Source organism: Loxodonta africana, chromosome 6, assembly GCF_030014295.1.
Source record: "Loxodonta africana isolate mLoxAfr1 chromosome 6, mLoxAfr1.hap2, whole genome shotgun sequence".
In the NCBI taxonomy this organism is placed as follows: Eukaryota; Metazoa; Chordata; class Mammalia; order Proboscidea; family Elephantidae; genus Loxodonta; species Loxodonta africana.
In genome coordinates, this window is record NC_087347.1 from 43441430 (window position 1) to 43686805 (window position 245376).

General features: G+C 38.0%; 1 protein-coding gene across 7 annotated transcripts; it reads right to left on the reverse strand.

Moving 5' to 3' along the window:
* Positions 1–28745: 28745 nt before the first annotated feature.
* Positions 28746–182995, reverse strand: BMPR2 (bone morphogenetic protein receptor type 2). Of its 7 annotated transcripts, none has more exons than XR_010322251.1 (15): positions 129677–129694; positions 118538–118616; positions 98922–99092; positions 97364–97534; positions 69928–70038; positions 69055–69146; positions 66237–66467; positions 64917–65031; positions 60523–60683; positions 57981–58128; positions 50979–51115; positions 44344–44516; positions 40829–42105; positions 29800–39472; positions 28746–29326 (listed from the first exon to the last, which is right to left on the reverse strand). XR_010322251.1 is itself a non-coding variant. In XM_064286803.1 (15 exons), exons 3-15 carry the CDS (start codon positions 129693–129695, stop codon positions 39222–39224), a joined length of 3057 nt encoding a protein of 1018 aa, XP_064142873.1. In that variant the 5' UTR covers positions 129696–129762; positions 138983–139064; positions 182477–182995; the 3' UTR covers positions 28746–39221. The 7 variants fall into 7 exon arrangements, 6 of the variants coding, with proteins under 6 accessions (XP_064142873.1, XP_064142872.1, XP_064142869.1 ...); XM_064286803.1 differs by lacking the exon at positions 118538–118616 and adding exons at positions 138983–139064; positions 182477–182995 and having other exon boundaries at positions 28746–39472; positions 129677–129762; XM_064286802.1 differs by lacking the exon at positions 118538–118616 and adding an exon at positions 133232–133397 and having other exon boundaries at positions 28746–39472; positions 129677–129762.
* Between the last annotated feature and the right edge of the window lie 62381 nt (positions 182996–245376).

The following is a 245376-nucleotide window of genomic DNA, read 5'->3' on the forward strand; positions in this document are numbered from 1 at the left end:
TAATTGATGAGCTGACTTGGAATAACGTTTGCACAGAATTTTGAAGACGTTGCTCAATTGTCACAAAGCATTTGGTGTTGCTGTTGATCAATCCAATTTCATTCTGATTTCTGATTCCTTGTAATGATCTCTGGTTTCCTCTCTGTAAACTTTAGGATCTTCTCTTTGTTAATGGTATTCTAAATTTCATTATGCTCTGTTTTGGTCCAGGGTTTTTTTGTTTTGTTTCTTTTTTTTAGTTCTTTGGGTTGGAGCCCTTGTGCCGCCATGGTTAAGAGCTCAGCTGCTAAGCAAAACGTAGGCAGTTAGAATCTACCAGCCACTCCTTGGAAACCATATGGGGCTCTTCGACTGTCCTATAGGGTCACTATGAGTCAAAATCAACTCAATGGCAACAGATTTTTGGGGATAGACACCAGATGTTTTTTCAGACAGAAAACATTAGTGTGTTATTTCTTTGATAATTTGTTTGCCTTCACATACTAGTGATTTTCTTTTGACCACCCACCCCTGATTCATTCTCTGCCCTTCCCTGCCCTGAGAGAATGACCCCTGTGGACTATGGACTACATCACCCAGTCTACCTTGCCAACCAGCTTCTTGTTAAGTTTGGCCAATGGGAGATCAGATAACGGGAAGAGCGAGTTCAAAGTGTTTCTTCCCTGATGTATTCGTGCTGTAGAACCATATCTCTGAAGGTAACTATATTTCCCACTGGGAGGCCCTTCCTCCTTGGGTCCAGTTCTCACTGGGCTATAATTATACCATTTCTTCCCCTTAACCCTTCAGCCCTGGGAACTTCTAGCTGGTGCTAGTCTCTGGGCACCACACCAGGCTTGTTTGTTCCCTTAATCTTTCCTGCTGACATCTATGTACGTAGTCCCTTCAAAAAAGTCTCTTCATCTGAATTACGTGGGGTGAATTGGGTTTGCTGTCAGGACTCCTATTAATATAATCTGCTTCTCTCCTTCCCTCTTTCTCTCTCTCTCTTTTTCTCCCCGAGGAAATATTGGACTTCCTGGACTAATCCTCTGACTTTCTTTTCAATTTTCCATCTCTATGTCATCTCTTGGGTTCACCTTCTGGGAGATTTCCTTGTCTTCATCTTCTAATCCTTCTATGAATTTCCAGTTTCAGCAATAATATTTTTAATTTCCAAGAGCTCCCTTTATTTTCTGATTATTCATTTTTATTATAGCATTCTATTTTTGTTTCATGGATGTAATTATTTTCCTGCATGGCCTCTGTTTTCCCCCAAATTCCTTTGTTTTTGTATCTGCCTTTCATGATTGAGGATTTCCTCAAATGTCAAGTGGTTTTTGTGTAACAGCTGATTGTTAGCTCTGTGTACTCAATAGGACTTGCCCCTGGTGGCTTCACTTTGGGGTCATCAAGTGGGGATCAACTTGCTTCATCATAGGGCCCTAAAATATCCTTTCTCTGGTGCTAGTCAATTTTTCTAGAAGAGAATTTGCTAATCTTTTGTCTGGCATTCTTGGAGCCAAGTAAGGAATTAGGCTGAGCAGCCTCAAGTTCAGAATGGACTTTCTCTTAACAGGGATATTTTTCTGGAAGAAATTCCTTGAGATGAAATCGTTGTATTCTAGGGTATGCAGTTTAAAATTTGATGGATTCCAATGCAATTTTGGAAACGTGCAAAGAAAGAAAATGTTAACATAGGTCGAAAGAACCAAATGAAAGCATTATACAAACTTTCAATGTCAGTAGCCCCCATGTATCTGTCAGTTTGTTGTACTGTGGGGGCTTGCATGTTGCTGTGATGCTGGAAGCTATGCCACTGGTATTCAAATACCAGCAGGGTAACCCATGGCGGACAGTTTTCAGCTGAGCTTCCATACTAAGACAGACTAGGAAGAAGGACCTGGAAGTCTATTTCTGAAAAGATTTAGACAGTGAAAACTTTATGAATAGCGGCGGAACATTGTTTGATATAGTGCCGGAAGATGAGCCCCTCAGGTTGGAAGGCACTCAAAAGACAATTGGGGAAGAGTTGACTGCTCAAAGTGGAGTCGACCTTAATGACACGGATGGAGTAAAGCTTTTGGGACCTCCATTTGCTGATGTGGCATGACTCAAAACGAGAAAAAACAGCTGCAAACATCCATTAACAACCAGAACTTGGAATGTATGAAGTATGAATCTAGGAAAACTGGACAGAGTCAAAAATGAAATGGAACACATAAACATTGATATTCTAGGCATTAGTGAGCTGAAATGGACTGGTATTGGACATTTTGAATCAGACAATCATATGGTCTACTATGCCGGGGAATGAGAGCTTGAAGAGGAATGGTGTTGCATTCATCATTAAAAAGAACATTTCAAGATATATCTTGAAGTACAACACTATCAGTGATAGGATAATATTCATATGCCTACAAGGAAGACCAGTTAATATAGCTATTATTTAAATTTATGCACCAATCACTAAGGCCAAAGATGAAGACATTGAAGATTTTTACCAACATCTGCAGTCTGAAATTGATCAAACATGCAATCAGGATGCACTGATAATTACTGGAGATTGGGGAATTCAAAAGCTGGAAACAAAAGAGAAGGATCAGTAGCTGAAAATATGGCCTTGATGATAGAAATGATGCCAGAGATACCACGATTGAATTTTGCAAGACCAACGACTTCTTCATTGCAAATACCTTTTTTCAACAACATAAATGGTGACTGTACATGTGGACTTTGCTAGATGGAACGCACAGGATCAAATAGACTACATCTGTGGAAAGAGACAATGGAAAAGCTCAATATCATCAGTCAGAACAAGGCCAGGGGCCGACTGCAGAACAGACCATCAATTGCTCATATGCAAGTTCAAGTTGAAACTAAAGAAAATTTAGAACAAGTCCACGAGAGCCAAAGTATGACCTTGAGTATATCCCACCTGAATTTAGAAACCATCTCAAAAATAGATTTGACGTGTTGAACACTAATGACCAAAGACCAGATGAGTTGTGGAATGACATCAAGGACATCATACATGAAGAAAGCAAGAGGTCATTAAAAAAGACAGGAAAGAAAGAAAGAAAAGACCAAAATGGATGGCAGAAGAGACTCTGAAACTTGTTCTTCAGTGTCAAGTAGCTAAAGCAAAAGGAAGAAATGATGAAGTAAAATAGTTGAACAAAAGATTTCAGAGGGCAGCTTGAGAAGACAAAGTATTATAATGACATGTGTAAGACCTGGAGAAGGAAAACCAAAAGGGAAGAACATGTTCTGCATTTCTCAAGCTGAAAGAACTGAAGAAAAATCCAAGCCTCAAGTCACAATATTGAAGAATTCTACAGGGAAAATATTAAACAAAGCAGGAAGCATCAAAAGAAGGTGGAAGAAAAACAGAGAGTCACTATACCAAAAAGTATTGGTCAATGTTCAACCATTTCAGCAGGTATCATATGAGCAGGAACGAATGGTACTGAAGGAAGAAGTCCAAGCTGCACCAAAGACATTGGTGAAAGCGAGGCTCCAGAAATTGACGGAATACCAGTTGAGATGTTTCAACAAAAGAATGCAGCGCTGGAAGTACTCACTCATCTGTGCCAAGAAATTTGGAAGACAGCTACCTGGCCAACTGACTGGAAGAAATCTATATTTATGCCTATTCCCAAGAAACGTGATCCCACCAAATGCAGAAATTATCAGATAATATCATTAACATCACATGGAAGTAAAGTTTTGCTGAAGATCATTCAAAAACAGCTGCAGAAGTATATCGACAGGGAACTGCCAGAAATTCAAGCCAGATTCCGAAGAGGACGAGGAACGAGGGATATCACTGGATGTCAGATGGATCCTGGTTGAAAGCAGAGAATACTAGAAAGATGTTTACCTGTGTTTTATTGACTATGCAAAGGCATTCGACTGTGTGGATCATAACAAATTGTGAATAACATCATGGAGAATGGGAATTTCAAAACACTTAATAGTGCTCATGAGGAACCTTTACATAGATCAAGAGGCAGTTGTCTGGACAGAACAAGGGGATACTGCATGGTTTAAAGTTAGGAAAAGAGTGCATCAGGGTTGTATCCTTTCACCATACCTATTCAATATGTACGCTGAGCAAATAATCGGAGAATGTGGACTATATGAAGAAGAACGGGGCATTAGGATTGGAGGAAGACTTATTAACAACCTGCGTTATGCAGATGACACAACCTTGCTTGATGAAAGTGAAGAGGATTTGAAGCACTTACTAATGAAGATCAAAGACCACAGCCTTCATTATGGATTACACCTTAATACAGGGAAAACAAAAATCCTTATAACTGGGCCAATAAGCAACATCAGGATAAACGGGGAAAAGATTGAAGTTGTGAAGGATTTCATTTTACTGAGATCCACAATCAACACCAATGGAAGCAGCAGTCAAGAAATCAAAAGATGCATTGCATTGGGCAAATCTGCTGCAAAAAAAACAAAAACTCTTTGAAGTGTTGAAAAGCAAAGATGTCACCTTGAAGACTAAGGTCCACCTGACCCAAGCCATGGTGTTTTCAGTTGCCGCCTATGCATGTGAAAGCTGGATGATAAATAAGGAAGACTGAAGAATTGACACCTTTTAATTGTAGCGTTAGAGAAGAATACTGAATATACCATGGACTGCGAAAAGGATGAACAAATCTGTCTTGGAAGAAGTACAACCGAAATGCTCCTTAGAAGCAAAGATGGCAAGCCTATGTCTCATATACTTTGGACATGTTGTCAGGAGAAATCAGTCCCTGGAGAAGGACATCATGCTTGGTCAAGTAGAGGGTCAGCAAAGGAGAGGAAGACCCTCAATTAGATGGATTGACAAGGTGGTTGCAACAATGGGCTTAAGCATGGCAGTGATTGTGAGGATGGCGTGGGACCAGGCAGTATTTCACTCTGCTGTACATAGGGTTGCTATGAGTTGGAACCGACTCAATGACACCTAACAACAACAACAAGTGTAAATAAAATTTAGTGACGTGCTTTACTTATGGAATTAATGTTCTAAAAGGTGAAATGGACTGAAATAAATCCTGCTTTCCGTGGATCCTACTTGGCTTCAGAGTCAGTGCTAACATAGGCTATTAAAAGAGTAAAGTTCTCATCTTTCTAGAAGACAAAACTAGATTCTCCAAAGAAGCCATTTGATCGGTATTGCAGAATAGGCAAGAATGGAAACCTATGAAGAAGTGCTCAGTTTTACTTAAGTATAAGGAATGAAGGAAGTAGCAGCTAAAAAAGTTGCTTAAACCAGTTGGTCTTTGGTAACTGATATTTGAGCTTATAACTTAACTGTTTGAAGGAGATCAGATCTCAGGGTATTGGATGCCCTGTAGTTTATGAGGTTAGGGCAAGAAACTATTCAGCCACACTCCAGAGAGAGGCAGGCCACAGAAGATGAAAATAAGTAATTTAGAGTACCTAAATCCAGGTCATATTTAAATGATATCCAGGTCATAACTGACCTGTAAGATCTAGCCTTATGTTAATCTAACCATGTTTTTCTTTTTTAAAAAATGCTGATCATCTTACCCCATAAGGTTGCTCCATATTTTGTCCTAAATTTGTCACTACATACCAGACAGTAAGAAACTTTATACAAACCCTACTCCAGAGAGGCCACATCTCAGCCGGAAATAGACATTTCCCTTCCAAAATGATTCTAAGCTGAAGACTGGTACATGAAATATGCCTTGCCCTTTCAAATTCTATAACAACCACTCAACATGAGCTCACAGACACCACCAATCATTATTGTGTAATAGCAATCACTTTACCATTGCTGAACTGGAGCTGGAACTTCTTTACAGTGGCATAGTATGGGCCTTCTAGCAATCACCATACACACCTGTTGCCGTCGAGCGATTCCAACTCATAGGGACCCTATAGGACAGAGTAGAACTGCCCCATGGGCTTTCCAAGGAGCAGTTGGTGGGTTTGAACTGCCAACCTTTTGATTAGCAACTGAGCTCCTAACCACTGCACCTCCAGGGCTCCCCTCTAGCTGTAGTCTTTGTAATTCCCACCAAATGACTAGGTGGGACTATGCAAATGAGGTGCTTGTGGCCCATCAAGGGGATTGGATAACTTTCTAATAATGTAAATAAGGTGCATGGCACTCTTGTGAGGGTGAGACCATGCAAATAAGGTATATGAAACACTAATGAGGGGATTGGTCAGTTTTGCCATCCTGCTAGGCTTAAAGGGAGACACGGGGAGCAAGAAAGGCAGAAGCCGTAACACAGAAGACGGAGAGAGACAGCAGCAAGAGATGGTGGCACAAGACATCAGGAACCAGGGGACAGGTGCGAGATGGCTGCGGTAGAACTTGCCCACCAACGAAGCTAAAAAGTGTAACACTTGCCCAAGAAGGGTGCCAGCAGGCATTAGGACCTGGTGGCAGCAAGGCCCCAGAAGGGCCCAGCAGCAGAGGGCAAGAAAAAGCTGTACTAATCAAGGAACTGCATCCTGAATTGTTCCTGTTAATTCCAAGTTGACCCGATCCTGAGTGGTATGTACCTTGTCACTTCCCTAATAACCACTTAACTGTAAGTACAGCACATGAGTTCTATACGACATTGCAGCAAATTACTGAACCCAAAGATGGGAGGGAGAGTACTGAGGGAGCAGAAAGTAGTTGATGTAAGACATGATGGGGTGGTACAGCAGTTTGGAAAAGTTGGACACTTTGGGTATCTTTAACCTCTGCCTCGTAGGAACCAGCTTTGTGCTCATTATAAAGTAAATTATTCATTTAAGTGGAAAACAGAAGAGAGAAAACACATCCAAACTACATTTTGTGCCTAGCTCATTCCTTGTAGTCTATCCTTTTATCTTATAGATATAGTTGAATACAGAATGAATTCAAAGGGCAGAGTGCCAATCGGTACATCCTGTTACACATAGTGGGGAGTAGCTTAGTCCCCATTTCTTCTGTCCTCAGTCAGTTGGGAGAATTACCTGAGGCCTAGGACCCAGTGGGATGACTTAGACAGTTAACACGGGAATAAACTTAACCACTTAGGCCTCCTACGTAGCGAAATGCACAGTGACTCCACCCATGTGGTGAAAGCACAGGCCTGCCCAGACTTGGTATTTAGAAAATGAAAATAAGATTCCTGTTTGACTCAGCTCCTAAGTAGTCATTATGCATGGAGCACAAAGACCTTCTTGGAGATCTCTCCAGGGAGAAAAGAACTTCAGAAAACTAGCGGCTCTCTGATCTATGAATCAGAGACAATCACCTATCATGTTGTTGTTTTTTGTATCTTTTTAAAGGAATTTTTTTTTCAAATATCTATTAACCATTTTAAGTACTTAGAGTTTTGAAGGAGAGTTGCAGCAATAGATTACTTCTCAATACGTGCATAGTCTATAAATAGTGAAGATGACATAGAGGAAACCAAAAGGGAAGTTAAATGCATGCTCAATATGTGTTACTAATAAAATGGCAATCCCACTCTTCCCTGTCCACAACCCAAGAGGGTCTACACAATCCAAGTCTTAGACTCTTGGCATCTTCCCTTCCCCTCACTTCTAGCATGATTTTTCTTCAGGACCCTGTAAGACTGGTGTTTTTAGGTAATTCATCTCTAAGGTACTTCCCCTGGTTTCTCATCACTTCCCTCAGTGTGATTCTACCGACAAGTAAATCTTCTGTGGCTCAAGAGCAGAGGACTTTCAAGCAGTAAATAACCTCAAACCACACTTCCCCTTATACTAGCAGTTATAGCACTATACTGCCAGGACTACAGGTTCTCAAAGACATAGGACGATGATAACAATTTTATTGACAGTTAACATGTATTGAATACTCACTATGTATGTGAGCACTGGGCAAGCTCTGTACACACTATAACACATTTATATTTTATAGCAATCCTATACATAGGTTCTAACATTACCCCCATTTTTATGGATAAGGAAAAGAGTGGTTAGAATTTGAGGTTGATTGTCCAGGAGCACATAGCTACTAAGTGTCAGAGGCAGAATAAAGTCCCAGGGAGTCTGGATAATTTTCTTCTACTGTCCTTTGACTGTTAGGTGCGTCGAGTCAGTTCTGACTCATAGTGACCCTATGTACAACAGAACGAAACACTGCCCAGTCCTGCGCCATGCACACAATCGTTGTTATGCTTGAGCCCATTGTTCCAGCCACTGTGTCAATCCATCTTTTTGAGGGTCTTTCTCTTTTTCCTTCAGCTTGTACTTTACCAAGCATGATGTGCTTCTCCAGAGACTGATCTCTCCTGACAACATGTCCTAAATGTGTAAGACATAGTCTCACCATTCTTGCTTCTAAGGAGCATTCTGGTTGTACTTCTTCCAAGACAGATTTGTTCATTCTTTTGGCAGTTCATGGTATATTCAACACTCTTCGCCAACACCACAATTCAAAGGTATCAATTTTTCTTCTGTCTTCCTTATTTATTGTCCAGCTTTTGCATACATATGATGCAATTGAAAATACCACGGCCTGGGTCAGGCGCACCTTAGTCTTCAAGGTGACATCTTTGCTTTTCAACACTTCGAAGAGGTCTTTTACAGCAGATTTGCCCAATGCAATAAGTGGTTTGATTTCTTGACTGCTGCTTCCATGGGTGTGGATTGTGGATCCAAGTAAAACAAAATTCTTGACAACTTCAATCTTTTCTCCATTTGTCGTGATGTTGCTTATTGGTCCAATTGTGAGGATTTTTGTTTTCTTTATGTTGAGGTATAATCCATACTGAAAGCTGTGGCCTTTGAGCTTCATCAGGAAGTGCTTCAAGTCCTCTTCACTTTCAGCAAGCAAGGTCGTGTCATCTGCATAACGCCAGTTGTAATTAGTCTTCCACCAATCCTGATGCCCCGTTCCTCTTCATATAGTCCATCTTCTGTGATTATTTGCTCAGCACAGATTGAATAGGTATGGTGAAAGGACACCTATTGACATTAGAGAGGCAATATAGAAGAATAAAGTGGATTCGGAGCCAGAGCTCCTGAGTTCAAATTCCAGTTCCTCATTTATAGCTACATGATATGGAGCAAGTTATTTAACTTCTCTTCATATGGTTCTTGGGAGATTTGAACTCACTAATTCATGTAACAAGTTCTCAGCCTACTGACTGGTGAGTTGCAAGCACTCAGTGAATGTTGACTGCTATTGTTGTCCAAGCCTTGGTCAAGCCCTGCTAACTGGCCTGTCTTAGTTATCTAGTCCTGCTATAACAGAAATATCACAAGTGGGTGGCTTTAACAAACAGAAGTGCATTTTCTCACAGTTTAGGACGCTAGAAGTCAAAATTCAGGGTGCCAGCTCTAGGGGAAGGCTTTCTCTCTATGTTGGCTCTGGGGGAGGTCCTTGTCTCTTCTGAGCTTCTGCTCCTGGGCAGTCTTCATATGGCTTGGCATCTCTCTTCCCCCAACTCTGCTTGCTAGGTTTCCTTTAATCTCTTTTATGTCTCAAAAGAGATTGACTCAAGATACACCCTACATTAATCTTGCCTCATTAACATAACAAAAACAATCTATTCCCAGATGAGATAATAAACATTGGCATGAGGTTAGAATTCACAACATGTATTTTTGGGGGACACAATTCAAGCCATAACATGGTCCCATCCTATCTGTGATGGTTAAGGTTGTGTGTCAACTTGGCTGGGCCATGACTCTCAGTGGTTTGATAATCGTATGATGTTGTGATCACTTTCATGATGAGATTTGGTATCATGTGATCATCTCCATGATGGGATCTGCTGTGAGTAGCCATTCAGTTGAAAGGCAGTTTCATTGGGCATGTGGCCTGCATTGAATATAAAGGGATATTCTGGCAAGGATTACAGGCTTTTGCTCTTTCTGGACCCTGCATCTGGCCTCTGGTTCTTGGGATTCGAGCTAGCAGCTTACCTGCAGTCTTGCCTGTTCATTTTTGGAATTCATTGCAATCTTCATAGCCTGTGAAGAGTAGCCCTGCTCTTCAGCCTGCCGATCTTGGGTTCGACAGCCCCTGTGGCTACGTGCAACAGGAGAAGCCTCTATCTTGACCCATGGACTTGGGACGCTCCAGCCTCTACAACCACTTGAGCTATTTCCTTGATATAAATCTCTCTCATTATACATATGGTTTTGCTTCTCTAGAAAATCTGGCCAAAGACATCATCCCTCCAATTTATCTCCAATTTGTTTCCACAACTACAGCTCTAACCTGGGTGCTGTCCCTAGCTTTTCTTTTCTTTTTTGGTTTTAATAAACAGAGATTTATTTTCTCACAATTTAGGGAGGTAAAAGTCTGAATTCAGAGCACCAGTTCTAGGGGAAGGCTTTTCGCTCTGTCAGCTGGGGGAAGGTCCTTGTCTCTTTTCAGCTTCTGTTTCTCAATTCTTTGGTGATCTTCCTGTTCCATGGCATCTATCTTCCACAATCTGTACTTCCTTGCCTCTGTGCCTAATCTGCTTTTTTTTCTTTCCTGTGAGAACATCTTACCGCTTTGTTTCTCTTTTTCTAAATAATACTTTCTTTTATTATTTACTGAAAGTTTAGATGAAAATTTACCTAGCAAATTAGGTTTCCCTTTAACAATTTTTATGCAAATTGTTCCATGCCGTTGGTTACAATTTTTACATTGTGTCAGCATTCTCATTATTTCCATTCTGTTTCCATTGATCTAGCTTCCCTTCCCCTCCTTGCCTTCTCATCTTTGCTTTTGGGTATATGTTGACTGTTTAGTCTCATATAGTTAATTGTTTAAGGAAGCACATTACTCACACGTGATTTTGTTTATTTTATAAACCAATCTCTTATTTGGCTGAAAGGTGACCTGTAGAAGTACCTTCAGTTCCAAGTTCAAAGGGTATCTTAGTGTGATAGTCTTGGGGATCCTCTAGTGTCTATTGGTCCAGCAGATTTAGCCTTTTTTTTTTTTTTGGAATTTGAGCTTTTGTCTACATTTTACTCCCATTCTATCTGGTTCTGTAGTCTTAGCCATCTAGTTTTTCTGGTGGTTCATGTGGGCTATTAGTCCTGTGGACTTGTGTCTTCTTTGAGCCTTTGATTTCATTCAATTCTCTTTTGCTCCATACAGGCAAATAGTTGTATCTTTGATGGCTGCTCACAAGCTTTTAAGACTCCAGGTGCTACTCACCAAACTAGAATGTAGAACATTATCTTTGTGGACTATTATACCAATTAACTAAGTTGTCTCCCAAGACTATGGTTCCAAGTCTTCTAACCCAGTCAACCAATCCTGTGAGTTGTTTGGATATGTCTAGGAAGCTTCTGTGACTGTGCCCCCATGTGGTTTGCTATATATACATGCAGCATGTACAAACATGTATATACATATGCCTCCAGATACACCTATCATACACCTGCATGTACTCACATATGCCTTCCCATATATATTTATGCATATATATCTACCTATGTAACCACACATATTTTTAGGTTGTTTTTACCGTTGTTGCAAAATAGTATATGTTACAGCATTTACTGAAATTTTCCCTTTTTCTTGTGTATTTCTTACTGTCTTTATTTACCTTGGTCACATTGTGCTGACGTCATCCGTATTTGGGATTGGATTGCCTTTCTCATCATCAAAAGTAACAAGTGTCTACCATCTAGAAAGTGATTCCCCCTCTCTTCCCAACCCATCCCTGGTAACCATCAAAGAACTTTGCTTTCTGTGTGTATATCTATTCTTGACTTTTTATAAATATTGTATGGGACCATACAATATTTGTCTTTTTGTGATTGACTTATTTTACTCAGCATAATGTTCTCCAGATTCATTCATGTTATGTTTCATGGACTCCTCATTATCCTTTATAGTTGCATAGTATTCAATTCTATATATGTACCACAATTTTTTTATCCATTCATCCACTGAGGGGCACATAGGTTGTTTCCATCCTTTTGTTATTGTGAATAATGCTGTAATGAACGTTGGTGTGCATATGTCTATTCGTGCCACTGCTCTTATATCTTTAGGATATATACGTAGAAGCAGGATTGCTAAATCATAAGGTATTGCTATTCCTAACTTTTTGAGGATGTGCCATGCCGTTTCCTATGGTGTTTGCACCATTTTACAATCCTACCAGCAGTGTGTAAGAATTCTAATCTCTCCACAACCTTGCCAGGGCTTGATGTTTTCTCTTTTTTGGTCATTGCCATTTTTGCAGAGGTGAGATGGTATCTCATTGTAGTTTTGATTTGCATCTCTCTAACAGTTAATGATTGTGAGCATCTTTTCATGTATTTGCTGGCTGCCTGACTGTCCTCTTTGGTGAAGTGTCTGTTTATGTCCTTTGCCCATTTTTTGATTGGTTTGTCTTTTTGTTGTTGAGTTGTTGAAATTTTGAATGTATTTTAGAGATTAGACCCTTATCATATATGTCATTGCCAAAGATTTTTTCCAAGTCTGTAGGTTCTTTTTTTACTCTCTTGGTAAAGTCTTTTGATGAGCATAAGTATTTAACTTTAGGAGGTTCCAGTTATCTAATTTATTTTCTGTCATTCTTGCATTTTTAATTTTGTTTGATAGGCTATCTATGCTGAAAATTAGTTCCTCTAGCTTTGGCCCTATGTTATCTTCCAGGAACATTATAATTTTAGCTTTAACATTTAGGTGTTCGATCCATTTTGAGTTAGTTTTTGCACATGATGTGAGGTATGGATCCTGATTCATTTTTCTGCCTATGGATATCCAGCTTTGCCAACACCATTTGTTAAAGAGAGTGTTTCTTCCCCATTAAATGGACTTTGACCTTTGTCGAAGATCAGCTATCCATAGACGAAACAGGTTTACTTCTGGGTGCTCATTTCTATTCCATTGGTCTGTGCATCTGTCGTTGAGCCAGTACCAGGCTGTTTTGATTTACCGTGGCTGTATAATAAGTTTTGAGATCGGGAAGTGTGAGGCTTCCTACTTTGTTCTTCTTCAATATTACTTTAGCTATTCAAGGCCTCCTTACTTATAAAGTTGGAGATTGGTTTTTGCATTTCATTAAATACCGTTGTTAGGATTTGGATTGAGATTGCATTATATCTTTGGATAGTATTTGGCAATGTTAAGTCTTCCAATCCATCAGCATGGAATGTTTTTCCATTTATGTAGATCTCTTTTAGTTTCTTGAAGTAATGTTTTATAGTTTTCCTTGTAAAAGTCTTTTATGTACCTGGTTAGGTTTATTCCTAGGTATTTTATCCTTTTGGGGGCTATTATAAATGGTATTATTTCCTGATTTCCTTTTCAGAGCCCTCCTTATTAGTGTAGAGGAACCCAACTAATTTTTGTGTCTTGATCTTGTACCCTGCCACTTTGCTGCATCATTCTGTTAATTCCAGTAACTTTGTTGGAACTAATTTTCTATTTTTGGAATTTTGTATGTTTAGGATAAGGATAGTTTTACTTCTTCCTTTCCAATTATGGTACACCTTATTTCCCTTTCTTGCCTTATTGCTCTAGCTAGGACTTCCAGTTCAATATTGAGTAAGAGTGGTAATAAAGTGTGTCCTTTTGTCATTCTGTTCTCAATCTTCCTTTGTTGAGAATAATGTTGGCTGTTGGTTTTGCATATATTCCCTTAATTATGTTGAGGAATTTCCCTTCTATTCCTATTTTGCTGAGAGTTTTTTTCAGAAAAGGGTGTTGGATTTTATCAAATGCCTTTTCTGTGTCAACTGAGATGATCATGTGATTATTTTCCTTTATTTTATTTATGTGGTGGATTAAGTTGATTGATTTTCTAATGTTGAACCATCCTTGCATATCTTGTATGAATCTCACATGATCATGATGTATTATTTTTTTGATATGTTGTTGAATTCTGTTGGCTAGAATTTTGTTGAGAATTTTTGTGTCTCTTTTCATAAGGGATATTGGACTATAATTTTCTTTTAGTGGCGTCTTTGCCTGACTTTGGTATCATGGTTATACTGAGTTCATAAAATGAATTAGGGAGTATTCTTTCCTTTTCTATGTTCTAGAATAGTTTGAGTAGAATTGGTGTCAACTTTTCTCTGCATGCTTGGCAGAATTCTCCAGTGAAGCTTTCTGGGCCAGGGCTTTTTTCTTGTTGTTATTGGGAGTTTTTTTTTTTTTTTTATGACATCTTCAAATTCTTCTTTTGTTAGGGGTCTGTTCAAAATTTCTGCTTTTATTTGTGTTAGTTTATGTAGGTCATGTGTTTCTAGAAATTTGTCCATTTCTTCTAGGTTTTCATATTTGTTGGAGAACAATTTTTCATAATATTCTGTTATCATCCTTTTTATCTGAGTTGGTTCTATTGTAATGTTGCTCATATAATTTCTTATTTTGGTTATTTGCATCTTCTCATTTTTTTTCCTTTGTCAATTTGGCCAGTGGTTTGTCAACTTTATAGATCCTCTTAAGGAACCAATTTCTATATATCCTAGAGGAATAAGAGCCCTCACACAAATAGATATATGCACACCCATGATCATTGTAGCACTGTTCACAATAGCAAAAAGATGGAAACAACCTAGGTGCCCATTAATGGATAAACAAATTATGGTGATATTCACACAATGGAATACTACACAACAATAAAGAACAACAATGAATCCTTGAAACACCGCATAACATGGATGAATCTGGAAGGCATTATGCTGAGTGAAATTAGTCAGTTGCAAAAGGACAAATATTGTATGAGACCACTATCATAAGAACTCAAGAAAAGGTTTAAATACAGAAGAAAACATTCTTTGATGGTTACAAGGGTGGGGAGGGAGGGAGGGAGAGTGGTATTCACTAACTAGATTAAAAAAAAAACTAGATAGTAGACAAGAATTATCTTAGATGGAGGGAAGGACAAAACACAATACAGGGGAAGTCAGCACAACTAGACTAAACCAAAAGCTAAGAAGTTTTGTGAATACAACCAAACACTTTGAGGAACAGAGTAGCAGGGCGGGGGTCTGGGGACTATGGTTTCAGGGTACACCAAGGTCAATTGGTATAACCACTTTTATTAAGAACATGTTCTGCATTCTACTTTGGTGAGTGGGGTCTGGGGTCTTAAAAGGTAGCAAGCAGTCACCTAAGATGCGTGAAATGCCCCCAACCCACCTGGAGCAAAGGAGAATGAAGAACACCAAAGACAAAAGGAAAATATGAGCTCAAGAGATAGAAAGGTCCACATAAACCAGAGACTACATCAGCCTGAAACCAGAACTAGATGGTGCCTGGCTATCACCAATGACCACCCTCACAGGGAACGCAACAGAGAGTCCCTGACAGAGCAGGAGAAAAGTGGGATTCAGAACTCCAATTCTAGTAAAATAATCAGACTTAATGGTCTAACTGAGACTGGAGGGACCCCAGAAGACATGGCCCCCAGACTCTCTGTTAGCCCGAAACTAAAACCATTCCCAAAGCAAACTCTTCAGACAAAGATTAGATTGGACTATAAGACATTAAATGATACTTGTGAAGAGTGCACTTCTTAGCCCAAGTAGATACATGAAACTAAATGGACAGCTCCTGTCTGGAGGCAAGACGAGAAGGCAGAAAGGGAGAGGAGCTGGTTGAATGCACATGGGAAATACAGGGTGGAAAGGAGTGTGCTCTCACATTATAGAGAGAGCAACTAGGGTCACATAACAATGTGTGTATAAATTTTTGTATGAGAAACTAGCTTGAACTGTAAACTTTTCACTTAAAGCACAATTTTAAAAAATTTCTAGTATTGCTGATTCTTTCTATTATTTTCTATTTCATTTATTTGTGCTCTGATCTTTATTATTTCCTTTCTTCCGGTGATTGTGAACTTCTTTTGGTGTTTCTTCTCTATTTCTTCAAATTGTCGGGTTAAGTTATTGATTGTGGAACTTTCTTCTTTTTTGATGTGTGTATTTATTGCTTTAAATTCTCCTCTGAGCACGGCTTTTGCTATGACCAAAAGGTTTTAATATGCTGTGTTTTCATTCTCATTTGATTCTAAGAATTCTTAAATTTCATTTTTAGTTTCTTTTATTACCCAATAGTTTTTAAGTAATATTCAGTTTCCATGTATTTAATTTTCTCCTTGTTTTTTCAGTTATCGATTTCTAGCTTTACAGCATTACAATCAGAGAAGATGCTTTGGATCATTTTGACATTTTTGAATTTCTTGAGACTTGCTTTGTGGCGTAAAATATGTTCTGTTCTGAAGAATGATCTATGTGCATTGGAGAATGTGTGCTGTGCTGCTGTTTGCAGGTATGCTCTGTATATGTCTATGTGGTCAAGTTGGTTGATTATGTTATTTAGATCTTCTGTATCTTTGTTGAGTTTTTTTGTCCTTAGCTTTTCTATATTAGTTAATATATATCAAGAAGATTAATCTTCCTCCTACAGTTTCATAGGCCATTTTCATGCTCAAGAGCCTCCAACAACTCCCTGTCACAAATTTTATCAGATCCAAATCCCACAGCTTGGCCTTCAGGTGTGTTTCTACAAATTCCCTTGTTTAGCTTCCTCATTCCCTCCCCACCCAACCCTTCTTTAGCTATTTCACCATGTGATATTTTATGTTTTCTACAATATGACTTGGTTGGGCTTTCTTTATTCATTTAAATCCTTTGTAAAATTGTCCCTGGGTTCCTAGATAAGTATGCTTATGTATTCAATTAAATTTTCTGTGACTACTCTTCTAAGAAAGGAACCCTGGTAATGCAGTGGTTAAAGCACTCAGCTGCTAACCAAAAGGTCAGTGGTTCCAACCCACCAGCTGCTCTGTGGGAAAAGATGTGGCAATCTGCTTCCATAAAAATCACAGCCTTGGATATCCTATGAGGCAGTTTTACTCTGTCCTATATGGTCACTATGAGTCGGAATCAACATGAAGCTTTCGGTTTTGGTTTACTCTTCTAGGAAGCCGCTGATTAACTCCACCCAAGCTTGATCATACCAATTAACTCCTTAACATGTCTGGAAATACTCTGCATTATGTTAAAGTGTACTTGTTTGTGTACTGCTTAGCGTTTCTATGCATTCTTGAGTCATTTCTCACCAGTTTTTACTCCCTCAAGGCCAGAAATCATAGTTTCTCTTGCTTTTCAACCTTTCCTTCACGCTTAAGGTAAGTGCTTCATAAATGCTGTTGAGTGACTGATGGCGTGAAACAATTGACCCAAGAGAGAAATGTCTGTTAGAGGCAAACAAAGTAATGGGATACTGGGCCTTCTGTTCCTTTAAGTGCAGGTAACAGATAACTATGTGATTTAGAGCTTTGCACATTAGGGGAGGTTTTCAAAATGAGGCAGATTGATCTCTGCCTCCAACAAATAGGGCACCCTTTCAACTGCAGCCAGGAAAGGTGATCTCTTGATTCTCCATTCCTGGGTGTGTAAGCATGTAGACAGAAAAAGGCAAAGGATAGGTTGCCATGACATGTCCAAGGGACTTTGCCCAGACAGCCAAAGCCAGAAACCCCACAGTGGGTAGAGGAGTCAGGTTGCAACTAACTCCTTGTTGTTTGCTGCTGCAGTCAGCACCTGGTAGGTTTCCCTCCCTGCACTTAGAGAAAATGCTCTCCCTTCCAGGCATCTCTCTGGATCCCTGACCCTGAGGAGACCCTACAACCTCTCTCCCAATTCCCTAAAAAGCAAAGAAGATAGGATCCATGGATACCATCCAGCTCTGACCTAGTGATACATACGGGGCGGGCGGGGGGGGAGGGGGGAAGATCAAGAGATTTTCAAAGTAACACTTGAAAAGAGGCCCAAAGGAACTGAGTCATAAATCACCTTTAACCATTGTGCTAATCACTTCTTTTTAGAATGTTAAATGGAAAACGATAATTGAAATCATTGAAATGAAAACTAAATCATTCCAGTTATGCCAAACAGAGCAGAGAAGGCTTGTCAATATTCACACAAAAGAGTAAGGATAATCAAATTCCATGGAGCTTAGGTGTGTCTATTCATTTACTTTAAAGGTGGGGAAAAAATTAAATCCTTCATAATTCAGAAGTGGAAGCAGGTACAAGTATAGAGCCAAAAACATTTTGAAGCTCATATAGTCCAAGTTCCGTATTCTACAGATGAGGAAACTGAGGCCCAAAGAGGAAACGTAAGTTTCCCAAGACTGTAGGAGTGGTAACAGAGCCAAGCTGAGAGCCCAGGACTCCCGACTTTCCAGAGTGATATGCACCCACTGAGCAGTGAAGATGCCTGCATTTCACATTCAACTACGGCTAACGGACTGTGAGTAAACATAATGCCTTTCCAGAAAAATAAAGTTCTGATGTTCCCACCCTCAAGATGGTGGGCTACACACAACAGTCCTGGAGTTTCTAAAAAAAAAAAAAAAAACCTGCTGCCATTGAGTCAATTCTGACTATAGTGACCCCATAGGGTTTCCAAGGCTGTAAATCCTTACAGAAACAGACGGCCACATCTTTCTATCACGGAGCTGCTGGTGGTTTCAAAGTGCCAACCTTTTGGTTAGCAGTTGAATACTTTTAACCACTGCACCACTGTTAAATGATCTCTAATATTTTAGAATAGTCCTAGAGCAGTATTTAGGACTTAATGACACTAGCAGAATCTTATCATAGCCTAGATTAGTAGCAGAAAGAGATATATAAAGTGAGGGTGGTAAGCAAGTAAAGGAATGATTGTGAATGCTATAGAACAAATATTTATTGTGTGCCTGCTCTGTGCCAGGCCCAGGACTCCAAAGACAAAGAAGACAAGATCTATGCTCTCCAGGAGCTATCAGCCTAGAGGAAAGACCTACAAGATAAAAGATTATAGGTAATCTTTTATCTAAGTACTTTTCAGTTCTGACCAAAGATCAAACAAGATCCAATCTATTCAGGAGGGTTTTGCCAGAACCACCTTGGTAGACAACTTCCTAATTTCTCTTCCCTTCTTACCTCTCCACCAACTCCCAAGGACTGCAAGTAGTAAGGGCAGACTGGTCACAGCAAAAACCCACCTGAAGAGCATTCCTAATTCACACTTACTGGCCAGAAGTGGGGAGCCCTGGTGGCACAGTGGTTAAGACCTTGGCTGCTAACCAGAAGGCTGGCAGTTTGAATCTGCCAGCCACTCCTTGGAAACCCTATGGGGCAGTCCTACTCCGTCCTATAGGGTTGCTATGAGTCATAATCGAATCGACTCAACTGCAATGGGTTTGATTTTTTTATTTGTTTGTTTGGCTGGGAGTGTGATAGGTCAGACACTGCAATATCAAAGTTGTCCATCCAGAATATTGTAAATAATAGATGTAAATACCTGTCAACTCAGATTTGATCCTAAATCGAAGCAGAATGCTAGGAATTTAAATGTATGTCCATTGCTCTGCTCTGAAAATATACAAATCAGTATAAGCATCTCTGTGTTCATTTGGAAAATTGAGGGCAACAAGTGGTCTATGATACCACCAGCGACTACTCTGACAGAGATCAGAATAGAGAGTCCTAGACAGAGCTAGAGAAAAATGTAGAACAAAATTCTAACTTACAAAAAAAGACCAGACTTACTGGCCTGACAGAGACTGGAGGAACCCCAAGAGTATGGCCCCCTGGACACCCTTTTGGCTCAGTACTGAAGTCACTACTGGGGGTTACCCTTCAGTCGAAGATTAGATGGGCCCATAAAACAAAACAGGACTACATGGACACACCAGCCCAGGGGCAAGGACTAGAAGGCAGGAGGGGAAAGGAAAGCTGGTAATAGGGAGCCCAAGGTCGAGAAGGGAGAGTGCTGACATGTTGTGGTGTTGGTAACCAATGTCACAAAACATTATGTATGCCAATTGTTTAATGAGAAGCTAGTTTGTTTGTAAACCTTCATCTAAAGTACAAATAAAAAAAAAGTGATCTATGAAGTATGTGCTAATAATATGCAAAATGAAAGGATGGAACATTAGTATATTATTAAGAGAATCAATTGGGAAAAACTTGAATCTGAACACAAATACTGAAAGTTAATTTTGTTCTATTATATCCCGCTGTTACCTTTCCCCTTCATGTCACTAACAAACATCTTGAAAGTTTTCTTTATCCGCTAACTCCACTCACCCAAAACCAAAAAAAAAAAACCAAACTCACTGCCATCGAATCCATTCTGACTCATAGTTACCCCATAGGGTTTCCAAGGCAGTAAATCTCTACAGAGGCAGACTGCCACATCTTTGTCCTGTAGAGCCGCTGGTGGTTTTGAACCACTGACTTTCTGGTTAGCAGTCAAGGGCTTTAACCACTGCGCTACCAGGGCTCCTTTCCACTCACCCAAGTGATCCTTACTTTCTTTTCTACCTGCTTCAAACAACTAAATTTCTCAGCGATTGCCTACAACCCAGTGACCTGTTCCTTCTACCTTTCTTTGAGACATCTGATGCTGTTGTTCATCAATTCTTTCATGAAATTGTGTCTTTATCATTTCCTGAACATTACTAGCAGTATCCTACTTTTTCTCCTGCCTTTCCTCCCATTCCAACCATATCTTCTTTGCTGTCTTTCTATTCCTAAATATAGATCTTGTCCTTGAACTTTTTCTCAACCCTCAGTATACATAGTACTCTCTTCTGGGAATCCGATTTCATTTCCAGAGCTTGAACTCTTTTGCTTCTGAAGAAGATTCTCGATTCTAGAATAATTTTCAAGACTTGTCAGAGGTATAAGCAAAGTCCTTAACACAAGATACCTCTGCTAATTGTAGACTCAATATTCAAGTTCTGTCAGTTATATACTACCTACTTATACAGGTATGTGGTTGTTGTTAGGTACCATCGAGTCTGTTCTGACTCATAGTGACCCTGTGTACAACAGAGTGAAACACTGCCTGGTCCTGGACCAACCTCATAATCGTCACTATGGTTGTGCCCATTGTTGCCGCCACTGTGTCAGTCCATCTCATTGAGGGTCTTGCTCTTTTTCGCTGACCCTCTAGTTTACCAAGCATGATGTTCTCCAGGAACTGGTCCCTCCTGATAACATGTCCAAAGTACGTGACGAAGTCTCACCATCCTTGCTTCTGAGGAGCATTCTGGCTGTTCTTCTTCCAAGACAGGTTTGTTCATTCTTCCCACAGTCTGTGGTACATTCAATATTCTTTGCCAACACCATAATTCAAAGGCAAAAATTCTTCAGTCTTCCTTATTCATTGTCCAGCTTTCACATGCATATAAGGCAATTGAAAATACCATGGCTTGGGTCAGGCACGCCTTAGTCCTCAAGGTGACATCTTTGCTTTTTAACACTTTAGAGTGATAAAAAGTGAGCAGATTTGCCCAGTGCAATGCATCGTTTAACTTCTTGACTGCTGCTTCCATAGGCATTGATTACAGATCTAAGGAAAATGAAATCCTTGACAACTTCAATATTTTTTCTGTTTGGCGTGAGGTTGCTTATTGGTCCAGTTGTGAGGAATTTTGTTTTCTTTATGTTGAGGTGTAATCCACACTGAAGGCTTAGTCTTTGATCTTCATCAGTAAGTGCTTCAAATCCTCTTCACTTGCAGCACATAAAGTCGCATCATCTGCATATCACAGGTTGTTAGTCTTCCTCCAGTTCTGATGCCACATTCTTCTTCATATATAATCCAACTTTTCAGATTATTTGCTCAGCATACAGATTGAATAAGTATGCTGAAAGGATACAACCCTGACGCACACCTTTCCTGATTTTAAACCATGCAGTATCCCCTTGTGTGTGTAGTGGCACTAAATCCATCACCATTTCATGTGACAGCCAGGGGAGCAGCTGCATTTCAGTTCACCAAGCAACAGTTTCAATGGCCACGTGGGTATATTATGCAAAGTGCAAGCTTAGTTTGTGAAATCATGTACACAGGTAACCTCAGGTTACTTTATTATGTGTTAACTTAGGTGTTGTCCTTTTATTCAAATAGCACCTCTTTTGTGCTATCAGTAGTGGAAGAAGCCCTGGTGGCATAGTGGTTAAAGCACTCGGATGCTAACCAAAAGGTCAGCAGTTCAAACCCACCAGCTGCTCTGTGGGAGAAAGATGGGGCAGTATGATTCTATAAAGAATGGAAACCCTATGGGGCAGTTCTACTCTGTCCTATAGGGTTGCTATGAGTCAGAATCGACTCAACTGCAGTGGGTTTGGGGTGTAGAAGGTGGGAGAAGGGAGAGAAGAGGTAGGTCTAGAAAGAAATAACTGGGGTGTAGTCCCAGCCTCTGAGGAAATATGCCTGCAGTTAATTATCCCACGAAGGAGATGTGAACAGACACCTTCTGCCTCCACAGCTAGAAATCACAGAGATCAGGACTCAGAATCATAAGAGTTGGCCACTTCTCTTTGGGAATCCACTCCATTTTTTAATTTTCTCTCCATGTTTGAAAATAGAGTTCAGCGCCTTTCTGATCGTAAGTCCCAAACCAAGATGAGTCATTCAGTCATGTCACTGGCTTCAGCGATGTCCTACGATTAAGCAAAAACCCTTCCAGACAGCTTCTAAAAAGGAAAGTACACCAAGCACTTCATTGTACATTAAGTGAGCAGGGCATTATTCTATGGGGACAAAAAGAATCAGTGAAGAACATTGGGTAAGCTTTCATATCCCACTGAATCTGACCCCAGGAACCGGAAAAGCAGAGATGGCTAGGGGAAAACTGCCTGACCAGAGAACTGTTCTCTAAAACATGGTTTGGGCATGGGGTAGATTTTTCTTTCTTGTTTCTTTTTGGGAGTGTGTGTGCTGGAGGGGAGTTCTTTTAAAATATTACACAGACTTCTTATGGAAAAACGAAAACATACAGTTAGGCACTAGAAAAACAAGTCAATAGAAATAAAACAAAGGAAAATCATCCCTTTTATCCCATAAATATAATTGCCATTATCTTTTCTAGGCATATTTCTGTGCATTTGTGTATGCATTTCACATGTAGAAAGAACAACAATCGTACTACACATATTGTTTTATGGATTCCTTTCACTTAGCAACATATATCATGACGTTCTTTCCATGTCATATATATCTCTAGGGTCCTTTGTTGTTATTGAGAATATACATAGCAAAACATACACCAATTCAACAGTTTCTACATATACAATTCAGTGACATTGATTGCATTCTTCAAGTTGTGCAACAATTCTCACCCTCCTTTTCTGAGTTGTTCCTTCCCCATTAACATACAGTCACTGCCTTCTAGGGCCATTTTTAATGCCAAGATTAAAAATTCACACATAAACTAAAATATGTGGATGTACCATGGTGTGAATGCATGATAACTTATTTAACTCCCAATTCTTGGACTAGGTTGTTTCCAATTTTTTTCCAATTACAAACATCTTCATATTTAACTCTGGGCACATATCCAATTATTTTCTTGGGATATATTTCTAAACAAGGATTGTTGGGTCAAAGAGTATCTTTTTTTTAGGCTTCTGACATGTATTGTCAAGTTGTCTAAACCAAAGGGATAGTTTCCAGATACTTCCAAGACCACCAGTTCTCTAGGTACCGGAGTTTTTTGTAGGTTTTTCCTCTTTTTTTCTAATTTGTGTTTTCCATTAGGAATACATGTTAATTTTACAGTAATAAGATATATTCACTTTTGAAAAGAGAAGAAGAGCCTTATATAAAATATTTCCACAATTGACTTAAAGCAAAACTGTTAAATGAAACAGTAGTTTGAAGAAGCAACACTGAAAGCTCAGGAAAAGATGCACATTGGATCAAGTGACCACTAGGAAACCCAAATCCCACCAAGCTTCCCATTTAAGTAAATGGCACCACCATTAGCTCAGTTCCAAAGCCAGATACCTGGCCATCATTCTTCCTCCCTTACGTCTCCCCTCACTCTCAATCACTCCTATGCTGCAAAATACCTTAATTTCTTTCTAGCAGTGTTGCCACCTCTCAGTGCCAAGCCACTGTTCTCTTGCTGTTGTTGTTAGTTGCCATCAAGTAAATTCTGATTCATAGCTACCCCAGTGTGCAAAGTAGAACCGCTCCATAGGGTGTTCAAGGCTGTGACGTTTTGGAAGCAGATCGCCAGACCTGTCTTCTGAAGCACCTCTGGGTGGTTTCAAACTACCAACCTTTTGGCTAGTAGTCAAATGCTTACAGTAACCATTTCCATCACCCAGGGACTCCATTAAATTGCTAAAAACAACAACAAAAAACCAAACCTATTGCTGTCAAGTCAATCTCAATGCACAGCAACTCTACAGGACAGAATAGAACTGCCTCATAGGGCTTCCATGCTGTAATCTTTACAGAAGCAGATTGCCACATGTTTGTCCCATGGAGCAGCTGGTGGGTTCAAAGTGACGACCTTTCAGTTAGCAGCCGAGCACTTAACCACTGTGCCACCAGGGCTCCTATTAAATTGCTGCAGGACTAGAAATAGTCCAATAGGTCTCCTAGCTTCTATTCTTGTCACACAGCAGCAGTAATTTGTTAAAAAAAAAAAAAAAAAAAAAAGGCATTAGACACATGCCTTTATATTATTTCACTGCTTAAAAGTTGGAACGGATTTTTTCTTCACTTTGAATAAAAGTAGAACTGTTCAAGGCTGGTTGGAGTCCCTGGGTGGTACAAACAGTTAAATATATGTCTTAGTTATCTAGTGCTCCTAAAACCAAAAAACCCACTGCTGTCGAGTCAATTCCGACTCGTAGCGACCCTATAGGACAGAGTAGAACTGCCCAATAGAGTTTCCAAGGAGCGCCTGCAGATTCGAACTGCTGACCCCTTGGTTTGCAGCCGTAGCACTTAACCACTATGCCACCAGGGTTGCTGCTGTAACAGAAATATCACAAGCAGATGGCTTTAACAAACAGAAATTTATTTTCTCACAGTTTAGGAAGTTAGAAGTCTGAATCCAGAGTGTCAGCTCTCACTGCAGAAGGCTTTCTCTCTCTGTCAGCTCTTGGGGAAGGTCCATGTCAATCAGGACAGCCTCTTCTCAGCCGTGTCCATAAGCAGACCTCTCTCTGGTCCTCCACCCCTTGGCCCCGCCTCTGCCCTGCTTGGGCAAGTGTTACAAAGCTGTTTAGCTATGCCGATAAGTGCCCAAAGACACCTCACTCCGCCAGGAAGCCTCCTGCCCAAAGGCCCTCAGCTCTCTTCCTCCTCCATGGGTTGGCTCCTGTGCCATCTCAAGCCAGTCTCCTGGTTCTGCTGCTGCTGTTTCTCTTCTCCCCTACTCGTGTCATATCCATGCCAGCTCTCTCTCTGTGTCTCCTGGTTCTAGGAGATTCTCAGTGCAGGGATTCCAGGTCCAGGGGAGGTACTCCGTTCCCATCTCTTCTTGGTGGTATTGAGGTCCCTATCTCTGCTTGCTTCTCTCTCCTTCATCTCTTTTAAGATAAAAGGTATGACTCAAGTAAGGGCATAACTTGAATGAGGGTGGTAAGGGTGGTGACTGGGGTAAGGGTGATGACTTGATTCACACCCTCTACTAAGGCGGTGATTCAAGATACAAGATATGCACCAATCTAACCTGCCTCCTTAGCATGAACATACAACTCACTCCCAAATGGGACCAAAACCACAGGCATTGAGGTTAGGATTTACAACACATCAGAAAACAGAGGATAATTACATCAGATCACAAAATGGAGGACAACCACACAATACCGGGAATCATGGTGTAGTCATGTTGATGCATATTTTGGGGTGACACAATTCAATCCATAACAATGTGCTCACCTGTTAACCAAAAGGTTGGAGGTTTGATCCCCCCAGAGGCACCTCAGAAGAAAGGCCTGGCAATCTACTTCCAAAAAAATCAGCCATTGAAAACTCTATGGAGCACAGTCCTACTCTCGCACATATGGGGTCACCATGAGTTGGCATTGACTCAACAACAACCAGTTTACTGAAGACACTGATAATCGTATTTCCACTTGGTAAAATTTATTCATAGAAGATGCAAAACCAGACAAATTGAATTTTTTTTTTCAAGAGGCAAACCTGCCTATCCAGAATGTGGCAATGAAGTCAAGGTTTGACCTAGACCATAAACATAAAGCAACAATTTTAAAAATGACCCATAAATCTGGTGAGGTAAGCCACCCATTTTAGAAATGCAGACTCCTAAGTTTACCAGATAAAGGTAGAGAACTACTGAGTGGAGAGGGGAGCACTGAATGTCTTGCAGTTAGTTCCCTGGGAAAAAGTGGGAAGTGTTTTTTTTTTTTCTTCACAGCAAAAAAGAATGAGCAGCCTACTCAAACCACCACTCCTTTTACCCTTGTGGCAGTAACCTGCTATGTTTCTAGGACAAAAAACTACCCATGTTTTGCCACTTCTAACTTCTCCAGAACGAAGTAAGTGAAATGGATTTTCCACTGCTCTAGGGATCAAAGGGGTTCTAGGCTTTGAGCTTTATGAATTCCAGTCACTGTTCTTCTTTCCTTGGTTTAGTTTCCATCTGTCCGTCTGACAGACACACAAACTCACCCCACTTACACACAAAGGCAAGGAAATATTGTTGCCTAATCCCAGCTACATAGGGGCTTGGAAGTTGGCTTATGCCTAAGATGTCAGCCCTGCCAAGGGTGGACCTTATCTGAAAAATTCAAGGAAAAGTTTGAATTATAAAGGAAGTTCTTGCTTTACCTGTTTCAGTTAAAATGTAATCTTAAAAACAGAGAGCTCAGAGTCCAAGTCAATTTAATTATTTTGAAGCCTATAAAGGAAGAGATATTAATAATTATGTTTACTTTTTCCTTTTTAAATTGAGCTAATTTTCTATTTACCCACTATCTATTTGGGAGGAGTTTATTTACTTAGGCTAGAGGAGAGTAGAAATGAAGCTCTTTAAATTTTGCTTTTGGGTGGAGGCTTATTAAGAAAGGTGTAGGAAAGAGTAGTGTAGAATTCCGTGACACAATGACATATTATTACTTTCTGTAAAATTGGCAGCTCTTGTATTGCTTCAATTTGCACATAACTTTCTTCTCAGATTATGTAAGTACATGTTGATTTGCATAACAAATGTGTTACCGAAACAACTATTTGTACTAGAGAGCCTAAATTTAAAGAAAAGTATTGGTGAATCCTTTTATTTATTTATTGAACTTTAGATGAAGGTTTACAGAACTAGCTTCTCGTTAAACAGTTAGTACACATATTGTTTTATGGCATTTGTTAACAACACCATGATGTGTCAACACTCTCCCTTCTGGACCTTGGGATCCCTATTACCAGCTTTCCTATCCCCTCCTGCCTTTTAGTCCTTGCCCCTGGGCTGGTGTGCTCCTTCAATTTCGTTTTGTTTTATGCATCTGTCTCTAATCTTTGCCTGAAGGGTGAGCTTCAGGAGTGACTTCATTACTGAGCTCAAAGTGTGTCCGGGGGCCGTATTCTTGGGGTTTCTCCAGTCTCTGTTAGACCAGTAAGTCTGGTCTTTTTTTTTTATATATATAATTTTTATTGTGCTTAAGTCTGTTTTTTTTTTTTTTGTGTGTGTGTGTGAGTTTGAATTTTGTTCTACATTTTTCTCCAGCTCTGTCCGGGACCCTGTATTGTGATTCCTGTCAGAGCAGTCAACGGTGGTAGCCAGGCACCATCTAGTACTAGACTCAGTCTGGTGGAGGCCACGGTAGATGTGCTCCATTAATCCTTTGGACTAATCTTTTCCTTGTATCTTTATTTTTCTTGCTCCGGAAGGGGTGAGACCAGTGGAGTATCTTAGATGGCCGCTCACAGGCTTTTAGGACCCCAGATACTACTCGTTGGTGAATCCTTTTAATTGAAAAATAACTTTCTGTTCCGTAAAGCCAAGTTTTCAGGTAGCAGATTTGCTTAAAGGGAGGAACACCTGTAATGCTGTATAGTGAAACATATACCTTTTGAATTCCAGCCTGAATTTCACCTACGTTTTGGCCTAAAAAAGCCAGTTTATCAGGATTTGTATCATCAATAAGCTTCCCCAAAATGAAATGGTCATTTAAGTATATTAAAGTTGAAGGCACTGAAGGTGTAGTTTTGGCCCCCCCTAATTTAGGTGAGGGAAACCCTAATGTTGTAGTGGTTAAGAGTTATGGCTGCTAACCAAAAGGTTGGCAGTTCGAATCCACCTGGCGCTCCTTGGAAACCTTATGGGGCAGCTCTCCTCTGTCTGATAGGGTCACTATGAGTCAGAATCAACTCGAAGGTAACGGGTTTGGGTTTTTTGGTTTTAATGTAGGTGAGAAAAAAACTCAGAAAAGTTAGCAAAATGAGGAGAGTATTTCAAATTAAGACGCGTGAGAAGGAGGCTAAAGGAAAGGGAATTTTGTAGCTTGTAGATCAAAATACTGTAAGGAAGATTTTACGCTAACTCTTACATAGATGAAAGCATATCACCAGTTATTTTCTTTACAAAAGAAATTAAAGAATTAGTAGCCCAGAGTTACAACAAGAAAAGTTTTAGGTGAGAAACAGTATAAGCACCAACTGTGAAGGTGCAGGGCGCTGGGGTAAGTTTCCGAAAAGGTTAGTAGCACACTACTCTGGTTCTTCTCTCAAGTTAATTCCAATACACCAAGCAATTCCTCTAGGCCCTTATATTCGTGTTATGCCTGTGATGGAAGTTTCTAGAGCAGGAGGCACAAACCCAAAGCCTTGCAAAGACTGGGAAAGTAATATCAATGGCTAAATCTTGCTGAGTATAAGACAACAGGAACTGCAAGATATTGACAGAGTCTAGGTCCCGCCTAAAAGAAGCATTCAAATAAAAACAAATATTAAATATTATGCAGGCCAAACACAACACAGCTGATTGGTTGAGTTCAGACCTAGGCTCATCATGTTTTTACTCCCTTCCTAGAAAGTAGGAATTATTCTTTTCTTGTATGTCACGCACATAAATGATGCAAGAGGACCCAAAGTAATTGAGAGGAAGGTCTCTACAGAGCGTGATTTACTGATATTCTACATACCTTTTTGTTCTTAGTTGCCACCACATGAGCTCCACCTCACAGCAACCTTAAGTATAACAGAATGCAACTGCGTGGTCCTGTGCCATCTTTGTGATGTTGGTATGTTTGAGTCCATTGTTGAGGCTATTGTGTAGTACCTTCCAACCTAGGGGGTTCATCTTCCAGCACTATATTGGACAGTATTCAGTTGTGATCCGTAAGGTTTTCATTGGCTTATTTTTAGAAGTAGAGAGCCAGGCCCTTTCTTCCTAGTCAGTCTTAGTCTGGAAGCTCCACTGAAACCATGGATGATCCTACTGGTTTTTGAAATAACAGTGGCATAGCTTCCAATATCATAGCAATACGCAAGCCACCATAGTACGACAAACTGACAGATGGGGTGATAGCTACATACCTTAGGAAAGGCTATTTCCAGAATTTTAGTCAAACTGTTAATTGAAGCAATCCTAGCTCTTGGTTTCTTAATTCTTCAAATCAGCTTTGGGCTAGGAATAAAAAAAATACTTGTGTAAATCTCTTTGAAAGGACGCAAGGGTTTTTATCCCTTAAGTCAAAGGTCAGTTATGTCCCTTTTTGGTTCTTGCCTACACAATCTATGTGAGGATATCATTCTTTTGTTGCTAACAATTTTCATGTTGAAAGAGGTCCTGTTTCAAAACACATGGAAGTCTTGGATTAATGTGTTACAATAGAAACAGCCTTCAGATCCACAGGGATTGTTGTTTGGGTAAAGGGGAAAAATAATTTCCCTTTCTATAACTCAGAAAATAGTGGGTCAGATTTAAGTTAAAAAATATATATATGTATATATATAGAAAATTATCCAGCACTTTTGAAATAGGCACCTTGAAGAACACTGGGGAGTCAGATATGATCTATGATAGCTCATACTTCACTGATCATTTGGAGTATTTTGTTTTACTAGGGTATGTGTAGCAATGTCTCATTCTTTCCTTACCATTTCATTTTCATCTTTAGCAAAGGGGATATCAGCTGCATTTACCACCTAGGACTCTCAAATAAGTTCTTCCAGTTGGGAGCTTTGTGTCAGTTTATTCATTTGGAGGCATCTTCATGAAAGCTTAAAACAAGAATTTTCAAATTTATGTAGCTACTGAATTGGACAGTACAGATAGAGAGCATTTCCATCATCCCCATCTATTGGACGGTACTGCTTTAGGGAATGTCTTTTTTTTTTATCAAATACTCTACTAATTCACATTTCGTTGAAACAGATTTAATTATCTGCATTTTAATTTCTGGGTCAAATAGCAACAAGAAAGAATGTTGTTTCCATGGGTAATCTATGGATTGATGAACTGTTGTTTGGTGATATGGACCTTGTAGTATATTAATGTCTTTTATTTTTAGAAGAAAAAGGTTAATTAAAAAAAATAAAAATTGATTAAAAAAAAAGCCATACGAACTAATGTTAACTGAAAGCTGCAATATGGATTGTCACAAAATATCCCACAAAATGAAGAAAAAGAATTTTCCGATTTCAAAAGCATTATAGTAATAGACAATGGTACCTTTTTTGTCCTTATTATGGTATATACAGTAATACTGAAGACTGTTCAACAATTCTAAAGATTGATAAAAAATATGATTTTAAAGTACTATAATCACAGAACAGAAAGCAGTCAGAAATCACATCATTAAAAAAGTTAAATATGAAGAAAGCCAAAGTCAGTAATGGTTTAAAAAAAAATGTAAAGCCTAACTTTGGTTATAAAATGCCTTCACAGAACTCTAAAAAAATTTGATAGAATGCTAGGCTTGCGTGAATATGCTGGAACAACTCTGGATTGGATACCTCTTCCAGTGTCTCAGAAATTGCAAATTATGTTTCACTGCAGAACTAAAGTGAAGTCATAGTATAACAAGGTCACGTTTGTTAAAGCCTGGCTTTGATTTTTTGTGTTGCACTAGAAAGAAGGCTTTCTGCATAGCCCATACCATCTCAGCCCATGAAAAGTGTTGGACTCTTCAAATGTAAATGCTGTTCACAGAACTTGTTCTACTTATTATTTATAAACAATAAGAAAACATTATGAACCAAATTTGACAACCGAGACATCTAGTCTTTGAAAAGAATGGAGAAGCTTCCTAGTTCTTAGAACATGAAATAAGAGAGCCGCCTACTGGTCAAAGTGGTGCACAGACGTATGGTGATTTTACTGTTTTATTGGTATTATATAATTTTTTTTTATATTGGTATTACTGAAAAAGTAAGTAGAAACAGTTTAGGAAAAAGCAAAAAGATAAAGCCACTTAACTCAAAAGCCCATTTCCAAACCTGCTTACTCTTAACTGACTTCTTCAAAGCCATGCCTGCTGAATGTAGTTTGTGGGTAATACTGGTACTCATTTATTTAAGCTTTGTGTTCACATGTATAGCACATCCACACATCCCCTCAGTGCTTATCACTCTGGCCAATTTTAACCCCAAATACGTGTCACAAATCTTGAAGAATAACTTGCCAAATGACCTGCCGTTAAATTACTTTCAAGCACATCAGTAACTCAGATGGACTAAGAAGCCTGATTAATAAAGGTTAGACAAGAATCTACTTTAAAAATTTAAAAAAGGCTACTTTGGTATCAGCTTATCAATTACCAATTAAACATTGCTACTTCAGGGACAGAAAAAACTGATAAGACTTCCTCCTTGATATGAAAGGCTGACAATCTAGTAAAGAGATAAAGTAAATAGTAGCTGTAAATTGTAGGGTAGAGATGGTAGAGCATGGAAAGTTACTTGACTGCTCCAACTTGGAATGTCCGGTTGCGGAGTCTGAACCACTGGAAGTTTGTGAGCAGGCCAGTGACCTGGTAAGAGCTATTACTGACAAAGATGACTGGCAAAAGAGTACAAAATCATATGGAGTAGGGAGAAACTAAAAAAGAGACCTGGTGCAAATAGCAACAGCTCACAGAAAGACTTTGAAATTCAGCTAAGTAGAGGCAATGAAGTTAAGAGGAGACGTGAGAGTTTTTGCTGTAACTTTGTATTTAAAACACACACACACACACACACACACAAACCTCAGGTAGTTCTAGAGTTCTGCACAATATCTGAAGAGAATAATTTGTTTCCTTAAGTACTTTTTTCTTAAGTAGTTAAGCACATTTCCCAGGGCATCTTACATAAAGGATTGTATTGGTCCAATCTATGGAAAGGTTGCTAAGCAAAGGAAAACTTGTCTTTTTCTGTTTATTAAAAAGAAAAAAACCCAAACAACTAAGGAATACTTATTTCCTTGAATAGGAAATAATCTCTGGGTTTTGCTACCTTCCCTTCTAATTTCGTTGAGAGGGAAGGAAGAGCTCCAGGGTTGGGAAGTTGAGCTGGACATGGGGAGTGGAAACACCCAGCAAGAGAAGGGTAGCTCCTTTTAGAAGGTTATATATTTGCAATCAACAAAACCTCTTTGTCATCATCCCACTACCCATTATTTTGGGACACCTTGTTGTTGTTGTTGTTCCTTTTAAGACTGCTCTTGATATTCATTTTTACAGGCTAAGGGCAGAGCCAGGTTGTACTAGTACCACACTATGTGCAACAGTTGTTCTAAGACACTTATTCAAAAAGATCAAATTGACTCTCTGTGTCACTTATCCAGGGAAGGCTCTGTTCAGGAAACATTTCTGATATAATAGGTAAAATGTTTCTGCATATTATTTTTGGAACCAAAAATTTGAACACAGAATGTAACTAACAAAGCAGAATATGTCAAAATGGTTCTATTTTAAAACAGGCGATTTCTTCCATCAGGGGCACATTCCTTGACCTTTTTCACTTCTTGAGGGATGATCACTCCCTTGCCAAGGCAGAACCTTGAAGTTAACCTTTACCTTTCCTATGCTCAGTTTAGTTAGTAGATTATGGGGTCCCACTGATCTTCTAATTCTGGCCAATCTGCTTCCTCTTCCCAACATCACGGACTCAGACCTGGTTCAGTTTCTCATCCTCTCTCTCCAGTGCCTTATCAGTCTCCTACCTCCATGTTTCTATATTCAAATCCCTTTCTCCCAATCCATTCTTCATAATACCAGCTGAATTATCTGGTTTTGAAACTCCCCTGTTTAAATTCCTCCACTCTCTTCCAGGATAAGTCCAAAATTTTAGCACACGATGCTAGCTAACCCTTTTGTGATACAGTCCCTTCTGGGTCACCTGGGTTCCTCTTGGCCATCTCCATTCTTCAACCTAGCATTCTACTCTTATCAACCTCCCATCCTCCTGAAAACACGCTACCCCCTCAGGCCTCCAGGGCTTTGTGTTGCTCCTTTTGCTTATAGGGTCACTGCCCTCTTTGACAATGTGAAGCACAGACATAATGTTAGGCCAATAGAGACAGCTGTTTTGGTACCTGGTAGCTTTTCAGTACCCTCAAATTGATTCATGTATCTTCCCTGTTCCTGACTACTCTACCAAATCACTGAACCATTTTCATTTTTAAGCTCCCCTTGCCAAAACCAAAACTTGAAAACTACAGTTCAAAGCAAAATGGTGGTGGTGGGGGGAATATATATGTATACATATATCTCATATATATAGGACAATGATGTAGTGGAAAAAGTATGGGTATTATCTCAGACATATTCAAGTTAGAATCTAATCATTTATCAGTTCTGTGACTTTATGCAAGGTATTTAACTTCTCTGAGCCTTAGTTTCATTTATAGAGACAATAATATATATTCTGTAGGACTGTTGTGAAAATTATCAACAACATACGTAGAGTAACTAACACAATATCTGACATATAGAAGGTGGCCAGGAAGTAGCAACTATTATTCTACCTTTAGCTGATTTTTTTTTTAACATATCATACTGAGTTATGAAAGTCTTATTAGATAGAATACTGACTATTCTAGTGCAAAATACCTAAAATATAATACCAGCCATCGTAATTTCTGGTGACCTCATAAAATAAAAAGATACAATTACCACTGTCATTAATATGATCTTTAATAAATGGAATAATGCACCATTTTACAGCAAGCCTTTTTTAAACCTAAAGAACTGTCTTAAAATCTCCTTCTCTAATGTCTCTGCATCAATACATTCTTTTTATTTAGGTTTATGGATATTGAAGCATTTGCTTACTTACAATTATTCATAGAAAACTCTTTAGTGGCTTAATGTCAGCTTTCATAGTGGCATCCATAGATAATACAAAAGAAAAGTGATTTCCTTTATTTCATACTCACACTGATCCATCAAACACAACTTGTACAGCATAGCAAGGTTTCAGACAGCTTATACAAAAGCAAAGTAACTGAAAGTAATTATTCATAAATCCATATATGATATTCTATCTGTAAGAGCAAAACACACCAACAAAAGATACCCGTTAACAAGAAAGAGGGTTCTGAGGAATTGCCAATATTTTTCAGACTTGTTTTTCCAGAAAAGCATCCTCAGAAATGAATGTTCCATAGCTTATGTTTCTCCTGTCCACTCAGAAAAAGCATGGCGGCTGCACATCTCCATGTTTCAGCTACTACAACACCCTAAGAGTTAGTGTATTACACAATTGTCCACGTATTTTCACTGGAAAACTTATCAACAGAAAACTAAGTATGATTCCCGCTTATACAAATACTTATACAATATAATCTCTATGGGAATGAAATGACAAAGCATACAAAAATTGTTTAAATAAATAAATGTGACCAGAAAAAGAAAAGCCACAGAAGCCAAGCAATTCAATATCAAACAGGGACCTAACTCTCTTTGACTTGCATCTTTCAGTAATTTAGTTTTTTACTAATTAAATGTTCTTTGAAAATGTTTATCCCTTACATACTTAAAAGGATTGATAATAAGGTGGAGAGCTCAAGATAAGAGACTGGTTACAAATGTCTTCACTGCTAGGATTTTAAATACACAGCATATAAGCTGGAGCTTGAACTTGTCTAGTTAAAACAAAATTTCTATTTGGACGTGACAGTGTGATAAATACACCAGGTAGGTTACTCTAGGTTACCTTTTCAAAAAAATGCAAGCTATTACCAAAGCTATAAATTTATTAGTTCACTTTTAGAAGTTTTATAATGTTAGATTTCCTCTTGAGAAAATTCTACCTCAGACAAACTATTAAATTTTCACATTAAGAAATGTAACAAAATGAAATAATTTGTCCCATCATGTATAAACCACTTAACCAAAGGACAGAAATGGTTTGAAGAAGGTGCTTCAACTCTAAGGCCTAAATTTGCTGCAACATGTTGCCAATTAGTTGAGTCATTCCTTCTACTAAGTAATTACAGAAAGGGGCAAGTTTTTATGAATAATGAAATCTGTTATTATGTCTATATAAATTATAGCAAATAATTAAATGAACTGTGCAACAAACACTTTAAATATTCAACTGAATCCAATTGCTTGTTCGCTACCAATTAAATTTTCTCAGTGTATAAAGTGATGAAAGAGGCCCTGAGTTTTTAAGTATTACTATGTCTATACAATGAGTTTAAAATATGAGAATGTTTCCAAAATATAAAAGTTCACATAAAATGGAAAAAAAAAAAAAAACTAACATGTTGCCTTTTAAAACACTGAATAAGGTCAAGCTGTAATTTAAAATACAGTGATTTGTTTAAACTGGATGCCCTAATTATGTGATTTAGTTCTAAAGATTCCCTCTCTCATATTCAGATTTAAATATCTGGACCTCAAATTAGGTTTTAAAATTGCATGTGTACGTTCACGACATTTAATAGTAACACTATGAACATCACAGTAGTAACGGAACTGGAATTTTCAAGATACGATAGGTTTATTTTGGGCATAATTTTAATATAAACATAAATTCTTCTGGCGTGTTCAATTTCAAATGTATCTGCCATGAGATAAAATTGAGACTGAGACATTGAGAGGCCTGAAGCACTCAGGAGAATAACATTGTTGAAGAGGATGACCAACGGCTCTCTCTCTCTATTTTGTCTATTGGTAAGAGAAATGGATTTAAAATAAAACAGGAGGAAGGCAGGATATATACGAGGAAAACTTTCCTGACTTGCAAATCATATAATCAAAGGACAGAGTAAGTCACATATAAACTATGAAATAATTCAAGGAAAGTATCCAGCCAGGTGCACCTGGGAGCCCCGTGAGTTCCTCTGTTCTTGTATACTAATTTAATGTGGGAACTTGTGGGTAAGCCCTCTTTTAATAGCAGCTTTTTTTTTTTTTTTTTTTTTTTGTATAACTAGCTCCAACAGTGATTTGCCAGATTTACTTAAACAATGAATATATTTGGTAGGGATCACGCAAGGTAGTTTTTGCTAAAGTTTGCATAGTTCAGAATCTAAAAGTTAAAATGCAATTTTATTGGAAGAGTGACCTGCCAGTAAAGGGTATGAATATTCTGGGGTGTACACGGGGGTGTTACACAATTTCTAGAATGACTGGTCTAATCAACTAACATGTATACAGATTCTAACTTCAAGGAGTTAGCAAGGAAGATAAAGCAATCTGTGAAGTTATATAATAACTTGCATATAACTGACAACATAAATTTATAAAATATTATACAGAAATATAATGTAATCTCAAATTCTATGAGCAAACTACCACCAATGAAATATTCATCCCCATAAATATGAAAAAAAAAAAGTTAATTGAAATATCTTTCCATTTTAAATGTCTCTCTCGAGAGATGTTTACAGAAACTAGAAACCAGCCTACACCTGGTATTCTATTTGGCTTTAAAAGCCAAATTTGGAAATGTTTTAGGTAAAAACACTTGGCAAATTTTGTGATTATTCCCATTGAAACACGTATTCACTTGAGCATTCCTTCCTCTCATAATGATTTCTACCTTCGGAACTAATGTACATTTTCTGGAACAAATGGATACATGTAAGGAAGTGACACTGAACTGTTTTATTAACAGGACAGTATCCTTTTATCCTTCCTACATCCTACTAGGTTAGTTCTCTTGGTAAGTGAGTTTTCTAAGTCACTAGAAGCAGATAATTTTCCAGATGGAGTCAAAGAACTGATGAGACTGAAAGCTCATGTTAAAATAATTCCTCCAAATCTAGCATGGGATTAATTTAGGAAAAAGTCTCAATTCCCACAAGTTACCTTCACTTTTTCCTTAAAACTTACTTTACCTTTAGCTCTGTAATATAAGAATGTTAGGAGTGAAGAGAAGTGAAACGATTTTAAGACTCATGATGGCAGATGTGGGACTGAATTTTGTCTTAAATTAGTGATTATTTCTCAAGCAACAATCAGCACAGATGCGTCTACATGTCGTCTTATGTTTGCCTAACTTCTAAAATCATTAAGGTAATTGTTTTGGCTTATATACAAGCCACATTTGTGCTGGAGCATGATGACTGAATTTTCTACAAAAATGTCAGCACATACACATCCTGCCGTACAGGCTAATAAAACATAAAAGGTAGAAATCCTGGGCACCAGTAAAATAATCTTAATTCTAAGAATTCCAAACTGTGTTCAGCAAGCCAGCTGAATAAATGGTTAAGTGTTATAACACCTAATTCATAAGATGGCCAAGAAGAGAAGGTTTATGTACAAGTCACATGTATTTTGGAAAGCAAATTGGAAAATTTAGGCTGTCTTTAGCTAAATGATGAAGATAGAAGAGTACGAATGAGAAACATGGCTTAGGAGATAAACATCTAAGCCTAAAATTTTGGGATTTTCCTCTTAGCTTTCTATTTCCCAGAGAAATCTTAGTCAAAACGTAATTAGATAACATCTTTTAAGTACTCTGAGAATCTGGGGGAAAAAAAAGTGTAAGATCATTACTGTTCATAAATTGATAGAAAATAATTTGTGCTTATTCAAAAAAAGATGTCCCTTATTTGACAGAAAGTGCTTTACTTAAAAAAAACATGTAAAGATTGTTGTTTTAGAGGAGATTATTAATAATGAAAGCAGCAGGGGGAACTTAAAACAGATTTGAAGGATACATGTTATCATGAAAAGGCATATTCTAATGTATATAACAAATGCTGATCACATACTGAAGATCATGGGAAAAGCTGGCCAAAGGAGAAATTCTGAAAGAAACCCACAAGTTTGAAAAGAGAGAGGTGAGCCTCAGTCTGCTCAAACAGGTAGCTCTGGCAGCAATCCTTCCATCCACAGGGATTCGGCATGCCAGCTTAATGATTTTTTTTACACAGTGTTTTAGGCCATGGGAAGAGGAATCATTTTCAGTTAAAGTCACCAGGTTTTGCTTGGGAACAGAATTTTTAAAAGATACTTACTGGTTCAAAACTATGAGTTACTTTTGAAGTTTTTTTCAACAGGAAAGTTAATTTTATTTGAGTCAAAGGTGGCCTATTCAGAGTGTGAAGGCTATAATACTATATTGTCTTAACCATTTACCTACTTAAAAATTCCATATAAGTATAGCTCTATAAGTTTTCTGATAAAAATGTACTTCTTAAATAGATGAATATGGGATATGAATACATATAAAAATAAAATAAAATGGGAAAAGCTAATATTTGATTTCCTCTATTTTGTTCTATGCTCTCTTATGAACTTCCAAAACCAGAATCAAATATGTTGACTAAAATGCCTGGAAGGAAATATTTAGGATTTGGAAGGTTAAAAACAAACGGCATTTCAAATTAGGTTTTGGTGGTTCCTTCTTTAGAGCCCTTTGAGACAAGGTTTCCACATTCTCCATGATAAGGAGAGATACAGCATGAAATCAGGTAGCTGCTTTTGCCTGTGCAAAATTCACTGTCATAGAACTGACGGGCCAAAAGTATGGGGGTGAGGGGCTGGGAGAATAACGCTCATACTATGGAAGAATGTGTGTCCTGTTAGGAAGAGAGCTTTACAGGAAAGCTTATTTGTGGCCTATACACTATTGCACATTCAAACAAAACACAAGAGAAAAGAATGTCCGACAGATAACATGTTCAGGACTATATCAACATATAAACCACCTTGTGCCCAGAAATAAAACATGGATACCAGACACCACTGCAGTCAAACCTGTCTTAATTTGCTTTTGTTTTAATGACCTTTAGAAACCGGTCCAAACTGATTATCAGCAATACACTGTTTTTGCTTTTTTTTTTTTAAAAAAATATTTTGAGACCACTTTTGATACACACACATATAATTCTGTGGTCATAACAGACAAATATAACTTTTAGCGAGACTAAACAAAAGTGCAAAACTTAAAAAAAAAAAATTAAAAAACATGGAAGCATAAGCTAAAATTTCTGCATAGCTGAAATCTATTTAAAGCAAGTTCTTGTTGCAAGAATGCGGGGGGTGCTGACAGGAGGACAAAGCGGTTTTTTTAAATGTCTTCTGCATGTTTAAATGATGCAAAAAATAATTTCACTCCGTAGGCCTGAAAATATTTCACAGACAGTTCATTCCTATATCTTTAGACACCATGGTTGTGGCAGTGCCTCCCTCTGCAAGGTAAACAGCGGTGCTGGATTTGGAATGAACTGCCCTGTCACTGCCATTGTTGTTGACCTCACAGTCCAGTGGTTCAGTGGAGATGACCCAGGTGGAAGGGCGCCACCGCTTAAGAGAATAGGGAGTTTTCACACGTTTCTTGATCTTCTCACCTGATCCTGATTTACCATCTTGTGTTGACTCACCTACTAAAAATAAAAATATAGAAAAATGAACTCTATATATAAAGAAACTATTCCAAAGTAGAGGGTTAGGGTTTACATTACTCAAGAACAGGTCAAAACCAATGTCTGCAAGAGGTACTAATGGGTATTTCTTGAAATTGATGATGCCAGGCAATGTTTGTTTAGGCAAAGCCTAACAACCTATTTATTTTTGAGACTCTTTTAAGCTGAACTTTTGTTTTTAATTATAATTGGTTAATTATTCTATAAGGCAAGAAAGAAAACAATGTAGGAAAAATGAAAAACAGGAGAAATTCAAAGTTCTCAATTGTATTCCATATCCTTTGGTTACTGATAGAGGTTCTAACATAGCAAAATGCATTTACTCATTCTGCTTAATGCTTAAAGTAGATCAAATTTTAAAGGTATCTGGCATAAAGTATTTTTCAGAAGAATGGCAGAAATATCAGAATACAAATTTTCTAGAAATTCCCTCTCCCATGCCTGCTGTTTTTTTACTCAACAGAGCCCTGCAATTGGTCTGTGATAAAGGCCACTCAGGAAAGGGGCTCGAGTCTACTAATTATTTTTTTTTTTTTGAGACCTGTAGCCTTCCTTTTACCCATTCTGTAGCCCTTGACAATCACAAAACATGACTTTTTTCCCCTATGAGTGCTGTCAAGTCCAAAAAAGAGAAACCATTTTGTATAATGTTGACTGTTAACAGATTTTGGTGAGCTCTCTTGTTTTGCATTGTAATTCCTTCGGGGCCAGAAACCAAGTATCTATTTGTTTAAGCCGCTATGGGGCCCACAGCATGAAACTATTGGCATGTCGGGGACTCAACTCATAATTCTTGAAAAAGACAAAAAAAAAAAACAAAAAAAAACCTGAGATCAGCTTTATAGTTTCTGGTCATCTTTCTGAATTTTCTCTGCATTTTAAAGGTTTATTAACATTAGTCTGATAAAATCTTAAGTAGATATAATAGATACTAAAATGCACAACAAACTTTTTCAAAAGTTATACTGATATCACTTTACTTGGAGCTTTTAAACTACTGAATATTTTCTTAACCTCTACCATTCATAGTGACAAGGTGAGGTGCTTTAAAAGCAGCAGCCTCATAAGGTACATATTAAATTGGTTATTATTCTGAGTACTGTAACACTGACTTTTAAATTTTCAATGACAAAAATTTTACCTTATTCTCTTTACAATAGTCGAATTACTTTTGAGGGCTACCAAATAGTTTCTTTATTTCCAAAAGTGGCAAAAGTAAGATAATCACTAATTGAAATGCAATCTGATTTCATCTAAGCAGTTAATTAAATGGTCCCAAAAGACACAGAGAAGAGATTAAACAGTACTTCCACTTACACTGCATACTGCTGCCATCTAGGATATTTGTGGCTGAAAGATCCAGAGAATTAGGCCTCTGTGCTCTTCTGGGCTTTGATGGCCCAGGATCTGGTACTGTGCTTGGAACACCCTGCGTAAGAGCATCTTGCTCTGAACATGGATTACTGTTGTTGTTATTGGAATTAGTTCGGCCACCTTCTAAGGGCCGCTCCCGCCTGTCCACAAGACGATCCAGGACACCTTCATCATGGCTAGCCTGTTGTTCTCGTCTCAGTAAAGGTTCATGTTCATCAGGACTGGAATTAATATTCAGCCGAGTATCCTCACCAATGAATTGACTCTGCAGTATTTCTTGGGCCCTATGTGCCACTGTGTTGGCTGTCTGGCCAGATGGTACTACCCCATTGGCATACTGGGTTGTGGCAACATGTGAGTTAATGCTGTGGTTTCTACCTGCCACTCCATTCATGGTGACTGTCACCACATGAGGTTCTGCAGCATTGATTGTATTCATCTTGGCAACTCCAGTTTCTACTTGTTTCAAGTTTGATTTGTGCTTGCTGCCAAATTTCAGCCGAGGCTCCTTTGTTGAATTTTTGGTGTTCAAAGGCAAACTAGTAGGTCTCTTAGGAAGGTTTTGTTGCTTGGGGAGAGGATAAATCTGAGTAGGTGGGACATCAGGAATTAAACATGCTTGGCCATTTGTAGCTTGTGTGAAGTCCTGCTGTCCAGTCACTTCTACTGCGAGCTTTATGAGTGGGTAAAGCAAGCTAGAGCTGGTACTGCTCAGTGGATCTGGCCCACTGAACTGTTTAAGAGAATGTTCCATGAGATTCTCATCAGAGCTTTCCTTGAGATTCTTATCAACTTCTTTTGGGTCTAGCTTGTTAGTCTCCAAGTCTTCCTCCGTCAGCTGTAAGCAGACAGGTGTTGGCCCAATTGGCTGTGCAACATTTGTGGCATGCAGATTTGTTTCATCTGAGTATGGCATCTCAGATATAGTGGTCATGCCAGTGCTGGGAGTGAGGCCAGTGGTGTTTGTGGTTGTGTTGGTAGACAGGCTGGTGACACTTGTTTCAGGGCTGGGGATTCGTGCTTGTGCTTGCTGTCGTTCATAGTTAATTGAGTTTCGGTTCTTTTCCCCTAAAGTCAAAGGTGTGCTGGACATTGAATGCTCAGAGGAAATATTCTTCACAATGCTGTCAGTGTGATGGATAGAGTCTTCAATGTATGAAGAAGAAGAATAATCTGGATAAGGGCCAATCTTTGGCACACGCCTATTATGTGACAGGTTGCTTAAAGAAAGAAAAAAAGTGTCACATTGAAAAAGCACATTTATGACAAACTGTTCTCTCCAAGTTTACCACCTCTGATTTTAAAATCTGAGCTACTTTTTATTCTATTCACAATCCATATTATTTTAAATGTTTTTAAAAATTTTAATGAAATAACCAAGTATTAATTAATAACTTGCTAGTGTGATAGTTTTATGTGAATTAAGCCCAATGAAAAACCTATGTGGATCTAGATATTTTTATACATATTCACTATTTTGGTTGACAAGGGTTAATTTAAAAATCTCCCCATAACATCCCTAAATATACCTTTATGAACTATATAATAAAGATGCCTGCACAACCAGACATTTAGTTCCGTAAGAGGAGGAACCATGGCATCTGTTTCTTTTGTACCTTCATAATTCTACATACATAGTGTCTCCTTAACAAATAGGTTATCAGTTAAGGTCCAATGGCCAAAGGGCACAAAGAACATAAGCTTTTAAGTTGTTCCAAAGTGTCTCCATTAGGAGGCATAATCTAGCAATGGAATACATTTTCCAGGGATAGTCTGAGCCATGCACATGAAAGGCCTAGAGTATAAGGCAGAATGGGACACTTAGATAAAAGATCAAGGATTCAGAATTGCTCTCCAGTCATCAGGGTTCTTCACAGTCATGGTCACTCCTGACAGTGATGGCTCTTGAGCATCACATTGTAATATGTTTATATTATTTTTAAAAATCTGTTTAAAATAAAAACCAAGGGTAGCTTTAATTAAAACAATGAAGGTATAAACACTGGGAACATTAATAGACACAAGTGTTTCAGGAGAAAAGGAGCAACTGAAGGAGAAGAAGTACTATGAAGGAAGACTGATTAAGTTATGAGGCGAATGAGGAGGGGGAAGAAGAAAAGCTGTTACATGGCATGGGAAAAGGGTGCTAAGGAGGGATGGAGGGTAAGAACCCATAAAATAAAGCCTATAGTGAGAATGAATTTGGGATGAGCTGATGATCTATGATTTAAGGGAAATTATTTAGTCATAACTGGAGATGAGCATGCAAGGGGTAGAGCTGGATAGCACAGGAGGCAAAGGATGGCCAAAGCAAAGACAAGCAACAAGGGTTTCTTACTTTCCAAGAAAAGTTCAAAAGTACTTAAGGTAAAAGTAGCTGACCCTTAAGAGAGATACAAATTGCATACTACAGCAAATAAAAATATGGGGATGAGGGGGAATGGAAACAGAGGACTGTCTTTGTGTGTGTAGAAAGTGAGAAAATTTATATTAGAATTGTTGGTATCTACCCTCCTTGACTTGATGTACAGGGTTTAAGGATTTATATGCTGAAGCCAATTCAATCTAAACGTTAGTAGTACAAATCCAATTTTTGGCCCATAGTTCATAACACAAATTGCTCAGAAATTAGAACAATAGAAAATAACAAAGAAACTGATTCAAGAATTCAGTGTATTTTTACCTCAGTTTTTTCTTACAACCCTTTTCTGGATACCTTTGTGAATTTTTTTTTAAACATGTATTGGATAAAACAACATATTCATAGGAAGATTTCTTTTTCCAAACATAGAACAAAGAATATAGATGATACAGTCTGAAATTTCCAAGTAGTAGGAATTAAATAAAAACCCTTTTATTTAGAACCAAAAGTCATAGTTCTAACAAAGAAATGTTTCAAAAATAATGTTTATGATAGGACAGAAAGACCTTTTAAATTGCTTTCAGGTAAAATTTGTAGTATATTCTATAAGAGCGAGCCCTGGATAGGAAATCTAGAAACCTTATTCTCCGGTGAAACAGTGATTAGATAGATACATAGGCAAGTTCATGGTCTTATTTCCTTCAAAAAAAAAAAAAAAGACAGGAGGATGGAAAAACAATAACAAAGGATAAATGAGACAATATATGTAGAAGTATTTATAAACTTTTTAAAACTATGAAAATGTTTTACCTTTACTATTTTAGGTAAGCTGGAACATTAATAGAGAAAGACTATTCTCTTTTACTCTATCTTTAGATATAAAAAAAAAAACAGATTCCATCTTATGGATGGAATAATAACTCATACCAGAAAAAAAAATTTCAGTAGAAAAATGAGACTATTAAAAGAAAAATTATAACTTTAGATTGTATGAGTTAATCATTGCACTCAGGCTAGTTTAACAGTATCTCCTTCCTGTTCTTTGGTCTCAGTTTCCAATACTGATTGATAAATGTCAAACCCTTCAGTGTCTTACCGCTCGTTCTGCATAGCAGTAGACATTGGATTGACTGTCGGGCTCACAGATTTGTTTCTTTCCCAAATCATCATAAGTTCAGCCATCCTCTCCTCAGCACACTGGGCAGTCAGCCGAGCCTCTGCATCCTGGTCCCAACAGTCTTCGATTGTCTCCTTGAGTGACCTCACTGCCTGTAATACAAAGTACGTGCTAAACGGTGTTTTTGTTTTTCAAAGAATTTGTATTGAGCTTTTGAGTTTCCAACATGAGCTAAAAGAAAATCCACCTTCAATATTTTACATAGCTATAAAAAATCTTTTAGTCTTCAGGTTTTTGTAAAAGATCACTTTTCTCAAAAGGTGAGAAGCAAGTAAAAGCAAGCAAACTTTAACTCCCTGAAGAAATATCCACAACAGTGAACGGCTATATAAGTTAGAGATGTTTATGTCATTGTTGTTGACATGCAACAGTATTATTTCAATCGATAGCCACCAATATCACTTCAAAAATAAATTTCGAGTTTCATGGATTTTTGGCACCACATTAGCCTCAATCTCCAGGTGAGCTTTCTCTTTTACTACTAATCAAGAGTGCTTCATCTCTACCTTAAAGCTTAAAGGTGTGCCATCTTCTTCTTTAAACTAGTTTGAATGGTAGTATCAAAAAGAGTTCCATTTTGTAGTGTTCCTATATATTAGCAATGAACAATAATCTCCCTTTTTTGGGAAGATTAATTTTAACTTCTTTAAAAACCAGATTTTGTATATTTTGGTGGACCTCATCCAGAATCCCTTCAGACTCATTTGTTTGGGTTTGTCTTCATTATGCTTTAAACTTTTCAACTACTCTGGTATTTATACTTCCTGTATCTTTAAAACATTTACTTTCACACATATGATTTTAGGCTGTGATTGCCATATTTAGGTAACAGAAATACAGGACGCCCAATTAAATTTGAATTTCAGATAAATGATGAATACATTTTTTAGTGGAAGTATACTCCATGAAATAATTTATCTGGCAACCTAGATTCTTAAATGTGACATCAAAAGCATGGCCCATAGAAGAAAAAAAAATGGTTCAATTTGACTTCAACAACATTAAAACCCTCTGCTTTTGCAAAGGGATTGTTAAGAGAGGTCACAATCTGAGAAGTATTTGTAAATCATATATCTGAGGAAGGACTTTTATCCATGATATATAAATAACTTTAAAACTTAATAATAATAATAAACTCAGTTAAAACATGGAAAAAAGACTTAAAAAGACATGTCACTCAAAGAAGGGACAAGGATGGCAAATAAACACATGAAAAGATGTTCAACATTATTAGTCATCATGGAAATGTAACTTAAAATCACAATGAAATAACACTACGCACCTATTAGAAACCCTAAAATTAAAAAGACTGGCCAGACCAAGTGTTGGGGAGAATGTGGAGAAACTGAGACCTCCATATACTGCTGGGAATGTAAAATGGTACAAACATTTTGGAAAACCATTTGGCAGTTTCTTAAAAAGTGTAACATATACCCACTATATGACTCAATCATTCTACTCTTAGGTATTTACCCAAGAGAATGAAAGCATATGTCCACACAAAGACTTGGACATGAATATTCTAGCAACTTTACTTGTAAGAGCCCAAAACCAGAAACAACCCAAACATCCATAACCAGGCAAATAGATAAACTGTAGTCTATCCACCATACAATGGAATAAACCAAACCAAACCAAACCCAGTGCCGTCGAGTGGATTCTGACTCACAGCAAACCTACAGGATAGAGTAGAACTGCCCCATAGAGTTTCCAAGGAGCGCCTGGCAGATTAAAATTTTTTTTTTTTTTTTTTTTTGGTTAGCAGCCATAGCACTTAACCACTACACCACCAGGGTTTCCATACAATGGAATACTCGGCATTAAAAAGGAATAAAGTATTGATACACACAAGATGGATGAACTTCAAATAATTATACTGAGTGAAAGAAGCCAGACAAAAAACAACACATACTGTACGATTCCATGCATATAAAACTCTAAAAAATATAATTTCTAAAGACAGAAAGCAGTGGTTGCCTGGGGATGAGGAGGGAAGGAGAGAGGTGGGAGAAAAGGATTACAAAGGGTGACAAAGAAACTTTTGGGAGTAATTGACATGTTTACAGTCTTGATCGTAGGGATGGTTTTAATGGTATACAGACTACCTAGACATGTCAAAACTTATCAGATTGTACACCTTAACATGTGCAGCGTATTTTATGTCAATTATGCCTCTTTAAATGTTAAAACATTTTGAGGAAGGGAAACAAGAATGGAGAAAACCATAAATATTCAGGCAAAATCAGATGAATGCTTTGACAGGGGACTCTAACTGGTGATATAGCAAAGAAGAATAAAATGAAACCGGTAGATACGGAGAAAATAAAAAATATTTAACATTTGTATAAATGAGTTAAAGGAGCCATCATTACTAACACTGATGATAAAAGACAAACAGAAAAAAAAAGAGGGATGGGAACGTAATACAAGGAACTTTGTCTTTTTTTACTTAATGGCAGTAAAATGCAAACTGGGGCTCATTGGTGTGTCAAGAAATCAGCTTAGTGGGTTGGGACCAGCATTTAAAACTACGGGTTTGAACCAGATCAGTCCAGTTCAACCCCCTGCTGAGAATTTGAATTTCTAACAAGTTCCCAGGAAATTATACATAAGAATCACCTGCGGATCTCATTAAATGTTGATTCTGATTCAGTATATATGGGGTGGAAATGCAGAACTAAGACAAAGGAATAAAGACAAACAAGACAATTCATTTTAATAGGGGAAAGAGAACAAGCCAGCATTTTAAAGACATTAAGAAATGAAAGGATAAGAATTTGGAAAGGATGAAAATATGGAGAATGGTGGTGTGGCTGAGCAAATTATACCTAAACAAGCTATTTTTAACATCAACTTGGCCAATGATTCGTTTGTTTTACCAGTTTAAAATATTTTAGTATAAAACAACAGCCCTAAATTGTGTGATTGTTAAAGCAGTATATTTTCATTGTAAATTCTGAAAACCACTCTTTGCATTCATTAATATTTGGAAGATTTTGAGTTTTATTAATTAAAAATAAGCTTTTTTAATTACAACACCACTATGAAAGCAAAAAAAGTCTCTTTTTAGACAGTGCTGTATTTCTCCTTTTATAATCTACGAATGTGCTATCTAACTCCAGAACTGGACTGTCACTGCAGAGAAGCTCTACTGACTGTAGCACACTAGATTTAAATGCATTTGTTGGAAATGAACGAAGTTTTACTAATCCCTTACTTAGAAACCTACTCTAAATTGGGAGTAAAAAGCTTTCAGGTAAATATGCATATAAGGCATATCCTGTAGAAAGTAATGGTAGGGTTGCCAAGAGATACTTGAAAATAATGGATCCTATTTTTTTTTTTTTTTTTTGACCAGGTGAATAGAACAATGTAGGGAAGATGAAGTTGCATACTAGAATAAAATTTCACAAAGAGAATTTTCTTTGAGGAATGTTCTACTGTGAGGCTGGCCCCTCTAATTAATCCTGATAGAGGATTCAGCCTCTTGCCTGCTGCCAGGGACCTTGTAAGGGTTTGTCCCAGTTCCCATAGCAGGACTACAGTTTGGAGGCAATCTTGGGCATAGGTGCTTGGTAACAGTTCCTTCCATTACCTCATACCTGAAAAGGATTTTAATCTCATTTGAAAGAAAAGGCTTTCTTGAAGGTAGTCTACTGACAAAGACGACCAACGAAGAAAACACTCAAACTAAACGTGTATGGAAACACATAATGTCTCTCCAGCCTCTCTCTGACATGTTACCACATCACCTACATCAGGATCCAAAACAAAAATTTTCTAACCCTAAAAAGACAACCTAAAATTGAAATGTGAAAATATACAGTAAAATTATTTAAATTGCCTTTTTTTTGGTTCTTCAAAGTCAAGAAAATTAATCTGTATTGTGTCATGAATTCTAACACCTCCAGAGATACAAAAAATGCTATTAAATTCTTAAAATGAATAAGTAAACAATAACAATTTTTAGAAGTTATGACTGCGGAAATTAAAAATTTAATGAACGGATGACTAATAGAATGGTAAGGTGAAAAATAAATCAGTGACTTGAAAGGTAAAGCTGAGTAAATCTTGAACAAGTCAGAACAAAATAACAGAAAATTCAACAAAAGAATTGAAATCTGAACATCAGGCAATCTAATTATTTGACTAGCGGGAATCCCAGAAGGAGGCAATGGGAGAGAGGAAATAATATTTAAAATAACATAAGAAAATTCCTCAGAATTAGAGAAAGTTCTGAATTTTCAAGCTGACAACATGTCCAGTACCAACAAAAACATCTGTGAAAAGATGCAAGCTTAAATACATTCAGGTAAAATTTCAAAATTCCAGAGATGAAGTAAAAGCCTTAAAAGCTTATGGAGAAAACGAGGATAAAATATATATAACAAGACAAAAAACAAGGGAATGAGATGGGCTGGCATCAGAATTCTCATTAGCAAGGCTGGATACTAAAGGTCAATGGAGTAGTTTGTTTCAAGTTGTGAGGAAACTTATTTTTATCTTGAAACCATCACCTAGCTAAACTATTACTCAAGTGTGAGGGCAAGACAGAAACATTTTTGAACATACAAGGATTCAAAATATTTACCACTCTTGCATATATTAACACACATTACTTAAGGAGAAACTTCATTAAAGAAAAAAATGATTTATAAGAAAGAGAAATAACACAAGATTTTTTAAAATGTTGCTTCTGAGTAGAATCTAGGAAAAAGGAAGATGACAAGAAATCAAAGAGAATCAATCTCTTGGATAGTGACTTTTGAAACATTCTCCCTCAACAGGCAGGAGCTTATAGTACATAGTAACCAACAGAAAACCACAAACCAAGCCCGTTGCCATTGAGTGGACTCCAACTCATAGCGACCCTACAAGACAGGGTAGAACTGGCCCACAGGGTTTCCAAGCAGCAGCTGGTAGATTCATACTGCCTACCTTTTGGTTAGCAGCCAAACGATCAACCACTGCATCACCAGGGCTCCACAGTAGTAACTAATATAGGATTTATATTTCCTTCTCTAGGAGTCTCAGCACAATACTTTATTGTGCAGTGAATATTTACATAATCATAATTCTGCAGAATTCTGACTTTTTAAGTTTAATTTTTACATCAACTTATAGACAAAACAAAGCTCTGGTGCAGCAGGTTAAGTGCTCAACTGCTAACTGAAAGGTCAGCAGTTCAAACTCACTAGCTGCACTGCAGGAGAAAGATGCGGCAGTCCTCTTCCGTAAAGATTACAGCCTCGAAAACCCTATGGGGCAGTTTTACTCTGTCCTACAGGGTTATTATGAGTCAGAATTTACTCGACGGCAACAAATATGATTTTTTAAAAATGAAAACATAAATGACTTAATAATAGATATAATATTACAAAACTGGGAAATGATTAATTAGAGATAACCTAAATAGGAATAAATATATCATTTAAAGTTTTAACGGTAACTTGTAGAAGAGGAAATTAAAAAAAAGAAGATGACTGCTAAAGAGGGTTACTTTGGGAGAGTGGTGGTAAAGATAGGTAGTCTTTTCCATTTCCTTTTTAATATTCTATTTAACTTGTTTTTTGTTTATCATGTATAGGCATACTTTAATTCTTTTAAAAAATTGTTTCAAAAATAAGTATAGGGCATTCTCCTCAATCAGGAGTAATTAAATAATTATGATACATTACACAATGGAATATTGACCAAATGGAAAGAATGAGACAGATATTAAGTGTTGACATGAATGTGTCCAAAAGTAAAAACAAAACAAAAAAACTTCAGAAATGACAGGGATAATAAGACGATTCTTGCTCTTTCTGTTGTTGTGTGCCATTAAGTTGATCCCGACCTAGAGCAACCCTACATGACAGAGCAGAACTGCTCCACAGGGTTCCTAGGCTGTAATTTTTACAGAGGCAGATCGCCAGGTCTTTTCTCCCTCCAAGCCACTGGTGGGTTTGAACAGCTGATTTTTTGGTTAACAGCTGGGAGCTTAACCTTTGATCCTACATATGCAAAAAGTAAACTGTGGAAGTGCATGTGTGTGTAAGTGTAAATGTTTGTAAGATTTTTTCAGCGTTATAGCAACAATTTTACTCAAATGGCAGGAATCTGAAGAGACTTCAGTGTCGTGAACTGCATTTATAATAAGCAGAATTTATAGGCTATCCCTTGGTTTCTATTACCTAGCCTAAATTTCTATTAGCCATTGAATCTGTATGTGCTAATTAACATTTCTTGTTATCACTCTCAAGAGAAGATGGAATTTCAACAACATTTAAAATATTAACATGTTAATTATTCCGGCTGCTAATCCAATCTGGTGAACTTCAGACACATCCATTAGTCTCTCTAAATAGTACTGAAACTAAACTAAAAAAAGAGACTTCTTATATTGAAAAACTTGAAAACATGTAACATTATAAAAATCAAGTTAAATTGGATTTCTGGCATTAGGCAACCCTAAAAACTGTTATCATTATTAACAGTCTATTTTTGCTTCAAACAACATTAGAACATATTCAGTCAGAACTCCTGTTTTTAATAATTTAGTTTTTTCTTACCAGGCTATTTTCTTTCCAGGCTTCTGGGAACTTGGGTCTCTGTTTTTCCCTGGACACCAGAACCTGCATATCTTCAAAAGTGGGGTGGTTTCCAACTTCTGTTTGAAAAGCCATCTGGTATTCTGGTACAGATTCACCTGCGTATTTTTAGAAAAGCACAGAATAAAATTTCCAGTTATCATAAAATGATAGAATAACAGGGTATTTCTTATACCGTATAAGCAAAGACATTGTGACAATACTTTTTTTTTTTTTAACTCCTTCAGGCACATATAGAAATCCTAAAGAGACACTGTTGTAGGTTTAATGCATTATTAATAAATGCTTTACTGACAACAGTCTCAAAATGTTTGTTGATGCGATGGTTAATTCTATGTGTTAACTTGGCTAGGCCACGGTGCCCAGATGTTTGGTCAAACACTAGTCTAGATGCTGTTATGAAATAGTTGCATGTGATTAAATTATTTGGCCTGAGGTACAGTAGATTATACACTACATAAGTAGGTAAAACTTCATCCAGTCATTTGAAGACCTTAAGAGAAAGAAGGGAGTTTTGCCTAGGCTTATATTATACCTCCAGACTACAAATAGTACCTTTCCAGAACCCCTCCACTCCTTCATTCTTCCTGCTGCCTGACCTATGGATTTTGGAATGCAAGACTATAGAAATCTCCATTCTATAGCCTGTCACCAGACCTACAGATTTTGGACTTGCCAACTCCCACAATTGTGTGAGTCAATGCCTTAAAATAAACCAATCTCCATCTCCCTCTACACACACATACAACTACACACACACCTTACTAGTTGTTTCTTTAGAGAACCCTAAGACAGTAGATAAACCAAAAGGCAGCTTAAAGGATGAACTGTTGTTGTTAGTAGTGGTCAGGTCTATTCTGACTCATGGTGACCCCATATGTTACAGAGTAGAATGCTCCATATGGATTTCTTTTTGTAATCTTTTCTTTTTTTTCCACTCAAGCAAATTTTATTTATTTTGAGAATATTACCACTCAAAATAAGTAAAGCATATCAGCGCTATAGCAATCAATGTTTGGGCTAGCCATTATCCAAATATCAGTCACATTTAAATGGAAAATTGATAGATTTAAAGGCATCTTTACAGATCACATGAAACATCTAATAGGACTATAAGTACCAATTATACTGTCTACCACACTGGTTGTAATCTTAACAGAAGCAGATTGCCAGGCCTGTCTTCCAGGCCTTTAGGTTAGCAGTCAAGTATAAACCGTTTAAATCACCTAGGGACCTAAGTGATGGGCAGCTATTTTTAAAGGGTTTCTAACATTATTAAATGTAGGGGATAAAGATTATTATATACTTAAGATGCACTTAGAGCCCTGGTGGCGAAGTGGTTAAGAGCTCAGGCTGCTAACCAAAAGATCGGCAGTTTGAATCCACCAGCTGCTCCTTGGAAACCTAATGGGGCAATTCCACTCTGTCCTATAGGGTCACTATGAGTTGGAATCAACTCAATGGCAACCAGTTAAGATGTACTTAATACTTCAATATATTCTTGAACTCTGATCCCACACAGGGATGTGGGCAGTGAAGATGGGGAGAAAGTCCAAGTTCTAGTACAACAAATATGTCTGTAAAACCAAATATAAGTGAGTAGGCTGTACAGTCACCATGTCTCATTTTGTCATTAACTCTATTATCATCCAGCCAGGTGGTATCAAATGTCACAAAAATTTTTATGATAATGGCCATTTTACAGAAAAATCAATATGCTGGTTTTTTAAAAAAATTCCTTTTAAGAAGAAGTATTTAGATCAAGAATTTTAAATGTCATTAACCAGTCCACCACTGTTTAATAACCTCATTCATCACCAAATAAGCACAATTAGCTGCTTATGATGAGAGGCTTCTGATTTTTATAAAATGTGATAAAATTAAATATATTAGTAAACATGGAGCCCTGGTGGTATAGTGGTTAGGAGTTTGGCTGCTAACCAAAAGGTCGGCAGTTCAAATCCACCAGCTGCTCCTTGAAACTCTATGGGGCAGTTCTACTCTGTCCTACATGGTCACTATGAGTTGGAATTGACAGCACCTAACAATAACAACAACAGTAAACATATTGAGCCATGCAGATGACCTCTGGGACCAACACTTAGAAATCCAATGGTCTAGTCGAAATCTTGACCAAGAACATAGGAAAACTCCTTGCCATTCTCACTAGCCCATTAAAAATGATAGGATAAATTAGAAGGAAGAACACCAGGATGAAGGATAAGGCATTTAGGTTTTAATCTTGGCTTCATCTCTACCTTGGAAAAGTCATTTAACTATTCTGTGATTCAGTTTTCCTGTCAGCAAAATGGCAATGTCTGCCTTCCTTATCTCACTCACAACGGAGATAATACAAAGTTATAGTGACCCAAATGTCACTACAAGTATGTTCAAAACATATAATTTAAGCTTTGTTTCTACTTGATTATCCAAAATAACCCATCAATATTTGCCCTCCACCAATATTAAAAAATATTTACAAAGATCAATTCTGTAATATATGCAGTATAGCCCAAGTTTTTTTTGAAGACTGTTGTTTTTAGTTGCTATCGAGTCGGCTCTGATCTTATGTATAAACACTGACTGGTCCTGTGCCATCTTCATGATCACTGGTATGTTTGAGTCCCTTGTTGTGGCTATTATGTAGTGCCTTTCAACCTAAGGGGCTCATCTTTCAACATTAAATCAGACAATACTCCATACTGGAATACTAGGCTATCAAAAATACAAGTGATATTTTCACATAGTCTAAACATCTAAGCAGATACTTGTTGTTGTATGTCGCTGAGTCGATTCCAATTCATAGCAACCCTATACAACAGAGTAGAACTACCTCACAGGGTCTCCAAGGAGTGGCTGGTGGATTTGAGCTGCCGACCTTTTGGTTAGCAGTCTGAGCTCTTAACTCCTTTGCCATCAGGGCTCATATACTTACTTCTGATTAATAACCATCAACACTGAAATTGAAAGACCAAACTGAAGGATTAAATCATGCCAGTTAGTATTTCACTTTCTTCCTTTAGTATGATAAAACTTCAACCCATACCATCTGTGAACTATAAGATTTTTACTAGTGTATCTGATCTGTCTCTTTGAGATATACACACAGCACACACACATACCTTCCAAATGTTGTTCATTAGTTATTTTTTTCTTGAAATGCTGGCTTAGTAGAATAATTCAAAGCCCACGAGTTTGCTTCTTTGTATTAACTCATTATAACTAGAAAATTTGCTAAGTAAAATTCATGCACAATCGTGAAAAGAGCGACAGTAAGAATTATCAAATAAATTTCCATTATATCTACATAGTCCTAAATCTAATTGTTCCATAGGTACTTGTTTGGAGCTAACTTAGTTTTAGGCACCAGAGATGCAAAGATGAATATTAACAGAAAACAACATCATCATGGGAGATACTAGTCTTACTGGATTTCTTTTATTATTTTTTTTATCTCTCTCTTTATTGTGCTTTAGATGAGGTTTACAAGCAAATTAGTTTATCATTAAACAAATATTCATATTGTTTTGTGACACTGGTTGCCAACCCCATGACATGTCAACACTCTCCCCTTCTCGACCCTGGTTCCCCATTTCCATTTGTCCAGCTTTCCTGTCCCCTCCTGCCTTCTCATCCTTGCCCCTGGGCTGCTATGCCCATTTAATCTCATATACACAGTTCAGCTACGTGTATTATTGTTTATTTTATGGGCCTGTCTAATCTTTGGCTGAGGGGTAAACCTCAGGAATAACTTCAGTATTGAGTTCAAAGGGTGCTGGATTTCTTTTAAACTTTATAATCACTGGATTTTTCAAGAGAAGTTTTACAATCTCAGTTTCTCTCAAATTGTCAAAAATAGATAGCATATCTAAGAATATCAGATACCATCCCTGCCTCTCACCCCATCTGTCACTTGTTAATTATAATTATGTCTCTAGCAGTTAAGAACTTCTTCAGTAACCTCCTCTACCTACTTGTTTTCTTTCTTCCTTTTTCTCTCTCGTTTCCTTTTTCCTTTCTCCCTCTCAAACACTGCAGCATTTCACTCTTTCCTTGTAATATAGATACCTAATTCATTTATTTTTCTTATATTCTTCAGAAAAAGGCAGATTTTGTTTTCATAGCGCTTCTTTTCATAACGAAACATGCACTGCATTTAGAAGTAAACTATAAAAACTTCTAAAATATTTTATAAGAATTTTACAATTATTATATGCTATTTATTCTCTGAGTTTACTAATACCTCTTTGGGATCTTTTTCAACTTCCATTTTACTTCACTGATAAAATTTTCAAGAGTTCTCTGTAAACCCTGACTCTGCTTTTTTCATAATTTTCTCTCCTATATCCTCGTAAAGGAGCCCTGGTGGTGGAGTGGCTGGGTTTTTATATCCTCTGTAAAGGAGCCCTGGTGGTGGAGTGGTTAAGCGCTTAGTCGCTAATTAAGAGGTTAGTGGTTTAAACCCACCAGCTGCTCCGTGGAAGAAAGATGTGGCAGTCTGCTTCTGTAAAGATTACAGCCTTGGAAACCCGATGTGGCAGTTCTATTCTATCCTATAGGGTTGCTATGAGTCAGTGGAATCAACTCGACGACAATGGATTTGGTTTGGTTTGGATAGCCTTTGTGAGGTCACTGGGTGGCACGAATGGTTTGCATTTGACTAGTAACCTAAAGGTTGGCAGTTCAAACTCACCCAGAGATACCACGGGAGAAAGGGCTGGCAATCTGCTTTCTTAAAGATACCATTTAAGAAAACCATAGGGAGCAGTTCTACTCCGTAACGCATGGGAGTGCCTTAAGTCCGGAATCGACACCATGGCAATGGGTTTGTTTTATTTTCTTTTTTGTTTTTTATATCTTCTGTAATATGATTCCTGTGTTCCCTACCCTGGTAGCATAGTGGTTAAGTGCGATGGCTGCTACCCAAAAAGTCAACAGTTCGAATCTACCAGGCGCTCCTTAGAAACTCTATGGGACAGTTCTACTCTATCCTATAGGGTCGCTATGAGTTGGAATCGATTCGATGGCAACGGGTTTGGTTTGGTTTTGGGTTATCCAACAGAAACTCGTATATGAATACCAATGACCTCCTCCTGTTCAAATTCAAAGATCATTCTACAGTTCTATTTCCTTTAGACCTTTTAGTTACATCTATTGCCACCAATCTTGGTTCTTAAAGCTTTCTAACACTGACTTCCAAGACACTATGATTTCTTAATTTTCTCACTATTTTCCTGATCATTTGTCTTCTTCTTGGGGTGACCTCAACATTAAATCTTTAATCACCAATTTTTCTCTCTGTTCATTTACCCCCTTAGGATAAAAACAGAGATGTACTCCATTACTATCCATATATAAACAACTCCCAAATAATCATTTTAATCTTAGTTCTCTCAACATCCTCTTTAATTTCTTTAAAAATTTTTCTTCAGTATTCTATCAATACCCCATCCAAAGGTCTCCATAATTAACTCATCTTTCCAATGTAAACCAATATTCTTTCCTAAGTTCTTGGCTGCTACCCTCACTATTTCTCAGACTTACAAATCTTTTTCAATTCCTTAGGCCCCTTTCCTACCAACAGCTAACCAGAACCACAGACACCTTCTCTCAGATGTGCCCCTTTTTTCCCATTTTCATATCCAGCATTCTAGCATATCTTAATGCAACTCTTTTCTTCTTCCTATTTAAACCCCTCCAGTTCTATTTCAATTCATCCTATATATCTGCTAAAATAGTCTTCTGCAAACAAGATTTAATTGCCTTTCTCCATTTAAACATCTGAGATTGCTCCTTTTTATCAGATCAAAAGTTGTTTTTTTAATGCAGCAGTTGTTCAAATAATGTTGCTGATGGCAGTGTGCTAATGTTGATGAGAGCATCACTTTAGTCAGATATGCCTCTAAAACAAAAATTCTGGATCAGAATATAAAAAAAAAAAAAAAAAAAAAGCTGTGGCCAAATTTCCAATAATAATAAAATACTTCTGATACTATTGCAATTGCTGCTATTTTTAGAAAAACACCGAAGTTGACAACTCTGTACTTCCAATTAACTGGGAAATGTACTTCTAAATAATAACTGATTGACCTTTAATTAATCTAAATAATTATTAATTTATTTTACTATATTTTAGAACTATAAACTAATTTTTAATGCTTAACATCTTTAGAGAAAAACAATTCCACCCCACTATTAATCTGCTTTTATTAAATAGCTCCATTTCATAGATTTGTCTAATGCTGGCTTACTTGATTTTTTTTTCCTTTTTCTATTCTTTTAATGGTATTTATTTCTGAAAGGTAGAGACCATATATATCAAATAATTTTGTAAAGCATATAGAAATTCAATCCACAGACTGGTACCTATTATAGGTTTCTATATGACTATAACAACAGTGATGTAATCCTAACAAGGGGAGTAAAACAATAAACTAATCTTACTATTTTAAATAAGTCTCAAGCAAGCATTCACATTACATGAGGGTTCTTTCACGTAAAAAAAAGAGAAAGAAGGGGGAGGAGGAGAGGGAGACAGAAGGAAAAAAGGAAGGAAGGAAGGAAAGTATGTTCAGAATGTTCACAGTGGATAATTCATTACTTCTAATTCCCTATTGGGTCAACTCAGGAAACATCATAAGTATACCTCGTCTCAGATGCTCAGAGGGTGCATAGGGAAAATGACTACTAAAGCAATCAAAGACCAAACTATACACAGCTAAATAAGCTATGGGCAATTAATTAAATTGTACTCAGAAGCAAACTTCAAGTCCTTTAAAAAAAAAAAAATTCTTGATTCACATCCTTCTGCTAATAATATCGAGGAACACTAGATGGCAATGAACTAAAGGTTTAAATGAAACTAAAAAGATTCTTACATAAAAGTTATTTAATGTAGTTAGAGAAAGAAGACATAACTGCTTCACTTCAGAACACACCAACTTTTGACAATAGTTCTCTTACCTGGGAAGAGGTCTGTGCATCTCATAAATATCTCCCAATAGATTAGTCCAAGCGCATACATGTCTACTTGTTTCAAAGCTGATTCACAGTCCCTCAGGTTCACAGCTCCTTCTAGCACTTCTGGTGCCATATATCTGATTGTGCCAACCTGATAAATTAGAGCGATTTTTTTCAGTAACAGAATGTAACACACTCTGAAGGGTAGGCATTAGACCAGAAGTTACATGTAAATTTTAATAATGTCAATGATATGTGATTTGACCCTAAGTGTGTCAGTGACCCTTTCTATACATGATTTTTCACCTATAAAGTGCCCTTCCTGAATAGTTAAGCTGTGGTAAATCCATTTTATTGAATACTACTCATTGATCATAAAAAATGAGCTAGATCTTCGTGTGTGTAACATAAACTCTGTAAGAAATAGCAAGTAAAAAAAATTACAAAACAATATGAACATTTAATATTTTTAAAACTCACAAAAATGCATTTACATACGTATAGACATATATATGTGAGTGTAGAGATAAGGATAGGAACACTATGTCCCACAATTGTAAGAGTGATTATTTGTAGGGAGGGCATTTGAAGGGATTTCCACTTTTTATCATCAGAAACTTTCACAATGAGAATCCATTCATTTATCACTTGCCCTTGTGTAATTTAAGAAAATAAAAATTTAAATGTGCTTCTCTGATAAGTTATGAATAAAGATAAATCACAGGGTATGTACGTTGGAGGCCTTAGAAATTCTAAGAATAAAAAAAAAAAAAAGAGAAAACCAAACCCAGTGCCCTCGAGTCAATTCCGACTCATAGCGACCCTACAGGACAGAGTAGAACCGCCCCACAGAGTTTCCAAGGAGCGCCTGGTGGATTCGAACTGCCCACCCTTTGGTTAGCAGCCCTAGCACTTAACCACTACACTACCAGGGTTTCCTCTAAGAATAAAAGTGACCATAATTTCTAGGCACTATCACTGACTCTAACTTTTACATTTAAACCATGGTTTGTCAACAGCAACACCACTGACATTTTGGACTATTCTTTGTTTGGGGAGCCTACTGTGTGCATTGTATGATGCTTGGCAGATCCCACCAGAGGCCAATAGCATCCTCCCCTCCCCAGTTGTGACCGTCAAAAATGTCTCTGGATATTACCAAATGTCCCCTGAGGGACAAAATCACCCCTGGTTGAGAACAATTGATTTCAATGGAAAAGCAATACAGTGTATTTCTGTCTTATCAATCTTTAGCCTCTAGTTTCTAATAAATATTCCATGTAATTATCATAATCTTTACAACAGTGCCCACTGCTCTGGTTTGGCATCTGGCAAAGCCATCTGGAGCTGTGGCTTTTGTGTAAGAGAATATTGGGAGAATGACTGAAGTTCCTGAACTTTAGGCATAAGGATAATGGAGCGTGATCCCAACATCTCCCTCTAGGGTTTAGGGTTGACATACTCAGAGGAATCTCCAGTCTACTATAAGCAGTGGAGAGCTATAAAGAATGGTTAATAATGGCTCACACAAAGTAATGTGGTTATGACTGTGACTCATTTACATTGTCTGCCACAAACTGAGAAGCTATACTACAATGACAGACTATACCACACATACATTCGCCTATGTTTGTAGACTTTCAAAAAGGAAATTATGTCATCAGAAGGTTGACTGTACCAGCTCAAACTTGGCAACTTTATTCTTGCTTCAAAAATCAGTTCTACTCCCAGACTATGGCCTTAAGACAACCCTCTGACTTGGAACTACATCCATTCCAGAAACCACCTTCCAACCAAGCAATAGACAGGCCTGTAAAATAAACAATAACACCCGAAAAGAACATGATTCATAGAACAAACAATTATACTAGACCAGAAGGGCAACATTTGCCCAAAAGTAAAGATGAGAAGCCAGGAAGGAATACGAAACCCAGATGAAAGGAAACGGGAACCTAGGCAGAAACAGGGAGAGTGCTGACAAACTGTGGGGATTGCAAACAATGTCATGGAACACTCTGTGTACAATTTGTTGAACGGGAAACTAATTTGCTCTGTAAACTTTCACCTAAAACACAATGTTTTAAAATAACATCAGTTCCCTACATTGTTAGGGGGCACTGAGCTAAAAATTTGAAAATGGATAGTGCTGATGGTTGCACAACTTGATGAACGTAATTAATGCCACTAAAGTGTACATATAAAAAATGTTGAAATGACAAATATTTTCTTATATACATACTTAACCAAACTAAAAAAAAAAGATCAGTTCCTACAAAATTCCTTCTAATGCTTGTCAAAACAAGTTGGAATGACAGTGATTTCCAAAAAGAACTGATGAACTTTATGAAGGACTTTATGCAATATCTTTTTGTATTCCCTAATTTTGTAATTCCTAATATGCTGCAATAACAGACTACATCACACATTATAGCACACATGGATGGCAGCATATATGGAAAATAGTCCTGAGTGCTAAGTGGATTTTTAAATTCAATTCATTGTGCTTACAAAGTATTTCAGTGTGATACCTTTTGTACAAACTCACCTCACTTATGGCTGCATTATCTTCTTCCCCTGGGCGTACAAGTCTATTTCCAGTCAGCCTCATGGACAACCCAAAGTCACTTATAACACAGGTTCCATCATTTTTCACCAGTACATTTCTGCTGTTTAAATCTCGATGGGAAATCGCGGGTTTGTAATGATCTGTTTGGATAATTTCAAATATTTATTTATACTTACAAAGATATTTTTGTTGTTGTGTGCTATATTGGATATGAAATGAGAATGTAGATAATAGAAACTACATGAATATAGAAAATATAGAAGATGGTATTAATGTTCTTCCCATTAATTTTCTAATACCAAAAAATGACACAAGAGACTTAAACTCACAATCATCACTGTTTCCTAATATATTTTACAATACAACTCTTCTCGTATGTACAGTTAACTAAGTATTAAACATTCAGTTATACCTAATAGCCAACATACTGTTTCTAATTCTAACACGCACTGGGGTTTTCTCTTCATTTCTAGGGTAGCAAAAGAAGGCAGGAGAGGAAGGAATATTTGGTATATAAAACAACAACAAAAGCCAACTTGTCTAAAACAAGCATGAGTAGGAATCGACTTGATGGCAGTGGGTTTTTGGTTTTTCACATTATCACTAGACTATACGGTCCCTGAAAGTAGACAGAGAACATGTTCTACCTGGATTTAAAAAGCTTGGCACAAAGTAGACACATGATAAATGCTACACTGCTTTTTCCTATCTATATAGACATCTTTTATAAACCTTGTATTAATCTATAGTTCTTGAAATGAAAAAAATTATAGCAGTTTCTGAAATTCTTGTGTAAACAATGTATATAATAATTCTGTGTTTGTATTTAGGCACAAATAGACTCAGTATTTTGATTTATTATTCTCATTAGTAGGTAGAGACTGCAATTTCACCAACAAGGAAACCGGAAAGGATACTGATTCCTTTGATACAAAAAAATAAAGCGACAGCACAACTGAGAAAAAAATAGGAGTTACCATGTTTCTTCATCTAAAAGTTAATTTCCTTCTCATTTTCTCCCCTTCCCACTTCCTTTCCAGGCGTCCTTCTAAAGCTTGTACTAACTTGGTTTCTACTCAATTCCTGTAAGAGTTGTATTCCTCACTCTGGATAAAACCACAATAGAAGAGTATGTGGTATAATCTATAGCTGATATTTACATAGGAAAATTAATGCAGACACTGGAAAATGTTTATATACTGATACCAAGTCAGTATTTAAATTAAAAGATCTCACACTTTTGGGAAACCAGGCCAATGACGGGGAGCAGGTTGAGCCAGTGAGACAGGCAGAAGGAGAGACAGGGTTGTGCTTCTTGCTATTATTTGAAAGAAAGGAAAGGGGAAAGAGAGAACAGAGAAGAGACAAGATAAAACTCCAGACACTACCCTTCCTACCATCACCAAAGCAAAGGGAAGAGTGAACTATTGACTGTCCTTTGGAGAAGTCTTTTTCATTTTAACGTACCTTCACTATTCATTTTAAGCTTTGGGGTGGGGGGGAATGGTAGCAAGAAAGGGGCAGAACATACAGTGATTTTACCCTGGACCACAGCACTGTACTAAGCAAAGCCTTTCCTGCATAAGCAAATCTGTCAAAGGAAAGCATGATATTATTTTAATTACAGTAAAAAATAAAACCTGGACAAAAAATAGTCTCTTTGTGGATATTTACACACACACACACACAGAGACACACACACACAGAGCAAAGGAGAACTTGGAAAGATACACGCAAATTAGTTAACAGTAATTTTTCTGGTGAGGTTTTTGAATGATCTATACATGTTTTCTTCATTAGATTTTTTTTTTTGTAATTAGAGTACATTGCTTTTATCATAAAGAAAAAAAAACTCATAGACCCAATTACTCTAAATTACAAATAAATAAACAGGTTCAGTTCCTCCTTATTCTGAAGTAACAAACAGATGAATAAGTATTAATAGCATTATTCCTAGCTACCAAACTTCTACCCTAACCAGCAAATTCACATCTGAGGATACTGAGCAGAATACAGTTCTCTGAAAGAACACCTTAAAATGTTTCAAAATGGTATGGAATAGTTAAGAATATTTTTTAAATAATTAGGTAAAACCATAAATTCAAATGGCTACTATATTTATGTCATATTCAATGGCATTTATATACTCAGCTTTAAAAAAGGTAACTGTTTAATTTTAGGCAATGTTTCAGAGTAATAACTGTTTAAATAAAACTCATTTTAAGACAATCATTCTTTTCTGCCAGTGTTTGACTAAAAGCCTTGCTGAATTATGCAAGCCTTGAAAAGTGGGATTAGGATGTATTTTAACCTCTGTGCTAAGCCAGCTTTCTGGGGGAGTCATAATAATCTTTAAGGGTAAGGGAACAGAGTCCAAGCTGTTAATGTGCTAAAGCACCACAGCAAGTGCATCAAGTCGCTGACACAGGCGATAACGGTGGTCAATTCTGTACTCAGGAAAAGCACGATATCAGGATAAACCAACTAATAAATTATTCAGGAGATAGTATTTATATATGAATTGTCAGCTAGAAAAGACCCACAGCTATTATACATGGAACAAAGACCTAAGAAATTGATACATTAAGGATTCTCTTCACAACAGAGGACAGAGAGGCTTAAAAAAGCAATGTTCTGGATTATAAAATGACAAGAATATGCTGTAATGGATGAAAGCTTAACAAAGCATGGAGACAGAATTTTCACAGCAAAGCTAATTTAGAGGTGCCGGTGATCTGAGGTGTATTTTGAAGCAAAGTGAGAAAACAAGTGTATTAAACAGTGCTCTGAACAACTAGCAAAAATGTACACTGAAGCTAAGCAACACAAGAGTTACAGCACGAACAAAACCACACAGTGTGAAACATTGGCAAGGCTTATTCCCTACCATCCTTTCTCCTCTCCCTACTTAGTAAGAGAAACCAATTTTATTTGAGGCAGCAATGCACCCATATAAAAAAAACTGTATTCTCAGTCTCCTCTGCAGTTAAGTGTGGCAACAATACGTAAGCATAAGAGTGGGACTTCTGGAGGCAGAAGGGAACAATCCCTTCTATTTCCCCTTCCTTCTTCCTTCTGACTAGAACACAGCACGATGAACGATGAGGTCACCTTGAAAATGGAAGCCATATATAAAGGGCGGTGGAGAAAAAATATGGGAGACTGGGGCCCTAGTAGTACTGATGCTGCCCAAACAACCCCAGACTATCTACTTTAGATTCTTATATAACATTAAAAAAAAAAATTCTTTCTTACTGAAGCCACTGTTACTTTCTGACAGATTTGACAAAACCAAATTCTAGCTAACAGAACCACTGACTTATAAAAAGATACATTTAGGTTTCATACTAAAGAACAAGCCATAGAATAAGGATCCAAGAGCTGTTAAAAATACAGAAGTCGTAACGCACTGTAGTTTATTTAAATAAACACAATAAATACAAGGAAAACAAAATATAGCCTAGACCACATTCAAGACCTCCACTGAACTCTCTGTAACAAACTGGCAGAAAAGTGAAAGGAGAGAATTCATAGAGGATTGCCTAAGAGGATTTTTAGGGGAAGGTCCTGAAAATGTTATACTTCGCTTTTATCCACATTCCTTTATCAAAACACAGTTACTTGGCACCAAAAAAAAAAAAAAAAAAGACCAGACTTACTGGTCTGACAGAGACTGGAGAAACCCCGAGAATATAGCCCCTGGAAATCCTTTAAAATCAGTACTGAATTCATTCCACAGGTTCACCTTCGGCCAAAGATTAGAAAAGCCCATGAAACAAAATGAGACTAAGTAGGTACACCAGCCCAGGGGCAAGGGCAAGAAGGCAGGAGGGGCAGAAAAGCTGGTTAATGGAGAACCCAAGGTCAAGAAGGGGAGCGTGTTGACATGTCATGGGGTTGGAAACCAATGTCACAAAACAGTATGTGCATTAATTGTTTAATGAGAAACTAATTTGCTCTGTAAACCTTCATCTAAAGCACAATGATAAAAAGAACCCTAAAAACAAAAACAAAAAAAACACATATATAGCCTAGCTGAGAAGTTCCTAACCTGAATCATAGGTGGGGTTTTGAGGGGTCTGAGGATCCCCTACAATCATAAAAAATACTTTGTAAATATGCCTGTATGTGTACCTTTACAGGAAGGAGTTCAGAGGTTTAATCTAATTCTCAAAGGAATCCATGATCCCTCGAATCTTAAAGTTCTTTTTCTTATTCTTCATATTCCATGCCAAATATGTTTCCTCATGCTAATCTTTTAAACAACTGGCTATAATATAAAATGTCCTTTTACTTTGAAGATATGATTAAAATTTTCCTTTGTGGATTTTGATCCCACATGACTGTTGTTATTCTTCTATTTATTGTCTTACCTCCTCGTGGTAATTCTGTGTGAAGATAGGCCAGTCCTCTGGTAACAGAATGAGCCAGGCGACAAGAGCTTACCCAGTCATTTGTATGGAGACTCAAATACTTGCACAGGGATCCCTATATAGAGGAAACAGTACAAAAAATAAAAAAGTGAGATTAATTTACATTAACATGAGGTTATAAGTTAGTAGGCTGATAAAGGATTTGCACAGGCAAGGATTCCATGAAGATCTAACGAATTACTACATTTCAGAATCTCAAAAAAGTTAGTAAGACATTTTTGTGGGTTGAGAGAAGAGGAAGAAAATAGAAAGGAAAAGAGAATTTAAACATTATCGATCATTAAGTCTCCAATGTTAAAAATTATGAATGGTTATTTCCTTTAAAATCATTTTTGATCTATTGAAAGACAGAAAAATAATTCTTTTAGACTCTTTACACACTAATCTTTTACCAGTACAAATATAAATCATATTGTTATGTTTTACAAGTAGAAAATAGAAAGCATATATATATATATACATACACACACATACATACATCAATGGCACTGGGTGGTTTTGGACATACATACATATATATATATGCTACTCAAAGTGCTTGTTCACAAAATGTTATCAGTCTGTGATCAGATAAGGATCTCGCACTAGAATGAATGTCAATCAAAGCATGTTTCCTTCATTGAAAAAATATTGCTATCAAAAATTTTAAAAAGGGCTAAATTAAACAGTATAATTAGTGCTGTAGTTGATTCACATTCTGGAGTGAGATCCTTATCTCATTGAGTACAATTATTAACAAGTTTTTGTGTAGAACAAAATTTAAATTCATAAAAAAGACCAGATTTACTGGTCCAGAGAGACTGGAGGAACCCCTAAGACTATGGCCTTTAGACACCCTTGTAACTTGGAACTGAAGCCAAACAATAAACAGGCCTATAAAATAAACAATAACACCTGTGAGGAAAGTGTTCCTTAGAATAATTACCTATATAAGGCTAAAAGGGCAACATCTGCCCAAAAGAGAAGATGAAAAGGCAGGAAGGGGCAGGAAAACTAGACAAATGGAAATGTAGAATTCAGGGTAATGGGGAGAGTGCTGACACACTGTGGAAATTGAAACCAATGTCCTACAACAATCTGTGTATAAACTATTGAATGGGGGACTAATTTGCTCTGTAAACCTTCACCTAAAGCACAATAATAATAATAAATAATAACAACCAGTTTGTGAACCAACACAGCTCTTTACTACATTGGTCCTCTTGAAAGTCAGATTGACAGCTAATATAAACATCAGTTTATCTTTTATGAAGAACTTACATTGGGATAATATTCCATCACAAGCAAATACTCCATGCGTCCATCAGCAGTGACTCTCTCATCTCCAACTATAAAGCGAGCAATGTTGTCATGTTCCATCAAAGGCACTCTGTAAATGTTCTTCTCGTTGATAAAGTTTTGACGGTTTGCAAAGGAAAACACTTTTACAGCAACTGGACGTTCATCCAAGGAACCTTTATACACTGCTCCATATCGACCCCGACCAATCAGCTGTAAATTTTTTTGAAGAGTGTAAGGTGTTAATTCATATCACAATTGAACAATCAAGATTTTATTAAATGTTGTTGTTGTGAGGTGGCGTCAAGTCGATACCAACTCATAGCAACCCTATGTACAACAGAACAAAACACTGCCCAGTCTTGTACCATCCTCACAACGGCTGCTATGTTTGAGCTCATTGTTGCAGCCACTATGTCAGTCCATCTTGTTGGGGGTCTTCCTCTTTTTCCCTGACCCTCTACTTTGCCAAGCATGATGTCCTTCTCCAGGGACTGGTCCCTCCTGATAATATGTCCAAAGTACATGAGTATTATTTAGTTTACTAAATAATAAAGCACAAATCCATATGGTATACCACAGCTCTCTGTTGCTTACATCTTAAATTACTCCACTATCAAAACACCAATAAAGTCCGCTTCTAGTATGGCTGAGGTAGCTCTTGCCAGACCCAGCCCTCCCACAGAAAACAACTAAAACAAACAAAAATTGTATAAAGGCACTGGAGAATGAACAAAAGCAGGCAGGTTCTGAGGGGAGCCAACACTTAGAAGAAGGGAATGGCATGGGTTAAGTCACCCATTTTTATGGCTTTTAGCCTGAGGGCAAGCTGAAATCAGCACTCTGCAGGTGAGCTAAAACTTTAATAGAAAATCCATAGTCCTTCTGATCCAAGGAACTAGAGGACAGAATTTCAAGCAACTACAGCTGCTGGAAAATGAAAAGGATAATTCAAGAAAGGAGAGAGTCAGAGAGGAAGAAACTCAGTGAATGCACGGGACAGACTCCAGCTAAAGATAAAATAATTGCAATGAGATTTGAGATTCTACCCAAGAGACAAAAATCAACACACTTCAGAGGAAAATAAGGGAATCCAGGGAGTCCACAATATAATATTCACAACATCCAGGATATAACCCATAACTACTCGATACACAAAGAACCAGCAAAATGAAACCTATTCTCTTTCTTTGTGGCTTCTGAGGATTTCTCTTGCTTTTTATTGAGACCAGTTAGGGATTTACCATAACTTATTTAAGGATGTTTGCTATATTTTATACACTATTACTAGGTTAAAATTTAACATACTGACAGACTGTCCTTTCAAAAGGTTCTGTCAATAAATAGTCAAATCAGCAATGTTTGGGAGTGCTTCTTTCACTCAATCCTGGATAAAATCCCATTGTTTAATTACTACTCACTTCTATCTAGCAAGTTGGACATTTTATTGTATATTATTTGGCCACACTTACTTCTTTTGTGAACTGGCAGGTCATATCTTTTGTCGATTTTTTTTTGTGAGTTGTTTCTTTTATACTGATTTATGTCAGTTCTTTATTCATTATTTGTTTATGTGTTGAAATATATTTTTCAAATTTGGCTTTCAACTTTGTTTATTGTATTTCCCCCCCAGACAGAATGTATTTTAAATGTTTTGTATAGTCAAATTTATCCTATTTATTACTAAATGGTCACTGGTTTGGGGACCATAGTTATAAAGAGAGCCATTCCTAATAAAGATCATAAAAAATATTCATCATGGTAAGATTTTTAACATAGCTTTTGAGACATTAACAAATGAAAATTAACTTCTATGGAATATGTAATATTCATAAAAAACCCATAGCCACTGAGTCTATTCTGACTCCCAGCAACCCTATAAGACAGAGTAGAACTGCCCCATAGGGTTTCCCAGGCTGTAATCTTTACGGAAGCAGACTGCCACATCTTTCTCCAGTGGAGCGGCTAGTAGGTTCTAACTGCCAAACTTCCAGTTAGCACCCAGGTGCTTAACCACTGTGCCACCAGTGTTCCCCTATAATAGTCACATGTACGTATAATGTATGTAATACACGCACCAAAAAAAAAAAAAAACTCAAATCTGTTGCCGTCAAATCGATACCAACTCATAGCAACCCTATAGGACAGAGCAGAACTGCCCCATAGAGGTTCCAAGGAGCACCTGGTGGATTCAAACTGCCAAACTTTTGGTTAGCAGACATAGCTCTTAACCACTACGCCACCAGGGTTTGCAACATACATACAGTCAAGGAACATTTATTTGGAATCTACTATGGATTTTTTTTATGGAATGTTTGTCTAGCATGAATATTTGGAATCAACTGGACAGCAACAGGTTTGGGGTTTTTTTGGTATGGTTTGTTTGTCTAGCACACTCTTCTCAGAATTTCACATCTTAATTCCTATAGTCTGTTCAAATCTCTACTCAAAAGTCACTTGCCCAGTAAGCCCTTTTCTGATGTAATTTCTATATCCTTTCCATCACTTTATCTCCTTACCCACTTTTTTTTCTTCATAGCACTTACCACTACTTGAAATTATATGATACATTCACTTAATTACTTCTTCGTAGACTCTCCCCCACTAGAATGTAAGTCGTAAGAGAGATCCCAGTTTTTTCACCTATATTCCAGTATCTAGAATAGGAGTTGGCACAAAATTGATACTCAAGAAATGTTGGTTAAATAAAAGAATAAATGAATTTGTGAGTAAATGAAGTTACTGTCCCACTGCACTATGACAGTAGAAAGATAAGTCCATGATCTAACAGCAACCTTACCTCCAACAGTTTCAGGTTATCTAGGTCAAGAGAGGGCTCTGATGCTGCTGCCTCCATCATGTTCATACTGTGAAGACCTTGTTTACGGTCTCCTGTAGAAACAGGAAACAGAAGTTACTAGTATGTGACTCTTAAAATGAAGATCTTAATTACACTTTTTATTACATTGCAATTAAAAAGGAGAGCTACAGGAGGGTTAGCAGCAAGACTTATATTTAACGTTAATGGGAGTAAAAGTATTTACTAAACTAGGAATCATTTATAAACAAATATGAATGATGAATAACTTGAAAGCTGAATTCTGGGAGACGGTTCTGCAACAGACCTAGTTTAGAGGTTTAAAACCTTAAGAAAATATTGTAGAAGCTTTAGAGAAGATTTTATTAAAATTATTGAAACAAATGAGTGCTGATTTCCTAAAATACCTCTCAAACCTAAAGTTTATTAGAATTGACTGAACATTTAATGATAGTGAGTTATTACTGTTTTTTTTAAGATATGAAAATAGTGCTGTACCTATATATTTTTTAAGTCTGTACATTTCAGAGATAACACTGAAGTATATATAGATAAATAGATAGATAATATGAACAGATAAATGGTATCTGTGATTTGCTTCAAAATAAGCCAGTGGCATGGGATGGGGCAGTGAGGTGGGGGGTATAGATGAAGCAATACTGTCCATATGTGGTAACTGCTGTAGATAGGTGATAGGTATTTTGCATACATTTGAAACTTTTCATAAAAAATTTTTAAAGTTTATCAGAGAGAAGAATGGGAGCTACTATAACACACAGCTTTTAAAAAGAAGAAAATAGATTCTGATTAAATGACACATTAAATATACAGTAGGACAAAAAGTGAGATTTTTACCTGTCAGCATCCTGTATCCAAAGCATAAGGCAACTATCAAAACAGCTAATGCAGAGACTGATGCCAAAGCAATGATTATTGTCTCATCTTGGTTAAATGAATGAGGTGGACCTAAAAGAATACAAAAAAATATACTCATCCTTTTAAGTATTTTGTTAATACTAAATGCTGACAGGCTGCCCTTTGGAAACACTATCAATATAGTCAAATCAGCAATGTTTTTGCATCAAAAGAAATGAAAGAAAAATTAATAATAAATTTGTGATAATTGCACATAATCTATTTTTTAATCATACAAATGACCTTATACAGATTTGGGACATTGCTATTTAAATATCTGATACATTGTGGAAAACACTGATTATATAGTATGTTAAAAGCACAGTCTTTGGGATCACATCTGGATTTAAATCCTGGCTCTACACCACTTGCTCAGTGACATTAAGCAAATTATTTTACTTTTCTGAGTTCACTACCTCACAAGTCTGGTGTGAGGCTTAGATGGGAAAATGATCGTGAACTGCTTAGTACACTGTTTGGAACATAGTACTTATGCAACAAATGGTAGTTATTATTTTTATCAATGGTAATAAGAATATGGCTTTGTAGGCAGTTAAATCAGCATTTGACTTGAAACTCAGTTCTTTAACTTACTATATAACTTTGGGAAAATTTCTTCGCTGAGTCTAATTTTCCTCGCAGAATGGGAACACACATATCTAAATCACAGTGCTATTATGAGCATGTCAAATATTTCATTTGTTAGTTCCATTCTGTGAGCCAGATCATGCCTACAGCAATGCTGTTTAGGATGACGTCCACAAGCTAGAGCACATCCAGGAGAGAGTAACTAGAACAGTGAAGCGTATGAGAACTCTGAAATGTGATGGGCAGAAACAGTTGCAAGTGCCCAACATAGAAAAAGAGAAAACTTCAAAGGATATAATAGCTGTCTTCATGTGGAAAAAGGGACTTGTTTTGCAAAGTTAGAGAGAATAGCCAGATTTAATTAGTGCATGTTCAAGGACAGCAGTCTTCAGCTCAGCATACAAAAAAATTGACTGCTTACAAAATAGAGCTGTTCAAAATGGAATGAGGCATGAGGTACCCTATGAAAGAGTTGTTCATTATTTTTTTACTAGAGATATTCAGGCAATATTTGATAATACTGGCCAGAGGCTGCGCTTGATGACTACAAATATCGTTATTTAATCATTCTTTACATTTGAGCAAAATCAAGTATACCGTATTTTAAAACTTTCTTACTTTGGACATTACATTCATGGGTTGTACTCAAACTAAAAGCCTGTATGGCAAAGTTAAAACCTCAAGGACAAAGAGTTCCTCAGGTGGGCATTCCTGTTCTGTATCAATGGATTTATGTCAAATTAAGAACCACCGATGGCTTCTTAGATCAGATGAAATCACACATCATGTCAGCTATTTTAAAACATGAAAAAACTGACTCCCAGTTTCACTTAGGGTGTAAAAAGAAGCAAGAGAATTTTGCTCCCACTTTAATAACAAGCTGAAACACTCTAATAACAAACCAAAAAACATATAAAATCTAGTCTTTTTTTTTTTTCCTAAAGTCATTAAGAGCTGAGGACACAGAGAAACCCAATGGATTAAAATCTAGAATGTGAGAAAAGAGACCCATGGCTGCTTTTATCCTTGGTGAAGCAATGAGCAGAGGAGGATACCATCAGAGATATAGCTAGGAAGAAAACAGCTGAATATTTAACAAAACATTAAAGGTTGAATACAGGCTAGCATGACAGCCAAAAATACCTAGGTGCCCCAAACACAAAGAGAGTTTGCAGTCATGTGTCAGCTCTTTAAGAATCATTTTTCACAGGGCTTCACCACGTGCTCACAAGTATGAATGAAGGCAGAACAAGAGAACTGAGAGAATCCTCTGAGGCATAAGCTCATTGGGCCTAAGTCTGAGGCTACTTATGGGTGGGCAAAGAGCAGAAAAGTTAAGAGAGATCTTCCCTGAAGTGCCGATGTATAGGGTTCACTGAAGGCTGAGGAAAAGGTAGGAGAACTGAGAGAAATGATCCAGGTATTCATATCCTAAAAAAACACTGTTTAAAGGAAGGTTCATTCTTCTCTCAAGTCATTTGAAATATACGGTGAACTGAATCAAACTAAGGCAACAACAAAGCCCAGATACAGCTCAACTATAGACTATATTCACCTAGTGCCCCCACCCTCTCATTCTAGTGGTTTGAAAAAACAAGGGGCAGGTCTTCTTTTTCTGGACATAAATATTACTTATGAATATTACCTTAAACTTTTTTTTTTTTAACCTGTAATGTCCCACCCTCAACCAAAAAATCAGGACACATGGAAAAGAACAGAATATGGCTCACTGTGAGGACAAGAAACAGTTAACAGAACCAGACCTAGAAATGACCCAGACAGTGAAATTTCAGATACTTTAAAATAACTATGATAAATATGATTAAAAATATGATGGAAAAGATGGACCACAGGAGTGAAGAGATGGGAAATTTCAGATGAGGGACAGAAACAGTATGGGAAACAGTCAAATGCAAACACTAGAAATTAAACAAATGCTAAAAGAGCTGAAGAATTATTTTGAAGGGATTATCAACAGATAGGACACAACTGACAAAAGAATCAATTAACTTGAATACATGCTATTATGGATTAAACTGTGTCTCCTCAAAATATGTGTTATAAATCTTAACTCCTGTATCTATGGGTGCACTCCATTTGGGAATCGGGTTTTGTTATATTAATGAGCCCACATCAGTGTAGGGTGTGTCTTAAATCAATCACTCTTGAGATATTAAAGGAGCAGACTAGGCACAGAGACAAGCAAGCAAAAACATGAAAGACAGGCACCACATGGAGGACATCAAGGAATGCCAAGAAGAATGCTGGAGAAGCTGAGACAAGGATTTTCCCAGAGCCTTCCCCTAGAGCCGACATCCTGAATGCAGACTTCTAGCCTCCTACACTGTGAGAAAATACATGTCTGTTTGTTAAAGCCACCCACTTGTGGTATTTCTATCATAGCAGCATGAAGAAACAAAGACATCTGTCAATAGAAATTATCCAAACTAAATCACAAAGAGGAAAGAGTGGGAAAAAAAGAATGAAGAATCTGAAGTCTGTGAAACAATATCAGATGGCCTAATAGACGTATAATTGGAGTCATACTATAAGGAGAGAGACAAGTGGTGCAAAGGAAATACTGAAAGAGATAATGCACAAGATTTTCCAAAACTGATGAGAGATAACAAACCACAGATCCAAGGAGATCAGTAAACCTCAAGCAAGAGAAACACAAAGAAAATCTTACCCACGTGTATCATAGTCAAACTGCTGAAAATCAAAGATAAAGTATGTTTGTCAATCCACATATAGCACTTTATCACTCACTTGTCCTATATCATGAGGAGCCTTTTGAAAACCCAATTTAGGTTGTTTATACTTTTTGGATTTTAAAGACAGCTTATGAATATCTTTCTTATCTATTCATTGAGTAGTTCAACTCTTCTACCTGTATATATATACATATACATATACATATACATATACATATACATATACATATACATATACATATACATATACATATACATATACATATACATATACATATACATATACATATATATAGAAACAAGATAGACAAATTATAAAGAAAAGCAAGGAAATGACTACCATAAGAGTCAGGACAATGGTATACTTAAGGGGGAAATAGATGTATGGATTAGGAAGAAACACACAAAGGTTTTCTGGGATGTTCTATTTCCTGACTTGGATTTGACGATACTTTATGTTAAACTATTTATGTTTTTAGGCAGAAGAAACCCAACAATTATCATTTTAGAAGAACTCAGTTCTTGCCCTCTAGTTCACAATGTATTACCAATTTTCATGTATGAGCTGCACCCTTTATTAGCTGGGTACAGAATGTTACTGCGTCTCTGTCAATGAGGAATTATCCTCCAACATCTAACTTTGGGGCTCTGAGATGTTCTGAAAGTCTGGGAGTTTAGAAATGTTGATTGATAACTGATGCATAAGATTTTCTGTAGAAAAAAAAATTCTTCTTAAAACCCTATGCCAAACAAAAAATGATAGTTTTCAACCTATTTTCCTTTGTCTACACAATTCTAAACATACCAGAGGCATCTTATCCAATTTCATAAGCAATTCCAAATTGTAACCTTTGAATCTAGTTTATATTAAATGACAAAAGACGTTTACCCAAAAGATAAGCTATTATCCTCTATTCTTTTCTACTGCTGTCTCCTTATTCCCAAACATTAAAAGATTACTAGAACAGGCGTAATAATTCAACACCACTAAGACACATATTTTAAAAGAAAAATCAACATCCAGATAATTAAATGATTTCCTTAGAATTAACTAAAGATGTAAACAATGGGGAGGACAGAACTATTTAAAAGATGCTCTTAAGTACAGTTTAGCCTGGTTGTGGGCTGTTGAAAAACCACAGAGGCAGCTAGATCAGCCTGATATGAAACCAAAAAGTCTAGGATGCTCTTTATGAGCAGAAGCTTGGGGCTGATCATGAAAACAAGAAAACTGCAAACAATAGATTCTGTAGAAAATGAATGCAGTTGTAAACCAAAGAATACTTTTCACATGCGTACGTCTGTTTCAGCAGCAGTCTATTCAACATTATCTACATATGAAGCTGACTTTGCTAATGACATTTCCAAATTACAAAGTGCCAAGCAGCATCAGAAATATACAATCAGGTATGTTTTCTTCTGCAGAAGATCCATATTTTACACAGCAAAATTAACAAACATGGCACTATCTTTAAAATAAATAATGTAGTCAAGCTCTTCATGGATGGCACCCATGAAAAAACAGGGGCCAGCAATCTAAACAAAAAGCCATCTTACTGCAGTGGAATTCAATACATTTCATAATCATATACTTTTCTACTGCCACGTTCGTTAATTTTGCTGTGTTTTCAGTGAGGGTTTACACAGCAAATCGGTTCCCATTTAGTAATTTCTATACAAATTATTCAGTGACATTGATTACGTTTTTCACAATGTTTCAACATTCTCATTAATTCTGCTCTGGTTGTTGCATTTCTAGTAATCTAGTTTCCTTGCCCCCTTACATTACCATATTTGCTTCACAGTAATTGTTGACCATTTGGTCTCATATAGATGATTTTTTAAAGGAGTGCAGTACTCAAGGGCATTGTTCTTTATTTCATGAGCCACTCTGTCATTTAGTTAAAAGGTGACCTCAGCAGAGTTTTGGTTCAAGGTTTCAAGAGTATCTTAGGGTGACAGTCTCGGGGAGTACTTTAGTCTCTCAACCAGTCCATTCTCTCTAAACATTTTAAGAATTGAGTTCTGTTCCACTTTTGCTCCCATTCTCTCAGGGTACGTCCACTGTGCTCCTATTAGAACGGTCATTAGTGGAAGCCAGGGAACATCTAGTTATTCGGGTAGCAGGATAGATGAGGAAGCGGTTCATGTAGACTATTAGTCTTATAGATTAGTTACTTCTCTGAGTTTTTGGTTTCCTTCTTTATTGTTCCGGACTACTAGAGATCAATAGTTGTATTTTAGATGGCCACTTGCAAGGTTTTAAGATCCCAGACACTTCTCACCAAAGTAGGATGTAGAACATAAACTTAATGAATTATATTATGCCAATATGGTCCTAAACCTTCAAACAAACAAAAAAAAAATTGCAAGGTGTTTGGTGATGCCTAAGAAGTATACATAACTGTGCCCCCTATGTGGTTTAATATACATATGAATACATATGTATGTATATATTCATGCATACACAAATACATATATCTTTTCACCATACTTATTCAATCTGTATACTGAGTAAAAAATTCAAGAAGCTGGACTATATGATGAAGAAGAGGCAACAGGATTGGAGGAATGCTTATTAACAGCCTGCATTGCGCAGATGACACAACCTTGCTTGCTGACGGTGAAGAAGATTTGAAGCACTTACTGATAAAGATTAAAGACTACGGCCTTCAGTATGCATTACACCTCAACTTAAAAAGAGAAAACAAAAAGAAATCCTCACAACTGGACCAATAAGCAACATCATGATAAATGGAGGAAAGACTGAAGTTATCAAGGATTTCATTTTACTTGGATCCACTATCAATGACCATGGAAGCAGCAGTCAAGAAATCAAATGATGCGTTGCATTGGGCAAATCTGCTGCAAAGACCTCTTTAATGTGTTATAAAGCAAAGGTGTCACTTTAAGGACTAATGTGTGTCTGACCCAAGCCATGGTGTTTTCAATCGCCCCGTATGCATGTGAAAGCTAGACAACGAGTAAAGAAGACTGAAGAAGAATTGACACCTTTGAATTATGGTGTTGGCCACTACTACTAAAGGCATTTCAGAACACAGAAAAGGATGGAATACTCCCAAACTCATTCTATGAAGCCAGCATAACCCTGATACCAAAACCAGGTAAAGACACCACACACAAAAAAAGAAAATTACAGGCCAATATCCCTCATGAACTCAGACGCAAAAATCCTCAACAAAATACTAGCCAATAGAATTTAACAACATATAAAAAAAAAAAATTTCACCAGGACCAAGTGGGATTCATACCAGGTATGCAGGCATGGATCAACATTAGAAAAACAATCAGTGTAATCCACCACATAAATAAAACAAAAGACAAGAACCACATGATCCTATCACTGATGCAGAAACGGCATTTGACAAAGTCCAACACCCGTTTCGGATAAAATCTCTCAGCAAAATAGAAATAGAAGGGAAATTCCTCAACATAATAAAGGGCATTTATACAAACCCAAAAGCCAACAGCACCCTAAATGGAGAGAGTCTGAAAGCATTCCCCTTGACAATGGAAACCAGACAAGGATGCCCTTTATGACCACTCTTTTTCAACATTGTGCTGGAGGTCCTAGCCAGAGAAATAAGGCTAGAAAAAGAAATAAAGGGCATCCAAACTGGTAAGGAAGAAGTATCTCTATTTGCAGATGATCAGATCTTATATACAGAAAACCCTAAAAGAATCCACAAGAAAACTACTGGAACTAATATAGCTCAGCAGAGTATCAAGATACAAGATAAACATACAAAAATCAGTTGGAGTCCTCTACACCAGCAAAGAGAATGTCGAAGAAGAAATCTCCAAATCCACCATTTACAATAGCCCCCAAGAAGATAAAATACTTAGGAATAAATCTAACCAGAGATGTAAAAGATCTATACAAAGAAAGCTACAAGATACTATTGCAATACACGAAAAGAGACCTACATAAGTGGAAAAACATACCTTGCTCATGGATAGGAGGAGTCAACATTGTGAAAATGAGTCACGGTGTTGTCGAAGAATATTGAATATACCAGGGACTGCCAAAAGAACAAACAAATCTCTCTTGGAAGAAGTAAAGCCAGAATGCTCCTTAGAAGCATGGATGGTGAGACCTCGTCTCATATACTTTGGACATGTTATCAGGAGGGACCAGTCCCTGGAGAAGGACATCATGCTTGGTAAAGTAGAGGGTCAGTGAAAAAGACGACCCTCAACGAGATGGATGGTTCCAACAATGGGCTCAAGCATAGCAACAACAGGACTGGGCAGTGTTTTGTTCTGTTGTGCAGAGGAACACGATGAGTTGGAACCAAGTCAATGGCATCTAACAACAACATATGCATGTACACACATATCTATATATAGATAGATACATCTGTATGTGCATACATATATACACACATCATCTTTGATTTGTTTCCATTTGAAATAGATTTTTGGGAGAAGCCTGTATTTAAAAAGAATCTAGTGGTACTATTTTTATACAACGAGGGTCTGTGGGTGGTGCAGTTAATGTGCTCAGCTGCAAGGTTTGAGACTTAGTCCACACAGAGATGCCTCAGAAGAAAGGCCTGGCGATCTACTTCTGAAAAATCAGCCACTGAAAACCCTATGGAGTACTATTCTACTCTGATACGCATGGGGTTGCCGTGAGTCAGAACAGAATTAATGGCAACTGGTAAGAAAACCAGGAATGGAAAACGGCATACAAATATAAGAGATTTTTTTCTTCCCCTGAACTTATACCTAGGTAGGACACACTGTCCTGAGGCAAGATGTCAAATATTAGGAATCATGATGAATAAGTGATTTAATTTCCAAATTGAATTAACTACAGTTTATATTATCATAAATAATAAGTTGTTAGAAAAACTAGTATTCTGTAATTGATAATAATACACTCCAAAATACTCCAGGTAATGGCACTAAAACGGCTTAGTGGAAAGAGCTCACAAGTTTAGTCCTACTTTAGCCACTATGAATAAGTTAAACACAATTTTTTTCTGGCCCTGACTTCTTTAGCCACAAAATAAATGGGTCCTACTAGGTAACTTTTATCCTTTTAATTCTAAAATTCTGTATGAGTCTTCCAATGTTTTTCAAGCCTCAGCATTTTCATTGCTTTTATTCTCAAATTTACGAAAGAAAATACAAACTTACTCTTACATTAAAATACTCATAACCTAAAATCTGGAATTACTAATTTTAATTCGTATAATAAGGAGAATGAAAAATGCATTAAAATAAAATTTTAAATGTGTTAAAAACCATAAAACCAAAAAAACCAAACCCAATGCCATCGAGTCGATTCCGACTCATAGTTAAAAACCATACTAATGGTTAAAACATTTCAAATGAAAAACTTTCCAGGATATGTCTGTCACATAGTCTAAAAATATGAGATCCCTGAAAAACTGCCAGGAAAAATATTTCAATATGTGTATTCACACATATGTGCAATAAAAGAGTCCCTTAAGTAGGAAACTCCTAACTTGTTTCTTTTCTTTAAAAAACTTTTTTTGAACACCATATATATACATATGGCATTTAAAATAGGATAATTTTATTATATGCTATACCTGAAATTGTCTTGTTCCCCAAGCTCCAATAAAGGCTCTTCTTCCTCCCTATTAGTTTTCTCAGTTAAATACTCTGCCAAATGTAAACACTACTATGTATGCCTGTGTGCATGGCTGGGCTTGTACAAGCAAGTGCTTCCTGAATGCAGAACAGACAGGGAACTGCTGTCTGCTTCATTGGAGCCTGGGATGTTTCTGTTTACAAATCCTGGAGCCAGGCCGGGGCCACTACTGGAGGCGTGCTGTCTGCTTCCTTGCTACACTCTGCCTTTGTCTGGGTCTGTGTCAAAGAAAGAACAACATTGTTGCAAGCAGCAAAGAAGCTTAAATATAACACACTAGCCGCTATGCCCGGCTCCTTAATTTCTTACAACTCCATCTAGAAACACAAATTAGAATTTTCTTTTTTAGAGCAATGTGCTTCATAAAACCAGAGATAAAATCTGAAGTCAAAACAATTAATGTGATCAGAGTTAAATTAATTACTTAGCAAAATACACCATTCCTGTAACTATGATACATTATGCATTTTAATGTTTTGAACAAATATTTGTACAAGGAATAATGTTGATTTATTTAATTAATATGTTTAGAGTGGCAACTATACAATAATCATAATCAGATTCATGTTTAAATTTAATATCCTAAAAATAAATTGAGAAGAGGCAGATTTCTTTTTAATTGGTATTTAATACTGAAGATTTAAGTGTATTTTAAGTTTAGCTTGCTTCATTAATCATTCTGAATATATCTATCTTGTAAGAAACAAACACAACAAACAACAGTAACAAAAACCAGTTCATATTTTGCTAATTGGGTGAAGACATCTTATGGCTGAATTATAAAGGAAACAGTAGGAAAGTAAAGAAGAGAGGGAAAGAGAAACAGTCTGAAGCTAAAAAACAGGAAAGATATTGAATGTCTATCCTTTTTTTTTGCTTTGTAAATACTTAGATAACTTAATTTCTCTAAAATGTATTCAGAAAACTGTTATGATTAGGAGAGGCTGATTTTCACCATTTTGTTTCTCTTAAAAAGAATGAATTTAAACTAACAAAGTGAATTACATTTCATTGGAATAAAATTATTAAATAAGAAGTGTAAAACAGCATTTAAGTCAATCAATAATTTTAGTAAATATGATTTTAAAAAGATTAATCTGCTGCTACTTTTGTTTGTACTTTATTAAAGCATAAAGAACACAACATTGGATATGTTATCAAAATATTTTTGGTATAATTATAGTAGGCCTTAATGACTTCGGAAACCCTGGTGGCCTGGTAGTTAAGTGCTACAGCTGCTAACCAAAAGGTCGGCAGTTGGAATCCACCAGGCGCTCCTTGGAAACTCTATGGGGCAGTTCTACTCTGTCCTATAGGGTCGCTATGAGTCGGAATTGACTCAATAACGGGTTTGGATTTAGATGAATGACTCCTATGATATTTAAATTTTTATTTTTTAGCTTTACACATAGATACAATGAAACAAAAAGAGTTTGGTACTCCATGCAACAACTTTCTAAAATATTTAATACTGCAAGCACTGATACTCTGTGATGGTTAGTCTGTCAACTTGGCTAGGCCGTGATTTGCAGTGGTCTGGCAGTTACGTAATGATGTAGTTTGGCAGTTATGTACTGATGTAATTTGGCAGTTAAGTAGTGATGCAGTCATCTTCTATGATGTGATCTGATGTGATCAGCCAATCAGTTGTAAGGGGAGTTTCTTCCAGGGTGTGGCCTGCATCCAGTATATATATGGATGTTGTGGCAAAGCTCACTTGCTTGCTCTGGATCCTGTATTCAGCTCGTCTTGGAACTTGAGCCAGCAGCCTGCTATCTGACCTGCCGATCTTGGATTCATCAGCCTCCACAGTCTGTGAGTGAGCAGCCTGTCACCTCACCTGCTGATCTTGGGTTCATCAGCCCCTGCAGCTACATGTGTCAGGAGAAGTCTCCTGCCTGACACCTACCCACAGATTTAGGAATTGCCAGCCTCCACCACGGTATGAGCCATTTCCTTGAGATAAATCTCTGTGTGTGTGTGTGTGTGTGTGTGTGTGTGTGTAGAGCCCCTGTGTTGCAGTGGTTAAGAGCTCAGCTGCTAACCAAAAAAGGTCAGCAGTTCGAAGTCACCAGCTGCTCCTTGGAAACCCTGTGGGGGCAGTTCTACTCTGTCCTATAGGGTCGCTATGAGTTGGACTCACCTCTACACACACACACACACACACACACACATATATATATATATATAAAAACACACACACACATCACTGGTTTTGCTTCTCAAGAGAATCCAGCCTAAGACATACCCTAATTAAGAAAAGTCAATCTGAGCCTTAATTAACAGTAGGAAAACAGAAATCAAATCCATGCAATATTCATTATTTTTAAAAAACAAAAATTCTCACGATATAGCATCAAAACAAAGATAGGGTTATGTCAGAGACCCCTTGTCAATTTTCCTAACTCATCTACAAAGGATACACCTAAATCTAGAACTCATATGAAAGATCTCTTTCTTAGAAAATGACCATGACATAATTTGACTATAAAAGTGAAAGTTATGCCTTCCAATCAATAACCTACTAGACAACTAAAACATGAATTGCATTATGCGGAGAACTTGTAAAGAGATGGGAAGTAGAACTACGTTCCCAAATACTTTCCATCCCTATGTGATGTTCTTCTAATTATGATAGCAACTAATGCTCACTGTTATAAGGAAAGCAAGAGAGATGCAGAGAAAAATTACTAGCTTTTTTCTATTAAATTTCCAGTTGTTTGTTTTCTAGTTTTTTCCCTTGCCCTAGGCTTTCCCATTTTGCATGATTGTTTCATATTTTTACTACAAAATGTAACTCATATATACAAATATGTTTACTGTACAGCTTAGTGAATTATTATGTATGAAGTAAATACACATGTAACCACCACCCAGGCCAAGAAATACATTTCCAGCACCCCAAAAGCCTGCTACTTCCTGGTCATAACAACCTCCTTTTGCCCTAGAGATAGCCACTATCCTGACTTTTATGGTAATCATTTCCTGGTTTTTCTTAACATAACAACGATTGTGAGGATGGCGAAGGACTGGGCAGAGTTTCATTCTGTTGTACATAGGATTGCTATGAGTCGGAACCAAATTGATAGCACCTAACAACAATGCTTAGTTTTGCCTGTTTTTGGATTTCATATAAATAAAATTTTTGTACCTTGCTTCTTGTGCTCAGTATGTTTTCAATATCTATCTGTGCCATTGTGTGTGGCTAAAATTCATTAAGGGTTGGATTCCTATATAACGAATGCAGTTATTTTCCCTTGTAATGAGCCTTGGAACTTACAATGACAATTAGAAGCCAACCACAGGTAATCACTAGTAAGCTTAATAGAAGCATTCCACAAATGTACACATTTCATTTTTACAGTTATATTTAGTACTTTTAATGTATCTAATTTTGTTGTCAAGAGAAAAATATTACACAAAGCAGACAAATCAATAGGCTGCATATCCTCTTGCTGTTTCTAATGCTTTGGCAGCAGAAGCAGTTGCCAGCAACAACAAAGGTCAGAGTCAATAAAAGATGCACAGAGCAGACAGAAAAGTCTGGAGATAGGTTAGAAGGACATATGCTTTAAGCAGAAGCTGGACAGTACTTTATGAAATTAGCACTGCTCAGAAAACCATCCTTAATCCATATCCAAAACCATTAAAATCCTTAATTCATCTTTTCCACAGTTCCCAGATTATTCCCTTACTCCCTATTCCAAAAGCATGTACTCTAACTTATTTTCACAATTTTTGACAAGTGACCTTCTAAACACGCACATCTGATCTTCCAAGAAAGGATGGTAAACGAAAGCATCTCTATCAGATCATCACTGATCTGATTATTCTAACCCAAAGCGTCCATAAATATTTGCTTAGTTCCTACAAACCATACTCCTTAGACAGTTGAGGGTACAGAGGTAAAACGCAAGAATATATAGGGCAATGATGAAGCCAAGAGGAGCTTAAAACAACTGTTGCTGGTACTCTGTCGTTCTCCAACAAGGAGATTCAATTTTCCCATCTCCTCAGCTCTTCTTTTTCCCAATCCCTCTCAGTTTACCTTTCCTTGTCTTTTATATTCCCTTCTTTCTGCCTGTACATGTCTTTGTCCCCAGTCTTGTCTCAGAGGCACCCACATGTCCTGCTTAGAGGTACTAGAGACATTCGGACCAATGTAGGATGTTTTATTTTTAATCCAACTCTATCTTGGTTTAAATGAAAAACCTAAAACAGAAACAACAAAAGCCTTAGTATATTATGACCTCTTAGAAGCTACCCATTTTTAGAGACCAGAGGTGTGAAATCAGTTTCACTGTGCCAAAATAAAGATGTCTATAGGGCTATGCTATCTCAAAGGCTCTAGATTCTGGAGATTCCGTTCCTACTGGCAACTTCTGGTGGCTACTAGCATTCCTTAACTTGTGGCTGCATCACTCCAATCTCTGCCTCCGTGGTCATATTGCCTTCTACTCTCCAGTGTGTGTCAAATTTCCCTGCCTCTCTATTATAAAGACACTTGTGATGGCATTAAAGCCCACCTGGACACTCCAGGATAATCCCCCCAGCTAAAGACCCTTAATCACATTTGCAAACAACCTTTTTCTAAATAAACAACATTTATAGGTTCTAGCCACCACCTGCCTATCAGTGTATCATACTGTGGCAGCTTATGTGTCACTGTGATGATGGAACCTATGCCACCAGCATTTCACATAACAGCAGGGCCACCAAAGTTTCAGCAGAGCTTCCAGACTGAGTCAGACTGGGAAAAAGGACTTGATGATCTATTTCTGAGAAAATGGGCCAGTGAAAACCTTATAAATAGCAGCAGAACACTGAAACACTGCTGGAAGATGAGCAACTGGGAAAGGGCTTTTTCCTTAGAGTTGACCTTAACGACGTTGATGGAGTCAAGCTTTCTAGGCCTTCATCTGCTGATGTGGCAGGATTCAAAATGAGAAGAAACAGCTGCAAACATCTATTAATAACCGGAATATGCAATGTACAAAGTATGAATCAAGGCAAATTGAAAACTGTCAAAAATGAAATGGAACGCTTGAAGATCAATATCCTAGCATTAGTGAACTGAAATGGACTGCTGTTGGCCAGGTTGAATCACATAATCATATGGTTTACTATGCTGGGAATGAAAAATTGAAGACAAATGGCATTGCATTCATCATCAAAAAGAACATTTCAAGATTGACCCTGAAGTACAATGCTGTCAATGACAAGATAACATCCATATGCCTACAAAGAAGAACAGTTAATGTGACTATTATTCAAACTTACACACCAACCACTAAAGCCAAAGATGAAGAAATTGAAGATTTTTACCAACTTCTGAAGTCTGAAATTGACTAAACATACAATCAATGTGCATTGATAATTACTGGTGATTGGAATATGAAAGCTGAAGCAACGAAGAGGGATCAGTAGTTGGGAAATACCACCTTGGTGATAGAAATGATGCTGGAGATAGCATGACAGAATTGCACAAGATCAATGACTTTGCAAGATCAATGCAAGTATCTTTTTCAACAAATATAAATGGCGACTATATGCATGGACCTCGACAGATGGAATACAAAGCAATCAAAACAATTACATCTGTGGAAAGAGACGATGGAAAAGCTCAATATCATCTGTCAGAACAAGGACAGGAGCCAAGTGCAGAACAGACCGTCAAGTGTTCATATGCAAGTTCAAGTTGAAGCTGAAGAAAGTTAGAACAAGTCCATGACACCAAAGTACAACCTTGAGTATACCCCACCTGAACTTAGAAAACATCTCAAGAACAGATTTGACTTATTTAACACTAACGACCAAACACCAGATGAGTCGTGGGATGACATCAAGGACATTATACACGAAGAAAGCAAAAGGTCACTAAAAAGATAAAAAAGAAAAAAAGACCAAAATGGATATCAGAAGAGACTCTGAAGCTTGCTCTTGAACGTCAAGAAGCTAAAGAGAGGGAAAAAAGGATGAAGTAAAAGAGCTGAACAGAAGATTTCAAAAGGCAGCTTGAGAAGACAAAGTAAAGAATTATAATGAAATATGCGAAGACCTGGAGTTAGAAAACCAAAAGGGAAGTACACCTTCGGCATTTATCAAGCTGAACAAACTGAAGAAAAACTTCAAGCCTCAGTCTGCAATAGCGAAGGATACTATGGGCAAAAACTGAATGATGCAGGAGGCATCAAGAGAAGACAGAAGGAATACACAGAATCACTGAACCAAAAAGAACTGGTCAACATTCAACCATTTTAGGAGGTAGCATTTAATCAAATACTGATGGTACTAGAGGTAGAAGTCCACACTGCATTAAAGACACTGGTGAAAAACAAGGTTCCAGGAATTGTCAGCATACCAATTGAGATGTTTCAACAAACAGATGTAATGCTCGAAGTGCTCACTTGTCTATGCCAAGAAATTTGGAACACAGCTACTTGGCCAACTGACTGGAAGAGATCCACATATGTGCCTATGTCAAAAAAAAGACAATCCAACCGAATGTGGAAACTATCAAGAATATCATTACTATCACATGCAAATAAAATTTTGCTAAAGGTAACTCATAGCAGTACATTGACAGGGAACTGCCAGAAATTCAAGCTGGATTCAGAAGAGGACATGAAACAAGAGATATCGTTGCTGATGATAGATGGGTCTTGGCTGAAAGCAGAGAATATCAGAAAGATGTTTACCTGTGTTTTATTGACTATGCAAAGGCATTGGACTTTTTGAATCATAACAAATTACAGATATAACTGTGAAGAATGGGAATTCCAGAACACTTAACTGTGCTCATGAGGAGCCTGTACATAGACCAAAGAGGCAGTTGTTTGAATAGAACAAGGGGATAACGTGTGGCTTAAAATCAGGAAAGATATGAATCAGGGCAGTATCCTTTCACCATACTTTTTCAATCTGTATGCTGAGCAAATAATCCAAGAAGCTGGACTATATGAAGAACACAGCATCAGAATTGGAGGAAGACTCATTAACCTGCCATATGCAGATAACACAACTTTGCTTACTGAAAGTGAAGAGGACTTGAAGCACTTACTGATGAAGATCAAAGACTACAGCCTTCAGTATGGATTACACCTCAACATATAGAAAATAAAAATCCTCAAAATTGGACCAATAAACAACATTATGATAAGCGTAAAAAATATTGAAGTTGGTAAGTATTTCATTTTACTTGGATCCACAATCAACACCCATCAAAACAGCAGTCAAGAAATCAGACAACATGGGGGAACCTCATACCACCAAGAAAGTAGTGCCAGAAGCAGACTGTGTCCTTTGGACCCAGGGTCCCTGCGCTGAGAAGCTCCTAGATGAGGGAAAGATTGATAACAAGAACCTTCCTCCAGAGCCAACAGAGGGAGAAAGCCTTCCCCTGGAGCTGACGCCCTGAATTTGAACTTCTAGCCTACTAGACTGTGAGAGAATAAACTTCTGTTTGCTGAAGCCATCAACTTGTGGTATTTCTATTATAGCAGCACTAGATAGATACCTAAGACAACAGTGGGGTGCTGCTCTGACAGATACCTAAAATGTGGAAGTGGTTTTGAAACTGTAAATGGGTAGAGGCTGGAAGGGTCTTAAAGTGCCTAACAGTAAATGTCTAGATTGCCTTGAAGAGTCTGTTGGTGGAATTATGGACATCAAAGACAATTCTCGTGAGGACTCAGAAGAAAGTGTGAAGAGCTGTTTCACAGACAGGCAGCAGCAGAGAAATGGCGGCAGCAGAAACAGGAGGCCAGTGTGAGAATGTGCAAGGGCTGACCCATGGCATAAGAGAGCTGAATGCCTTCCAGCAGAAGTTTATTGGCAGAGTGGGGTGCCTCCAGGCACTTATCAGTGGAGCTAAAGAGCTTTGGAACACTTGCCTCAGAAGCCACAGATACAGGCGGAGAGGCCAAGGGACCAGAGGCAGAACTAAAATGTCAAGGAACACAGGAAGCAGTGCTGCCTCTTTCTCAGAGGATGGAGTTGCCACTCACATGGACTAGGAGAATGGGGCCAGCCAAAGCTGAGGGAACACAGTTGTATTCCAGCAGGCCTGGAAGGCAGAGCTGAAGCCCAGGGCCAAGGGCCTCCCTCCAGAATCAGCAGAGAGTGGCCAACACCCAGAGTCTGGAGAACAGGGCCATTGCCTAAATGGTCTCAGAGAACAGAGGATTACTTTCAAGCCTTGAGGGCTAATGTAAAGTGTTCTGCTGACTTGCTTGTGCCTATTTTCCCTTTTTTCCCTCCAATTTCTCCCATTTGTAACGGAAATGCCTACCTTGTGCCTGTTCCACCATTGTACTTTGGAAGCAGCAGATGAAGAGAAATTTTTGGATTTGGGACTTGGATTTAAGACTTTTGCTATGATATGATGGGGTGAGTGCGTTTTACATGTGGCAAGGACATGAATATGGGGAGTCAAAGGGTGGAATGTTATACATTGAAGTGTGTTGCCCAAAAGTGCATATCAACTTGGCTAGGTCATGATTCCCAGTACTATGTAACTGTCTACCATTTTATCATCTGATGTGATCTTCCTGTGTTGTAAATCCTACCTCTACGATGTTAATGAGGCAGGATTATAGGCAGTTACGTTAATAAGGCAGGACTCAATCTACAAGATTAGGTTGTGTCTGAAGTCAAACTCTTTTGAGACATAAAAGAAAGAAGCCAGCAGAGAGATGGGAACCTAATAATATCAAGAAACAAGAGCCCGGTGTAAGGCGTGTCCTTTGGACCTGGGGTCCCTGTACTGAGAAGCTCCTACGTCAGGGGAAGACTGATGACAAGGACCCTCCCCTAGAGCCAACAAAGAAAGAAAGACTTCCCCTGAGCTGGCACCCTGAATTTGGACTTCTAGCCTCCTAGACTGTGAGGTTAAAGCTATCCACTTGTGGTATTTCTGTTATAGTAGGACTAGATAACTAAGACAGTGACCTTATAGCACAGAGTAGAACTAGCCCATAGGATTTCCAAGGAGCAGCTGGTAGAATCAAACTGCTGACCTTTTGGTTAGGAGCCAGGGGTTAAGAGCTTAGCTGCTGGTCCACAGGTTGGCGGTTCGAATGTACCAGCTGCTCCTTGGAAACCCTATGGGGCAGTTCTACTCTGTCCTACAGGGTCACTATGAGTCAGAACTGACTAGATGGCAACAAGTATTACACACACTAGGATGGCTACAATAAAAAAGACAGACAATAACAAGTGTTGGTTAGGATGTGGAAAAATTGGAACCCTCATACATTGCTGGTGGGAATGTAAAATGTGCAGATGCTATGGAAAATAATTTGGCAGTTCATCAAAAATTAAATATAGAATTATCATATGAACCAGGAATTCCACTCCTAGGTATATGCCCAAGAAAAATCACACAAAAACTTATACACCATTGTTCATAATAGCCCCAAATTAGAAACAACCCAAATGTTTATGAACTGATGAATGGATTTTAAAAAAATGCAGTATACCCACAGAATAGAATATTATTCATCACAGCAAGTGCACACAAGAGTCAGAGAGAGTATACCAGCAAAACGGAAGTCTTTTTTTAACCTAACCACGGAAGTGATGTCTCATCACATCACGGATTGAACTCTGTCCACACAAAATATGTGCTGTAAATCTTAACCTCTACGCCTGGGGCTTTAATTCCATTTGGGAATGGGTTGTCTTTGTTATGTGGATCAGACAGGATCAGTGTAGGGCGTATCCTGAGTCAATCTCTTTTGAGATATAAAAAGAGATTAAACATTACCACCACCAACTGCCCTGACAGGGACCACAGTAGAGGGTCCTGGACAGAACTGGAGAAAAATGTAGAACAAAATTTTAACTCACAAAAAGCCACCAGACTTACTGGTCTGACAGAGACTGGAGAAACCCCGAGAGTACGGCCCCTGGACACCTTTTTAACTCAGTACTGAAGTCACTCCTGAGGTTCACCCTTCAGCCCAAGATTAGACAGGCCCATAAAACAAAATAAGACTAAATGGGCACAACAGCTCAGAAGAAGGGACAAGAAAGTAGGAGGGGACAGGAAAGCTGGTAAAAGGGAACCTAAAGTCGAGAGGTGGAGAGTGTTGACATGTCATGGGGTTGGCAACCAATGTCACAAAATGATACGTGTATTAACTGTTTAATGAGAAACTAGCTTGTTCTGTAAATCTGTACCTAAAGTGCAGTGAAAAAAAAATAACATTTTAAAAAAGAGAGAGATTAAACAAGCAAGAGATGGGGCAAGACAAATGCTAAACCACATGAAGACTGCCCAGGAGCAGAAGCTCAGAAGAGACATGGACTTTCTTCCAGAGCCAACAGAAAGAAAACCTTCCCCTACAGCTGCCTGAATTCACCCTGAGTTCTGACTTCTAGCCTCCTAAACTGTGAGAAGATAAATTTCTATTTGTTAAAACCACCTGCTTTTAGTATTTCTGTTACAGCAGCACTAGATAACTAAGACACATCGCCTTTGCCATATGTGGTTAGCTAGAATCAAGTCACTAGGTCCAATTCATACTCAAGGAAGAGGATTACACAGGTTGAGAATACCAGGAGGTGGGGATCACTGGGATCCATGTCAAATGCTGCCCATCATTATCTATCTATTGACCTACCTACCTACCTTATTCATTGCTAAAAACCTTGGAAATTATACACTTGAGAAAAATAAAGCAGGCCACCCCATTGTGTCAGAAATAAGTTCTTATAGTTTTTTTTTTTTTTTAATGAAAGATTCAGAAAATATTCTCTTTGTTCTGTTTCTTAACTACTGGGACACAGGAAACTGAATAACTTTCAGCGGAAACTCAGTAACAATTTTCCTTCAAATAAAAAAAGATCACAAAATACAGGCTCTCATATAGAGTAAAAATTCGCAGAAAATTATCCTTATGATAAAAGGAGAATTAAGAAAGGTTTTTGTAAGAGTTGACTTCTAAAAGATTTAAGAGCAGTCTCTCCTAATAAGAAAATGAAGGCTTTCTTTTCTAACTTGGTGTGAGATATTGACATTTGTTGCCAGATGCTGAAATTAGAATTTCTAATCTTAGTAGCAGCACAGCATAAATTAGAATGTGATTTTTCAAACCTGGCTTTAGATGCAATTCAGTCTTTGTTTCTCATCTCATCCAACCATCAACTTAATGAATAATGTAAATGAAAGAAAATAAAAGTATTCCACATTTTTATTCTGACTTTCACCCAAGAACCTCAAGCACTGAATAGAATGGAGTGGTTTATTTAATTAAAAAAAGAAAAGAAAAACATTTTTGCCTGCTTTTGTACTGACTTAATTATCTTGTTTAATTTATAATTAGTAAGATTAATTTTACCAATTCCAGAAATCTTATCAAGAAATTGTTCTAACATAAGATTCTAAACCTTACAGTAAGTATATACTTCTTTGAAACTGAGAATTTACAAACACAATAAGGATGAATTAAGAGTATATGAAGATAAAAGGATACTATAGAAATAAGTTCATTAATTTAAAGACTGCTTTTCTGCTTAAACAGAATACAAAAAAAACCAAACCCGTTGCCATCAAGATGATTCCGACTCATAGCGACCCTAAAGGACAGGGTAGAACTGCCCCATAGAGTTTCCAAGGAGCACTTGGTGGATTTGAACTGCTGACCTTTTTGTTAGCACTTAACCACTACACCACTAGGGTTTCCTTAAAGAGAACAGGTACTGCAAACACTCTCCTGGTTGGAAGAGACATCAGCATGATCTAGTTCACCTTTCTAAAGTGTCAGACTTCTGGTTTGAGGCAGTATGTGGACCATATTAGTAAATGTCAGTTTTCCTTCTTCCATCTGATTATTCAAGAAGAAAGCCTTGATTTGGTAATAGTTATCTTTATTATTTCTCAAACATTTACTATTCTCTTTTAACATGGAGAATGCAAGCTTCGGGTTTTAGATATTTTGGCAAACAATAATATCTAGCTAGTTAACATTATGGTTTTGTTTTCATCATGCTTATCTTTAATGTTAACTTCTATTCATGATACCGGCTTTCTATTTGCAATGGTGATGAGAAGTATATACACGTTTAAAAAAATAAGATGATTTAAAGAAAAATATTAAATAATAAAATAACGTGTCATGAATATAGAAAACACTTTGCAATACTTGGTGCTAAAAAGATATGGTGCAAATTCCGAAGGAGTCCTTGAACTTTGGGATAATATGATCAAGATTTTTTTTTTAATTTCTTTCCCTGCCCCCTCCACAAACAAGCAAGCGAGCAAACATAAAAAGGTCCCCTGCGGCAGTAGAGAAAGTAAAGCTTAATAACACATATTCTGGGGCTAGAATACTTGGTTTGAATCCTGGCTCTATCAAATAACTGCATAAACTTGGTAAAATTATATACCTATGCCTCAGTGATCTCAATGTAAAGTAGGAATATAACAATAACCATCCCATAGTGTTTTTTTTTTATTAACTTTTATTGAGCTTCAAGTGAACGTTTACAAATCAAGTCAAACTGTCACATATAAGTTTATATACACCTTACTCCGTACTCCCACTTGCTCTCCCTCTAATGAGTCAGCCCTTCCAGTCTCTCGTGACAATTTTGCCAGCTTCCAACTCTCTCTATCCTCCCATCCCCTCTCCAGACAGGAGATGCCAACACAGTCTCAAGTGTCCACCTGATACAAATAGCTCACTCTTCATCAGCATCTCTCTCCTACCCATTGTCCAGTCCCTTTCATGTCTGATGAGTTGTCTTCGGGAATGGTTCCTGTCCTGGGCCAACAGAAGGTTTGGGGACCATGACCGCCGGGATTCCTCTAGTCTCAGTCAGACCATTAAGTATGGTCTTTTTATGAGAATTTGGGGTCTGCATCCCACTGATTTCCTGCTCCCTCAGGGGCTCTCTGTTGTGCTCCCTGTCAGGGCAGTCATCGGTTGTGGCCAGGCACCAACTAGTTCTTCTAGTCTCTGGTTCATGTGGCCCTTTCTGTCTCTTGGGCTCTTAGTTATCCTGTGACCTTGGTGTTCTTCATGCTCCTTTGATCCAGGTGGGTTGAGACCAACTGATGCATCTTAGATGGCCACTTGTTAGCATTTAAGACCCCAGACGCCACATTTCAAAGTGGGATGCAGAATGTTTTCATAATAGAGTTTATTATGCCAATTGACTTAGAAGTCCCCTTAAACCATGGTCCCCAAAACCCCGCCCTTGCTCCGCTGACCTCTGAAGCATTCAGTTTATCCCAGAAACTTCTTTGCTTTTGGTCCAGTCCAGTTGAGCTGACCTTCCATGTATTGAGTATTGTCCTTCCCTTCACCTAAAGTAGTTATTATCTACTAACTAATCAGTAAAAAACCCTCTCCCACCCTCCCCCCCCCCGTAACCACAAAAGTAGGTGTTCTTCTCAGTTTATACTATTTCTCAAGATCTTATAATAGTGGTCTTATACAATATTTGTCCTTTTGCCTCTGACTCATTTCGCTCAGCATAATGCCTTCCAGGTTCCTCCATGTTATGAAATGTTTCACAGATTCTTCACTGTTCTTTATCGATGCATAGTATTCCATTGTGTGAATATACCACAATTTATTTAACCATTCATCCATTGATGGACACCTTGGTTACTTCCAGCTTTTTGCTATTGTAAACAGAGCTGCAATAAACATGGGTGTGCATATATCTGTTTGGGTGAAGGCTCTTATTTCCCTAGGGTATATTCCAAGGAGTGGGATTTCTGGGTTGTATGGTAGTTCTATTTCTAACTGTTTCAGATAATGCCAGATAGATTTCCAAAGTGGTTGTACCATTTTACATTCCCACCAGCAGTGTATAAGAGTTCCAATCTCTCCGCAGCCTCTCCAACATTTATTTTTTTGTGTTTTTTTGGATTAATGCCAGCCTTGTTGGAGTGAGATGGAATCTCATTGTAGTTTTAATTTGCATTTCTCTAACGGCTAATGATCGAGAGCATTTTCTCATGTATCTGTTAGCTGCCTGAATATCTTCTTTAGTGAAGTGTGTGTTCATATCCTTTGCCCACTTCTTGATTGGGTTGTTCGTCTTTTTGTGGTTGAGTTTTGACAGAATCATATAGATTTTAGAGATCAGGTGCTGGTCGGAGATGTCATAGCTGAAAATTCTTTCCCAGTCTGTAGGTGGTCTTTTCACTCTTTTGGCAAAGTGTTTAGATGAGCATAGGTGTTTGATTTTTAGGAGCTCCCAGTTATCGGGTTTCTCTTCGTCACTTTTGGTAATGTTTTGTATTCTGTTTATGCCTTGTATTAGGGCTCCTAAGGTTGTCCCTATTTTTTCTTCCATGATCTTTACCATTTTAGTCTTTATGTTTAGGTCTTTGATCCACTTGGAGTTAGTTTTTGTACTTGGTGTGAGGTATGGGTTCTGTTTCATTTTTTTGCAAATGGATATCCAGTTATGCCAGCACCATTTGTCTGGGTTCTCAATTCTGTTCCACTGGTCTATGTGTCTGTTGTTGTACCAGTACCAGGCTGTTTTGACTACTGTGGCTGTATAATAGGTTCTGAAATCAGGTAGAGTGAGGCCTCCCACTTCCTTCTTCTTTTTCAGTAATGCTTTGCTTATCCGAGGCTTCTTTCCCTTCCATATGAAGTTGGTGATTTGTTTCTCTATCACATTAAACAATGACATTGGAATTTGGATCGAAGTGCATTGTATGTATAGATGGCTTTTGGTAGAATAGACATTTTTACTATGTTAAGTCTTCCTATCCATGAGCAAGGTATGTTTTTCCACTTAAGTATGTCCTTTTTAGTTTCTTGTAGTAGTGCTTTGTAGTTTTCTTTCTATAGGTCTTTTACATCTTTGGTAAGATTTATTCCTAAGTATTTTATCTTCTTGGGGGCTACTGTGAATGGTATTGATTTGGTTATTTCCTCTTCAACGTTCTTTTTGTTGATGTAGAGGAATCCAAGTGATTTTTGTATGTTTATCTTATAACCTGAGACTCTGCCAAACTCTTCTATTAGTTTCAGTAGTTTTCTGGAGGATTCCTTAGGGTTTTCTGTGTATAAGATCATGTCATCTGCAAATAGAGATAATTTTACTTCCTCCTTGCCAATCCGGATGCCCTTTATTTCTTTGTCTAGCCTAACTGCTCTGGCTAGGACTTCTAGCACAATGTTGAATAAGAACAGTGATAAAGGGCATCCTTGTCTGGTTCCCGTTCTGAAGGGAAATGTTTTCAGGCTCTCTCCATCTAGAGTGATGTTGGCTGTTGGCTTTGTACAGATGCCCTTTATTATGTTGAGGAATTTTCCTTCAATTCCTATTTTGGTGAGAGTTTTTATCATAAATGGGTGTTGGACTTCCTCAAATGCCTTTTCTGCATCAATTGATAAGATCATGTGGTTTTTGTCTTTTGTTTTATTTATATGGTGGATTACATTAATGGTTTTTCTTATATTAAACCAGCCTTGCATACCTGGTATAAATCCCACTTGGTCATGGTGGATTAATTTTTTGATATGTTGTTGAATTCTATTGGCTAGAATTTTGTTGAGGATTTTTGCATCTATGTTCATGAGGGATATAGGTCTGTAATTTTCTTTTTTTGTGATGTCTTTACCTGGTTTTGGTATCAGGGAGATGGTGGCTTCATAGAATGAGTTAGGTAGTATTCTGTCATTTTCTATGCTTTGAAATACCTTTAGTAGTAGTGGTGTTAACTCTTCTCTGAAAGTTTGGTAGAACTCTGCAGTGAAGCCATCGGGCCAGGGCTTTTTTTTGTTGGGAGTTTTTTGATTACTGTTTCAATCTCTTTTTTTGTTATGGGTCTATTTAGTTGTTCTACTTCTGATTGTGTTAGTTTAGGTGGGTAGTGTTTTTCCAGGAATTGATCCATTTCTTCTAGGTTTGCAAATTTGTTAGAGTACAATTTTTCATAATAATCTGATATGATTCTTTCAATTTCAGTTGGGTCTGTTGTGATGTGGCCCTTCTCATTTCTTATTTGGGTTATTTGTTTCCTTTCCTGTATTTCTTTAGTCAGTCTGGCCAATGGTTTATCAATTTTGTTAATTTTTTCAAAGAACCAGCTTTTGGCTTTGTTAATTCTTTCAATTGTTTTTCTATTCTCTAATTCATTTAGTTCAGCTCTAATTTTTAGTATTTGTTTTCTTCTGGTGCCTGATGGATTCTTTTGTTGCTCACTTTCTATTTGTTCAAGTTGTCGGGACAGTTCTCTGATTTTGGCTCTTTCTTCTTTTTGTATGTGTGCATTTATCGATATAAATTGGCCTCTGAGCACTGCTTTTGCTGTGTCCCAGAGGTTTTGATAGGAAGTATTTTCATTCTCGTTGCATTCTATGAATTTCCTTATTCCCTCCTGATGTCTTCTATAACCCAGTCTTTTTTCAGGAGAGTATTGTTCAGTTTCCAAATATTTGATTTCTTTTCCCTAATTTTTCTGTTATTGATTTTATGGCCTTGTGGTCTGAGAAGATGCTTTGTAATATTTCGATGTTTGGGATTCTGCAAAGGTTTGTTTTATGACCTCATACGTGGTCTATTCTAGAGAATGTTCCATGTGCGCTAGAAAAAAAAGTATACTTTGCAGCAGTTGGGTGGAGGGTTCTGTATAAGTCAATGAGGTCAAGTTGGTTGAATGTTGTAACCACAGTGTTTTTGTAAGGGTTAAACGTAAAGGTTAAATGCATATAGAGCACTTGGAACAGTGTCTGGCACATAGTGAGTATTCAGAAATGTTATGTAGCTAGTTTAGATGTCACCATATATTTAATGCCTGGATTCTCTTTATAGTTTTACTGAAGGGAGGCTACACAGTCTAAGATCTTTATAATTCTGATAAAGTGAATTAAAATTTCACTAATAGATTTATCTCATCTAGAATAAGTTTCTCTAAGAATCTTCAGTTTAATGCAAATACTTTTAGGAATCAAGACGCATTAAATTATTATCCACCACTGTCTTAAGCCTAGAGGGAAAGAGAAGTAAGAACAGGATATGTTAATGGAGGATGGAAGGGCAGTGCTGGAGAAGTTAACGAGTCAGACAGGGGCACTGGGCACAACAGAGGAAGGGTTTCCTTTAAAAAAAAAAAAAAAAAAGGGCCTCAGAAAACAAGATCTCAAGAAAAGAAAGGTACCTCATCTTCCTTAATACCACAATTTTGTCTAGAGACAGGTCTACGTATCATTATGAATGAACAAGTACAGTACTGGCCAATATTTTTTAAGGTTCTCATATAATATGATATTATTTATTATTATAGCACTGTTGTTTTTTTTTTTTTTATATAATAAACGCAGTCTATGATTCCTATCCCCTTAAAGACATACAAATAACTCTGAAGATCACAGGCTCATCAAAAGAAAAATCATTGAACAAATTAAGCCACAAAGACATAGGCTGTGAGTTATAAAACCATAAACCTCATCTTTACTCAGTTTTGTCTTGGAAAATTATCTGACAATGCTCTTTTGACAACCTTGGACCTGAGTTACTAGGGTTACAGTGAATGAGAAGACATGCGTTCTTTTTATTTTCCCTCTTTTCTTTTTTTAATGGTAATAAATCTCCTTCATGGGAAGAACAAACCATATAAACTACACTTTAAACCTTAGTTGCTGAGGTTGGGGAAAACAAGCATTTATTTTTAAGAACTAAGAGCTAATACCCTTACTATGGCCAGAAATCATTGGTGTACGAATAGAACTTTAATTTTTATGGCATGTAACAATGTCCATATATCCTTTCCAACTTTAATAATTAAGCATCAGGACACTTCCTATTCTGCTAAATTTGTTAAGAAACAGCCTAAATAAACAGAGGGAACACATAGTCTGCAGGGATTTCATTTATTTGTGCCCTATCTGGTTGTATCAAAAAGCTATGTAAGGTTGTTGTATAAAAATACACAAAATTTTTAATTAAAAAAAAAAAAAACAACTAAGACTAGAGGTGAATGGAGTAACCATTGTCCATCCCCCTAACTCTAGGTCAAATTAATCCTTGAATGATTATAATGTGAGAGTCTGCGGCCCAGTACCATTACAGATATTCATGTATGGTCATGTGGTTGGTCTATCAGATTGTCCCTAATTTTATAGGGGGCCCGAAATATGGACACTTGATATTTATTGCCTGCCAACATAATGATTGGGAAAAAGTTAAAGGTAAGTTACAAGCCAAATCTGCTAAAGAAAGACAACTCATTCAATGACCATTCCTCCTGAGTACCACAACTACTCATTAAGACAGGAGGGTTTATTTTTGACTCAGGAACATCTCTTTTGGATTTCAGGTGTTTGCAGAGGTACTGTTATGATGATGACACCCCCCTCTCTCTCTTTCACTTTGGCAATGCTGAATATTGTTATATTTTTCAAATTTTTGGAAAAAGGAATTACAAAAAAAAGTAAGTTACTTTACTTACTTAGTGGTGTTGTGTCAGGAGGTGGAAAATTCTCAGTAAAGTTGACATTACATAAGTCTGTGCTACAGCAGCAGAAACGGTATGTTCCATTCTGAATTGAGGGAGGGGTGGTGGTTACTACACATTCTTCATAGTGACATTCTTGGGGATCTCCAATGTGAGACCAACATCCTACAAATCAATATTAATATAAAGAAGTTAGGAGACAATAAAACTAACAAAAGGAAAACAACATCTAAGAAATATTTTCAATAAATATGATAGACTGAGTATACCTAAGCTATGTGTACTCTTGCAAATCAATAGGAATGCATATTTTTAAGAGACAGAAAAATGGGAAAGTACGTAACAAGCATTCACACACACACACACACACACACACACAAGCCACCAACCAAATGTTTTAACTTCATCATTAATCTATGAAATACAAATTAAAACAACAGTAAGATCTCATTTTTGTCTGTACCTATTAAATTGTTCTAGGTTTAAAAAACAATAACACAACTATAACAAGGATTCAGTAACACAGATATTCTCATACGGTGCTGAAGGGAATGTAAATTATATATAAACATTTCTAGAAAGCGAAATGGCAATTTTTAAGAATGGCCTTAAAAATATTTGTATGTTTTATAATCTAATAATTCTACTTTGAGGAATCTATTTCAAGGAAGTGATCGATATAATCAGAAATTTATGTTCAAAGATGTTCAATGCAGCATTATTATAGTGAAGAACTTAAAAACAACATAATGTCCAATAATAAAGTATAAGTAAAGCGCAATACATGTATACAATGAAATTTTGTGCAGAGATTAAAAATGTTTTTAGTAAGTATTTAAAGACATAATTTAATTATCTCTTTAAATTAATTCATGATACAATTTAAAATGAATAAAAATGGGTATGAGACTTGTTTACATAGTATTATCTTAATTTGGAAAAAAGAAACACACACACATATAAACATCAAGGTACACAGAAAGCACACCTGAAGGAGATAAGTTAATTTAAAAAAAAAAAATCAGAATTGTAAAATTTGTTTTCCTTTATGGTTTTCTGTATTTTCCAAACATCATACAATAAGGATGTATTAACGTTCCATTAAGAAAGATACTATTAAAATAAGCTAAGAAACAACTGTCCTTTGTAAATGTGGGGCTTGTGGGTGAATACATACATGGATAAACACATTTAAATTCACTGTTTCCTGGAGAGGGTTTTTGTTTTGTTTTTTTAAATAATTTATTTTATTTTTAGTTGTTGTTGAGATTATACATAGTAAAACATACACCAAATCAACAATTTCTGCATGTACAATTCAGTGACACTGATTATATTCTTCGACTTGTGCAACCATTCTCACCCTCCTTTTTTGTTCTTCCTCCCCCATTAACATAAACTCACTGCTTCAATCTGATCCCATATAGATGGATCTTAAAAGAGCATAATGCTCAAGGAGAAATTACTGGAAAAGGTTTTAACCTACCTTTTTTAGATAAACTTCAATTGTATGAAACACAAAGTCACTTCAGATAAGAAAAGTACTACTTGCCTTGTTTTACGAGATTTATGTCTCCTTTTGACTTCTCCCAAAGTCCATAGCAGGTGCTACCTTTTGAGCATAGTATTGTCCCATTTTCATGAGAGATTCGACTCTCACCTATCCCAAGGTCTTGTTGATATGGATCTTTAAATGCACATAACCGTTCTTGATTCTGGGAAGCTAAAATAAAGGAAACAAAAGAATGACAAATTAATTTTATATTCCTTGAAAAACATTACTATAAAAAATCTTATATAATAAATACATTATAAACTTCCCTACTCAATCGCTAACGGCTTAAATAATTTTATAATTTTATATTTATTCAATAACTTTCTTCTGATCATTAATTTTTAACCTTAAACAAAAAGCAAAATTTTAAACTCATTTCTCAAAAGCAATCCCATCTAACTCACATTATCCTCACCACTCTTTTTCCTATTAAATAATTCTGGTGTCCCAATAAAGAAATACTAACAAAGAAAGTGCCCATGCTCAGAATCCCTGGGTGGTGCAAATGGTTCATTCCTTCACTTCAGATGTATACCTGTTTAGTGTGGCCTTACTGACTAGCGTTTTAGTACTGGAGATAATTTATTAAAATAATGTTTCTAAACCTAAAAAAATGAGGGCAAAACTCTGGAGAAGAAATAAAACAAAACCTATGTATAAGGCCAGGCCCATTTAAACACATTGTTGTTTGGTGCCATTGAGCTGATTCCAACAAATAGCAATACCACCTGACAGAGTACAAATGCCCCATATGGTTTTCTTGACTACGATCTTTATGGAAGCAGATCGCCAGGTCTTTCTAACACAGAGTCTTTGGGTGGGTTTGAACTGCCAAACTTTTGGTTAGCAGCCAAGTGCTTAACCATTGTGGAACAAGGGCTCCTTATTTACACACACAGACCTACCATACCTATTACAACAGAAGCACCTTAATAGTACTGGGCTACACAAGTAGGGAATTCACAAGTAAGTAATACAGGACTTCTAGCCCTCAATCATCTTATACACTCTATTTGGAGAGACCAAAATACAGACAGTAACTAGCGGGACAATGTTGTTGTTGTTGTTAGGTGCCGTCGAGTCGGCTCCGACTCATAGCGACCCTATGCACAACAGAACGAAACACTGCCCAGTCCAGTGCCATCCCCACAATTGTTGCTATGCTTGAGCTCATTGTTGCAGCCACTGTGTCACTGTGTGCGGGAAAATAAATGTGACTTTATAGCCTATTTTAAAACCATTGACTATGGCCAGAAAATATAGTTTGTGATGGTTAAGACTGTGTGTCGCCTTGGCTGGGCCATGATTCTCAGTGTTTATATGTGACCACTCCCATGATGGGATCTGCTGTGAGTAGCCAGTCAGATGAAAGGGAGTTTTCTTGGGGATGTGGCCTGTATCTGAATACAAGCAGATGTTCTGGCTTTTTGCTCCTTTTGGATCCTGCGGCTGCCTCCTGTTCATCTGACCTCTAGTTCTTGGGACTTGAGCTATCAGCTTATCTGCCGCTCTTGGGTTTGCCAGACCCTACAGCTACGTGAATTAGGAGAAGCTTTGCAGTCTTGTCTGCCAATCTTGGGATTTGTTGATATTCACAGCCTGTAAGCAAGAGCCCTGCGTTCCGACCTGCTGATTTTGGGTTTGCCAGCCCCTGTGGCTATATGAGTCAGGAGAAGCCTCTATCCTCATCCATGGACCTGGGACGTTCCAGCCTCTACAACCGTGTGAGCTGTTTCTTTGACATAAATCTCTACATATATTTTTATATGCTTTACTGGTTTTGCTTCTCTAGAGAACCCAGCCTAAAACACAGTAGAACTTATTTGTAAAAACGAATTCTAAGACATTAGCCTTATTGTAATTCTATCACATTTTACCACAGTCACACATTCAAACTCCTTTAACGACAAGCTTAACTACATTTACTAGATTATCTTTCACATTTAACAATATTTCCTGAATTTATCTCCCAATTTGCAAAAGCTTTACCAAATTAATTATTATAAAGATTAAAATCACATGTATGTCTACAGATACAAAGTATAGGCAACACTAAGATTCATATTTAGAAGACTCGAACTACAAATAACGCCTGTAATGTAGATCAGAAAAGACACACCTATCATAAGGCATATTTCCCTTTCCCACTCCATTTTGTGACTCTGGTTAAGAGTTCCTCATCTACTACTTGACATCGAAAGTTACACAATACAGTGTTTCCCTCTTTGTCTTGATTGTTGAAAGGGTCAGAATTAATTTATAAACTCAGTATATCTAAGTTTCCCACAACTAAGATATTCTAGTATTTTTTTCCCTTCTTTCCTGTTATCCATTTTAACTGGGTTTTTCTATTGAATATTGATTTAAGGATTAAGAGATCTAACTGTACCTGTAAGTCAGTAGATCATAAATTATTTAATTATTTACTGTAAGTTAAATAAGCATTTAATTTAAAAAGAAAAAGGTATATCCTTGTGGAAGAACACAAAAAGAAAATTTTTGCTTTTCCTGTATTTTCTTCACAGTTGAGAAATATCCAAAGGCCTAGACATGTGTGTAAAATATTTAGTGCCATTTTTAAGTAATCTAATGACTGAAACCTAAAATTCTTCTCACAGAAGAAGGCAAAAATAAATAAAAATATCTAACTTCATCTCTATCCTCCCTACAAAACTAAACTGAATTGAATAATAAAACAATAAACGTAAAGTTGTAAGGGACTGAATCATATCTTTGTTGTTGTTAGGTGCCATCAAGTCAGTTCCAACTCACAGCGACCCTATGCACAACAGATCGAAACACTGCCCGGTCCTGCACCATCCTTACAATCGTTGTTATGCTTGAGCTCACTGTTACACCCACTGTGTCAATCCGCCTCACTGAGGATCTTCCTGTTTTCTGCTGACCCTGTAGTTTGCCAAGCATGATGTCCTTCTCTAGAGACTGATCTCTCCTGATAACATGTCCAAAGTATGTAAGATGCAGTCTTGCCATTCTTACTTCTAAGGAGCATTCTGGTTGTACTTCGTCCAAGACAGGTTTGTTTGTTCTTTTGGCAGTCCGTGGTATATTCAATATCCTTCACCAACATCACAATTCAAAGATGCCAATTCTTCGGTCTTCCTTATTCACTGCCCAGCTTTCACATGCGTATGATGCGATTGAAAATACCATGGCTTGGGTCTGGCGCACCTTAGTCTTCAAGGTAACATCTTTGCCCTTCAACACTTTAAAGAGATCCTTTGCAGCAGATTTACCCAATGCAATGCATCTTTTGATTTCTTGACTGCTGCTTCCATGGCTGTTGATTGTGGATCCAAGTAAAATGAAATCCTTGACAACTTCAATCTTATCTCTGTTTCTCATGATGCTGCTCATTGGTCCAGTTGTGAGGATTTTGGTTTTCTTTATGTTGAGGTGTAATCCATACTGAAGGCTGTGGTCTTTGATCTTCACCAGTAAGTGGTTCAAGTCTTCTCCACTTTCAGAAAGCAAGATTGCATCATCTGCATAACACAGGTTCTTAATGAGTCTCCTCCAATCCTGATGCCCCGTTGTTCTTCATATTGTCCAGCTTCTCAGATTATTTGCTCAGCATACAGGTTGAATAAGTGTGGTGAAAGGATACAACCCTGACGCACACCTTTCCTGACTTTAAACCAATCAGTATCCCCTTGTTCTGTCTGAACAACTGCCTCTTGATCTACGTAAAGGTTCCTCATGAGCACAATTACGTCTTCTGGAATTCTCATTCTTTGCAATGTTATCCATAATTCGTTATGATCCACAGAGTCAAAAGATTTGCATAATCAATAAAACATGGGTAAGCACCTTCCTGGTATTCTCTGCTTTTAGCCAGGATCCAACTGACATCAGCAACTATATCTCTGGTTCCCCATACCTGTCACTTTTTTGTGCTTTGGGGCTTGCAAGTTGCTGCAATGCTGGAACCATTGCCACCAGCATTGAAATATCAGGCAGGGTCCCCCATGGTGGAGAGGTTTCAGCTGAGCTTCCAGACTAAGACAGACTAGGAAGAAAGACCCAGTGGTCTACTTCCCAAAAAATTTAGCCAGTGAAAAACTTATGAATAGTAGTGGAACACTGTCTGATACACTGCCAGAAGATGAGTCCCTCAGGCTGGAAGGCACTCAAAATACTATTAGGAAAGAGCTGCCTCCTCAAAGTAGAGCCCACCTTAATGACACAGATAGAGTCAAGCTTTTGGGACCTTCATTTGCTGATCTGGCATGAACCAAAATGAAAATAGACAGCTGCAAACATTCATTAATAATCAGAACATGGAATGAATCTAGAAAAATTGGAAATCATCAAAAATGAAATGGAATGCATAAACATCCAGATCCTAGGCATTACTGAGCTGAAATGGACTGGTATTGGCCGTTTTGAATCAGACAATCATATGGTGTACTATGCTGGGAATGGCAACTTGAAGAGGAAAGGCATTGCATTCATCAACAAAAAGAACATTTCAAGATCTATCCATCTATCCTGAAGTACAACGCTGTCAGTGATATGATAATAAACTAATTCCCCCGGCCCCCAAAACAAAAACCTCTCCATTTCTTAAAAGTGGAACCATGATAATGGGTTTTTATTAAGGAAAGCAGACTCCAAGTACTAAGTAATCAGAGTCTTCCCTTTCACCTCAACTAGGACAAATTTCTTTTACATGATCGCTATCTATCTTAAAAGACTTCCAAATACTATATAACAGTGCTGTCCAATATAATTCTCTGGGATGATGAAAATATTCTGTAATCTGTACTATCTATCCACTACAGTAGCCACCAGCCACACATGGCTATTAAGGACTTGAAATACAGTTAATTCAACTGAGGAACTGAATTTTTTGTTTAATTTTAATTAATTTAAATGTGAATGCACGTATTTGACAGTGCAACTCTATATAACCAAAAAAACCAAACCTGTTGCTGTGGAGTCCATTCCGACTCCTAGCAACCCTATAGGACAGAGAAAAACTTCCCCATAGGGTTTCCAGGGAGCAGCTGGTGGATTCAAGCTGCTGACCTTTTGGTTAGCAGCCAGTCTCTCAACCACTGCACCACTAGGTTCCTCAACTCTACATGGTTTTTACAAATATACCAGACAGTGTATATAAACCAGAATCGCCTGAAGTGATATTGACTTTTTGGTTTTATTCTTTAAAGCACAGCTGTAAACTATTTTAATAACCCCTGCCACTCCAAAAAAGACTTTCTTTCCTACTCAGAGTAAGTACTGTATAAAAGCTCTCAGTATCTTAACAAGTGATTAGGCTACCAGAGGACACCAGGCTGTAACCAGGCACTTTATACCAGGTGTCTTCCTTTTGTCCCAAATTAATTCGTGCAAGAAATCTTTCTTATAAAAATGGAAATTTAAAATGTTTAGTATTCCCATAGTCTCTGGATATTTAAATTCTTAATTCAAAATAAAATATATATAAAGCATTACAATGAATAGTGGTCCCAATCTGACTCCAAAGTTCTGCTCATCTTGATGATAGTATTCCTTACCAAATATGCCTAGAAGTAACTGACTGAATTGAAGATGGCAAGTAGAATTTCTGGAAATGATAGGACTAGGTACTAACTGATCATATCAATCACCTGCTTAAAACCTTTCAGTGGTTTCTCACCACCTGCAGGATAATTTTCAAAGTTCATAAGACGGTATACAAGGCCCTGCATCATCTAGTACCTGCAATATCCTTCCATCTTCATTCAGACTCCAGCCATAGAGTATCATTCTCCTTCTCACTGGAGGGATTCATGCATTCTGTCCCTCTATCTGGAATGCTTCAACCACTTAACTTGAAACTTAAGCATTTCTTCTTCAGAGAATCCTTCCCTAATCACTCTAGACCCAAGAGAGGAGATCCCCTATCATACACTCCCATAGCATTCTATACTTCTTCCAACACTCTCCGAGCTTATTATTTGTTCTATTTCTGGCTTATTCACTAAATAGTAAGCTCTATGACAGCAGGGGCTGAATTATTCACCACTGTATCTTTAGCACCTGGCACTCTATCCCTGGCATTCAATAAGTGTTTATTGAATAAATGAATTATTTATTTACCTGATTTTTAACACTGACAAGATGTATAACTAGAATCATTTTTTTAAATGAAAAAAGGCAGTGAAATAAAAACATATCCCCACACAAAAACACAAATACAAGAATGTTCATAATAGTTTTATTTGCAATAGCCCAAAACTGTCCATAAACTGGTGCATGGATCAACACAATGTGATATATCCATATAATCAAATACTACTCAATAGTTAAATGGAATCAACTACTGCCGCATGCAACACAACCATATGGACCAATCTGAAAATCACTGTGGTAGGTGAAATATGCCATACAAAAGAGTCCATACCACAAGATTCCATTTATACAAAATTCTAGAAAACACAAAATAATCCAAAACAGGTTAGTGGTGGCCTGGACCTGGGGGGCAGATGGACGAACAGATTGCAAAAGGGCACTAAGAATCTTTTAGGGGTTATGAAAATGTTCTGCATGCTGACTGTGGTGGTGGGTTTCACAGGCACATACAATTATCAAACTTCATCCAATTGTACACTTTAAACACATGCTGTTTATACCTTAATAAAGTTTATATTTACGAAGGCAGGGCACAGCATAAAGATGAACAAGAACAGGACAATATAGTTCAGGGAATTGTATCCTGTCTTATTCACACTGTAAACAAATGATATGAAGAAATATTTACTGAGTCACAGAATCTTGTGCCTAATCTATAATCTTTTTAAAAGCAGATTCTATGGATGAATATAAATTTTCCCTTGAGTTTACTGGCAGAAAGTTTTTTAAGACCTTCGTTGCCACTTTATATCTAATCAACCCAAGAGTCACACAACACTCATTTTTCAGTAGTTGTAATATATTTATCTATACTGGAGAAGGCTAAATGTTTTTATCTTTACCCTGGAACAAAGTTCAGGGACTTATTCTGAGTATGCTTGTGTGTTTGGCTTTTGTTTATCTAAGTGTCAAAATGAACTATCTAAAATAAACAACATGGGAACCTTGCAGTAATGGGGCAAATAACTGAAGCAACAGTATCCATTTCCCAGAACACAAATTTCCCAGAACAAATACAATTGGGATTTCAAAGTATCACTACAATTCTGTCATAAAATAGACAAAGAAGAGAGTATCTTAATTTATTTACCAGAAATGACCCTACAAAATTTGAAGTAAACTAGAATTTCTAAATTCAATGACGATAAATCAAGTAAGGAAGTTCCTTACTTTTCCAGTGTTATTGGTGAATCCTTTTGTAAAGTAAGTAATCCTTTCCAAATTGAACAGTTATTCCTTAATTTACATATTTCAATATCTAGATTACAAGAGATTCAACTGTTCTTTTACCAAGTACTTCCAACCCTTCCAAGAGAGAACAGAATGGAAAGATTAAAACCATATAAGGTAGCACTTTAGAATGCTCCTTAATCTGATGCTATGTCAGGGATCCCTGGAGACTACCTCTAGGTTTGGTGATTCACTAGGACTGTAGTCTTTGACCTTCATCAGTAAGTTTTTCAAGTCATTTTCATCTTCAGCAAGCAGAGTTCTATCATCTGCATGTTGCAGGTGGTCAGTGAGTCCTCTTCCCATCTTGATGCCTTCTTCATATATATAGTCCAGCTTCATGGATTATTGTTCAGCATACAGCCTGAATATGTAAGATGAAAGGATACAACCCTACCACACACATTTTCCAATTTCAAACCACGCAGTATTCCCTTGTTCAGTTCAAACAATCACCTCTTGATTATACACAGATTTCGCAAGAGCACAATTAAGTATTCTGGAATTTCCATTCTACATAATGCCATCCTTAATTTGTTATGATCCACAAGGTCAAATGCCTGCATGTAGTCAATAAAACACACGTCAATATCTTTCATGGTATTCTCTCCTTTCAACCAAGATCCATCTGACATTAGCAATGATTTCCCTTTTTCAACGATCTCTTCCCTCAACGTGTCTGTCAGTTTGTCATACTGTGGAGGCTTGTGTTTTGCTGTGACGCTGGAAGCTATGCCACTGGTATTCAGATACCAACAGGGTCACCCTTGGAGGAAAGGTTTCAGCTGAGCTTCCAGACTAAGACAGACTAGGAAGAAGGACACGGTGGTCTACTTCTGAAAAGCATTAGCCAGTGAAAACCTTATGAATAGCAGCGGAACATTGATATAGTGCTGGAAGATAAGCCCCCCAGGTTGGAAGGCACTCTAATAGATGACTGGGGAAGAGGGGCTTCCTCGAAGTAGAGTCGACCTTAATGACATGGATGGAGTAAAGCTTTCAGGACCTTGACTATATATATCCCACCTGAATTTAGAGACCATCTGAAGAATAGATTCGACGTATTGAACACTAGTGACCGAAGACCAGACGAGTTGTGGAATGACATCAAGGACATCATACATGAAGAAAGCAAGAGGTCACTGAAACGACAGGAAAGAAAGAAAAGACCAAGATGGATGTCAGAGGAGACTCTGAAACTTGCTCTTAAATGTTGAGCAGCTAGAGCAAAAGGAAGAATTGATGAAGTAAAAGGACTGAACAGAAGATTTCAAAAGGTGGCTGGAGAAGACAAAGTATTATAAAGACATGTGCAAAGAGCTGGAAATGGAAAACCAAAAGGGAAGAACACGCTCGGCATTTCTCAAGCTGAAAGAATTGAAGAAAAATTTCAAGCCTCGAGTTGCAATACTGAAGAATTCTATGGGGAAAATATTAAAACGACGCAGGAAGCATCAAAAGAAGATGGAAGGAATACACAGAGTCATTACACCAGAATGGATTAGTTGATGTCCAACCATTTCAAGTCCAAGCTGCTCTGAAGGCATTGGCGAAAAATAGGGCTCCAGGAATTGATGGAATATTACTAGAGATGTTTCAACAGATGCAGCGCTGGAGGTGCTCACTCGTCTATGCCAAGATATATGGAAGACAGCTTCCTGCCCAACTGACTGGAAGAGATCCATATTTGTACCTATTCCCAAGAAACGTGACCCAACAGAATGTGAAAATTATAGAACAATATCATTAATATCACACGCAAGCTATCTTTTGCTCAAGATCATTCAAAAATGGCTGCAGCAGTACATTGACAGGGAACTGCCAGAAATTCAGGCTGGTTTCAGAAGAGGACGTGGAAACTACGGATATCATTGCTGATGTCAGATGGATCCTGGCTGAAAGCAGAGAATATCAGAAGGATGTTTACCTATGTTTTATTGACTATGCAAAGGCATTCGACTGTGTGGATCATAACAAATTATGGATAACATTGGGAAGAATGGGAATTCCAGAACACTTAATTGTGCTCACGAGGAACCTTTACATAGATCAAGAGGCAGTTGTTCAGACAGAACAAGGGAATAGTGATTGGTTTAAAGTCAGGAAAGGTGTACATCAGGGTTGTATCCTTTCACCATACCTATTTAATCTGTATGCTGAGCAAATAATCTGAGAAGCTGGACTACATGAAGAAGAATGGGTCATTAGGATTGGAGGAAGACTGATTAACAACCTGCGTTATGCAGATGACACAACCTTGCTTGCTGAAAGTGAAAAAGACTTGAAGAACTTACTAATGAAGATCAAAGACCACAGCCTTCAGTATGGATTGCACCTCAACATAAAGAAAACAAAAATCCTCACAACTGGACCAATGAGCAACATCATGATAAATGGAGAAAAGATTGAAGTTGTCAAAGATTTCATTTTACTTGGATCCACAATCAACAGCCATGGAAGCAGCAGTCAAGAAATCAAAAGATGCATTGCATTGGGTAAATCTGCTGCAAAGGACCTCTTCAAAGTGTTGAAGAGCAAAAATCTCACCTTGAAGACTAAGGTGTGCCTGACCCAAGCCATGGTATTTTCAATTGCATCAAACGCATGTGAAAGCTGGACAATGAATAAGGAAGGCCGAAGAAGAATTGACACCTTTGAATTGTGGTGCTGGTGAAGAATATTGAATACACCATGGGCCGCCAAAAGAACAAACAAATCTGTCTTAGAAGAAGTACAGCCAGAATGCTCCTTAGAGGCAAGGATGGCAAGACTGCATCTTACATACTTTGGACTTGTTGTCAGGAGGGATCAGTCCCTGGAGAAGGATATCATGTTTGGCAGAGTACAGGGTCAGCGGAAAAGAGGAAGACCCTCAAACGAGGTGGATTAACACAGTGGCTGCAACAATGAGCTCAAGCATAACAACTTTTAAGTATGGTGCAGGGCCGGGCAGTGTTGCGTTCTGTTGTGCGTGGGGTTCCTATGAGTCGGAGCCGACTCAACGGCACCTAACGATAACAACAACCTCTTCTTGAATCCAGCTTCAACTTCTGGCAGGCCCCTGTCAATATACAGCTGTAGTCATTTTTTAATTATCTTCAGCAAAATTTTGCTAATGTTATACTAATGATACTGTTTCAGAATCTCTGCATTCCATTTGATTACCTTTCTTAGGAATGGGCATGAATATGGTTCTCTTCCAGCCTCGAGTTGTCCAGGTAGCTGTGTTCCAAACTTCTTGACATAGACAAGTGAGTGCTTCCAGTATTGCATCTGTTTGTTGAAGCATCTCAACTGGCATTCCATCAATACTTGAAGCCTGTTTGTCACCAATGCTTTCAGTGCAGCTTGAACTTCCTCAGTAGCAATGGTTCTTGATTATATGCTACCTCCAATACTTCTTGGTACAGTGACTCTGTGTATTCCTTCTATTTTCTTTTGATGCTCCCTACATCATTCAGCTTTTTGCCCATAGAATCCTTTAGTAATGCAACTGAAGGGTTGAATTTTCTCTTCTGTTCTCTCTTCTTGAGAAATGCTGATCATGGTCTTCCCTTTTGTTTTTCTAAGTCCAGGTCTTTGCACATTTCATCATAATACTGTACCTTGTCTTCTTGAGCTGCCCTCTGAAATCTTCTGTTCAGCTCTTTTACTTCATCATTCTTCCATTCACTTTAGCTACTCTACATTCAAGAGCAGGTTTCAGGGTCTCTTCTGACGTCCATTTTGATCTTTTCCCTTTTTCTTGTCTTTTTAATGATCTTTCATTTTCTTCATGTATGATAGCCTTGATGTCTTCCCACAACTCTTCTGGTCCTCGGTCGTTAGTGTTCAGTGTGTTAAATTTATTCTTGAGGTGATCTCTAAATTCAGGCAGGATATATTCTGGTCATTCTTTAGCTCTCATGGACCCGCTTTGATTTTTTTTTTTTTTTTGGCCTCAACTTGAATTTGCACATGAGCAACTGATGATCTGTTCTGCACTGGGCCTTTGGCTTTGTCTTGACTGATGATATTGAGATTTGTCCACTGTCTCTTTCCATGGATATGGTCAGTTTGATTTCTGTGTAACCTGGCAAGGTCCACATGTATAGCTGTCAAACCACTCCTAGATATAGACTCAAAGAAATGAAAACATATGCCCACACAAAAACTTGTACATGAACATTCCTTGAAGCATTATTTATATTATCGAAAAAATGGGAAAAAAAAGTATCTATCGACCGATGAATGGATAAACGAAGTGTGCTGTATGCACATCAAAAACCAAACCCGCTGCCGTCAAGTCAATTCTGACTCATAGCAACCCTACAGGACAGAGTAGAACTGCAGCATAGGGTTTCCAAGGAGCAGCTGGTGGATTCAACCTGCTGACTTTTTGGTTAGTAGAGCAAGCAGGGAGTTGGGGACCTCATACCACCAAGAAAGTAGCGCTGGGAGCAGAGTGCGTCCTTCTCCCTGGGAAGGGAAGCTCCTAGTCCGGGGGAAGATTGATGAGAAGGCCGAGAGAAAGACTCTTCCTGGAGCTGACATCCTGAATTTGGACTTTTAGCCTACTTTACTGTGAAGAAATAAATTTCTCTTTTTTAAAGCCATCCATTTGTGGTATTTCTGTTGTAGCAGCACTAGATAACTAAGACAGTTAACTTCCAGGCTCTTAACTACTGTGTACCAGGGTTCCGCTATATGCACAATGAGATACTATTCCGCAATAAAAAGGAAAGAAGTACCAGTGCATGCTATAACACAACTTGAAAACATTATGCTATTTGAAAGAAGCCAGACACAAAAGGTCATGGATTACATGGTTCCACTTATATAAAATGTCCAGAATAGGCAAATTTATAAGATAGAAAGTATATTAGTATTCGCCAGAGACTATGGGAAGGGGGGAACAGAGAATTACAAGTAGTCCTTGACTTACGATGGTGTTCCATTCCAGTGACTCCACGGTAAATTGGTTCAGACATAAGTCGGACACCTCTTTTTTTGTTTGTTTGTTTCCGTTATTATTGCCTTTTATTATCAGTATGTCTATAAATAAAGATCTTTGGGGGTTGGAAACATTACATATAAACTTACATATATATTTTAACACTGTACATAGTACGTATTACTAACGATAAAATGTACAAAAAAAAAACAGACGGTTTTAAGTACCGTTCATTGTAATTCAAATACATCGCAAATTGGGGACCACCTGTACTACTAATGGGTATAGGGCTTCATTTTAGGGTGATGAAAATGTGCGAAAATTGATTGTGGTGGTGGCTGTACAACTCTGTGAATATAATAAAAACCATTAAATTCTATACTTTAAATAAGCGAATTGTATGCTATGGAAATTGTACTTCAATAAAGCTGTTACAAAAAAATGTCTACATGAGAATCAACAAAAACACTGTAAAAATAATATATAACAAGTCAAAATTTATTTGCAAGAGCTGAAAATATAAGTAGAAATATAATCAGGCTGAAATTTCTGAAAAGGGTAAATCTGATGCTTTGAAAAAGAGATGCTAATTGACTGAAAAGAATTTTCCATTTGTAGAATATGAAAAAGAATGGATAAAAGAAAGAAGCAAGTTGAGTAAGGCGCAATTCCTACCACAAGATCAAATATTTTGCAAATATTTTGTAAAGCGTTCTACAGTCATGTTTCTTGCAAAACCGCCAAGCTCAACAAAGCCAATTCAGGCTGAGGTTATTTCCAGTACAACTGGAGAAACCACACAAAATACATCATTTTCTAGGAATAGGACCATAAATAAGTTAGAGTTACGAAATATTAGTTGGAAAGAAGCCAAGAAGGCAACTTTTCCATTAAAAAAATAAAACAAAATGAAAAACAGGAAGTCTTCTTAAATGTAACATCTCTGACAGATGATCCTCTTAAATGCTTTCAGGAATATAGTCCCACTAATTCAAAATTAGCGCATACAATGTTGCAAATGAGATTTCTTTATCACGATAAAATTGAATTATCATAATAGTTAATTTATCTTCACTATTTGACATCAATGACATATGCTACTTTATAAGTTAACTTCGAACAGTGTAAGAAATATGTCGAGTCATGATCTAATACATACATACACATATAACTGAAACAAAAATTTCACAAAACAATACTCTTTCTCACCATGTACAATATACTCTGATATTTTTTCTTTTTGCTGTTGTTTTTGTTTTAATGCTGGTCATTGTATACAGATTAAAAAACACTGATTTAGAAGCTCAGGAGACATAAACTCACCCAAATCACAGTGGAAAGCCCCGAACTACATCTGGATAAGTATTACCCCTCTTTGAATAAGAGAAACAGTAGTAAATATGGACTCTTATTGCTACCAACCCTTTTGCTAGGTGGCTGTACTTTTGATCAAATTAAAATTGACTCCCATTTCTGGTCAGTATGAAAGAACTTAGTGTGGGCGGTGGGTGGGGGGGTTGGGGGAGAGGTGATCTTCCATTCCGTATACGCACATGTATACACAGAGGACATAGGTATGCTTGACACACACACGGAGGATAGATGGATGGATATTTATTTTCTAGAATTGATACTGCTTTCTATTAATTTATACCTATCTGCTATCTATATATAAACTCTGTGTAACTATGTCTACAGATATTCCTAAGAATCAGTGCAAACCAGGTATTAGTTTAAGAAACACAAATTCCTTTGTAAATAATCTTCCATAAGGTATATTCTTTCTTCTAATTTGCAACATGTATCTCTATCCCTATACTACTTTTCCTCAGAAAATAACAAATTTCAGTCTTTGTTAAATATTCAATTATTCCTTTTAACAGAAAAAAAATTACTAGTCAACATCAACAACTGAAAATGTGAAGACGCTTTATTTAGGCTCAGCCCTAGGCCCTAGAGCTGAAAACTTTAGGACCTCTACCATGGTCCTAATCACTCAATTACCGAAGACAATGCTACCACGTCTTTGCTCTTCCCTTCAACAGTTGCTTACTATCTTCTGCTCTACCATACCTACTTGAATTAAATAGACTCTCTCTTATGAATCGGGCCTTGGTCTTTGTCTTAGTTTGTTAGTGCTGCCATAACAGAAATACCACAGGTAGGTGCCTTTAAAGAACAGAAATTTATTTCCTCACAGAACTGGACACTAAAGGTCCAAATCGGGGACTCAGCCATGTCAATTGCTTCTGTGGCCTCTCTCTCCTAGTTTCTGTTGATTGCTGGCAATCCTTGGTGTTCCATTGCTTGTACATGGGTCCTCACATGGTATCTGTCTTCCTGTGTGTGTCTCTTTGTCCATTCTACTCTGTTTTTATAAGTGATTAGCTTTAGGACCCACCCTATTGTGGTATGACACAAGAAAAGAAAAACCCTTTTTCCAAACAGGGTCACATTCATAAGCACAAGGGCCAGGACTTCAATACATATTTTGTGGGGACACATTTCAGTTCATAACAGTCTTAATCCATGTCCCAGGGATTCTAAATATAAAGGCTTCAAAATCTTACACAGATGAATATGTGTATTTTTTGGTGCAAAATGTCCACAACTTTTGCATGAAAGGAGAAAATCTGGAGACATGACAGAAAATAAAGAAACCTGACAAACACCTCTTCATCGTCTAGCAAATCTGTCTGCTGTCCAGCAACTACATTATTTCTTCAAAAAGACAAGCCAAGGCTTCTGTTGTTGTTCTTGTATGCCACTGGGTTGATTCCGACTCATAGAAACCCTACAGCACAGGGTAGAGCTGCCCCATTGGGGTTCCTAGACTATAATCTTTACAGGAGCAGATCACTAGGTCTTTTTCCCCACAGAGTGGCGGGCTGGTGGGTTCAAACCACCAATCTTTTGGTTAGCAGTCAAGCACATTAACCATTTTGCCACCAGGGCTCCTTCCAAAGTTTCTGTCCAGTTAAAATCACTGCCATCTCCTGAGAGAATATTTATTAGGTACAGAATACAACACCAATAAAATTCACTATGAGAAGAGAAGAGAAAAGAGAGGTATCAGTTCAGGTTACAGAGAGCTAATCTAAAATACAAAAGTAGTGTTCACGATCCAGACCGCTATAGGATAGCGCAGCTGACAGGGAATTTGTCTGATGGGAAAACGCCATAGTTACTGAAAAGACCAGTCTCTCCCTTGTCAGGAATTCAGACGAGTCCAGGGATGTTACCAGATTTCAGTAAGACCTTGAACAACTTTTTTCAAAAGTTGAATAAATGAATAATTCAGAGTTGTCTTCAATTCTATTGAATCTCTTCATCATTAAAAATTATATGAATGACCATTTATCTATTAAAATGGTCATCCACAGCTTAATTCTTTATGTTAATTAGATGTTCATATGCATATTTCCCTACCAAAATTGCCACAGAAGGTTTTATTCTGCTATGTACAGTGATTCCTATCTTAAGCACATCCACACCCTTTACAAGAAAGTAATCAGGATGAAAAAGAAAAGGTTACTAAGAGGTTTCTGAATTAATGAATATTTTTAAGAGTGCCTATTTTTTTATCAATTTCCAAGTGGAAGTTTATCTATACATCTAAAAATGTAAACAAATTGCAGTCCAACAAAACTTCTTAAACAGTGACTTCTTAGCTCAATTCAATGGACTAGACTTTTTGGTCCTAACTTACATTAATTGTCCCTTACACATTTGACATTAATAACCATACATTCCTTCTTGGCTTCTAATCTGATTTTTTAATCCTGATTTTCTCATTTCTCGGGCCACTTCTTAGTCCATTATGTAGGCCCCTCTATGTCCATGAATTTTGGTAATCTCCAGGGCTCTATTCCGAACTCTCTTCTATTCACTCTGCACTCCACCCCTAAAACGCCTCACTGGCTTCAAATACGAACTGTTCGCTGATGACTTGCAAATCTTTCGACTGTTCTCCTGAGCTCTGGACTAGTATTTCAAATAAACTTCTAGCCATTTTAATTTGGAAATAATCACAACCATCTCAAACTCAGCATTTCCAAAAATGAATTCATCATTTTCCCTCTCTCTTCATCCTCCAACCTGTCCCTCCTCTGGCTAGGGAGATAGGAGGGCCTGGTGGTAACTGAGAGGCAGTATACTATGAAGTTCAAGAGGATGGACTTTGCAGCCACGTTGTATGGACTTAAATCTGGGGCCACACTTACTAGCTACGTGGCCTTTTAGTTTTTAGCAGTTCATGTTTCTAAGCCAAATATACTATTGGTACTTAGCCTCTACCTCTAACCAATCTCTCATCTTCCTGAAACTTTCATCTTCTTGAAACTTTTAAAAAATATATTTTATTGAGTTTTACGTGAAAGTTGACATAGCAAATTAGGTTCCCATTTAACAATTTTCATACACCTTGTTCCATGACACTGGCTACATTTTTCACAGTATGTCAATATTCTCATTATTTCTATTCTTTTTGTTCTGCCTTGTTATATTGTTTATTTTGTTTATACTGCTTATTTTATAATCCAATCTACTACTTAGAGAAAGGTGGCAAACAGGAGTAGCTTCAGTTCCAAATTCAAAGGGTATTTTAGGGCAATAATCTTGAGGGTTCCTCTAGTCTCTATGGGTCTAGTAAATTTGGCCTTTTTTCGGAATTTGAGTTTTATTCTGTATTTTTCTTCCTTTCTATCTGGACCTTCTATTGTGTCTCCGGTCAAAACGGTTGGTAGTGGTAGCCAGGCACGATCTAGCTCTTCTGGTCTCGGGCTAGTAGAAGCTGTGTTTCATGTGGGCTATAAGTCCTGTGAACTAGTTTCTTCTTTCAGTTTTTGGTTTCCTTCATTCTCTTTTGTTCCAGATGAGTAGAGACCAATACTTAGTTGTATCTTAGATGGCCGCTTGCAAGCTTTTAAGGCCCCAGATGCCACTCACCAAACTAGGATGTAGAACACTGCCTTTATGAACTATGTTACGCGAACTGACTGAGTTATCCCGTTAGACTATGGACCCAAGCCTTCAAACCCAGTGCTTGGTTATGTGTAGGTAGTATCCTTAACTGTGCCCCCTATGTTGTTTATTATATATTTGAATATATATACAGTACTTATAAACACATATACATATGCCTACAGATACACGTGTACATGCACACCCATATACTCATATGTGCCTTCCTATACACATACATGCATACATGTCTATCTATGTAACCACACACTTATATTTTTGGTTGTTATTGTTGTCACAAAATTGTATTTTATAGCATTTACCAAAATTGTCCCTTATTCTTGAGTATTTCTTAGTGTCTTCATTTATGCTGGACAAGTTACGCAGACTTCACTCATATTGGGTATTGCCTTTTGTCTCACCAAAATAACTAGCGCATACTATATAGAAAGTGATCTCCCCTCCCCCATATGCCTGGTAACCATCAAAGAACACTGCTTTCTGTGTGTATGCCTATTCTTGACTTTTTATATAAGTGAGAACATACAATATTTGTTCATTTGTGATTGACTTATTTCACGCAGCATAATGTCCCCCAGATTCATCCATGTTATCAGGTGTTTCACACTCTTTATTATTCTCTATAGTTATGTAGTATTCCATTGTATGCATGTACCACAATTTGTTTATCTGTTCATCTGTTGATGGGCACTTAGGTTCTTTCCATTTTTTTTTTTTTTTTTGCTATTGTGAATAATGCTGCAACAAACATAGCTGTGTGTATGTCTATTCGCGTCATTGTTCTCATATCTCTAGGATAGCTACCTAGGATTGGGATTGCTGAATCATAAAGGTATTTCTATTTCTAGCTTTTTGAGGACGCATCATATTGTTTTCCATAGCAGTTGTACCATTTTACAATCCCACCAGCAATGTGTAAGAGGTCCTATCCTACCACAAGAAGCCCTTATGGTGCAGTGGTTATGAGCTATGACTGCTAACCGAAAGGTCAGCAGTTTGAATCCACCAGACACTCCTTAGAAACCCTACGGGGCAACTCAACGGCAACAAGTATCTCCCTACAACCTTCTAGCATTTGTCATTTTCCGTTTTTTTGATCATTGCCATTTTTGCAGGAGTGAGATGGTATCTCATTGTAGTTTTGATTGGGATCTCTCTACATCTTCTTAAAACTTTATCAATCCAAAGATGTTCAAGTCACCCACTCCTCATGACTTCACCTCCACCATCTAATTGCTAATTTCAAAAAAAAAAAAAATTACATTACTAATAGCCCTAAAGAGCCCGGAGGTCCAGTAAAGATTTAGACATAGGCCATGACTGCCTCCAGACTTGGCAATGCAACACTTGAACATCCTAGATATGTTACCTTACCACCTGGCAGACAGCTATATAACCTTTAGCCTTTGAGGGTTATGGAATAGGGCCAGGTCAAGCTTCAAAGAACCAAAGTGGATCGATCAACTGAAAATCACTTTAACATTTTAGTTTAAGAAAACAGATCTTCTGTTGCCTTTGTTATGTTGGAGTTTTTGTTTGTTTGTTAACTATGGTGAGATCTTGTGAAGCAAATGCCAACAGTATACTATAAAATGTCTTAAATATTTTAAGGTTAGACTCTGAGAAACAGATGTATACATCTGCACATAGGTAACATCTAACCTACGGTAATTTTAGATTTAAATTAGAAAACCATAAAATGAAGAGTCACATAGACTATAAGTAAAGAAGAATGAGAAAGGCCATGATTTATAGTTAACTCATTAATAATATTTATGCTAATGCAGGGTTTATCAACCTCAACACAACTGGCATCTTGGACCAGTTAATTCTTTGTTGTGGGGGCTGTCCGTGTTTTGCAGGATGCTTCATAGCATCCTGGGTTCTGCCAAGTAGATACCACTAGCATCCCCCAGTTGTTACAACCGAAAAATGTCTCCAGATACAGCCAAATGCTGCTGGTGGCAAAATTACTCCAAGTTAAGTACCACTGTACTAATGGAATAAAACATCATTAAACAGAATAATCTTAAATAACCATAAAGAAATAAATAACTACCTGGCTTTGAAAATCAATCATTTTTCTACTTACATGTGAACATGGGCAACCTTTGTAATCTGATAATTAACAATATTTTAAATATAAAATAAAGACAAATCCCAAAGGAATTTGCTGATTGTACGAGCCCTTAAGAAGCATCTCTTCCTTCAAGAGAGGAAGAGAACTAACATTTGGCATTCCAAATTATTGGATTGTATGGCACCATGCTAATTATTTTATATACTTTATTATTTTTAATGACAAAGGTTATATATATATATATCATACCTATATTTATACAGGGCTGCACTGAGTTGGAATCGACTCGACAGCAACAGGTATAACTTAAACAGAATAAATAACATTTCTGGAAGGACATAAGAAAGACAACAATGGTTTCCTTGAAGATACAGAATTAGAAATATAAACTAGAAAAGTATTTTTCATTGTACATCTTTTTGTACTATTAAAATTTTAAAAATAAATGTTTTGCTTTATGACTTTAGAACTTGCTGAAATAAATCAATGTAGATTTATAATTTTACAGATTAGAAAACTGGCCACAGCTGCTGAAAACTGGAATAAACAAAATTTATACTTCTTTACTCTAAGGATTCATTGACATCATCAGAATACTCTGAAGAAAACTGTGTCCTATTTTTAATCTCCTCCAGAGAAAACAATTCTAGTTCTAACACATCTATCTTTATATCACGCTGAAAACACACTACTTTGTACATGACATGTGCTATATCACCAACAAAGGGAGGTGATGGACACCAAAACATTGAATTGTCACTTAAATTTTATTTCACGAAGTCTTAAAGAAGTAGTATATTTTGTCTTATCGAAATTTGTTTAACATCTGAGGAAATATGTTCTCAGTCTATTCTTCTCTGATCATGAAATCCCAATTCTTGCTAAAATTTTAAAGATTATTTAAGTTCTTAAAATGTGAAAAACCTTGTCAAGTTGTCATTTTTATAAAATTCTTTGAATAATACAAGTATATACTGCCAAAGAATCCATCAATTTTAACAAACTGGTTAAAAAGTATGGGTCAAATTAGTTCATCAGTGAAGTCGGTCAACAGTAGGCACCTATTTGACTTAAATATACATTATCAATCTCAGTCTAGATTGCAATTAACTTAGCTCACTCAATTCTTAAATACCCATATATTCAAAGTCTGAGGAATAAAAAACCTCCCCTACTTCCAAGATACATACAATCTAACATAAAAGACAGTCATGTACATAGTAAATTATAAAACAAAAGGAATTTAACAATTGTTTCAACAAATACAGAATACCTGTTATGCTAGGCACTTGACTTCTAACCGAAAGGTCAACAGTTCAAAACCACCAGAGACTCTGAAGAAGAAAGATGTGGCAGACTAAGATTTACAACTTTGGAAACCCTATGGCGTCGCTATGAGTCAGAATCAACTCAGCGGCAATGGGTTTGGTTTTTTATACTAGGCACTAGAGTTTCAAAGATACTCATCATGAATTCACACACACAAAAAAATTCTGCCCTCAAGGACCCCACTGTCTAACAGGTGAGAGAAACAAAGGACAATGTAGTTAAGTGCTACAGAAACCTAGACAAGCCTGGCACCACCCCAACTCTCTAGAGAACGTCAGGGAATATTAAGAAATGTCAACATCACAGAGATATAGCTTAAGCTGAAAAACAATAGATAAGTAAGAATTCACAAGGCAGACCAGGGGAAAAGGAAATTCCAAGCAGAATATCATAAGCAAAAGCTTGGAGAGAACGCATTAAGTTCCACTAACCATAAATAGTTCAGTCTTGCTGGAATGCAGACTGTGGAAGAGGGAGTAGTAGGAAATGATGCTGAAAATGTAAGCAGGAACCAGATGATGGATGTGCCACGATAAGGAGTGTGAACTTCATTTTGTAGGCCACAGGGAACCACTGAAGAATTTTAAGCAGGCAAATAAAATGAACAGATTTGTATTTTAGAAAAGCACTCTGGCAGAGTATGAAAAAAAGATTGGGGAAGGGAGAAAAGGGGGGCATTGTACCAGTTAGAAAACTACTGCAATGATCCAGAGAGAGAAATGATAAAGGCAGGAGAAGAGGGAAATAAGAAGGCAATGGGTCACAGAGATTTTTATGGGGCCGAATGGGACTAGCACAGGTCTTGAAGTCACGTAAAGAATTTAACGTGTGACCTTGCACAAGTTACTCAGCCTCTTTGCACTTTAGTTTCCTCACTTCCCTCACCTGAATAATCCCTCAAGGGTTATTGTGAAAGTTAAAGAAAATGTTACACAAGCTAGAATTAGTACCCATCTCTTAGAAATGAAAATATTATCTTGGTGTCTAGTTGGATGTTCTGGTGGAAAAGGTACTAGAGTTAAGAAAGTAATCAGAGCCAAAGAATACCCCTCAGTTTGTGGTCTAGGCAATACGGTAAATAGTGGTGTCGATAACTTAGGAAATAAAGGAAGAACACTTTTGGAAGGAAGATGCCATGATGGGAAGCGTGTACAGTAAAATAATATGGGCACAAGCAAAAACTTCTAGCTACAGGGATGAGGAAAAATGGAGGATTTATGCCCAAAAAGTCAATTAAGGTATTCAGAGATACAAAAGCATTCAAGAACAATACAAACAGAACCACAGTAATAGAAATAATAAATCTTCCAGTTCTGGCGGACGAGGGAGTGAGTAAACGCACGCAAGCATGCACACGAATGAATGAATGTGTTGGGGAAGCGGAAAAATAGGTAAGGTTAGTAAAGCAGAATGTTATACTCTGTCTTATAAACGTTGGCCTGCACATAGGAGGGAGCTATAGCTGTTCTCTGAGCATGTGGAAAATGACATTACATTTACCCTGGGGGGAAGATTAAACTGCTCAAAATACAGAAGAACTGTAGTAGGAACAGATAACAACAACAAAAAAATAAAACCACAAGCCTGTTGCCGCTGAGTAAAATTCAACTCATAGCGACCCTACAGGACACAGCAGAACTGCCCCATAGGGTTTCCAAGGAGCAGCTGGTGGATTTGAACCGCCGACCTTTTGGATAGCAGCCAAGCTATTAACCACTGCACCACCAGGGCTCCAGGAATAGATAGGAGGTAGGCAAAACAATAAAAGGTACTTCTTGAAATAGCACAGTGAAGCATAATGCAAGTCTTAAGTAGACAAGTGCTGTAGGATGGAAATAATAGTACAAATGAAATGAAGAAACCAAACCCCAGAAAAATGATACTACAGGGGTGAAAAAAAATTTAATGACAAGAGGATAATAAAACCTTGTTACAGGTCTCCTTTTCTATTGAAATTTTACTGAATAATTTATTATAATAAATATTGCATGCTCACTGTAAAAAGTCTTCATTGCAGAAATATGACACACCTAATTGCCAAGTCAATGGATTTTACCTTAAAAATATCTCTAGACTCCATCTATATACTCTACCCACTACAGAATCTAAACTGTCTCTCTTGCTTGAACAACTTTGAAAGGCTCCTTACTGCACAACCTCTCATATGCCAGAAATACATTAACCAGAGCAATTTTATTTTTTCAAATAGGTAACGCATTCACATAGTAAGAAAACTTAAAGGCCTCCAAAACCATTTAGTTCTCCTCTGTATCAATCACAATAAGCTAGGTTATGGGAAGTTATAATGCCAGACAATGTTCCACTGCTATTCATCAGGTTTTCACTGGCTAATGCTTTTCAGAAGTAGGCTGCCAGGTCTACTTCTTCATTGCAAACACCTTCTTTCATCAACATAAAGAGCAACTATGCACATGGACCTCGCCAGATTGAACACACAGAAATCAAATTGACTACATCTGTGGAAAGAGACAGACCATGGAAAAGCTCAATATCATCAGTCAGAACAAGGCCAGGGGCCGACTGTGGAACAGACCATCAATTGCTCATAAACAAGTTCAAGCTGAAACTGAAGAAAATCAGGGCAAGTCCACAAGAGCCAAAATACGACCTTGAGTATACCCCACCTGAGTTTAGAGACCATCTGACGAACAGATTTGACGCATTGAACACTAGTGACCGCAGACCACACGAGCTGTGGAATGACATCAAGGACATCATCCATGAAGAAAGCAAGAGGTCACAGGAAAGAAAGAAAAGACCAAGATGGATGTCAGAGGAGGCTTTGAAATTTGCTCACAAACGTTGAGCAGCTAAAGCAAAAGGAAGAACTGATGAAGTAAAAGAACTGAACAGAAGATTTCAAAGGGCCTCTCAAGAAGACAAAGTAAAGAATTATAATGACATGTGCAAAGAGCTGGAGATGGAAAACCAAAAGGGAAAAACACGCTCGGCGTTTCTCAAGCTGTGAAGAAAAAACTCAAGCCTCGAGTTGCAATAGTGAAGGACTCTATGGGGAAAATATTAAACAACGCAGGAAGCATCAAAAGAAGATGGAAGGAATACACAGAGTCACTATACCAAAAAGAATCAGTCGATATTCAACCATTTCAAGAGGTGGCATATGATCGGGAACTGATGGTACTGAAGGAAGAAGTCCAAGCTGCTCTGAAGTCACTGGTGAAAAACAAGGATCCAGGAATTGATGGAATATCAACTGAGATGTTTCAACAAACAGATTCAGCGCTGGAGATGCTCATTCATCTATGCCAAGAAATATGGAAGACAGCTTCCTGGCCAACTGACTGGAAGAGATCCGTTATTTATGCCTATTCCCCAGAAAGGTGATCAACCGAAGGTGTAAATTATAGAACAATATGTGTGTGCATTAATATCACACACAAGCAAAACTTTGCTGAAGACCACTCAAAAATGGCTGCAGCAGTATATTGACAGGGAACTGCCAGAAATTCAGGCTGGTTTCAGAAGAGGACGTGGAACCAGGGATATCATTGCTGATGTCAGATGGATCCTGGCTGAAAGCAGAGAATACCAGAAGGATGTTTACCTGTGTTTTACTGACTGCACAAAGGCATTCGACTGTGTGGATCATAACAAACTATGCATAACACTGCGAAAATGGGAATTCCAGAACACTTAATTGTGCTTGTGAGGAACCTTTACATAGGTCAAGAGGCAGCTGATCAGACAGAACAACGAGATACTGATTGGTTTAAAGTCAGGAAAGGTGTGGGTCAGGGTTGTATCCTTTCACCATACCTATTTAATCTGTACGCTGAACAAACAATACGAGAAGCTGGATGATATGAAGAAGAACGGGGCATCAGGATTGGAGGAAGACTTATTAACAACCTGCATTATGCAGATGACACAACCTTGCTTGCTGAAAGTGAAGAGGACTTGAAGCACCTCCTAATGAAGATCAAAGATCACAGCCTTCAGTATGGATTATACCTCAACATAAAGAAAACAAAAATCCTCACAACTGGACCAATGAGCAACATCATGATAAATGGAGAAAAGATTGAAGTTTTCAAGGATTCCATTTTATGTGGATCCACAATCAACAGCCATGGAAGCAGCAGTCAAGAAATCAAAAGATGCATTGCATTGGGTAAATCTGTTGCAAAGGACCTCTTCAAAGTGTTGAAGAGCAAAGACGTCACCTTGAAGTCTAAAGGCTGACCCAAGCCATGGTATTTTCAATCGCATCATATGCATGTGAAAGCTGGACAATGAATAAGGAAGACCGAAGAATTGACGCCTTCGAATTGTGGTGTTGGTGAAGAATATTGAATATACCATGGACTGTCAAAAGAACGAACACATCTGTCTTAGAAGTACAGCCAGAATGCTCCTTAGAAGCAAGGATGGCGAGGCTGCACCTTACATAATTGGGACACGTTGTCAGGAGGGATCAGTCCCTGCAGAAGGACATCATGCTTGGCAGAGTATAGGGTCAGCGGAAAAGAGGAAGACCCTCAACGAGGTGGATTGACACAGTGGTTTCAACAATGAGCTCAGGCATAACAATGATTGTAAGGATGGCGCAGGACCGGGCAATGTTTCCTTCTGTTGTGCATAGGGTCACTATGAGTCGGAACCAACTCGACAGCACATAACAACAACACAATGCCACAATCTAAATGGCTTTAAAGAACAAAGGTTTATTTCTTGTTCATTCTCCATGTCCTCCTCCTACAGGTCTGAAGGCAAGCTCTGCTCACTGTGGTAGCTCAGAGAGGAAGTGATGTGTTACTTCCTACCACAGCATTTAAATGCTAATGTCAGACCTGTAAGAACTGTTCTTGCCCCTTTCTGGGATCTCCTTGATTAATGATCCATCTTTTCATATGTTTATTCACCATTTGGGTTTTCTATTTTGTGAAGTGCCTATTCATAACCTTTCCCATTTTCTTTTAGACTGTTTTTTTTTTTAAGGTGTTTTTCAAATTTTAGGTAGTAATTCTTAGTTGATTACATATGTTGCAAATATCTTCTCTCAATCTGTAGTTTCTTTTTTCACTTTGTGGTGTAACCCCTTATATAGAATTTTAAAATTTAATGTAATTGTATCAATTTTTCTTTTATAATTTCTGTTTATTATGCTTTTTTTAAAGAAATCCTATCTTAGGTCAAAGTCATAAAGATAAATATTTTCTTCAAAAGTTTCAAGTTTTTCACATATAGGTTTTTTTATGACTGTCAATTCTGGATCATTTCTAATGACCTTCCTTAATATGGATTTTTTTTTCCCCCCAGATGTTTTGAAATTTGGGTTTGTAGATTCAGGTTTTTGTTTGTTCTTCCTCCTCCAATCCCATTTACCAGTTCCTTCCCAGCATATTTCCAGAAGCTTCCCCCTGGCCTCAAGCAGGAGTCTGGTTCTGATCTTCTCATGTAGCCACTTTTGGTCCCTGTAACTCTGCAAGAACCTGGTTCCTGTTTACCATTGCCAACTCTGGCCCCAGAGTCTAGGAAAAAAAAAAAATTTTTTTTTTTTTCTAGAAAGGCCCTTATATTTTGTTTCATACAACACTTTGTTTTTCTATTCCAAGGATATGTTAAACTTTTTATTGTTGTTTTTTGAGCCTATCCATGTTACCTTTTAATATTTCACCTGTAAATGTTTTTGGAATAGAGGATACATATCATAAATTCACAGAGACACCTTGACTATCATTCCCTGGGTCTTCACCTGGTCTTCATATCTTTGTTGCTACTTTCTTGCTAATATTTAGCTCCTTATCTTCATTATTTTATAACAATATGCAAACTGCATTAATGATCACATACTAGAAATGGCTAATTTGAACTCTGTGATGAGTACTTCAAATTATCTATGCTGTTGCTGTGTGCCATCGAGTCAACTGCTATTCATAGCGACCCTATAGGACAGAGTAGAACTGTCCCACAGGGTTTTCTAGGCTGTAATCTTTACGGGAGCAGATCATCAGGTCTTTTATCCTGTGGAGCAACTGGTAGGTTTGAACCACTGACCTTCCGGTTAGCAGTTAAGCGCTTAACCAACCATCAAAGCCACTAGGGCTCCTTTCGAATTAGCTATAGAGTAAGACAAATAACAGCTGTCATTTACATGTTTCTCTGAAAGTGTTTTCTGCTTAGTGAAGTAAGCTTAATAACAGTGAACTTTAAAATGGCACGCTATTTGCTGTACACTCACCCATCACTTTATCGAGTACTACCCTCCTCTTCCCACTCCATGCCACCCCCAAAAATCAGCAATTCCTCTACTCCTGCTTTTCCAACATTTAGGAATCTCCTATTGGAGCTTTTTTTTTTGTGTGTGTGTGAGGCGATAGGGGAACAAAGAGGAAAGAGGTGAAAATGAAGCTTCTTGTCCTTGGCTGACTTCTAGTACCACTCACTTCTGTACCTCCAAACTCTTAAAAATCGTCTTCTTCACATACCTCTCAGTCTTAAACCACTCAAAACTTTTTTGGAAGAGGCAGCTTTACTACCAAATACTATAAACAGTGCTAGGAGTACTAGCTATACAGATGTAAGATTCTGGGGAGTGGGGTATGGGGGGAACCCTTCAGTGATGGGTAACTGTACATCTGCAAATATTTCTTGATTTTAAGAGAAAAATAAATTTCTCTTTTTTAAAATGAAGCTTGGTAATACTTTTCCCTCCTAAATTGGATCTCATATTAAAAGAAATAAAGGTTAAACATTGCCTTAGGCTCCTCACCCTCCTACAGAAGTTGACTACTCCAAGCAGGATGTGTGTGCCTACACACACATATTCAGGAATGCCAGTAGGTCCCTGTTCTCCAGCTTACACCCAGAAGCCTTTATTGGAAGCAATGTTAGAAAGAAGTGAGGATGTGTAAGACAAAGCAATAAATAAAGTTCACTGCATTTCTCTGTGTAAACTATTTTGTTAATTGCACTAAGCTATATTAGTAAAGTACTTTCCTTCAAGTTTAATTTCGCAATTGCTTGGTATTTCCTTGAATAAATGTATTTTTAATAGACGTAAATATCAGCTACCTTTTGACAACCGTCAAGCGATAGTCCTTTTTTTGCTTATTTTTCCTTAGTCTCTTCTGTTTTTGTTTTCTTTTTTTTAAGTACTCCTAATTCCTGTGTTTACTATAATTAATAAGTAGCATTCGGCAATTAATTATTCAATTCTACCTGAAGGAGAAAAATGGCAGGGATAAGAAGTATTGTTACAAAAGTCTACTGATCACTCTTAGAGCAATGAATATCATTCCATTCCTTTTTTTTAATTAAGGTTTTTCCCAATTTCTCACATTGCTTTTTGGCAAAAAGAAAAAAAAAAAAAAGACTAGTGAAAAACTATCAACAAGGTACTGTTTTCTTCTAGAAACGTTAGATAGTCCAAATTAAGGAAACTGAAACTCTGCTGTCTCACATTTTCCAGTCAACAATGCATTTAAAGAAATATAAAACCCAAATGAAAATTAACAACAAAAAAGAAAGTCAACAAAAACTGTCAAGAAAAAGTTATTCTAATTAGCTACTACTATCATTTAAAATAAAACCAATCACTGGAAAAAGCATTTAAACTGTCAAAATAAATAAATACGTAATGTTGAGTTTGATTTTAAAACAAAAGCAATTTAATTTTCAAATAAAAAGATGTAAGAGAAAATCTACTACTGCTACAATCTACTTAAATGCCAAGATACATTTACGTGTACTTCTAAGTTATATTTCTAAGGCAAAGTAGATAGTATAACCTAAAAAGAGTACAGACTTTAGAAAGACTTTAGAGACAGATCTTATTTGGCTACGATACTGAACAAATCACTTAATTGTGTCTATCCTCATTTTTCTCATCCATAAAGGTATGCCTTCATAGGACTAGATGAGAAAGATACACACACACACATAATATACATAATGTAATTACATTATAATATGTATTAGATGAGATATAGATCTCATCACACACATATACACACACTTAGCATATAGTGCACATTCAAAAAATATTTTTCTTCTTCCTGCTTTAATTACATATTCTTAGAACTGCCAATGAAATAGTAATCACTAAAGACACTGAACCCACCAGGCATATGTATAGAGAAATAAGTTCACACGAAAATTCTAAAAGAGTATGAGTAATAACTATATGAACTCTACTTTTCCTTCAAGATTTTTTATCTCCTGAAATATAAAATTTACAAAACTAAAAAGTCTTGTCTGTATTTTTAATGAGAATTACAGGTGTCAAATATAAAGTTACTTTTTGGGAGGTATCTAAGTGTGTTTATAAAGCTACATCTTAAAAGTATGACAGAGTACAACTTAATAAGTGATGATGGATCAGGCTGCTGATTTCCAGTGCCACTCACTTCCCTACCTCCAGGGGAAAAAAATCTAATCTCTACCAAATGAGAAAATACATGTGAAAAACATTTTTGAATACTCTAAAATGCTACTAAAATTCAAGTGATATTAATCTTTGATCTCTGCAAAGTTCCCCAGGATATAATAAATATTTTCTTTATCTTACTCCAAATGAAATAGTTACAAACTTTAAAACTACAATGAGTTACCACTACACATTATTAGAATGGCTAAAATCCAAAATACTGATAACACCAAACGCTGGAGAGGATATGGAACACCATTCGCTGCTGGTAGAAACACAAAATGCAATAGTCACTTTGGAAGATAGTAAGGCAGTTTCTTACAAAGCCACGCACAGGCTTACTATATGATCAAGCTGTTATACTCTTATTTACCCATTACCCATATTGACTTGACAAATGTAGGAGCATATAAAAACCTGCACACAAATGTCTATAGCTTCTTTATTCATAGTTGCCAAAAACTAAAAGTAACCAAGATATCCTTTAATAGGTGAATGGATAAACAAACTGTGGTACATCCATATAATGGAGTATTATTCAACAATAAAAAATGAGCTATTAAGCTATAAAAAGACATGGAAGAACCTTAAATGCATATTGCTAACTTAAAGAAGTCAATCTGAAAAGGCTACACAGTGTATGATTCCAACTATATAACATTCTACAAAAGGCAAAAGTAGTATTTAAAAAAAAAAAACCCGTTACCGTTGAGTCAATTCCGACTCATAGAGACCCTACAGGGCAGTACAACTGCCCTATAGGGTTTCCAAAGAGCGACTGGTGGATTCAAACTGCTACCTTTTGGTTAGCAGGCGAGCTCTTAACCAAAATGCAACAAAAAGATCTAAGGCAGCCAGGGATTCAGGGAGAGGAACAGAGAGATGAGTAGGTGGAGCACGTGGCATTTTTACAACAGTGAAACTCTTCTGTATAATACTAATGGAGGACACGTAACAATATATATTTCTCAAAACCCATGGGACTGTATACCATAAGGAGTGAACCCTAATATAAACTATGGGCTTTAGCTAATAATAATGTATCAATATTGGTTCATCAGTTGTAACAAACGTACCACACAAATGTAAGATGTTAATAATAGGGGAAAGAGGATCCAGGGAGAACAGGGGATATATGGGAATTCTCTGTACCTTCTGCACAACTTTTCTGTAAACCTAAAACTGCTCTAAAAAACAAAGTTTATCTAAAAAAAAAACAGTAACAAACTCAATACATACATTCTAGGCTAAAGGGAAGAAAACATCATATTTGGCACAAAACCAGTAGGGCAGTAGCACTGTTACAAATTAGAACATTTCAAAATGAGGTTAGTAGGTAGTGGAGAAGAGGCGCCTTAAATATGCTTTAGTCCATTTCCACAGATACTTAAACATCATTTCAGCAAACAATATGTTGGTCCACTACAGAGAACATTCATAAAACTATCATTTGCATACCTAGACAGGCTCCAATAAAATTTCACTCTTCAAAGCGGTTGCCAAATATGTTTTACAGAAAGGTGCCAACACAGGGCAATATTGGTGCGATATAACACTAATACATAAATTACAGAATTATACTGTACTGAACCAATCTTTAGATCCATATCCTAAGGTGAGGGGTAGAGTTCGAAGTGACCAGTACTGACCATAAACAGTAGTTGTCATTTGGGGTACTACCCTGTATTTGCAAAATGTGATGGTCCGGATCCAAATCAAAAGCTTCAAATGTTAACTGAAAATAAAAACAGAAAATCAAGTAAACCAAGAATTAGATATCTGTAACGATTCTTGTGCCAGTAGTGTTGGAAAATGTTACATTTGTACCATTTGGGTACACACCAAGATTTATGAAAAACAGCACCACAAAACAATCTTTTCTGATCTTAATTATATTAAGAAGATTACTCTCCCACTATACATCAGGTATTATAGCAAAGCACAAAGTTTTTCAGGAACTTTTATTTTAGTCACCCCGAAATTACAAAGAGGTTGCACAAAAACACCTACAATCCTATCAAGTACAAGGGAAACTATATATAAAATATGAAATGTTCACCCAGGTATAGTTATACCATGCCTAACTTATTGATTTAAATTTTCTTTATATTTTCAGATTAGGTTTAAGGGCTGAAAAGATTTTTAGGATTCACATGGTCTATTCCACAGCATATAGATAGGCTAGACAGGTCCCTATCTTAAAAAATGTCTATTCTGTCCTTCAGAATCTTGCAAATTTTCTCACCCAGGGGTTCTCATTTGAACTACAAACACAGAAAATTTTGGGGGTGACTATTTTTCAATTTCCCCACGGATGTACCATTCTAGATGCACTGGAGAAAAGTTAATCCATCACATCTATTACTGCCTTACAGCATTAAGACTTAATTCTCTTAAAGAACCCCAGTTAAAAAAAGCTGCTAGACAGGCTCCCTCAACCTCAGCACTACTGACATTTTGGTCCAGGTTACTTTGCTGTGGGAGGCTGTCCAGTGCACTGTAGATTGTTTAGCATATCCTCTAGATGCCAGTAGCAACCCCACCAAGTTCTGATAACCAAAATCTCTCCAGAAACATTGCAAAATATTCTCCGGGGGTAGGGACACAGAATAACCCCAAGTGGAGAACCACCAGGGATAGTGTTCTCAGGATGTGGTCACTAGATCAGTATATCAGCATCACCCGAGAATCTGTGAGATATGCAAACTCTCAGACCCCACCCCAGGTCTGCTGAATCTGGAATTCTGGGGGTAGGAGCCATCCAGGAATCAGAAAACAGATATTTGTAAGAAAAATGGTGAAATTCAAATAAAGGCTATAGATTAATTAATTGTAATATGTCAGTGTTAACTTCCTGATTTCCAGGCTGCTAATCAAAAGGTTGACACTTGGAGTCCAGCCAGTGGCATCTCAGAAGAAAGGCCTGGTGATCTACTTCCAAAAAATCAGTCACTGAAAACCCTATGGAATACATGCGTCACCATGAACAAGCGCTGACTCAACAGCAACTGTGTTTTTGTATGCATTGCAGAATACCACATGCATTAAGTTGTTCTCCAATCTGTAACAGTTCCTCACTTTTTTTCTTTCATGACAGTGATTGTTAATTTTATGTGTCATCTTGGCTAGGTTATGGTGTCCAATTGTTTGGTCAAGCACTAATCTAGAAGTTACTCTGAAGATATTTAGATATAATTAACATTTATAGTCAACTGACTTTAAGTAAAACAGAGTATCCTCCATAATGTCAGTGGGCTATCAGTTGAAGGCCTTAAGAGCCAACACTGAGGTTTCCCCAATGAGAGAAGGATTCTGCCTCAAGGCTGAAACATAGATACCCTGCCAAAGTTTTTAGCCTTCCTAGCCTAAGGATTTCAGGCTCAAGACTGCCAGAGTTTTCAGTCTGATGCCTAATCTATGGATTTTGGGCTTGTCAGCACCCAAAATCACATGATTCAATATTTCCTTCCCTCCACCCTTCCACACTCCATGTGTATCTGTTTCAGACAGTCTGTCTATCAATCAATCTCTCTCTCTCCTTCCCTCTCTCTCTGGAGAACCCTAATACAATTATTTTGACATTTTTTTTAAGTACTGGTAAGTTACTTTGAAGAATGTCTCTAAATTGGGGTCAGTATTTTCTGATGCTTAGATTGAGATTATGCATTTCTAGCTAGAAGGGTGTTTTTTAGCTAGAATACCATAGACGTGATAGTGTATCATTCTCAGTGCATTGTATCAGGAGGTATATGAGATGTCAATATGTACCTTAAGATGGTGTCTCTCATACTTTCCCCCTATAATTAAGGTTTCCTTTTGTAATTAATAAATACTTTGTGGGGAAGATACTTTGAAACTATGCAAATAATCTATTTTTCACCATATTTTTGCCAATTTTAGCATCCATTGATTGGTTCTTGCCTACAATAATTATTACTGTAGTATTTGACCAATGATGATTTTTTATTTCCATCATTCTTTCTACATTAACTGGAATTCTACTGTAAAGAAGAGCTGCCCCTTCTTCCTCGTTGATGTATTTACGCCAATGTGGAATCATAGATATTTATTTTATTTTATGGATTCTAATTGAATATTGCAACCTGACCCTACAAATGCCAGTAAATTTCCATTAGTCAGAAAAGACTGCCTTAAACTAGCCCAAGCCAGATTTGGCCCACCCCCACACGCACAGAAGGGCCAGCTGTGACCATTAGTTGACCTCAACAGAAGATGCAGCAACAGGTGGAACAAATCAGAAGTAAAATCATCACCCAGACCCCATTCCAAAGTGAGAGGTTCGACAAGAACCACGTCACCTCCTGTTTCCTGGCTGCCATAATTCTTACAATGTCTTCCTTCTAGAATTTTCCCTCACCAGCCTGCACAGCTGCCATCTTGCTGCCCAAATCACATATAAGCCCTGATTCCCCCATAGCTTTGGGGAGTTGGATCTTAGGAACTTTCTCCCAGCTCCTTGTTCTGCACATTAAAGTTACTTTCTCTTTCTCAAAGGCCAATTTCCAGATTATTGGCAGGTCTGAGTGTGCTGGACAGAACCCACCTTCTAGGTTTGGCAACAATACTATCATTATTTATTTAGTTGCTCAAATTATCCCAGTTTTGGCCACTGGAAGTTCTTTCAAGTTGTGTCCTTCTGATATGGTCTCATCATTTTTTGAGCACTTCCTTACTTTCTGGTATAATCAAGTGTTCCAAGCTCATTTGATTTTTCCTGTCCCAGCCCTAAAATGAACCATTTTTCCAAATAGCCTTGGCTCCTTTTATTAGAGAATGTTATTTAGAAACCAAGATCTGGACCCTAGTGTGTTCACTACTACTGAGGTGTCATTACTTCAAGGTCATTTTAGAGAAAAGAGTTAGGTACCTAGCACTCAATTATCTATAACAGTTTACTTATTTGTTCAATCCAAGTACATATTTGAAGTATAGCAATTTCAGGATCGCTTACCCATACCCGTACGAAAAACAAATTTACTAACTCAGGTGCAAAAATTGTATATGTTTCTTTATCATTTTAGCCTTACAGTGTTCCAAGATTATTTAACTTCCCGCTCATTTTAGTGCTATTGTTATTCATTTATAATACAGTTAGGCTCATTTGTTACTATATATATTCCTTTTGGGGTTCTCTCTACACTCTGGCTGATGCGAATGATTTATTTCTTTTTGGGGTCACTTACCTGTTTTGGAGCCCTGATGGCACAGTGGTTGACAGCTTGGCTGCTAACCAAAAGGTCAACAGTTTGAACCCACCAGCTGCTCGTTGGAAATTCTTTGAGGCAGTTCTACTCTGTCCTATAAGGTCACTATGAGTTGGAATTGACTCGATGGCAACAGGTTTGGTTTGGTTTTTTGGTTTTACCTGTTTTAGTGGATATTTAAGAACAGTACTAGTGAAACGTTTCTTTGACTTACAAACAAGAGAAGGAAGAAAACTCAATACCTCCCTGATATGTAAAAAAAAAAAAAAAAAGTGTTCCTGATATTAATGAATCAATTCCAAATATTCTGACCTCCATCCCCCATGTCCTAAAATAATAATACAAAATAGATAAAAATAAGAAATACTTATACACCATTGTTTGATGCTTTATCCTGTGTTCCAAGATAGTTCAAGTAGAATGTGAAATAAAAACATCTCTAGTTTTCCTGTTTCCTCATGGGTCCTACATCCTATTTCCTGATTCTTTCAAACCTCAAAGATAGAAAACTGATTGCAGTACCTGGAAACGCGTCATATAATTAATACTAATGCTTACAAGAATCCGAATTTTTATTTTAAAAACACTCATTGCATGACTCCTCTGTGCCAGGTGCAATGTTGCATACTTCATGTACATTTACCTAACTAAATGAGAACTTATGGGGAAACCATTAATTCTGCTACGGTGTACATTGATTTGTTTCCTCCCTAGATTTTATGCACTATTGTGCCAGTGCAATAAACACATGGTGATAATGAAAAGCTAAACAGCAAAAAATTGTTGAGGCCAAATTTTATGAGAAACAATTTAACCTACTGATACAGTTAGGAGGACATTTGATAGCTAGAGATAAAAAGCAACCATAGACGTATGGTTCAGTGAGGAAATCAGCATAAGAAATTACTTAGTTACCTAAAACTGCAACACTAAAAGCACTTCACAGAAGATATTTTATATAGAAAACAACCCACAAACCTTTGGACATCAAGACTAGCCATTATGCATTTTACCCAACATCCTAGATATGACTGTAGTCAGAGCTGTACAATAAACAGATTTGATTTTTCTCAGTCAATCCTTTTTGTTTTATTTATGAAATTCTGAGTTAAAAGAACCTCAACAGGGCCGCTAGTTGCACAACTCTAAGACATACCATTTATGCAAAATACAATGTTAGTATAGTATTACTAAGAATACCTGAACTAGATGGAACACACCAACATTTATGATAACCAATCAGGTATCCCAAAAGGACAGACTAAATGTAAGTATGGAGAATGATACCAGAACAGGACTGTTCATGTACACTAAACCAGGCTTCAACCACTACTAATATCAGAAGATTACAGCATTAACACAGCTTTAAGTTCTTAGATCACTCATGCCACCCCTGCACAACAGTGATAAAGAGAAACACCTGAATTACCAAATCACAACCTCCAATGTGTCCCTAACCCCAACCTGAAATGACACCATGACTCAAAAAGACTGCCTGTCTCTAGCATAGCACAGATACATATAAGAGGTTTATTTATTCACTGATGTTCAACTTTATATGGTTTTGCTTTAAAACTTAGGTCAAATCATAATGGTCTAGTCAACTGTACCTAGAGAGTAGTTTTAACCTGCTAAAAATATCCCACACTCATGAAGCTATGTTCACTTTCCAAAAAAACAAAACAGTGGGACTCCTGTTCTAGCCTGGTTCTTAAGTTCCTTTTAAACGGTTTATTACTGCGTAAATAGTTAACAGCACATAATCAACTTCCTTAACTTACTGGTAATCACTGGGAGTCCTTCTGACAAAAATCTACAAAAGGACCAGCGAGGATCCTCAGAAAGATAACAGTCCCTCCTCAGGCACAGAACACAAAGAAAATTATATCAATTTTCATCAGGGGAAGGGGGCTCAGAGCTCCAAGAGCCACACTTTTTGTTCAAAGCACAAATCCAGAAAGAAAGCAACGGTATTCTCTAAGAAACACTAACAACCAAGGAATCCTATCATATCTTACTCCTGTTACTTGCCTGTATTAGCTAACCAATTACACTGGAAATGACAAACCAGAAGGAAAGGGAAAGATAGGGCAACCCATAATTCCTTTTCCTTTCAGTGAGTCCTTACTATCCTTAGCCAGTTGGAGGTAGAGTGTGTTGGTAGAATGCGCTTATGTCAAGAAGTGAAATAAAAACAGCTACATTAGTTTTGCGCTGCATTTCTACTGTTCTGGTAAAAACAAAATACATATGCATGTACAAGCTACAAAATACAGTTGTGTACGTTCAGTGAGTGCACAAATGAGTCAAGTGTTCTTATATCTGCATTTAAAACAGGCACTCTACAATATAGAGATGAACAGTAAAATTTATGTTAACTTTAATTTTTATTTATAAATATTTACTTCATATTTAATTTCTATTTTTATGACATTAAATATCAAGTTTTTTAAAACACTGACAAATTGAAAGAGATGGCAGAAGAAAAAAACTTTATTTTACAATCTTTAATGGGATTTTTTTCCTGCTTTTTGAACAAGAGGCCCCACATTTGCATTTTGTCCTGGGCCCCACAAATTATGTACCAAGCCCTGCCAACACCCAACCTTTCCTTGTCTGGTCTTACAATGAATGAATACAAACAAGACACGGGAAATAACCAAAGACTTACACAATAGTACCTATTGTATCTGATTTTCTTTTTAGGCTCCAGGAGCACAAAACTTCATTAGTGTTCAATTTATGGTCATAACAAGAAAAAGCTGGGAACGTCTGCTCTAAACAGAGCTTAAGAAATGTCCAGACATAATCGGACATGGTAAAAGATAACAAGGGAGCAAAGGTGGCTGGCTTCGACATAGTGCGAATCCCAACAGTCTTTTTCTACTTCATCAGTACTATTAAAGTAAAAATCCTGACCAAAAGTTCATACAATTCTATGAAATATATGCCTAACCATGCAAAAACATAAAAACATAATCAGGTCAATTCCTAAATTAAAACACTATCCAAATTATTTATCAAGTCAGGGAGGAGTCAGTATCTTTTAGAGTTAGAAAAAGGCCTTTGAGTTCCATTTCTCATTTTACGAAGAACAAACCTGTTCAATGACTTACCAAGGTCATAGTGAGAATCCAAATCCAGACCTTTTGGCTCAAATTCCTTATTTGCCCAATATACCGTAATGAATTAATTAAAAACAGTTTGCAGGTTTGTTAAACCAAATTAAATCGCTGTTCTGTACATCACTTTTAATCTCCCATAACCAGAGTGAAAGAAGTTTCATGCATTTATTAACTTTAAAATTTTCTGATATTGAAAAAGTATCAAAAGTTATAATACAACTACAGATATACAGACCAATGGGATAGAACTGAGAGTTCAGAAATATACCCATACATCTGCGGCCAATTTCTGACAAGGATGCCAAGTCCATTCAATGGGAAAAAAATAGCCTCTTCAGTAAACGGTGCTGGGACAACCAGCTTTCCACATGCAAAAGAATGAAGTTGTGCTCATACTCTATATATGCACATTAACTCAAAATGAATCAATAGCCTAAATATAAGCTAAAGCCACAGTCTTTTAGAAGAAAACATAGGGGTAACGCTTTGTGACTGTGCTTGACAATGGATTCTTACATACAACAGTAAAAGCACAAGCAACAGAAGAAAACATAGATAAATTGGATTGCATCAAATGAAAATTTTTTTTGCATCAAAGGATTTAATCAAGAAGAGCTAACCTACAGAATAGAAGAAAATATATGCAAGCCATATAACTGATAAGGGTTTAATATCCAGAAAATAAAAAGGAATTCCTACAACTCAACAACAAAAAGACAAACAATCCAATTAAAAAATGGGCAAAGAATTTGAATAGGTATTTCTCCAAAGAAGATATACAAATGGCCAATAAACACATGAAAAGATGGTCAGGGTCATTAGTCATTAAAAAAAAAAAAAAACCAGTTGCTGTCAAGTCCATTCCAACTCATAGCAACCCTATAGGACAGAGGAGAACTGCCCCAGAGTTCCCAAGGAGTGCCTGTGTGGATTCGAGTTGCTGACCTTTTGGTTAGCAGACAAAGCTCTTAACCACTAAGCCACCAGGGTTTCATTTAAAAAAAAAAAAAAAAAAAACCCAGTGCGTTACGGAAATGCAAATCAAAACCACAATAAGTTACCACCTCATACCAACTAGGGTGGCTATTATCAAAAAACGGAAAGTAACAAGTGTAGGAGAGAATGTGGAAGTTGGAACCCTCGTGCATTGCTGGTAGGAATGCAAAGAGTGCAAGCCCACATGGAAGACAGTTTGGCGGTTCCTCAAAAAGTTAAACATACAAAGGGGGAGAGTTCAGACGCATTCAGGGATTTCAACCAATGCCTCAGATTAATTTGTGTATAAATTTTTGATGAGAAACCAGTTTGCACTGTAAACTTTCACCTAAAGCACAATAAATAAAAAAAAGTTGAACATAAAATTACCGTTATTGTTCTCAGCTGCCTTGCACCCCCATGCACAATGGAATGAAATGTTCCCATGTGTTGTCACATTTCATTATACAGTATTTTCTTAAATCATATTTGTTAGTATCACCAATGATTTCATCAGAAAAGTCTTTATGTGTCAAGCTCCTGCTGAGGGATGCGAGTTTTTCAAAATTGTAATTTTCACTTAAACTCAAATTTTATCACTGGCAATAAATTCTGTCAGCTGATATCCTTGAGGTGACAAAATCGCGTCACTCATTTTTGAGAAAACATCTGCTGAATACCCAAGTCTAAATAATCATAGTTTGTTTGTCAGTTGTTACTTAAAGTAACAATGACAGTTTCATGAAAAAAGTCAGATCTGCTTACAATTCAATCATCCAAGCGCATTTGCTCCAGACAACCATCATACTTCAGCAGAAATATCTGTACTTATTTTGCTGCACAAAATATGAATAAGACAAGTACTCAAAAGTCTAGATTTAATAAAATTATAATTTTTACCACTTCAACTGAGGACATTCTTAAGTGAAACTGGCTTTTTTTTCTTTTTTTTTTATTTCAAGTTCTTAGCAGCTTAGAACACAATGAAAGCTAGCAGAGTTTGGTGCCACTGCCTAAACTCAAGCTGAGGAGTCAGCAGCTTTACCCATGATTGCTTGTGCACCATCAGTGCAAATATCAACCCAGTGAAAAAAGCAAATAACACCTTAGATCTTTTAAGAAAATACTTTTGACCTAGCAGAGTCCTGAAAGGGTATTAGGGGCTCCCCAGGAGTCCATGAGCCACACGTTGAGAGCTACTGGATTAATGGATTACTTAGTACATAGTGCAGCATTACTATCTACATATGAGATTTGTCTCTCTTGTTTAAGTACTCATGCATATACTTACATACACAGACACACACATGCTTTTTTCAGGTCTACTGAAAAAAATATTAGTGAAGTAAACTCACTGTATATATAAAAATATTATATAGACAGAAAACTTTTTTACAGTGTTAGTCAAATTATTCATATCTACTTTTAAAGATGTCAAAAAAAATTGTTTTCAAAAGTGAAACACATACGCATGAACATTTTAAAAAATAATTAAAATCCCTGATCCCATGGATTATAAACTCCAAAAGAGAATATATTTATCTAGTTTACTACTATATCACTAGTATCTGGTATTCATTAACTAATTTATTTATTAAATAAACAACGGCCATCTCAACTGGATACTCACCTGTAAATCCAGACACAGTCAATTCTCACTATTCGAAGTAGTTATGTTCTAAAAAGTCCCCGTGAACACTGAACCATTGTTCCTAGGGGAAATACAGGATTAAGTTTCTACAAGCCACTGGTCACATTTCTGTCAACTGGTCAATACATAACCTTATTTTATGTATATTTCTGTTCAATATATGGCAACCACATGGGGTCACCATTAGTCAGAATCAACTTCACAGCAACTGGTTTGATTTGGTTTTAATATATACTGCTGATTCATTTAACATGGAACTCTACTGCCAAAAGTGTTGTAACTCATGCTTGAACGAAGCTTATCTAACATATGTATTTTTCTCTATAAGGCACATTACAGTATTCTTGCCCTTAGGAGCACTACACAGCACTTAAGCACTACACTAGGAACCGTATTAAACAGCAAAATCACCTACAAAAAGCACCAAAAAAATTCAAAAAATCTGGCATTAAACAGACTTCAAAAAGCCCCTTTGTTTACAGCATGAGAATTTCAACAAGGAGGCAAAAAAATTGCCTGGATGACCTCAGCTAGAACGTCTGCATCAGGCAACTCAAATTTTTCACCGCTCTGCACGTGTCCATGAAGACAGCAGAAGTGCCAGCAGTATTTATTTGGGGATTACAAATAAATTTTAGCAAGCAAATTCGCAAAAACGGAATCCAAGAATAATAAGGTTCAAATGCATTTGGTAAAAAACAAAATTTTAGTTCTGCAACGATTTTAAATAAGTCATTTTGACTAGGTTTTTCTAATCATAATAATTAATACACTTGCTTATATCTGTCAAAAACAAATTCAAGTACCACAGAAATGTAAAAAAACAAAGACAGCAAAGCCCTAACAATCTCATCCTTAAGTAGGCTTAAAAAACATTTTAAAAACAAAAATATAAAATTAAAGAATCTGAACAAATAAGATCACCTTGTTATAATTTTGCTTTCTTAAAATGCACTAAACATTAGCTTTTTAGAGGTACCTTATCAATTTCTAATGTAAATAAAAAATTTATTACTTTGTTCAAAATTATATGAGAGAGAAATATTCAAGTCTTGCTATCAGTATTGTTTTTCATTAACCGAAAAATAGAAGGTCCAGTTTTAGAATGCTATCGTACGAAGAGAGCTTTAAAGGCTTTTATCAATTCTAAGAGCTCTGCGAAACCCATTTGACAGAAAAAATACACAAGTTATTGTTTAAAAAAAAAAAAGCCTATTCCACATCCTACCTCTACCTCACCCCCTTTCCCAACTAGTCCTCTTAGGTCTCAGAGAAGGCTAGCGTCTCAATTAACTGGATGTCTGGCTATAACCCAACATTAGCCTAATGAAGTTCTGGCAACTTACAGGCATTACAGCTTTCCCCTAAAAGAGAGAACCCATGGGCAAAATTACGCCAATGACAGCTCTTTGCAAGAAGCACTCTTGAATCTTTTTTTGTGGCATGTTCATTTTAAACAACCATTGTGGTCTGCAACACCAGACTGCATCATAATCACATAACAATCCCAAAGGAAAATGTAGATAATCTTGAAATCATTTAATGGCAAAAACTAAATTATCTGTATTTGTTAAAATGCTGGATTAATATGTTGAGACTCCTTAGCTCCTGCTACATGATCCCTGAATTTGGAACTTCCTCAACAAATTGTTGTATACTGTATTTGCTAAAGATTAACATTCTGGCTCACTCTTTTGCATTAAAAACAAAACCCTAAAAATACTGCTTATCTATATCAACTTAAAAATGTTATACAATGAAGATTTACCATCCTATTGACTTGACTTATACCCAAGAGAAGACTAAATATACACAGTATATATTAAGGATTAACACAACTTTAGAACGATGAAGCCATTTCAGTTGACATGCAAACCTGAAATACATGTGACCTTACTCAAAGAATTCTCCAAATTTCATTACCAAAACAAAATCTATTCTCATTTCAGAGTGCCTTTCTCTTGAAATGTCTCAGCAAAGTTCTTAGGACAACGTAATTGTTTATATCAGCTACCAGAAAAATATACACCTATTGGAGTAAAAAGCATCTACAACTGATAAACACTTTAATCCACCCTTAGAATCATGTTCTTTTCAGGTATTGCTGCCACATGCCATCCAGCTTACATAAAGGAGGATATGGGATGTGAAGTACTGTTGGCAATCTTCTTCGGCTCTCCCTCACTCAATACTGCTGAGCTGCATTGGCATGCAAACGAAATACATTTGCATACTCCATAGGCTGAGTGACATCTGACTGAAAGAAGACCGCCACCTTTTGCCTGATTTAGGTAGTAAGAATGCTATAAAACGTTCACTTCCTTGCATCCTCTCTTATACATTTTATTTTTTCTTCGCCATGTACATGTATTATTTTGACCTAATTGTATTTTTTAAGTTACTAGTTTAAACTATTTTATCTAAATCAAGGATAATTAAGGGAGCTTCAAAATTTAGCATTAGAATAGATTGTAGAAGTAGAATTAACTAATTTAAATAAGAAAAATCTTGAATTGATTTACATAAATAGAAGAACACAAAATACTAATAGTTTCAAATTCAGAGCTAAGTTAAAAATTAAGTGAATTTCTAGTGCCAAAGATTTTTAAACTACGTACCACTTAACTGATTTATTTTATGACCTGAGCATAAATACAATTTGTTATAAGAAAATCACCATGGAGAAATAAAAACCTAATTTTTCAAATTCTCATTAGATGCAATATAACAATTAAGTCTATTAACTATTAAAGCAATGTGTGCTATTATTATTATACTAAAATGGAAGAACATTTCCTCTGTCAATACTCTAAAAAGAACTTAATTTTCACTCAAGGCATAATTAAAATCTGTCTTTGTATCATTCAATTTGAATCCAATTCTGTAGTCAAAGAATACTACACTAAACATTAGTTAAATCCACTGTAGCTGAAGAAAAGGCAGGATATTCTGGAGCACAATGAAGTATTCTTTGAACCTGTCTAAGTGGGGAGAGAGTTGAAAGACACTATACATAAGGTAATGAAGCAGAAAAGCAGCGGGCTCAACATTAACAGAGTGTAAAACAGCACAAAACCAAACCCACTGCCTTCAAGTAGCTTCCGACAATCAATTCCCACTCACAGCGACCCTACAGAGCAGAGTAGAACTGCCCCATAGGGTTTCCACAGAGTGCCTGGTGGATTTGAACTGCCAACCTATTGGCTAGCCGCTGATTTTTGGTCAGCAGCCATAGCTCTTAACCACTGCCCCTCTAGGGTTTCCAAAACAGTACAATGATCCCCTGATTGTATTTAAAACAGCACAAGGAAGTCTACCTGATCACAAAGTGCTGAGGTTTCTCCTTCTTTACTCTTTAAGTAAATACTGATAAAAGTATTCTTGATTGTGTGATAGTTATGGTTAATAACATTTTAACATTAGCATCAATTTTACCGTTCAGTGATAGATACTTTATAAAACGTACTTATGAATACATAGGATCTGATATATCCTATTATAGATCCCAAAGCCTATATTTGAAACTCTTGGAATTTTAAATTGTGAATACTTTCAGATTTTAGAAAAGTATCTTGTGCATGATATATATTACATAACACTCCGAGAACAGTCTGAGGAAGGACCCTGTAATCAAATTTATTAACCTTTCTACAATGGAAAGTATAAATATTAATACTTAGATATATAAGAACTATAAATACCTTAACATAAATTCAGATCTGGTTTTGCCACCAAATGAGTATGCAACCAGCTAAGGAAAATATATTTGATACTTAGTTTTTAATTTCAGTATTTCACAAGAGATTTTAAATCTACAATAACTAACATTTGACTAGCATTTTCATATACTTAATTGTACACTTAATCATTATAGCACTCAGGAGCTAGAGGCTTACTAACAGAGTCAAAGTGAACACACATATTTAATAAAAACCTAAAAAGCAGGTCTCCTCCCTCACTAAAGAAATGCATAACTAAACTTTTTAAATAAAATAAAAACCCGTGAGCCCACACCGATATAAACACATGAATAAACAAATAAATAGGGAGAGTTTCCTTCTGGTAGAATGACAACTCACAAATGTAGAAAGAGTATTAGGATTTACAAAAATCACCATTTGGCAGGAATCATCAATGAATGCTAAAATTAGTCTGATGAAAAACAGGTCTACTATGCGGGCAATGACAAACTGAAGAGAAATGGCACCACATTCACCCTCAAAAAGAACATTTCAAGATCTATCCCGAAGTACAATGCCGTCAATGACAGGATAATATCCACACGCCTACAAGGAAGACAAGTTAATACAACTATTAATCAAATTTATGCACAAACCACCAATGCCAAAGATGAGGAAATTGAAACTTTTTATCAACTTCTGCAACCTGAAGTTGATCAAACATGCAATCAAGATGCATTGATAATTACTGGTGATTGGGATGTGAAAGTTGGAAATAAAGAAGGGTTGGTAGCTGAAAAATATGGCCTTGGCGACAAAAATGACACCGGAGATCTTATGGTAGAATTTTGCAAGATAAACCATTCCTTCAACAACATAAACGGAGACTATAAGTGGACCTCGCCGGATGGAACACACAGGAATCAAAACGACTACATCTGTGGAAAGAGAAGATGGAAAAACTCAGTATCATCAGTCAGAACAAGGCCAGAGGCCAACTGCAGAACAGACCATCAACTGCTCATATGTAAGTTCAAGCTGAAGCTGAAAAAATTAAAACAAGTCCATGAGAGCCTAAGTACAACCTTGAGTATATCCCACCTCAATTAAGAGACCATCTCAAAAACAGATTTGATGCACTGAACACTAGCAACCGAACAGCAATAAAGTTGTGGAATGACATCAAGAACATCATACAGGAAGAAAGCAAAAGGTTGTTTAAAAGACTGGAAAAAAAGAAAAGATCAAAATGGATGTCAGAAGAGACTCTGAAACTTGCTCTTGACACAAAGTAGCTAAAGCAAATGGAAGAAATGATGAAGGAGCTGAACAGAAGATTTCAAAGGGCGGTTCAAGAAGACACAGTAAATTATTCATAATGAACTGTGAAAAGACCTGGAGTTAGAAAACCAAAACGAAACAACATGTTCAACATTTTTCAAGCTGAAGAAATTGAAGAAAAAATTCAAGCCTCGAGTTGCAACACTGAAGGATTCTGTGGGCAAAATACTGAACGACACAGGAAGCATCAAAAGAAGATAGAAGGAATACAGGATCACTGTACCAAAAAGAACTGGTCGACATTCAACATTTCAAGAGGTAGCATCTGACCAAGAACCAATGGTACTGAAGGAAGAAGTCCAAGCTGCACTGAAGGCACTGACAAAAACCAAGGCTCCAGGAATTGACTGAATACCAACTGAGATGTTTCAATAAACAGATCCAACGCTGGAAACACTTGTCTATGTCAAGCTACCTGGCCAACTAACTGGGAGAGAGATATATATGTGCCTATTCCAAAGAAAGGTGACTCAACAGAGTGTGGAAATTAATATCATTATTATCATGCTCAAGGAAAATTTTGCTGAAGGTAATTCAAAAGTGGTTGCAGGGAGCTCCCAGATTCAAGCTGGATTCAGAAGAGGACGTGGAATGAGGGATATCACTGCTGATGTCAGATGGATCTTGGCTAAAAGCACAGAATACCAGAAAGATGTTTACCTGTTGTTTTGAGGGAATTGCACTGAAGTGTTTAGGGATAAAGGGCATCATATTTGTAGCTTACTCTCAAAAAAAAAAAAAAAGGTTGAGAAAAAAAACAGTATGTATAAGAAAATGATAAAGCAAACATAGTAAAATATTAACATTTGGGGAAGCTAGGTGAAGGGCATACAGAAACTCTTTGTATTATTCTTGCAACTGTTTTATAAACCTGAAATAATTTCAAAATAAAAAGTTAAAAAAAAAAAGACTATTATCATCAACAGCATCACTATTGGCTAGGCCTAGAAATGCAGCCCCTCAACCAGTACAGCCGTGATGCTCACTAGTCCAGAGCAACCACATGTCAGCAGATTGTCCAACGAACTCTTTCATGGTAGGCTAATGAAGTGTAAGAGCATGTGGGAGAGTATGATTGTTGAGGGTGCAGAATACTTAGATACTTTCAAGCAACATTTCAAAACCTGCAATAATTATGGATTATGGATTATGGGAATTATGAACAAAATAAAAAGGACTGGCTTGATGGGCACTGGAAATGCAATAGCTTTTTCTAAACAAAGTAGTTAGTTGAACAGCATATTGAAAAAGACAGTTCAAAATAGCAAGGATATGGCTGAAAATTTTTTTTGTGTAGAATTTGGAAACAGTCTGGGATGTTGTATTGGACTCTGCAGCTATCTCCATCTATGTACTGAGCATACAGTGGGCATAATGTATGACACCATCTTCAAACTTGAAGAAGTCGAAAGTCAAATTTAATTGTCTGGGAACATCTCAGCACTAGGAGTTACTGAACCAAGTAGAAACGTATTTAATGGTCATCAGGCCAAAAGTTCCTGAATGGACCTTTAGTGCTCTCCTAAAGGGAGACACAGATAAACTACTACCCTTTTAGAAGAGGGCATATGGCTATGAGATTGAGAACTCCAAGTTTTATATATTATCTTCAGGATCAATAGAACTACTTAACAACTACTTTCTAAGGATTATTCTTAAAAACCATGATTAACTGATGTGTTCACTTTGTAAAACTTCATTGAGCTATAAACTTGGGATTTATGTAGTTTTCCACATTTATGTTATACTTCCATAAAGTACACTTAATAAAAACTTTACTTAGAAAAGCAATGATTACTAAATGGGTCTCAACACAGTTGCTACATCCCCAGTCAGTGCTTATGCTTCTGCGTTAGCCTTCAGGTGTGGCCACCCTGGGTGTTTGGGATCGGTAGTTGTGAGGAAGGGTTGTTTTAACTGAAAATCAACAAATGAAAAAGATAACTTATCAAGGATATGCTTGAAAAGTTAAGGTATTTTATTCGTGCTTTTACTGTTAAGTGCTTAAAAGCCAATGAAACCCGATGCCGTCAAGTCGATTCCGACTCATAGTGACCCTACATGACAGAGTAGAACTGCCCCCCACAGAGTCCCCAAGGAGCAGCTGGGGGATTCAAACTGCCAACCTTTTGATTAATAGTCAACCTCTTTAAACATTTTGAAGCCAGGGCTCCTAAAAGCCAATGTTGTTGTTAGGTGCCATCGAGTCAGTTCTGACTCCTAGTGACCCTATAGGACAGAGCAGAACCACCCCATGAGGTTTCCAAGGAATGGCTGGCAGATTTGAACTGCTGACGTTTTTGGTTAGCAGCCGAGCTCTTAACCACTACGTCACCAGGGCACCAACAGATAATTATCATTAATTTTCAAAGATAAGCAATATATTCCAGCCGACAAACCACTGGAGTCATACAAAGTACATTCTAATGCCACCTGTGATGTTCATGCACTATGTGACCCTGGGTAAGGTGTGGATCTGTTTCATCATCTTTAAAATGAAGGAATTAAAGAAAATGATCTGTTCAATTCTTTTGTTAGGATTCTCAGAAAAAGTTCACAGTTCAAGGAGCTTAACATTGATTTGCTTAACCCTAGACTGAGAATTCTTCCTATTCTCTGATGTTAGGCCAAATGAGAGATTCCTTTGCCTGTCTGCCTCCATCCCACAAAATAGTTTGTTTTTTTTTTTGCTATTACTTTATCTTGTGGTCAAAATATATATAACAAATCATTTGCCGTTTCACCATTTTTATGTGTACAATTTAGTGACATTAATTACAATCATTATGTTGTGCAACCCTCCAAACCATCCATTTCTAAATTTTTCTATCACTCTTAACAGAAACTCTGTTCCCCTTCAGCAGTGACCCCTCCTTGCCCCTTCCCTCCCTCCCTCCCACGACAATTACTAATTAACTTTAGTTTGTATATATTTGCCTAGTCTAGATATGTTTTCTAAGTGGGATCATATTTATCCTTTTGTGACTGATTTATTTTACTCAGCATAGTATCTTCAAGGTTTATCCATGTTGTAGCATGTATCAGGACCTCGTATCTCTCTACGGCAAAATAATATTCCACTGAATGTCCGTATCACATTTTCTTTATTCACTCATCTGTTGATGAACAATTAGGTTGGACACTGTGAATAATGCTGCAATGAACATTGGGTACAGGTATCTTTTTGGAGTCCTGCTTTCAATTCTTTTTGGCATATACCTAAGAATGGAATTGCGGGGTCATATGATAATTCTATGCTTCACTTTTTAAGGAACCATGAAACTGCTTCCCAAGAGGCTACAGCATTTCACATTCCCACCAGCAATAGGTGAGAGATCCAATTTCTCCCCATCCTTGCCAACCCCTATCATTTTCCATTGTTCTTGGTTTTTGTTTTGATTGTGGTGAAGATATACACATTTGTCTTAGTTATTTAGTGCTGCTATAACAGAAATACCACTAGTGGGAGGCTTTAACAAACAGAAATTTAGTCTTTCACAATTTAGGAGGCATCCAAATTCAGGGCACCAGGTCCAGAGGAAGGCCTTTTCTGTCGGCTCTGGGGGAAGGTCCCTGTCATCAATCTTCCCCTGCGTCTAGGAGTGTCACAGTGCACAGACCCAGCGCCCAAAGTACGTACTCCGCTCCCGGGTCCTCTTTCTTCATGGTATGAGGTCCTCTGCTCTCTGCTCGCTTTTGTCTTTCATATCTCAAAAGACATTTACTCAGGATACAACCTAGTCCTATAGACCGTGTCCTGTCTCGTTAACATAACTGTCTGTAATTCTGCCTCATTAACATCATAAAACCAAAAAAACCAAACCCATTGCCATCCAGTGGATTCGGACTCAGAGAAACCCCATAGGACAGTGTAGAACTGCTCCACAGGGTTTCCAAGGAGCGCCTAGTGGTTTCAAACTGCTGACCTTGTGGTTAGCAGCCAGAGCTCTTAACCACTACACCGCCAGGTTTCCCGTTAACATCATAGAGGTTAGGATTTATAACACACAGGATTTACAACACACAGGATTTACAACACATAATGGAAGACAACCACACCGTACTGGGAATCATGGCCTAGCCAGGTTGACACATATTTTGAGGGGGGACACAATTCAATCCATAACAACATGTTTTCTGGTTTTTTTATCATAGCTATCCTAGCGGGGCTGAAGTAGTCATTTTGATTTTGACTTTAAAGAAATCTGTTGAAAATATATGTGTGTATGACTCTTTTCCCTTGAGAAATATTTTTAATCTAAAGGGTAGATTATATAGGTTACATCTAATCAAACTGATCTAATAATAAATATAATTTACAGAAACAGCCTATTCAGGTATCCACACCTGTCAGAAATAATCAAACCAAGAAATTATTTTCTTCAAAGTGCTTTTTTCTGAAAATGATTGTAATGCTAATAGTCTAGCTACAGAAAAGATTACTTCATTTATAAAATTTAAAATTTTAATTTAAGCAAAAGAATGTTAGTTAATGCTAATATTACCCTAAAACCAAAAACAACCAAACCCATTGACATCAAGTCGATTCCAGCTCATAGTGACCCTATAGGACAGAGTAGAACTGCACCATAAGGATTCCAAGGTGGATTCGAACTGCCAACCTTTTGGTTAGCAGCGTAGCTCTTAACCACTATGCCACCAGAGTTTCCTGACATTACCCTAGTAAACCCTAGTAAACATAAATACAAGATTAACCTTGATAAAGATTTACTTTCTATCACTTCAAGTGCCTTCCCCAACTTAGTTGTAAATATTATATACCAAGGTTATATAGAATACATTTTTATAAAAATCAAAAACCCACTGCCGTCAAGTCAATCTCGACACACAGCAACCGTATATGACAGAGTAGAACTGCCCCATAGTTTCCAAGTAGCACCTGGTGGATTTGAACTGCCAAACTTTTGAATAGCAGCTGTAGCTCTTAACCACTACGCCACCAGGGTTTCCACACTTACAGGGGATTTAAATTAAATTCACCTTTATCAACATTTAACATAAATACTATTATTATAATGTAAATGACAATATTTTGGTGCTGTCAAATCTGCAGGAAGATTCAAGAAAGACTGGGCAAAGAATACTGAATTTTCTAACTTGTGGGAATGCTGTCTTAGTAAAACTATGGAAGTGGCTACCAGGCTGCAAAGAGGTAAGAAGTTTAGCAGTGAAAGTAAAGATAAAACAAGGAGAAGTAAGGTCAAAGTGTGTGTGTGTGTGTGTTCCTAGTTTTGGGGTTTTTTGGGTTTGTTTTAGCTCCTTGCTTTTTTGTTTTTAAAGATAGAGGAGACCTGGTCATATTCTGTTGATGTTGATAAACAAGATAACGGGTGAGGGGAATAGAAGGACTTATGATTCAAGATCATCAATAGAATAAGCAGTCAGAAAGAGTATATATCAGAGCGAAAAATGTTAATGAAAAACTAAGATGAGTTTGCCATGCCAATCACTCTTCAAAGACTTTATGCATAGTATGTAGATGTCTGGTCTGATACAGGCACGGTAATAATTCCAGATCTCTTGCTGACTGATAAAACTGGTAAATTTACAGGGAATCCTCTCAACTTGACAAGCATTTCAGTTTTCTATGAAATATTTCAAGCTTTTGAAAAGTTATTATAAACCAACTTGCATATAAAATATACTAAATAGGTTTCTTCAGAGAAAAATCAATGACTTCATGCAGTTTTTCCAGCAATTACAATTCAGTGAGCTCTGACTGACTAAAATTCAAAGGTTGTTTGGTGAGCAGCATAGGTATGAAGTGACTTAATGAGCTACATAAACCATCATGAAACCATCATTTTGAGACTGGAAATAATTACTGCACCTTGGAGTTCGAGGTCTTTTTAAAATTGATATCTAGGGAAAAGTGATATGATTAAAATAAAAATCTGAAGAGAAAATATAAGCTCTACAAATTTTATCGCTGGTAGAAAATCTGAAAATGCTGTTATTGTTAAAGTAACAACCATCTACTTCTGTGTCTTCCTCATTCTGACTCCTTCATTTCCCTCCAAAGTCCCAAACATGAATCTCCAAGGAACATTGAAGGCATGGAAAATGCAAGAAATAGGCTTTTCCCCTTATATCTTCTTGGTTCTATTTCATCTTACCTATTAATCTTCATGTTTTGCCTTACACCTTCACAAACACCAAAATGGTCAATTCTGACCATTTAGTTCTCTTTCACTAAAAATTTTGAACAATCACAATTATGTCTCTCATCTTCAAGAGGAGAGGTAAATGACAAGTTCAACCTTTAAGAGCAGACATGGTAACAACCGCAATAATTGCAGGACTAAGAGGGAAAAAGGAGGGGAGGAAGTTACCAGAAGAAATGTTCGAAAGCTAGTCAGTATTATACTATTAGAGAAAAAAAGCTGTTTCTTCCCTATTAGAGCAAATTTTCATAAAATTTTAATTGTTAGACTAAATTAGAAGAAAAATCTTTACAGCAATACTTCAATTAGTGTAGTCCAATATGATGAATACCAAACTTAAAAATTAAAATTCACCCTATACTCAACAGGGGAGATCTGGTGGCCCAGCGGCTAAGTGCTCAGGCGCTAATTGAAAGGTCTGTGGTTCGAACCTACCAGTCACCCCGTAAGAGAAAGAAGTGGCAGTATGCTCCCATAAAGATTTACACCCTTGGAAACCCTATGCGGCAGTTCTACTCGTTACAGGGTCACTATGTGTTGGAATCAACTCAAAGGCAGTGGGTTTGGGTTTTGTGAATTTGGGAGTGGGTTTGGGTTTTGTGGATTTACAGGGTCACTATGAGTTGGAATCAACTCAAAGGCAGTGGGTTTGGGTTTTGTGGATTTGGGATTTTGGGGTATACGGTATTTTTACGCAAATAACATGGCTTCTGCATTTATTTGCCCGCCACACCCTGCCCCACCCCAGGCATCCTTACACGTGTTGCTGTAAATAAAAATAAAAAAATAGCATAGCACACTTAAAAAAAATACACTGGTGGGAGCTACCCGCAAACACAGGAGGCACACAATAGTTACATAAAAATACAGTACTCAATATGGTACTAGAAGACAGAGTGGTGGTTATCCTTGTTTGGGGGAAGAACTAAAGGTACAAGTGGGCTTCTGAGGTTCTATTAATGTATTCACTGCTAGTTACACAGGTGTTTTTACTTTGTGAAAACTCATCATGCTATGTACTTAGGCCGTATGCATTTACCGCATGCCTAAAACAGTCAATTATTATTATTATTATTAGGTTCTCAAAAACTAATCTCCAATTTGTTTGGATCTATTTATTTTTCTTTGACCCTTTAATTTTTAATACGTAAAAGAATATTTTTTCAAAATGAAGAATCTGGGAAATAATAATGCTGCTTTTCCCAAAAAAGGTACTAAATCAGAGATAATTCTTTTAATTCTTTAATTTATCCTGAAGTTAAAGTAAAAAAAGGATATGAAAATTTCCTATACTGAAAACAATTAAGAAAAAGAACTTTAGTATACTGTGATATTGCCAGCTAGAGAAGCTTCTTCTTAGAGGCTAAAAAGAGAAAATGATGGAAAATTTTCCCTTTTCACTTGCTGTACATCTACTGGTTTTTAAATGATAGGAGAAAGAAAAACCACTAAAGTAGCTTACCAAGATACTACAGCTTCCATGCCTGTTTTGATATCTACAAACTAAGACAGGAAGCTGTATTTGTAAATTTCTGCTGCTGAAGTATCAGATTAGGAGAACAGGCTCTGCCTGCCATATGGAGGCTTCTGGTAGGCAGCCATAAAATCTTTATTTCATGTAAATTCCACTCTATTTCTGTCCCCAATTATTACACTGCATTATAGAACTTTCATTCTACTATAAAAAAGAGACCCTCGTTGATCAAAATTCTAGAAAATTACTCTAAATAGACTATAATTTAAGGTCTAGTTAGAACAATTTTGGGGGTTACACATTAGAGACTCTGCAGTTGTGCCAACTTAAGAGTCCAAATACAAAAAGCAGCAGCTTCTGATACTATCTGAAAGTAACGAAGAGAAAAAAATTGAACTGAGGAGGAACTATTAAGGGTATATGAATGAGTACTTCCTTGTGATATTGAGGAAAGAGAAGATAATCAACAACAGCAAGAAAAATCTCAAAATGGCACACTGAATTTGTACCTACTTTAAAAAAAAAATTACCATACATGTGCTTTAAATGAAAAATACAAATAAGACACGGTCCAAGTCTCCAAACATAGTAATAATAAGCCTCTTAAGTGCAGGACAAACAGGAAAGTTCTCTCATCTCTAAAGAGCCATACGACTAAGAATCATTTTTGTAGTTTGTATTCTCTGCAATAATAAAGGGAGTTTACAAATATGGACTCTACCCCTATTTCTTGAATTATGACTTTTAATAAAATACTTCCCACGTTTATATTTTCCAATAAATAAAAAAGTACAGTAACGCTAATACATATTTGTAGCGCACACTGAAAACTTTGGATAACATAAATCTCTAAAATAAACATTTGAGGGAAGTAGGGGTTTTTAAAACTAATCCAACTATACATTCTAACGAGCCCTGGCAGCACAGTAGTTAAGAGCTATGGCTGCTAACCAAAAGGCTGGCAGTTAAATCTACCAGCCACTCCTTGAAAACCCTATAGGGCAGTTCTACTCTGTCCCATTACGGGTTAATATGAGTTGGAATCCACTCAAAGGCAATGGGTTGTTTCCTTTTGTTTTCATTTATACACTCTAAATCTAAAACAGATTCTTTGCTATTTGAAAAACGTATCACTAAATTGTATACCTGAAAAATGTTGAATTGGCAAATGCGTTATACATAAATTATTCAACAATTTTTAAAAAGGGTTAAAAAATATATATCACATAAAGTAGGTGTGCGATACTTGGGGGAAACATCCAACCTGCCACCACCCTTGTCCCTCTTGACTACAATTGCCTGTTTCTTCCATTGCTTCCCTCTAGTCCGTCCCCACCTAGAAGAAGCCAGAGTGATGCTGAAAACAGAAAATTATATCATAAAACTACCCTGCTTAAAACCTTTCAAAATCATTTTCCGTCTTCTCAGAATAAATTTCAAACTCCTCATCTCTTTACCATGGCCCACAAGGCCCCACATAATTTGGCTCCTGCCTATCTAATTATGGTGGCACAGTGGTTAAGGGCTCAGCTGCTAACCAAAAGGTCAGCAGTTTGAATTCACCAGCTGCTCCTTGGAAACCCTATGGGCAGTTGTACTCTGTCCTATAGGGTCGCCATGAGTAGGAATCAAGTCAACAGCAATGGGTCTTACAGGTCATTCATCTCTTCCTCTAGTTCACTAAACTCTAGCCACACCAGCCTCCTTTCTGATCCTGTAAAATTCAAAGTTCTTTCCCAAATCCTGGAAACCTGGTGGCGGAGCGGTTAAGAGCTACAGCTTCTAACCAAAAGGTCGGCGGTTTGAATCCACCAGGCACTCCTTGGAAACTCTATGGGGCAGCTCTACTCTGTCCTATAGGGTCACTATGAGTACTAATCGACTTGACGGCAATGGGTTTTTTGAATTTTCCCACCTCACAGCCTTACACTTTCTGCTCCTCTACCCAGAATGTTCTTCCTCCAATTCTTCATACATCTGGTGCATTTGAATTCTTCAGGTCTCATCCAATAAGGAAGGCTTCATTGACCTCTTTCTGTAAAGTGGCCTTTCCCAGTTATCCTCTCATTTAGCCCTGTGACATTTATCACAATCTTTAATGACCTTGTTCATTTATTTACTTACCGATTTATGACCTGTCTTCTCAACTAGTATGTGAGTGTCCTTGAAGGCAGGGATCCAGCTGCCTTGTTCACTGCTACAAGATACTGTGGTATTCTCCTAACCAAACCTAATCTTCATAAGTATAACATCCAAAAGCTAGATTACAGAATGTAAGAGTCCCAACCTATTTTTCTCCATATCGTCTTACAATATTACTAAACAGTGCTCAAATGCCAGAAGACACTGGAAAACCAGATTTTGAAAAAGCAGCTACTGTTTATCTTAGTTCAAGAGTGTTACATACTTGCCTTGCTCTCCTTAAATTTATTATTTTTTCAAATTTATTTTAACTGCTTCCTTGCAGAAATTCAATGGATTGAGTTGCCTCCTTGGACAGCTAAATGGTCTCTTAGCCTCCTTCATTAAGTGTACTTGACAACATTAAGTACGTTACAGCCTTCACATACAGCCAGGTTTTTTTCCCCCACATGCAATTAGAAGAGAGCTGAATGAGAAATTTCCCCCAAAACACTGCAAAAAAAAATCTCTAAAGATGACAATATGAAGAAGCATTTTAATTAAAATTATCTGTTCTTCTGTCTACATAACTGCAGTCATGAAACACTGAAACAAGAGAACCATTTTCTCTAATGTGATCTGCTTAAATGAGATCACGGATCAAAAGTTCTGAAAGTTCTGTGGTATCAGTTAATAGTCCACATTTTAACATCACTGGAGTATCATAATTTAATTGGCAGAGTTTTCTCTTTCTCAGTGGTACATAAAACATGACTCTTACAAATGATGATAGCATCAATGAAACATGGTATTTTTGAGGACAAAAGTTACTTATTGACCCTGCTCCCAGCCTTATATGAAAGAATAGATAAGTAAAAAGTTTCTTGCTCAAGAGAATTACAAGGCACTCACATTAATGGAACATATTGTTGCTGCATTTGTAAAATTCCAAAACTTCAAGCATACAATAGCTCTGATAAACTAATATATATTACCTTATAATTAAAACAGAATTTCTTTTCCTACATCTCTCTATATTCTCTGCCTTCTTTTATTTCTTAGCTTTTGATTTCAAGTGTTTTCTCTTACCTGATTTAATTTTGGTGGTCAAAGAAAGTAGATATGGCTAGATGGCTCAAAAACCCCAACTATCAAGAGCAAAAGTGCTCCCAACACAAGTTAGGGTCCATTGCTTTAGTTATGTTCCAGGATATCTCTCTTCTTCCTCTGCGTCCCCTACATCTTTGTTCCTTGTCAAGAATGCTTCAAATAAAACCTCCCTTTGGGGTTTGCATATGTATAAGTGTTAGTGATTGCGGCTATCCTAAAGGAAAAAGTTCTGACAAACCATCACTATCACCAACTATTTAGTGAAAACGTACAAAGGATGCAACAGGAAGAAAGATATAAATATTATGTAGCTGTGTACCTTTTTAAACTCAGAATTTTAAATACTTAACACCATCACCGTGTAGCTGTATCAGTGGTCCTGGAAATGACACTAAACCCCCAACAAAATGTTTCTAAAAAGACGCCAATGAAATGGAGCAGAAAAAAGAAAAAGTGTTGTCTCGTGTCCTGACTTTAAAGAACTATGAAATGAAATGAAATGAAATAAATAAATAAAAAGCAGTATCAAAGTTAAAATAAAGATTTTCCTTCCAAACAATTACAAAAAAGGAATAAAAGTGGTGAGAGGAATGTGACTGGTAAATGCAACCCTAAACAGTACCAGTGAGCTCTTACATGCACAACTATTCTTCTGGATTTGCTTTTACTGTTACCTTCTTAACAAACTATACTCTTTTCACAACTCTTTCTCCACATGGGATGATGCTCCACATTAGCCAGATCTTGGAAGTCTAGTCTTTAGAGCTGAGTACAGCAGCTGAGCCAATCTTAAGAAAGCAGAATGTATATATACTCAACTCATCCAGGGGCTCATAAGATGGCTGCTAGTCAGACCTAAAACCCTAGGGATAACAGAGGAGCGCTCAGGTTGCTGACTTTTCCCCTTCCCTGTGTGATCCAGCCCACTTGATTGGGCCTCTTAGCCTCTGTCCCTGCTCTCTAGTGTCAGCTTAAACTTATGTCACTGTGCCTTGGCCATCTGGCTGTTCTTCCAGAGAATACCTCTAAGTCAGGCCAATCCCCTGAGCCCAACCTCAGTGAAATTGTGAGCTCTACTTTATGCCTACCCAGCCACAGCTACTTACCCGTTGCCCAAATTATCACTAACTTTTATTGTTACTGTCTACGTGCATTCCATATATCTTACTCCAAACTTGGATTTCTAACCTACAATTTAGCAACTGAGCATAGATTGTCGTAATGGTTTATGCTCTTGTCCTGCAATAGAGTAAGTTTCTCAAATATTAGGACCATGATTCATATTTCTTTTGTACCCTACCAGTTATAGGCACATGGTAGATATTCAATGAATACATACTAACCTGGAAACAGAACTGATCAAGCAGTAGTAGTCATTCTGCTAATGAATGAAATATTTCACAACAGGTGTGAGGATGTTAATTTATCCTAACTTTCTTACTTTACAGTAAGAACAATTCACAGAATTTCAAAGTTGAAAGGTACTTCAACAGTAATCAATTCTCTTGTACAACATGAAAAGGTCTTTAGAGAACATATAGCATTATTGTTAAGAGTAGATACTTTCTGAGTGTTGACATGTTGTGAGGTTGGTAACCAATGTCACAAAACAATACGTGTAGTAATTGTTTAATGAGAAGCTAGTCCGTTCTGTAAACTTTCATCTTAAGCACAATTAAAAAAAAAAAAAGAGTAGAGACTTTGTGAAATAAAAAAACTTTGGCTTGAATACTAGTTCGCCACTTTCTAGTTGTGACTTTGGGTGACTTATTTAGCCTCTCTGTGTCTGTTTCCTTATCTATAAAAAATCTCCTTCAGCAAAACTGATACAAGGATCATATGAAATAAAGTAAAGCACTTAGCATAATGCTTGTCACAAGGAAGTATTCAATAAAAAATTCAATAAGTAAGTGGTTACTACTAGGGGTATACACTATTAGACAAAGTACTTACCTTTGTTCGTCTGTTTCCTCAATCTTAAAATAGGAAAAATTACAAAACAGCTATTCTGAGGATTAGAAAAAAGTAAAAACACTGCATTGTACTTGACACATACAGGCATTCATAAAGGGGCAACTAGTATTACTAAACAGCCAATGTTATTATTCACTTCTTTTGTTATTCTCAGTAGCATCTTGTATAGTTCTCTGTATCAAATATTACTTTATAAATGTCATGTGGTTTTGGGTAAATCTTTTATATAACAGGTCCCTTTATGCAATAATGAAATATTCATTAGCTGTAGAAATTCAATGGACCTTCAACACAGTTCTCAAGATAATTATTAAAGACATGACTCAGTAGAACCTCACAGGAATCTCTCAACACCTTAACTGGATGCTATTTTCTAAACAACAAATTCTATAATTAGTGACCTAAATAAGTAAAATGTGCTGAAAAGATTTCCAGAATAAGCTCATCTAAGTTACAGGATGATAAATGCAGCCCACAGAGTACATTCTCTTAGCAATTTTAGTACTCCTGACTATTAACTTCCTTCTGATACTGCCATTTATTTAATTGTTCAGAGTTCTTTTCAAATAGAAGTATCTGCTTTAATAGCTCCAAGGCTTTTCAATATCAAAGCTACAATTTCAAAATTCTGAATTCGCAAATATCCCAGACCTTACACAAAGAACTGTGTGCTTCGTTGGAGCCCACACTATACAGAGATCAAAAGCATGGGCCACAAGGCCAGACCAAGCTGGGACAGTTTGGGTGGAGAGCAATGGACAGTATGAGAGGAAATTAATTACTTTTTCTCCTCCCACCCTGCACTCCTCCCACATTTGTCCCCTCACATTTTGGTACCATCATCCCTTCCTACACCTGTACCACAACCTGTGAAATGGGACCACTAGAATAGGCAACTAGAAAGGCACAGGCATTCTAGTTAATGCTAAGTATTTTCACACATCAACTACAGAGAACAGGTTCTAACTGAAAATTGTTTTGAATACGTTACATGAATATACATGTCCAGGCATTTTAAGCAATTGATATTTGTTATCTACTTACCTACTCAATATTCCCTTAACTTTTATAAGCCAGAAACCCAAACAACCAAGGTTCCTAGAGATTTTTTAATTAAATAAGGCTCTGAATGAGAGCCAAAACGTCTGAGTTCCAACACTCAGACATTTTAAGCCATTGATATTACTCACCTATTAAACATGACATGCACAAAATTTATTATGACATGTTACTAAACCCAAACCCATTGCCATCGAGTCAATTCTGGCTCATAGCGATCCTACAGGACAGAGTAGAACTGCCCCAGAGGGTTTCCAGGGCTGTAAGTCTTTACAGAAGCAGACTGCCGCATCTTTCTCCTGAAGAACTGCTGATGGGTTCAAACTGCCAACCTTTCAATTAGCAGCCAAGCACTTTAACCACTGCGCCACGAGGACTCCCTTCAAATTGGCAGGAGTATATTTTGTACATTTCAAATTAACTGCCCCTAAATGATGGTTTTCCTGACCCAAATAAGACACCTTCTCTATTTGGAATTCAGTAACAAAAAGACAACTTGGCTATACTAATAGGCAGTATAGTGCAGCAGTTAAGAGCACGAACTGCCCAGTCTGTATTCCAGTTCTGTCACTTGCCATGTGCCCTTAATCACATTTCTAAACCTCTGGGTATCTCAAATCCACCATCTGTAAAATGGGGATAGTAATAGTATCTATCTCATATAAGGTAATACATGTATAATACTAAGAGTAGTTCAGAAGAATTAACTTATCTAAACATAAAAAGAAGTACAGAACTATTTACTATCAAATAGAATTCTGGGTAATTACAGGGATAGTGAAGGCTTTTCTAAGATAACACAAAACCCAAATATCATAAAGGAAAAGATAAGCAGTTTTAGCTGCATAAAATCATCTATGAACAAAATCATCTATATCATTATAAATATCTTCAAATCAATAAAAAAAAGAAAACATTAGAAAAATTAATCTGATTTATGACCAAGCAATTCAAAAAAATACGACTGGCCAATAAACATGTGAAAATAAGCTCAGCTTCACTGATAAAGCACTGGAATTAAGACAAAATATAACTTATTTTGCCTTAGAAAAAATTTAAAAGATTAATGTCATATAGTGTTCAGAAAAGGTATAAGGAAATGGAAATTCTCACATACTACAGGTAGAAATGGCAACTGGTACAACCTTCTTAGGACAAAATTTGGCAGTTCATATCAATTTTAAATGTGCAAACTTTTGCCAAATGATCTCCCTTCTAGAAATATCCTTCATAAATAATCACAAAATTTTATGTACAATAGAATGATTCCATCTTTGTTTAAAAAAAAAAACTACTTATACACAAATATTTCTTTAAAGAGTATACAAAAAAGTATGAAAGATTATATACCAAACTATTAATAATAGTTACATCTAGTGAACAGGATTAGAAAAAAAGGAAAGAGGACATAGGACTTTTTTACTTTCTATATTCCACAATCATTTAAAAAACTTTTTTTTTTAAATAGTGACCTTGTATTGCAATTTTAAGATTTTATAAGATAAAACGATTTGTCAAAGAAATTTAAAAAGAGTCAAAGTCTAAAAGCAAGAACAAGTCTTAAAATTCAAAGAAAAATAAACACAGGTTTATCTTATTACTTCCTCAACCATCAGTGGTTCTGTTCCCCAAATTCCCTCTCTGGGCACTTGGAAAGATCACATCTCTTAAAAGTTGGAAGAAGCCATGAGACTAGTTTTAAACAGTGAGTAGTAAGTGAAAGTGACATGAGATACTTCTGGGCAGAACGTAAAGACCCATATCATACGTTCTTCTACCTCTGGTACAGCAACCAGCAACTTTCAAGATGGTAGTTCTCCATCAACCTGGAATCCCGAATGACTATGATGGGCACAGTATCCCTGACAATCCTCAATGGGCATATAGTGAAATCAGGAAATAACCACTGTTAATTAAAAAACTCACAACAACAACAAAAAAAGCCCTGGCCCTGACTGCTTCACTGGAGAATTCTACCAAACTTTCAGAGAATAGTTAACACCACTACTACTAAAGGTATTTTAGAGCATAGCAAAGGATGAAATACTCCCAAATTCATTCTATGAAGCCAGCATAACCCTGATACCAAAACCGGGTAAAGACATCACAAAAATAGAAAATTACAGACCAATATACCTCATGAACATTGTCACAAAAATTCTCAACAAAATTCTAACCGATAGAATTCAACAACATATCAAAAAAATAATTCACCATGACCAAGCGGGATTCATACCAGGTGTGCAGGGATGGTTCAACATTAGAAAAACACTCAATATAATCTATAACATAAATAAAAAACAAGAACCGCATGATCTCATCAATTGATGCAGAAAAGACATTTGACAAAATCCAACACCCATTCATGATAAAAACTCTCAGCAAAATAGGAATACAAGGGGAATTCCTCAACATAATAAAGGGCATTTACAGAAAGCCAAAAGCCAACATCATCCTAAATGGAGAGAGTCCAAAAGCATTCTCCTTGAGAATGGGAACCAGACAAGGATACCCTTTATCACCACTCTTATTCAACACTGTGCTGGAGGTCCCAGCCAGAGCAATTAGGCAAGAAAAAGAAATAAAGGGCATTTAAATTGGTAAGGAAGAAGTAAAAGCATTTCCATTTGCAGATGACATGATCCTATACATAGAAAACCCTAAAGAATCCACAAGAAAACCCCTGGAACTAACAAAAGAGTTCAGCAAAGTATCAACACACAAGATAAACATAAAAATCAGTTGGATCCTCTATACCAACAAAGAGAACATTAAAGAGGAAATCACCAAATCAATACCATTTACAATAGCCCCCAAGGAGATAAAATACTTAGGAATAAATCTAACCAGGGACATAAAAGACCTATACAAAGAAAACTACAAGACACAACTGCAAGAAACCAAAAGAGACCTACACAAGTGGAAAAACATACCTTGCTCCTGGATAGGAAGACTCAACATTGTAAAAATGTCTATTCTACCCAAAGTGATCTATAGATACAATGCACCACTGATCCAAATTCCAATGGCATTTTTTAATGAAATGGAGGAAAAAAAATCACCAACTTCATATGGAAAGGGAAGAATTCCTGGATAAATAAAGCATAACTGAAAAAGAAGAACAAAGTGGGAGGCCTCACACTACCTAATTTTAGGGTCTCTTATACCGCCACAGTAGTCAAAACAGCCTGGTACTGGTACAAATAAAGATACATAGAACAATGGAACAGAATTGAGAATCCAGATGTAAATTCATCCACCTATGAGCAGGTGATATTTGACCATGGCCCAAAGTCCATCAATTAGGGAAAAGACAGTCTCTTTAATAAATGGTACTGGCATAACTGGATATTCATCTGCAAAAAAATGAAACAAGACCCATACCTCATGCCATGCATAAAAACTAACTCAAAATGGGTCAAAGACCTAAATACAAAATCTAGAACAATAAAGATCATGGAAGAAAAAATAGGGACAATGCTAGGAGCCCTAATATATGACATAAATAGTATACAAAACATTACTAACAATGCACAACCAGAAGGGACACTAGATAACTGGGAGCTCCTAAAAATCAAACACTTATGCTCATCCAAAGACTTCACCAAAAAAGTAAAAAGATTACCTACAGACTGGGAAAAAGTTTTTAGCTATGACATTTCCAATCAGCGTCTGATCTCTAAAATCTTCATAACACTGCAAAAACTCAACAACAAAAAGACAAATAATCCAATTTAAAAAATGGGCTAAGGATATGAGCAGGCACTTCATTTAAGAAGACACTCAGGTAGCTACCAGATACATGAGGAAATGCTCATGATCATTAGCCATTAGAGAAATGCACATCGAAACTACAATGAGATTCCATCTCACCTCTACAAGGCTAGCGTTAATCCAAAAAAAAAAACAATAATTGTTGGACAGGTTGTGGAGAGACTGGAACACTTATACAGTGCTGGTGAGAATTTAAAATGGTACAACCACTTTGGAAATCGATTTGGCACTTCCTTAAAAAGCTAGAAATAAAACTACCATAATATGATCCAGCAATCCCACTTCTTGGAATATATCCTAGAAGAATAAGAGCCCTCACACAAATAGATACATGCACATCCATGTTAACTGCAGCACTGTTCACAATAGCAAAAAGATGGAAACAACCAAGGTGCCTATCAACGGATGAACGGATAAACAAATTATGGTATCTTCACACAATGGAATGCTATGCAACAGTAAAGAACCACCACGAATTCGTGAACCATCTCATAACATGGATGAATCTGGAAGGCATTATGCTGAGTGAAATTAGTCAGTTGCAAAAGGACAAATATTGTATGAGACCACTATTATAAGAACTCAAGAAAAGGTTTAAACACAGAAGAAAACATTATTTGATGGATACAAAGGTGGGGAAGGATAGAGAGATGTATCGACTAACTAGACAGTAAACAAGAATTATTTTAGGTGAAGGGAAGGACAACACACAATACACAGGAAGTCAGCACAAGTGGACTAATCCAAAAGCTAATAAGTTTTCTGAATACAACCAAACACTTCAAGGGACAGACTAGCAGGGGCGGGTGTCTGTGGACCATGGTTTCAGGGAACATCCAGGTCAATTGGCATAACAAAGTGTATTCAGAAAATGTTCTGCATCCCACTTTGGTTAGTGGCATTTTGGATCTTAAAAGCTAGCAAATGGCCATCTAAGATGCCATCAATTGGTCTCAACCCACCTGGACCAAGGGAGAATGAAGAACACCAAAGACACAAGGAAAATATGAGCCCAAGAGACAGAAGGGGCCATATAAACCAGAGACTCCATCAGCCTGAGACCGGAAGAACTAGATGGTACTTGGCTACCACCAATGACTGCCCTGACAAGGAACACAACAGAGAATCCCTGATGGAACAGGAGAATAGTGAGATGCAGATCTCAAATTCTAGTAGGAAGACCAGACTTAATGGTCTGATTGAAAATGAAGGGACTCCAGAGGACATGGCCCCCAGATTCTGTTAGCCCAAAACCAAAACCATTCCCAAAGCCAACTCTTCAGAAAAATGATATTGGTAAGGAGTATGCTTCTTAGCTCAAGTAGACATATGAGACTATGTGGACCGCTCCCGTCTGGAGGCAAGATGCCAAGGCAGGGGGGGACAGGAGCTGGTTGAATGGACATGGGAAATAGAGGGTGGAGAAGAGGAGTGTGCTGTCACATTACAGGGAGAGCAACTAGGGTCACATAATAATGTGTGTATAAGTTTTTGTATGAGAAACTGATTTGAATTGTGAACTTTCACTTAATGCACAATAAGAAAGAAAAGAAATAACCATTGTTTTAGAATAACCTAGCCTATCCTGACCAATATAGAGTATATGAATATATCAACTCGACAGCAACGGGTTTGGTTTTGGATTTATCCTAATTGATATACTTCCATATACCATGCCTTAAAACACTGACTTTTAATTACACATAACTAGAATTTAATCTATTTCCAGTTACTGAATTTAATCTATTTTCATTTGCAGAGTGAAAAGAACAGAGGGCCTACTGCTTAGGGTAGGATGTAGTACAAATATAAGACTACTGTGTTGCTTTTAAAAGGGGGATAGCAGCAAGGAACCAGTAAAACTGAATTTCTCATGCTGCTGTTGTTAGGTGCCACTAAGTCAGTTCCAACTCATAGAGACCCTATGTACAATAGAATGAAATACTGTCAGTCCTGTACCATCCTCACAACCACTGTTACATCTGAGCCCATCACTGCAGCCACTGTGTCAATCCATCTCATCGAGGGTCTTCCTCTTTTTCATTGACCCTCTACTTTACGAAGCATGATATCCTTCTCCGGGGACTGGTCCCTCCTGGTAACATTTCTAAAGTACATGAGATGAAGTCTCGCCATCCTCGCTTCCAAGGAACACTCGGGCTGTGTTCCTTCCAAGACAGTCTTGTTCATTCTTCTGGCAGTCCATGGTATATTTAATACTCTTCACCAAAACCAGAATTTGAAGGCATCAATTCTTCAGTCTTCCTTATTCATTTTCCAGTTTTTGCATGCATAAGACAATTCAAAATATCATGACTTGGGTCAGGCATACCTCAGCCCATAACGTGACATCTTTACTTTTTAACACTTTAAAGAGGTCTTTTGCAGATTTGCTCAATGCAATATGTCATTTGATTTCCTGACTGCTGCTTCCATGGGCATTGACCATGGATCCAAGTAAAATGAAATCTTTGACGTCAATCTTTTCTCCGTTTATCATAATGTTGCTTATAGTTCATTTGTGAGGATTGCTTTATCTTGAGACATAATCCATACCAAAGGCTGTAGTCTTTGATCTTCATCGGTTAAGTGCTTCAAGTCCTCTTCACTTTCAGCAAGCAAGGTTGTATCATCTGCATATCACAGGCTGCTAATGAGTCTTCCTCCAATCCTGATGCCTCGTTCCTCTTCATATAGTCCAGCTTCTTGGATTATTTGCTCAGCATACAGACTGAATAAGTATGGTGAAAGGAGGCAACCCTGACATACACTTTTCTTGATTTTAAAACATGCAGTATCCCCTTGTTCTGTTCAAATGACTGTCTCTTGGTTTATGTATAGGTTCCTCAGGAGCATGATTAAATGTTCTGGAATTCCCATTCTTCACAACGTTATCCATAACTTGTTACGGTTCACATAGTTGAATACCCTGGTGTAGTCAAAGATCAGGTAAACATCTTTCTGGTATTCTCTGCTTTCAGCCAAGATCCATAGGACATCAGCAGTGATATCTCTTGAGCCACATCCTCTTCTGAATCAGGCTTGAATTTCTGGCAGTTCCCTGCTGATGTACTGCTGCAACCAATTTTGAATGATCTTCAGCAAAATTTTACTTGAGTGTAGGGTTGCTATGAGTCATAATCGACTCGACGGCAGTGGGTTTGGTTTGGTTGGTTTTGGTGATATTAATGATGTTATTCAATAATTTCCACATTCTGTTGGATCACCTTTGGAACATACACAAATACAGATCTCTTCCAGTCAGCTGACCAAGTAGCTGTCTTCCACATTTCTTGGCAGAGAAGAGAGCTTCCAGTGCTGCATCCATTTATTGAAACATCTCAACTGGTATTCCATCAATTCCTGAAGCCTTGTTTTTTGCCAATGCTTTCAGTGCAGCTTGGGCTTCTTCCTTCAATACCATCAGCTCTTGATCATAAGCTACCTCCCAAAGTGGCTGAACGTCAACCAAGTGTATTTCCTCCATCTGCTTTTGAGGCTTCCTGGGTCATTCAATATTTTGCCCACAGAATCCTTCAAAATTGTAACTCAAGGCTTGAATTTTTTTCTTGAGTTCTTTCAGCTTAAAAAATGCCAACTGCGTTCTTCCCTTTTGGTTTTCTAACTCCAGGTCTTTGCACACTTCATTATAATATTTTACTGTGTCTTCTAGAGCCACCCTTTGAAATCTTCTATTCACCATTTCTTCTATCTGCTTTAGCTACTCTATGTCAAGAGCAAGTTTCAGAGTCTCTTCAGATGTCCATTTTGGTCCCTTTTTCTTTTCTGTCTTTCTAACGACCTTTTGTTTTCTTTGAATATGATGTCCTTATGTTTTTCCACAATTCATCTGGTCTCCAGTCATTAATGTTCAGTGTATCAAATCTATTCTTAAGATGGTCTCCAAATTCAGGTGGAATATACTCAGAGTTGTATTTTGGCTCTTGGGGACTTGTTTTAATTCTCTTCAGCTTTGATTTGAACTTGCATGCGAGCAACTGATGGTCTGCTCTGAGGATGGCCCCTGGTCTTGTTCTGACTGACGATATTTGAGTTTTCCATCATCTCTTTCCATAGATGTAGTCGACTTGATTCCTATGTATTCCATTCGGTGAGTTCCAAGTATACAGTCGCTGTTTCTGTTGCTGAAAAAAGGTATTTGCAACGAAGACATCGTTGGTCTTACAAAATTCTATCATGCTATCTCCGGCATCACTCCTATCACCAAGGTCATATTTTCAAACTACCAATCCTTCTTCTTCATTTTCAGCTTCTGCATTCCAATCACCAGTAATTATCAACGCATCTTGATTGCATGTTAGGTCAATTTCAGACTGCAGAAGTTGGTAAAAATCTTCAATTTCTCAGTCTTTGGCCTTAGTGGTTGGTATGTAAATTTGAATAACAGTCATATTAACTATTATTAACTTCCTTGTAAGTGTATGAGTATTATCCTATCACTGACAAAGTACTTCAGGGTAGATCTTAAAATGTTCTTTTTAACAATATGCATGGTGCCATTTCTCTTCAATTTGTCATTCCTGGCATAGTAGACCATATGATTGTCTGATGGCACAGTGGTTAAATGTTCGGCTGCTAACCAAAAGGTCAGCAGTTCAAATCCACCAGGCACTCCTTGGAAACCCTATAGGGCAGTTCTACTCTGTCCTATACCAAAAAACCAAAGCCAAACCCAGTACCGTCGGGTCGATTCCAACTCATAGCTACCCTACTGGACAGAGTAGAACTGCCCACAGTTTCGAAGGAGCACCTGGCGGATTCGGACTGCCATCTCTTTGGTTAGCAGCCGTAGCACTTAACCACTATGCCGCCAGGGTTTCCTCTAGGGTTGTTTAAGTTGGAATCGACCAGTGGCAATGGGTTTGATTTTTCTAGTCTATTTCAGCTCACTAAAACCCATAAAAACTAATGCCTAGAATATCAATCTTTATGCTTTTCATTTCATTTTTGACGACTTCCAATTTTCCTAGACTCATACATCACACAGTCTATGTTCCGATTATTAATGGATGTTTGCAGCTGTTTCTTCTCATTTTGAGTCATGCCACATCAGCAAATGAAGGTCCTGAAAGCTTGACCCCATCCACGTCATTAAGGTCGACTCTACTTAAACACAGTTCTCTCCTAGTTGTATTTTGAGTGCCTTCCAATCTGAGGGGTTCATCTTCCGGCACTATCATACGACATTCTGCTGCTATTCATAAGGTTTTCACTGCCCATTTTTTTCAAAAGTTGACTGCCAGGTCTTTCCTCCTGATCTGTCTTAGTCTAGAAGTTCCACTGAAACCTGTCCACCAAAGGTAATCCTGCTGGTATTTGAAATACCAGTGGCAAAGCTTCCAGTATCACAGCAACATGCAAGCCACCACAGTAGGGCAAACTGACAGATGTGTAAAATGTAAGTAAATGGGCAAAATAATGATTCCTAAAGAACAGCTGAATAAATGAAAAAGTTGGTGCTAAAGGCTAAACCGAATTTACAGATTAACATTCTTGATAACCATTAATCAAGCTAACACACTGGCTTACCCAAAGGAAAAAATAATTAAGTATCCCCCGCAAAAAATGATCTCCCACGTAAAACTCTACATCAATAAGTACCATGAATAAATTCATCTCTTGAATTGGAAAAGACTTGATGGCAACGGGTTTGGTATGGTTTTAATCTTGCCTTTCTTATCACAATAGAGTTCTTTGTGTAGCAACTACACATAAAATGTTACTCTTCACACTAGACTGGCCCCTAGGGGTTCTAATCACTAACAACAGATGGAAACATTAAAAACCTATCCTCAACTAAATGTCATCTCTCTTCTGATCTAACTGGTGCTCTTTTCCAAAAATGAAACTCCTAGTCTTCAATGAAAACTTTTATTATCTACCAACACTCGAATGTTACACACAAAAATAAAACCTGAAACACCTGCTGCCATTTACAAAAAAATAAGAGGCTATAGTGAAGACATAGTTCTGTCTGGGCCATTATTCCTGAAAAATTAAAATATCAAAAAGATTTTCAGATGCCTAAAATATTCTAAATATTTTATACTTCCAGCTAACACTGTAAATATTATATGAACGCTTTGCTTTGGAAGCACAGAGGCCTAAGCTTGAATCCCAGGTCTTCCATGTACTCCATTTGCTTGTCTGCAGGATGAATAAAATAGTAGTACTGATCATTCTGTTTAGAGGATAATGGGAAAACACAGTAAATGTAGATCTAGTTACAGGATATCACCAGAAAAAAAGCAAGTTTCAAAGTTATAACAATATATACACGTGCATACACACACATATAAACAGTGTGGTATCATTTTAAAATGTGCGTCTACGTGTGCGTGGAAAAGGGTTTAAAAGAAAATCAAAGTATTAATGGTCCTAATATCCAGGTGGGCAGAATTATGAATTTTTTTATTTTCCTTCTTGTTTGTACTTTTCATAATTTTTTAATTTTAAAATAGTATTTGTTTTACAGAAAAGCTGCAAAGATAGTACAGAGTTTCCATATACCCCTCACCTGGGTTTCCCCTACTGTTAATGTCCTACATTACTCTGGTAGATTTGTTACAACTAAGGAATCAACTAAGCTCCACATTTTATTTGGATTTCACTAGTTTTTGCCTAATGTCATTTTTCTGTTCCAAGATATCACCTTAAATTTAATCATCATGTCTCTTTAGGCTCCACTGGACTGTGACAGTTTTTTAGACTTTCCTTGTTTCTGATGACACTGACATTTCTGAGGAATACTAGAGTCAGGTGTTTTGTAGAATACCTCTCAGTGGGAGACTAATGTTTTTCTCATGATTAGACTGGGGTTGTGAGCTTTTGGGAGGAAAACTACAGAGGTGAAGTGCCATTCGCCCACATATCAGTAATACATACTATCAACATGACTTACCATGTTGATAGTATGTATTACTATCATAGATGTTAACTTTGAATACCTGGCCAAGTTAGTGTTTGCCAGGTTTCTCCATTGTAAAGTTACTTTTTCCTCTATGCATGATTTTTGAAAGGAGTCCCTGGGTAGCACAGTTAAGCATGCAACTACTAGCCAAAAGGTTGGCGATTAGAACCCACCTGAAAGTGCCTGAGAAAACAGGCCTGACGATCTGCTTTACAGCCTAGAAAATCCTATGAAGAAGTTCTACTCTGCTCACATGGGGTCACCATAAGTTGGTGCAGTGTAATGGATAGCTTTTATATGGCCTTTCTTCCCATGGTCTTACAACTCCCACCAAATGACACAGTGGGACAACACAAATAAGGTGCTGTTGGCCCACCAATGGGGTTAGATAGCTTGTTAATAATACAAATAAGGTTCGTGGTAACCTTATGGGGGTGGGACCATGCAAATAAGGTTTATGGAACCCTAACAAGAGGATAGTCAGTTTTGCCATCCCACTAGGCTTCAAATTAGCCATCCCAGAGGTGGACAGAGACCTTATTATCACCAAAAAAGAACTCCAAAGGAGCAGAGTGCATCCTTTGGACCCAGGATCCCTGCACTGAGAACCTCCTAGACCCAAGACACAGAGAGAGAGAGAGTTGTAACAGAAGATGGCAAGAGAAACAGCTGCAGCAGGGCAGCAGAACCAGGAGACCTGCAGGAGATGGCATGGTGGGCTTCTTGTCCTACGGCATGAAAAAGCTAAATGCCTTCAGGCAGAAGGCTTGCTAGAGGAGTGGGGTACCTCAAGGCACTTCTCAGAGGTGCTACGCTTGCCGACCCACAAAGCTACAGAGCTGAGCACCTTTGGGCTGAGGCTTACTGAAGAAGTGGGGTGCCTCTGGGTACTTATCAGTGGAGCTAAAGAGCTTTGTAACACTTGTCCAAGCAGGACAGAGGCCAGGCCAGTCCAAGAGGTCGAGGGGCCGAGAGCGCCTAGGGCCAGGGAGAGGCCTGCCTGTAGGCACGGTGGAGAAGCTGTCTGACTAAAGAACTGTATCCTGAATGGTCCCGATTCTGAAATATAACCTGTTACTTCCCTAATAAAATCCGCGTATGGTCTGCGAGTTCTGTGTGGCCGCTGCAATGAATTATCAAACCCAGCAGAGAAGTAGAGTGTGCCGGGGGAGGGACCGCTGGTGTCACAATTGGTAAAAAGGTCAGAGGGCGGAGGTATGTCTGAACCTCCACCTCACAGCAATCAGCCTTGGGCTGTTGATAATGATTATCTCTCTCCATCATGAAGTTAGAAGAGGTCAGGCTCCCTGCCACACCAATTTTACACTTGGCACCATTTTTTCAGTCAAAATTGATGGCAACTAACAACAACATCATTTATAAGGAAAATGTAACTATTTAAAATTTTCTTGTTTTAATTTGATGTCTTTTTTAAATGAGTAATACTTCCACATGTTCCAATATTCAAAAGGTACGAAAAAGCATACAGTGAAGGCTCCCTCTCAACAACACGTGCTTCTTAGTTCAATCAAGTATATGAGACCAAATGGGCAACACCTGCCCAAAAGCAAAGAGGAGAAGGCAGAAAGGGACAGGAAACCTGGATGGACACAGGGAACCCAGGGCATAAAGGGAAAGAGGAAGAGTGCTGACATGTTGCAGGGATTGCAACCAATGTCACAAAACAATCTGTGAATAAATTTGTGAATAAGAAACTAATTTTCGTTGTAAACTTTCACCTAAAATGCAACAGAATTAAAAAAAAAAAAAAAGCTCCCTCTCAACCCTGCCTCCCAACTTCCAAGCTCCATCTCCCAACAAATCATGTTAACAGTCTTCTTAATTTTTTTAAGAATGCATCTCTAGTTAGGGTTCAAACATGGTGAATATTAAGTTGACAAGTCTGGTCCAGGTAACATATTTTAAGTGATTTAGGAACACCTTACCTATAGGAATATATATGAGCTCCTATAAAGAAAAAAATTCATATATTTCTCTCACCTCCCATACATGCAAACAAATCTTGTATCTCTTATATAAGAAAGACTACTCATACGAAAAAAGATGGTAGAATAATTCAAATAGAGTCTGAAATACTTACAGAGCCATTCCAGCATTCCCAAAATAGGACCTGTTGACATATTTCAAAAGCAATAAAGTGGTGGCTAATAACTGAAGTTACCTTTTAGAATCACCTGGGGAGTCTTTTTAATAGTCACAAGTTCCAACCCCACAAGACCTGATGAATCATTTCATTCCTTTGGAGTAGGAGTCAGGCCAGACACATCTATGTGGTATAAGCCCCCAAATGATTCTGATACACAACTCAGATTAAAGATAAGGCTCCAAACTGTCTAAAACAGTGCTTCTCAAACTTTAAAATGGATTAAAATCATCCGGAGGGCTTGTTAAAACACATTATTACTAAGCCCTTCCCCTACCCTCTCCACTTACAATTTTTGATTCAAAAGGTCTAGGATGTGGAAACACCCCAAGTGTCCATTAACAGGTGAATGGATAAACAAAAATGTGGCATATACATACAATGGAATATTATTCAGCCATAAAAAGGAATGAAATACTAATATTGCTACAACTTGGATGAACCTCAAGAATATTATGCTGCAACAACAAAAAGAATGTTATGCTAACCGAAATACACCAGACACAAAAGGGCAAATACTGTATGATTCCATACACAAAATATCTAGAATATGCAAATTCACAGAGACAGAAAATAGCCTAGAGGTTACTGGGGCTGGAGGGAGGGGGGAGTGAGGAATTATTGCTTAATGGATAGAGTTCCCGTTTGAGGTGATGAAAGCGTTTTGGAAATAGTGGTGATGGTTGCACAATGTGGTGAATATAATAATTAATGCTACTAAACTGTATTCTTCAAAATGGTTAAAATGGCAAATTTTATGTTATGTATTTTACCACAGTAATTTTTTAAAGGTCTAGAGTGGGGCACAATAATTTGCATTTCTAACAAGTTCCCAGGTGATACTGATGCTGCTAGTCCACGGACTACACGAAATAAGCCAGTACTTTTCAAAGGCCTTCATAAAAATCTCCAGAGTTATGCGAGACGTTTTTAAGAACAGCATCCATAACCAATATGTGTTAGTTCAACCAACGTCATTCAAAAGACATTTATTATGGCCATGGTTTTTAAAGTGTAGAACTCCAACCAACACTATTTAACATTTCCTGGGAACTTACCAGAAATGCAAATTTTTAAGCCCCACCCCAGACCTAGCCAAACCCAACCCATTGCCCTGTAGTAGATTCCCACTCATACTGACTTTACAGGACAGAGTAGTACTGCTCCCCACAGGGTTTCCAAAGCTGTAAATCTTTAGGGAAGCAGACTGCCACATCTTTCTCCCACAGAGTGGCTGATGGGTTTGAACCCTGACCTTTTGGTTAGCAGGCAAGTAATTAACAAATGCACCACCTGGACTCCACCCCAGACCTCTAGAATCAGAAATTCTATGGGTGGGGCCTAGCAATCTGTTTCAACAAGCCCTCCAGGTGCTTCTGATCTCTGCTAAGAAGAGGGTATACAAAAACTACCCTTCTTTAAAGGATTTATAAATATGATTGGGGAAATAAAACAACAAAATTAAAAAGATAACATTTTGGGGGACATACCAAAACCAAACCCACTGCCCTGAGTCGATTCCAACTCATAGCGGCTCTACAGGACAGAGTAAAAGTGCCCCATACAGTTTCCAAGGAGCTCCTGGTGGATCTGAACTGCCAACCTTTTGGTTAATGCCGTGGCTCTTAACCACTATGCCACCAGGGTTTCCGTTAGTGACATACAAAGCCCTAAATAAGTAGTGGGTGCCCTGGTGATGCAGTGGTTAAAACCTTAGCTGCTAACCAAATAGATCAGCAGTTCGAATCCACCAGCCACTCCTTGGAAACAATATAAGGCAGTTCTACTCTGTCCTATATAAGGTCACTGTGAGTCAGAATCAACCCTACGTCAACGGGGTTTTTTGTTTGTTTGTTTAAATGAGTAGTATGGTCTTAAAATACCTCCGGAATTCAATGGAGAGAACAGTATTAAGGGACTAGTAAGGGAAAATGTTATCAAGAACATAAAACTTCCTCTGAAGTCACCTTTTAACTAAACAGCAGGTTAGCTCAAAAAGTAAGGAATGTCACCCCTGAGTACTGCACTTTTTTAAAAAATTATTTATGTGAGACCAACTGGACAACAGTTAATCTAATGCATAGATGAGAAGTTTGAGGGGCAGTGGACTACATTAATGGAAGTGAAACAACTAGAAAGGAAATAATACGAATGTTCACACAATGTAAAGAATGTAACCAATGTCACTGAACATTACAGAAACTGTTGAATGGGATTGTGTTTCGCTGTATACATATTCACAAAAAAGAAAACATAAAACTCAAGAATCGTAATGTTGTTGAGCTTTCCACCGTTAAAAAATATTCTAAAAGGATTTTACATAGGTGAAAAAGTTAATTAGAAGATTTCATGCAAAAATTCTGATACATCTAAAAAAGTATTAATAAGATTTATTTTGTTCTCTTTTACCTCACTGTAACAAGCACTTTAAAATGCTGACATAGGACTTGTATCTGATTGGCCAATAATATCAATACGCAAAATAGGTTTACTATAGCTTTCATTTGCTATATTTTTACATGCAACAATGCACTGAGAGAAAAATAACATTTTTCATATTTCATATTTTCCCTCCTCATCTGCCAAATATTCAATACTCCAAATAAAATTATATAAAACTAAAATGCATAATGGTAAAAAAAAAAAACTAGTATGGAAGGATATGTCAGTCTTTAACTGTATCATGACTAAATAAGGAAAAAGCTTATTAATGCAAAGAAGTAATGAATATGTAAAAAGAAAATACAGAAAATAATCAGATGCAGAAGACTCAGAGTGGATCTTTATCTTATCTGATGCAGATTCCTTGATATGTCAAAAAAGAATAACCTTTAAAAAGGAGCTTTACAAAATCTCTATGGTCATCATTGATACGTAGATATTTACAGAAATATTTACTCCAGAAATTAAATGGTCATCCACAAGACCCCAGTCCCTCTGACAATTACTTCAAAAGAGGAAATTTTCTGACGGGACTCTATAGATGATCCTGCAACACTTTCACATGTTTCACGTTTCAACATATAGGAAAACAGGAGTTTATTTTTTCTAGTTAAGTCACATCTGCTACCTTCAAAAGCATACCTTGTTGTGCCTGGATACAAAAGGATGCTAAGTTATCACACTGCTCTGGCTTTCCAGAAAATGATATTACGCTTCACTGATAAAGAGTGAGAAATTCCTATAGTTCTTTAGGTAATGAAATTCCTCTGAGTCTATTAGATGTGCTGCTCAAAGAACATCCATACTTTTTTTCTAAGTGTTTATCTCTGGTATTTATTTCTAAAAGAATAGGAAGGTAGTAAAAGAACACTGAAAACTCTAATTATAAATATGAAAACAGAGGAAAGAGTAACACAAAAAACAAAATTATCAGTAAACTAAAAAAAAATGAATTTGTAAGAGCAAAGGTGGCTGTAAGAAAAAATATTATAAATAACAAAATTTTAAAGGACAGTAAATTTCTCTTCATTTTCAGCAACTGATCTCTGATCAAAAATGCTCTCCAATAGAGTATGTTATGACAAGGATTAAATTACAAAATTATTTCTTAGATGCTTTAAACTTTTTTTTAATCAAAGGGAAAAAAAAATCAAAATTGCCTAATCCTGCCAACTAGTAGAATTGTGAAACAGGAAATGAAAACACAGAAAACAAAACTCATGATTTACTACACAGAGATTACCATATGCCAAATCCTATCTAAATAATATCTGTAGGGCACAACAAAAATTCCCAAAACATTCCTAATAGGTTATTTAGGACTGGCAAATTGATAAAAATTATCATACTTCATGTGTACCATAACAAAAGCTATTTTTCAGTTTATCTCATCGAAAAAGAAATAAAATATCTACTAACAAAAATCTTTAAGTTATTTTTAAAGGTTTAATTATAATTTAAAGTATAACCATCAAAATCCTCTTTCATAACCTACATACTATAAAGTAAAATTAAGTAACCAGTTATTTTCTCAACTTTTCAGACTAGGAACGGTTAAATCAATAAAAATCACTGTATCATTAATAAATTATCTTCATTAACAATAAACAAAAAGAACAGAGTCAACCAAATCTTAAAAAAATACTAACCTAAAGTTAAAATGTCACCAAAAAAAGTTAAATGTCATTACTTGGAGTACAGGCTTCTATTTAAAAAAACCTATGTAAGACTAAAAGGTCAACAATTACTCCAAAGCAAAGATGAGAAAAAAACGGGGCGGGGAAACTAGAGTACCGGAAGCAGAACATATAGAACATGATAAAAGAGAATGTTGACTCATTGTGAAAAATGTAACTAACGTCACTGAACAAACTGTAAAGTAACTGTCAAATGAGAACTTAATTTACTATGTAAACTTTCACAGAAAACACAATAAAAAAATATTTAATGTCATTAATTGGACCTCATTGATTTGGAATGTATAATAACTAGGTCAAAGGCTGAGCTAAAACTAATCTTGGCATTATTTATTTTTAAAAGGCTTCTAAACAAATGAATAAAAGAGACAGGATTGTAGAGGATGTCTAACCTTCTTAACTTTCTATCTGAAGTTTAGTCTAATGATATTCATATTTAATTATATTCTTAAATTTTCATTAAAGAATGTCATACCCCTAACTTTTTCTATAACGCCTTTGTTGTCCTAATTCAATATATATCATCAGCTATAAAATGTATCTATATGGGATCAAATTGACAACAGCAACTTCAAAAGTTAGACAGGAAACTTAGGGGGCAACGAGTCTGTGTCAATGGGGGAGGAGGAACAATTCAGAAAAAGGGGATGAGAAGGGTTGCAGAACTTCAAGAATGTAATCAATGTCACTGTCCTATACTTGTAGAAATTGTTGAATTGGTTTTGCTGTGCATATTTTCATCAACAATTAAAAAAAAAAAGGCTGGCAGAGAAAAAAGAAACAAAAGGAGAGTGGAGGTCAGCTAGAAGACACTCAGGGACATGTTTCTTTTGCTGTGTTACAGAATACCTAGAGGAGTTTCTCACCCTAAAGGTGAGTAAAGGGAAGAAATTATATAATGCTAAAGGTTTACAAAGTACCCACCTTTGATTCAAATAGCATGAAATCTAACATCTGTTTCAGAAAGCGATATACTCAGGCTTATGGCATGAGAGGGCCCCGGTGGTGCACTGTTTAAGCGTCTGGCTGCTAATCAAAAGATCGGCAGTTCGAATTTACGAGCTGCTCTGTGGAAACACTATGGGGCAGTTCTATTCAGTCCTATAAGGACGCTATGAGTCAGAATCCACTCGACGGCAACGGGTTTGGTTTAGTTTTGGCATGGCATGAGATGGTGAGGGGTGATGGTGTGGGAGTAGGAGGCAACCCTTCTTATTTTCCTTTGTATCCCCCTATAACACTTTAAAAAGAACCCTGTACAAAAGAAGCACTAATAGATTATTGTTGACTGGATACTTCAGTTCTCCTACCACATTTTAACTATTTCTTAAGGCTCCCCTACCTTTCCTGCTGCTCCAGTGGGTGTATATTTGTGGTTATTCATTGAAATATAAACTTCGTCTGAAACGCTTTTAGTCAAACACTTACTGTATCATATGCAATTAAAGGCATGCAATATGTTTTTAAGTTATTAATAGTTCTGATAAGGCAATATGTTATAAAATGTTGATGTCATTTATTTACAGGTTTGTTTCTAACCCCACAAAGACTATACATAAATTACATATATTCTCACAATCTAGTAGTCAGCTGTCACATTCATCTCACAGACCAAAAAAAAAAAAAGGTTTAAAAAAAATGACTCAAGTCTATTACACTCAAAATTCTACCCAAGTCATCTTCACTGGTTCGGAAAAGATATGTAAAGACTAGATCATTTAACTAGAAGGAAAAATAGTTTGATAATATGACAGTCTCTTCAAGAAGTCTAAGTGATGTGCAAGTTAGTCAAAATTCATAATAGCATCCATATTTACTTTTTTCCAGCAGACATCAATCAAATCAGAATACAATTCTTCTTCAGTGGAGAAGAATGTAATATATGCGATTTTCCTTCTGGATGGTTCCATGGAATATTAACTTGTAACTAAAATCAAAACAATATCTTCAAGTCTAATTTAGTTTAGCACTAATCTCTTTATCTATACTTTCTCCACAATACTTACTCAAATTTACTAAAAGTAAAGCCACTTTTTTTTAACTAACAAGTAATTTTTTTTTTTTGGCAGAACGAGGAAGAAAATAAATGGCCCAAATAAAAATACAAACTAAATTAACGTATGCAAATACTGCATGAACAAAGTCTTTTTCATTAAATAACATATCACTTTTAAGACTAAGAACAGTCAAGAAAAAAAAATTGTGTCCATTATAAAAAAGAAAAAGATTTTGGGTAATTGCTTAAAACACGACCTAAAAGTTTGGTCTCAATGTTGACTGAGTAAAATATCCAGAGTAGTTTACAATTAGCACGAAAAGTAGAAACAAAGTCATGGAACCTGAGAATCAAAAGATATCACAGATTCAGCAGTTATCAAACTTTTGGGTACATAAAATTTACCTGGAGTGTTTGCTTAAAATGCAGATTCCAAGACTCTGTGTCCAGATATTTGGATTCAGTGAATCTGAGACAGGGTCCAGGAATCTGCATTTCAAACACGTTCTAGTCCAACTCCACATTTTACAACTGAGAAAACTATGTTAAGTAACATTTGCACAGAATCATACCAAATCCAGGTCTCATTAACTCTTAGGAAAATGATCTTTCCACCATGACTTAAACTGCGTTATAGTTAAAGAAACTGGGACAAAGAAAAAATAAGCTACTAATAAGTCGTTTGAGTCAGTAAGCAATCCTAGAATATTTCCTGGCTTCAATTCCTTCTTATTTCTCTTTCACTAAGTATTTCTTAACATATTCTATGTGCAATACGGTAGAGTTCAAAAACAATTTAAGACGTGAACCTTGTCTTCTAGAAGCCATTATAAGTTGGGAAGACAACGTGAATACATAAAACTGATATTCAATGGCAAGGCAATATATGAGTATCAAAATAAGTCGTATTAGCTGATTTACAATGACTTTACACTTTTTCTAATTAAAATTTACCAATTAGAAATTAATATTCAACTTCTTGTCTTTCACTGTTAAAGCTGGCCTTTAATGAAGGAAAAGTGTTATCCTTGTATGGATTAGATATCTCTTTTCCCTCATTTCATACACACACCAACACGAATACAACTGCCACCACAGCCCACACACCGGACAGCTTTTGTACAGACTAAGTAAGGTTCCTATGATTTTTATGCAAAGACCTAATCAAGAGTTCGTACCAGACTAAGTCCAGGACAACTAGGTGGTGCCTGTTTTCCACCACTGACTTCTCAGAGATCACAATACAGGGTCCTGTACAGAGCAGGGAGGGAAAATATAGAACAAAATTCAAACTCACACACACACAAAAAAAAGACCAGACTTAACTGGTCTGACAGACTGGAGAAAATCTGAGAGTATGGCCCCTGGACACCCTTTTAACTCAGTACTAAGGTCACTCCTGAGGTTAACCTTCAGACAAAGATTAGACAGGCTTATAAAACAAACAGTAACACACGTAGTTCAACCATGTATGTGAGACTAAATAGGCACACCAACCCAAAAGCAAAGACAAGAAGGCAGGAAGGGACAGGAAAACTGGATGAATGGAAATGGGGAACCCAAGGTGGATAAGGGGAGACTGCTGACACATCATGAGGTTGGCAACCAATGTCACAAAACAATTTGTGTATTAATTGTTTAATGAGAAACTAATTTGCTCTGTCAACTTCCACCTAAAGAACAAGAAAATAAATAAAAGAGTTTGGCCCTTCAAGTAGTTAAGAGTAGCCCTCCTCCTGGAGGATCTTCCTGACCACATATGGTAGACTGAAGGCCCCAATTCTTCACTTCCCCTGAAACAATATTATACATCCATATACTGCATGGCCTGATTAAGGGCAAACCTCACTACTCCTTGTATTTTGGCTTGGCCATATGACTTGCTTTGGTCTATGGGATGATAGAGAAACAGAGTCTTGAAGTGTGCTAGTGGGGTTGAGCCTGCCCTCTTGCATGTGTGCCACTGCCATGAGAAAAGCTTCTGCCAGATAAATGCTACCCTTCCCTCTAGCCTGGGTCCCAGAACGAGACACTTGGAGCAGAATCATGCATATATACTGTTGTATGCCACTAAGATTTTGTGGTTGCCAATTATTATGCAGCAAAAGTTGACTGAATCACCGTATTTAAGAAATTCAAACAATCAGGACTGACTATATAAGACAGTAGTTCTCAAACTTGCCCAAGAATCTTTCAGGTTGAAAGTTTTTTTGCTTTTTTTTTTTTAAATAGAAGTCCCCGAGAATCCATTCAGTGTGTCTAGATGTTAGGACTCAGAATCACTCCAGATGATTCTGTTGCAGTGCCCACACTTTGAGAAATACAAAATTAAAGATTAGTAAACTTCCGGTTCCTCACTAACTGCCCAAGAACACTAACTAGATGAATCTCACTTTAGACAATATATATGTTCCTACAGAGCTACATGCAAGTTGAAACCTAGTCAAGTGAATTATTTCAAATGCATTACATAAGCTGACCTTTAAATAATACCTGTAGTATATTTTGTTAAAATTAAGGATTTATTTGTAAACCAAACAAGCACATCTTATTTTTCATAAATTTTTATTTTTTGCATACCAGCTGAATTAAAGAGCCCAAGAACTAGATAGAACAAGTGGAAAAGAAGGATTCAAAATAAATAGAGGAGTATCCATACTCCCCCTCCCCAAAAGAGGGATATGGTATCAGTCAGTCTTCTAGTATTATTTTCCTGTTCAGCAGCACTATTTGCACCTGTCTGGTTCCATCACTGCATCTATGAATCCCAAATCCACACAGGCCCTCTCCAATCTTCTTAAATTTCATGAAGCTGCACTAGCCATCCCAATGACAGGCAAAGCAAGGTTCCACATTCAGAACCATGACATTTGCATGGCTAATGCTGTACCTAGATCCTGTCAAGTGTCCCTGCTTCTTTTTGAAGGCCGATCTGGTGAAGGCACTCCCTAGCTCACGTTTCCAGTTAGAGTGAAGAGTTGTTATCATCAATGTGGTAGTTACGGATGCAGGTTATATTAATCAAAAGTTCAAAGGAAACAGGGCTGGGCCTCATCTTATAAGGATGCTTTAGCGAGGATGCTATAAAAATTATGCCTACTCTTTCTACCATTACAGGGTACAGTAAACCTATCACACACTTGGTGCCATAGAAAATGCTGAATAGCACAGATGAATACCCAGTTTCCCTTTCTTTAGGGTGGGCCCCCATTACTCAGGGGTGAGTCTCCAACACAGCCATAACTATACTCTGTGGCTTGCCTTGCTGACAGCTAGCTCAAGAGAACATCTGCAAATCCTGCAGATGAGGCTTCCAGAGCTGTCCTAGTCTCGCCCTTCTGAGACTTAGCTGTTAATCTTCCCTGGATTCTGTAGTTTCTATCTTTCCAATAGCCTGCACCCCTTCCTTTTTGTTACCTGCTTAAACATATCAGAGTCAGGTTAGAGCACCTAGAGTTTATCTTATTTCCAGAGGTTTCTGGCTAATGAGGTGACGATAATGACGATGGCACCATACCCTAATCTAAACCAGCAATTTCTTGCCTGAACAACCGCAGCCATCTCCCTAGAAACACATCCCACTGATTCTACTCTTGCTTCACTCTATGCATTCTCTGCAAGGTGGATATTGAACTTAAATTTTAACCAGATTAGTTGTTCCTCTGGTCGTAATTCTTTTTTTCTTTTTTTAAGTATAATTCTTTAAAAAAAAAAAAAAAAGGATGTAGGCTCAAGAACTTACTGTGTGGTAACTTAAATCCTTTGTACCTCACTCTCTCTGTAAAAGGGGCATAATAATAATAACCTGTCATGAGGATCAAATAAGAAAATATATGTGAAGCTATTAAAACAGTTGATGGTGTATAGCAAGTGCTCAATAAATACTATCCGTAATTGTTATAGCTCTGAAATCCAGCTTCACAAATTTTCGCATCTGTTGCAATGCAATACTAAGGAAAAAAAAAGACTAAAATCACTCTTAAGCAGTGATTCTTTTAATTCAACCCTTTTAAGGGTCACAATTCTAAGAATATTTCATTTACCAAATAGAAATTATATTGATTTTTAAGTCAGTGGTTTTTATCTTAATTTTATCAGTTCTGACCACAAAATGATAAGCATATCACTATAAATGAGACTCTACGGTTTAAAAAGGTCAAAAATAACAAGAACATTGAAAAGTCTCTGTTCTCTGAGATTTGTGCTCACAGAACGACTGCTTAAGTTTAAGGCCTTTAACGCTTCATATTTTACATAAACCACATGGCTTACAGCTAGAGATATTAAATAGCTGGCAATATAAAGAAAATAAGAGAAAAATCATGTATTTTTATCCCAAAAGGAATTGTGATGATTAAGAGTTTAAATAAAGTTTCAAAATACATTCAGTTCAGAAGTTCTATTTTAACACAACTATAGATTTATCCTAAAGATAGCAATCAACAATATCAAAAGCAAAAAGTAACTTCAAATTCAGTCTTTTCCCAGTGCAGACTGCTAAAATGAAAATAAGCAAGTAACCCTGTGTCTAATACAGCAATGAGAAATTTATTGAGTGTACAAATTAAACACTTACAAAAAGAAAACTGGAAAACTGTCATATCCTTTACTCATTTTTAAATGCATAATCTCTTCAGCCATCATAAACCAAACTTAAGAATTACATGTTCTTAACTGCAAACAGAACATGAAGTTTTTTCTAAGATATCTAAGAACTAAGAAGAAAATATTCAAAGGAAAGGATGACTACCATTTCCCTTTAAGCTTTCACTAAAATGTCAAAGAACTTTCAGGACTCAAATCTCCTAGAAGTCTGATGTCAGGCCAAAGTGTCTCAGGAAAGCCAACGGATGCCAGGAATGCTTCTGTTCCCAATAATTCCAAAAGCATATAAAATACAAGTGTCCAGACTGACAAAATGGGCATATAATTAAATACTTTGGACCAAAACAATGCTAATGATAACATAGTTCCAGTATTATCCAATGTATTAAGATACATGTATACAATGTATCACAGTTCTGGCTTCCTCAACATTTATTCTATCCATTCTGTAACATTTTTAAGTAACGAAAGTTACATGGATTCCCAGTGATCTGATTCCCAAACAGTGATAAAGGTTCAAGTGTGTCTTCCATAGTTGTTCTTCCTACCGTGAACCAAATCCGCCTATTTTAGAAAAAAAAAAAACCTACAGCTCAGTTTCCAAAGATTTTATACTAAGCACTGTTCACTAGTGATTAAAATATTACTTTTAATCCTTGCATTACCTCACAGCTAAAAATGTCAAGATACCACACCCAATATGTGTTTTTTTTTTTTTTTAACCGGTGGGGGAGGGGGTGGGGAATATGGGAGTGGGGCTCGGAAACCACAGGAAAACAGTAAAGGCTCTCCGCCGGGAAGGAACGGGAAGGCGCGCAGGCCCCTGGCTGCTGGCCCTCCCGGACTCCGAGCGGCCTCTGCGGGCTGCCCCTCCCGCCAGCAGGGGAGGCGGCCGGGACGTGCCAGCCGGGGCTACTCACCGGCCGCAGTGCTGACCAGCAGGACGGCCCACAGCAGCAGCGAGGGCACCCGCCACGGCCGCCGCAGCGAGGAAGTCATCCCTGGGCCAGCCAAGAAGCAGGCGGGCAAAGAAAAGGAATCGGGCAAGTGACTTCGGGCGGAGAAATCGGGCCGGGAGGCGTATTCGCTCTCGTCTGACTTCTCCAGCCCGGATTACAGTGCGGTCTGAAAGGACTAATGGCAGATGAGAGGACCTAGCCGCAGAGCTTTCGTTCCGCTGCAGAAATTGCCTTCATCTTCCTCCCTCGCGGCTGGGGGGGGTCACTCGCCTAGGACGGGGTGCCTCGGCCCCCCAAACTGAAGGCATGTCCGGGGGGAAGCAGGGGGCCGAGAAGAAATCCCCGCAATTATTCCCCTCGTAGTTTCACAATATCAAAAAAAGATCCAGGTCGGAGAGAAAACATATCCAGGGTGCAGGGGAGGGCGGGGATTCGACGCGGGCGCCGAGGATCAGAACAAGTTCCCGACCACCGGCAAGGGCGAAGCCGGGCGGGCGGCGGCGGCGCCCGGCGGCGCGAGTCGCATCGCCCGCAGCTTCGGGAGGGCAGGCAGGATTCTTTTTTAACTTTCGCTTCGGTGCTTCCTTCACTCGGATCTCGAGAACAACAAATCCTCCTCCTCGGCTGGATGATCGAAAAAGGTGCTTGCCTCCATGGACAAACCCACAGCCTTCACGCCTTCGCGGAACAAAACTGCGAGGCTCCGGCAGGGCCGGGCCGGAGGGCCGAGGGGCGACGGGAAGCGGGGAGGGGAGGGGCCGGCCGGCGGCGCTGTGAGGGCTTCGAGACGGGAGCAGAGGGGAGGGGCCGAGAGGCTGCCTCTTCTCACCTTCGCGGGTGCGTTCCTCTCCCTTCCTCCAGTCTATTCCTGCCGCTCGATCTTGCGTGAGGTAGATTCCACCATGAAAGCCTCTTCTCCCCTCAGTGGTTCTTGTGGGCGAATTGCAACCCCCCTAGGAAGCCGCCGCCGCCGCCGCCGCCTCGTTCTCCCGCAGCTCTGGGCTCCAGGCGGAGCTCCGGCGTCGCGGGCCGAGGGCGGGGGGCGGCGGGAAGGCGGACGTAGGTGGCTGGGGAGGGGTAGGCAGAGGCGGCGAGACACCCTGCACCCCTCCGGGAAGCACTTCCAGTGGCTCGAACAGACCAGACACAAAGGGGGGAGTCGCCGCAGCTGCCAGTCTGCGGCGCTCCCGGTCAGTGGAGTCGCCCCGCCCCCGCCGCCGCCGCCGCCGCCAGCACCACCGCCTCCTCCTCCTCCTCCTCCTAAGTCTCCGGCTCTGCCCAGCCCTGTTTGTCTCCCGCCTGTGGTGCAGCGCGGGCGGCGGCGCCACTAGGCCCGCACTGCGCCTGCGCCCTCGCGGCTCCGCCCAGCCCCGCCCATCGCTCCCGGACTAGCTGAGGTGGACCCCGAGGTCCTCGCCCCGCGAGTCTCGCCCGTGAATAGCTGAGGGACGGTTGCGGCCGGCAGCCCGCGGTGGGCAGCAATGGCTTTTCTCCTCCACATACGCATAGCTACCGTATGTGGATGACTTGGGATTTGTGAATATGTTTTAGAGATGGCGGCCACACCTTTTGTCCCGCGTTCGGCAAACTCTTCCGAGCCCCTGGGGCGTCGCGATCTCCTCCCGGACTCTTGGAGTAAAGCCTCTAGGGGCAGAACCGCCCCATTGTTTAAGGGGCCAGAGCCTGCCATTCCATAGCCCAAAGAATCCAGACGGACCCGCCTTTCCCAGAACCGGAGACCTTGGCCTCTCCGGGTTCCCCTCACTGACTCACACAAAAGCCGGAACTGGAGAGACCACCCCTAAATAGATGTTTTTGCTCTTACTGGTATCCTGCTTTCTTTTAGCACCAATTCTCTTCGCCCTTCTTAACTAACAGGAATATTGAACATTTGGAAGGATGTGAAGCCAGAAAGGAAGCGCTTTCTTTTAAAATTCCTGTAAAGCATCCGGCTGTACGTGCATGGCTGTCTCTGCAGTGCGGTTTCCACTGCTCTGAGGGTGGGCCTTCATTCACAAAAGCTCGGGGCCTTGCGAGAGCACGACTGCGGTGGGAAGATGCTGCCTCAGGTTAGAGTGGAGGCAAGTCTTCGTACCCGAGGAGATGAGAAGCATCCCCCACCCCCACCCCCCACCCCCCACCCCCCGCCGCCTTTGTAGAGCAGCTTCCCTGGATCCAGAAAGGATCTGTCTTGTCTGTTTTTCTGATTTGCAAGTCTGTTGGTACCCAAGCAACGAGGATAGAGGAGGGGCTGCCCTTGCGGCCCTTACACACCCCTGCGAGATCAGGCCGACTTGGGTGGGATATTGCTAGGAAGTGGGGAGAAGGTGACGTGCGTGGCGCCATGATCGGAAGTCTGTGTTTAATACTCAGCTGCAAAGTGGAAAATTCGTCGGGAGGGCAATCTTAGAAATGAATTCTAGCCTTTCCCTCCCCCACTTAAAGCAAAGGGTTATTCTGAAGGCTGGTTTTGCTGGTCTTTCATTGTGGCTAAGGGCAGTTCAAAGGATGCATTCATAGATACGCTTCTGAAGGCCTACTCTTTACTTATTCAGGTCTCTTATCTCTTTCTCTGAACTTGATGTAAATAAATCTCCACACTCCTTAAACTGGTTGCTGTTATCATACTAAAAATCTATAATTAGGGGATGTAATAATGCCAACCCAGAATTCTCAGACTCTTAAGTTGAAATATTTTTATACTGTTTACATTTCGGGCAGAAAGAGATATGTTTCTGTACAGTAAAACCCCTTTTAAAAAAAAAGGGGTGGGAGAGAAGGAGCATAGGCTTTGATTGCTTAGCATTACTACTCTATTTCATTTTGCCCAAAAGGCCTAAAGCAAGAAAGTGATATTGTTTCACCACTTGACTTTCAAGAAATGAGATCTAACATTCAGAGATATTTGTATGTTAGAGGTGCAGAAAGTTCATTAATGGGTAGTACAGTATACTGAGTTCCTTCCTTAACCTGGGATCAAGTACTTGATTATTCAATTTTTACTTATATAAAAAATTTTCTAAGAAACAGTAAGCACCCTTATACATGTCATAAATGTCTGGTAAACTATATGGGAAAAAGGAAAGGGTCCTAGAAAGTGAAAAAAAATGAAAAAATACATGATTCATAAATAACTAGATAAGCAACGTTCTTCTCTTGCTGCTCTTTGTAATATCTCACAGCAAGAAAGAACATAGAGAATTAGAACTTGGCAGTGGACCTGTCTGTTAAGATAAGAAAGGCATTCAACAACAACAAAACCCACTGCCAGTCAGTCCTTTCGGACTTACAAGGACCCTATAAAACAGAGTAGAACTGCCCCATAAGCTTTCCAAGGCTGTAAATCTTTTAAGGAGGCAGACTGCCACATCTTTCTGCCACGGAGCAGCTGGTGGGTTCCAAGAGCCCACATTTTGGTTAGCAGTTGAATGCTTTAACCATTGTGCCAGCAGGGCTGGCTAGGTTATAACAATATCTCCCATATTTTAGCAGTTTGTTACAACAAAGATTTATTTCTCGTACATGCTACACGTTGGATACAAATCATCAGGGAGCTATCACAAATCAGTTTCACTAGAAAAACACCAACAACCAAACACATTGCCTTAGAGTCAATTCCTACTCATAGTGACCCCATGTGTTACAGAACAGAACTGGTCCATAGGGTTAAATGGCTCAGGAAACTAAGATTTGCATGCAGGAAGTTTGTTGGGTAAAGCTCTCAAGAACAACCACTGTGGGAATTGAGGGAAGCAGGATCCTGCAGAAGGAGAAGTGGAACTGCAATACAGTTATAACAGAGGCTTCAGCCAATCCTGCAGGGAGGTCTGGAACTGGGGTGGCCCTTCAGTATAGTCCTAAACTGAGGCAGGATGTCAGGTCTTTATACCCCCACATCAGCCAGTAATTCAGTGTGAGCTAAACCCAGTGAAGGAATGTGACTTTGAGGGAGATGGCTCTCTTTAGCCAAGAGCAGTTCTCAAAGAAGGACCCAGCTGACAGCTGTCAGCCACCAACATTTCCAGCAGTTGGGAGAAAGAGTGCTTCAGTCCTTAAGGATGGATCTGAGGAGCTCACCACAGCATCTACTACATGGACTCTGCTCATTGTAGTCACTGAGAGCTCCAGACTGGTGGAGGCTTTGTTGAGACACGTGCTTTCAAGATTGCCACAGCAAGGATGAAATTTTATTGCTAGTGCTGCAATGTCTTGCTCTAGCTGTTAAAATGCTTCCATCCACACTGAATTGTACATGTAAAAAGTCTTTAATGGGCACATGTTTTGTTATATATGTATTTACCACAATAAAATAATTTTTAAATGCCATTAAAATGGTATTTACCAAAAAATTGTCATGGGACATGTCCGTGACGTACTGTTAAATTGGAAAAATCAGAATATTAAATGTAAATAACATCTCAACTGTGTATTTATACATGTCATAACTCCATCCATAAATACTTAGAAAAATACTGGAAGAATAGATATCAAAATGGAGTTGTTACTGACATATAGGGAAATTATGATTAACTTATTTTTTATATACTTTTTAGTGTTTTCCATAATAAAAATGCAAGAGCTTTATCAATCAGAAAAAAAAATGTGTTGCTGTTTTTAAAAGAATGGTTATAAATAGATGCCTGCAGAGTGCCTGAATTTCAAAATTAGAAAGGTTTTTTTGTTTGTTTTCAGTACAGGCATTTTCTTTTATTAAATTTTAGATATCTCTACCCCCACATTAGCCTCATAATTGGTCATTTATGTCTTTGGTGTGACTTACTTCATAGAATCCCTTTCTAACAATCTAGATAAACATTGTTAGTAGTAAAGGGGAAAAAGAATATGAGGGTATTTATTGTCTAGATTTGGGAGTTGTACAAAAGGGGAGCAGATAATGGAAGGAAAGGGGAAGAAATCATGCAGAGAAACTTAGACTACTTCATAAATTTGCCTAGGTTAACTGTGTCTGTGGCTAAGGCATTATAGATTATCCTCATTTTACTCTGAAAAATGAAACACATGCATTTCCAAAAGAGCAATTACCCAAGTGAATATACCAAACAAGAACCAGAGTCAAACAATGAACTCAGGTCTTCTAACTCACCCCATGGTTGATATCCTCACCCTTGTAATCTCTATTAAACTTTATTATTAGTTAACTCTTAGTTGTCAGAATTATAATGCATGCTACTTTCAAATTTGTACTATAAGAGCTGTCTACTCGTTAATATTTATGAAGCACCTATTATGTACCATCAGTGAGTAAAACATACAAAGATCTCTTTCTTCTTGGAACTTCATTATAGCAGAAAGAGACATGAAGTAAATACGAGGCATGAAAAATAAAGTATCTAATACATAAGAGATGCCAAGCACTATGGAAAAAGAAAAGGAAGATAGGTTAATAGTGATTGGAATATTGGAGTGGGGAGAACAAGCAGATAATAGTATAAAATAGTCAGGGTGAGACTCACTGAGAAATAAAATTAAAGCAAACAAAAATGGGAAGAACTAAATGCACTGCATGACCAGATCTTGAGAGTTTACAGGAAAATGGCAAGAGAGGTAGTTGGTGAACTATGTTAAGCATTTGGGTCCTTACCCTAAGTGCACAGGGGAGCCATTGAAAGGCAGAGAAGTAGCATGATCAAATCTGTATTTTGAACAAATCAATCAGGCGGCTAGGTGGAGATTCATTTAGAGAAGGACGTGAGTCTTAGCACAGCAGGAGAGAAGAACTCTATGTCAAGGAGCTATGAACCCAGGAATTAATAATAGAACCAAAAACTTATAGTAATAAACCAAAACCATACCAAAGCCATTTCCATCGAGTATATTCTGACTCATATGGACCCTATAGGACAGAGTAGAACTGCCCCATAGGGTTTCCAAGAAAGAAGCAGTTGGTGGATTCGATCTGCCAACCTTCTGGTTAGCAGCCAAGTTCTTTAACCACTGTCCCACCAGGGCTCTACTTTTAGTAATAGCTGATTGTTAATAACCAGGAACATTTTCAAAAATACTATGTTTTACTTTTGTTTTTTTGCATCATTCTCAAAGGTACGAAATCTCAAAGTTACAAAATAGAAACTCAGGCACAGGAATGAAATAGGGATGAAACAGCAACATAAGGTAGTTGCTGTGACTCCAAAAAGAGATGGAAACTTAAAACTGGAGCTAGTCTTAACACAAAGGTTAAAATGCTAAACCCCAAATTAGAATTGCATAATCCCTTTTTGTTGATGATTATGGTTGGTTATGAGAAGGTGGGACTAGAGCGGTAGCTAAGCACTAGGTAAACTGGGGGAAGGAGAGGGATACAGAGTCTGGGCAACGGACCACTCTTCTAGAAGAAGTTTGCCCACTTTGACATGTATAGCAGAGACATTGATGCTCTACAAACATATCATTTTCTACTCAATATTTCCCAGCCCTTTTGCAGTTAGCAAGGGCCATGTGATAATTTCTGGCCAATGAGCTCTAGTAGAAGCAATGTGTGTCACTTCTGGAACAAAGTACAGAAGAGCCACTATTACATTCCAGCTGTCTCTTTCCTTGTCATGATGACCAAAAAGGCCAGGTTTCCCAGAGAATATAGGTACAAGATGGTGCAGCCTCCATTAACTTGGGTTCCTGATAACCAAGAAGAACCCCTTGTAGACCCACACTGGACATGTATCTCAAATGAAAAATAAACTTTTATATCAAGCTACAGAAACTGTAGGATTATTTGTTATTGAGCATAATGAAGCCTACATAGACTAATATAACACATTATATTCAGTAGATTAAACTACCCAAATGACAAAATTATAGAAACCCAACATCAGAATAATACCTTTCATTATGTCAGTATATTTGAATAAAACTGGGCCATAACTCGGAGAATTATAAATAAGGGTAGCAAAGTTTTGTTTTTTTTTTTTTTAATTACCAGCTCTATGGAACAAATTGAACTCCTGAACACCCCACTAAATAATATAAAGATTCTATAAAGATTAACATAAGGGTCTGGAACGCCCAGCCTCACTCATAGATACCAAAGGTACACCAGACACAAGACAAACTACAAAAACTGACCATTGGGAGGACATTATCTGAAACCATAGTAGTTAAAAGGGTCGAAGTGGAGAGGCGGGGCCAAGATGGAGGAGTAGCCAGACACTTCCAGTGATCCCTCTTACAACAAAGACCCCAAAAAAACAAGTGAAACAATTATATATATGACAAGCTATGAGACCTGAACATTAAAGGCAAAGTTAGAAAACGGACTGAGTGGCGGGAGGAGGGAGAGACAGTTCAGAAAAGGAGAGGAGTTGCCAGACATGACTCAGTGGGAAATGGCACCCCTCAGGCACAATCCCCTGGAGTGACCACAGCAGGGCTGGCGGTAGCATTCCAGATGCGGTTTCCTTAGGGAAAGACAGTGAGCCACACAGCCTACTCACACCTCCAGAACCAAAGAAGAATGACACTCTTGGGAAAAGCTAAATACTTGTGTTTATTTTACCACGCCCCCAACCCCCAAGCCAGCTTCAGTGGCTGTGGATTTCTCTGGGCCTGAGAAAGGGTCTGCTGCACATCCCGAGCCATTCTCCCAGCCTTGGAGAAGGAATAAATTCACAACTGGGGGAAAAGATAATCTGCCAGCTCCACTAAGCTGGGGAGCTCAGGACAGAAGAGGCTCCTGCCCAGGCACAAATGGTCCATGGACATTGAATACCTTTCACACCTGCATGGACCTGTATGAGCCCATTTCAGGAAACTAGGCCCTTGTTGGCAGACTGCAACTGTTTCAGCCATGCAATGGTGAGATGGGTTTTTGATGTTTGACACTGCTTTGCCTGTTAAACAGGGTCCTTACCTACCCACATCAGGGGCCTGATGACTGGTAGCTCCACCCACATCACCTAGCCACCCATGACAGGGGTCCAAGGATAACTAGTACCTCCCAGAACTTACAACCAAAACCACTGGGTGCCCATGGTCCATCTGCAAACCCACCCACCTGTGCGCTCTAGCAAACAGGGACATGCTTTCCTCAGAGACACTCAGGGGACGGTTGCCAGCACCCTGCCTTGTTCAGAGCATGATCCCCTGCCGCAACCAGATACCTGTGCCTACACCAAACACCCCTGCCCCTCTAAGAATGTAGGACAGAGCCAGTACCACACACTTGATGACCAACTACCTGGACACCTGAGCTGAATCCATATTAGAAAAGTGAATGGACTCCTAGGCTCATATACCTGGTAAGAGCTCTAGCCATCTGGCGACAGGACATTAGAGCTTCAAAGGCAAAAATAATCAAGTTATCTCACTAAAAGAGCCTATTTGGGCATATAAAACAAAGCAAAGCAAGAAGCTAGGATACAGTAAGCTAAGAAATTAATACAATACCTTATAGATGGCTTGGAGGCAAGAGTCAATATCAAATCATATAAAGAAGCAGACCATGATCACTTCAACAACTCTAAGAACAAAGAATCAAGGAATCTTCTGGATGAAGGTGTATTCCTGGAAATACCACATGTAGAATACAAAAGATTAATATACAGAACCCTTCAAGACATCAGGAACAAAAACAGGCAAAACACCGAACAAGCCAAGGAACACATAGATAAAGCAGTTGAAAAAATTAAAAAGGTTATTCAAGAACATAATGAAAAATATAATAAGCTACAAGAATCCATAGAGAGATAGCAATCAGAATTCAGAAGATTAACAATAAAATTATAGAATTAGACAACTCCACAGAAAGTCAGAGGAGCAGAATTGAGGAAATGGAAGGCAGAATTATTGAGATTGAAGATAAAACACTTGGCAGCAATATAATTGAAGAAAAATCAGTTAAAAGAATTTTAAAAAATGAAGAAACCTTAAGAATCATGTGGGACTCTATCAAAAGAAATAACCTATGAGGGATTGGAGTACCAGACCAAGGAGGGATAACAGAAAATACAGACAGAATTGTAGATTTGTTGGCAGAAAACTTCCCTGATATTGTGAAAGATGAGAAGATATCAATCCAAGATGCTCATCAAACTCCACAAAAGGTAGATCTCAAAAGAAAGTCACCAAGACATATTAAAATCAAACTTGCCAAAACAAAAGGTAGAGAATTTTAAGAGAGGCTAGGGGTAAACAAAAAGTCACCTACAAAGGAGAGTCAATAAGAACAAGCTTGGACTACTTGGCAGAAACCATGCAGGCAAGGAGGCAATGGGATGACATATATAAAGCATTGAAGGAAAAAAAATTGCCAGCCAAGAATCATATATCCAGCAAAACTGTCTCTCAAATATGAAGGTGAAATTAGGACATTTCCAGATAAAAAGAAGTTTAGGGAATTTGTAAAAACCAAACCAAAACTACAAGAAATATTAAAAGGAGTTCTCTAGTTAGAAAATCAATAATATCAGGTATCAACCCAAGACTAGAACACAGGACAGAGCAACCACATGTCAACCCAGACAGAGAAATCACAAAAATAAATCAAGATTTAAAAAAACGCTCAAAACAGGGAAACAGTGATGTCATTATGTGAAAGATGACAACATTAAAACAATAAAGAGGGGCTAAAAAATGTAATCATACAGCTTTCATATGTAGAAGTCAAGGTGATATAAAGAAGTAAAAGTTAGGTTTAAACTTAGAAAAATATGGGTAAATATTAAGGTAACCACAAAGGAGACTAACAATCCTACTCATCGAAATAAAATACAAGAAAAACATAGAGACTCAGCAGAAACAAAATCAACAACAATGAACAAGAGGAAAAGACAATATATAAAGATAAACTACTCAGCACAAAAAATTAAGTGTGAAAAAGAAACTGTCACCAACACACAAAAAAAGACATCAAAATGACAACACTAAGCTCATAAAAAATAAATAAATAAATACCTATCCATAATTATGCTGAATGTAAATGGACTAAATTAACCAATAAAGAGACAGAGAGTGGCAGAATGGATTAAAAAAAAAACACAATCCATCTATATGCTGCCTATAAGAGACACACCTTAGACTTAAAGACACAAACTAAAGCTCAAAAGATGGGAAAAAATATATCAAGCAACGACAATCAAAAAAGAGCACGAGTGGCAATATTAATTTCTGACAAACTAGACTTTAAAGTTAAATCCACCACAAAGGATAAGGAAGGACACTATATAATGATTAAAGGGACAATAACCAGGATGATGTAACCATATTAAGTATGTATGTACCCAGTGACAGGGCTGTAAGATACATAAAACAAACTCTATCAACATTGAAAAGTGAAATAGACAGCTCCACAATAATAGTAGGAGACTTCAACACACCATTTTCTGTGAAGAATAGAACATCCAGAAAGAACCTCAATAAAGACATGGAAGATTTAAATGCAGTGATAAACCAACTTGACCTAAGAGACATATACAGGACACTCCACCCAACAACAGCCAAGTATACTTTCCAGCGCACATGGAACATTGTCTAGAATAAACCACGCATTAGGTCATAAAACAAGCCTTAACAGAATCCAAAACATTGAAATACTACAAAGCATCTTCTCTGACCATAAGGCCATAAAAGCAGAAATCAATAAAGAAAAAGCAGGGAAAAGAAATCAAACACTTGGAAACTGAACAATAACTTGCTCGAAAATGACTGGGTTATAGAAGAAATTAAGGATGGAATAAAGATATTCATAGAATCCAATGAGAATGAAAACACTTCCTGTCAGAACCTTTGGGAGACAGTGAAAGCAGTGCTCAGAGGTCAATTTATATCAATAAATGCACACATACAAAAAAAAAAAAAAGAAAGGGCCAAAATCAAAGAATTATCTCTACAACTTGAACAAATAGAGCAACAAAAGAAACCCTCAGGCACCAGAAGAAAGCAAATAATAAAAATTAGAGCAGAAATAAATGAAATAGAAAACAGAAAAACAATTGGAAGAGTTAATAAGACCAAAAGCTGGTTCTTTGAAAAAATTAACAAAATTGATAAACCATTGGCCAAACTGACAAAAGAAAAACATAATAGGAAGCAAATAACTCAAATAAGAAATGAGATGGGTGATACCACAACAGACCCAACTAAAATTAAAAGAATCATATCAAATTCCTACAAAAAATTGTACTCTAACAAATTTGAAAACCTAGAAGAAATGGATGAATTTCTGGAAACACACTACCTACCTAAACTAACACAAACAGAGGTAGAACAACTAAATGGACCCATAACAAAAGAGGAAATTGAAAAGGTAATTAAAAACTTCTAACCAATCAATTGGTCTCAACTCACCTGGATCAAAGGAGAATGAAGAACACCAAGGTCACACGATAACTATGAGCCCAAGAGACAGAAAGGGCCACATGAACCAGAGACTTACATCATCCTGAGACCAGAAGAACTAGTTGGTGCCCGGCCACAACTGATGACTGCCCTGACAGGGAGCACAACAGAGAACCCCTGAGGGAGCAGGAGATCAGTGGGATGCAGACCCCAAATTCTCATAAAAAGACCATACTTAATGGTCTTACTGAGACTAGAGGAATCCCAGTGGTCATGGTCCCCAAACCTTCTGTTGGCCCAGGACAGGAACCATTCCCGAAGACAACTCGTCAGACATGGAAGGGACTGGACAATGGGTAGGAGATAGATGCTGATGAAGAGTGAGCTATTTGTATCAGGTGGACACTTGAGACTGTGTTGGCATCTCCTGTCTGGAGGGGGAATGGGAGGATAGAGAGAGTTGGAAGCTGGCAAAATTGTCATGAAAGGAGAGACTGGTAGGGCTGACTCATTAGGGGGAGAGCAAGTGGGAGTACGGAGTAAGGTGTATATAAACTTATATGTGACAGTCTGACTTGATTTGTAAACGTTCACTTGAAGCTCAATAAAAGTTAAAAAAATAAAAAATAAAAAACTTCCAAAAAAAAAAAAGCCCTGGCCTGGACAGCTTCACTGGAGAATTCTACCAAACTTTCAGAGGAGAGTTAACACCGCTACTACTAAAGGTATTTCAGAGTATAGAAAAGGCTGAAATACTCCCAAACTCGTTCTATGAAGCCAGCATATCCCTGATACCAAAACCAGGTAAAGACACCACAAAAAAAGAAAATTACAGACGTATATGAGTTCTAGCCAATAGAATCCAACAACATATCAAAAACAATAATTCACCATGACCAAGTGGGATTCATACCAGGTACGCAGGGATGGTTCAACATCAGAAAAACAACAAATGTAATCCATCATATAAATAAAACAAAAGACAAGAACCACATGATCTTATCAATTGACGCAGAAAAGGCATTTGACAAAGTTCAACACCCAGCAAAAACTCTCAGCAAAACATGAATAGAAGGAAAATTCCTCAACATAGCAAACGGCATTTATACAAGGCCAACAGCCAACATCATCCTAAATGGAGAGAGTCTGAAAGCATTCCCCTTGAGAATGGGAACCAGACAAGAATGCTTTTATCACCACTCTTATTTAACATTGTGCTAGAGGGTTTGGAGAGGTCCTAGCCAGAGCAATTAAGCTAAATAAAGAAATAAAAGGCATCCAGATTGGTAAGGAAGAAGTAAAGGTATCTCTATTTGCAGATGACATGATCTTATACACAGAAAACCCTAAAGCATCCTCAAGAAAACTACTGAAACTAATGGAAGAGTTCAGCAGAATATCAGGATACCAGATAAACATACAAAAGTCAGTTAGATTCCTCTACACCAACAAAAAGAACACCAAAGAAGAAATCACCAAATCAATACCATTTATAATAGCCCCCAAGAAGATAAAATACTTAGGAATAAATCTTCCTAGAGACATAAAAGACCTATACATAGAAAACTACAAGACACAACTGCAAGAAACCAAAAGAGACCTATACAAGTGGAAAAACATACCTTGCTCATGGATAGGAAGACTCAACATTGTAAAAACGTCTATTCTACTAAAGCAATCTGTAGATACAACGCAATTCCGATCCAAATTCCAATGACATCTTTTAATGAGATGGAGAACCAAATCACCAACTTCACATGGAAGGGAAAGAGGCCCCAGATAAGCAAAGCATTCCTGAAAAAGAAGAACAAGTGGGAGGCCTCACGCTACCTGATTTTAGAACCTGTTATACCGCCACAGTAATCAAAACAGCCTGGTACCGGTACAACAACAGATACGTAGAACAATGGAACAGAATTGAAAATCCAGACATAAATCCACCCACATAGGAACACCTGATATTTGACAAAGGCCCAAAGTCAGTTAAATGGGGAAAAGACAGTCTCTTTAAAAATGGTGCTGGCATAAATGGATATCCATCTGCAAAAAAAATGAAACAAGACCCACGCCTCACACTATGCATAAAAACTAAGTCAAAATGGATCAAAGACCTAAATATAAAATCTAAAACAATAACGATCAGGGAAGAAAAATTAGGGACAATGCTAGGAGCCCTAATACATTGCATAAAACAGTATATATAACATTACCAACAATGCACAAACACCAGAAGAGACACTAGATAACTTTGAGCTCCTAAAAATCAAACACCTATGCTCATCCAAAGATTTCACCAAAAGAGTAAAAAGATTACCTACAGACTGGGAAAAAGTTTTTTGCTATAACATTTCCAACCAGCATCTGATCTCTAAAATCTACATGATACTGCAGAAACTCAACAACAAAAAGACAAATAACCCAATTAAAAAATGGGCTAAGGGTATGAACAGGCACTTCACTAAAGAAGACATTCAGGTAGCTAACAGATACATGGGGAAATGCTCAAGGTCATTTACCACTAATGAAATGCACATCAAAACTACAATGAGAGTCCATCTCACTCCAACAAGGCTGGCGTTAATCCAAAAAACACAAAATAATAAATGTTGGAGAGGTTGTGGAGAGACTGGAACACTTACACACTGCTGGTGGAAATGTAAAGTGGTACAACCACTTTGGAAATCCATTTGGCTCTTCTTCAAAAACCTAGAAATAGAACTACCATATGATTCAGCAATCCCACTCCTTGGAATATATCCTAGAGAAATAAGAGCCTTTACATGAACAGATATATGCACACCCATGTTCATTGCAGCACGGTTTGGGATGTAGGCCTCAAAAAAAAGAAACCAAGGTGCCCATCAAAGGATGAATGGATAAATAAATTATGGTACATTCACACAATGGAATACTACACATCAATAAAGAACAATGATGAATCCTTGAAACATTTCATAACATGGAGGAATCTGGAAGGCATTATGCTGAGTGAAATTAGTCAGTTGCAAAAGGACAAATATTGTATGAAACTACTATTATAAGAAATCAAAAAATAATTTAAACAGAGAAGAAAATATACTTTGATGGTTAGGAGAGTGGGGAGGAAGGGAGGGAGAAGGGTATGATATTTACTAATTAGTAGACAACTATTTTAGGTGAAGGGAAAGACACAATCAGGAAAGGTCGGCACAACTGGGCCAAGCCAAAAGCAAAGAAGTTTCCTGAACAAATCCAATGCTTTGAAGGCCAGAGTAGCAGGGGCAGGGGTTTGGGGACCATAGTTTCTATGTCAATTGGCATAATAAAATCTATTAAGAAAACATTCTGCATCCCACTTTTTTGAGTGGCATCTGGGGTCTTAAACACTAGCAAGCGGCCATCTAAGGTGCATCAATCGGTCTCAACCCACCTGGAGCAAAGGAGAATGAGCCCAAGAGACAGACAGGGCCACATAAATCAAAGACTACATCAGTGCCCAGCTACAACCAATGACTGCTCTGACAAGAAACACAACAGAGAGTCTCTGAAGGAGCAGGAGAGCAGTGGGATGCAGACCTCAAATTCTCATTAAAAGAGCAGACTTAATGGTCTGACAGACTAGAAGGACCCTGGAGGTCATGAACCCCAGACCTTCTGTTAGCCCAAGACTGGAACCATTCCCAAAGCCAACTCTTCAGACAGGGATAGGACTGGACTCTAGGGTAGAAAACGATACTGGTGAAGAGTGAGCTTCTTGGCTCAAGTAGACACATGAGACTATGTGGGCTGCTCCTTTCTGGAGGGGAAATGAGAAGGTAGAGCGGGACAGAAGCTGGCTGAATGGACACTGGAATACAGGGTAGAGAGAAGGAGTGTGCTGTCTCACTAGGGGGAGGGCAACTAGGAACATATAGCAAGGTTTATATAAATTTTTGTATGAGAGATTGACTTGATTTGTAAACTTTCACTTAAAGCACTATTTAAAAAAAGGGTAAAACTGGGAAATGGAAGAATTCGAATATGAAATTTTTGTGTGGTTTTATGGCATCAGGATTTGGTTATTTACCTATTAAAAGAACCATATTAAGTTACTGGATCAATTCACAAGTTGTTATTGTTAGGTGACATCTAGGAGATTTCAACTCATGGAAACCTCATGTGACAGAGTAGAACTGCCCCATGGCGTTTCCTTGGCAGTAATCTTTAGGGAAGCAGATCACTGGGTCTTTCTCCTGCAGAGCCACTGGGTGGGTTCCAACCTCCAACCTTTAAGTTAACAGCAGAACACTTGACCAATTCTTAAGTGGAATGTTTTTTCTTTTTTTAAAACCAAAGTAGAATGGCAAAATTCAGGATCCATAGTTTATCTTCTTGCCAGTCAATCACCTAAATCTCTCCCAGCTGTGATTTAGGGTAAACCTTCAGTGTGGTAGGGAAAAAATATTAAACCAGTTTTAAGCAAATCATTTCACTTCTCTAGGTTTCAATTCCTGGTCTGTAATATAGGGAATTTGGACTAGCCATCTCCAGGTCTCTTTTCAGCTTTAAAATTCTATTATTTATGTACATAGCTGACTTTTCTATGTAAAGAAAATTGTGTACAGTAACAGGTTTTATTTTTACCTTAAAAGACAGAAGTTGAAAAAAAGAAATATTTGAGGAAAAAGTCTTTCTAGAGCAAATTAAAATTGTTTTATTAAATAATTGGAGCTATTTAGATAGTTTTGAGTCCTGAGTTAAATAATTTTATAGATAAGAAATAATTTTTACGTTATACTTATTAATATGTCATGATCCCCACTGTTCACAGCCAGAATGTAGAAGCAAGAGATTTTTTTCACTGAACGTGGATCCTAATATGTGATCAGAGCATACAGGTAGTCCTTCTGTTGCCAGGTGCCCTCAAGTTAGTTCTGACTCATAACAACCCTATGTACAACAGAACAAAACACTGCCCAGTCCTGCACCATCCTAACAATCATTGTCATCCAGGAGCCCCATTTCAATGAGAGTCTTCCTCTTTTTCGCTGACCCTCACCTTTACCAAGCATGATGTCCTTCTCCAAGGACTGGTCCCTCCTGATAAAATGTCCAGAGTCTGTGAAATGTAGTCTCACCATCCTTGCTTCTAAGGAGCATTCTGGCTGTACTTCCAAGACAGATTTGTACTTCTTTTGGCAGTTCAATATTCTTCACCAGCACCATAATTCAAAGGCATCAATTGTTCTTTGGTCTTTCTTATTCATTGTCCAGTTTTCTCATGCATATGAGGCGACTGAAAACACCAATGGCTTAGGTCAGGCCCACCTCAATCTTCAAGGTGACATCTTTGCTTTTTAACACTTTAAAGAGACCTTTTGCATCAGATTTGCCCAATGCAATGCATTGTTTGATTTCTTAACTGCTTCCATGGGTGATGATTGTGGATCCAAGTAAAACGAAATCCTTGGGATAATTTCAACCTTTTATCTGTTTATCATGATGTTGTTACTTGGACCAGTTGTGATGATTTTTGTTTTCTTTATGTTGAGGTGCAATCCATACCGAGGTCTTTGATCTTCATCAGTAAGTGCCTCAAGCCCTCATCACTTTCAGCAAGCAAGGTTATGCCATCTGCGTAGTGGAGGTTGTTAAGGAGTCCTCCTTCAATCCTCATAAAGTTGTCTTTTATGACCCCCCAAGAAGGTCTGAATAACAGCTTACAAATACCTCAGAAGTACTACAACTCACAAAGTTAATAATCAGTCAACAAGCATTTACTGAATCCCTTCTAGGTGTATAAGTTTGTATAAATACGGTATCAATATTAGTTTTTAAAAGCTCTGTCTTTCAGTATGATGAACATAACATAATCATCTAATAATGTTATCAAGGAAATGAGAAAAGCATAAGATATTTTTCCCTATTTCACATACAATTATTTAATGCGTGAAAATCTTATTTCCCCAGGTTAGTAGTATTGAAGAACAGTGACTAAATCATACACTGCTACATACCCAGAAAATGTTCACTATATATATATTTTTTTTAATATAGTCACTGAAGGAAAAAACCAGCCAGCTGAGAGTACAAAATGACAAATATTTAACCCTGTGTAGACCTGTTTGTATCTTGAGGATTACAAAAAAGTCATAATGAATACTTTTTTCCTATCGCCAATTCTACAAATGCTTTACACTTTTTCAATACTTTTTCCAGTTATTAAGCATGGCTATATTTTTTCACTTAAATGCTGAGGCTGTTGCATAAGCAGTTAAAATGCACTGAAGTTAGAAAACAAGAGAGTCTTATGGCCTTGCATTCTAGTTTTTCTGGGTTTTGATAAATATTTATCTGGCCCTTCGTAATGACCTCCAGATAACTGCACTGGGCTATCTGCTTGCAGAAATTACACAGATAATTTCAAGAGCAGCTGAGGCTACTGTAATACCCTCCCTCACAACCTTCACTCTGATAAGTACATATTCATTCTTTGTAGAGGTCCCTAAAACACAGAAATACCCACATCAAAACTTACTTTTCTTTATCTAGAATTTCCCTAGTTAAAATAGATTAGATATTTAGATCAAGAGTGTGTTTTTTTTTAATTTTCTAAATGCAAAACTAATTGTGCTTTAAAATTTGAATCATTTCCATTTGAATGTATTCCTTTCCTCTGAAAATAAATGACTAGATTTTAAAACCCCTATGCACACATGGAAGGAGCCCTGGTGGCTCAGTGATTAAGCATTCGGCTGCTATCCAAAAAGTCAGTGGATCGAACCCACAAGAGAAAGATCTGGCAGTGTGCTTCCATAAAGATTACAGTCTTGGAAACTGTATGGTGCAGTTCTCCTCTGTCCTTTAGGGTCGCTATGAGTTGGAATCGACTAGATGGCAATGGGTTTGGTTTGGTTTTGGTATGTACACATGGGTCGCCGTGAATCAGAATCGATTGGACGGCAACTGGTATACTGTAAGCATTCAAAATCATATAGCAAATTTGGGATAAAATCCTTGTCTAAATGTTTCAAAAATGTTTTTAAAAAAGCAAGATGACCTCCTATTTTTTTTAAATGACGTAAATCCAAGTTTTGATTAATTATGTAGATAAGGATCAAAAAGGAGTCTGATCATGAGCTGCTCATCTCAGGGCATGTCCCTACTTCATCCAGCTTGAGACTCACAGTATCTTTGACATCTTTAATATTCTCTTGCTTCAGAACAGTAATTGCCTTCCTCTGGCTGACTCATTCCTCTTGAGGGGATTGTTTGCTAGTATGTAGTTCTCAAATGATATATTGCATTAGGCAAATCTGCTGTAAAAGACTTCTTTAAAATGTTAAAAAACGAAGATGTCACTTTGAGGACTAAGGTGCACGTGACCCAAGCCATGATATTTTCAATTTCCTTATATGCATGCAAAAGCTGGACAATGAATAAGGAAGACCAAAGAAGAATTGATGCCTTTGAATTATGGTGTTGGCAAAGAATATTGAGTATACCATGGACTGCCAGAAAAGCAAACTAATCTGTCTTGGAGAAGTACAGCCAGAATGGTCCCTAGAAGCAAAAATGGCAAGACTTCATCTCAGGTACTTTGGACATGTTATCAAGAGGGACTATTCCCTGGAGAAGGACATCATGCTTGGTAAAGTAGAGGGTCAGCAAAAAAGACAAAGAGCCTTAATGAGATGGATTGACACAGTGGCTGTAACGATGGGCTCAAACATAGCAATGATTGTGAGGATAATGCAAGACCAAGCAGTGTTCCATTCTGTTGTATGAGTCATATGAGTCAGAGCCAACTCGACGGCACCTAACAACAACAGTTCTCGTATTAATTAATTTATTCATTGTGTATCTGCTACCATCAAGGAAAGACTCTATATTTTTATTCTTCTTAAAACACAGAATAAAAAATGGAACTAACACACTTGTGGGTTCTTTTTGCTTTCTTTTCCAACTATTACAAAATAATCTTTCCATAAACCAAAAATAAATGCCTTTAGGAAAATGCATCAAATACAAACTATTATTAGATGCTTTCACAGCTCAGGATTACTCATTTGCATTCTGTTTGCCAAGTTTTTATGTAGAATATCTTTAAAAATCTTATTTGCCATTATCTTGTCTTCTAACATCTTCCTAAAAGGATTTTTATCTCTTGGCCACAAAATTTGAGTAATAGAACAATGGGGAAGGAGAGGGAAATCTGGTGCAGCAAATGTGCTAAATAACAATTTTCTAGTTAAAAGGCTAATAATCAATATTACATTCCGCATTGTCCGTTACTTCACCTATCTCAGTATAACTAAGATTTACCTTACAGGATAAAGCCTACCTCCTTAGCTTTGTGAAAAAGGTCTTCACAGTCATTCCAACTTTATCCTCCTCTTCTATCCCCTAGAGTCTAACTGCATTGAACAGTTCTCTGAACATACCAGTCTCTTTCACAAAATTTTACCTTCTTTGTAATTAAAAAAAAAAAAGCAAGGATAAAATTTCTTTTTAATAAAAATAAAGGGGAGGAAGCTCTATTGTTTTCTACGTGCTATTTCCCTACCTTCAATACCTTTCCCTACCCCGTCTTCAATAGGCTATCTCCTACTTTTTCTTAAAAATCCAGAATAATTCACGAGTTGGCCTGTCTTCTGGGTTCTCAAAGGGTTTGTTTACAATTCTGGAGTAGTATAACATTCATTTCTATTTTTGTTATCCCCAGTTTGCATTGGGGGAGGATTATAGGTAATTTTTAAATTTTATTTTCTTCTTTGTACTTTTCTATCTATTCTTAAATCCCTACAATGTATTATTTTTAATTCAGAAAAAATATTTCAAAATAATTTTTTTTTTAAATATCCAGAACAAAAACTATATGCATGGTAAGAAAATGCAAAAAAAAAAAAAAAATTAAACAAGCTCTCTGTTCATATCAAAAAACTTTATCAAAAAAATTACATCACATGGTAAAGATCATGGAAGGAAAAATAGGGACAACACTGGAGGCCCTAATACATGGCATAAATACAATACAAACCATGACTAACAACAACAAACACCAGAGGATAAACTAGATAACTGGGAGTTTCTAAAAATTAAACACTTATGCTCATCAAAAGACTTCACCAAGAGAGTAAAAAGAGAACTTATAGACTGGGAAAAAATGTTGGCTATGATGTATCTGACAAGGGTCTAATTTCTAAAATCTATAGAATAACACTTCGGTAACAAAAAGACAACCCAATTAAAAAATGGGCAAAGGATATGAACAGACACTTCACCAAAGAAGACATTAAGACGGCTAACAGACACATGAGGAAATACTAGAGATTGCTAGCCATTACCTGTTGCTGTTGAGTTGATCCTGACTCATAGCAACCCTACAGGACAGGGTTAAATTGCCTCACTGGAGCTTGTGGTGAATTCAAACTGCTGACCTTTGGGGTACAGCCAATCTCTTAACCACTGCTAAACCAGGGCTCCCAATAGCCAGTAGAGAAATGCAAATCAAAACTACAATGAGATACCATCTCACCCCAATATTACTGGCATGAATTAAAAAAAAAAAAAAAAACCCAGAAAATAACAAATGTAGGAGAGGTTATGGGGAGATTGGAACTCATATACACTGCTAGTGGGAATGCAAAATGGTACAATCATTTTGGAAAATGATATGGCTCTTCCTTAAAAAGATTAAAATAGAAATATCATATGACCCAGCAATCTCACTTCTAGGAATATATCCTAGAGAAATAACAGCTGTCACACAAGTAGACATATGCACACCCAAGTTCATTGCACCATTATTCACAAAAGCAGAAAGATGGAAACAACCGAAGTGCCCACCAACAGGTGAATGGACAAATTATAGTACATAGACACAAGGGAATGCTATGCAACAATAAAGAACAGCGATGAATCCAAGAAACATCTCACAACATGGATGAATCTGGAGAACATTACGCTGAGTAAAATAAGTCAATTACAAAAAAACAAATATTGTATGAGACCACTGAGACAGGCAAAGAATCAGACTGGCTGAGGTAGATAAATTCTGGCTCAATACTCCTATATTCCTGGATTGAAGCCTACTTACAAGCTTCAGTTTCCCTCCCCTCCTATGGGTTGTTAGAATGTATTGCTTTCTGAGTAAATAATCTTTTTTTTAATACATGTCATTAATAGACGTCCTTGACTAATCAAGTAGATAACTACTTCTTAAGGGTTGTTTTTCAAGTCCCTACCAGGTGCAGAGAGTGCACAGTAAAGATCAACATGGCCTATGAATGACCTTCCACATGAGACAAACATGAGCAGGGACCCCTCGCTGGGACTCGAACCAAGGTCCAGAAGCATCACACATGCACAACATCCCAGAATAAGTCCTGTTCGACATCCCGGCAGCCTTAGTGACAGACTCCATCTTAGTTCCAGCAACCTCTGAGGGGAAATCCATCTTGAATTCTAACTGTGCATGCATTTGATTTTCATAATCCCTCCCCTTCTCCTGGAAATTTCTGCCCATTTCATGAATAAAAAGAATGCCGTTTTTCCACCTAAAAACCTTTATTAACCCTGGGAAATCCTTTGTTTGGAGAAAGACTGGAGGCTAGCAGAGGTGGAAGCCCCTCTTCGTCTCTCCCTCAAGAGCCTTTACTCTCTTTCTGTCCCTAACAAACCTTTGTTTGTGTAGAACCTCTGAACCTCTCCTGGTCATTCTTGGTCAGTAGAAGCCAAGAACCTAAGCAGGGCTTAGTCCCGAGCTAGGAAGCCTTGCCCTGTAACACCACTATTATAAAAACCCAAGAAAAGTTATGCACAGAAAAAAACAATCTTTTATGGTTACAGTGGAGGGGAGGGGTGAGAAGGGGAAATAACTAACTAGTTGGTAAAAAGAAAAAAAAACCAAACCGTGGCCAATGAGTTGATTCTGATTCATAGCGACCCTATCAGACATGGTAGAACTGCCCCATAGGGTTCCCAAGGAGCGCCTGGTGGATTTGAACTGCTGACCTTTTGGTTATCAGCTGTGGCTCTTAACCACTATGCTACCAGATAGTAGATAAGTGCTAACTTTGGTGAAGGGAAAGATAACGCACAATACAGGGGAAGTCAGCACAATTTGACCAGGGGAAAGCCGTAGAAGCTTCCTGGACGCATCCAAACACTTTGAGTGACCAAGTTACTGGGTCTGAGGGCTGGGGACCATGGTCTCCAGGGACATCTAGGTCAATCGTCATTAACATAGTTCATAAAGAAAATGTTCTATGCCCTATTTGGTGAGTAGTGTTTGGGGTCTTAAAAGCTTGCGAACGGCCATCTAAGATATATCTATTGGTCCCATCCCAACCGGAGCAAAGGAGAATGAAGAAAACCTAAGACACAAAGAAAATATTAGTCCATAGGACTAAAGGCCCACATGAACCAAAGCCTTGACCAGCCCTAGCCCAGAAGAACTAGGTGGTGCCTGGCTACCATCACCAACCACTCTGACAGGATCACAATACAGAGTCCCAGACAGAGAGGGAGAAAAATGTAGAACAAAATTCAAATTCACGAAAAAAGACCAGATTTACTGACAGAGACTGGAAGAACCACCAAGACTGTGGCACCCAGATACCCTGGTAACTCAGAACTGAAGCCACTCCCAAAGTCCACATTTCAGCCAAAGATTACAAAGAAAAAAAAAAAAAAATAGACAGGCCTAATAAAATAATAACACAAAAAATAAAATAAAATAACACACAAGAGGAACGTGCTTCTCAGTTCAATCAAGTATATGAGAACAAACGGACAACTCCTGCCCAAAAGCAAAGACGAGAAGGCAAAAAGGGACAGGAAAACTCTACAAAGGGACATGGTGAACCCAGGGTGGAAAGGTGGAGAGTGTTGACACGTTGTGGGGATTGTAACCAATGTCACAAAACAACTTGTGTATAAATTTTTGAATGAAAAACTAATTTGTACTATAAACTTTCACCTATAACACAATAAAAAAAAATTTTAATTACATCTCAGATGACACTTCATCATCAATTCCCCAACCTTATGTTTAATGAACCCTTCCACAAATGTAAAGTTCTATTAAGCACTCTGGTTTATTATATTTCTATTAGGTACTCTGTTTTATTACAAATTAGATTTGTGACTTTGCCTCCCTCCTCCATTTTATTGAATTGTTTAATTCATATAAGCTTTTCCTTTGTGAAATAAAGGTTTATAAATAAACAGTCCTGGTACCAGGATTGTGATGGTCCTAGTCAGGTGGGTTCCACTATATCCACATATTTAGCTAGAATGGGGAAGCTTCCTTAAAGCCAAAGGTTCTGATACTTATTTCTATATCCTCTTCATTATAGAACTCGTGTTCCCTGTTTTAGTTTCTCTTCTTGTATAGTCCACGTGCTGATTTTCTTTTATGTGTCTTGTTCTTATACCATGTAGGTCTGGCTGGGATACAATGTGACTTCTGAGATTTGCGCCTTTATTATTATTTGCAAAAACATCGATAGTCTCTAAACATGCAGTTTCTGGATGATCACTTCAAAAAGAGTCTCTGCCATTTGTATTGCTGAAGATCTTTGCCAGTGCTCTTCAAAATTCCCCACCAACTTTACTTAGTCCTGGAAAGTGGCTTCCCTTCTGTTTCCTCTGTCCTGAAAATTCTGCTCTATGCCAGCGTTTATAAACAATTTGGTTTGTTGAAAACAATGCCTGAAATCTTAAACTGTTTTAGCATATATAAAGGATTAAAAAAAAAAAAGAACTTTAACGTTTAAACTTTAGGCTTCAAATAAATACTAGAATTTTTAAACTTTGCTTAGATTACCAACAGCCTTTCTCCTTCCCTCAAAGTTCATTTAGTGGTGTCTTAAGCAAGAGACCAAGCTGTGATAAGAAGAGAATTTCTTATAATAACAGTGTCCTTGCATCCCTGCTGAGATATAATCCATTTGGTGACGGGCTTATTTTAAATTCTCTCAAAGAATCCAGCTAGTATCATTCTCATCCAAACCCATGCAACAATTACAGTAACCAAGATGATGAAACTGATAACCAATGGTAAGAACCCATTGCAGTGCCAAAGCTGATCTCCATATCACAGAGGATTTCTATAGTAGGGCTAGAGGAAAAAAAAATATAATGAGGTCAGAATGGAAAATAAGTGGCAAGAGAGCAGTGGCTCACTAGGACACACTTAGAAAAGCTGAAGTCTGAAAAGCACTTTGCAAATAACATCACAGTAGGAATAGGAAGATGCCTGCCTTTCGGAACAGTTTCAGGAGAATGGATTTACACAGCTTGTTTTAATAATCAGTTAAAAAAAAAAATTGCCATTGAGTCAATTCCGACTCCTGGTGAACCTACAAAACAGAGTAGAACTGCCCCATAGGGTCTCCAAGGAGTGGCTGGTGAATTCAAACTGCTGATCTTTTGGTTAGCAGGCGAACACTTAACCACTACGCCACCAGGGCTCCAAATAATCAGTAAAAAAAAAAAAACCCATTGCCGTCAAGTCAATTCTGACTTATAGCAACCCTATAGTAAGGTGACTCTAAAATCTATAGGAAAGTCCATCTCCTCTACAACAAAAAGACAAATAATTCAATTAAAAAATGGGCAAAGGATATGAACAGTCGCTTCACCAAAAAAGACATAAAGGCAGCTAACAGACACATGAGGAAATACGATCACTATCCATTAGAGAAATACTAATTAAAACTACAATAAGATACCATCTCACCCCAACATTATTGGCATGAATCAAAAAAACAGAAAATAAAAAATGTTGGTGAGGCTGCAAGGAGATTGGAACTTTTATGCAGTACCGGTAGGAATGCAAAATGGTACAACCATTTTGGAAAACAATATGGCACTTCCTTAAAAAGCTAGAAATAGAAATACCACAAGATCCAGCAACCCCACTCCTAGGAATACGTCCTAGAGAAATAGGAGCCATCACATGAATAGACATATGTGCACCCATGTTCATTATAGCATTATTCACAATAGCAAAAAAAAAAAAATGAAAACAACCTAAATGCCTATCAACAGATGACTGGATAAACAAACTATGGTACATATACACAATGGAATACTAGGCAACAATAAAGAACAATGATGAATCTGTGAAACATTTCACAACATGGATGAATCTGGAGAGCATTATGCTGAATGAAATAAGTCAACATAAAAGGACAAATATTGTATGAGACCACTATTGTAAAAATTCATGAAAAGATTTACACGCAGACAGAAACAATCTTTGATGGTTACGAGGGAGGGGAGGGGTGCAGAGGAAAAAACACTAACTAGACAATAGATAAGTGGTAACTTTGGTAAAGGGTAAGACAGTACACAGTACTAAAGAAGTCAGCACAAGTTGACCAAGGCAAGGTTATGGAAGCTTCATAGACACATTCAAACTTCCTGAGGAACCAAATTACTGGGCTGAGGGCTGAGGACCATGGTCTTGAAGAACATCTAGCTCAATTGGCATAGCATAGTTTATAAAGAAAATGATCTATATAACTTACTTTGGTGAGTAGTGTCTGGGGTTTTAAAAGTTTGTGAGCAGGTGTCTAAGATACTCCACTGATCCCACCTTGTCTGGAGCAAGGGAGAATGATGAAAACAAAAGACATAAGGGAAAGATTAGTCCAAAACACTAATGGACCACAAGTACCACAACCTCTACCAGACTGAGTCCAGCACAAATAGATGGTGCCCGGATACCACTTCTGACTGCTCTGACAGGGATCATAACAGAGGGTTCTGGACAGAGCTGGAGAAAAAGGTAGAACAAAATTCAAACTCACAAAAAAGACCAGATTTACTGGTCTGACAGAGACTGGAGAAACCTCAAGACTATGGCCTCTGGACACCCTTTTAACTTAGTACTGAAGTCACTCCTAAGGTTCACCCTTCAGCCAAAGATTAGACAGGTCCATAAAATAGAAAGAGACTAAATGGGCACACCAGCTCAGGGGCAGGGGTGAGAAGACAGGAGGGGACAGGAAAGCTGGTAATGCGGAACCCAAGGTTGAGAGGGGGAGAGTGATGACATGCCGTGGGGTTGGCAACCAATATCACAAAACAATATGTGTATTAATTTTTTAACAAGGAATTAATATGCTCTGTAAACCTTCATTTAAAGTACAATAAAAAAAGAAAAAAATAATTAAAAAAAAAAAGTTAAACATAGAATTACCATATAACCCAGCAACTCCACTCCTAGGTATATACCCAAAAGACTTGAAAGCAGAGACTCAGTTACTTGTACAACCAATGTTCATTGTAGCATTGTTCATAAATAGCCAAAAGATGGAAACAACCCAAATGTCCATCAACAGATGAATGAATAAACAAAATGTAGTTTATCCATACTAAACCCAAACCTAAGCCACTACCGTAGAGTCGATTCCAATTCAGCGATCCTACAGGGTTCTGAAGGCTCTAAATCCTTATGGAGGCAGGCTCCCACATGTTTCTCCTGTGGAGCCACCGGTGGTTTCAAACCAATGAACTTTTGGTTAGCAGTTGATCACTTTGAGGAGTTGTTGCTTGAGGGGCACAGAATTTCTGTTTGAGGTGATGAAAAAGTTTTGGAAATAAATAGCGGTGATGATTGTACAACATTATAAACATAATTAATGCCACTGAATTGTACACTTAAAAATGGTTAAAACAGCAAATTTTATGTTATATAACCCAATGACGTTAAGTTAATTCCAACTTACAGCAACCCTGTAAGACAGAGTAGAACTGCCCTTAGGGTTTACAGGGCTGTAATCTTTAGGGAAGTAGATGGCCACGCCTTTCTTCCCCAGAGAGGCCGGTGAGTTCAGTTAGTAGCCAAGCACTTAAATACTGCGCCACCACTGCTCCTTTATGTTATGTACATTTTACCAACGCGACATTAAAAAGAAAAAAAAAAACTTAGAGAAGCTACTCTAACTTCTGTACACACACACACACACACACACACAGTGGCATACTTGATATTTAGAATCTTACCTACTTACCTCTTACACAAGGTTAAATAAATCCCACTATCAGCCTCTTTATGTACAAAATGAAAAGTATATGATAGTAAAGACATCATCATGTGGATTAAATGAGATAACATATATAAAGTGGTTAGCACAGCACATTGCACAAGTGAAGGGCATGTTAACCCTTCCATTTTCAAGAATTTATTGTACTCTTACACTGTGCCAGGCCAGGGCTTTTAAAAATAAAATAACCAAACTGAACCCATTGCCGTGGTGCCAATTCAGACTCATAGTGACCCTATAAGACAGAGTAGAACTGCCCCATAGAATTTCCAAGGAACACCTGGTGCATTCGAACTGCTGACCTCTTGGTTAGCAGCTACAGCACTTAACCACTAAGCCACCAGGTTTCCATTTTAAAAATAGGTCTCCAAAAAACAAACAAACAAAAAGTTTTCTTGCCCCTAAACCACTTTACTTCATCTGTAAGAACATTTCTTGTAAGTGAAGAAATACCCAAAGCAGATCTTGGATGAAGCTACAACAGAGCTTTACATCTGCCTATTTGTATATATTAAAATAGAAAAGTTTTAATTTAGAAAACACTGCCCCAATCAACTATTGGGGTATAGAGCAAATTAAAAATACTCCAGATTATTTAGAAAGTACAAAAAATGAAATTATCTGTGTTTTAAAGAAAACTGGCATGAAAATAGCTATTTTAGTTGGCTTATCTACCCAACAATTGCTTTCTCTCTTTTCAAGAAAAAAAAAAAAAAGGCCAATGAAATAAGAAACTCCCCACCCACCCCCTCAAATAAACCCCGTTGCATTCAAGTTGATTTCAACTCATATAGCAACCTTATAGAACAGGGTAGAACTACCCCATAGAGTTTACAAGGCTGTAAACCTTTCTCCCAGAGGTTTCAACCACGGACCTTCCTGTTAGCAGCAGAGCACTTAACCACTGCATCACCAGGGCTCCTTGGCCAATGAACTAATAGCATTTAATTTATTAGGTTCTTAGTTTTACTGACAATGATGAAGTATGAAATCCTGAGAAATCATTAAGCTTGTCAGTTTTCTCATGTGGAAAATAGACATGATAAAATACACCCACTTCACAGAGTGGTTGTGAGAACTAAGTAATGTCTTTAAACTGTTTTGAAACTCCCATATGAAAGACAATCTTATCTTTAAGTAAGGGAGACTGGTAAGGCATATTCAGGAAGACACTATTTGACTAGAAGCTGAAATTGACTCTTCCAGTGAGTTACTTGAATTTGTACTTGGCCAGAGAATGTAATCAGCAGAGGAAATGCTGCTACACAGTTTTTTAAATACATGTCTCAAAAGCATATAATATTTATTCTTTTTCTTTTTTTTCCCCATGATTTCATTCTTCCTATTGTATCTATCTCCCACATGTCTGTCAGTTTGTCGTACTGTGGGGGCTTGTGTGTTGCTGTGATGCTGGAAGCTATGCCACCGGTACTCAGATACCAACAGGGTCACTCATGGAGGACAAGTTTCAGCTGAGCTTCCAGACTAAGACACACTGGGAAGAAGGACCCAGCAGTCGACTTATGAAAAGCATTAGCCAATGAAAACTTATGAATAGTAACGGAACATTGTCTGATACATTGCTGGAAGATGAGCCCCCCAGTTGGAAGGCACTCAAAAGATGACTGGGGAAGAGCTGCCTCTTCAAAGTAGAGCCAACCTTAATGACGTGGATGGAGTAAAGCTTTCAGGACCTTCATTTGCTGATGTGGCATGACTCAAAATGAGAAGAAACAGCTGCAAACATCCATTAATACTCAGAACCTGGAATGTACGAAGTATGAATCTAGGAAAATTGGAAATCGCCAAAAATGAAATGGAACACAAAAACATCAATATTCTAGGCATTAGTGAGCTGAAATGGAGTGGTATTGGCCATTTTGAATTGGACAATCATATAGTCTGCTATACTGGAATGACAACTTGAAGAAGAATGGTGTTACATTCATCGTCAAAAAGAATGTTTCAAGATCTATCCTGAAGTATGACGCTGTCAGTGATAGGATAACATCCATATGCCTACAAGGAAGACCACTTAATGTGACGATTATTCAAATTTATGCACCAACCACTAGGGCCAAAGATGAAGAAATAGAAGATTTTTATCAGCTGCTGCAGTCTGAAATTGATCAAACATGCAATCAAGATGCATTGATAATCACTGGCGATTGGAATGCAAAAGTTGGAAACAAAGAAGAAGGATCAGTAGTTGGAAGATATGGCCTTGGTGATAGAAACAATGCTGGAGATCGAATGATAGAATTTTGCAAGACCAACGACCTCTTCATTGCAAATACCTTCTTTCACCAACGTAAACGGCAACTATACACATGGACCTCACCAGATGGAACACACAGAAATCAAATTGACTACATCTGTGGAAAGAGACAGACCATGGAAAAGCTCAATATCATCAGTCAGAACAAGGCCAGGGGCCGACTGTGGAACAGACCATCAATTGCTCATATGCAGGTTCAAGCTGAAACAGAAGAAAATCAGAGCAAGTCCACCAGAGCCAAAATATGACCTTGAGTATGCCCCACCTGAATTTAGAGACCATCTGAAGAATAGATTTGATGCATAGAACACTAGTGACTGCAGACCAGATGAGCTGTGGAATGATATCAAGGACATCACATATGAAGAAAGCAAGAGGTCATTGAAAAGACAGGAAAGAAAGAAAAGACCAAGATGGATGTCAGAGGACACTCTGAAACTTGCTCTCGAACTTCAAGCAGCTAAAGCAAAAGGAAGAATTGATGAAGTGGAACAACTCAAGAGAAGATTTCAAAGGGGTCTTGAGAAGACAAAGTATTATGATGACATGTGCAAAGAACTGGAGATGGAAAACCAAAAGGGAAGAACACGCTCGGCGTTTCTCAAGCTGAAAGAACTGAAGAAAAAATTCAAGCCTCGAGTTGCAATAGTGAAGGATTCCACGGGGAAAATATTAAATGATGCAGGAAGCATCAAAAGAAGATGGAAAGAATACACAGAATCATTATACCAAAAAGAATTAGTCGATATTCAACCATTTCAAGAGGTGGCATATGATCAGGAACCAATGGTACTGAAGGAAGAAGTCCAAGCTGCTCTGAAGGCATTGGCAAAAAACAAGGCTCCAGGAATTGATGGACTATCAATTGAGATGTTTCAACAAACAGATGCAACGCTGGAGGTGTTCACTCGTCTATGCCAAGAAATGTGGAAGACAGCTTCCTGGCCAACTGACTGGAAGAGATCCACATTTATACCTATTCCCAAGAAAGGTGACCCAACTGAATGTGGAAATTATAGAAGAATATCATGAATACCACACGCAAGCAAAATTTTACTAAAGATTATTCAAAAATGGCTGCAGCAGTATATCAACAGGGAACTGCCAGAAATTCAAGCCGGTTTCAGAAGATGTGGAACCAGGGATATCATTGCTGATGTCAGATGGATCCTGGCTGAAAGCAGAGAATACCAGAAGGATGTTTACCTGTGTTTTATTGACTATGCAAAGGCATTCAACTGTGTGGATCGTAACAAATTATGGATAACATTGTAAAGAATGGGAATTCCAGAACACTTAATTGTGCTCATGAGGAACCTTTACATAGATCAAGAGGCAGTTGTTCAGACAGAACAAAGGGATACTGATTGGTTTAAAGTCAGGAAAGGTGTGTGTCAGGGTTGTGTTCTTTCACCATACCTATTCAATCTGTATGCTGGGCAAATAATCTGAGAAGCTGGACTATATGAAGAACAGGGCATTAGGATTGGAGGAAGACTTATTAACAACCTGCGTTATGCAGATGACACAACCTTGCTTGCTGAAAGTGAAGCAGATTTGAAGCACTTCCTAATGAAGATCAAAGACCACAGCCTTTAGTATGGATTTCACCTCAACATAAAGAAAGCAAAAATCCTCACAACTGGACCAATGTGCAACATCGTGATAAACAAAGATTGAAGTTTTCAAGGATTTCATTTTACTTGGATCCGCAATCAACAACTATGGAAGCAGCAGTCAAGAAATCAAAAGACGCATTGCATTGGGCAAATCTGCTGCAAAGGACCTCTTTAAAGTGTTGAAGAGCGAAGATGTCACCTTGAAAACTAAAGGCTAATACCTGACCCAAGCCATGGTATTTTCAATCGCATCATATACGTGTGAAAGCTGGACAATGAATAAGAAAGACCGAAGAATTGATGCCTTTGAATAGTGGTGTTGGCGAAGAATATTGAATACGCCATGGACTGCCAAAAGAACGAACAAATCTGTCTTGGAAGAAGTGCGGCCAGAATGCTCCTTAGAGGCAAGGATGGGGAGACTGCGTCTTACATACTTTGGACATGTTGTCAGGAGAGATCAGTCCCTGGAGAAGGGCATCATGCTTGGCAGAGTACAGGGTCAGTGGAAAAGAGGAAGACCCTCAAAGAGGTGGATTGACACAGTGGCTGCAACAATGAGCTCAAGCATAACAACGATTGTAAGGATGGCTCAGGACCGGGCAGTGTTTCGTTCTGTTGTGCATAGGGTCGCTATGAGTTGGAACTGACTCAATGGCACCTAACAACAATGGCAACAACATTGTATCTACATGGTACCAACCACAGATATACGAAGTGCTCAGTTCAGACATACATAGGACATCGAACCCTTTTGTGTGGCCATGCTATTATTATCAAATCTTTCTTGCCTTTTCTGTAACCAACAATATGCAATTAATTGCATTTTAACACAAGATTTCAGGAGTATTTGACTGAGAAACTGGAGATCCCACATAACCCCATACCCCCAAAAAACCACTGTGTATAATTTGCTACGTATTCTTCCACTTCTTTGCTTTAGCACAAACACATACTATATTTATAAATTATTTTTATAATAATATAGTATATGATAATGTAAGCGATGTAAGTATTATTTACATTAAATATAAATGTAGTTATTATTTACAGGCATGGGATTGTATTATGCATATTATTCTGCCTGGTTGAGACAAGAGTAAGGCAAGAGAGGAGAGCAGGGCACAAAATATAAGGGGGCACTCACTCTCAGCTGCTGAACCTGCGCTGAACCGTTCTGACAGTTCCTGCTTCCTTAAGTAGTATGCCTCACTGTAGCCCAACCCTGCCTGAAACTTGCTTTTGATTTTCCCCGCTTAATTTATCTTGACTATGTTTCCACATACAGCTCTCTCTTTTCAGTGGCTGCATCATCTTTCATTTTAAAATAGGCATAACCTGTTTATCCAATCACCATTTGAAGGGCATTCGGTTTGTTTCCAATCTTCTAATGAGCCTTATTGTATACACACCTGTTCCCATTTGTGTTAGCAGTTCTGTGTGCTGAATTCCTAAAAAAGAAAAACTGGATCAAAGTCTAGTATGCACTTAACTTTCTTTCCTTTTTATAACTAAAGGCATTTTCCCCTCCAAAATGTTACACCAATTTATACTCCCCTCAAAAGTTCCTGTTCGCCAACACTTTGAACAAACTTGTGTATGATGAACTTTCAAAACCTTCGGCAAGGAGAGAGATGAAAATAATAGTTTGCAGTGGTTTTAACTCGCACTTCTGTAAGTGATGTCGGGCGTTTCCCCCTCTTAATTAACTGTTTGTATTACTTCTTTTGAGAATGGACTCTTATTGTGCTGTGTCCATTTTCCCATGACATTGTTTTTACCTTAAATTTTATAAGACCTCTTTGTATATTAGAGATTTTAGTCCTTTTTTGAATACCTTTTGAAAATACTTTTTCCCAGATTGTCTTGTGTCATTTTGTCTTTCGATATTACTTGATCATCAGGCTTTTGTTTGTTTTGCTTTTTGGAGCCCTTTTTAGAGTCAAACATATCAAACTTTTCTTTTATGGCTTCTGAATTACATGTTCAGAGAGCAGTTTCTCATTCAAAGCAGTTTTTGTAACAATTTTGTTGAAAAATAATTCATATACCATAAAATTTGTCCTTTTAAAATGTACAGCTCAGTGGTTTTTAGTATATCTCAGAGTTGTGTAATCATCACTACCATGTAATTTTTGAACATTTCATCACTGCAGAAAAAAATCTCATATCCATCAGTAGTCACTCCCCATTGCCCTTCTCTCCAGCTGCTGTCGACCACTGATCTAGTCTTCCCTTCCTGGTTTAATCATTTGGATTAAACTCTGTATTGCTTGATCATTGTTCACTTCCTTTTATTTTATCATATCTTTTCCTATTCAAGAGTTCTTTAAATTAAATTATTTGAAAATCAGCTAGACTACATGATGGCTACGTTCTAAAAGAGCATCCCAAGAAGCCAAAGCAGAGGATGCATGGCATTTTTATGACCTATCCCTTGTGTCGGGTTTTTTTTTTTTACCCCTTGTGTCTTAGCTAGTGCTGCTATAACAGAAATACCACAAGTGGATGGCTTTAACAAAAAGAAATTTATTCTCTCACAGGCTAGCATGCTAGAAGTTCAAATTAAGGGCATTAGCTCCAGGGGGAGACTTTCTTTCTCTGTCAGCTCAGGAGGAAGGTCCTTGTCACCAATCTTAACCTGAACTAAGAGTTTCTCCTCAAAGGAACCCTGGGTCCAAAGAACGCACTCCGCTCCTGGCACTGCTTTCTTGGTGATATGCCTCTCTGCTTGCTTCCCTTTCCTTTTATCTCTTGTAAGATAAAAGGTGGTGCAGGCCACACCCCAGGGAAACTCCCTTTACTTTGAATCAGGGATGTGACCTGAACAAGGGTATTACATCCCACCCTAATCCTCTTTAACCACAGGCAGAGATTATGATTTATAACACATAGGAAAATCACAAAATGGAAGACAACCACACAATACTGGGAATCATGGTTTAACCACATATTTTGGGGGGACATAATCCAATCCATGACACCTTGGAAGTCACATAGCATCACTTCTATAATACTCCATTGGCCAAAGCAGTATCAAAGACCCACCCAGGTTCAAAGAGAGGAGACATAGACTCCACTACTGAATGTGAGGATTTGCACTGAACTTGGGAACATGTTTAAAAATCACCACACTCTGTGTCTATATATACATGGCAGCCTAAAAGCCCTTTTTTGGTCCTATTAATGGTTCAGTACAGAAGAGTGGTCCTCACACTGTGGTAGCCACTATTAAGTGTGGATTTAGGTGTCCTGGTCAGCCTAGATGTGGCAGCATATACTTGAAAGTTGTGTTAAGTGAGTCTTCACAAAAACTCAATTGAGGCAACATAGACTCATGGATAAGAGTGTGGGCTCTGAAGTTAGATCACCTGGATTAAAATCTCAGCTCTGCTATTTTATAATTGTGGTACTAAGTTACACAAAGTGTAAGGTAACATTGGTAAATTAAACTCTCAATGGCTTAAGTTTCTCGTACGAAAATTGGGGATAATAGTATTATCTTCCCCTGAGGTTATTGTAAAGCTTAAATTAGTTAATATATGTAAAACATTTAGAATAGTGTCTGGAACATGGAAAGTACTTAATAGATGTTAATCATTATTACCAAGGTTTCTTAATTTGGGATATATAAAGGAGCTTCGTGAACTCTTTGAAATTGTGTGCAGAATTTTGCAGGTATGTGTATATTTGATTATCTGGAGGGTTCCTACTTTATCACTTTCTCAATTAGTTCTATAACTGCAGGAGTCTAAGAACCATTGTCTTTTAATTAAATACCTTAGAATTGTTTGCAAAGGCACATAATTTTAAGAGCTTCTCTACTGTGTGCAAAAATATAAGTATATTATTACCTTACTCTATTTTTAATTCATCAACAAAAAGATTAGAAGGAACACATCAAAAAAATATTCACAGTGGCTATCTTGGGTGTCTTCATTATCTAGTGCTGCTCTGAGGGAAGGTCCTTGTCTCTTCGACTTGTTTTCTGGTTCTTTAGAGATTTTCTCGTGGCTTGGCATCAGTCTTCCCCTATCTCTGCTTCTCTCGCTTACCTGTTTAATCTGTTTTATATCTCAAAAGACAATAAGCTATACCCTAATCCTACCTCATTATCATAATGAACACAATCCACTCACAAATAGGATTATAAGCACAGACAGCTGTTAGGATTTACAACACATGTTTTTAGGGGACACAATTCAATCCATAACATTGGGGTAATAGGTTCACTGGTTATTTTTAATTTTCTTGTTTATGTCTTTTGTACTTTCCCAATTCTCTGTAGTCTCCAATCTTACTGTTCTAAGAATTTTTTTTTTGAGGTTTTAAAAAAAAAAATCTTACTAAAAGATATTTTATTTAAAAAAGGCCTCAAAAATTAAAAAGTGAATCAACTATCATTACACTTCTTCACTTTGATGCCAAGTGCCAGAATACAGTGAAGCAATGTCCACAAAGTTTGAGAAAACAGATCGTGATACGAGAATCCTGTACTTGGCTAAGATATTCCTCCTATGCAGTGACGATAGAAAGTATTCTCACATACTCATCCAGTCCAGGGCCCAGAAAATATATTATCCATGTACACTTTGAAGACAAATATTACTCAGACAAGCGCTCTAGCTGACCTTCAGGTAACTTTGCTTAAAAAAGCCTTAAGAGCCTTAAAAGCCTATGAGTGGCCATCTAGGATACTCCACTGGTCTCACCCCTTCAGGAGCAAGGAATAATGAAGAAAAATTAGATTCAAGGGAACGATTAGTCCAAAGGACTGATGGGCCGCACCTACCACAGCCTCCACCAGACTAAGTACAACTAGATGGTGCCCAGCTACCACTGCTGACTGCTCTGACAGGGATCACAATAGAGGACCCCGGACAGAAGTAGAGAAAAAGGTAGAACAAAATTATAACTCAAAAAGAAAGAACAGACTTACTGGCCTGACAGAGACTGGAGAAACCCTGAGAGTATGGCCCCCAAACACCCTTTCAGCTTAGTAATGAGGTCACTCCTGAGGTTCACCATTCAGCCAAATATTGAACAGGCCCATGGAACAAAACAAGACTAAAGGGGCGCACCAGCCCTGGGGCAGGAACTGGAATGCAGGAGGGAACAGGAAAGCTGGTAACAGGAAACCCAGGGTCGAAAAGGGAGAGTGTTGACACCGTGGGGTTGTTAACCAGTGTCATAGAGCAATGTGTGTACTATTTGATGAGAGACTAGTTTGTTCTGTAAACCTTCATCTAAACTAAAATTTTTTTTAAAAGCCCTAAGAATAGTATTATGTACTGAGCTGTGTCCCCCATAAACATGTGCTGTAAATCCTAAACTCTGTACCGGTAGAAACCCTGGTGCCATTATGGTTAAGAGCTACAGCTGCTATCCAAAAGTCAGCAGTTCAAATCTACCAGGTGCTCCTTGGAAATCCTATGGGGCACTTCTATCTGTTCTATAAGGACACTATGAGTCACATAGACAGCGTTGGGTTTTTTTTTGGTTTATGCCTGTGGTTATAATCCCATTTGGAAATGGATTTTCTTTGTTATGTTAATTAGACAGTATTAGTATACAGTGTGTCTTAAATTAATCTCTTTTAAAATATAAAAGAGCAGATTAAGGAAGCACAAATGGAGGGGAAGATACATGCCACATGATAACCAAGAAACCTAGGAACAGAAGCTGAAAAGAGACAAGGACCTTCCCCCAGAGCCAACAGAGAGACCCTTCCCCGAGAGTCAAAGCCCTGAATTTGTACTTCTAGTCTCCTAAACTGTGAGAAAATTAATTTCTGCCCATTAAATCTACCCACTTGTGATAATCTGTTCAAGCAGTCTTTGACAACTCTTATGGATTGAATTGTAACCCTAAAAATGTTTATCAGATTTGTTAGTCCATGATTCCCAGTGTTGTGGGATTGCCCACCATTTTGTCATCTGATGTGATTTTCCTACCTGTTGTACATCCTACCTCTATGATGTTAATGAGGTGGGATTAGCAGTATTTATGTCAATGAGGCAGGACTCAATCTACAAGATTAGGTTGTAGGTTTTAAATTAATCTCTTTTGAGATATAAAAGAGAAGCAAGCAAAGAGACAGGGGGACCTCATACCACCAAGAAACAAGAGCCAGGAGAACAGCATGTCTTTTGGACCCAGGGCCCCTGCTCTGAGAAGCTCCTCAGCTGGGGAAGACTGATAACAAGGACCTTCCCCTAGACCTGACAGAGAGAGAAAGCCTTCCCCTGGACCTGGCATCCTGTCCTTGGACTTCTAGCCTACTAGACTGTGAAAGAATAAACTTCTGTTTGTTGAAGCCATCCACTTGTGGTATTTCTGTTACAGCATCACTAGATAACTAAGGCAATAACTAAGACAGAATTTTGTACCAGGAGTGAGGAGTTGCTCTAACAGATACTCTAACGGAATTACCCAGTGATTTCGCAATTGGGTAATGGGTAGAATCTGGAGGAATTTTGATGTACTGCATAATAAGGTCCTATATTGCCTTGAAGAGACTGTAGGTAGAATTATGGACATCAAACACAATTCTGGTGAGGGCTCAGAATTAAGTGAGGAGAGCTGTAGGGAAAGTCTCTGTTGTCTTACATATGGCTCTGTCATGGATTGAATTTTGTCCCCCAAAAAATATGTGTATCAACTTGGTTAGGTCACAATTCCCAGTTTTGTGTGGTTGTCCTCCATTTTGTGATTATAATTTTATGTTGAAAGGATTAGGGTGGGATAGTAACACCACCCTTACTGAGGTCACCTCCCCTGGTCCAAGGTAAAGGAAGTTTCCCTGGGGTGTGGCCTGCACCACTTTTTACCTCTCAAGAGATAAAAGGAAAGGGGAGCAAGCAGAGAGTTGGGGACCTCATACCACCAAGAAAGCAGCAGCAGGAGCAGAGCACATCTTTTAGACCTGGGGTCCCTGTGCTTGAGAAACTCCTCGACCATGGGAAGATTGCGGACAAGGACCTTCTTCCAGAGCCAACAGAGAGAGAAAGCCTTCTCCTGGAGATGATGCCTTGAATTTGGACTTTTAGCCTACTTTACTGTGAGGAAACAAATTTCTCTTTATTAAAAGCCATCCACTTGTGGTATTTCTGTTATGGCAGCACTACATGAGTAAGACAGGCACTGTCAAGAGAATGTTGCTAGAAACATGGACATTAAATATTCCTCTGGTGAAGCTTTAAAGGGAAATGACAAACACGTGATTGGACAATGGAGGAAGGGTGATTTTTTTAGGCAGTGGCAAAGAATTTGTCTAAATTATGTTTAAAAATTTGCCAGAAGGTAGAACTTCTAAGTGATGAACTTGGATATTGGTCAAGGAGATTTCTAAGCAAGATTTTAAGGGGCAGCATGGTTTCTCCCTGCTGCTTATAGTAGAATGTGGAAAGAAGGAGATGGAGCTAATAACTGTGCAAAATGAAGCCAGAACTTAATGTTTGCAAGATTCTGTTGTATAAACTAAGGACATGTACCCTAGAACTTTCACCAAGGACTTGGTGACTCAATCTCTTGACAAACAGATTAAGCCTGTGACTGATGGATCTATTCAAATACCAAAGCAAAAATCCGTCAACTTAGACTGAAAGGTACAGTTATTGTTAATTGTTAGGTGCCATCAAGTCTATTCTGACTCATAGTGACCTTCTGTACAACAGGACAAAACACGGCTTCTTCCTGCCCCATCCTCATAATGGTTGCTATGCTTAAGCCCATTGTTGCAGCCACTGTGTCCATTCATCTCATTGAGGGTCGTCTCTTTCGCTGACCCTCTACTTTACTCAGCATGATGTCCTTCTCCAGGGATTGGTCCCTTCTGATAACATGTCCAAAGTATGTAAACAAAGCCTCGCCATCCTCGTTTCTAAGGAGCATTCTGGCTGTACTTCTTCTAAGACAGATTTGTTCATTCTTCTGGCAGCACATGGTATATTCAACATTCTTCACCAACACCGTAATTCAAAGGCATCAATTCTTCCTCGATCTTCCTTATTCATTGCCCAGCTTTCACACGCATATGAGGCAGTCGAAAATATCACGGCTTGGGTCAAGCACACCTTAGTCCTTGAAGTGACATCTTTGCTTTTTTTTTTTTTAATAATTTTTATTGAGCTTTAAGCGCACGTTTACAAATCAAGTCAGTCACATATAAGCTTATATACACCTTACTCCATACTCCCACTTACTCTCCCCCTAATGAGTCAGCCCTTCCAGTCTCTCCTTTCGTGACAATTTTGCCAGTTTCTAACCCTCTCTACCCTCCTATCTCCCCTCGAGACAGGAGATGCCAACACAGTCTCAAGTGTCCACCTGATACAAATAGCTCACTCTTCATCAGCATCTCTCTCCTACCCATTGTCCAGTCCCTTCCACGTCTGATGAGTTGCCTTCAGGAGTGGTTCCTGTCCTGGGCCAACAGAAGGTTTGGGGACCATGACCGCTGGGATTCCTCTAGTCTCAGTAAGACCATTAAGTATGGTCTTTTTATGAGAATTTAGGATCTGAATCCCACTGATCTGCTCCCTCAGGGGTTCTCTGTTGTGCTCCCTGTCAGGGCAGTCATCAGCTGTGGCCGGGCACCATCTAGTTCTTCTGGTCTCAGGATGATGTAAGTCTCTGGTTCACGTGGCCCTTTCTGTCTCTTGGGCTCTTAGTTATCGTGTGACCTTGGTGTTCTTCGTTCTCCTTTGATCCAGGTGGGTTGAGACCAGTTGATGCATCTTAGATGGTCGCTTGTTAGCATTTAAGACCCCAGACGCCACATTTCAAAGTGGGATGCAGAATGTTTTCATAATAGAATTATTTTGCCAATTGACTTAGAAGTCCTCTTAAGCCATAGTCCCCAAACCCCCGCCCTTGCTCTGCTGACCTTTGAAGCATTCAGTTTATCCCGGAAACTTCTTTGCTTTTGGTCCAGTCCAGTTGGGCTGACCTTCCGTGTATTGAGTATTGTCCTTCCCTTCACCTAAAGTAGTTCTTACCTACTAACTAATCAGTAAATAACCCTCTCCCACCCTCCCTCCCCCCTCGTAACCACAAAAGTATGTGTTCTTCTCAGTTTATACTATTTCTCAAGATCTTATAATAGTGGTCTTATACAATATTTGTCCTTTTGCCTCTGACTAATTTCGCTCAGCATAATGCCTTCCAGGTTCCTCCATGTTATGAAATGTTTCACAGATTCGTCACTGTTCTTTATCGATGCGTAGTATTCCATTGTGTGAATATACCACAATTTATTTAACCATTCATCTGTTGATGGACACCTTGGTTGCTTCCAGCTTTTTGCTATTGTAAACAGAGCTGCAATAAACATGGGTGCCGGCACTACTTTCTTAATGGTATGAGGTCCCCCATCTCTCTGCTCATTTCTCTCTTTTATATCTCAAAAGAGATTGCCTCAAGATACAATCCAATCTTGTAGACTGAATCCTGCCTCAATAATATAACTGCTGCCCATCCCCCCTCATTAACGTCATAGAGGCAAGACTTACAACATATAGGAAAATCTCACAATACCGGGGGGATATAACTTAATCCATGACATTCCAACCTTTGGCCCTCAAAAAATCACACCCTTGCAACTTGCAAAACATATTCACCCCATCATATCATAGCAAAAATCTTAATTCCATATCCAAAGTCCAAAAAATCCTCTTCATCTGTGAAATCTAGAATACAGGTTATCTGCTTCCAAAGGTATAATGACAGAACAGGCACGAGCCAGACATTTCCATTACAAATGAGAAAAACTGGAGGAAAAGAAGGGATAACAGACATCAAGATAGTCAGGAGAACACATTACATTAGCCCTCAAGGCTTTGAAAATAATCCTCTGTTCTCTGAGACAATTTACACAACGGCCCTGCCCTCCAGACTCTAGGTATTGGCCATACTCTCCAGATTGTGAGTGGAGGCCTCTTGGGCCTGGGCTTCAGCTCCGCCTTCCAGGCCCACTGGACTGGCAACTCTGCTCCCTCGGCTTTAGGTGCACCATTCTCCTAGTCCATCTCAGTGGCAGCTCTACCCTTAGAAACACCAGAAGCCACTGCTCCACCCTTGGTAAACCCCTGAGGTCTTGGCCATACCTTTTGAGACTGAGAGAGCTGAGCTTCTTGTGTTCCTTGTGTCTTCAGCTTGTGCTTCCTGGTTTCTTGCCCTCTGGTCTCCTCAGGCTTCATGCTCACATCTGCTGTGCTGGAGCAAGGGTTTCAAAGCTCTGTAGCTCCACCAGTAAGTGCCTGGACGTACCCAACTCCATCAGGAAGCCTCCTGCGCACAGGCACTCAGCTCTCTTGCTCTGTGGGTCAGCTCCAGTGCTGTCTGGTGCTGGTCTTCTGGACCTGTTGCTGCCACTTCTCTGCCACTGCAGGTTCTTATGCTGCTGCTGGTCCTCAGTCGCTGCTGCTGGTCCTCAGTCGCTGCTGGTCCTCAGTCGCTGCTGCTCCTCTATCCATTCACAGTTTTAAAACTGCTTCCACATTTTAGGTATCTGTTCGTGCAGCACCCCACTTTCTCAGTACCAAATTCTGTCTTAGTCATCTAGTGCTGCTATAACAGAAATACCACAAGTGGATGGCTTTAACAAAAAGAAATTTATTTTCTCACAGTCTAGTAGGCTGGAAGTCCAAATTTAGGGTGTCAGCTCCAGGGGAATTCTTTCTCTCTCTGTTTGTTCTGGAGGAAGGTCCTTCTCGTTAATCTTCCCCTGGACTAGGAGCTTCTCCTTGCAGGAATCCCAGTGTGATGGTTAAGATTGTGTGTAAACTTGGCTGGGCCATGATTCTCAGTGTTTATATGTAATCACTCCCATGATTGAATCTGCCGTGAGTAACCATTCAGTTGAAGGGGAGTTTCCTTGGGTGTGTGGCCTGCATCCAAGCGTAAGCAGACATTCTGGCTTTTTTGCTCACTCTGGATCCTGTACTGCCCCCTGTTCGTCTGACCTCCGGCTCTTGGAACTTGAGCTATCAGCTTATCTGCAAACCTTGGAACTCATTGATCTTCACAGCCTGAGAGTGGAAGCCTACTCTCCAACCCGCCAATCTTGGGTTCGCCAGCCCCTTCAGCTACATGAATTGAGAGAAGCCTCTATCCTGATACATGGATTTGGGACTTTTCAGCCTCTACAATCACTTGAGTTGTTTTCTTGATATAAATCTCTCTTTATATATATATATTCATATGCTTTACTGGTTTTGCTTCTCTAGAAAACCCAGCCTAACACACCTAGGTCCAAAGGATGCGCTCTGCTCCCAGCACTGCTTTCTTGGTGATATGAGGTCTCCCCTCTCTGCTTGCTTCCCTTTCCTTTTTATCTCTTGAGAGATAAGAGGTGGTACAGGCCATACCCCAGGGAAATTCCCCTTACATTGGATCAGGGATGTGACCTGGGTAAGAGTATTACAATCCCACCCTAATCCTCTTTAACATAAAATTTCAATCACAAAATGCAAGACAACCACACAGTACTGGGAATCATGGCCTAACTAACTTTACACATATTTTTGGGCGGACACAATTCAATTCATGACAGTGTTCAATGCATCAAATCTTTTCTTGAGATGGTCTCTAAATTCAGGTGGGATATACTCAAAGTCATAATTTGGCTCTCGTGGACTTGTTTTTAGTTTTCTTTAGCTTCGACTTGTATTTGCATATAACCAGTTGATAATCTGTTTCGCAGTCCGCCCCTGGCTTTGTTCTGATGGTATTGAGCTTTTCCATCATCTCTTTCCACACATATAGTTGATTTGATTCCTGTGTATTCCATCTGGCGAGGTCCACGTGTTCAGTCGCTGTTTATGCTGTTGAAAAAAAAACCTGCTGGTATTTGAAATACTGCTAGCATAGCTTCCAGCATCACAGCAACACACAAGCCACCACAGTATGACAAACTGACAGACTAGTGGAGGGACAGAGGAATTACAAAATTAAGGAAAGCTGTCTGCCTCCTGGATGGATATCTACAGGCAGGAAATGAGCCTATGGAGAGAGATGATTCCAAACATCTCTTGACCTCCCAGATAAGAAAAGGACCATCACTGGAACAATTCGGAGATTAGCAGAACTATTGAAAGGAGAAGCACAGGAAGCAGGGTTGCATCAAATTCAAAGGGTGGAATCACTACCTTCTAGGTTTCAAAGAGTCAGATCTCCACCTACTCAGTTCTGAAGTTTGGGGCTGACTTTCAGGTGTGCCAAGAGGATGAGATGACTGCCCAAAGCTGAGCAGGTGGTGCTGTCATGCCCAAGATGCAAGTGAATGGAGCCTACTGGGTCGAGGGGGTGAGATCACCACTCAGATGGACTAGGAGAATGGGGCTACCCAAAGCCAAGGGAGCTAAGTTGCTGTCTCAGCGGGCTTAGAAGGCCGGGCTTAAGCCCAGGGCCACAGGGCCTCCACCCACAATCAGAAGAGTGTGGCCAGCACTCAGGGTCTGGAGGGCAGGGCCTTTGCCCAGTTGGTCCTGAAGAACAGAGGATTATTTTTGAGTCTTGACAGCTTGCTGAGTTTAAGGCTTGCTTGGTGCCTATTGTCCATTCTTCCCTGTAATTCTCCCATTTGTAATAGAAATGTCTACTTTGTGCCTGTTCTATCATTGTACTTTGGAGGCAAATAACTTGTATTCTAGAATTCACAGGTTCACAGATGAAGAGGAATTTTATCCCAGGATGGAAATGCCTAAAATCTCACTCTTATTTGATTTAGATAATTCAGAAGATGAGATTTTGGGCTTGGAGTTAATTTAAGACTTTTGGAATGATGTGATGGGTGAATGTGTTTTGCATGTGGGAAGGACATAAATTTTGGGGAATCAGAGGGTCAAATGTTAGATGGAATTGTGTCCCCCAGAAATATGTGCTGTAAATCTTAACCCCTATACCTGTGGTTATAATCCCATTTGGGAATGGGTTTTCTTTGTTATGTTAAATAGACAGCATTAATATAAGAAAAAACAAACAAACTCATTACCATCCAGTAGATTCCAACTCACAGCAACCCTAAAGGACAGAGTAGAGCTGACCCATCGGGTTTCCAAAGAGCAGCTGGTGGATTAGAACTGTACCAATTGGTGGACTGGTAAATTGGATAGTGCTGAGATCTTTACCACTGCACCGCCGATATTAGTGTACCAACCAGACCCACTGCCATTGAGTCGATTCCTACTATAGCGACCCCATAGGGTTTCCTAGGCTGTAAATCTCTACAGAAGCAGACTGCCACATCTTTCTCCCAGGGAGCCACTACGCCTTTCTGCCAGGGAGCCACTGGTGGTTTCAAACTGCTAACCTTTCCATTAGCAGTCGATTGCTTTAATCACTGCATCACCAGGGCTCCTAGTATAAGGTGGTCTTAAATAAATCTCTTTTGAGGCATTAAAACAGCAGATTAAGAAATCACAATGGAGGGGAAGATACCTACCATATGATCTCCAAAGAACCTAGGAACAGAAGATAAATAGAGACAAGGACCTTCCCCCAGAGCCAACAGAAAGCCTTTGCCTAGAGCCAGTGCCTGAATTTGTACTTCTTGCCTTCTAAATGTGAGAAAATAAAATTGTTTGTTAAAGTCACCTACTTGTGGTAGTTTCTTTGTCTCTCTCTTTTTTTTTTTAACATTTTATTGTGTTTTTGATGAAAATTTACCCAGGAAATTACATTCTCATTTAACAATTTCTATACATATTATTCAGTGACATTGGTTACCTTTTTCCAATAGATCAGCATTCTCATTATTTCCATTCTGTTTACATTAATCTAGCTTTCCTGTCCCTCCTTATCTTCTCGTCTTTGGTTTAGGGTAAATGTTTACCATTTGGTTTCATTTAGATGATTATTTTGAGCAGCACAGTACTCGTGGGTGATATTATTTATTTTAAGGGTCAATCCGTCATTTGGCTGAAAGGTGACCTGTGGGAGTGGTTTGAATTCCAAGCTTTAAGAGTACCTCAGGGCAATAGTCTCAGGGGTTCTTCTAGCCTCTACCGGCCCAGTAAGTCTGGCCTTTTTTTTTTCCCCCTAGGTGGAGGAATTTGAGTTTTGTTCTACATTTATCTCCCATTCTATCCGGGACCATCTATTGAGTCCTTGGTCAGAACGGTCAGTAGTGGTAGCCAGACACCATTTAGTTCTTCCAGTCTCAAGTTCTCCAGTCTCTTCCAGTTGTTGTTCATGTAGATTATTGGTTCTGTATACTAGTTTCTTCTTTGAGTCTTTGGTTTCCGTCTTTCTCTTTTGCTCTGGATGAATACAGACCATTAGTTGTATCTTAGATGGCCACTTGCAAGCTTTTAAGACACTGTGGTATTTCTGTTATAGCAGCACTAAATAACTAACACAAATGGAAAATGCTATGATAAAATAAAAGGAAGTGAACTATGATCAAGTGATACACAGTTTAATCCAAATGATTTATCATAATAATTGAAAAAAATAATGTTCAACTGAGCTACGGCTGTTAACCAAAAGTTTAGCAGTTCGAATCCACCAGGCGTTCCTTGGAAACCCTATGGGGCAGTTCTACTTTCCTATAGGGTCACTATGAGTTGGAATCGACTGGAGGGCAACAGGTGTTGGTTTTTGGGTGAAGGTTCCCTACTTATTTACTCAAAAGTTTCTTGAGAAAAAGAAACTAGGATTCTTTGTTCCCTATGCTAAGCTTCCTTTTGTCAAAATAACACTTAACTCACCTGAGAAATTTTCATCATAAAGCAGAGGTGAGAGAAATCAGCCCTCAGGTGTTTGGGCTGCTCACTACCGCTGTCTGATCAACTTACTTTAGTGACTCAAGCCAAGTAATAAACAAAGGGCGAACCTCAGTGTCTGTGCAGGACCCAACTTGATAGAGAATGAAGGAAATTTAAAAACAATCATCCAACATTATACGGTTTGGGCCTTTGTTTTTCGGAATGCTATAATCTTTGCCTTGAACTTTCTGTTATTGAATATATCCCTTCCTGCCTATTCTTTTGAAAGTCTCTCATCATGTCACCCGAGGGTCAGATTTGTTCCAGACTTCCAATGAAAAGAATGCTATACCTAGCCAAGATGCCTGCATTCTAGTTTGGCTCTGCTAATTACGATAATGGTCCTTGGGCTAGTGATCAAAACTCTTCCTGAGCCTTAGTGTCTTTATCCTCACTATTTCACACACACCCCAAAACAGCCAAACCTGCTGCCATCCAGTGGATTTTGACTCACAGCAACCCTATAATACAGAGTAGAACTGCCCTGTAGATTTCCCAAGGAGCACCTGGTGGATTCGAACTGCTGACCTTTTGGTTAGCAGTCATAGCACTTAACCACTACACCACCAGAGTTTCCCACTAACTCACAGTGAGGGTCAAATAAATTAATGAATGCAAAAATGTTATGAACATTCTAAGATGCTATAAAACAGCAAAATACTATTATTACTCTTCTATTTTGAAGTCAGCAATATTAAATCAATCTTGATAACTTAAACCAAAAAACCCATTGCTGTGGAGTCAGTTCCAACGCATAGCAACCCTCTAGGACAGAGTAGAACTGTCCCTTTGGGTTTCCAAGGCAGAAGTCTTTACGGAAGCACTGACGCATACTGCCATGTTTCCTCCCACAGAGCGACTGGTGGGTTCAACCCACTATCCTTTCTATTAGCAGCCAAGTGCTTAACTGCTGTGCCACCAGAGTTCCTTCTTGACAGCTTACAAAAACAAAACAAAACAAAACTATTGCCATCACGGTGACCCTATAGGACAAAGAACTGCCTCATAGCATTTCCAAAGCTGTAATCTTTATGGGAGGAGCCCTGGCTGCGCAGTGATTAAAGCACCCTGGGGCGAACCAGAAGGTTGGTGGTTCCAGCCTACAAGATGCTCCATGGGAGAAAGATGTGGCAGTCTGCTTCCGTAGACTTACAGCCTTGGAAATTCTATGGGACAGTTCTACACTGTCCTATAGAGCGCTATAAGTTGGAATCCATTCCATGCCGATGGGAGTTTTTGGAATCTTTACAGGAGCAGACTGCCATATCTTTCTCCCACAGAGCAGCTGGTGGGTGGATTCCAACTACTCAACTTTCCATTGGCAGCTGAGTGCTTTAACCACTGTGCCACCAGGGCTCCTCTCTTGATAGCTTAAAAAACCTAAAACCCATTGCCCATAGTGTCTGACTCATAGCATCCCTATAGCACAGAGCAGAATTGCCCCCATAGGGTTTCCAAGGAGCAGGTGGTGGATTCCACCTGCGGACCTTTTGGTTAGCAGCCAAGCTCTTAACCACTGTGCCACCAAGGCTCCTGTAATTACCGTTTAGATCAGTATCAATGTCAGTTCTGCTAACACCATGTATTAAACAAGTATCAGACATTTCTGAGCGTTAAGCCAGTTAAACTGTGATACACAGAGTTGTCTTTTGACACATCCATCTCTACCCTTCTTTCCTCTTTTCACAGGAACCCAGAATTCTTATGATACCCTGAAACCTTCAGTTAATCAGTAACATGAGCCAATAGACTAATCTATACTAAGATGTTAGTGTTATACCTAATGTGTTATACTTACTGAGGTATTTTTATTTCAAAGGAAGTATCTTATAATTAAATAAAGTTCATAATTAAATAAAGTTCATGCTATTCCCTCCACCCGGACAAATCTTATAAAATTCCACTCACCCTTCAAATCCTAGATATCCTGCAACCTTTCCAGTGAAATCTTCCTGAACTTCCTAAAAGATGTGCCATTCCCTATTGTGAATTCCCATCACCCTCTGTACATATCTGTTATACTTGTCACTTTAATAGTTATCATATATCTTATGATAGGAAAATGTTATATATAAAATAGATGCACCCATAGTCCTGGGGGTGAAGGGAGTAGAGTGGTTAGGAGGAAAGACCCTGAGGGTCCTGAGTGCAGGCCGTACTGTTATACACAAAACAAGGAAAGGAGTTTGTAGTAAAGTTTGCCACCAAGAAATGAGGCAGGTGAAAGAAATAACTTTTAGGTAAAAAAGCATACCTGATGCTCTTCAAGGAGCCCTCAGGGTGCAGTGGTTGAAGCAATTGACTGCTAACTGAAAGGTGGGTAGTTTGAAACCACCATCGGCTGCATGGGAGAAAGATGTGGCAGTCTGCTTCCATAGGCATTTACGGCCTTGGAAACCCTATGGGGCCACTATGAGTTGGGATCGACTGGACAGTGGTGGGTGCTATTGAAATCACACTGCTGAGGACTGTCCTTACATAATGCCACTCCTGCTTGGGATTAGGGCATACAGGACCAAAAGCTTTAGATAAGTATCTAAACATTCAATATTTTAATTAAAGAGACACTATACCCGCATTAAAATATTCACTTTTTGTATCCTCTTAAGTATATTTTTAATTGAAAAGTAATACATGCTCATTTTAAAAGAAATCCAAAATCTATAGAAATAGATAACTTGGAAAAAGAAAGCTCCCCATAATCCCAGTCCCCAGAAATAATAATAGCAATAGCCACAATTTTTTGAGTATCTATAGTATATGCCCTGTGGTTTACATATATTATTTCCTCACACAAAACCTGCAAATATATATATATATATATATATATATATATATATGTATATATATATATTACTCCAAGTAAATTAGTTGGAGTCCTTGGTTACAAGTATTAAAAGCTCATTCAAGCTAGCTTAAGCAGAATGGAGTTATTATTGTTGTTAACTATTAAGAATGAAGAGGACTCTCATGAAATCGAAGGGCACTTGCAGCTGGGTTTCAGTGATAAACTCTAGCTAGGAGCTTGAATCGTTCCCAAGGAAGTGACTTGGCCTGAGACAAATCAGTTGTGGGAAGTGAATGCATGAGGCTAGTTATACTATCCAAACATGAGTGTTCCCACTTTTACCAGGTGAACAGGGGGCTCTGGGCAGACAACCCAGTGGGTATCCACAAGATTTATAGTGAGGAAAATGAGGCCCAGTGAGTTAACCACTGAAGTGTGACTAAAGCAGATATCAAACTCAGACCCCTCTTTGTTACTTCTACTACTTTACAACTGTCCATTCCATCATGACAGGAGGGACAGGAACCAGGAATTGGAAAGGTGTCAGGAATCAAGATAGCTACTTAGACCATCATACTCTCTCTCTATCTCTCTGGAGCCACGTGGTCTCTCATCTGTTTAATTTCTCTGCATTTCTGCAATTTCCTCTACCTTCATGCTCCTAATGGGGAAGGACCACCAGATATATCTTTTAGGTTACCTGAGATTCTAGTTCCATCACTTAACAGAAACTAACTAGATCTTAGTCCAAATTTCCAGGAGAAGAAATCTGATTGGTTCATCCTGGGTTAGGTGTTCATTTCTGATCCAATTAGCCTTGGCTAAGGCAGAAAAAATAAAAAAATAAATAATTTTTTTTTTTTTTTTTTTTTTTAAGGCAGAAGAGTCACATAGGATAAATTTAGCAGGAGGGTCCACTCCTATTTATTCAGGAAGGGGACAGTTCTCAAAGGAGAAGCGTATCTCTGTTAGGGAAATATCCCAAGAGGTATATTCCATTGTGTAGTATATAGGTAAATAACTCCAGCTGTAGTAATAAATAAACCCTGAATTCACAGTGGTTTCGCATAATAAAAGTCTCTTTTTCTTGTTCATGGTCCAGTGTAGGTCAGCAGAGGAGCAGAAGAGGAAGGATGAGAGAAGGGAAGAAATGGAGGGAAAAGAGTGAAAGAAAGAGGAGAGACAAGGAAGGGGAAGGACTCTGGTCCATATAATCACTCAGGGACCCAGGCTTTTTCCATCTGCTCTACCCTTTTCTTTGTCCTTTTCCATTCAGTAGGTAGAGGAACAGCAAAAGAATGAGGATTGTGCCTGGGAAATTTTTATGGGCCAGGCCTAGAAGTGGTGCCTGTTACTTCTGCTCACATTCCATTGGCCAGAACACAATCATATGGCCACATTTAAGGGCACTAAAAACAAAACAAACCTGTTGCCATAGAGTCAATTCCAACTCATAGCAACCCTACAGGACAGTGTAGAACTGCCCCATAGCGTTTCCAAGGAGTGATTGGTAGATTCAAACTGCCAACCTTTTGATTAGTGGCCGAGCTCTTACCACTGTGCCACGGGGGCTCCTAGACACTGGGAAATGGATTTCAGCCGTGGGCCAGGAAAAAGAGAATGCCATTATTGGTGATCACAAACAGACTGTCACATATAAGGAAACATGTGATATTATCATTTGCTAAACCAGAAATTATTTTTCTTTCCTTGGAATTCCTTCAGCATTTATATATACACTATATCATAATATGTCACGTTTAATTCTATATTACCTTAGAATTACGTCTCTTGCCTTCATTTTCGTATTATATGCAAGGATTATTCCTCAACTGCATTGTTATTTGCAATGTATCATATATAATAGGCAATATAAATAAATTTAAAAATCATGTTGAATTATTTCAGTAAAGATCTAGGAAGCTGAAATTTGCAAACCCTTAAAGTCTGAAAATAATTAAGTCCACTAGAGCCAAATTATGACCTCAAATATATCCCACCTGAATTTAGAGACCATCTCAAGAATAGATTTGATGCATTGAGCACTGGTAACCAAAGACCAGACGAGCTGTGGAATGACATCAAGGACATCATCCATGAAGAAAGCAAGAGGTCACTGAAAAGACAGGACAGAAAGAAAAGACCAAGATGGATGTCAGAGGAGACTCTGAAACTTGCTCTTGAGAGTCGAGCAGCTAAAGCAAAAGGAAGAATTGATGAAGTGAAACAACTGAACAGAAGATTTCAAAGGGCCTCTCGAGAAGACAAAGCAAAGAGCTGGAGATGGAAAACCAAAAGGGAAGAACACACTCGCCGTTTCTCAAGCTGAAAGAACTGAAGAAAAAATTCAAGCCTCGAGTTGCAATACTGAAGGATTCCACGGGGAAAATATTAAATGATGCAGGAAGCATCAAAAGAAGATGGGAAGAATACACAGAGTCATTATACCAAAAAGAATTAGTCGATATTCAACCATTTCAAGAGGTGGCATATGATCAGGAACCAATGGTACTGAAGGAAGAAGTCCAAGCTGCTCTGAAGGCATTGGCAAAAAACAAGGCTCCAGGAATTGATGGACTATCAATTGAGATGTTTCAACAAACAGATGCAAACGCTGGAGGTGCTCACTCATCTATGCCAAGAAATATGGAAGACAGCTTCCTGGCCAACTGACTGGAAGAGATCCACATTTATACCTATTCCCAAGAAAGGTGATCCAACCAAATGTGGAAATTATAGAACAATATCATGAATATCACATGCAAGTCAAATTTTGCTGAAGATCATTCAAAAGCAGCTGCAGCAGTATATTGACAGGGAACTGCCAGAAATTCAGGCTAGTTTCAGAAGAGGACGTGGAACCAGGGATATCACTGCTGATGTCAGATGGATCCTGGCTGAAAGCAGAGAATACCAGAAGGATGTTTACCTGTGTTTTATTGACTATGCAAAGGCATTCGACTGTGTGGATTATAACAAACTATGGATAACACTGTGAAGAATGGGAATTCCGGAAGACTTGATCGTGCTCGTGAGGAACCTTTACATAGATCAAGAGGCAGTTGTTCGGACAGAACAAGGGGATACTGCAAGGTTTAAAGTCAGGAAAGGTGTGCGTCAGGGTTGTATTCTTTCACCATACCTATTTAATCTGTATGTTGAACAAATAATACGAGAAGCTGGACTATATGAAGAAGAACAGGGCATCAGGATTGGAGGAAGACTCATTAACAACCTGCATTATGCAGATGACACAACCTTGCTTGCTGAAAGTAAAGAGGACTTGAAGCACTTCCTAATGAAGATCAAAGACCACAGCCTTCAGCATGGATTATACCTCAACATAAAGCAAACAAAAATCCTCACAACTGGACCAATGAGCAACATCATGATAAATGGAGAAAAGATTGAAGTTTTCAAGGATTTCATTTTACCTGGGTCCACAATCAACAGCCATGGAAGCAGCAGTCAAGAAATCAAAAGACACATTGCGTTGGGTAAATCTGCTGCAAAGGACCTCTTCAAAGTGTGGAAGAGCAAAGATGTCACCCTGAAGACTAAGGTGCGCCTGACCCAAGCCATGGTATTTTCAATCACATCATATGCATGTGAAAGCTGGACAATGAAAAGGGAAGACCGAAGAAGAGTCGACCGCTTTGAATTGTGGTGTTGGCGAAGTCCCATGGTGAATATACCATGGACTGCCAAAAGAACGAAAAATCTGTCTTAGAAGAAATACAACCAGAATTCTCCTTAGAAGCAAGGACGGTGAGACTGCGTCTTACATACTTTGGCTATGTTGTCAGGAGGGATCAGTCCCTGGAGAAGGACATCATGCTTGGCAGAGTACAGGGTCAGTGGAAAAGAGGAAGACCCTCAACGAGGTGGATTGACACAGTGGCTGCAACAATGAGCTCAAACATAACAATGATTGTAAGGATGGCGCAGGACCGGGCAGTGTTTCGTTCTGTTGTGCATAGGGTCGCTATGAGTAGGAACTGACTCGACGGCACCTAACAACAACAACAAGTTTAGTTGCTATAGTACAAATCAATGATTTAAATATATACAAGGATGCTCATAATAGCAAAAAGGTAGAAAGCAACTCAAATATCCACTAAGTGTGTATATTGACATGGGAAAGATGTTAACAACATACTGTAGTCTATCTGGGGGCACTGATGGTTGGTTCATTTGTTGAATTCTTGTATTCCATGTGGGAGATCTGGGTTGAATTCCTGGCCAATGCATTTCATGCTTAACCAACGCCCATTTGTCAGTGGGGATTTGTGTGTTCCTATGATGCTGAACAACTTCCAGACTGAGATGAACTAGGAAGAAAGGCTGCGATCTACTTCCAAAGATCAGTGAATAAAAACTCTATGGATCACAATGAGCTGATCATGGGGATGGCACAGGACTGGGCAGCATTTTGTTCCATGAGTTGGAGACCTGCTAAACAGCAGCGAACGACATCTATCTGTCTGTCCTTCCGTCCGTCCATCTGTCCGTCCATCCATCCATCCGTACACACACACCCTGTAAAGAAGAGAAATACACCAACATATTAATAAAAGTTATCACTGAATAGTGAGATTATGGTTAACTTATTCTGTTTCTTATCTGAATTTTCTAATTTTTCTATGATGAAATTTTTTTTTCATTTTACTGCGAATTAAAAAAAAAATCAAAGTAGTAAACCATGACTCGGTATAACAGCAGCACAATCAGATTAGGAAAACTGTTAGCTTTTAAAACCATGTCTCTTCTAGATTATCAGGGGGTTGCTGAGTCCATAAATTTAATGTTAAGAATAAAGTTCTTCAGCAGCGATTATCTTTTATTTGTGTTTTAAAATTTTTATAAGGATGGGAGACTGCCAATAGGACACAAAAACCAACCTGTAAGAGCTCCAAAAAGCCAAAGCTGGAACAATTTGAATAACAAAATAAATAACGTATTATTGGATTATAACCCAAAGTATAAGTAAATGTATATGAGTCCGTACTGATATAAATGTACAAATGAATGAATGGGGAAGAAGAAACAACTTTTTCTTGCAGGAGAATTTCATTAAGTATATGTAGATACTGCCCCTTACAGAAGGTGGAGCTTAAGGCCCCATCCCTTTCTTGAGGGTAGGCTAGACTTTGTGTCTTGCTTCCAAAGAATAGATTACGGAAAGGAGAGATAGTAACTTTACAATGGAGAAACCTTGCAAACACTACTTTAACCAAGCAATGAAGGTCAACATCACCAGTGATGTCATGTGGATATCATGTACTCCACACATAATATGATGTGATAAGAAGGGCACCTCACCTCTAAGGTATTCTTTCCAAAATCCATAACCCCAGCCTAACCATGAGAAAAACATTAGGCAATCTACAGAATTCGACAATTCTACAGAATTCTTGACCAGTACTCCTCAAAACTATCAAGTCTAGCAAAAACAAGGAAAGCCTGAGAAACTGTCACAGCCCAGAGATGCCTAAAGAGACATAATGAGTAAGTGTAATGTTTCCTGGATGGGATTCCGGGACAGCAAAAAGGACATTAGAAAACTAGTGAAATCTAAATATAGTGTGAAGTTGAGTTAATAGTAAGATACCAATGTTGGTTTCTTAGCTGTGACAAATGTAGTATTTTTTTTTTTTTTAAACTGGGTGAGGGGCATCCAGTAACTCTGTCCTATCTTTGTAATTTTTCTGTAAGTCTAAAATTATTCCAAAATGAAAAAAACTATTTTAAAAAAATCTCATAAAAATAGGAGAAAGCCGCAAGATTGTAAAATGCGCTTTTAGATAAATTATCCCTCCTTGAAAGTGGTCCTAATAAGAGATAAAAAGGCCACGAGGGTGAGATGCCCTTGGAAAGGATTCCTTAATTTTATAAACTGTTTCCTAGGGCAGAGCATATCAGCATTTGGTCTAAGAACACCAGGCTAAGCATTTACAAGGAAATTTTTAGAATGTTCACATAAGCAACATAAGGACCTGTCTGTCCTTGCCTGTGGCTTTATTCAGCTGTCCCTGTTGTCTGATAGAAGCTGCAGATTTGACATCTAAAGGAACACTTTCCCACTGATTTCTTGTGCTAGCCTGGGGCCTCTAAGAATCAGGCAGTGTGGGAAGGGTGAGCCTTCCAGTGGAACTCTGAATTTGGGGAGAGCCAGCAGGCAAGGATTATGCAGACAGAGTTTCCAAAATTTTCCTTTCCTCCGCATGGCAGCACAAGTACAAATCAATGGAAATCAAACAGATTTCTTGACTATGGTTAGATTGTAACTACAGTTTTTCTTTTTCTTTCAGGCATGTTTATGAATCTAAGCCAGAATTTTCACTCTCCTGGGCTGTTTTCCAGCTTCTATACTGCAGGAGTGCAGCAAAGATTGAAATGCAGGTTTAACCATTTCCAAGGATGGGTAGTAGCAAATGCCTTAATCCTTGGCAGCTCTTTTCCCAGCTTCTGAGGGAAATAGGGAAACAATAGAAACTGTATTTTCTTCTTACGCAACATCATTGCTTTGTACTTCATAGACACCAAATCAACTTACTTCACTCATCATTGAAGGAATCACCTCACTGCAGTTCAGGGAATAACATGCACTTTTACACCCCAACTTCCTCATCACCACTCCACTTCCTTCACTAATCTACTCTGGCTACAATCTCCTTCCTCCTTTGTTCATTTAGTCATTCAAAAATGATTTGTTAAGCACGTCCTCCTATACTGAATTAGACACAGGAGACAGGGTGATCCCCGACACAAAATCAGTCCTGCTCAGGTGGGATTTACATTATGGTGGAGGTAGACATGGACGAGGAAATACATAATGGAGATACTGGGTAGAAGGATGGCAGCAATATTAGAAAGGTGGTTTGGGAAGGCTCCTGTGAGGAGGTAACGTATGAACTGCCACCTGCATAATAAGGAATCAGCACTGTGAATTGGAAGGGTATTTCAGACAGGGAAACACAAGTCCTAAGGCCCTAAGGAAGGAATGACCTCGTAACGTCCCAGGATCAGAAACAAGACCTGTGTGGTTGGAAGACTGTGATCAAAGAACAGAATGAAAGGAGATGAGACCAGAGAGATAAGCTGGGTCCACAGCTCAGGGACTTTCTTGTTAGGTGTTGTCAAGGTGATTCCAACTCATAGAGACCCTATAGGACAGAGTAAAACTGCCCCCGTAGGGTTTTCTAGGGTGTAATTTTTTTTATCAGTCGATATATTTTATTTATTTAAAACGTTTTCTTGTGCTGTAGGTGAACGTTTATATAGCAAATTAGTTTTCCAGTCCATGATTCTTACACAAATTGTGATATTGTTTGCAATCCCCACAATGTGTCAGCACTCTCCCCATTTCTTCCCTGGGCTCCCCATTTCCATTAGTCCAGTTACCCTGTCCCTCCCTGTCTTCTCATCTTTGGTTTTGGGCAAATGTTGCCCTTTTAGCTAGTATAGTCTATTGTTCTAAGGAGTACATTCTTCACGGATGTTACTGTTTACTTTATAGCCCTATTATTTAGCTGAAAGGTGGCCTCTGGGAGTGTCTATAGTTTCAAGATAGAAGGTTGACTTGGGGCAATAGTCCGGGGGGTTCCTCCAGTCTCTTTCAGACCAGTAAGTCTGGCCTTTTTTTTTTTTTTTTTTTTTGAGTTTTGTTCTACATATTTTACCCATTCTACCTGGGACCTTCTATTGGGATCTTGGTCAGAGTGATCTGTAGAGGTAGCCAAGCACCAGCTAGTTCTTCTACTCACAGGTTAGGGAAGGCTGTGGTACATGTGGGCTATTAGTAGGCTGTAATCTTTATAGGAGCAGATTGGCAGGTCTTTTCTCTGTGGAATGACTGGGGGGGTTTGAACCCCCGATCTTTCAGTTAGCAGCCAAGGGCTTAACCATTGTGCCACCAGGGCTCCTTCTAAGGCCCAATAAAACCAACCAAACCCATTGTCATTGAGTTGATTCCAACTCATGGTGACACCATGTTTTACAGAGTAGAACTGTCCCACAGGGTTTTCTTGGCTGTAATCCTTACAGAAGCAGATCACCAGGCCTTTCTTCTCTGGCACCACTGAGTGAGTTCAAACCTCCAACCCTTAGGTTAGCAGTCAAGCACGGACCATGTGCACCACCTAGGGCCTTCGGTCCTAATAAGGAGCTTGCATTTTAGAGAATAATAAGCAGGGAATTAACATGATCAGATAACATTTCTTTGGGGGGGGGTCTTTTACATATTCCTTTACTCAAATTACCGTTTGTTTACATTTTACCTTCATTTGTCTTATCGTTCTGTCACTCAAGCACTCATTTTATATACATATACATATTTTTTCTGAGTGATTTGAGAGTAAGTTGCAGACATCATACTCCTTCACTCCTAAATCATGTACTTCCTAAGAACAAGAACATCCCCTTAGATAACTACACTTTAATCGTCAAAGGCAGGAAATTTAAACAATTCTATTATTTTTAGATTAGATAGTGGTATTGGTTACATGTTAAATTTCCTGCCCTTGACAATTAAAGTGTAGCTATCTAAGCGAATGTTGTTCTTAGGAAATACATGATTTAGGAGTGAAGGAGCGTGATGTCTGCAGCTCACTCTCAAATCATTCAGAAAAAAACATGTATATGAAATAAGTATATGTGTGAGAGAGAAAATGATAAATTATTATCTAATCTCCACCACTCGTCTGTCAATTTGTCATGCTGGGGGAGCTTGCCTGTTGCTGTGATGCTGGAAACTATGCCATTGGTATTTCAAATACCAGAAGGATCACCCATGGTATACAGGTTTTAGCTGAGCTTCCTTTTTTTTTCCAGACTGAGACAGACTAGGAAGAAGTACCTGGTGACCTAATTCTTAAAAAATTGGCCAGTAAAAACCTTATGAATAGCAGCAGAACATTGTCTGATGTAGTGCTGGAAGATGGGACCCTTAGGTTGGAAGCCACTAAAAATACAACTGGGAAATAGCTGCCTCCTCAAAGAAAAGTCAATCAACTATAATGCTGTGGATGGAGTCAAGCTTTTGGGATCTTCATTTGCTGATGTGGCATGACTCAAAATGAGAAGAAGTAGCTGCAAACATTCACTGATAATCAGAACGTGGAATGTACACAGTATGAATCTAGGAAAATTGGAAATCATCAAAAATGAAATGGAACTCTTGAAGATTGATATCCTAGGCATTAATGAGCTGAAATGAACTGGTATTGGCCATTATGAATCAGAAAATCGTCTGGTTTATTATGCCAGGGAAGCCGCTATGCCAGGAATGACAAACTGAAGAGGAATGGCATAGCAATCATCCTCAAAAAGAATATTTCAAGATCTATCCTGAAGTACGTGCTGTTAGTGATAGAATACATCCATACGCCTACAAGGAAGGCCAGTTAATATGATCATTATTCACATTTATGCACCAACCACTACTGCCAAAGATAGAGAAATTAAAGATTTTTACCAACTTATGTGATCTGAAATTGATCACACATGCAATCAAGACACATTGATAATTACTTGTGATTGGAATACGAAAGTTGGAAACAAAGAAGAAGGAAAATATGGTCTTGGTGGTAGAAACAATGCTGGAGATCACATGATGGAATTTTGCAAGACAAACAACTTAGTCATTGCAAATACATTTTTTCAACAACATAAACAGCAGCTATTTTTTTTATACAGGTGGACTTCACTGGATGGAATACACAGGAATTCATATTGACTACATCTGTGGAAAGAGACGATGGGCAAATCTCAGTATCATTACTCAGAACAAGGGCAGGGGCCGACTGTGGAACAGGCCACCAATTGCTCATACGCACGTTCAAGTGGAAGCTGAAGAAAAGTAAAACAAGTCCCCAAGAGCCAATGTATGGTCTTGAGTATATCACATCTGAATTTAGAGACCATCACAATAACAGATTTGATGCAGTGAACACTAATGACCAAAGACCAGAAGGTTGTGGAATGGCATCAAAGACATCATACATACATGAAGAAAACAAAAGGTCATTAAAAAGATGGAAAGAAAGAAAAGACCAAAATGGATGTCAGAAGACTCTGAAACTTGTTCTTGAACACAGAGTAGCTAAAGTGAAAGGAACAAATGATGAAGTAAAAGAGCTGAAAAGATTTTAAAGGGTGGCTCAAGAAGACAAAGTAAAGTATTATAATGAAATACACAAAGACCCGGAGTTAGAAAACCAAAAGGGAAGAACATGCTAGGCATTTATCAAGCTGAAAGAACTGAAGACAAAATTCAAGCTTTGAGTTGCAATGTTGAAGGATTGTACAGAGAAAATATTGTATGACTCAGGAAGCATCAAAAGAAGATGAAAGGAATGCAGTCATTATACCAAAAAGAATTGGTCAATGTTCAACCATTTCAGGAGCTAGAATTTAATCAGGAACTGATGGTATTGAAGGAAAAAGTCCAAGCTGCACTGAAGGAGGCAGTGGCAAAAAACAAGGCTCCAGGAATTGATGGAATACCAACTGAGAAGTTTCAACAAACAGATGCAGCCCTGGAGGCACTCAGTTGTCTATGCCAGGAAATTTGGATGACAGAGCTACCTGGCCAATCGACTGAAAGAGATCATTAATTGTGCCCATTCCAAAGAAAGGTAATTCAACCGAATGCAGAAACTATCAAACAATTTTATTAGTATTACATGCCAGTAAAATTTTGCTGAAGGTAATTCAAAAGCAGTTATTCATCAACTGGGAACTGTCAGAAATTCAAGCCAGATTCAGAAGAGGACATGGAACAAGAGATACCATTAGTGATGTCAGATGGATCTCGGCTGAAAGCAGAGAATACCAGAAAGATGTTTACCTGTGTTTTATTGACTACATAAAGGTATTCAGCTGTGTGGACCATAACAAATTATGGATAGAATTATGAAGAATGGGAATTCCAGAACATTTAATAGTGCTCATGAGGAGTCTGCACATAAAACAAGAGACAGTCATTCAAACAGAACAAGAGGATACTGTGTGGTTTAAAATAAGGAAAGGTGTGCACCAGGGTTGTCTGCTTTCACCATACTTATTCAGTCTGTATGGTGAGTAAATATACGAGAAGCTGGACTATAGGAAGAAGAATATGGCATCAGGATTGGAGAAAGAACTCATTAACGACCTGAGATATGCAGATGACACAACCTTGCTTGCTGAAAGTAAAGAGGCTTGAAGCACTACTAATGAAGATCAAAGACTACAGCCTTCAGTATGAGTTGCATTTCACATAAAGAAAACAAAATTCCTCATAACTGGACCAATAAGCAACATTATAATAAATGGAAAAAATATTTACGTTGTCAAGAATTTCATTTCACTTGGATCCACAAACAATGCCCATGGAAGCAGCAGCCAAGAAATCTTGGAAGAAGTATAACCATTACGCTCCTTAGAAGTGAGAATGGTGAGACTTTTTTCATATACTTTGGACATGTTATCAGGAGAGACAAGTTCCTCAAGAAGGACATCATGCTTGGTTAAAGCAGAGGGTCAGAAAAAAGAGGAAGATGGATTGACATAGTGGCTGCAACAATGGACTCAAACATAGTAAGCAGGGTTTCATTCCACTGTACATAGGGTTGTCACGAGTCAGAACCAACTCGACAGCACCTAACAATAACAACAACAACATGAGGCGTTCAAGTGGCATCACTGAGTATATAAATTTTAGACATATGTATGTTCTCAGAAAAAACTCCCTGAAGGATACACACCAAGTTTTTAACAGTGATTATTTCTGAGAAGTATGATTATGGGTGATTTTAATTGTCTTGTAACACACGCACTCACTCATGCATACGCACATAGGATATAGATAGATATGATATATATGATGAACATGTATTATTTGATTATTTGTGTATTAAAGTTTTTTAGTAGGAGGCAAGGGAGATGGTTCAATACACTCCTGTGTTGTTCATGGCATCTATCCTGAATTGCTTGCCCTCAGTTACTTCCCAGTTGGTTTCCTGCACATTCAAGACTTTCCTGATCCTGACCTCAGGGCTGATTTTCCTACTTAGGGACTCTCTTAGCCCTCAGACCAGACTCCAAGAGCAATTTCCCTGGCCTTGCCATTTGTCTGTCTGTTCTACCACAATTTGGTGCTGCTGGTCACTTCGAATAATAAAAAGCAAATGTGATGCTGGGATACACAGAAATGTGTTTTTCCCTCTGATGTACTATTTCATTTTGTGGAATTTTGTAGGACTTTGAGAACTTGAAGAGAAAGGTCATAAATACAAATTAAAGAGTTAGAAAAATATGACAGACTTACAAAGTATATGAAGGAAAAAAGCTTAAGATTGAATTGTAAAACCCAGCATGATTCCTATCACCTATTTTCCCTACCCCAAAACAGCAGAGTTTGACACACACATGCAAAGATTGAATTGTTGATTATTTGATGGTGACTTTCTCAAAAGGCTGTTAAAATGAACTAGATAACAAATAATTCTCCATATCTAATGAGGAGAGACTAAAAGAAAACAAGCTGGAGTTGCAAACAAAGAGATTCTGTTTCGAGCAGTGACTTTTAAACTTTTTGTCTATGGAGTTCTCAGGAGCCCTGGTGGCTCAGTGGTTAAATATTTGGGCTCAGCTGCTAACCAAGAGGTCGGCTGTTTGAACCCACCAGCTGCTCCATGAAAGAAAGATGTGACAGTCTGCTTCTATAATGATTACAGCCTTGGAAACGCTATGGGGCAGCTCTACTCTGGCTTATAAAGTCATTATGAGTCAGAATCATCAACTCGACGGGATGAAGTCCTTTATTTAAATAAAACAAAACCTGGAAGCCCGAAGTATAACACAGATAAAAGAGGAATGACTGCAATAAAAGACTGGGTGGGGGTTCCCTAGCCTAGCCTGCTCCCTCTCCCCTCAGTGGACTTGGGGAGCCTCTAGGGTTTGGCAAAACATAGTTTGAAAACCAATGGTTTAGATCAGGGCTCAAGGAACTACTGCCTAGTGCCCGTTTTTGTATGGCCCACAACAAACTAAGAATTGTTTTTACATTTTTAACTGTTAGAAAAAAAAATTAAAAGAATAGTATTTCACGACATCTGACAATTATATGAAAATTCAAATTTCAGTGTCCACAAATAAAGTTTTATTGGAACACAGCTATGCTCATTTGTATAGGTATTGTCTACTGCTGCTTTTGTGCTACAATGTTAGGTTGAGTAGTGGTGATAAAGACTATTTGGTCTGCAAAGCCTAAAATATTTACTGGCCCTTTGCTTTTTTTTCTTTGCAGAAAAAGTTTGCTGACCTCTGGTGTAGACAAAAGGAAAGATTTCATGATACTGTTTTTAACACTGGGATGTGAGATAAACAGAGTTTATGTGATTTCTCCTTTTGGAAGGCATTAAAATTAGGCCAGGCTGTGGTTTAAATGAGGTCCTGTCCATCAAGAGGAGGAATGCCAGGCCTCAACATCCCAGGAGCCCCAAGGGTCTATTCCTTCCAGCACTGGGAGGCTGTGGTTTTACCCTTGGGCTCCAGCCAGTCGCCTGCAGATGGCTAAAGGAAAAAGAAGGCGGCAATTACCTGGCACTGTGCCAGAATTTTTTTTTTTTTTCTCCTCAGGTTGGAGCCTGAAATTCCTGGCAGTTAAAGAAAAGATTTCCTCCAGAGGAAGACAATTACAGTAATGTTCAGGCCAGCCAGCCCCTAGATTTCTCAGGGTGGGAAAACATCTGTGATTTGGGAAGAGGAAAGGGAACTCAGTTCCAAGAGTGGATGAGAAATGGAGGGAAGATCTAAGGAAGATGGTGAGAAAGAGAAAAGCACCTCTAGAACAAGCGACAATGAAAAGTAAAATCTTAGTATCTATTTGTTTTCTTTCAGATCATGACAGGAGATTTAAGATCAAATAAGATCATTTACATGAACTCATGCTTAATGTAAACCATTGGCCCTCAATCTAGCATTTCACAAACATTATGTTTCTCTAGTACATTAAATAGGTGGAAGCTGAAGGTATAATTCTGACACCAGAACTTTTCTGTGGTTCGAGTTCCTCTGCTATAAAAGGAGGGTGAGATCTTAATACCTTCAAAATCA

Excerpts from the sequence above, each read along its gene's own strand:
- BMPR2 (XM_064286799.1), bottom strand. Across the intron at positions 69,147-69,927 it reads TGGATACAGGATGCTGACAG|GAGACCGTAAACAAGGTCTT; the intron begins GTAAAAATCTCA and ends CTGTTTCTACAG. Across the intron at positions 44,517-50,978 it reads CCTGGAAAGAAAATAGCCTG|GCAGTGAGGTCACTCAAGGA; the intron begins GTAAGAAAAAAC and ends TTTGTATTACAG.